The 275,668-nt window shown below is 44.2% G+C and overlaps 1 protein-coding gene and 1 pseudogene across 2 annotated transcripts; both read right to left on the bottom strand.

Moving 5' to 3' along the window:
* Positions 1-76,880: 76,880 nt before the first annotated feature.
* Positions 76,881-244,989, bottom strand: BAK1 (BCL2 antagonist/killer 1). 2 transcript variants are annotated; one of them, XM_069238859.1, is made up of 6 exons: positions 244,783-244,989; positions 208,689-208,818; positions 161,861-162,002; positions 154,832-154,972; positions 111,269-111,452; positions 76,881-91,640 (listed from the first exon to the last, which is right to left on the bottom strand). In XM_069238859.1, exons 2-6 carry the CDS (start codon positions 208,783-208,785, stop codon positions 91,536-91,538), a joined length of 669 nt encoding a protein of 222 aa, XP_069094960.1. In that variant the 5' UTR covers positions 208,786-208,818; positions 244,783-244,989; the 3' UTR covers positions 76,881-91,535. The 2 variants fall into 2 exon arrangements, with proteins under 2 accessions (XP_069094960.1, XP_069094961.1); XM_069238860.1 differs by lacking the exon at positions 244,783-244,989 and adding an exon at positions 213,252-213,310.
* Positions 172,738-175,037, bottom strand: LOC138300032 (FAS-associated factor 1 pseudogene; annotated as a pseudogene).
* Positions 244,990-275,668: the final 30,679 nt, after the last annotated feature.

The following is a 275,668-nucleotide window of genomic DNA, read 5'->3' as shown; positions in this document are numbered from 1 at the left end:
ACATCGACTACTCGAAAGGTTTTTGGCATTTATTCACAGAAACCATTTTCTCAAGCTTCCCTATCACACAGAACAGCTGTAGCAAGGGCAACAGTAGAGCAAGATCCCCTCATAAACAGAACAGGTACATCACGGCGAGGACAGTGCAACCTTCCCTAGCAGACGAGACAAGGACGCTTCCCTCGCACTCGTGACAGGTGCAGGAGAGATGCAAGCCTGCCACCCACACACAGAAAAGGCGAAGCAGCAGAAGTGGCAGCGTGCCTCGCAGCAGGCCAGGTCCAGCACTAGTGATAGCACTGCAAGCCTCCATCACACACAAAACAGGTACAGCAAGCTTCCTTCGTACACAAAACGTGTGCAGCACGAACTTCCGATATCACAGCATACTTCTCTGTAATATTGAAGATTTGCAAGGAATCCCAAGTTTTTATCAGCACACAGAGGTAACTATGCAAAAGAGGGAATGGGTGAATGGGAAGTCTACAGGGAGTGCAGAATTATTAGGCAAGTTGTATTTTTGAGGATTAATTTTATTATTGAACAACAACCATGTTCTCAATGAACCCAAAAAACTCATTAATATCAAAGCTGAATATTTTTGGAAGTAGTTTTTAGTTTGTTTTTAGTTTTAGCTATGTTAGGGGGATATCTGTGTGTGCAGGTGACTATTACTGTGCATAATTATTAGGCAACTTAACAAAAAACAAATATATACCCATTTCAATTATTTATTATTACCAGTGAAACCAATATAACATCTCAACATTCACAAATATACATTTCTGACATTCAAAAACAAAACAAAAACAAATCAGTGACCAATATAGCCACCTTTCTTTGCAAGGACACTCAAAAGCCTGCCATCCATGGATTCTGTCAGTGTTTTGATCTGTTCACCATCAACATTGCGTGCAGCAGCAACCACAGCCTCCCAGACACTGTTCAGAGAGGTGTACTGTTTTCCCTCCTTGTAAATCTCACATTTGATGATGGACCACAGGTTCTCAATGGGGTTCAGATCAGGTGAACAAGGAGGCCATGTCATTAGATTTCCTTCTTTTATACCCTTTCTTGCCAGCCACGCTGTGGAGTACTTGGACGCGTGTGATGGAGCATTGTCCTGCATGAAAATCATGTTTTTCTTGAAGGATGCAGACTTCTTCCTGTACCACTGCTTGAAGAAGGTGTCTACCAGGAACTGGCAGTAGGACTGGGAGTTGAGCTTGACTCCATCCTCAACCCGAAAAGGCCCCACAAGCTCATCTTTGATGATACCAGCCCAAACCAGTACTCCACCTCCACCTTGCTGGCGTCTGAGTCGGACTGGAGCTCTCTGCCCTTTACCAATCCAGCCACGGGCCCATCCATCTGGCCCATCAAGACTCACTCTCATTTCATCAGTCCATAAAACCTTAGAAAATCAGTCTTGAGATATTTCTTGGCCCAGTCTTGACGTTTCAGCTTGTGTGTCTTGTTCAGTGGTGGTCGTCTTTCAGCCTTTCTTACCTTGGCCATGTCTCTGAGTATTGCACACCTTGTGCTTTTGGGCACTCCAGTGATGTTGCAGCTCTGAAATATGGCCAAACTGGTGGCAAGTGGCATCGTGGCAGCTGCACGCTTGACTTTTCTCAGTTCATGGGCAGTTATTTTGCGCCTTGTTTTTTCCACACGCTTCTTGCGACCCTGTTGACTATTTTGAATGAAACGCTTGATTGTTCGATGATCACGCTTCAGAAGCTTTGCAATTTTAAGAGTGCTGCATCCCTCTGCAAGATATCTCACTATTTTTGACTTTTCTGAGCATGTCAAGTCCTTCTTTTGACCCATTTTGCCAAAGGAAAGGAAGTTGCCTAATAATTATGCACACCTGATATAGGGTGTTGATGTCATTAGACCACACCCCTTCTCATTACAGAGATGCACATCACCTAATATGCTTAATTGGTAGTAGGCTTTCGAGCCTATACAGCTTGGAGTAAGACAACATGCATAAAGAGGATGATGTGGTCAAAATACTCATTTGCCTAATAATTCTGCACTCCCTGTAGTATTAACAGAACATTTCTATTTACGCAGAGTAGGTTTGGCTATACGGACAGACAGCTTTTATTATGGCAGAACAAAACCGGGATAAAGAAGACGCGCTAATCCCTGAAAGTTAGTCAAAATTAGGAAGAAATGGAATAAAAATGTTGAGGTTTATGGACAATGAAGAATCCTGAGGTTAACTGAAATAAAGGGAAATATAACTCTACTTCCATCTCTGAGGCACCATAGAAAATGTACATTGCTTAGCTCTATCAAATACACTGATAAGAGGAGGAGCTACTCAGTTACTCTGATTGCCCAAGACATTGGCATCACTAGTTGCTCAGTTGAAGCCATCAAAAGCAATAGTGCAGATAACAGGTTGGAGTTGCATTTGCGTGCGCCACCCAGTGGTGGGTATCGGTTTTGCTCGAAGTTTCTCTGTTAATATATTTTCACTAAAAATGATGCCAGTAACCTGACTTTGGCTCCCGACGCAGCCCATCAAAAGAGGACTTGATAGATCAAACCATTGTTGAATTTTGGCCACACCGAGTCCTCATAGCAACGTTTTGGCAAAAGTTCTGTTGCATAAACCTCCAAGAGGTGTTCGAGATAAATTAGACCTTACCTTTTACACAGACTGGACTCCAGAGAGAATAGTCCCCACGAGAAACTCTCAGGTTCTTACTAATATTGCAAAGACAGCACTTGTAAAAGACTCATCTCTCCTTTTTTGCGTCTTCATTGATTTCGAGATGGCATTAAACACCACTGATAAGACAACTCCTCTGGTCCAGTCTCGAGAAACTACAGGTTCCTCCACAACTTCTTAAGGCATCCCGTGACTATATTTATGCAGGCAATATGGTTGACACTGCTTGTTAGATCTAACATTGCCTCTGGGGCTAGAAGTATAAATTAAAATTGGAACATGTGAAGAGTGTCACTAGAAAGTGTATATACAAAGTCTTGCCTAGGCTTGAGTTTGTATGACACTGTGGTAAGCACTCTCTGAATGAAACAAAACCACGCATGGTAAAACGGTCCTGGGTGGCCTCCTTAAGTTTAACAGAAATACAACAATATAGCTTTGCAGCCACTTATTATGGGTTATAAAGCAAATACCACACCATTAGCTATACATGGAACCCCAATGTGGAGACGTTCTTTAAGAAAGGACATGAATTAATAAAGGATTGCTTTTATTAGAACGCCACGGATACAGGCACCTCCGTGTCTTCACAAGCTATCCACCTTCAACTCTTTCTAGATTCTGCAGGCTCTTGTACCATTGCTGTATAATACAAGAAAGGCTAATGTGGGTGTGAGCAATCTCTGCATCTGTTGTTATGCCTCGACACCGATACACAAGTGTACTGATTCAGTCGCTGTTATGTGTGCCCAATACACATTATGAGATTCTTATGGGATGCCTATTTTAAAAGAGAAGAGCAGCCATAGAGTTAAGTGAAGTTTGATGCATTTTTATGTTATTCATTTTTCAGCTGTTGCTTTCCATGTTATTAGCCTAACGAGTCCTCTGTATGTCCACCAAGATTAAACAAAATATATTACTTAATTGCTGCCATCTTACGTGTAGTTTTTATAGTGTCTCGTGTGTCAGATTCTACTTGCTCCTCCAGATATCATAACAATCCCTATGTACTGGCTGATTTACAGGGGACCCAGGTCATTTCTGGGATGTTTATTTGCTTTGAAGTATTTACACTTGACGTGGGTTATAGCTCTTTCTTCATATCAAGGCAGCAAAATGAGATGTTCCTCAGTTCTAATTGACTTCCCAGGCCACCTGTTTTTAGTACTAATATCCTGGCTGTAGGTTTAGGGAATGTGCAGAGTGAAGATGCTTAAGCACATACCCAGGTCCATACCATTCTTGATGAAATTGAAAGCTTGTAAAAAAAATGTCAGAGCCATTTTTCTTACATAAATCGAGGACTCCTCATCAGGAAATATGAAACATGAACAGAATAGACTTGTATCTAATATTTGAAAGCTCATATTGTCTGCATTTGCTTCTAAATGGCCAATAATAGGACTTGTTGCCTATTTTGATTTGGCAGCACAAACTAGTAACCATATTTATGCTTATATCCTTTTTACTGTGAAAGGATGTAACATGTGGGAGAGGGGTCATTAGTCTGGTGCATACTTGTGTAAGTGTTCCCCTGATTAATATGTGGAGAGGAATGGCCTGGACGGCCATCATGACATACCAGTAAATCGAGCTCTCCTGGCTCGCAGTTCGCCTATCTGGCATTATTTCATGTGATCTGGTGGTTCAGAACCCCACCAGCTCTCAGCATGAGGGGAGGGACACTGTGGAGACTATCAAGTCAGACTTGCCTGGGAGGGGCTGCCGTCGAGACCCGGCAGCAGCTGGGCAGGAAGTGAGCCACCCGGCTGCACAGAGTGACACCGTAATGGGCTTTTTGCACTTACCCTGCTTACTGCAGATGGACTCTATCAGTCATCACTGCCCAGAGATGAGCTTTAGGTCGTGGGTGGCTGAGGAGGGTTCCCCTCTGGTTGAGACAGCGTTTCTGGGCCTACCACTTGCCTAGGTGGGCCCGTGCCTCAAGAGTAAACCTTCTCCCTCCACAAGAGGCCTCTGAAATCTGAGAGCAAATGGACTGGGCCCAGCAGCCAATGGAATGAGTTGCCCTCTAGGGGCTGAGAGTGCCTGCTGCCCCTCCAGACAGGACAGTGTTCCTGGACGTAATGCTCAACTGGGTGAGTCTGCATGGTGATGAGAATCTACTCCTTCCCATATGGGGCATTTGAAGACTGAGACCAACTAGATGACGTCGAGCAGCTAATGAAGGGAGTTGCACTCTAAGGACAGAATTAATCCTGGATCTGCTAGTGAGCAGGTCGTGTTGCCAGGACCATTGGACTTTTGAGGGCCTCTCAGCTGCTGCTTTGACCTCTGCTGATGCCAGCTTTGGGGGAGACTCCCTCCTAAGGATTCTCCTTAGTGTCTCAGCCTACCAGTCCCTTGCCACACAGTCGGTGACAGATAAGGGCTATAGCCACAGCGTGCAGCCTAGTTATGCTGCTCATGCTGCACCTCTGCAATGTGAAAACCAAGGTCCTTGATGGCTGCAAGAGGACCTGTGACTTTCATCCTTCTTTTGTTAATCTCCCTTCTCCACCACATTCCAGCTTTCATAATGGGACACACTAAGCCTCTTAGGGCGGGTGCATGATCTCTGTGTCCACTTGATGCTGCAGTCCCGCCAAGCACCTAAACTATGGATGCTGATAAGTTGGATACTGTTCAACAACCATCTAAATGTCTCGGATCTCCATCAAGGTGAAGGTGGATGCTATAACTAACGATGCAAACCTATTAAGTGATGACGATAGGAAGCTGGCTTAGCATGTCGTACAGTCGGAGAAGACTTTGACTGACCTGCAACCCCACACTGAAGATCACCAGCAGTAACTCTGGAACATGACTGAAAGAACTGTTTTCTAGAGGGCAGGCCATAGGGCATGGAGGGCTGTTCCCACCATAACAACATCGTTATAGTGGGCCTGCCCGATGGTTCTGAGGGACGCAGTATGTTGGATTTTGTAGACACATGGCCTAAGAATCTGATACCTCCTTGAGAACTTTCATCTTAAATTCCATAAATAGGACCCATTGAGTGCCAGCCCACTGGCTTTCCCTGGGGTTAGGAGTGCAGTCCCACATGGAAAACCGCAGATGTTACACAGTCTATGCTATTACACGATCTCAGACATACATCTAATTTCTTGGAATTTTAGAGGGATGCAGACACAATCTAAAATGTATAAAATGCAATCTCTCCTCAAAAAAAAGAGGGTTCACATAGCATTGATACAAGAATCCCTTATCACACAGACTGAGTAAGAAGAAAGGTTCCAGAAACAATGGAGAGGTGAGGTAGTCACTATTAATTACTCAGACTATGCCAGGGGTACTCCTATTTGGGTAAAAGCAGGGACCTCCATTTCTGACTTGTCTACAGCATGACCGAATGGTCAGTTCATCCTAGTTGAAGCCTATGTATCCCCCTATCACAATTGGCAGTGGCCCCTCACACTGATCAGCCGTGATTTCACCAATGGCTTTCAATTGTGTCTTAGATGTCTTGTTAGACACTCATCGATCCCTGGTGCTCCTACCACATAGAACACACAATGTCTAGCCTCCTGGCTGGAACAGTGGTCGCTACAGGATGCCTGATGACATCACACCTGGGCTCTGACACTACTCAATCTATTGTCCTGCATATGACCTCTGTGTTCATCTAGATTGAATTGTATGTACTGCTATTCTCTGCCCTTCCATCTTGTCTCCGGACTATCTCGATAGAGAGATTTTAGACCACAGTCCTCTAATACTTGGACTAAGGAGAAGCAGTACTCCTTCCCACATTCCTACTTGACAGCTCTTGAAGTGCAAGTCTTAAGGGGAATGCTAACAGAGAATATCCATAAATACTTCAAACGTAATGATGGGACAGCCTACTCCCAGCTGTAGAGTGGGAGGCATTGAAGGTGGTCATTCGGGGGTTATGGATCCATTTGGAAATGGCCTCTCTGCAGGGTCACCCCCAAACATTGTGCATCCCTCCTCTTCTTTTTCTGACCTCATTTTTGCTGGCTTTAGAACTCTGGACACTTTACCACTGCTTACCAGTGCTAAAGTGCATGTGCTCTCTCCCTTAGACATGGTAACATTGGCTCATACCCTACTGGGATATTCAATTTACTTGTAAGTCCTTAGTAAAGTGCACTACATGTGCCCAGGGCCGGTAAATTAAATGCTACTAGTGAGCCTACAGCACTGCTTGTGCCACCCACATAAGTAGCCTCTTAACTATGTCTGAGGCCTGCCATTGCAAGGCCTGTGTGTGCAGTTTCACTGCCACTTCGACTTGGCAGTTAAAAGTACTTGCCAAGCCTTAAACCCCCCTTTTTCTACATATAAGTCACCCCTAAGGTAGGCCCTAGGTAACCCATAGGGCAGGGTGCTATGTAAGGAAGGGACAGGACATGTACATATGTATAGTACATGTCCTGGTAGTGGAAAACCCCTAAATTGGGTTTCCACTACTGTGAGGTGTGCTCCTTTCATAGGATAGCATTAGGGCTACCCTCATATACTGTTTGAGTGGTAGATTCTACCAGAAACAGGTAACCAGGTCATAGTTAGTATGGCCAGAATGGTAATACAAAACCCTGCTTATTGGTGAAGTTGAATTTTATATTACTATTTTAAAAATGCCACTTTTAGAAAATGTGCCTTACAGCCTGTCTCCAATCCAAGTCTGGGCTGGGCTGGTTGACAGCTCCCTTGTTCTTTCCACCCAGACAACCACAAACACAGGACACTTAGACACATCTGCATTCATCTGCATACTGAATGGGTCTTCCTGGGCTGGAAGGGTGGAGGGCCTGACACTTACATTTCAAAGGCTAGTGGCCTGCCCTCACACAATGGACTGCCAAACCCCTTACTGGGACCCTGGCAGACAGACATGTACTGAAAGGGGACCTTGTGCACTCAAAACCACTCTTTGGCATTTTGGGTAAATAAACTGGGTCCCTGACCCCACCAAATCAGACACTTCTGGACCTGAACCTGCAACCGGTCAAGAGGAACTGCCTGGCTGCCCAAAGGACTCATTTAGACTGCTTTGCTGTGAATGACTGCTTCCCTGCTGTTGCCCTGCTGCCCGCTGACTTTGCTGAGAAGTGCTCTCCAAGGGCTTGGATCGAGCTTGCCTCCTGTTTTCTGAAGTCTCAGGGCCAAAAAGACTTCACCTCTTCAAGGAACTTCTTGTGTGCCGAAAATTGACTCACAGCCTGCTGAAAACGACACACAGCCTGCCTTGCAATGAGAAAATTGCCGCACAGCCGAATCAGAATGACACAGCCTGACTTCTGAGTGAAGAATTGACACAGCACCTGCCTTGCGGCCAGAAATTCGATGCACAGCCCTACCGGATCGACACACAGCCAAACCGAAATGATGCAGCCCAACTTCCCAAGTGAAGAATCCAAGCAGCGCCTTCAAGGCAACAGAAAATTCAACGCATCCCCATACTAGATCAACGTAATGCCTGTGACTTCGTGCACATGCCCAAGATTTCCACGCATCGTCCCTGGGCGTCAAAAAGATCCCCGCATCGCAGTGAGAAACCAAGACTGTACACCGGAAATCGATGCAAAGCCCCTTGCAGCGTGGAAAGAAACGATGCTTCATCTGTGTTGCGCCGGAAATTCGGATGCACGCCTTATTTTTCCACACATTTCTTCCTCCGTGCATGGTTTTTTTACGCAAACAAAGTACTTTGTGCAGACTAGAGACAACTGTTGATTTCTAAGATTTAAGACTCTTTTTAATATTGCAAAAGTGATATCTCAACTTGTGCATATTGAATCTTAATTTTTTTGCCCTTAAGTTAACCAGATAAATATCTTATATTTTGCTAAACCTTTGTGGTGTATTTTTGTGGTGTTTTCACTGTGTTACTGTATGATTTATTGCACAAATACTTTACACATTGCCTTTTAAGTTAAGCCTGACTGCTCGGTGCCAAGCTACCAGAGGGTGGGCACAGGATAATTTGGATTGTGTGTGACTTACCCTGACTAGGATTGTGGTCCCTATTTGGACAAAGGTGTATACCTCTGCCAACTGAGATCCCATTTCTAACCGATCCAGACTTCACTGGGAAGCTGTAAAGCCATATTTCAAGACTTGGATAGAGTCAAGAAAGTATATATCGATGCAGGCCTCTCTGGCTCAATTACATGAAGAGGAGGCTGTTTTAGTAGATTGTTGTCAACACCAGAGCAGTACGCGCTCTATTGGCGACAAAAATGCAAAATCCCAGCACTCTCAAAACAACGTAATTTATGCATTGTGCTGATATGTTGTGGTTTAACCTTTTGCATTGTAGAGTTCAATCCTGAAAAATTATTTTAAATATGCTTACAAATACTGTTCCTTTGCAATGTATTGCTGCAGGTTTTAAGAGTGTGTTAGGGTGTGGCCCCTTTCCAGGGCCTTCCAGAGACTTTCCCTGCAACATGCCTGGGCATGGTTCTGGGCTGGGCCAAGACCCTATAAAAGAAAGCCAGCCCAACTCCCAGTGCTCACTATTCAGAGGTCCCGGTTGTAGGAGGCTGGCCTGGCTTGTAGTGGGTACCAAGGGGTACTTACACTCTGTACCAGGTCCAGTTATCCCTTATTAGTGTAGAAGAGGTGTTTCTAGCAGCTTAGGCTGATAGAAGGTAGCTATAGCAGAGCAGCTTAGGCTGAACAAGGAGACATGCAAAGCTCCTACTATACCACTGGTGTCATATGCACAATATCATAAGAAAACACAATACACATATATACTAAAAATAAAGGTTCTTTATTTTTATGACAATATGCCAAAAGTATCTCAGTGAGTTCCCTCAGTATGAGGATGCCAAATATACACAAGATATATGTACACAATACCAAAAATATGCAGTAATAGCAAAAGGAAGTAATGCAAGCAGTGTAAAGTTACAATAGATTGCAATAGGAGCACATAGGTATAGGGGCAACACAAACCATATACTCCAAAAGTGGAATGCGAACCTTTGTCCAGTTTCGCACCAGAGCCGGGCTGGGGATCCCTGAACCGGTGTAGACTGGCTTATGCAGAGATGGGCACCATCTGTGCCCATCAAAGCATTTCCAGAGGCTGGGGGAGGCTACTCCTCACCAGCCTTGACACCTTTTTCTAAAGGGAGAGGGTGTAACACCCTCTCTCTGAGGAATTCTTTTGTTCTGCATTCCTGGGCCTGGCCTCGCTGAACGCCAGGAGGGCAGAAACCTATCTGAGGGGTTGGCAGCAGCTGCAGTGAAACCCCGGGAAAGGTAATTTGACAGTACCCGGGTCTGTGCTAGAGACTCGGGGGATCATGGAATTGTCTCCCCAATGCCAGAATGGCATTGGGGTGACAATTCCATGATCTTAGACATGTTACATGGCCATGTTCGGAGTTACCATTGTGAGGCTATACATAGGTATTGACCTAAGTATAGTGCACGCGTGAAATGGTGTCCCCGCACTCACAAAGTCCGGGGAATTTGCCCTGAACGATGTGGGGGCACCTTGGCTAGTGCCAGGGTGCCCACACACTAAGTAACTTTGCACCCAACCTTCACCATCTGAAGGTTAGACATATAGGTGACTTATAAGTTACTTAAGTGCAGTGGTAAATGGCTGTGAAATAACGTGGACGTTATTTCACTCAGGCTGCAGTGGCAGGCCTGTCTAAAAATTGTCAGATCTCCCTATGGGTGGCAAAAGAAATGCTGCAGCCCATAGGGATCTCCTGGAACCCCAAAACCCTGGGTACCTCAGTACCATATACTAGGGAATTATAAGGGTGTTCCAGTATGGCAATATGAATTGGTGAAATTGGTCACTAGCCTGTTAGTGACAATTTGTAAAGCAGATGGAGCATACCCACTGAGGTTGTGGTTAGCAGAGCCTAAGTGAGACAGTTAGGCATCACACAGGGAACACATACATATAGGCCACAAACTTATGAGCACTGGGGTCCTGGCTAGCAGGGTCCCAGTGACACATAACAAACATACTGACAACATAGGGTTTTCACTATGAGCACTGGGCCCTGGCTAGCAGGATCCCAGTGAGACAGTGAAAACACCCTGACATATACTCACAAACAGGCCAAAAGTGGGGGTAACAAGGCTAGAAAGAGGCTACTTTCTCACCCTCCCCCCCCTCCCAAACGAAGGACAATAAGGCTAACCTTGGCCAGTTGAGACTTTATTGTCTAAGTGGAGAGTAGCTCTGTAATAGACTGGTTACTCCCTTTATCATCCACTATATGGTTACTTCCCTGTGGGGATGTAAACCACCCTGTTTGAACTTTTTTAGCTAACCAACAATGTGAAGATATATTTTCAGGGTTTCTATCAGTAAGTTTTAGTTTAGAACAGTGGGAATTGTCCACTGTACCTATTTCTAGTGATGAGAATGCCAGACAGGGATGCTATCTCAGTAAAGCCATAGCTGGGCAAAAACCTTGTCCATATGGCTGTAAGAGAGAACAGGGATGCTGTTTCTCTTGGGTTGGAGCAGGGCAGGGATGCTGTCCTATGAGCTCCACACCAGGGCAGGGCTGCTGTCCTAAGTGTTGTGAGGCAGTGCAGGGTTTCTGCACTAAAGTTTCTCTGGGAGGGTTGGAGGATGCTCCATGTTAACTAAAATGGTGCCCTTTTTCTCACCAATATTAGAGGTACTTTTACCTCAGGGAGTACAGCTATGCCAGCTGATGATTCCCTTGGTACAAATGCCACCCCAGGAGAGGTTTCTCCCACCACAGGAATGGTATCCTGAATGGCAGGGTGGTTAGGGGATACTGTGATACCCTTTTTAGCTGTTGTTGGAGAGGGATCCTGAGTTTTCAGGCCTTTTTCTCTCCTTTGCTTTTTCATTTCAGTAGAAATGAGAGGGAAAAATTCCTCAGGGATACCCAGCATGGCTGCACAGGTATAAAACTCTACCTCAGCCCAACCTGAGGTCTCTAGGTCATTACCTAAGAGACAGTCTACAGGTAAGCTAGGTGACACTACCACCTGCTTGGGGCCAGTAACTCCACCCCAACTAAGCTGAACTATAGCTAAGGGAAGAAACTTAGTGGAGTTATGGACATCAATAATCTTGTACTGTTGTCCAATGATGTGTTATTCAGGAGCCACTAGGTTTTCAGTCACCACAGTGATACTGGCACCTGTGTCCCTGTAGGCCTGGGCCTCAACACCATTTATTGAAACTGTCTGCCTGTACTTATCCATTGTAAGGGGACAAGCAGCCAGTGTGGCAAGGCCAATGCCAATAGGTGTGACACAAACTGTCTTGGGACTGACTACCCCAGTTTCTATGATGGACCCATAAGTGAACCCGACTACACCCTTAGTTTGACTATTGCCAGCAGTCCCACCACTATTACCACTACTGCTAGGGGCACTAGCGGTTGATGTATTAGTGGTGGTAGGCTCAGGGGGTTTACCTGGACAGGACGTATCCCTTGGCATATGGCCTTTATTTTTACACACAAAGCACCAAAGCTTTTTAATGTGTGTATGTTGTGAAGAAGAGGAAGAATTTGAAGAGTGTTTAGGATCTGAAGAAGGATCTTTGGTTTTACCCTTATCCCCATGCTTATCATGAGATTTCTCACCATCTTTCTTCTTGCCATCCTTGTCATCCCCTGTATGAACATTTCTGTTCACTCTTGTTCTGACCCATTTGTCTGCTTTCTTTCCCAATTCTTGGGGAGAGGTCAGATCTGAATTCACTAGATATTGGTGTAACAAATCAGACACACAGTTATTCAGAATATGCTCTCTCAGGATTAGATTGTACAGGCTTTCATAGTCAGAAACTTTACTGCCATGTAACCACCCCTCCAAGGCCTTCATTGAATAGTCAACAAAGTCTACCCAGTCTTGTGGAGACTCTTTTCTGGTTTCTCTGAACTTAATCCTGTATTGTTCAGTGGTTAAGCCAAATCCATCCAAGAGTGCATTCTTCAAAACTGTAAAATTATTGGCATCACTTTCTTTAACAGTAAGGAGCCTATCCCTACCCTTTCCACTGAAAGATAGCCATAGGATAGCAGCCCACTGCCTTTGAGGGACCCCCTGTACCATACAGGCCCTCTCAAGTGCAGCAAACCACTTGTTAATGTCATCCCCCTCCTTGTAAGGGGGAACTATCTTGTGCAGATTCCTGGAATCATGCTCTCTAACAGGATTACTATCAGGAATACTGCTGCTGCCACCATGAGGTCCAAACCCCAACCTCTGTCTCTCCTTCTCTAAGTCTAGGGATTCCCTGTCTAGAGCCAGCTGTTGCTGTTTAAGCTTCAGCCTGGTCTCTTCCACTCTCAACTTATTGAGTTCCCTTTCTAACAATTTGTCTTGAAGGTCTGTGGGTTGGGAATGCTTTGACACAGAAGAAATATTGGATTCAACAGAGGGAGACCTGCCTGTAACAGCTTGCACTCTAACAACCTGGCCTTCAGGAACAAAAACATCCCTACTATGATGGGAGCTTCTATTAGTACCAGCATTGCTAGGTGGTCTGCTAAGGGGCAGATTAGGAGGAGAACCCGGTACCACTCTCTCAAGGGGCTCTCCTGAGTCAGAGTGTGAGCTATCTATCAACTTTTCAGATGAGGTGCCACCCTGGGCCTTATCATTCTCAATAAGCATATTAGACAGAAATTTTCTAGTAGGGTTCTTTCCTACCACTAAACCTCTATCAATGCAGAGACTCCTTAGGCTCTTAAAGTTAAGATTGGCATAAGTTGTATTGACCAAATTAAGAGGAGTTCCTACACCAGACATGATAGAAGAAGGTTTAGAGACAGATAAAAGAGAGAAAAAGTTTCAGGACTTTTTAAAGATCAGAAAAAAAAAATCTACTTTTTGAAACTTTTCGAAAGTTTAGGAGTACTTTTCAGCACTTAGCAGAAAGTGTAAGAGAAGAAAAGCAAAACTTTTTGGTTAGGTGTACATACACTGAACTTGTTTTGTATATTATTCTCTTATGAAAAGTACAATATGACAAAGTGGTAAGTAGTTACAAGTACTTATCCCACCGCTGCACAACCAATGTAAGAGGCTGGCCTGGCTTGTAGTGGGTACCAAGGGGTACTTACACTCTGTACCAGGTCCAGTTATCCCTTATTAGTGTAGAAGAGGTGTTTCTAGCAGCTTAGGCTGATAGAAGGTAGCTATAGCAGAGCAGCTTAGGCTGAACTAAGAGACATGCAAAGCCCCTACTATACTACTGGTGTCATATGCACAATATCATAAGAAAACACAATACACAGATATACTAAAAGTAAAGGTACTTTATTTTTATGACAATATGCCAAAAGTATCTCAGTGAGTACCCTCAGTATGAGGATGCCAAATATACACAAGATATATGTACACAATACCAAAAATATGCAGTAATAGCAAAAGGAAGTAATGCAAGCAGTGTAAAGGTACAATAGATTGCAATAGGAGCACATAGGTATAGGGGCAACACAAACCATATACTCCAAAAGTGGAATGCGAACCACGAATGCACCCCAAACCTATGTGAGCTTGTAGAGGGTTGCTGGGGCTGTAAGAAAACAGTGAGGGTTAGAAAAATAGCCCACCCCAAGACCCTGAAAGGTAGGTGTAAAGTGCACCTACAACCCCCAGAGAGCACAGAAGTAGTGATAGGGGGATTCTGCAAGGAAGACCAACACCAGCGAAGCAACAACAGTGGATTTCCGGACCTGAGTACCTGTGAAACAAGGGGACCAAGTCCAAGAGTCGCGACAATGTCGAGAGTGGGCAGATGCCCAGGAAATGCCAGCTGAGGGTGCAAAGGAGCTGCCACCGGATGGAAGAAGCTTGGTGTTTTGCAAGAACGAAGAGGACTAGGAACTTTCCCTTTGGAGGATGGATGTCCCACGTTGTGAAGAAGCTTGCAGAGGTGTTCCCACGCAGAAAGACTGCAAACAAGCCTTGCTAGCTGCAAGGGTCACGGTTAGGGTTTTTGGATGCTGCTGTGACCCAGGAGGGACCAGGATGTCGCCACTTGGATGAGGAGACAGAGGGGGCGCCCAGCAAGTCAGGGAGCCCTCACAGAAGCAGGCAGCACCCGCAGAAGTACCGGAACAGGCACTTAGAAGAGGAGTGAACCGGAGTCCACCCGAAGTCACAAAAGGGAGTCCCACGATGCCAGAGGACAACTCAGAAGGTTGTGCACTGCAGGTTAGAGTGTCGGGGACCCAGGCTTGGCTGTGCATGAAGGAAATCCTAGAAGAGTGCACAGGAGCCGGAGCAGCTGCAAATCATGTGGTGCCCAGCAATGCAGTCTAGCGTGGGGAGGCAAGGACTTGCCTCCACCAAACTTGGACTGAAGAGTCACTGGACTGTGAGAGTCACTTGGACAGAGTTGCTCAGTTCCATGGACCACGCTCGTCGTGCTGAGAGGAGACCCAGAGGACCGGTGATGCAGTCTTTTGTTGCCTGCAGTTGCAGGGGGAAGATTCCGTCGACCCACGTAAGATTTCTTCAGAGCTCCTGGTGCAAGAAGGAGGCAGGCTACCCCCAGAGCATGCACCACCAGGAAACAGGCGAGAAAGCCAGCAGGATGAAGCGATACAAGGTTGCAGTAGTCATCTTTGCTACTTTGTTACGGTTTTGCGGGCGTCCTGAGCAGTCAGCGGTCGATCCTTTGGCAGAAGGTGAAGAGGGAGATGCAGAGGAACTCTGATGAGCTCTTGTATTCGGTATCTGAAGAATTCCCCAAAGCAGAGACCCTAAATAGCCAGAAAAGGAGGTTGGCTACCTAGGAAGGAGGATAGGCTAGTAAGAAAGGTAAGAGCCTATCAGAAGGAGTCTCTGACGTCACCTGATGGCACTGGCCACTCAGAGCAGTCCAGTGTGCCAGCAACACCTCTGTTTCCAAGATGGCAGAGGTCTGGAGCACACTAGAGGAACTCTGGGCACCTCCCCTGGGAGTTGCAGGTCAGGGGAGTGGTCACTCCCCTTTCCTTTGTCCTGATTCGCACCAGAGCAGGGCTGGGGGATACCTGAACCGGTGTAGACTGGCTTATGCAGAGATGGGCACCATCTGTGCCCATCAAAGCATTTCCAGAGGCTGGGGGAGGCTACTCCTCCCGAGCCCTGACACCTTTTTCCAAAGGGTGAGGGTGTAATACCCTCCCTCTGAGGAAGTCCTTTGTTCTGCCTATCTGGTCCAGGCCTGGCTGGACCCCAGGAGGGCAGAAACCTGTCTGAGGGGTTGGCAGAAGCAGCAGCTGCAGTGAAACCCATGGAAAGGTAGTTTGGCAGTACCCGGGTCTGTGCTAGAGACTCAGGGGATCATGGAATTGTCTCCCCAATGCAATGCCAGAATGGCATTGGGGTGACAATTCCATGATCTTAGACATGTTACATGGCCATGTTCGGAGTTACCATTGTGACGCTATACATAGGTAGTGACCTATGTATAGTGCACGCGTGAAATGGTGTCCCCGCACTCACAAAGTCCGGGGAATTTGCCCTGAATGATGTGGGGGCACCTTGGCTAGTGCCAGGTGCCCACACACTACGTAACTTTGCACCCAACCTTCACCAGGTGAAGGTTAGACATATAGGTGACTTATAAGTTACTTAAGTGCAGTGGTAAATGGCTGTGAAATAACGTGGACGTTATTTCACTCAGGCTGCAGTGGCAGGCCTGTGTAAGAATTGTCAGATCTCCCTATGGGTGGCAAAAGAAATGCTGCAGCCCATAGGGATCTCCTGGAACCCCAATACCCTGGGTACCTCAGTACCATATACTAGGGAATTATAAGGGTGTTCCAGTATGCCAATGTGAATTGGTGAAATTGGTCACTAGCCTGTTTGTAAAGCAGAGAGAGCATACCCACTGAGGTTCTGGTTAGCAGAGCCTCAGTGAGACAGTTAGGCATCACACAGGGAACACATACATATAGGCCACAAACTTATGAGCACTGGGGTCCTGGCTAGCAGGGTCCCAGTTACACATAACAAACATACTGACAGCATAGGGTTTTCACTATGAGCACTGTGCCCTGGCTAGCAGGATCCTAGTGAGACAGTGAAAACACCCTGACATATACTCACAAACAGGCCAAAAGTGGGGGTAACAAGGCTAGAAAGAGGCTACTTTCCCACACCGGTGCAGATCAGCAGTTTCTTCCTGAGCTCCTGTCCCGGCGGCCTATTTGGATCTTCCAGTCTTCTGCCCTTCATCCTTCATTGGTGATCATTGTTCCAGGCGGTAAGACGGTGGTTGGACTGTTCCGAACAACGTTATTGAGAATTTTCATAGTCTTGGTTTAATTCTTAAATGAGTAACAGATTACTTGCGCTCTACCATTTCTTTACATTTATATGGTAGTTTACAAATAGGGAAGACGCATGATTTGTTTCATAAAGGTTTGACTTTGTTATTCATTGCGTGCTACTATTTCTTGACATTTACATGATGTTTTACGAATTGGCAAGACGCACAACTCGTTTCATGAGGATTTAACTTTGTTGTTCATTGCGCGCTACCATTTCTTGACATTTAAATGGTGGCTTAAGAATCGGCAAAAGAAGCGCGATTCATTTCATTGTACTTTGATCTTGTTATTTATTGTGAGCTGTTATTTCTTGACATTTACATCGTGTTTTACGAATCGGCAAGACGCGCGATTCGATTAATGATGATTTGACTTTGGTATTCATTGCGTGCTACCATTTCTTGGTATTTTATATGGTGACACTCGAATCAGCAAGACGCAAGATTCTCTCCTCGAGTTTATTTAATGTTGTTTATTGTATGCCACTATTCTAAGATATTTATTATGTAATATTCGAGTTGACATGTTATGTGATTTGTTTCCTGAATCCATATTGTGTTATTCATGGTGCATAATCCTTTTATGGTGTTTACTATATATATATATCTATATATCTATATATATATATGTATATATATATATATATAGATATATATATCTGCAATATGCGCAATTTGTGTTGAAACATTTTAAGAGTACACAGAAGGCCAGAGTTTCTAGATGCAATATTGTATGGTCCTAGTATACATTCTCAAAACAGGATTTATATGACTGGTTTAAAATTTAGTCAGAATGTTTTTTCTGATTCTCATGTAAAGGAAAGTACTTGAATAAGAAAGTTTTCATTTAATTCATCTTGATTCCCTTACAGGTATCCGGCCAACTTGAAACTTAGTCATTTTAAACTTAACTCTTAGATTGTTCATGTTTTCAGAATGACTAGGCTTAGAATCATAGTCTAGTATTGATTTCAGGAGATATAATTTTCATATTGTGTGTTCTAACCTTTTTCTTACTACAGGTCTCCTTCCCAGCTATTCCCTTCCTAATCCCCTCTTCTCCTCTTGAACTCTCTCAGTCTCTGTGATTTATCTATCAGAGTCTTGGAGGTGTTCAGAGGTGGACGTGTTGGGAACGTGCACAGACCCCGAGGATCTGGTGACTCTGACAATTGTGTTGCCTGGACTACCAGCTTACACAGCTTGCACACATTCCAAGGGGGACAGATCCAGACGCCTTCTAGCTTGGTTATTTAATGAGTCCAGACAATCTCTTTTAATGGCGCTTCACAGCCACAATGGAATCTAGCTCTGCTTACAACAGCACATACGTGAAGCATTCATCACATTCTATCAAGCCTTTTATCACATCCCTCCTGGGGCTTTTCAGGAAGAAATATTGGTCTTCCTCGAGGCAACAGCTCTTCCTAGTCTCCAGTACACAAGGAAGAAATTAACATCCTTATTATAGCACAAGTTATCAAAGGGGCGATAGCTGAGCTGGCCATAGGGAAGATGCCCAGGACTGATAGCATCACAATCAAATTCTATTAAACCTTTCCAAGTTTCTGAATACCAAAACCTGCCAGCATTTATGAGTCAGTGATTGAGGATGGGTTCCTCCCATCTACCCTTCGTCAGGCTCATTGGTCTCTGTATTAAAACCTGGATGAAGTTCTACAGATCCAGCCTCATACGCCATATAGCTATTTTAAATATAGACTTGGGCTCACCTTTACAGGAGGGGAAGCGGAATCCCCCTGCCAATTAGAATTCATGGTTCTCGCTCTAAGTGATCAATATACTATTCTGTTCTACCTTAGGGATCTGGAGGGGGGCACTTCAGTATCCACCAACCCCTGACAGAGTTTGGAGCAGATTCACATCTACCGAGTATGCTGGAGAAAGCCTTGTCTCTTTCGACTATGTCCTGCTGAAGCTCCAAATCGGCTGAACTTGGACAATGGTCCGGTGCACTGGGAGGATTCCTCTCATAGATCCTTGGGAATTCCTGTTTTCTGTGCTGAATATAATGCGCTGGGAGGCAATTTGACCACAGCAGTGACATCTGTTCCAGCCCAAGTAGCTTTTTGGTGATCGCTCCCCCAGTCAGATATGGGCCACATTATAATCTCAAAGATGGTGATGTTTCCTTATCTCATATGCCAATCTTCCAGTGTTTCTCTCCCAGAAGCATTTTTTGAGGCCTGGATAAGCTACTTGGAGAGATCACCTAGCATAACTCACGTCGCTGAGCAGCCCTATCTAAACTGCAACTCCCACCTGATCAAGGTGGTCTAGGCACTCCCAACTTTGAATACTATTACATGGCAGCCCAGCCACAATGGTAGACCTGTTGGCTGTCTCCACTCTTTCTCAAAGAAACAAGCGTTACAGGTCATATCTTGCACACGACGGGCCACTGTGGTAACTCTTCTAAAGAGCTATTTAAAGTGCTAAACGCTTTCATGAATCCTCCTGCTTATTCCCAAGAAATCTACACAACTCAAGAACTATGTGATTCTCTTGAGGACTATTTTGAGGACAAAATCAAAGTGATATATCAGAACTTTCCTGGGTCGCCTGATATGGCACATGAGGTGTCCAAAACCAGCTCTCCCCACTCTGACTGTGTCAATAGCTTAGGAAAGTTAAATTATTTTTCTCCTGAGCAAATTCGGAGAGCTCTTGCAACAGCTAAATCTGTCTCTCCTCTATACATATGTCCCCCTAGGATCACAGTGGCACTTTCTGGTCAGCTTACTTCTGCAGTATGCTCCTTATTCAACTTATTAGATAAGACCAGAAAAATTCCCTTAGTTTGGAAAGCTGCTCAGGTCATGCTGATACAAAAGGAGGTCAATATGATACCTTCCAACCTCACTAACTATCAGCCCATCTCACTGATTCCACTTTTGGGTAACCTGTTGGAAGGTCAAATAAACAAACAACTCATGGATTATCTAGAGCTTAACAAGATTCTGGACCCATCACAATCTGGGTTCAGATCCTCACACAGCACAGAGACCGCCTTGGTAGTAGTCAGAGACCATATACGACTCTCTCTGGATGTCAATATACCATAGATGCTTGTGTTGCTGGATTTATCCACAACGTTTGACACTTTGTCACACTCCAGGACTCTATGGGACAGCTATGGAATAGTTCAGTGATTTCTTCAAAACAGGACCCAAAATCACGAACCATGATTTCAGACAAGGGGATGCCTCTGGGCTCATGCCCAAGCCCAAATCTTTTTAATATTTATGTTGCTCCCCTTGCCAAGACTGTCAAATCCTTTGGATTTTAAGTACTATAGTATGCAGATGACAGGCAGTTAATCATCTCCTTTGTCAAAGACCTCAACAAAGTAAAAGAACATTTTCCAACAGGGATGAAAGCAATTGTAGCCTGGATGACTGAGAAATGCCTTCAGCTGAATGCACATAAAACTGGCTGGTGGCCTTCAGAACTAGGTGATGCTCCGACACCCAAACAGGCAGTCAACAATTTGGGTGTCCGACTGGACCAATCCCTTACAATGGAAGAGCAAGTTCTGTTTACTGCCGGCACCTGTTTCCACATGCTGCACCACTTTGGTTCAGGCACATATCAAATATCATTAGCAAATTGAAAATATGCTCCAACACTCCCCTTCTGTCATTCATAGCCCATATTTGATGTAGGGTGTGGGTCACCAAGTGAGGTTTGGACCACTTGTTCCTCAAATTGTTGCTTATACTATGAAAGAGTTGGTGAGACCACCCAAAAATTAAATGTTCGGATTGTTTTTAGGCAATGCGTTAAGAGTCAATTTAAACAGTTCATTTATGCTAGAACATTCAAAACGTGATCGTTGTCATATTGTTCATCAAGCACTCCTTAATGCAAAGGTTGAGAAGGTACACCGGAAATCCTTTAATGCAAGAGTTGAGAAAGACAGCCGACTTACATGGTTGAAAACCTGGGGCTTTCTCACGGCTGTAAAGTGAAGAAAACAAGAAATCTAGTTTAAACAATTGATTTGCTGTTAGAACAGGTAGCCATGTCCCATAGTAAAAATAGTTGAGGTCATCAATTAAAGGTAAAAAATACCCAGTGAGGTAAGACTTTCAATAGGCTTTTTAATTTTTCTCTAAATGTTTATGGATTCACGTCACCAGAGGCATCTAAGTTTGATTTCTTCTGGCAGAGGATCTATACTGGAGGAGGAACATGGTGCTGGCCTATAAATATGCATATGTGCAATGCTGACTAAAAGCCAAAGGCCGAATCAACATGCCATGCATCCGATGGTTGGTGTGAAAATGAAGGAGGCATCGTGGATAAACCTCAGAACATTCAGGACACACCTCAAGCTAGATAGTGATTACTGGTAAGCTAGGACTTGGTAAAGGTGTCAGATGAAAAGCTGAGCCAGTGGTCGAAGGTGAAGATGAAAGTGCAGGAAAAAGAAACATATTACTCGCATGAAATGAAGTGGCATGTCAGCAATATACTGTCCAACAACATATTTAACAAGTAAGAATTCTGTCCTTTTCCAAAAGTCCAATCAATTGAAGCAAATATTTCTCCCAAATAAGGTCAACAAGGTGTATAAGTAAACAACAGATCGAAAATGGCCTTACAACAGTCTATGCATCAATAAAAACACTAATTTAGGAATACATTATAAGGTTTTCAACAGAGAGAATAAACATATCAGCTCAAGGTAAGTATGATGGAAAAAGGCACCTCTGAAAATTACAGTCTGGAAAACCATGGCGGGGTGAGGCAACCCGGTGGTGGCAGTAGCTATGTGCAAACACCAGAACCCTTAAAAGACACCGAGGCCAGTGTCAATCACCTTGATTTACGAGGATAATGATAATCGCTGCCTCCGGAGAGCTGCAGGATTCTCTAAGAGTCACGGAATTATTGTTCGTGGAATATTACCTGGAAAGCATTTGAGGCGGAATTGACTACAGGTATATTTATAGGAGCCGGGCCCAATCTCCTATTCTACATTAATGCCAAATGGGCCGATACCCAACGATAATAAAACAAAAATAAAGAGCACAAAATAAAAAGCTGTAATGCTAAAGGAAACTAACACTAAAACTTAATTTGCACGGGTAGTGCAAAGGGCGGGTTTTAGATGGCCATACGAGGTTAAGAAATTATTGTGGGTTGCTGCAGATGGCCAATCGGGTTAGGAGATTAATGTGAATCGTGGTGGAACATCGCCAAAAAGATTTCCAAGCAGTATTCATTTGAACGGTGCAGGGACTACAAATATAGTTTAAAGGAACTGAGACCAAATAGCAATTCTGCTTGGTTGGCAAAAAGGTGTGTGCTCAATGAAAATAACAAGACAGCATTAACCGCATTGGGTGGTATCGACCACAGTACAGGCACACCTACACATGTAGGGCATAAGTACTAAGCACAAGAAGCAGTAATAGGGAGCCACAAGATAATACAATTATGGGTACAAATTATCATGGGCGAGTAGACCATCTCTCCGGTACCATGAACAAGTAGCGAATGGAGTAAAGGCAGGCATGGCTTACCGGGGTCCCGGCAGAAACCCACTTGGTCCTCACAGGCGTTGTGGTCTGGGGCCATGTTAGATTCCAAGGCATATGTAGGCCCTTATAAGTCCTACCACAATTTCTATGGACGGCCTAAAGGGCCGGTTAGCTTTCAAATAGGGTGCTGTCATCTTTTAGTGGACAGCCAACACACAGGCCAAAAGGAAGTGTTCCATTACCAAAGGACGGTAAAGGGAATCACCACATATCATGGGGAGGACCACTTTTAAAACATGATGCAAAGAAAAACAGTAAGGTTAATTGCCTAGCCCTTACGATGTTTTAGGAATGTGGCAAAAGGGATGTACTAGGAATAGCTAAGGCTAATTAATTTGAGAAAATGTTTCCACTATCAAAGAACGGTATGGAAAAACAGTACTTGGGATAGTGTTGCTCCTTATGGCATGTTTATTATGGCAAATAAGGACATAGATACTATGTTGTTGATACCCCCTAATATGCCCAACAGGGAGATTAAAATAGAGATGTAGGGAAGCATCACTGGAGGAGATTACAAACTGGTTACAAATAAGTGGTGGATAATATCTTTCCTAAGCTACAATGAGCTCACAAAACAATCAATTAAACATTTGTTGAAGAGTTTCCGAAGGTCTGGAGAGTCTATAAGGGTGACTGTCAAAGATATACAAGGGTTAAAAAGACAGCAAAGGATTCAGAGTTTCTGGAGGCTTGGAGAGACTGTAAGGGGTCTGTCAAAGATAAAAAAGGGTTGAAAAGACAAGAAAGGACTCAGAACAAAGCCCCTGTTACATCATCCTGATGAAAGTCTGTGCATTGTGGACAATCTGTGAAGTAACCTGGGTCACAGCTAGTAATGCCATTCTGCATCTTTGTTCAAGTCACTTGTACTGTGTCAAAACAGATGATCAAGGTACTTTCCTGTTGTCATAGCTATAGTTCCAGATCTCCACCCGATGGTGCTGTTGTAATTTCATGAGTCCAGAGAAGGTAAATGTTCGATGGTGTAGATGATTAGAGACAATGGCCCTCATTTGGACCTTGGTGGTAAAAACCACCTACCGCCGCGGCGACAGCCGGCAAAAGTCCATTGCCGCAGCTACCAGCCATCCGCCATAATATGACTACAGTCGGATTTCCGCCAGAAGGATGGCGGAAATCTGGCTGTGGCCATGCCAGCGGATGGCGGTAAGGTGGCGCTGCTGCCACCAGCAGCGCCACGCCAGTAGAATGCCGCCGGCCGTTATTATGAGAAATTATACAGCCTGGCGGTGTTCTGCTGGCTGACGCTGCTGCTGGCAGGAGCGCCCCATCCCATCTCCTGGTGGAGGACCCCCTGGACACAGGTAAGTGGGTGCTCCGACAGGGGAGGGGGTGTTGTATGTGTGTGTGTATGTCTGTGCGTGCGTGTCTGCGGGTGTGTGTTGCGTGTTGTATGTGGGTGCATGTCTGGGGGTGTGAGTGCGTATATGTTGCGTTGTGTGAATGCGTGTCTACGTGTATGTATGTGTGTGCGGATGTGTGTGTGTGAATGGATGTATGCATGCGTGGATGAATGTGGGAATGGGTGTGTGTATGCATGTGTGCGTGTGTGAAGGGAGGGGCGTGTATGAAGGGAGTCTGAAGAGAAAGAGGGTGTGGGGGGGGTAACCTGTGGAGGGGGAGGCGGGGTAGGGAAAACCCCTATCACTGACAGGGAAGGGATTCCCTGTCACTGATAGTGCCTACCGCCATGATTTTCGGGGTGGTAAGGAAGCCAGAAAAACCATGGCAGTAGGCGGGGTCTTGATCCCGCAGGCAGTACAGTGACGTCCGCCGGGCTGGAGATTGATGTCTCCAGCCCGGCGGCCGGAACTGCTGTGGCGGTTGGTGTGGTACATTGGTGGTTTGGCTTCAGCCAAACCGCCGATGTCATAATATGGAGGAAAGTACCGCCAGCCTGTTGGCAGTACTTTCCTCCATATTACCGCCGACTGCCGGGGTCATAATGACCCACAAAGTGTTCGACCACTGGCAGTTTCAGGTCATTTTTGTGGATTTTCCTATGGTGTTCCAGAATTCGTATTTTCAAGTGTCTAATAGTACTCTCAATATAATGCTGATTAGAGGGACACTTAATGAGATAGACCACATTAGTGCTGTCAAAGTTGATTAAATTTTGTATAGTCATCTTCTGGCCATTGATTAGGACTAGTTTTCTTTTGGACTTAACAAATATGCAACATGAGCATTTGGTGGAGGTGTAAAAGCCTGTTGTCTCATGTAGGAAGTATTTAATTACTTTCTTTTCATGAAGAAAGGAAGGGAATAGTCTTTCCCTAAGGCTGGGCGCTCTTTTGAAGCTTAACCATGGAACTGTTGGATATCCTTCATAATGGATGGATTATAAGTGAAGAGAGATGAGTGTTTACCTAATAATTTCCAAATGTGATGGTGTCCATCGCTAAAATTGGTAATGAAACGGATTGGTGCGTAAGCTTCCATCTTTTTAGGCCTATGCAAGATTTCATTTTGTTCAATATTAGCAATGTGTGTCATTGTTTTGTTCACTTCTGATTGATCATATCCTCTCTCAGATAGACATTCACCAATTTCCGTTGCTTTCAAGTTGAAGTCTTCAATTTTGCTGCAGTTCTGTCTAGTGCACCTGTGTTCTCCAGCTGGGATATTGATTATTGTGCTGTGTGGATGGCAGCAGGATGAATAGAGGATAGAGTTTGCGGCTGTGTTTTTCCTGTGAATCTTAGTATGTAGCTGGTTCTAATCAATAAATAGGGTAAGGCCTAAGAACTCAATTGAGTCTTTTGAAATGGTTTAAGTCACCTCAATTCCCCATTTGTTCGGCACTAGGGTTTTTTAGAAACTGCTGGAGCTGTGTTGTGGGACCTTGCCAAATTAAGAGGATGCCGTCTATGTACTGTCCTATAAAAATTATGTTTTCTGAGAAGCATTCCGTGTTCTCATTCCATAGCCAGTGTCTTTACACTTCTCCCATCAGGAGGCAGGCATTACGAGGAGCAAAATGAGCTCCCATCGCAGTCCCTTGTGTCTGAAGATAATATTCACGCTTGAAAAGGAAAAAGTTATTTTTCAGGCAGAAGGTCAACATGTCAAGAATCATATTGTTTCTTTCCAGAAGGTGTACTGACCGTCTAGATAAGCATCTATGTACTGCTGCCACTCCAGCCTGATGTTTGCTCGAAGTATAAAGACTGACCACATCTACAGTCACCAATACATAGTCAGGTTGCCAGGTAATGTTCTGGAACTTTTGAAGTATGTCTTTGGTGTCCCCAATAAAGCAGGGCAGGTTCCTCATGAATGGCTGTAGTTCCTCATCAATGAATTTCCCCAGGGTGGAGCAAATTGAATTGGTTCCAGCAATTATGGGTCTGCCTTTCGGTGGGTTGCCTTTTTATGAATTTTGGGTAGAAGGTATAGAGTCAGGGTGGTAGGATGTTGCACAAATAGATACAATTCTTCTTCTTAGGTTAGGAGATCCCTAGAGTAGCAGTTGTCCGGTTGTCAAGGAGATCCTTTAGTTTGTTTTGTATCTCCTTTGTTGGATTGTTGGGTAGTTTAGTATAACATAAGGTATTATTTAGTTGCTGATATGCTTCATAGAGGTAATCTTTTTTATTCAGAATGACAATGTTTTCACCTTTGTCTGCTTCCTTAATTATAATAGTGTTGTCGTCACAGAGATCATGTAAGATGTGTCTCTAATTGAAGTTGGTATTGTGTGGAAGGAATTTGCATTTGGAGATGCATTTTTGGTATTCCTTGTCCAAATCCTTCATTATAGCTGTAAAGAATAAATCAATTGTGTTCCCTGGTGGTAGCACAGGCGTGAAACTGGATTTCATATTAAAATTCTGTTCTCTAGAATGTGAGATATCAATATCATGTTCAGATGCCAACCCCGATATGGGTTGGTCTGTCTGTAAGGTACATGATATGTTGCGCAATAAGTGGATTGTTTCCAGGTCTTAAACAGTGAGGTCACTTGTTTTTGGTTGCTAGGAGGGCACAGGTACATTCATGTCCTTATTGCCTAAGAAGGATTTAAGTTTTAATTTCCTTGGGAATTTAAAAAGATCAATTTTTGTTTGAACTAAGTACCAGCCAGAAGTAGGGCAGAAGTAAAGTCCCTTGTTCAGAATCTCACGGTATGTGTTAGATGGATTCTTTGAAGATACGTTCACAATCAATTGGTTGTCTGAGTCTGAACCTGGCTTGTTCCCTGCTCCAGGCACTGGTTTGGACTCCTGATATACGTGCTTCTTAGGCTATGGAACTTGGTGGCCTTGTGCGATTGTCTTGTGCCGTGCCCAGACGATATCTTCTTACTTACTTGTGATAATGTACTCCTGGACATGTAGTTCTAATGGTATCTGTTTAGTTTACTGATTCCACGTCTGAAAAAGGTGTTGTTTCAGAGCAACTGGTTGGTTCAGCGGGAGTATTGGTCGTTTTGATGTTATCATATTTTTTCCCAAAAGTATAGACTCTTCCTAGTTGGTAATTAGTAAGGTCACGCCTGAACTTCATATATTTTCTCTGGATTATATCTTCCTCATATTTATAAATGATTTTGTTGAGAATTTCGTAGTGCTTCTTGGTTATGTCCCCCCAATTAGCTTCCATAATCCTTGGCAAGTGTGTCTACCTCCTATCTATATTTCTCATATTCATCTGGTGCTATATCTACCAGTTGCCTTAACATATTGTAAGACGCTGTGTGTAAATTGTCTTCCCAGTGTTTCAGTCTTTCTGGAGAAGTTGTTTCTATGGGTGTAAAGATAAGAATCCTCAGGCCCCTAGGGATGAGGTTATGCTCCAGATATTTTTAAGTGATGCAGCTTCCCACTATTTAGATGCTTCACTTTTCACTACTTCTCTAATGCTTGAAATGTACTTTTTGCCAAAAGGGGATTAGATGGATTAGTACGACGTGTGTTAGCACCAGTTGTATCAAAGACTTGAGTGAGTCTGCTGTTTCTTTATTCTTGGCGATTCCGATAATCCGCCATCTGTCTGATTTACAGCTGCTACAGGATGTAACATGAATACAAATTTAAAGGTATACAAATAATATGACAGAACAGTAAAATACACATAAGATCACTAACGAACGTATAAATGATCAGCTCCATCAAAAAAGATTTATCAGAAAAAATAACATTTAAAAATAATGATAGTACATAATCCTTGAAAAGGGTTGGTTTCCTCCTAATATGTAAATTATGATGTCTTCCATAACCCAATTGGCCGTAATGCACATGGTTAGAAGCATTGTCACCTGATCTTTGGGCTCTGGTACAGTTCTATTACATGACCTGGCTGGTCTTGGGGGAGCTGAACCCCAATAATTTTCTGAACCCCCATTATCTTGCGCACCCCAATTTTTACCTTGGGTAGTTCGGCTATTGGATCTCTCGTTGATGTAGTGGCAAGAGACTACCCTCTCCATTCCCATCAATAATTTAGCAGAATTCAAAATTAGAAACTGGGACCAAAACGTGTGTCCTGGATCATAATAAAGTTTAAGAGGTTTAATACAGTATTATTAATAACACTATACAGAAAAGTGTATTGCTTGCCAGAAGGCTCAGATACAGAATATAGAATTACATAGTAATATCTCTAGGTAGGCAATTTAATTTCTCCAAAGTCCATGTGTCAAACTCATAAAGATTACTGACAACATCCTAAATGGGTAAAGAACAAGTTACTTACCTTTAATAACGCCTTAGCTGGTAGAGGTTATGGCCCTCATTACAACGTTGGCGGTCTTCTCAGAAGACGGCCCAAGCCACGGCGCCAGACGCTGGCGGTCTTCCGAACACCATATTATGCATACTGCAGGATTTCTGCCACAAATGGGGCGGAAATCCTGCAGTAGTCGTGCTGGCGATCGGAGGTGCTGTGACAGTTCCGCCACCGGCCCTGCCCCACCAGTAAGATTCCGCCAGCCGTATTATGGGCCATATTTATACTTTTTGACGAAAACCAGCGCCAGCGCTGGTTTGCGTAAAAAAATGTACCTCTGGCTAACGCCATTTCTACGTGCCATATTTAAGGATTGACGTTAGCCGGCTCTGCGGGCTGGTCAAAGTAAAAATAAATGACTCAAACCAGGCAGCGCCAGTGTAGGGGAAAATGGGGGTTGTGCGTCAAAAAAAAGGTGCAAGTCAGGTTTGAGGCAAAAATCTTTTTTTGGCGCACAACCCCCACTGGAATGCACACCCCTTTGCCCAATGGCCATGCCCAGGGGACTTTTGTCCCCTGCGCATGGCCATTGGGCACAGTGGCATGTAGGGGGGCCCAAATTAGGCCCCCCATGCCACTTTAAATTTAAAAAATAAAAATTAATACTTACCTGAACTTACCTGTACTTACCTGGGATGGGTCCCCCCCCATCCATGGGAGTACTCCTGGGGTGGGCGAGGGTGGCAGAGGGGTGTCCCTGGGGGCAGGGAAGGGCACCTTTGGACTGCTTTCATGGTCAGAGACCATGGAAGTGAGCCCACAGGTCCCTTAACGCCTGCCCTCACCCAGGCGTTAAAAAACGGCGCACATCAGGCTGGGCGCCGTTTTTTAAGGCCCACCTCCTCCTGTGCGTCAAAATGATGCAGAAGTATAAATAAGGGGCACAGGCCTTAAAGTCATTTTTTGGGCGGGAACGCCTACCTGGCATGTCATTAACGCAAGGCAGTTTCCTGCATCCAAAAAATGACGCACACTGAGGTTTTTTGACGTCCGCGTGGTCGGGTGTCAAAGTATAAATATGGGGCAAGGTTTGCGCCAAATGTGCGTCAAAATTTTTTATGCACATTCGGCACAAACAGAGTATAAATATGCCCCTATGTGCACTAATACGGCCTGGCAGTGTCCTGCTGGTGGGGCGCTGCCGGCAGTGGAAGCGCCCGTTCCCTGCCAGATGACCTTCTCCCCGGACAAGGTAAGGCGATCGTCCGACAGGGGTGTTGTGTGTGTGTTGTGTCTGCGTGTGTGAATGAATGTCTGTATGCGTGGTTGTATCCATTTCTGAATGCTGAAGTGAGTCTGTGCGTACATGTAAGTGTGTATGCGTGTGAGTGAATGCGAGTGTGAGAGTTGTGAATGCATGTTTGTATGTGTGTGAGTGAATGCGTGTATGTAAGTGTAGGTAAATTAGTGTATGCGTGGTGTGTGTGGGTGTCTGTGTGCGTGTCCATTTATGTGGGGGGGTGCTGTGTTTGGAGGGGGAAGGGGAGCTTAGTGCTTGCTGGGGGGGGTTGGGGGAGTCCTCTAACAGTGACAGGGAAAAAATTCCCTGTCACCTGTAGCCTTTCTGCCATGTTTTTTGTGGTGGTGCTGCTGCCGCGAAAACCGTGGTGGACAGGAGGCTCCTAATACCGCCTGTGGTCGTCTGTGGACCACCAGGTCAGAAATGATCATCTCTGGCCCGGCGGCTCTGACGGCTGTGGCGGTATGAGTGGAGATGTGGCGGGTTGGCAGCGGCCAACCCTCCACACTCATAATGTGGCTGTCGTCACCACCAGCCTGTTGGCGGTGGGACTGGCGCATTTACCCTGGTGGTCAGAAGACCACCAGGGTCATAATGAGGCCCTATATCTAACTACAGATTCCTTACCTTTGAATTTCCCTAGGTGTCAGACTGGATCCAGAAGATGTTTCGTGAGCAGTACCCTTGCATGCCGGTAGGTGGCGTCGATCGCCTCCATGTGTGTCGTCGGTGTTGTGTGTGCCAGAAGTGACATTGCGGTACCTATATATTGGTCTGTCAACATCGGGTTTTTTTTCACGACTTTCCACGCCAGAAACGCAGAGCCACAAAGTGCACTGACCACTGATGTGAACAACTAGGGCTCTGAAATGGTTCAGCACTGTCCCCAGAAATCCGTCTGCAGAAATGGGGAGGATGGGTGGGTCAGTAAGGAAACTGTGGCTGGATATAGTCTTTACCATATAAGATATTACCGAAGGTAAGTAACTTATTCATATGATGAAGCTTCTAGCTGCAGATTCCTTACCTTTGAATAGGTACCCAAGGAATACCTCCCCAGAGGTGGGTCTGTGGACCAATTCCAAACAAGAAAGTCCTGTAGGATTGAACGGGAAAAGAGCCTATCCCTACAGACCTAACTGCCCAGGCAGTAGAGCTTGATAAATGTATGCAGGGATGTTCACGTTGCTGCCTGGCAGATGTCTAGGACTGGAATTCCTCTGCTAATGCTGTGGTCACAGCTCTAGCTCTGGTGGCATGAGTTTGCAAGCCTTTGGGAGGCTGCTTCTTGGCCAATGCGTAGCCAAAATTTAGGCAGAGCACAACCCATCTAGAGATAGTTCGCTTCTGTACTGCCTGACCTTTCTTTGCACGAACATACCCCACAAAGAGTTGCTCGTCTACCCAGAACGCTTGTGTATAGTCAAGGCACAATGCCCACGCTCTCTTTGGAACCAGGTGGTGGAGTCGCTCCTCTTCTTTAGAGGTGTGTGGTGGAGAAAAAAGGCAGGCAGCGGGTTTGATTGGCCTACATGAACTGGAGTAACAACTTTCTGTAGAGGCCCTTGTGAGAAGAACCAGTATGTCAGGGTAGACAGCGAGGTAAGGTGGCTTGGCTGATAATGCCTGCAGCTCGCTCACTCTGTGGACAGATGTAATTGCCACTAGGAAAGCTGTTTTCATTGTTGGGGACCATTGTGGAGAGCCTCAAAAGGACACATATTAAAAACAGCAGCGACCTCTGCAAATCTCAAGGTCTCAAGGGGAGGGGCGGGCAGGGGTAGGGATAGAAGGAGGGGCTAAAAAAAATAATTAAAAAATAACTTATCTGTTCCCATCGCAGCCTGACGCTCCTTTTCTCTTCTTCTGGTGCCCCAGCATTTACTGGGACACCAGCACAGACTCCCCAGCAATCCTGGCACTTTCATGCTAAACCTAGCATGAAAGCAGCACCTGGATTGGTCTGAGCAGCTTGTTTTGCCACTCAGACACTACGTGGGAGTCTGTGGAGTTTCTCCAGTGTGGCTGTGTAGCCCAGCCTGGTTGGAGAAACCTAAGTGTGCACGTGTGTTTGGCCGGCATGAGATGTCCGGCCAACATACATGCACACTTAGTGCACAGATTCCACTCCCCCTGATTAAGAATGTCAAGACCCGATTGAGATCCCACTAAGGCATGATTTAGGGTGAGGGAGGGTAAAGATGAAAAAGATGTTTTAAAACCCTATGTACAATAGTGGATTTGAAACAAGGAGGTTTGGTCAGGCAGCCGCAAGAAGGCAGAAAGTGCAGACAGATACCCCTTAATAGTGCCCAAGGCAGACCTGCTAGACAAGGAAAAGAACCAAAGGTAAGACTTCAGCAAGAGGGGAAATGAGTATAAATGTGTTTCACTGCACACCACACCACCAATTTCTTCCAACAGCAGGCATATCCCGTCTTGGTGGAGGGACGCCTGGCTGCTAAGATAACATTACAGACTTCAGGAGAAAGACCAAAAGCTGTCAACTGCTGTTGTACAATCTACATGCAAAAAGACAGCGAGTGGATATGTTTGGGTGAAGAAGCCTTCCCTGCAGTTGCGACAGGAGATCCTCTTGAAGGGGCAGCCTGACAGGAGGATCCAGGCCATGCTCAGTAGATCAGGATAGCAGACTCTCCGTGCCCAGTTCGGAGCCACAAGAATGACTTGGGCCGGTCATTCCTGATCTTCCTGAGAACTCTGGGCAGGAGGGGAAAGGCATACAGGAGGCCTGAGTTACACTTGAGACAAAAAGCATCTCTAAGTGAGAGCTGCCTTGGAAACTCCAGTGTGCAAAACTGCTGGCATTGAGCATTCTCAGCAGAGGCGAACAGATCTAGCCAAAGTTCTCCCCACTGCTGAAAGAGACCTTGCGCCATCTCCAGGTGGAGACACCATTCATGATCTGCTAGGCATCGATGGCTGAGTTTGTCTGCTCTGGAGTTCAGAGAGCCCACCAGGTGTTGAAACACCAGGGAATTGCCCTGCTGTTCCAGTTAGCTCCAGACGCGCAGGGCATCTTGACAAATTATCCACAACACTAGCCCGCCCTGTTTGTTGCAGTACCACATGGCGGTGGTGTTGTCCATGAACACCTGCACTAGTCTTCCCTTGATGGAGGATAGAAAGGCTTTCAAAGCCAGTCGGATCTTTCAGAGGTACAGCAAATTGATGTGGAGTCCAGATTCTGCCAGAGACCAGAGTCCTCTCATCTCCACCTCTCCCATATGACCGTCACATCCTAGGAGTGACATGTCTGTCACTACTGTCAGATATGGTTAGGGAAGGGAGAGGGATCTGTCTTCAACCTAATCGCAGTTTGTAAACCACCACTGCAAATACTGTGCACTTCCTCTGTGATCTAGTCCATGTTAGAGCGATTCCACTGATTCTGCACACCCGGAATTTCAGGTCCCAATGCAGAGCCCGCTAGCAGAATGCAGAAGACCATGAGGCCTAGCAGCTTCAGAGTCAGTCCCACCGAAACCCAGGATAGAGACTGAAACATCAGTATCATAGCCTGAATAGCCTGGACTCACAGTTGGGAAGATATGCCTAAACCTAGACTAAGCATTCTGAATTCCTCCTTCTTGTGGAATAGGTTTAGGGCTCAGAGATCTAGAATAGGATGAAGGCCCTTGTTCTTTTTGGGGACCTGAAAGTAGCATGAATAGCAACCACAACGTACTTCTGTCACCAGAACCCTCTCCATGGCTCCCTCTCTTTGCAGAGAAGGGACAGAAGATCCTCCATCAACTTGTCGTGAGATGGTGGCACAGGAGAAGGGAAGTGTTGAAGGGAAGGAAGTAGCCAATTTGGACCGTCAGCAGACCCACCTGTCTGATGTTATGGACTGCCAGCAGGGCCGGTGATGGCGAATCCTGCCATCAGCTGGGTGCCCATGACGATAAAGGGACAGATAAGGAAGGCTTGGGGCTCCACATGGGGGGTTGTGGACAGACCAGGCCACTGGCTACCTGACCCCCAAGGTCTGTGGTTACCATGCCCTCTTCCATGCAGAGGCTGGGGAGCATGTGTAGCGTGATGGTTGAGAGGGAACTGGTGCAGCTGGAAGCCCCTTCTGTAGCCACATAAGGAGCGAAAGTGAGATTGTGGGGTCATGGGGGCCCCAAAGAGGCTCAAGAATCTTGCAGTGGCACAACAGTCCTTGAAGCGCTCTAGCACTGAATCTGCCTTATCTTTGAGGAGACGGGTGCCATTGAAGGGCATGTCCATCATGGAAGCTTGGACACCCCCCGAAAAGCCACTTGTCCTCAACCCGGCGTGGTGCCTCAGGGAAACCGTTGATGAAACCGTTCTGCCCAGTGAGTTGGTTGAGTGGAGTCCATAGCGTATTGTGAATTTTGCTGCTTCTCTCCCATTGGCAAAAGCCTGAGAGAGTGCGGCCTGGGTCTCCTCCGCACCAGTGGGGACTTGCACAACCGTGTGCCACAAAGTGTGGGAGTAACGGCCCAGAATACATGTGGTGTTCACAGACTCCAATGCAAGGCTGCGGAAGAAAACAACTTCTTACCCAAAGAGTCCAGGATCTTGTATTCCCTATCCAAGGGTGGAGGGGGGAGGAAGGGAATGTACCTTGGAATGTTGAGGCTTGGATCACCAAGCTCTCTTGGGTAGGGTGCAGGGTGTAGGGTAAGGAAGTTTGGGTCCCCTGGTACTGGGTGGTGGGGGTGGGCGATCGTCCTAGTCACAGGAGCCACTGTGTTGGGCTTGGATTAGGTGTCTAAAAGGGGGTACGTGAGGGCATCATTGTATGGGAGTAGGAGTTCGGGCAAGGAAACTCCTAGTTGTAGCACATCTGTCAATATATTAGACTTGACTGCCACCAACGGCAGCTGAAGGTTAAGGACCTCAGTCGCCCTCCCCACTACCATTGCATACAAGGCTCATTCCTCCATAGCCACGGTAGGGGGAGTAAGCAGACCAGTATCTGGAGATGTATCCAGTCCACTGGCTTCACCCAGTTCCCCACACCACTCCATATTTGGGTCTTCTTCATATGGCTGGTATTTTACAAGGTCCAGCGATCCCTCCCATTCCTCCCCAAGGCCTAACCTGATGTTATAGGGCTCAGGCTCTGATCGAGAAAGCACATTTCCTGCCAGTATCGAATGTGGCATTGGGCTACGCCACTCTGGCTCCATGACAGAATCGGGAATCACAATGGGAATGGCAGCGCCAGTGGGCACTGGCGGCTCCAGGAGTGCCAGCATTGGGGCCGGGGAAGGTTGAGATGGCACAACCAGTGCCGGTCTGGTTCCAGGAATGGATCCCTTGAGGCCTACTGGAGCCGGGGCTGGAACCGCTGGTGCAGAACCGGATGGGGCCCCCTCCGACCTGCAGGAAGGCACGTCAGAGGTGTCGGGCAACCTAAATATGAAGCGCATGGCCTCATAGATCTCTGTAAGTTTGGTGGGGGTCATTCTGGCTCCCGGAAAGCTGGGGAGGCATGGAGTTGGCACAGGAGCAGGCTCTGAAGAGCCATGCCTTGAATGCAGATGCTCCCTCGTCTCGTCAGTGATGGACAAGAAGGCGAAGACCGCTTTAACTTCTTGCTCTTCATCTTGTGTCTTGACTTACACAACTGTCCACAGGACTTGGATTAGGATGTTGATGACTTCGAGCTCTGCAACTGGTCCCAGGAACTTCCTCTCGTCCGGTACCTCGATTTGCAGGGCGTCATGTGCTGGGCAGCACAAGCTCAAAACATGCATGGCACAGTACTCCTAACATGACTTTGGGTCATGGTCATGCACCAGACACCATAGGCAAGCAAGGTGCGGATCCGCCACCAGCATCAGCCGATGACATGCTCCCGAGGGCTTGAATCCTGACTCCCTAGAGGACATGCTATCACACTAGGAGGGAACCTCAAAAACACTTGTCAAAACATCAAAAAAATCCAGTCAAAATGTGACTGAAGGGTAGTTGTTTTCCGGATCAGTGCTAGCTGGTGTGGAAATAAAAGAAATAACGTTGGCACATGTCGGCGGCACCTATATAGCTACTGCGACATCACTTCCTGTGCACACGATGCTGGCAACATACGCAGAGCCGATCAATGCCACCTACTGGTGCGTCGGGGTACTGCTCATGAAAAATCTTCCAGATGCCTAGGGAAATTTAAGGGTAAGGGATCTGCAGCTAACAGTCTCTATAAGATAGAAAGTGACAAAATAATCGGAGAGAGTCTCGACAGGAAAATGAGAAGTGATCCCCAATCCTTCAAAACTAGTGATTTTATACACAACTATGCATAACAAATAGCAAAACTGCAGATTCAGCATAGCATGATCGTGGTTAGATTGAACATATCAAAAACAACTTTGTATTAAATAAATCATTTTAACCCCAACCCATTTTGTAAGGTATGAGAAATCGTCAGCTTGCTTTCTCAACAACCGCACTCTTAAGATGCGAACATAAAAAGAATAATTTCTCAAACAATAGCTCATAGAATTATCTTCTTCTACATGCCTGCATCGAAACTTCCAGTGGAAATCCTTCAAAATGATACATCAGTGTAGTGTATTAGTTATTTTGTTAGGTTTTCTGTTTATTGTAAGCGATTTATCTTTAAAGTATCCGAGGCCATGGTGTACGGTCATTTAAAGCCCTTATGATTCTAAAGCTTACGACCAGTAGAACACCATTTGTGGCTTTGATGATCAGTCATCTCTATTGTTGTGGGTCACTTCCTAAAGGATTAAACCTTTAGTTTGTCAGCTATTTTATTTCTTGCTGGTCTTCCTTGTTACATTATGGTACCAGGAGCGGGGCTAGCAGAGGCAAAGAAGAGAGGTGTGTTTACAGTTACGCTACTGCAACCCACTGACAGTGACCACGGACAGTGTCTTTGATGACCCGTCACTGCCTTTAAGTTTTCAGAACCTGGACGGTGTACAGAATTTGGCGATCCAATGCCCCAGCCTAACCTTTCGGTTTCTAACAGTCGGCTGCATGTAACTGAAGCACATTTCAAACGCTGCAGCGCGAGCACTTCCTCACTTCAAGCGCATCTCTGGAATCCTGTGGTGAGGCGAGTGATCTCCTGCCTACGGCCTGTGTTGTGGACTATTCTAAGTGTGTCTCCGATGTCAGATGCTGGGGGCCCTGTTGCTTTGAACGGGATAGCCATTTTATCCTGTGGAGCATTGCAGGTGGCAAGATTCGTTCTGTTTTCCTCAGTAAATTAAGTGTTCGACATTCCATTTTCCAGAACGTGGCAGGTGGAAAGCTCCTTTGCCTCCTCAGTTTGCCTATTTACAGGCATGCTCTGACTGTTTGCATTTGCTAAGGTGAGCTAAAGTTTCCCTTCTATCACTTGTGAGACTCCTTGGCTTCCTATTTTCTCTTGCTTACACTCTCACTTTGATATGTTTTCAATTTTGGGGCTGTTTATTCTAAACTTACAATTATGGCAGTAACAGCGCAGGGTGTGGAACAACCTCTACCCTTTTTACACAGGTCTGGGAAGCCACAAATCAAATGGAAGCATTGCTGTGTACTTATGAAAACTATCTCACTGTTATTAATGCTGCTAAATATGTCCCATCTAGAAAAAGGCACTTCTATTTAATCATATAGGACTTGCTAGTGAAAGGGTCTTTGACAATATACCAGTAGTGTCAGCACCAGGTAATGAGAATAGTGAATGGAACATCTGTCTTGAAGCTAATGAGCGAGTCTAGTGTAGAGACATATACATGAGACCAATTTGTGTTTAGTTGTTATTCTAAGAAAACTCGATAACGTTTGCTCACATGTAGGAACACAGCTTTAGGGTGATTTATAGATATTGCTAAAAGCACAGAGAGTTCTATAATTTAATCTCAGGCATTATCTAGACAGGAATGTTTGTCACCGGTAGCACGCATTTCAAAGTGCCATGAGCATGAAAGGTCCATTAAATAAGAGGAGACAAACCTGTTTTTGATGTGATGGTCATTTAAGTAATTATAACTCATGCCCACCTGTTGGCAAGAGGTGTAAAGCATGTAAAAAATGGATCACTAGTAATCTATTTGTAGAGCTCAAGTCAATGTGAAAATCAAGTGTAAACGTGAAGGAGTGTGTTAATGGGTTTTTTAATGTTGTACTTACTCTTGATGCTGATGAGGGCATGTGAGTAAGAAAATAATATGTCCAATGTGTCAAATCAAAGTTGATGGGCATGAGCCATCAGTCAGGCAGGTTCTGTAGCTTCTATTACAGCTGTAGCTTGTAGGAAAGTCCTCCTTTCTGCCCTGGTCACCCCTAAACCTTTTGGACAGATACTGGTAATTACTGACTCTTGGCTGTGCCCTGGGTACTGCTTCCAAGTCCCAGGGACAGTGCTCTGTGTAACGTTGATGTGCAAATTAGGCTAACTATAATTGGCAATATTAACCTACCTATAAGTCCCTAGTATAATGTAGGACATGTAGGTTTAGGGACCCCACCATAGGTAGTGCACCCATAGGTGCACTGCTGAGGTGCCCAGTGACATTTTAAAGGTAAGCCTGCCTTGCTGGCTGCTTTTAAACAAATGTTATATGCAAATTCGACGTTGGAATTAAAAGTACTTCCAAAGTCTTAAACTACCTTTTTTGTACATTTAAGTCACCCCCAAGATGTGCCCCATGTGCCCCTAGGGTTGGGTGGCATGTAACTATAAGCAGGGACCTTACACAAATTGTTTTATAACCCCTGGTGAGGTAAAATAGCCAAATTAGTTTTTCCCTCACTGTACAGGGAGTGCAGAATTATTAGGCAAATGAGTATTTTGACCACATCATCCTCTTTATGCATGTTGTCTTACTCCAAGCTGTATAGGCTCGAAAGCCTACTACCAATTAAGCATATTAGGTGATGTGCATCTCTATAATGAGAAGGGGTGTGGTCTAATGACATCAACACCCTATATCAGGTGTGCATAATTATTAGGCAACTTAACAAAAAACAAATATATACCCATTTCAATTATTTATTATTACCGGTGAAACCAATATAACATCTCAACATTCACAAATATACATTTCTGACATTCAAAAACAAAACAAAAACAAATCAGTGACCAATATAGCCACCTTTCTTTGCAAGGACACTCAAAAGCCTGCCATACATGGATTCTGTCAGTGTTTTGATCTGTTCACCATCAACATTGCGTGCAGCAGCAACCACAGCCTCCCAGACACTGTTCAGAGAGGTGTACTGTTTTCCCTCCTTGTAAATCTCACATTTGATGATGAACCACAGGTTCTCAATGGGGTTCAGATCAGGTGAACAAGGAGGCCATGTCATTAGATTTCCTTCTTTTATACCCTTTCTTGCCAGCCACGCTGTGGAGTACTTGGACGCGTGTGATGGAGCATTGTCCTGCATGAAAATCATGTTTTTCTTGAAGGATGCAGACTTCTTCCTGTACCACTGCTTGAAGAAGGTGTCTTCCAGGAACTGGCAGTAGGACTGGGAGTTGAGCTTGACTCCATCCTCAACCCGAAAAGGCCCCACAAGCTCATCTTTGATGATACCAGCCCAAACCAGTACTCCACCTCCACCTTGCTGGCGTCTGAGTCGGACTGGAGCTCTCTGCCCTTTACCAATCCAGCCACGGGCTCATCCATCTGGCCCATCAAGACTCACTCTCATTTCATCAGTCCATAAAACCTTAGAAAAATCAGTCTTGAGATATTTCTTGGCCCAGTCTTGACGTTTCAGCTTGTGTGTCTTGTTCAGTGGTGGTCGTCTTTCAGCCTTTCTTACCTTGGCCATGTCTCTGAGTATTGCACACCTTGTGCTTTTGGGCACTCCAGTGATGTTGCAGCTCTGAAATATGGCCAAACTGGTGGCAAGTGGCATCGTGGCAGCTGCACGCTTGACTTTTCTCAGTTCATGGGCAGTTATTTTGCGCCTTGGTTTTTCCACACGCTTCTTGCGACCCTGTTGACTATTTTGAATGAAACGCTTGATTGTTCGATGATCACGCTTCAGAAGCTTTGCAATTTTAAGAGTGCTGCATCCCTCTGCAAGATATCTCACTATTTTTGACTTTTCTGAGCCTGTCAAGTCCTTCTTTTGACCCATTTTGCCAAAGGAAAGGAAGTTGCCTAATAATTATGCACACCTGATATAGGGTGTTGATGTCATTAGACCACACCCCTTCTCATTACAGAGATGCACATCACCTAATATGCTTAATTGGTAGTAGGCTTTCGAGCCTATACAGCTTGGAGTAAGACAACATGCATAAAGAGGATGATGTGGTCAAAATACTCATTTGCCTAATAATTCTGCACTCCCTGTAGTGAATCGCCTCCATAGGCTAGAATGGGGAGACTTTATTTTAATTTAATTTACAAAGTCCCCTTAAGTGTTAGATTTCTCATGTTTGGTATCAAATTAATTGTTATAATAAATCCAACAACTTATAATTGTTGGATTTAAAATAACTTGTTCATGTGAAGAGTTTTAAACTCTACCTAAAATGTTGCCCTGGTCGAGGTGCGACCAGATTGGCGCTATTAGTTTGTTTCTAAGCGCTAAAAAAACAGTAAGTCCCTCATTTTAACAACAGGCTGGCGGTGTATACCGTCATATTATGAGTGTGGCAGGTTGACCGCAGCCATGGCGGTAGGAACCGCAGGTCCGGAGATGTGGAACTCCGACCCGGCGGTCCCCACATGACTGCCAGCGGTATAATGAGCAGGGCTACCGCCATATTTTTTGCAGCGGTACCACCGTCACGAAAACCAAGGTGGTAGGGCTACTGGTGACAGGGAATTCCTGCCCTGTCACCAGTAGAAGGCTCCCTTCACTCACCCAGCAATCACCTAACCCCCCCTAGAATCACACCATCCGCCCAACCTCCATCCCCCTAGGATCACACTGCCCCCCCAACCCTCACCCAGCAAAGCTCTCTAGAATCACACCGCCCCTACCCCCTCCCCGCATTCATTAACACACACACACGCACAACGCTTGCACCCATGCACCACCACATCCATACACGCATACACACTGACATGCAGACACGCACTCACAGTAACATTCATACAAGCATTAACTCACATGCATACAACCACGCATACACCACAACACTCACAGACGCATACACACACACATTCATACACACACGCAGACACCAAACACTCGCACACAACACCCTCCACCTCCCTCCCCTGACAGATGCCCAAATTACCTTGTCTGGCTAGTTGGTCGCCCGGCAGGGAACGGGAAGGGGCACTGCTACCGCCAGCAGCGCCCTGCCAGCAGGACACCGCCAGGCCGTCTTTTTGATCAAAATATGGTTGGCGGCATCCTACTGGTGCAGGTGGTAGCACCCCCCAGGCGCCTCAACAGCCAGCATGGCTACTGCTGGATTTCTGCCCTTATTGTGGCGGAAATCCTGCAGTAGCCATATTATTTCGGGTGGGCCCGTGGCATCAGCGAGGGCCTAATTTTTAAAAATTCATATCTCCAGTTCCCTTTATCCGTTTTATTCATTTTGGTGTCATTTTAAACATAAACATATTTCCTATTTTTAAAAATTGGGTTTGGATTTTTAAACTGTTTCCTGTGTTGTATTTAATTACTGTTTTGTGATACTTGAATGCTTTGTCTCCTAAGTTAAGCTTGTCACTCGTTGTAAATTTACCAAGGGCTGAGCTGGGGTTAATCTATTGAGACCTAACTGAACCTAGTGGGGGTTAGTGGCCTATTGCTAAGTATAGGTACTTACCTGCCCTTACCAATAACTCATTTTCCAACATAGCTGATACTACTTTTTATAAGGTTTGGCTGGAAAAGTTTCCTTTGGAACAGACAGGCATTAACCCCAAAGCCTTTTGGGACAAGAATATAGAGATGATTGGCTATTTTGTTGGTCTTTTGTAATGTGTGGGTAGGAAAATACACATCAAAGTGTATGTTGGGATGAAGGTAAAGATATTGTGAGATGGAAGGACATGGCCAGGTTAGATATTCGATTAAGGCCTGGGCCACAAAGTTACATGTTCTAGATGAAATGGCAGTTTTGTTTGTGGAGGCATGCTTGGAGGATGATGTGTTGCAAGAGTTGGTGAAGAATTTTCCTGATGTTTTCTTTGACTTTGTGGAGAAAGGATTATTCAAAGTACCAATAATTTTTTTTATAAACAATTTTTTTATTGAGTTTGGAAGTAAGAACAACAGCCTAACATGCACAACATGCATTTAGTAAGACCACATGTAGCATCAAAAGGGGAAAGATTGCCTGGCCACAAAACCAAGAGAAATACAGAAGGCAGCATTTGCATTACAGGACCCACAAAGGTGAACAAACCTCTCCCTAATTGAGCCCACCATTTCCACCACACTCAATCATGTTTCTTCAGACAGCCACGGGCCTCGTATACAGGTTTCTCATCCTGATCATAGCAGTCCACCCCCTTCTCCAACGCGACAGGGTGGAAGAGGTGGGAGTTTTCCAATTTGCGCTTGGCTACCCAAAGCACTGTTCCTGAAGGACCTACCTGCCCTAGAATTGCCACAGCCCTCCATCACCCCCAACAAAATCATAAAGGATTAAGGTTCCAGCTCCCCGCCCAGAATGTCCATCAGAACTAATAGTATGGCCGTCCAGTAGACGTGGATTTTGGGTCAGGACCACACCATATCAAATAAGTCTGCAGGCACCTGCCCGCAGTGAGGGCAAGTGGGGAAGGGTAGGATTCCCATGTGGAATTGCCAGGTTGGGGCTAAATATGCACAGTGAAGGTAATATGTCTGTATCAGAAGCAGCCTGGAGGAGATGGCAAAGACCCACAGAGTCATCAGAGTGTCTTGCCATTCCCCGTCAACTATAGGGTCCACCCTTCCCTCCCAGTGAGTCCGAAGGTGGTCAAGTGACCCCAGGAATTGACAAGTACAATAGATTTGGGAGATGCCCTCTTTGTCCCATGCGCCCGTCAGAAGCATGGCCTCCAGCAGGTTGAATTTAGGAAAGGGTTCGTCCTGAGTCACGTGTGCTTGGAGAGCATGGCGTAGCTGTACATAGCTGTAGGTATTTCTAAAAGTGTGTGTTTGTGAGTGTGTAAGTGGTTTGGAGGTCATGGAAGGATCGCATGTGAGTTGCGGTTCACACATCTACGAGGAGTGTTATGTGAATGAGATCCCGCACATAAAGCCCTTCAGGGCTGCCACTTTTCAAATCCAGTCTCCATCCCAAAGGAACATCTGTTGGGTGAGGCATCTCTCACACTGAGTGTGTCACAGAGCTGCCCGCCATGTGAGGAAGACCACTCTGTTCACTGACAGGACCACGGCTGGAACCAGGGTACCGCAAAGCAAAGCCAGGATCTGTGGGAACCCCTACGTCAGTACTCCCATGTGATAGGCGCAGTCTAACCACCCTTCCGATGAACCAATCATTGACCACTATGAGCTGGGAGGCAAGGTAATATCGGCCATTCCCAGGCCACCATCATACAGGGCTCTTTGGTAGGGGATCAATGCCAGGTGTGACCTAGATCTGTGCCAGAGGAAAGAGAATGAGGTCTTATTTAGGCTATGGAAACAAGTCCGTGCAATGGGGATGCGGAGGTTCTGGAAGAAAATAAAGGAATCTTGGCAAAATCATCATTTTGTACAAGGCTATGCAGCCCATCACGTTTAGTGGGAATAGTTGCCATTTTTCGAGGTTGTCTCTGGCCTTCCTGGTTAGTAACAATTCTTCTTAATGAGTGTCTCCTATAGTTCCAGCAAAAAAGAAAATTGGGGATTTGTGGTTGTGTGTGGAGTTGCATTTGCGCAGTCAGAATATTATAGATAAGAGTCATCCGGTACCCCGAATTCAATAAATAGTTACTAATATAGGCGACTCCAAATTCTTTTTTTCCAAGTTCTTTTCCACCATTGATATGCATTCAGCTTATCATGAGACTGCCATTAGTAAAGAGTGGCAGGATCTCACAAGATTGGTCACACCATTTGGCGTGTACAATATTAGAGACTCCTGTTTGTTCTAGCATTGGCAGCAAGTGTATTTCAAAAGACCATGGATATTTTGTTTGGAGAGATGGGAAACGCACAAACTTTCCAGGATGATATGCTTCTCTTTACAAGGGACAGAGAAGTACATTTTTAGTTCTGGATAAAGTCTTGAAAATCATGAGTGACAGAGGGATGACAGTCAAGCCTGAGAAAGATAAACCACTGGCCAAGCCAGTAGATTAGTGAACAACATATCTGCTGGGGGTACAAAGCCAACATTTTGTAATCTGGAGGCTGTACAAAAGGCTTTTCTGCTTTTACACAAAGATGTCCTGCATTCATTCTTGTGACTTTGTGAATATTATGCATAGTTTGTCGCTGGGTATGCGTTAGTTGTGCAACCTATGCGGTCCTTCCTAAAACAACGTGTGACATTTGAGTGGTGTTCACAGGTGAGTGAAGTATTTGAGTCTGTCAAAAAGCTGGTGGTGAGAGAATCTTTTATTTCTCTGGATGCAAGTTTAAAAGGGATTTGTGTAGAGTTTGGACATATTGTTGGGGGTAAGGAGATTACTGCATCATTTGCTTTGGGAGCTTTGCTTGATGCTGAGTTGAAATAGAGCACTATTGAGTGGTAGGCTTTAACCTGTGTGTGGGCAGTTCAGAAATGTAAAACCTATATCTAAGGCCATTCTTTTGTGGTGTATACTGATCACAAACCCGTGGTATACCTGTTTGCTGGAAATGGGTTGGGTAAAGCTTCTGCTTGTCTTGTTATCCGTTTGTCAAAATTGGAAGAATATGACAGGCAAGTGAAGTACATACAAGGAGGGAAACATTTTCATGCAGACTCTCTGTCTCGCTTTCCTTTGCCTAATTCCGAGTGTCTCTTGGCCGAATGCAAGTATTGTAGGGCTTCCATTTAACCTCCAGTTTAGCTTTTCTCTTTAACTTAGCTTCTTTTTCTAATGGTGGTTTGCACATATGTTTTCCCTAATACGTAAATGTGCCACATAGGCATTTATTATTGGCAGGCATTGTTGCCTTGTAATCAGCACAATTAGTTCCAGGGTCGTACAGCTAGAACGTGATGCTCTTGTAACGTGTTGTGCTTGTAGGAGCCTACTCTTTCTCCCTAGACTAGCTTAAGACACTGCTCTGCATCTCTGGCAAAGTACGATAAGGATGGTGTTTTGTTATTTTAACAACATCCATGCATTGTGCTAAGATTATCAAGCAACTGCTGTAGACTGTGACTGAGATGCATCCTTGCTGGCCCCAACCTTCATCCTGAGGAGGATATGGTCTGCAGAGAAGTGTGCAGCCCTACAGACTTAGACTGGTGCATTCGTTAATGCTGGCTTCCTGGCACCTAATGTCAAGGTATGTGTAGGAGGCTGGCCTGGCTTATAGTGGGTAACTTGTGGTACTTACACCTTGTGCCAGGTCCAGTTATCCCCACTACATCCCAGATGAAGGTGCAAAAGGGCTGCCTCCAGGTGGAAGAAGCCGAAGATTCTGCAACAACGAAAAGGGCTAGGAACTTCTCCTTTGGATGGAAGATGTCCCATGGTGTGCTAGAGGTTGCAGAAGTGTTTCCAGGCTGAAATACCACAAGCAAGACTTGCTAGCTGCAAGAGTCACGTTGAGGATTTTGGGTGCTCCTGGGGACCAGGAAGAACTAGGATGTCGCCCCTTGCAGGAGGAGGCAGGGGGGGCACTTAGCAACTCAGAGAGCCCCCGCAGAAGCAGGCAGCACCAGCAGAAGTACCGGAACAGGCACTTGGAAGATCTGAGGACAGTGGTCGACTCAGAGTCACAAAGGAGGGTCCCACGATGTCAGAGTCCAACTCAGTGAGTTGGGCAATGCAGGACAGAGTGCTCGGAACCCAGGCTAGGCTGTGCACAAAGGAAGTCCTGGAAAAGTGCACAGAAGCCAGAGCAGCTGCAAATCATGCAGTACACACGTTTGCTATCTGGCGTGGGGAGGCAAGTACTTACCTCCACCAAATTTGGACAGAAGGGCCACTGGACTGTGGGAGACACTTGGACCCAGCTTCTGTGTTCCAGGGACCACGCTCGTCAGGATGAGAGGGGACCCAGAGGACCGGTGATGCAGAAGTTTGGTGCCTGCTTTGGCAGGGGGTAAGATTCCGTCGACCCACTGGAGATTTCTTCTTGGCTTCCAGTGCAGGGTGAAGGCAGAGAGCCCTCAGAGCATGCACCACCAGAAAACAGTCGAGAAAGCTGGCAGGATGAGGCGCTACAATGTTGCTGGTAGTCGTCTTGCTACTTTGTTGCAGTTTTGCAGGCGTACTGGAGCTGTTAGTGGTCGATCCTTGGCAGAAGTCGAAGAGGGAAGTGCAGAGTAACTCTGGTTAGCTCATGCATTCGTTATCTGAGGAACAGGCCAGAGGAGAGACCCTAAGTAGCCAGAAAAGGAGGTTTTTCTACTGAAAGAGGTAAGCACCTATCAGGAGGGGTCTCTGACTTCACCTGCTGGCACTGGCCACTCAGAGCAGTCCATTGTGCCCCAACACCTCTGAATCCAAAATGGCAGAGGTCTGTGACACACTGGAGGAGCTCTGGGCACCTCCCCTGGGAGGTGAAGGTCAGGGGAGTGGTCACTCCCCTTTCCTTTGGCCAGTTTTGCGCCAGAGCAGGGCTCGGGGATCCCTGAACCGGTGTAGACTGGTTTATGCAGAGATGGGCACCATCTGTGCCCATCAAAGCATTTCCAGAGGCTGGGGGAGGCTACTCCTCCCCAGCCCTTCACATCTATTTCCAAAGGGAGAGAGTGTAACACCCTCTCTCAGAGGAAATCCTTTGTTCTGCCTTCCTGGGACTGGGTTACCCAGACCCCAGAGGGGCAGAAATGTCTGAGGGGTTGGCAGCAGCTGCAGTGGAAACCCCGGAAAGGCAGTACCCGGGTTCTGTGCTAGAGACCCGGGATGCATGGAATTGTCACCCCAATACCAAAATGGTATTGGTATTGGGGTGACAATTCCATGATCCTAGACATGTTACATTGCCATGTTCGGAGTTACCATGGTGACGCTACATATAGGTATTGACCTATATGTTGTGCACACGTGTAATGGTGTCCCCGCACTCACAAAGTCCGGGGAATTTGCCCTGAACAATGTGGGGGCACCTTGGCTAGTGCCAGGGTGCCCAGACACTAAGTAACTTGGCACCTAACCTTCACCAAGTGAGGGTTAGACATATAGGTGACTTATAAGTTACTTATGTGCAGTGAAAATGGCTGTGAAATAACGTGGACGTTATTTCACTCAGGCTGCAGTGGCAGTCCTGTGTAAGAATTGTCTGAGCTCCCTATGGGTGGCAAAAGAAATGCTGCAGCCCATAGGGATCTCCTGGAACCCCAATACCCTGGGTACCTAGGTACCATATACAAGGAAATTATAAGGGTGTTCCAGTGTATTGGTTCCATGAGAATTGGTAAAATTAGTCACTAGCCTGCAGTGACAATTTTAAAGCAGAGAGAGAGCATAAACACTGAGGTTCTGGTTAGCAGAGCCTCAGTGATACAGTTAGGCACCACACAGGGAACTCATATAGGACAAAAAACTTATGAGTACGGGGGTCCTGGCTAGCAGGATCCCAGTGACACATATCAAACACACTGACAACATAGGGTTTTCACTATGAGCACTGGGCCCTGGCAAGCAGGATCCCAATGAGACAGTAAAAACACCCTGACATATACTGACAGACAGGCCAAAAGTGGTGGTAACAAGGCTAGAAAGAGGCTACCTTCCTACAGTATGAGGTTAGATGATTCCAACAAGTCTGGCAGAAGGGTACTCCCGCCATGCTCTCTCTAGTGTGGTAGTAGTAGTGACAGACAGGAATAACAGGAACAATTAACATGGTTGAACTGTTTGTGTTTTTCACCATTCTAATAATACTTATTACAATGCTATGTCTCATCTACTTAATAATTGCAGCTCGTGTTTTATTTCGAAGGAAAAGATCCTTTCAATAAATATTTGAAAATGTAATTTTGTTAACTTTTCTTGGGCATGCACAAGTAACAAACATAAGGGTTAGATCTGTTTCCATTAATTCCTTGGGAATCGTAGTGGTCATGGTCAAGGTTACCAACAACATCTATCACCCTGAAAGGTTAGAATTCTTAGATGTGGTACTGTGAGCTAGTTTAATAAACCAACCTTTACTGCTAATGTTAATATACTCGGCCTGATTAGGAGGTGGGTGGATGGTTTGCAGTCTGCCTAACTTCAGAGGGGGAGGTTGCAGCCACACTGGCTACCTCCCCGCTGGACCCATTAAGAGTTTCGGCTAGGCCGGTGGGCGGAAACCTCGGTTTCCACCTGCCGGCCTACTGAGAAACAGGCTACATCATTGTCTCTGGCTCATAATCGAGCCGGCAGCAATGCTGTAGCCAGCAGGGTGCACCAGCACCCTGGCAATGTTCACTGTCTGCCAAGCTGACAGTGAACATTGAGACTGTGCTGGGCATGAAAATTTTGGCGGAGAACAATGTCGTAATCCGCAGGGCAGGGTTGCCCAGGCGGATTAGGATCTTCGCCACCGCCAGACCGCCGGAATCCAAGATCCTGGCAGAGCTGGCGGTCGGACCAAGGGTTGTTATTTGGCTGTCCAGACCGCCACCGCGAGTTTTGGGGTCATAAGACCGCCACACTCGTAATGAGGCCCTCTGTCTCTATATTGTGAACGTTTTGTTGACTTAATACACAATCCTACTAACTTTGTAGAAACCTTATAAGAGAAAACGAGAAGCAAAATATTGTAGTCTGAGTGGGTGACTGTCTTTGCATGACGAAACACTGCAGAAGGTGTTAAAATTAATTGTAGAAGAATGACCTCCTTCCAAGAGTATTTGTAATCATTTAAGACTTTGCTTAAAATTCTGCTGAATTAACTTGTGGACATGATGTTTGTTTACGGAATGGTTGTTTTGTGCTTCCTCAAGGTTTGCATAGCAAAATTCTTAAATTAGCTCATGAGGAATACTTGGGAATTTCTGCCACTATTAAAAAGATTAGATAATTTTATTGGTGGCCCTCATTAGATGCCCAAGGGAGAGCTTTTATCAGTGAATACCCACAGTGCATTGTGTCTGACAAACACTGGATAACTTTTGAAAAAATGTACATCCTATCCCATTCCCAGATGGCTCCTAGGATAAGGTGTCTTTAGATTTTACAGGGGCATTCCACATTTTGTTGACTGAGAACAAATATCTAATTGTGTTGTATGATTACTTTTTCTAAATGGATTTACTATTCATTGTGGATGTGCCTAATACCAGAAATGTCTTGAAATGTCCTACCAACGTCTTCCAACTTGAAGAGACACCTAAGCAACTCATTACTGATAATGGTAAACAGTTAGTTTCCACAGAGATTAGTGATATTACTAAACTGTGTGATATTAAACATTGGGTTGTTCTTTATAGTCCTGAAGCAAATGGTCTGGTGCAAAGGCGTAATCAGTTTCTTAAAGAAGGTATTCAGACAGCTGTTTCTGCTGGTTTGGATGTTAAATGAAAAACTTTGGGCGTATCACATTTCTCCACATTTCACTAGCGGGGTTTGCCCTTTTTCAATGTTACAGGGAAGGAATCCCAAGTGTAAACTTCATTACTATCCAATGCTTCACAAAGAGAGAAGAGACAGAAGGGACTGAACTTGTGTTTTCAGAATTTGGTGATATGTGCTATCAAAAGAAACAAAAATGTATCTTGATAATAAGAAGAATACGAAAGATTCCGATTTTTTTCTGGTGGTTGGAATCTAGTTAGAAACGTTTTAAGGTAAGGAAGGGGAGTCCAAATTTTCAAAACTTGTGAAAATCATCAGGATGAGTAAAAGTTATGTTTTGTTGTGTCAAAAGGGTCAGTGGAATAAGAATCGCCTTGTTCCTAGTTCTGTAAAGCAAGTTGGAATTTATGAACATGAAAAGATTTCAGGTGATTGTGGGGACAGTGATGCTTTGGACACTTTTGATTCTACGCTAGCTTCTGATGTGACTAGGGGTGTGGTTTGTCCCCAGGAGTGCAACCTATCTACTGATATTGATATTCCTTCTGGGTGAAGTCATGACCCAAATGTTTGCATACATTATTCGATGTATGGGGCTGCCAAATCCTTGGTGGAGAGGAAGGATCATGGATGTGCTGCCCTTGATCCTGGAGACAGTGGTAATCAGTTGATCAGACTGCATATACACCAAATCACCTGTTAGGTTTTGGACTACACTTTATCTAAAAGTTGTCATTATTTTTCTTTCTCTTATTCCTTCTTGTGTTTGTTTTTCTTTTCTGTTTTGTCGGATGGGGTGATTATGTAGTGTATTTGTTATTTTGTTAGGTTTGTTTTTATAAGCTGTTAATGGTTTCTTGACCATTGTGTGAGGTTGTCTTCATCCTTTATGATTCTAAGACTGATGACAGGCAGAACACCGGATGAGTGATTGGTTGTCTCCCCTGTCAGTTCCTCATGGATTAAACCTGTATTCCACACCTATTTGTTTATCAGCTGTTTTACTCCTTGCCATTCTTCTCCACTACAGTGGAACTAGATAATGGTGAAAGAGATGTTTCAGTGGGTATGTGTAATGGATGGCGCTGAATGCAATGACAAGTATTCGTTGATTCCAATATCAGGCTGATGGGTTTGTGTATTTTGTATTCGTAGAGTTAAAGTTTTACTTTGATGTTTAGATTTAAGTAGGTTAGCTCCTGATTTAGAGTTTGGCAGATGGGGTTACTCTGTCACAAACGTGACTGACATCCTGTCCACTGTATTATGATTCCATTATTTCCCATGGAAATTGTAATACGGCAGACAGGATATCTGTCATGTTTGTGATAGAGTAACCCGCCTGCCAAACTCTAAATTATGATTTGTTCTGTGTACTACTATTTTAATGATCTAAAGTGTCCTGGTTTACTGTGACAGGGTGTGAGTGGGTTGGAGGACATAAGGGGTTATTTCAACCTTCAACCTAATCCTAAATGTGCATGGTGTAGTAGTAAGAGGAGGGTTTTCTTTACATTGGTGCTTCATTGGATAGGGATCTAGATCTTCTCATCCTCCCACCTAGCATGAGTGAGTCTGATTTATGTTACTGATTATCCCCGCAGGGGGCACAAATGGACTTCAGGTCGGTCTGATATACCTAACCTATTTGAAGGGCAGTGTTGTTGGCTCATCTATGGGAGCTATACTATAGAAAGATGGATAGATTTAGACAGATCATTTGGCTGTTAGAAAAGTATATCTGTATAGGAGTAGCTCATCGATCAAGGCATAGCTCTGCTGTCTTTAAGAAATGGGGCTTAGAGCTGCTGTCTGTGACAAACGAAAGATAGGCCTACTGTCTGCAACCGCTGTTTCTGATCAAGAGATCAGTCATTGCTGTGTCCAGGTATCTGTAGCAAGTGAAGGATGGCAGTACTTACTGTTCTACTGGAGGGGTAACGTCTACTCTTATTGCAAGGGAGAGAGAAAGTTCTGTTGTGTGCACTGAGAAAGGGTTTATCAGAGGTATGGCTCTACTGTCACTTGCAAGTGAACATTTGGCCTAAAGTCTCTGGAAAAGATTTTATTCCCTGTCTTTGTGCTGGTGTGTTCTCAAAACTCTACTCAGGAGGTGGAACTGGGATGCCTTGCTGCTCCCTGTCAGTAAGTCATATGTTTACCTGTGCTGGAGCATTTTCGCATTTCGCACAATTCAATGCCCTTTGAGGTCAACGGATCTTTGGACCCTGCGTGGGATGTGGTAGAACCAGTAACACAATTTTAATACAAACAATATAAGTTACACAGTATGACCAATGTGGCCATACAAGAAAAACACCAGTCAGGAACAATGTTAAAGGGGTCATTACAAACGTAAGCTCAAAGACATGTACACAATTTGTAAGACAAAATTATAAAGATATAAAATCACCAAGGGTTGCTCAAGGCGATGAAGTAAGGTCAAGCAAACTAACATTAACAAGACTAAACATTCAAGAAGAAGAATGCAAAACATGAACAAGATTATCTAAGATACCCAAATCAAGTGATGGTCAGCTTTGATAAGCATCAAGCCAATTTCACATCACTAGAGTTCAATTTAGCTGTGCACAGGGATAACTCCACAATTACCAAATCAGGGAAATACATGTGTGTGTGTGGGGGGGGGAAGGTGGTGGAGGGGAGATACGTGCGAGCAAAAGACATAAAGAATAAAGGGGCACAAAAAATAGCAAAAAAGTCATCTCAGGCAATAAACTACTAATTAAGGTGGGCAAAAGATGGGTAAAAAGGAAAAGCATCAGCATGTCAGAAGCTCAATCAAGAGTCTTCTGCAGGTGTTGGGAAGAAAGTCTCTAAATCTCAGAATGGCATTTCAAAGGGGCAATGGCAGAAAAGAAGATACCTCTCCAAGGGGCTCAGCTAGTCTTCTCATGAAACAAAGTCTGAAAGAAAGTTCACGTTAAGGAAATAACTTTGCATTTTCTGCACAACTATAAGAACAGGGCGTAACAGGCCTCACTTAGGCTAATGCATGTGAATTAATACATCAAATAAAACACATTTTAATACACAAACTGTTAATTCTTCATTAGCATTTAGATTTAAATATATTTAAATGAAATAACTGTTAATACATATGTAACTATAAAGTGGAATTGTGTTTCTCTATTTTTGTACACGTATTTAAATCATTAATAATTAGCAATTCAATATTGTTTCAATCCATACTCTTAGTCTAAAGTCTAATTTCATCATCATACTACTTTCATCTTTTATACATTTAATTTACCCTCGATACCACCAGAGTTTCTAATGTTAGTCTAAACGAATTCACATTAAAAATAACTTCTCAGTGCACTTGTTCACATTCAAACTATTAGTACTTTGGTTAACATAATGCATTGACTGTCACATATAGATGACTTCTGTGACATGAGGGACAGCACTAAAGTTTCTGCTATTTCACCTGCAGGCACAGGAAAGCCTTGCTGCTTCCTTTGGCTAATAGATTGTATTAGTCCAGCCCAGAGCTAAAGAGAGAATTGATAGGATGGCAAGCTAGGGCAGTTCCAATCTCTTGTTTTACAGAGGGTGAGGTTCTTGGAATACAGGGATACAAGTGTTTAATACACAGACCAATATCAAGGTTTCAATTGAGCACCCCTGGCACTTTGATTACAGAGCAGCAAGGCCAAGGCTGCCTGTTTAACTTATCCAGTGAGAGTGCAGTGGTCAAGGACTTACGAGAGTTGTGTATGGGTTATGGCGTAATAGAGGGCACCGAACCTTGTTAGTTTCACAACTAGACATCTGAGGGAAGACATATGCTTTTAGCACCAAGCTGACAAGCTCACGTGCTAATTCCACAAACACACTCCTATGCATGAAGACATTCACACATACCTTACCTTTAAAACTCCATAAATGCCATAGGCACAAATAAAGATACTGTACATGTTATAACATCTGCTTTGGACAACGCATGTTTGGCGATCTTCATATTGCTTCTTCAGGGTCATGAACTATCTGTTTCCTTTGTTGTGTAGTTCCTCAATCTGATTGTGTCCTGTCTCAATCCATGGTAAAATATTTTATTATGGATTGAGGCAGGACTCTGTGTGCCCTGCTGTAGTTCAAAATAAGGCCAGATTATGCCTTTAACCCAAGATGATCCTCTGATCCAGAAACCACTTAATTAAAAAAATCAGTGATGAACTACGTGCTTCAGGAAACTGGTAGTTCACGGCCCTGACAAAGCTATGTGAGCATCGCGAAACACATTCTGGCCAAAGTATCTGTTATGAAACAAAACTTCAAATGGCACTTTCACTCAAAAGTATCTTTAAGTGCGTGTTAGAGCAGATTTGTTCATAAAGATGAATGTTATTTTTCGCGTGCTTTAGTTGGCACAAGTAGACAGTAATACTTATTTCCCAGACCTTCGGTCTGGTTGCACGGTTACAGAAACATGGCTTTTAAAGAGCGCAGCCAAGCCGTCCAAGACAGAGGACGTGCACTGTGAACGAGATCTTGCAGGTGTAAGTGATGCACAACACCGATGGGCCTGCCTGCATGACATCTGGAGACCAGTGAACTGCCGAGGCTGTGGCATCGTTGGCTCCGGAGAGTCCAGCCCTCTCCCCTGTGCCTGGTAAGGTTGCCTTGTCCCTTTCACCATCGGGCCAGGCTGCCCTTGGGGTTCTTAGCCTGAGGGGCGGCGCAGTGAGACAACAGAATCGAGGAGCATCGGATCCCAGCCGACCTCTGCACGACCTGCAGGTGTCGCACCTATTGCCGCCTACGTGGTCTGGACGTGCCTGCCTGCCCAAGCGGGCAGATTGTGAAGAGAGGACGCTCTAAGGAATCCAGGGGCCCCTGCTGGAGGGACCCTGCACTGGATCACTCAAACTGCCTGCCCTGGCTGAGCTTAGTGCCCTATCAGGGGGCTTACGGGGTCGGGCACGCCAGATCCTGACCTCCCATAGGCTCCCTTGCTCGACACCCTTGTGAAGAGCACCTTTTCTGCACAGGAATCACATATTGGTCCTTGATCTGCAGCAGGCAGATGATAATGGACTTTCACCTTTGTTGACCACCCTGGTGCAAGCAGATTCCCTGCCTTCCACTAGCAACTGAAGCGGGAGAATCCATTCTGTATGGAGGAAGGGGAGCCTCTGTATCATGGTACGAAGACAAAAGTGGTTGTCCACATTGGACACTGCTTGTAGGAGTCCCGCCATTTTGACAACATTGCCAGATTGGTCCACACAGGGACATAGCATTTCACAATCTACCTAACTGATGTCCCGCCACATTGAATGCTGGACTTTTCCTTCCTGTAGCCCATGATGGGCAATATGAAGACCGCAAAAACGTGAATTCACCCCTGGGCCTCTGCGCGACCTGCTGCAGCCACAGGAGGTGCGGCCTACCGCGGGTCAGACCCATCTGCTTCAGAGGACAAGCTGGATGCAATCCTTTTAACTATGGATAACTCCCGTGCCACAGTGGAAGCAAAAATAGGCTCAATGGGAATGGACCTGGGTCTCCTAAGGGATAATCACAAGAACCTAGATGGGCGGTTGGTGGAAACAGAACGTGCATTACAAGACCTACAGCCGCTGATGAAGCAACACCAGACACAACTCACTGAGGTCTTCAACCGACTACACTTCCTGGAGAGCAGGGCTGAAGATGAGGAAGGACAAGCCCCCTGAAACAATATTAGTATTGTGGGCCTCCTGGAGGGCATGAATTGAGTCCAACCTAGTGGTAATACTACACACTTGGCTAAAGACATTCACACCTGAACAGGGACTATCACTGTTGTTCTGTCTACAGTGAACACATAATTTCTCTGCATGCCGACCCCTACCGAGCTCTCCACTATGACCAGTGGTGGCCAGACTGCCTTATTATGAGGACAGTGATGCATTCCTTTGAGTGGCTTGACAAGCAGCCCCCACAGAACTGGAAAATCAGAAAATCCTACTTTTCCTGGACTATGCACTTGCCACCTAACTACAGCGAGCGTCTTTCCTTGGGGTGAGTGCCACCTGCGACCAAAACCTCGTTTTTTCACTGAGCTGTTGTCAGCCTAGGACTGGATTGAACACCACAGCGCACTGACCGTCCTAAGTTGCTTACCCAGCGATCTTCCCAACGCTGAAGGCATCCCTTGAGCAGTGGAGTAACCCACCATGCAGCTCAGATATTGCACTCTCGGACAGCAAGGCACACACAAAACACCACACTGCCCTGACTGTTGCCACCTTCTTCCGTGGCACCACTGCTCCTTTGGATCAGGGGGGATGATGCAACCTCCCTGCGATACTCGCCGCTCCTCTCTGAGCTGGGCCTATAAGTGACACCACATACTGCCTATGAGCTCATCTAATTACAAAGGCCTAACATGTTTGCCTCTTCTTTGTTTGCACCCAGCAGGTCGTAAGAACTGTCTTTACAATGAAATGGGGCCTGGAGCCAAAACACACTATGCTAGTGCATACACTTGTGCCTCCTCCTCCCAGGTTCTTTGTATTCTTCACTTGATTTCTTTCTTAGTACTTTTTTACATGATGAGACAATGGATAACGTTGTGCAAGACAATGACGATGTTTAGTGTCTTTCTATCTCCTATCATGCCACTGATAACGCATCCAGCACTTATAAATTACCTGTACACGTTGGAGGTCGGTGAATCTTTTAGCCGAGTCGGGCTCTCCTCATCCTAGAATAGTCGGGTCACTTACATCAATAATCAATAACTATTGTAATCGGTAATCAATACTCAATTAATAGATCAATATATCACACCAGAAATCAATCACAGTTGATATTTCGGCGCACCATGACCTTTCAGTCATGAATAACCACACCAGTTTATTAAAAGTTAGTGAATTTATTTCCCTATATTAACAAAGCTAGCACAATGTATATGAGTCTCAAAACCAAATGATATATGTATATGAACATTACTAGCTGTCCATAGCGGCGGAAGAAACGCAATCTACGCAAAATCTGAATAATGATACATTCAGTTATGGCAAAACAAATCACTAATATGACTAACTGTATTTGACTAATTTCATACATTGGTCAGCATAACAAGACTTCAAATTAGCATGGTGCATCGAATGAATACCTCGACTAACCTCTAATTAGCATTGGCATGTGGGTCTTCATGCAAAATGAATTTAGTCAACACAAATATGGAAAACTTCTGGCTTAGGCCCTATCAAAATAGCAGTTGGTACCTAAAAGGAAAAACACAATGCATAATACAATTATCTTTCATATTTACCAAATACAATCAGCATTCAAGAAAAGTCTTCGTCCTTCAGGTACCGGTTCAATCAGCATGGGGCAGATTTAAAAGGGACAAAATTAAGGGCAATCTTCCTTGCAGCGGCAAGGAGAATGGGGCAAAGTTACTGCATGGGCAAGATGGGGCAAATCAAAGTTAAAGTCTCTAGGGTGAGAATTCTTAAAGTCTCTTTCTCTCAGATAGAGAAAAGGGCATCAGGGTGTCGTCCAAAATGGAGTCTGGCATTTGGCTTCAAATTAGCATCAAGGAAAATGGCTGACTTCTCTTTGTCCAGTGGGTTTAAGTAAGAAACATTCCAAATTCTGCAGGGTCTTCCATTGGAGGGTTCATAGGTTGGCTTCAAATTGTCCAATGAAATTTGGCTTTTTACTAGCGCTCATTTATGCATACATTGTCCTTGGAGCCTTGGAACACAAGTTGCAACATGGTTTGCCAATTATTTTTGGTATCTGTACCTTCATTTTCCGCACCTGCAGAGACTGACCTTGTATCAAAGGGGATGAAACCGGCCTAGTACGAAACCTTGAAGATAAGTGCATTAGTCATCTCTACTGGAAAAATACAACTTCAAGCAAGAATATATGTTTCATTAGTTCAAGGAAAAGCCACGCAGTTAGAATTTGAGACCAGGCAACTAGGCCAAAGCCTCTACTAAATTTAAGCTAAGCAAAACAGTTTCAAATAAGAAATCATGGCATACACTTGCAATTATGTCGGATTACTACATTTTTCAATTCTTCATGATTAATAAAGCTCGTTTATAATGATGGCGAACTACCCCGAGGGCACAATTTCCCTCATACATTATTTTCTTTACTAAAATCACACTACATCATATGCTTTTGGTTACATGGTATGTGAATACTGTATATGTTGGAACCTCTTTTTCTGCGTCATCAATCCCTCCTCTGATGACTAATTATGTCATCACATCAAATCTACCCACAAATTTTATTCCATTAAAATTCTGTATAGCAAATTTGGCACTTCAGTCAATTCCCTTTTTCTTTTAATCCCTTTTGATTTTTCTCTATATATTTCTACCATTTTGGCTTGTTCTTTTTCTTCTCTTTTTCTTTTGTGCCTTGTTTTCAATATTTTGATAGCTTTCCATATTCCCCAAGAGCCTAATAAACAAATTAATATTATTAATATTCCCTTCACTATTTTTAGTAACAATCCGTTCCAAACGTTGCTGAGCCAATTTCCAACTGAAGCAAATCCTTTTCCAACTTTCTCCCAGACTCCTGGTTCTTTCAATTCCATCAAATCTGTACTTTCATTAGTTAAATTTGTAAGCATTTTCCTAATTTTTCCACTGCTGTCTGGTATATATGTACAACAGTGACGTGTACCAAGCATTTTGCAAACGCCGCCATCCTTTGCTAAAAGAATGTCTAAGGCAAGCCGATTTTGAAGAGTCATAGCTCTTTCTGCAGCGAGTTCAGCATCCATCAGGATTATAGCTCCTGAAAAGTTTGTCAGCATGTTATCCACAATAGTAGACAACTTTCGTATTTTGATTGAATTCAATATGACTCCCACTGAAGGAATCAATGCTCCAAATATATCTCCTACCACACCAGAAGCTGTCTCCCTTTTCTGAACATGATGTGATTCAGACAGCTTTGGAAATTTCTTTAAGTCGTCCAGTTGATAAATCTTTGGGAACACTATTCCCAAATAACATCTCCCATACCATCCTTCAGGAAGACGATAATAGGCGTTAAGTCCACAGATATAATATATCCCAGGAATAACTGGGTCTTGTCCATTCAGCATGAACGTCCACTTAGGTTGAAACAAAAACGTATGTTTACATTCATTCGTTCCCACAAAAACTGTGTCATAGTATGATTTATGTCTATGCATACAGAACCTCCCTACGTGCAATGTATCTAAAGCTATTTTCCCTTGTGTTTTTATTGTGGCAAAAGCATAGTTATCTACAGATGTCCTTTTGTGTAATTACCTTTCTAACTCCTCCTTCATTTCTTTTCTCCTATTGTCAGAGCGGTCTAAGAAATTTATCTCTACCGGTGAAAGCAAGCATGTAAGGTTCTCTCTATGTGCGTGAGCTGTGTGAAAAGGTGACAACGGCTCAAAGAAGTCTCTCATTAACTTGAAATAATAATCTCTAGCTATTTTACTCAGGTACTCGATTATGGGGACATATGCAAATGTAACATCATAATTAGAGTAAAAATAATGAATGTACTGTTGACCATAAAATCTGGATATTATTATACTACATGTAATTCCGTACATGAGAGGCATGCTATGATACGTCACCCATTCCACTACTGAGGTAGGTATTTGTGTACACACATAACAATCTTTCGCATCCATTGTCTCAACATACTCACTCAACAAGCGATAGAAAACGTTAGACGAAAGTTCCTTTTTATCATGCAAATGTCTCTCGTCTTGTTCGAGTCTCTTAAGGGCTGTTAGTTCAGTAATAATAGTAGGTTTAGAAGTAGAAGCATCATTCGTCTCACTCTCGTTCTTACCATGCATTCCAAGAACTATTGCTACAATGATTAGTACGCATGCGGTTATTAGACCTATACATATGTATTTACAACACTTCATTTTGCGTCCCTGTGTAGTGTAGCCTGTCATGATCTGTATAGAATCAGAAAGCTGAAGACACTTTATCAATTGTGTTTGCGGATATGTACAAAGCTGAACGAGTCCAATGTTCACACAGTTTTCTTTAGCAGCTTAGTCTCTTTATCGGTTAGCAGCGTTGTCTCAAAATTGGTTTCAAAGTCAATCAAGTTAGCAATGTCTTAGCCGGTTGAAAAGTCAATCAGGTTATCAATGTCTTTATTCCGTAAAGTTCATGGAGTTTTGTTCTTCAGGTGCCAAAGTGAAGTTCTGCCTCTTCGTTCTCGAGACTGAGGGATACGAATTTGTCTGACCAATCGTTAGTGGCTAAGTATGCCCACTCCGGACCAGAATATCTTTTGCTCGGTATTCTCTTTCTTTTCAATTTTGCATCTCTCTTTGACTCTCTCTCGCTGGTACTTTCTTCCTTGGCCAAGTCCTTCTCTTCGCTTGGTGCTGATATTGCGACAGACACTTCCTTGCTTTTCTCTTTCACCTTTGGCCCTTCACTGTCGTTTAATGTTTCTCTGATTCTTAATTTTACTGGCGATATGCTTTGTCTTCTTTTTGCACTGTGTCCACTTGATGGACCTGCAACTTCTTCTGAAGGAGTTTGAACAGCTTCGTTCTGCCCTGCCTTGTCTTCTCCTTCTGGGAAGTCAATCAGGTTTTTCTTTTCTTTTCCTGTATCGTCGGCTTCTGGTAAAGCCCTCCTCTGATCAGGGTCTCCTGCTCCTTCACCTGTCTCGAGCTCTTTGCCACTGTTACCTTCAGGCCCTTCGTCACTTTTTGAGGCTCCTCCTTGGTCTTCCCCAAATGAATCAGTTGCTTCGTCCTCAGAAAATATTTCTCCTTCTTCTATTTCTACCTGTTCGCTTCTAGTTCCTCTTCGCTCTGTCTCGGCGCTTGGCACTTTGTTATCAGACACTGGTGATCTCAGTGCTTCAACTTCCTCATCCGTGGGACACGTCACCCTCTTCGTGTGACTGGCGTGAATCCAGTTGGGAACTCCAGCACACTTCACAGCGGTGGTAGTTGTCAGAATCACTTGAAAAGGTCCTTTCCACCGGGGTTCCAAACACGACTTCCTCACGTGCTTCTTTATCACGACCCAGTCACCTGCTTTCAGGGCGTGTCCTGGACCTTGGATCGGTGGCAAGGTGGTTGCCTCCACCTGGTGAGAGAAAGAGCGGACCACATCAGCTAGACCTTTGCAGTAGTCTAACACCATATCATCTGTAATATTCAAAAGAGCATTTGCAGGAACTGCTGGAAGTCTCATGGCTCTGCCCATGAGGATCTTGTGCGGGGACAATCCAGTCTTTCTGTCAGGGGTGTTTCTCATTGACATTAACACCAAGGGCAATGCGTCAGGCCATTTTAAGTTTGTTGATGCACATATTTTCGCCATCCTTGATTTCAATGTGCCATTCATTTGCTCCACTAGTCCTGATGCTTCAGGGCGGTAGCTACAATGCAACTTTTGCTCAATGTTCAGCGCTGCACAAAGTAATTTTATTACTTCGTTATTGAAGTGACTTCCCCTATCTGATTCTAAGGAGATCGGGAATCCGAAACGTGGTATTAGCTCTCTCAAGAGCAGTTTTGCAACTGTGAGACTGTCATTCCTGCGTGTAGGGTAGGCTTCAATCCAATGACTAAAAATGCACACAACCACCAACACATACTTCAAGCCTCCATGCACAGGCATCTCAATAAAGTCCATTTGCATCCTGCTGAAGGGACCTCCTGCTCTTCCAATGTGGCTCAAATTTACTACGGTTCCCTTCCCTGCGTTCATCTGTTGGCAAATGACGCAACGATGGCAAACTGCTTCAGCAACTTGACGGAATTTGGGGTTAAACCAATCAGTTTTAAATAGTCTAATCATGGCATCCCTCCCAAGATGGGCTTGTCCATGGTAGAATCTGGCTAACTGTGTCAAAAGACTGTTTGGCAGAACAAATTTCCCTTCACTTGAAACCCATAATTCATCTAGTCTCTTTACGCATTGCGATTTGGTCCATGAGAGTTTCTCATCCTCACTAACATCATTCTGTAAGGACTTCAATTCATCCATTGTATCTACAACCTTTAGAGCAAAGATTTCGCTTGGTTCAAGTTCTGGCTCATTTATCAAGTTCCATTCATCCCTGAGCAATGTCCAGTTCAATGCGCAAAACCTTGCGACTTGATCCGCACATCCATTTCCCAGAGAAACATAGTCTTGTCCCTTCGAGTGTGCGCTGCATTTTACCACTGATACTTCTCCAGGTAATTGGATGGCATGTAACAATTCTCTTATTCTTTCCCCATTTTTCACTAGTGATCCTGAAGAGGTCATGAAGCCTCTCTGTGACCACAATTGTCCAAAGTCATGCACTATTCCGAATCCGTACTGGCTGTCAGTGTAAATGGTGACTTTCATTAATGCGGAAAGTTGGCAAGCTCTAGTAAGGGCTACCAATTCTGCTACTTGTGCAGAGTAAACTCCTTGAAGCCAAGATGCTTCCAGAACACCTGTTACTGTACATACAGCATATCCTGCTTTCAATATTCCCAGTGCATCTCTTAGACATGAACCATCAACAAAAATAACTTGATCATTTTCTTCCAATCGGGTATCTTTGATTACAGGTCTTGGTTTGGTGCAAAATTCAGTCACCTGAAGACAGTCGTGCTCGATGTCTTCAGCGTTCTCAATTTCGGCATTTTCACTGGGAAGCAAGGTTGCTGGATTCAACGTAGTGCACCGTTTCAGCTGCACATTAGGTGATCCCAGAATTACTGTTTCGTACCTTGTGAGTCTAGCACCAGTCATGTGCTGTGTTCGAGAACGTGTCAAAAGTATCTCGACTGAGTGAAGGACCATGACTGTTAAAGGGTGTCCCATCACTATTCCTTCACTCTGGGTTAGGCTGATACCAACTGCAGCTATGGCACGCTAGCACCCTGGCAGTGCTGCTGCGACCGGATCCAAAGTAGCTGAAAAATATGCTACTGGTCTGTTTACGCCACCATGGGCTTGAGTCAAGACAGACAAGGAACATGCATCACGTTGATGACAAAACAGTGTGAAAGGCTTTGTGTAGTCAGGCATACCTAAAGCTGGAGCCCTGCACATGCATTCTTTCAATTCAATAAAAGCATCCATCTTATCTCCTTTCAGCTCTATTTCATCCAGCGCATCCTTCTGGGTCCGTCTCAGTAAAGGCTTGGCTAAAGTTGAGAAATTGGGAATCCATTGGCGACAGTAGCTCACCATTCCCAAAAACTTCCTCACCTCTCTCCTCGTCCTTGGGGGACTCATTTGGAGTACACTTGTTATTCTTTCCTTCATAATTCTTCGTGACCCTTTCTCTATTTGATGACCCAAATATTTCACTTTCTTCTGGCAGAACTGTAATTTTGAAGGAGACACTTTGTGTCCGTTCCTTCCCAAATGGTTCAATAGGGCAATGGTATCAGCTGTACAGTCACTTTCTGTCTTGGATGCGATCAGCAAATCGTCAATGTACTGTACTAGGGTTGACTCGAATGGTAACTCCAACGATTCCAAATCTTTCTTTAGAATCTGATTGAAAATTGATGGTGACTCCGAAAACCCTTGAGGAATTCGACACCAACTGTAGACTCTGTCTAGGAATTTGAAACAAAAGAGAAATTGGCTGTCCTCATGAAGAGGCACAGAAAAGAATGCTTGTGACAAGTCGATGACTGAGAACCACTCAGCATCACAAAGAACTTGAAACATTATCACAGCTGGATTTGGTACTATGGGACAACATTTGATTATTATGTCATTTATTTTCCTCAAATCCTGAACAATTCGGACCTTTCCACTTGGTTTTATTAGTCCCATGATTGGCGAATTACATGGACTGCTTAACACTTCTTTCAGTACTCCCTGTTTTACAAACTCATCAATGAGTTGGGCGACTTTCATAAGGGTGTCTTGTGCCATATGGTACTGTGTGGTCTGGGGAAAAGTTACATTGGGTTTTACAGTCACTTTTACTGTTTCCACTCCTTTGACCAATCCTACCTCTTTCCCTGTCATATCCCACACTTCCTTTCCGACTGTTTCCTGTAACTCAGCAGGAATATCTGCTTCAGTGAGCATTGGATAAAGAGTAATCAGAGGATACTCTTCATCAACAGTTTCCACTTCGTCCCCTCCTACACTGTCCTCTTCTTCCCCATCACTGTTTGAATTTTAATTCCATCGTTTGAACACATAATCGAATACCCCAATTTGCACAATAAGTCTCTCCCTAATAGTGATATCGGGCTTGAGTCACACACCACAAATTTATGTGACCCTTGATAGTTACCAATTCTGACTTGAACTGGATCTGTGATTGGGTTCGTCAGGTACCTGTTTTCTACTCCCATTACTTGAACTGTTCTCCCTGAAAGTGGCAAATTTGGTACTTCAATGCTCCTGACAGTGGAACGTGTAGCTCCTGTGTCAACCAAGAATGAAACGCAGTGACCCATAACTCTTCGCTCCACATACGGACCCTTTTGATCAACTTCCAAAGATGTTGCAAGCATACAATTTCCCTCCTCATCTGAACTTTCACTCTCCCATGCATCGTTTATTCCATTCTCACAGTGTAATGGGAATTGGTGTACTGTGTCATTTTGATTCATTCATTGACCCGTGACCTGTTGAGGAAGCATTGCTTGCTGCTGATTCATTGGTGCTAAGGGTACTTGCATTTGCTGATTAGGTACCATAGGAAACTGCTGTTGCATTGGCTGCAATTGTGCCATTTGCACACGGGGCATTTGCACCTGCTGCGATTGCATGGGTTATAAACCCTGCATCTGGTTTATATTGTTTTGAAAATTTGGATTCGGACCTTGAAATGCATTGACATCATTGTTTTGCTGACCCACACCTTCCTGCACCATCAAGCACTCCCGTTTCCAATGCCCGACGATTTTGCACGTGTGACACGGCCTCACCTTCTTCATTGCCTGTATACCATTTGGAATCATAACAGTATTTAAATCAGGACCATTATTCACAAAACCTCCTCAGCCTCTGCCTCTCATCTGCGGCTGAAACATAGCATTTCCCTGCTGCTGCTGCTGCGGCATCTGTTGTTGAAAACCTTACAAACCTTGCAAACCTGTCTGAGCTGCTCTAAGCTGCATCACCATCACCTTTTCTTTCAACCTTTTCTGCTTTGTATCAATCTCATCACTGCAGTATTTTGCATATTTCAACACTTCATCGATCGACTTTGACTGCCAACAAATCAAATGCGTTTTAATCATCTGGCTGATTTCGGGTCTCAACCCTTCCACAAATCTGAACACAAAATGAAGCATGTCCTTTGCCTCAATCGTTTCTGTGCCACTATAATTCTTAAACGCTTTCAACAATCTCTCATAGTACGCATGTATAGACTCTTTAACTTCTTGGGCTGTTCTGTCAATCCTCTGCCAATCCACATTTTTCAACGCAACTTTGGTTTTCAAGTGCTCGATCACCTTATGGTATAAGCTCATTACCGTAGGTGATGGTGCACCTGTGTCCCTATCTCTCTCTGGTTCACTGGTCGGCCAACCTACAGCCCTCTTACAATCTTCCCACAAATCTGCCGGAACCTCAATTTCAAATAAAGTATTCAGGTCTTCCCAGAGACATTTCGCGAGTTTCACAAATCTATCTGTTTGTTGATACCACTCGATCAGTTTTTCTCTCAATTTAGGGAAATCATCCGTAAAGGATTGAATATCGCACCTGTGCCATGGTACATGTACAAGTTTTCCCCCTGCTGTCTCTCTCATTGGTAACATGGTTATCAGGTCGTCATTCTGTTGTGCTTTCTCATTCCGCTCTGGGGTATTTTCTTTCTTTTTGTCCTTTTTCTTAACCCACCTGCTTTCCCACTTGTCTAAACATCTCCAGACCTGTGCGCTCTGCTGTATCTCTTTAAGGTGTGTTTTCATCCCTGCGGATATCATGTGTTCAAAATCTTTTGTCTCAAAATCTAACCTGTAACTTCTGCTCAGGTGTTTAGTCTTACCTATGTCAATCTCGTTTCTGTCTGCAATTTTTTGTAACTTCTTATGTATGCTGCTTAGTTCTCTTGTAATCCTAGGGCACATGTATCTTAGCTCTTCCTCTGTGTATGATTCTAATCTGTTCAAGCCCATTGTTCCCTCTACCAGTTCATCTGCCTCCATACCCAATCTTATTTTATTCAGGTATTCTTCTCCCTTCCCGCTGGATGTACTCTGTGGGGAGTTCAGGCTGTTGAACCATTGTGTTAACTGTTGCGCATTCAGTCCCATCAGTGTAGCAGTTACATCAACTGCTACTGATGGTTTCTGTAATGTTTCAGTCTCTGAGGTTAACAGTACTAATAGTGGTGGATGTGACCTTACCACGGTTGACGGAGCACAAATTGGGATTGGACTAAATTCCGACAAGGACCCAGATCCATTTGGCAGTGCCGCTATTGGAGTTGTTTCTGGAGTGGTTCCTATGCATCTTCTCCCTGTCCCACTCTGTGTCATTACTACCCCTTGTTCGCATACGTTTGGGTTTGCTTGTATGTACAGTGGTACTGGTGGACCTACAGTGATAGGCAGAGATATTGCATCTGGAATCTGTCCGTTCCCCAAATTCTGTGGCATGTTAATCCCCACATTATGGTTCATCATTGCTGGCATACCTAACTGGCTCTCTGTTACTAGAGTATACTTCGGCACTTCTTGTGCCTGCTTTTGAGGCATCAAAAACTGTGTTGATTCGGCTTGAATCAATGTTGGTCTTTGATCATTCTGTCCTCCCTGCGCCATTGAATCAGAGGTCATTCCCATGTTATGCCCATCACAGCAGTGCCTTTGAACCTGTGGCTGATAATTATCAGCAGGTTTCAATTTAGGCACGTCTGGGTATATTCTCTGAATCTGTGGTATTTGTGGTGAGAAAGGCATATTGGAACTGCTCTGCCTCTGAGATATTCTCAAATTTGGTGTTACATTACCCTGTATTGGTTCTGGAGGGGCAGTACTAATGCTTGAGCCCTTTTCGCTTTCCACATATGGTGGCGGGCGATCATTCAATAATTGTATGATGAACTCCTCATCGTCTGACTCGTCTGATCTTTTCGAGTTTCTGTTATTGTCTCTATCTCTGGACTGGCTCCTGTTTGTCCTATAGGTAGCTTTCCTTCCTTCCGTCTTCACTTCATCAGTAATTGCTGGAAACAATTTAATCCCCTGCAATACATCTGATCTCCAAACTTTTTGTGTGCTGTCCCATCTAGCGTCTGCTAGTGTCTTTTCTACTTTTCTTATTCTTGTCTCGAACTTCTTTTGTTGTTGGTTTCTAGCTATTAGCTCCCAAATTGCTAGTGCCTCAAACTGTGCTGGTCTTGGAGGTACTTTCATGTCGTACTGCGCAAATCTTAGGTTCTCTAAAACCCTTAAACGATCCGTGGATAGGGAACGCTACACTTCCATGCTTCTCTGTTCATTTGCACCATTGCTTTAGCCAAAGACATGGTGCTACCCCCTTTTCTTCAATCACGATGTAAGCTGGTGTACCCTCAGGCGGTATTTCTTCTCCTACATTTGCTTTAATATAAACATCTCCCCTCATGGCACTCTTAAATGCTTTGAAAAATTTCATCTTTCCGTCTTTTATTTTTCAAAAATATGTAATCAATAAGTGACTTTAATTCCCGGAATACTCTTCGCTTGCCTTTCCCCTTCCAATTGCGCTTTACGGACTGTGTCCAATCCGTGCGCGACCCTTCTCACCAACCGACCTATCCCAGCGCGGCTCCTAGTGACGTCACACTCACACATACTGCGGCTGACAAAGTCCCGCGGCTTGTCGTCTTTCGTTCGTCTTCACTCAAATATTAACTTCTGCAATATATCGCGAGCACTAATCAAAGGAAGAAAACAAATCTGTCGGTTTACTACAGGAAGGGTAATACAATCGCTTCAGAAACCTTAGGGATTTTTCACTTGCCTTGGCAGTTATTCCATCTTTCTTGGTTTCCCACTTTCGCAAGCAAAATTTGACCCGCAAACTTTACCCTCAACTGACCAATGAACTATTCTAGTGCACTTTAGAATTCGTCAAATGTCAAAGTCGAAATTTTCTTTCATTCCTCAGAATTCATACCAACTTGTTGGCCACGCCCGATCAACCTATTAAACCGACCAGATTACAACATCAAACAAGTGTCACATACACTTTTCAACATAGTCCGGAGTCTCTTGACCTCGCAGGGCCCGTCTCAACATCAACAGCCACGTGGACAATTTTTTCTGCACAAAGCGCTACACACATGTGAAGTTCGACGACTTCCCTACTCTCACACTTTTGGAGTAACACTCCTCTAATATCTTTTAACCCCCTAAGATCCTCACAAACTTCTCAATTAATCTGCGGCAATAAGCTGTGCAAGCGCAAAACCCTAGCTTCTCTCATACCGTCACTAGAAACGCCGAAACCATTCTCACACCTCCATGTCCTTCATTCGCAAGCTCCGAGATCCCGGGAAAGTAATTGGGGACTTAGGGCACCATCATCCCTCCAACTTGTTTTATCAAAGAAAATTCTAACTTGACTCCGTCTATTGTTCGGATGGGGTCCCAAAGGGCTAAACCATCAATCTCTGCTACCATCTACTGATAACGCGTCCAGCCCTTATAAATTACCTGGACACGCTGGAGGTCGGTGAATCTTTTAGCCGAGTCGGGCTCTCCTCATCCTAGAATAGTCGGGTCACTTAGATCAATAATCAATAACTATTGTAATCGGTGATCAATATATCACATCAGAAATTAATAACAGTTGATATTCCGGCGCACCATGACCTTTCAGTCATGAATAACCACACCAGTTTATTAAAAGTTAGTGAATTTATTTCCCTATATTAACAAAGCTAGCACAATGTATATGAGTTTCAAAACCAAATTATATATGTATATGAACATTACTAGCTGTCCATAGCGGCGGAAGAAACGCAATCTACGCAAAATCTGAATAATGATACATTCAGTTATGGCAATACAAATCACTAATATGACTAACTGTATTTGACTAATTTCATACATTGGTCAGCATAACAAGATTTCAAATGAGCATGGTACATCGAATGAATACCTCGACTAACCTCTAATTAGCATTGGAATGTGGGGCTTCATGCAAAACAAATTTAGTCAACACAAATTTGGAAAACTTCTAGCTTAGGCCCTATCAAAATAGCAGTTGGTACCTAAAAGGAAAAACACAATGCATAATACAATTATCTTTTCATATTTACCAAATACAATCAGCATTCAAGAAAAGTCTTCGTCCTTCAGGTACCGGTTCGATCAGCATGGGGCAGATTTAAAAGGGACAAAGTTAAGGGCAAGCTTCCTTGCAGCGGCAAGGAGAATGGGGCAAAGTTACTGCATGGGCAAGATGGGGCAAATCAAAGTTTAAGTCTCTAGGGTGAGAATTCTTAAAGTCTCTTTCTCTCAGATAGAGAAAAGGGCATCAGGGTGTCGTCCAAAATGGAGTCTGGCATCTGGCTTCAAATTGGCATCAAGGAAAATGGCTGACTTCTCTTTGTCCAGTGGGTTTAAGTAAGAAACATTCCAAATTCTGCAGGGTCTTCCATTGGAGGGTTCATAGGTTGGCTTCAAATTGTCCAATGAAATTTGTCTTTTTACTAGCGCTCATTTATACATGCATTGTCCTTGGAGCCTTGGAACACAAGTTGCAACATGGTTTGCCAATTATTTTTGGAATCTGTACCTTCATTGTCCGCACCTGCAGAGACTGACCTTGTATCAAAGGGGATGAAACCGGCCTAGTACGAAACCTTGAAGATAAGTGCATTAGTCATCTCTACTAGAAAAATACAACTTCAAGCAAGAATATATGTTTCATTAGTTCAAGGAAAAGCCACGCAGTTAGAATTTGAGACCAGGCAACTAGGCCAAAGACTCTACTAAATTTAAGCCAAGCAAAACAGTTTCAAATAAGAAATCATGACATACACTTGCAATTATGTCGGATTACTACATTTTTCAATTCTTCATGATTAATAAAGCTAGTTTATAACGATGGCGAACTACCCCGAGGGCACAATTTTCCTCATACATTATTTTCTTTACTAAAATCACACTACATCATATGCTTTTGGTTACATGGTATATGAATATATGTTGGACCCTCTTTTTCTGCGTCATCACCACTATGTTCTATGATGACTTGTGGTACTATACCTCTCGGACACACCAACTGTCACAAGTTCCTTGACTGTACTGTACCTTCTCAACTGCTGTACAAAATATTTTAAAAACCATGGCTTTTAAAAAGTGGCTCTGTGCACATGACTTCTCTCTCATTTTTCTACTTTTTCATAAAAAAGACGAACTTTGTGATCTTTTCTGTGGTGTTGATTCTTTGCACTGTATCAACTAATGTGCTTTCAAAGAAGGCTGATGCTGCCTGCTGGTTCATCTGTGCTCCTATGAATATTTTACTAAATTGTCGTTTAGTAGAGCAGTCTTAATGCCCCTTGCATGTAGGTAGAAGGGACTCATTACTTAATCATTTTGGAGGTTTTCTACAGTGAGCCTGTTTTACATAAAACAATGTCTGCAATGTTCATTGGTTATTGTCAATTTATCTTTATTAGTAGTTCATGGTGCCACTTTACACTATGTTCGGCCATGATTCTCTCTGCACCTGAACCTATAGACAATGCCTTACTCAGGCTGTGTGACATTGCTTCTTTCCCAACTCTGACTGGGCAGTCTCAGGATGCTGTAGTATGTTGAGTTGAGTTTCAAATGGTCAAGATCATTCCACATTCTGGAAAGGAATGGGAGCCTCAGAGTAAAGCTAACTGTAAAGAATTTGAAGCAGACAATGAAATAAAATCTGTCACAGGAGCAAAATTACTGAAGCAATATGTTGATGCAGGGAAGAATTTTGAGAATACAAACTTGCACGTAGGTGGCTGGGGTTTGATAAAGAATCCAAAGAGAGTGCAGAAGGGCATATCAACATTTTGATCGCCAATTCAAGTGAGAAGGATAAAGTAAGGTTCAGTTCTTCTTGATAGTAAAGGCTGGTGGAACAAAATAAACCCTGTTCGTATTTAAAAACAACAAGCATGGTTAATAGCAGGTCGTACTGATGATAATGCAGAAAATAATGACTGGCCTTATTGGTTGCAGCCGCAGTCAAGGGAAGCAACCTTAAATTCAGAGGTAATGCAAACAGGTAAGCCAGTTTTCTCAAGACTTGTTTTTTTTCCAAGATATTAACAATGGCACTTCTATTAAAGCTCTGTACTTTGGCAACCTTCTCAAGAAGCACAAAATTGCACGGTAGGCGAACTGGAGAAGATAAAGTGTGAAATTTGTCAAAGGAAAACACCAAGCAAACTCAATGATTATATATTGTTTTAAGTAAAGTTAACTTGGCTTCATACGTGCGTTGAAATCTTTAAAGCATTTTAAAGATAAGACATAAGGTATATTTACTGACAGTGTATCATTTTATGTGTAGCATCTTTTTTTTTTTTTTATACAGTAATCATAAGTTCTGCATTTTTTTGTTTTTGAAAGGGGAAAGGTGTAGTCTGTTGGTGTTGTGTTTCAAATAGTCAAGTTCATTGCACATTCCGGAATGGAATGGGAGCAGGAGTGCTCCTAAGCGCTGCCCAGTCCCCTCCAGTTGTAGGGATGCTCCAGATGTACAAATACACCTTTTAACCCAGTCTCCGGTATTGATTATGATATATATTGGCAATGACGAGGAGTACAAAAGAATCCAAGCACCGACTTTCTGCTGCCCGCAGTGACGACTGAGATGGAGGATGTCCCATTGACTGCCTGCTGATGAAAACTGAAAAAGGACTCAGGACGCCAGTCTGGCATTATAAAAAAAGAACAGGAACTTCATAAAAAAAACAAAATTCATAATGAAGTTTGTGGGAATTTTCAGCAAAACATGCCGCACATACTGAGAACATTACATCAGAACAGGATGAGGGCAGTGACTCTGCTAGACAGAGCAGCAGAGGTCACAATAGTTCACCAGAATCTTCAAGAGTTTCTGGATCCGAAAGCAACTGACTATATGGAAGTTAAAATTCCAGATCAGTGTGTTGCCTCTCCTGACTGTGTGTATCAATCAATCAATCATTGGATTTATAAAGCGCACTACGTACCCTTGAGGGTTTCAAGGCGCTGGGGGTGGGGGGAAGCAGGTGTTACTGGTCGAAGAGCCAGGTCTTGAGAAGTCTTCTGAAGGTGAGTAGGTCTTGAGTGTGTCGCAGGTTGGTGAGGAGGGTGTTCCAGGTTTTGGCGGCGAGGTATGAGAAGGATCTGCCGCCGGAGGTCTTTCTTCGGATGCGGGTGACGACGGCGAGGGCAAGGCCAGAGGAGCGGAGCTGATGGGTGGGGGTGTAGAAGCTGAGTCTGTTGTTTAGGTAGGCTGGTCCGGTGTCGTGGAGCGCTTTGTGAGCGTGGGTAAGAAGCTTGAAAGTGATCCTCTTGTCCACGGGGAGCCTCAGAGGTTTCTCAGTTGGTGGGAGATGTGGCTGTGGCGGGGTACGTTGAGGATCAGTCGGGCGGAGGCGTTTTGGATGCGTTGGAGGCATAGTAGGTCTTTTGTTGGGATGCCTTTGTAGAGTGCGTTGCCATAGTCCAGCCTGCTGCTGACGAGGGCCTGTGTCACTGTTCTTCTTGTTTCTGTCGGGATCCATTTGTAGATTCTGCAGAGCATGCGGAGTGTGTTATAGCAAAAGGAGGAAACTGCGTTGACCTGTTTAGACAAGGTGAGGGAGGAGTCGAGGATGAAGCCCAGGTTACGAGCGTGGTCGGTCGGTGTCGGTGGGGTTCCTAGTGCAGTGGGCCACTAGGAGTCGTCCCAGGCGGAGGGGGTGGATCCGAGGATGAGGACCTCTGTCTTGTCTGAGTTCAGTTTCCGACGGCTGTTTCTCATCCATTAGGCAATGGATTTCATTCCCTCGTGGAGGTTGGTTTTGGCGGTGCGCGGGTCTTTGGTGAGTGAGAGGATGAGCTGGGTGTCTTCGGCGCAGGTGAGAATGTTGAGGTTGTGTTGTCGGGCCACTTGTGAGAGGGGGGGCCATGTAGATGTTGAACAGCGTCAGGCTGAGGGATGAGCGCTGGGGGACGCCGCAGATGATGTCGGTGGCTTCGGAGCGGAAGGGAGGGAGGCGGACTCTCTGGGTTCTGCCGGAGAGGAATGAGATGATCCAGTCGAGGGCTTTTCCTTGAATTCCGGTTTCGTGGAGGCGTGATTCCAGGGTGCAGTGGCAGACTGTGTCAAAGGCGGCAGATAGGTCCAGGAGGATGAGGGCTGATGTTTCGACGTTGTCCATTTGGCGTCTGATGTCGTCTGTGGCGGCGAGAAGGGCGGTTTCGGTGCTGTGGTTTCGTCTGAAGCCTGACTGGGAGGGGTCTAGGATGCCGTTGTCTTCGAGGTGGCTGGTTAGTTATGTGTTGATGATTTTTTCAATCACCTTTGCTGGGTAGGGGAGCAGGAAGATCGGTTGGAAGTTCTTGGTCTTTGGGGTCTGCTTTGGGCGTCTTGAGGAGGGGCCGGATTTTTGTAGTGTTTCCATTTTTCAGGGAATGTCGCTGTTTCAAAGGAGATGTTGATGACCTTCCGTAGTTGGGGGGCGATGGTGGAGTAGGCTTTGTTGTATATGTGGTGGGGGCAGGGGTCTGGCGGAGATCCTGAGTGGATGGAGTTCATGATCTTGCATGTCTGTGTGTTGTTCACGTTGGTCCAGGAGGTCAGGTGGTTTGCACAGGTGGAGTGTTCGGGGGTGGGGTCTGGCATGGGAGTGGCGTCAAAACTGTTGTGGATGTCGATGATCTTCCGGTGGAAGAAGGTGGACAGTGCGTTCCAGAGTTCTTGGGATGGAGGGATGTCATTGATGTTGGCGCTGGGGTTGGAGAGTTCTTTCACGATGCTGAAGAGCTCTTTGCTGTTGTGTGCGTAGTTGTCCAGGCGGTCTTTGAAGTGGAATCGTTTGGCTTGTCTGATGAGTTGGTGGTGCTTGCAGGTGGCATCCTTGTGGGCTATGAGGCTGTCAGGTGTGCGTTTGAGGAGCCATTCCTTTTTTAGCTTCCGGCAGTCGTGTTTGGAATTTAGGAGCTCGTCAGTGAACCAGGTGGCTTTTCTTCTGGCTTGGTTGACGGTGGTTTTTTTGAGTGGCGCGAGGGTGTTGGCGCAGTCGTTGATCCACAGGGTGAGGTTGTTGGCGGCGGTGTCTGGGTCGGTGGAGACGGGGGTGGGTTCTGGACGAGGGCGTTGGTAAGCTGGTTACTTTCCCTGTTGTGCGTCTCAAAAAATAAGTGCCAGTCCCCAAAATTAGTGCTTGTGGCATCCACAAGTTCAAAATAAGTATTGGTATCACCATGCTTTTGGAATAAGAACATTAAATTAACTGGTGGTGTATACGAAGGGAGTTCCAGCATCGGCGGGGTGGTTGTTGGGTGCGATTGTGCTCAGTATGTTTTTTGTAGTGGAGGTGGTTAGTTTCGGTCTTTGTTGGTTTCGTTGTTCTGTCGCAGGTGAATCTGCAAGTGTGGCATGCGAAGGGTCCATGGGTGTTCCTTGGTGAGGACTGAGAGCATGCTGTGGTGAGGCCGGGGTTGAGGACGTTGAGTTGGTCGGCCGTGTAGCGGCGTCTGGAGGTGCAGGGGTCTTGCGGACCAGGGGGGGGGTGGCGCTGGGCACGGTCCAGGTGCGGACGGGCGCAGACGGGCATGCCTTTGGTGCGCCAGCTGCGTGGCCGCGCCACGGCTGCCATAAGAGGAGGGGAGGGTGGGAGTGGCAGCTGGGAGGCGGGAGGGCTTGTCCTATGAGGGGTAGGGGGGTGGGGCCGCAGGGGACACAGCGGCGGGAAAAGGGAAGAGGAAAACGGTGAGAGAACGAGGGGGAGGCGGGAGGGGCCACAGGGGACGCAGCAGCGGGAAAAGGGAAGAGGAAAACAGTAAGAGAACGAGGGGGGAGGCGGGAAGGGCTGCAGGGGACGCACAGGCGGGAAAAGGAAAGAGGAAAACGGTGAGAGAACGAGGGGGGAGGCGGGAGGGGCCGCAGGGGACGTAGCGGTGGGAAAAGGGAAGAGGAAGACGGTGAGAGAAGGAGGGGGGAGGTGGGAGGAGACGCAGGAGACGCAGCAGCAGAAAAAGGGAAGAGGAAGACGGTGAGAGAACGAGGGGGAAAGCAGGAGGGGCCGCAGGGGACGCAGCGGCGGGGAAGCAAAAAAAGCAGCAAGGAAACGGGAAAGGTGGTAGCGCGGAGGCGGAGTGGGGAGCTACCTACCTGCAAGCATAAGTTCATATAAATTGAATATACAAATTGAGTGGTGCATAAAACTCGCAATTAAAGTAATTTTCAGGGAGACTAACACTTAGGGCCTGATTTAAATCTTGGGGGAAGGGAATTCTCCATCACAAATGTGACGGATAGCCCATCCACATTATTAGGATCCCATTACAGCCTATAGGGATCGTAATACAGTGGATGGGTTATCTGTCACGTTTGTGACGGAGTATTCCATCCACAGAGATCTAAGGCAGGCCCTCAGTTATGATATTCTCTTAGCTGCAAAGGATTAGCCTCCACAGTTTGTTAGAATTCTCCCACAAGGGGAAGGCATAATATTACCATCTTTCTCTGTCCTAGTTCCTGAAGAAGTTGAACAAGCGTATGCTGCAGAATGTGCCCTTGCATAAGCCTCTGCACTATACCACAACCATATGGGCTGGGATAAAGATAAACCTTATCATATAGTACCCATAACGTCCAGCCCACAAGTGCAACCTCAATACCCAATTAAACATGAAGCAAAAGCTTCTGTGAGGGAAATTATTTCACAGCTTGAGTACCAAGGAGTAATTGAACCCTGTGTATCTCCCGTAAACAACCCTTTCTTTCCAGTAGCTAAGCCGGATCACTCCTACAGAACAGACTTAGATTACAGACATTTAAACAGGCACACATGCACATTTGCAATCCAAAATTTACACAGTATGGCTTTAATGAACAATATTGTCCATAAAAATACAACACAACTCTGGATATTTTCAAAGCAGTGTAATAACTGCTTTTTCCACGCTCAGGTCTCAGCACTGTTTTTGGTCGGCTCCCTGAGGCGTATAAGAACAGCCACGTGATTTATAGAAACTTTATTAATTTGTTAATATCAATTTTCTAAGCAGATGCACCTGCTGAGGAAGCTTTGCAGACCCCCAGAGGTCCCCGGACCACAGGTTAGGACCCACTAAAGTAGACTATGTTTTTGACCCTACACTATGAACAAGAATGCTCCATGCCCACCAACATATTGCCTCCTGATCAGTATACATATAATTATATATACTGATGGTTCCGCACAACCTGCTATACGCACCAAGCACCACATCTCTGTGGCTAGCGCAACTGTATATGGAGTGATGAGGGATGGAGAGTTCCACCCTCAGCAGACTTTTAAGCAGTCCTTAAGGGATTGCACCACACAACTGGTTGAACTCAAAGCTTTGATTCTGGCTCTAGAAAGTACGAATCATGATTTCCCCACTTTTATAGTGTGTTTTTCATATTACTGTGTCTGGTCTTTCAATGAAACCTAGCATTATTGGTACCTAAATAGATTCAGAGATTCAAAAGAGAATACTATAAAGCATAAAGTGCTTTGGGGAAAGAGGCAGAACTCAAACACAGTCTACCACAGGCTCATGTAATTCATGCATTATCACCAATGTGTTGGAGTACATGTTGTAGGGAATTCACTGGCTGATGAAGCAGCGAATCTGCAGTTAAGACTGCTATAGTAGCTGTGATTACTCATACGAGGGCAGATGAAGAAATTATGTCTGCCATGGCACTTCTTTACATAAAGCATATCCAGCAAAATATTCCTACCACTTAAATGCCCAAAAGAAGTGGTTTCAAATGGTCAAGTTCATTCCCCATTCTGGAATGGAATGGGAGCATTAGAAGTCTTTCCAGCAATGTTAAGTCAGTTGCTATTTGCTCCTGAGCGCTGCCAGTTCCTCTCCAATCATTGGTGTTTTCCAGATAACCAAATAAACCTTTTTAAACACGCTTCAGTACTGATTACGACAGACAGGTTGCGATTTGACTCTGTATGTAGAATATTTCTGGAGGGTGACCTTATGTAATAATCCTGCTTATTAAGAATTGAATTGACAAAATAATGTTTTTGCTATTTGTGATGATAAACCTACATGGTTTGAACTTTGGATCTCGTCTTGTGTAGGTTTTCTTTATTTGCCTTGCAGCCTTCTTCCTTTGGGACTCACAGTACAAAGCATCAACATATGCCCCTCCTGTTGTTAGAGTTTTAGAGTTTGAATTTATATTGACAAGACAAACCTGCTATACACATTGGTTGCATAATGGCAGTGTTTGAAAATGTGATTGCTTGTTGTATATAACTTATCTTGTGTTCGATTTTAAAAAGATTCCTGTGGCAGAGGGATATCAGGCTCAAATGACAGGTCCACCAAGCACTCATATGCAGGTATACATGAACATATATCTTACCCTGTGTTCAGCTTCTCACCAATGAGCAACATTCTCCAAGCTCTGGGTCCAATGTGCCTGGATCCTGATCTGTAGTGCTCCTGAAGAGATAATAACAGCACATACTGACCCACATTGTGACCAGGGCTAGGTGGGTGATGGATTTCAGTGCGAGGTGCGTGATGGTTTTCAGTGTATAGTCAGTATTGTGGGCCGGGCTGTTTGATTTTAAGTTGAGGTGAACATGAAAACTCAAGAAAACGCTTTTTTAAACAAAAAAAGATAATGCCAGACTCTAAAAATTCACAACTTTTATTTCCCAATACACGTTTTATTTGGTGAGAAAATGAATTCATAAAAAACACAAACCAAATGGAATCCATGTGTATATCTTTACCACAAGTGGGTATGAACATAGTGAAGGAGTAAAGGATAAAGTTGCATAGCAGAACACCTTACAAGTCCTTTCTTAACCGGAGATTCAGGCTCCCTCTCCCCCATAGTGACCACCGGTGCATATCTGCCGGATTATCAGTTGACTCCATGTAACCAGTGAGACAATTTTTAAGTCACTGAGCTGTCCTCTTTCTGCTACATTTTAGTACTTTAGTCTAATTGGAATGAAGACTACGCTATCCAGGACACATTCGTTTATTTATTGAGATCCCAGGGTTGATGCATGGTGATCTAGGTGGCATGGAGTAATATTCTGTGGCTGCGCAACTGTCACCTTTAACCCCACACCTTAAAGGGACAAATCCAAAAATAATCAATGTTAGTTACTAACAACCTTTTCCCCTAAAATAATGCCACTATTGTCTTTAGTTTTCTGTACACTAGGCAAATATATTTAATCGAGAAATACAACGTTTGATTGGTTTGAGAACAGCCTTCTACATGTAGGTTTGCTGCATTATGTTCAAGCCTCACCCTTAGAAAACAGTATTTACCTTTCACAAGAACCAGGCACTAGATGTTTAAACTGGGGTAGTTGTCTAGGGCCCAAATGATGATACACAGAGACACAATCACAGTATTGTTTGCTGTGGGACAGGTGTTGTTGCCTTTTAAGTCAAATAGAATATATTTGAATCACAATCACGAGGTGCACCTTTCCACCCCCTGTGGGTTTCAGCTCTACAAAGCTCCAGCCTCCTTTAACTCTATCACTGTTACAGATCTAGTTGAACCTTTGGCAACAAAGATACCTCTAAAGAACTCTTTCAGAAATGTGTACAAGCAAACATATTTGTGCTACCTAATTACATTGTTTATACCTACATGATATCTACAGTATGGGTGTTTGTTTATACCGGGGTTAAATCCCTGGAAGTGAGTACAATTTTTATTTTTCGAGTGGAGGTTGTGAAGCAATGTAGCAAAGCAAATCTTTTTTCTGTTGCATCTTGTGTGCAATCATATAGCCGTGACATCAATTGATATTACCCATGCTGGGCTTCATTATTCTGAAAGCATACACTGCATCACACTGACTAGTTCCAAGCAGGATGAATGACATGTGGTACTTGAAGATTAGTACGAAATTTTGGCCAAGAGCAGTGTGTTTAATGAGGCACTGCTTTATAGGAGTTTCTCTTGGCACATGCCTAGCAACAGTGGATGTTATGTGCTGTAAAGGACAGCTAGGCCTACATAGACTCACCAATGACTTCCTGCTCTTGCTACATAGACTATGATTTAATAATATCATCCCACCTCAGGTGATAGATACTGTTTGAGGTTTCAATTCCAATTGGGAGTGGTAAAGTGAAATGTCTGCTTACCACAAGCCCTCTTCTTTGGTGCAAACAACTGATGAAGTGGTGCTTATAAAGAAACTGTATTTTCTACTACTCAGATGTCTGGTATCATAATGGCAAGCTGCAGGGCTCTCAAAGCATGTCCAATACAACACACTGAAGCACTTTAAGCATAATGAAATATTCGGCTGTCAGAGCCACCTTACATACGCTTTCAAATGGAAATAAAAAATAAATACTAATTGTCAGCATGCCCTGGTCTATTATAGAAGCACTAAAAACAGAACTCACAGAATGCAAAGTAACCCTTCCTAGAAACCAGGACAAGACAAATGTGCACCTAATAATACACGGGAAGATGGCAATTCTAACATTTTAAAAATACGCGTTAAGCATTCTAGCAAGTATAGGGAGTATGCTTGAGGAGGAAATCTCTTAGCGTCTGAAGCGTCACAGTGTCAATATTAACCCTGAGAAAAATCTGCTTTTTAACAAAACTATTAAAAAACAGTTTACAGTGCGCCTGTTATGTCTGTGATAACCGTGACAACATGCTGCAAAAACGGCGTAAATCTAAATCGCAGTGAAGAATTGAAACAGAACAGGTCTGTACCTGCACTGACATTAGACTACATCCAGGATTCAACTCCAAAAGTAAATTAAGGTAGAACACAAACTGCACTTTAGAAGTTAACAAGCAGTGAACCACACCTTGAGGCACCAGTGAGGCACCACCGCCATCACCTCTGTTCTGCTGTATAATACCCGCACTTCCTAAATCACCATTCACATATACTTGCAGCACACATCTTTTCACTGCATACTAATCTCCAAAGCACAGCACCGCCCGTTTGTCAAGAAACCCCTCCATAGTATTTATCACAAATGGTTACACAAGCAGAAAAGCTGATTGTCTTTGAGCAACAACGTCTTTCTGAAAGCTGGATTAGAAGGTTGGGAGCTACCGCGTGTTGGAGTGCCTCCCCGACATCTCTAAGAAGTGAATCCGAACTGCTCACGCCCTCAGCACCCACTAACACCTGATCAGGCACCTAAGTCATGTCTGTCCTGCCGGCCCACCAACATTTCAATAACAAGCAGGTCTGGTTCTGCTTGCTGATGCAGAACTAGCAGGTATCACACTGGGGGGGCCCGCGGAGAGAGAGACTCATTCTAGTCTCTCCGCGGGCCTGTTCGGGAGGACAGGAAGTGACGCGGACGCGCCGGATTGGTCCTCAGGTAAGTGGGGGTGGGTTTAGCAGAGGGATTAAAAGGGGGTGGAGGGGTGGGGTCGGCCTTTTCCGGGCCGACCTAGTGGGAAGGGTGATTTGAGGAAGGAGTTTCTGCAGGTACTGAGGCAAGTGCGGTTTTTTGGGGGGTTAGAGCCAGGGACAGGGGCGGCCTAATTGCATTTAATTTTAGGTCTAGGGCGGGAGGCAGATTTAGTTGCGCGCGGGAGGGAGGGTGGGCGCGCCAGTACACGCGAGGCCCGGAGGCCTTAATGCGCCCCTGGGGCGTGGCCCCAGCGGCTTTTTGAAAGTGCGCAGAGGCATTTTCTGCCCCGGCGCGTACGGGCCACAATTTAGCAGGAACGCGGAGGCTTTACAGCCCCCGGCGCCTAATTATAGCACAAGGGGCTACGCGAGGCCGAGCGGCCTACACGCACATGAAGCGGCAAGGGCACCCCCGGTAATAAAATATAACGAAGACAGGCGGAATGCGCTGTCATAGTGCATTTCATTTGGAAAGACAGAACATTCCAAGCGCCGGTGGCACGAGCCAAGTTGGGCATTAGGAGGCTAGGCCTCGGGGGGGCCCCACAGTGCACGGCGCCTGGGCGGGCCCGATACTACAGTGACCCCTTACACCAATTTTTTCCGCGTGCAGCCACTGCAAACAGCAGGGGGCCACAGCAAAGCAGGGCCCACAAACAAGTGCCACATCACATTGGGCACACTGCGGAGAGGGGCGCGCCTATAAAGAGCAGGCCAGGAGACAAGAGCAGGCACAGTGCAACACAGGTTGGGAGGGGGGGCATTACAGTAAGACAGGCCATGCAGAGGAGCATTTGAGGACACGGCAGCGCCATGTCAGCAGGCCATGACACAGAGGCTGTCAGGGCCGCGCTCCGCGTTTTAGGCGAAGCCGGCCGGGCGGATTTGCTCAGGCCTGGGGTCCTGGAACAGGCCTGGATTGGAATGACCAGGCCCACACGGGCTGCGTCAAGCAGGGTGGAGGCGGCGATCGCTGCATGCGAGTCGCAGGATTCAGAAGGGGACAAGGATGAAATCCCGGCCAGGCAGGAACAGGTACCAGAAGTGCGGATGGGGACTCCGAACACACTCAGCCCTTTAATTTTCAGCGGGGAAACGCGGGGCACACAGGACCCGGGCACAGGGAACGCAGGGGCAGGCGGCGCAGGCACCCCAGCTGGTAGTTCTCAAGGCGGGGCAGATGATAATGCGTCAGGACAGGCCCTGGGTTACAAGGGGTGGGGGACGATCGGCACGCGCCGGGGCCCAGTGGTGGGCAGACCCCGCTGGACCTTTCCTGCCCCATGGATGGGGCTAACCAACCAAGTGGTTACGAGGCCCCTGCCAGAAAGCGAGGCAAATACGCAGGAAAAACCAAGGGGGGGCAGGCAGACCCAAGCCAACTCTGAGGCAGGCGAGACTACCAAAACTCAAGACAACGGAGGAGGCCGGGGTGAGGGAATCCTCAGGCCCAGTCGCGCCAGGAACATGGAACCAGATAGATGCATGGGACTTGGAAGTCAGAATTCGCGAGCAGCGCAGGGTTGTGGCAGAAACCGAGGCCAGGTGGGCACAGTTGTGTACGGACAGGGAGGAAGCGGGCACCTGGCGTGACGAGAACAAAAGGGGTAGGGAAGCCGCAGACATGACGGGTCCCCAGCCGGAGGGGTCAGGTGCAGGAAGCTGGGTTTGAATACCGCAGATGGACGGGGGTAGGGGTCAGGAGGCTCGTGCGGCCAAAGGGCAGGTCAGCACTGAAAGTCCCAGTGGCGCATACGGCCACATGGGGAGAGGCTACGCGAGGCCAGCATTGGAGGCTGGCAAGAGAAGGGGGATGCCAACTGGGCGCAACAAGGCCCAAACACGTTGGTCCGAAGCACTAGAGGGGTCTGCGGCGGCCTTCTCTACTTCGTGGGAACGTGGGTACCACAACGATGGCGCGTGCCATGCGGGTCAAGGGCCAACAGAAACACTGGCAACAAAATCACAGGGACATGTTGAAAATAAGGATGAGTGGGTAGGCGAGGAGGAATTGATTTTAGACTATGAGGAAGATGGGGATGATTGGGAAGATGGAGAGATACGAGATGTGGAGGTGAGCGGTGTTAAAAGGGGGGTGGGCGTGGACGCAAGTGCGGGGCAACCCCTGCCTCTGCCTTTGTTTTTCAGGACAACGTCACGGCCGAAGGGCCGGCCGGATTGTGGCAAACAAGGACACATGGCAGAGCCATGAGGAGAGCACTGCATAACTTGGGGGAGACGGTCGGAGGTAAGGGGAGATGGTGGTCAGTGTGGGGTGACAGGGGGGAGGTTCCAAAGGCTGCATGCACCAGTAAATCCATAGGCGTAGGAGAAGGGTCAGTGTGGGAGACTCCAGGTGTAGATCCAGCACAGAAGGGGGACGTGACCACGGGCAAGAAAGTGGCATCCATCACGGTCACATCGATAAGTAGTCAGGCGGCGGGAGGAGACGCGAATACGGAAGATAAGGAAGGGGGAGCCCAGAAGAAGCGTCTCCCGTATATGGGTTTGGCTATGCCCCTGGGCTCCCACGTCGCAGAAAAGACTAAGATGAGGTTATGGAAACATGAATACGTAGATGTTTTTAGGCTACTGCACAGGGACATACAGGCCAAAGAAGGATCTAAGGAGGAGGAATGGGAGTTAGCGCGCAAGCCCAGGGTTCCTATCACTATGGACAATTGGACGTCCGCATTCCTGATTTTTGCCAGTATATATTGTGAAAAATATCCAGACAGGGCTATTGCCCTTTTCAAATATATGGTCATCATTAGGAAGGCCCAGATGCACTTTGGAGGTTTCGCATGGCTGAGCTATGACGAGGAGTTTAGGGCACGGGTGAGCGTAAATCCTGAAAAGCCATGGGGAGACGTAGACCCGGAGTTATGGATGCAATGGATGGCATCAGCACAGGCATCGGCGTCCACTCATATGGCGAGTGGCCTGCCAGTAACATATAAGCCTTTTCAGGCACGCCCCGCCTCGGGAGGGGAGGGCATTGATACAAAGACGCCAGTGTCCAACACGGGGGCTTGTTGGAACTTCAACAAAGGTTTCTGCTCACGGGCTCAGTGCAGGTTTAAACATGATTGCTCCAAGTGCGGGCCGTCATCCAGTCATTCAGTGCTTCTCCCTTAACAGTCCCGAAGAACAATGGAGGGCAGCAAGAGGTAGAGGCTCACAAGGAACTCCTGCTCCGAAAGGGGCCTACACCAGTTAGATTAGAAGCCTTGCTACCTTGGTTGCACAGGTACCCAGATGCGGATAAGGCTCGACAATTGGAATGGGGTTTTAAGGAAGGTTTTAGGGTAGGTTACCAAGGTCCTCGGCAGAGGAGGTGGGCAGACAATTTACGGTCTGCTAAAGAACAGCCCCAGGTAGTGCAGAACAAATTGGCGAAGGAAGTAGCACTGAGGAGAATAGTGGGTCCATTTTTCGATTGGCCAACTGATCAATTGATGATATAGGGGTGGTACCCAAAAAAGTGCTGGGTGAGTTTCGTTTGATACATCATCTGTCATGGCCTGAACGGGCGTCGGTAAACGATTTTATCGCACAAGAGGACATTAAGGTAATTTACGCCTCGGTGGATGATGCAGTGAAGTTAGTTTTGAGGTGCGGGATAAAATCGGAAATGGCTAAATGTGACATACAATCAGCCTTTCGTTTGTTACCCATTCATCCAGCAGATTTTGACCTCTTAGGCATGCAGTTGGATGGTGCTTTATACGTGGACAGAGTTCTACCCATGGGTTGCGCGATATCATGTGCTTTATTCGAAACGTTTAGCACCTTTTTACAATGGGTTTTCGTTAAGGTGAGTGGCCACAGGACGGTGACACACTATCTAGATGTTTTCCTATTTGTAGGAGTAGCTGCAACCGGAGCTTGTGGGCAGGCTCTGGCAGCCTTTCAGAGGCTAGTGATCCAGACGTGAGTGCCTTTGGCCCCAGAAAAGACAGAGGGCCCTTTAACAATTTTGACACTTTTCGGCATCGAATTGGATGCGGAAACGATGGTGGCTAGACTGCCAGCATCAAAAGTGACGGAAATATTGGAATGCCTAGCGTTTGTGCGGACACTACACAAAATGGACTTACGGATGGCACAAAAACTCCTAGGTTACCTTAATTTTGCGTGTAGGGTAGTGAGAGGAGGACGGACATTTTGTAGACGATTGGGCCTTTTCATGTCGGGGCAGTTTTACCGCATCATAGAATAAGAGTTTCCCTGACTCTGAGAGAGGACATCAAAGTATGGGAGATTTTCCTGAAAATTTTTAATGGGGTACCAATGTCTTGTAGTGACTCGGACACGGTCTGGCAGGTTCAAATATTTTCAGATGCGGCAGGGGCGTCTGGCTTCGACATCTACTGGGACGGGAGGTGGTGTGCTGAACCATGGCCCTGTCAATGGCTACAGCAGGGGAGGAGCATTGCCTTCCTCTAATTCTTTCCACTACTAGTGGCACTGACGGTCTGGGGTCGGGAGCTGGCCAACAGGACGGTTGTTTTTCAGGTAGACAACATGACAGTAGTGGAACTGGTTAACAGACAGAGGGCTAGGGATCTCAGAGTTTTGAGTTTATTACGACAGTTTATGTTACAATGTTTATCTCTCAATGTTATCTTTAAAGCTGCGCACATACCGGGGGTTTACAACGAGATTGCAGACTCCCTATCTCGTTCACAGTGGCGGCGTTTTCGCGAGTTGGCACCAGGAGCGGAACGGAACAAGACTACGGTCCCAGCAGACATTTGGGAGTGGGGGGCATGATGATCTCGGGGCTGGTGGAGATGTCTTTAGCGGTATCTACGCGGCGAAGTTACAGGCTGGCATGGTTGGAGTTTCAATCTTTTGAGGTTTTTGGGGGCAATTTTTGGGCACAAGGATTGCAGGAGTTGGAGGCACGGGCTTTACGCTTTGTGCTGTTTTTGATTAAAGGCGGGCCTATCCCCTGCCACAATAGGAGGGAAGTTAGCAGGTGTATCATTCTATGGGAAACTTTTCTTTGGTACAGACCCGGCTCGCAACGATTTATTAGGTAGAATGTTGAAAGGTTGGGACAGGGTCAGAGCCCAGGTGACAAGTAGGGCGAGGGAACCTATTACTTTTAAGATACTGCGAGAGCTTTTGCACGTTTTGCCGGTATGTTGTGTAGACGAGTATGAAGTAGGTCTTTTTAGGCTGTGCATGGTTTGGATGTTTTTCTGCGCTTTTAGGGTATCAGAATTGTTGGGCGTAGGAAACCAAGTTGGGGTGAAAATGAAGGAGGTTTGCATGCATCAGGAAAGGTTGGGGATATGGCTCAGGCGGTCCAAAACGGACCAGTTAGGTAAAGGGAAATGGATATGGTTGGAACCAGGTGGAGACGATCTAGCATGCCCGGTGAAAGAGTGGTTGGTTTTCAGACAAAAGTTGAGAGTGGCCGGGGAAACAGGGGTTTTCGTGCATGCTTCAGGCAAGAAAATTACTAGCTACCAGTTGCTGCAAGTTCTGAGGATGACACTCGGACGAACGGGGAGACGAGCAGGGGATTTCGGTACGCATTCCTTCAGGATTGGGGCAGCTACAACGGCAGCTCATTTGGGTTGGGACTGGGCCAAGATCAAAGCGATGGGTAGATGGAAAACTAGATGCTGTGAACGTTATGTTAGGCCTTGAGGAAATATAGGTTGGGGGGGGGGGGTTTAGTAGTCCACACGTTTGTTACAGTTTTTTTTTTTATTTGCAGGATGTGTGGCCGGGCCGCGGAAGGATAAGACGGTGACATGGCTGGTCGGTCACTCATTCGTTTACTGGCCGGCGAAATTTGCAGAAAAGCAAATTTACGGCAGATCATTGGGACTGCCCAGCAGACACCAAGAAGTGTGTTGGTGTGGAAAGATCTCAGCCCAGAAAGATCCCAGCCCAGCCATGGTGTCTGCTGGGATGGGAGTTTACTTCCATTTGTCACGATGAACCTACCGCAGTGGGGATGTCCGGACTTACTACTGATACATTTGGGGGAAAATGATTTGGTGAAGCAATCGGGGCTTACATTGATTCAATTCATGCAGAAGGATTTGGAGCTACTAAAGCAAAATAAAGTTATGCAGGACATGCCTGGTATGGACAGAATTTGTACCCAGACGGGTATGGAGAGGGGCAATGAACCATGGGGCCATTGAGCAGGCTCAGAAAAAGTTGAACAGAGCAATGAGGGTATTCTGCTGGGCACAGGGGATCAAGGTATTGAGACATGAAGACATTAAGGAACAAGAGGGGTCATTGTACAGAGAGGATGGTGTGCATTTATCGCAATTGGGAAATGCGTATTATTTGACGGAGTTGAGGTTGATGCTGGAGAACCTATGGGGAGAGAATCTGTGGATCAGGAAATAAGAGGAAAGACAGTACGTAAACGAGTGGTTCACGGGGTGGGGCAGCAAAACGCCTCGTGGGTTTTGCTGTTTGGCAGGAAATGGGGGAGAGCCAGATGCAGGCTTGTCCCCCTTCCAGGGGGAAAAACGATTGCATGAAAGGAATAGGGGAGTGCCTAGGGGAGGAGACTTGAAGAGAGCCATAGGAAGAGAGAGTGAAGGGCATAGGGAAGCTCCAAATTTAAAGTTGGGCAAAGGGAGTTATACAGTTAAAAGTTATTGATGTTTATGTTTAAATCCTGTCCTAAATAAATTACCTTTTACACCAGCTATGAGTGTCACTGTATGTGTGTCCCGAACAGCTCTTACTTCTATAGTTATCGATATGCTGTGTTAACACAAAGGTAATCGGAAGTTACAGGTGAATTGGGGAGTGCTGCACCTGGAAGTGCCCTTGACAGCACTCAGGGGTACACTGTAAAACAAGGTAATGCCACACCAGACCATTTAATTGCAAATTAAAAAGTAGCAGACAAACGCTTATGAATTTAAGGATTAAATATTTTCCTTGCTAATTCGCAAGAGCTCCCAGGCTCCCAGTTCCTCTAGCATATTTCCCATCCCCATACACCGTTCTCCCACGAGTAATAATTCCTGATTGGTGCTACAGTACTTATAATAACATTGTATAGTCTGTGTTAAATACATGATTGCGTTTCTGTCCTACACTGTTTCTGTTAATACATCACTGGCTGTTACAATACATATTTACGGATGGCAGCAGTTGTTCTATGACCATGATTAAAGGAAAGAAGTAAAGGCAGCCCTGCAGCCAAGATGAGCACTTATACCTGATGCAAACACTATTCAGAGAACTGAGTGAGACTGTAGACCACATTGAGATATAAAAGTAAAAGCAAAGGATTGACAACCCTTTGGGGAGAATGAGACTCCTGCTAATGCATGACAAGTTCGATGCAGCGGAAATATGATATTATATTTTATCCTGTTATATTTACACAGCAGATGTCAAATGATTATACCTAAAGAGGGTGTACTAGGTTCATGCTTAGTTCCCTTAAGACCACTGGCAAGAGGCAACTTCATGGCACAAGGTTTTCCTTACAGCAGTGGCCAATTAACAGGCATTCACAGGTGGCATTGAACTATGGCTACTTTAGTCTTGGAACAGTTCTCCCCCCAAAACAATTCTGTTTGAAAATCTTTCTACACCATATGAGTGGCATCACAAACTGTCTAATTTATAGAAAAATAAGTGCCAGTGCCCAAAGTTTGGCTCAGACGTCCACCATCAGTACTGGTATGCCAAATACCAAGGCTGTATAGTCTGGAATCCACTACATGCCTATTTAATCAACTACCAGACTCTTGCTGCCCTTTCATATTACTCTTGCAGGTTCCTGTTTTCTCCCTTTGTGATGGTTTTTGGGTTTTCTCTTTCTCCTTCTTTCCCTGTTGTGCATCTCAAAAAATAAGTGCCGATCCCCATAATTAGTGCTTGTGGCATCCACAAGTTCAAAATAAGTAATGGTATCACCATGCTTTTGAAATAAGAACATATTAAATTAACTGGTGGTGTATATGCATACAAAGGGGGCACCATGAGGGCAAGGAGCTATCTGTCAGCATGAGCAGGCAAACCAGCGCCAAGACCTTTGGAATGAAGGTACAAGCAGACAATGCTTGTATCAAGCACATGGGCGAGATAACCATTGGGTGCAGCGTTGGAGAATAGTGGGTGAGGAAACCACCCATTTTCATTCAGAACGAGTGGTGTTTGGTGTTGTAGTCTAGCTCATGGATAGGTGAAGGCTTGGAAGGAGAGTGTAGTTTTCAGCAGGTTCATAGCTTGATTGTTGGTCAGACAGGAGGTAGAACATTGCACATGTGGAGGGCATCAAAAGGACAGGTGAGTTAAGGAATGACACTGGCATAGTTGTGAAATCCTGCTAAGCAGTTCAGACTAAGTCGGGTAAATAGATTTCTGAGTTCGAGATCACAGAGACTTTAAAAATGGATTACATACCTCCGCCTAACCGTTGTCATAATGACTTATCTGGAACTTTTCTGGTTATAGATATTCTAACAGTTATACACAGTGCCCCATATCCGCTACCACCATTTCACATGGGGTTCCATGAAACTATCTAAGAACTGCCTATCCCAAAGCAGCTTTCATTTTCTTGACTATATAAAAGGAGTAATAGCCACATGAACACCCAATAAACATTTGTTTAGAGACAGAAGAGAAAATAATCCTGATCCACCTACACCTTTCAACTTTAAAACATATTTGAATTCGAAGAGGAGTATCAAGCAACGTAAAGCGCCTTTCTACAATCAATTAATGTGTAACAATACGAAAACTATATAGTATGACACATTTTTTTTAAATCGCAGTCAAACTAACATACAAAAAAGAAAAAACTGTTACTAGTTTACTTGTAATCTTGTGGGGGGCAGTGATATAACCTAATATTTGATGGACTACTTTTTCTTGAGCAGTGTGAGTTCGAATGCAGATGGATATCTTCACAAACAATTTAAAATAAATCATAGGCATTGGAGGGTGGCCTGTTAATTCAAAGTGCTGGCAGACCTTTAGCTGAGAATACTGTGACATTTTTTAGATCCCTGCAAAATGCCAAGAAATCCATACCTAGTTCTCATGAAAAGTAGTTATAATTGTTTTAGTCTTGAATATGTAGTGGCTTTCTCCCAGAACCTTCTATCGGATCTAATTAGACATATGGGTCACTGATCAGGAGCCGATTTCAGGAATTTTAAAAAGTTGGAACTCTATTGACATGTTCTAATTTTCAAGTTATAATTATTAGCTTATAACGAGAATTTCTAAATGGTAACATTGTTTTTATCTAAAACATGTTTGGGGAACGGTATTCATTATTCACAATTAAACTTTTCCATTGTATTTATTTGAAACATTTTGGGATTTCTTAAAAGGAAAGCAGGATTTTTAATTCAAGCAGAGACTGTACGGGATTCTTAACCAGGTATACACTTACTTCAAATTTATGAGATTATTATAAATAGATGTAAAAGTCGGATTTAAGATTACTATATATTTTTTTTAAATAGTTGTAATTGGAAAATATTTTATGTAATTTTAAAATTTGGTCAAGTCCATTGTTTAATTGTGTTTTTTTTTTTAAAAAGCTTGCTATTCTTGTTCAGGATATTACAAAAAGATCACTGGACATTCATGTTGAAGAGGTTAAATTTTAAAGGCGAAAAACTAAAGCTTTGAATTCTTTATTTCAATATTGTGAAATTACTTACACTTGATTACCTACACTTGATTAAATTATTTAAAAATATTTTGGACTTTTTTTGTAGAGTAAACAAATCCAACCGTTTAAAAAACGTGAGATGTTCCTTTTCACAGACACCAATGCCCAGATTTAAGAGGGCCTAGTGCCATTCCAATGCCACATTAGTGTAATTTTTTATGCTAATATGGTGCTGGAAGGCCACACATGCTGCACCATATTTACAAAGTGGCACAATGCTTGCATTGCGCCACTTTGTAACCCCCTGCGCCACATTATGCATGCGCCAGGCATAATGTATGCAAGGGGGGTGATCCGGCGCTGGGGGGGAAAAAAATGGCACAAAAAAATCTCAGAGATTTCTTTGCATCATTTTTAGCTGCATTTTTTATGCCCGCTAAGAGCAGGTGTTCAAGGGAGGCTCCCATTGTTTTCAATGGGCCTCTGGGTGCTTTGCGAATTAGCGTCAAAAGTTTTGACACCAATCCTGCAAAGGGCCGGACAAGCATAAAAAATTATGACACTAGTATCCCTGACTACTGCCATAGTGCGCTGTATTTTAAATATGGCGCACACATGGTGGCGTTAGGGGGGGCGCAAGAAACGTGGCACTGCACCATGGGCAGCGCCACTTTTAATAAGTCTGCCCCCAAATGTTTTTTAAACTAAAAATTATGCTGAACTTGCCAAAGGCAGCTTTTTTTTCCCCACACTTCAGTCTGCTCCCAGGACTAGTGAAGGTTAATAGTTTGACAAACAGACTTTTTTCCAGCAGTCACATGTGAGTTTAGGAGCTCAATAGGTCGCCAGATGGTTATAACAGTGCCCTTATTGGTGACCAGTATTAATCTCTCACATTTAGATTGCACATATCGTTCAGATTTTGGTGTATGTATTACGCAGACTGTACAGTTCCCTTTTTCATAACTTTGTCAATTGTGGATTTGTTTGCTGCCTCAAACCAGCAGCACCAATTTACTTTCAATTTTGTAAGTGCAGAGTACGAAGCTCACAATCTAGAGTATGTCATACCTAAGGCATGTCCTTTTCCCTTTGCAGTTCCATCTGTGGTGGTTATCAAGTGCCACCCTCTTGTATCTCAGCACAGTGTTAAGCGTAAACATATACTGTCCGTGGTCCTCCCTGAGCAATCACACAGTGAAGTAGTTCGTAGACCCCTTGTAGTGTGCGGAGTGGATAAAATGCTGGTCCACAAATCTCTGCCTGTGTGCTGCGATGCTAAAGCTACAGGTTGGCACTGTGAAGACTACAGTCTTCTTTACAAGGTTACCCGGAAGCCCAGCTGTCTTATTTAGAAAGTCTTTCACCTGGTACAAAATTAGCTTTGGGGCTTCCCGCCAGTATCCAGTATGGCTCTTGTATTCCAAAGGCAGCGTTTCACACAATTCGCGTTTTAGTTTGAAATAATAAAGAATGGTTTAACGGTTATAGCAGAAAAAAGGATTTGCTTGTATCTCATTAAACAAGGACATCTCCCTTACTCCGTGTCAAAGTAGAGATGCTGTTATGGGCACTTTTCTGCTCAGATTGTAATGCCCAGAATATGTATTTTTCCCCAAATGCCTTTTCCTGCTGCGAGTCTGCAACAAAGCGCATGCCTTGGTGCATGCACCATGGAAGTGCCTTGATGTTATTGCTGTCTAGGCTGTCGGACGGCGTTCATAAGCACTCTCTTGCCTCACTGTATAAGTTCTCATAGCACAACATATCACTGTCACTCACCCAAGAACAGTGTTCATCTCTCCATGGCGAGATGAGTGAATGTCCTCAGAGTGACAATCTTTTTGTAGTCTACAGAACACCTGTTCGGAGTGCCTTCCGTCTGTCCTTCCTGGTAAATAGGGAAACTGGCCACTAATTTAATACTTTAGGACGTGAATTTCAAAAGGACTGTGGCACAAGCTGGTTTGGGTGGTACTCCACAGTACGATATGTGTAGCATTGCGTGACCGCCATTCTTATACAGCCAGGACTTTTACAGTGTTAGAAAGGAATTCCCTCCGAGCTGTCGTTTGGCATTTTGAGATTTTGCTCCCATGATAGTCTTCAGGCCTGCAAGTTTCAGATGCATATGGAGCCTTTGAGCAGTGGCCATAACATAACATTAAAGGTAGGTGGATAGTTGAGGGTCATGGAAGGGAAGAGAAGGTTGGAGAGGTGCCCCCGATGCCCAGCTTGTATTTGGCATAGTGGTCTTTGCCCCCTCTTCAGAGGTCTCAGGTGTCAAGGGTGGAAGAAACGGCGTAGTACAAACTGTCCGACGAGAACCACAGCTAGTGCGGCCACCACATACTTGAAGTAGACATTATCCAGGTCCAGTGCTGCAATCTGTCGAGAAAATGTAAATGTAATGTTGTTATACCCATTTAATAGTTGGGATTAAGCAGTTGCTAAGAGCAGAAAAATAACCGGGGCACAGGCATTTGGTATGAGTTAACAAGGTTAATACATTTTCATTATCAGAGCAGGTAAGCATTTAATGGCAGTTTTGCTGGTTTCTTGGCCAACACATCACCGCACTCTCTTTCAGTTTCTTCTTGGACTACATGGGCCTTCTTATCACTAAAATAACAAAGCTACTGGGTTCGGAAGTGAAAAAAAAGTAGCTGTCCTGTTTTAAGACAATAAAAGAAACACAGATTTTACATATGCATCGACAGACTACATCTCCTGCCAGCCTCAGGTGCCACAATAAGTCCCAAAGGTTCAGTGCCGTTAATAAACCAGAGGACTGCTTAAATAAAACTAGCATTGGCAAAGCTAATAGCTCTCAAAGAGGCAAGAGCTACTGACTTTGTCAATGTTTTTTAGCCACATTGTGCAGCAGCGTGGCCACTGTGCAGCTTGGCTGAAAGTAAAGAAAATAAAAGTGCTACGACAGTCGGCGCCGCCGTGTCATAGCGTTCTTTTTCTCTTTTCTTTCAGCCATGTTGCATAGTGCCCGCGCTGATGTGCAGCATGGCTAAAACACATTGACAAAGCGAATACGTCTTGTCTCTGTGAGTCCTGGAGTGGGCCCGTTAAGGGATCCGTATCTTGTATGTTAAATACAAGATAGGCAGCCCTGGAGTGACCAGAGGCTGAAAGTGGTGCACACAGTTCTACTGTACACGATGGTCACCGCGTGTACCAGTATTAGTACAACAATAGCATTATGTACAGGTAGGAAGAAAGGTGGTACGAGGGCAGGCCAGGCACTCGTAGAACATATCTGTTATGCTGTTAAGTCGAAGGAGCCAGGATGAGTATGAAACTTAAGGCATGTGGAGCAGAGGTGTGGCGCAGAGGTGATATAAGTATTGATAAGGGAGCAAAAAGCTAAATAAAGAAGCATTTGCAATGCAACATGTCTCGCATTTCTCTGAGTTAGAGCTATTAGCAGTTGCAAACTCCCAACCGGACTTTTCTTGCCTAATTAAATGGAAAAAAAACGAGCGTGATCGCACTTCTAAACAAGCGAGATCGTGCTGCAAAAAAAGAGAAAAAGTAGTCCATAAACCGGACGGAAAACAGCGAGCTTCGTATGTTTTCAGTACTTGGTCGCTGCGCTCGAGGAGGGCTAACCACCGGAAAAGGCATGACGTATGCATGCCTTCCACTAATGAAAGCAAGCAGATTTTAAAAGGCAAGCCCACGAACCAATGAAAGACACTGACGTGACATGGACGGGGCTCGGGGCCCTTTTATAACTAGTACAGCGTCTCACAAGCGATACGCATGCGCAAGCTATGCTGGCTTGACCCCAAAAAGGGCTATGACACGGCCAGTGCTGGCCACGTCACAGCACCTTTTTAGGGGGTGGGGCAACACAGACAAAGGGACAGTAATGGTTGTGAGAGAAGAAGCAACATGAACTATGGGAGGATGGGGGCAGCAGGGAAGAAGCAACATGAACAGAGCCGTGGGATGCAGGAGTGGTAAGAAGCAACAAGAACACCAGGGGAAAAAGAAATAAAAATAGCACCCAGTCACAGAGCGAGCAGTTACAGGGAACTAATCAAGAGAAGCAATCAGTACTTGGTCTAGGCTCCAGATGAAAAATGAGGAAGTGAGGCTAGAATGCGCTGACCAATTAGGACGCAGCAAATAAGAGTGACAATGAAGTCAACAAATGGCAAGCAATGGGTGGGCTCCAAGCCCTTTGTAGTGAACAATATCTCTTGTAAGCGAGAGGGCATGCACTAGTTAATTCACTGTCACAGAGGAGACCTAAAAAGAGAATTCTTGCCAGGATATAACACATTTTTCATAGTAAATATGCCTTTAGTTAAATACTGCTTTCCTTAAAGAGTTTGTATCCATTTGCAAAGCGAACACTAGCCAATCATGGAAGGACTTTTCAAAGTCCTTTTTTTATCATGTCGGAGGACGAAAATATATTTAAAAACGTTGTCTACAGTGAACTGGAGTTCATCATCTTTTTTAAAGGGATCACTCAGTGAAAAGAAAACAATATTTATTTTTATTCAGGCTTCCATCTCTAACAATCACCAACAGTAATCTTGCAGAATGTTCCTCGGTTTGATGATGTCTACTTGGTTTTGAGACTGATTCTGACCTCATTCACCCAATGAACACTTTTAAGTCATGGTGCCTTGCTATGAGATTAGACTATTTACCTACAAGGACAAATGAAGTGCATTATTGCACAGAACTGACTTCTACTAACATCATACACATACATACACTTCTAGTAAGTACCCATGAGTGAAAAATAACTTGTTATACAGCCGAGGCATGCCTTTTCTATCTTGGATAGCCCTTACCCATAAAAAGGAAACTCTTTTTAAAGAAAGACAGCTCCCAGTTTTCTCCTTTCTAAAAAGGGTTCTATCTTTTGAGGCCTAAGGAAAACCACTGTTGTTTTGGCTGCAGTGGCTTTAACAGTTCCCAACTATGATGGCACCAAAATAGCAAAAGAACCTTCTATAAGACAAAAAGAGTACAGCGAGGTACAGGCTGTGCTGTCATTGCAGATTTAGATAAAGCCTAAAGTACAATAGAAAATCAGATTTGTTTTACTTTTAAAATAGATAAAATACTTTCTATTCTTACTGAGGTAGATGTGATAAATGTAGTTGAAATTATTCAATTGAAACCTTGTGCTTCCGGATGCCCCCTTTATCTGTGCGCAAGTTCTTTTCCAATCCCCATTTGTGATGTGTTCATCTAGTTAAGTCTACCGGCCACTCTGACTTTAAAAGACGTTTTTACTCTGTCCGCTTTTAAAGCTTTATAGAGTCAAGTCACTAAGGGGTCATTCAGACCCCGGCAGGCGGCGGGAGCCGCCCGCCTGGAGGGAACCGCCATATGGCCGCTCCGCGGTCGAAAGACCGTGGAGGCCATTCTGGCTTTCCCGCTGGGCTAGCGGGCGACCGCCAGCAGGCCGCCCGCCAGCCCAGCGGGAAACCCCTTCCCACGAGGAAGCCGGCTCCGAATGGAGCCGGCGGAGTGGGAAGGTGCGACGGGTGCAGTTGCACCCGTCGCGAATTCCAGTGTCTGCTGAGCAGACACTGGAATTCAAAGTGGGGCTCTCTTACGGGGGCCCCTGCAGTGCCCATGCCATTGGCATGGGCACTGCAGGGGCCCCCAGGGGCCCCACGACACCCCTCACCGCCATCCTGTTAGGATGGCGGTGAAGGGGTCGGAATCCCCCATGGCGGCGCAGCAAGCTGCGCCGCCATGGGGGATTCCCAGGGCAGCGGAAAACCGGCGGGAGACCGCCGGTTTTCCTGGTCTGACCGCGGCTAAAACCACCGCGGTCAGAATGCCCTGCGGGGCACCGCCATCCTGTTGGCGGTGCTCCCGCATCCCCGGCCGTCCTTGACCACCGGGGTCGGAATGAGCCCCTAAGTGTCCACCTGTGCCCAAAGTAAGGATTGCCTGAAGGATTTCTGTCTGTGGCTGCGTCTCAGGGACCCAGTACAAATCTCTGATGGTCCCGGCAAGCCTGGCGTACTGCAGATACTGACCCTCCCCTCTTCAAACGTCTCCTGAGCCTCTTTAAAAGTGATAAACCTATACCCAGGATATCAGGTGTTTATTTAGTGTTTTGAATGTCTCTAGGGGTAGTGGGCATAGTGAATTCTGCAACAATAAGAGGCACCTAAGTAGAAATAGCATCTTGGCTACCGCTACTTTTGACTGATAATGACACGGTATTCCAAAAATGGACTGAGTGTAATCCTTCCGGGACCCTTTCCATATTGTACCAGTATTGTTTCTCAGCTGCCAGGCCTACCATTTGTAGAGGTATCTGAACTTGTCCACCTGCCAGTGGAGACCTCAGTCGGGCAACCAGTACAATGGGTAACTTACTAGAATCCACAATGGAAACACAGTTTTATGTCTATTAATTTTCAAACTCCAAAGGTCACCAAATTCATTATGGTAGGTCAGTAGCCTCCAAACTAGACTTCCCTGGTCATGCAAGGTATAACAGGGCAAATATATAAAAAGTGATGAATGAAATGCTTGAATTAATCTCAGCCACTGTTAGTTACTTGGGCCGCTTCCCAATCTATTGTTCTTTGGCACACCAAGTCACTCAGTTTGGACCCAGCTATTTGCAAATCAGGTTTAACCCTGCTCCAGTCAGAACAGTCAAGCCCTAACTGCCAAGCCCGGTCCTTCCTGAACCGGAACACAAGCAACCCAGGACTGTTTTCTCCCTAGTCATGGGCTCATCAGCCAGGTAGAGCTTGGCTCCAGTGACATAAGCATTGCTTCCATCATCTTTTGTTTTTGCATTAGCTGCCCTAGGTTTAACACTGCATTATCAGCATAATGGGGAATGAAAGGTGTGGAGGCCCCCAGTCTCCAGATACAATTCCACAACTCCTGATCCTAGCCATGGGGTAGGTGTAAGGCAATTGCCCCCAGTCACAGAACAAAGGACCAACTTCATTGCCTGCAAGACCTTCATCAAATACGTCCAGTCCAGCGTGTCAAAAGTCTTAGCAATATTATCGATACCAGGGTAATTTCATCATACCTATAACTTTGGACCTTTTTAGATGTTAAAAAGAGGACCTCAACACAACAGGGAGGTGGGAAGGTGCTGAGGAATGTGCAGCTAGATGAAGTTTCCACAATAAAGAGTGTTACTGAAGGTAGGTAGGTTGTTCTTCTGATGGATACATCTAACTAAAGTTCCTCACATAAGAAAAGATACTATAGTAGGACCTTTCGAGGTGGAGGGTCTTTGAGGTTGGCTGGGACCAAACAATCTTGCAGGACCGAGTGGGCGAGGTGCCCTTCCCATCAATTCTGACTGACAAGGCAATAGTGCTTTGTGAGCGTACTGACTGACGCCATGCTGCAGTCTGCCAGGCATCAAGGGTGGACAATCCATGTGCAAATGCAGAAAAGTAGCTTTAGCTCTTGTGGAATAGACCTTCTAAGAAGATCTTCTTTTGCACCACCTTGCCTTTCTTCCCTTCAGAGAACCCCACAAATAGGTGACAGTCCACTCAATGGTCCTTGGTAGATCAGTGTACAAGTTAAAAGCTCTTTTGGGGTCTAACTGATAGAGCTTCTTGTCTTCTTTTCAGGGATGAGGGAGAGCAAAGAATGGCGGCAGAATGACAAATTGCCCAACACAGATGGAGTCATGACTTTTGGAAAGAAAGTCAACTGAGTTCTAAGCACCAACTTGTTTGGGACAAAAAGGTGGTGCGTAATGTAGTTGCACTGAAAATGCCTAAAGTTCACTCACCCAACAAGCTGATGTAATCGCAAAAAGGATCAGGAGACACAGCGAGCAGCAATGCTTTGGCTCCAAGGGTATACACATCACAAATCTCAAGATCAAGTTACGGTCCCAATGTGGCATCAAAGATGACTTGGGAGAGAACATATGGGTCAAGCCTTTAATAAATCTCATCATAACATGAGATTTAAAAAAAGATGATTAGTCTGCCAAACAGAGGGAGTATGAAAGGGCCCACAAATAAACTGAAATAGTACCCACAAAACACATAACAAACAAATGGATGTCTGACAGTTTAGCTTGCAAGAGGTCAGTCTTGTGAATGCCACAGCAGGCCACAAATTTGTCCTAGCAACCAGGATGAATGGCTTTCGACCCAGAAGGGCACCTGGCAGCAAAGATGACATCCAGCACTTCAAGCAGAAAATTGCCACTGCTCAAACTCCACTCATATAGGTGCAGATTGCATAATTTTGTGTGGAAGCCCCTGTCCTATTGCTGAGATACAAGGTACTTGCACAGTGGCAGCTTGATCAGACGACAGACATTTATGTCCAGAAAGCAGGTGTTCCATACTGTCCTGGCCTAGTTTGTATGACTTGGGCCTGGGTGTCCCTGATCTTTTTCCAGAATTCAAGGCAGAAGAGGTAGTGTTGAGAAGGCTTATAGGGGTCTTGCGTTCAGTTCCAGAATTAATGAATCTCCCAATGACGGTTTTTGGGGAATGTGCAGAAATATTAGCACTTTAAGTTCTCTTCTGATGGATACCTAAAATCACAGAGATTCCTCACCTGTAGAAAATCACTAGACACCAGTTAGTATTTATTAATGGATACTTCCTAAACCTTTTTCTCATTTATTGACGAATCAATTTACTAATATTGACGACCTACAGGGTGTGCTTACAGGGGCCTAATACCACTGTCCCTTTACAAGGTATTATTAAATCCTCAATCACTGTGAAATATTAAAGGACAATGACCTTAACATCAGTCTTTCCACTTTTCATGTGCGCTGTGAGGTGTGCACTGTTTGACACAACTGTATTCTTTTTGCATGTGTCTCTTGTGTCATATATAATAGCTGAGATGCATGCATGCATAACCCCGAACAGTGGGATATAACATTGCATTGTCCATGTGTTGGTGTGCAGTGATTATGTGTGGTCTGTAAAATTTAAGGTGCTGATTAACTGTCCTGATACATATAAAAAGAAAATGAAACAATGACAATGGATCGATTTTCTCTTGTTTAAGGCACTAATATATGCTTAGAAAAACAAAGCATACAAAAAAGAGATGGACGGAACACTTGAATAAATCTCAGAATAAATCTGATAATTGCTTGGGGCTGCATCACAGTCCATCAGTATTTTTAACATTGGTGTTACGCCACCTCAGTTTAAACCTAGCTGTATGCAAATCAGGCTTGACCGTGCTCCAATAGGAACAGTCCAGCCCGAATTGCCAGACCAGGGGTTCTCCCAGCACCAGAATACAAGCAATTTAAGACCGATTTCATCCCTATTACAGCTCATCAGTCAGGTATAGCTTTGTTCCATTGGCACAGTGTGCATGGGACCCAAGCCTGGGCATACCCTTCCCACCAAAGCGTCACACCGAAGCATACAAAAAAGTGATAATTAATCTCAACCACTGTTAATTACTCGGGCCGCATAACACCCCATAATACCCCATCAATATTTTGCACACCATGGCCCTTCAGTTAAGGCCCAGCCATATGTAAATCAGTCTTGACCTGGAGCAGATAGAAACATTCCAGCCTGAACTGCTAGGACAGGTCCTCACTGAACCAGAACACAACTTAAGACCAGTTTCACTCTTATTACAACTCCTTATTCGGTGTTAGCTAGGTTCCACTGGAACAGTGTGCGCAGGACTGACAGCTGGGCATACCCATCTCACTGAAGCATAGAAAAATTAGATGGACGAAATGCTTTAATTCATCCCTGGCCATTGGAAGGACTAGTGTTCTTGTTAGGAAGCAACTAGCCTACTGATACTCAAAGAACGGCCCAGGGGCCGGATGTGGACCTTTGACCTTTATATGCAGTCCAGACTGAATCTGAAAGATTTTTCAGAATAGCCTCTGCATGTCAGGCAGTGGCATTGTATGGCTATGTGTCAACTAGGCTCGACTCTGGATCTGACAAACAGCCACATAGGTCATCGTCTACATAACATGAATCTGATATGCTCAGTGATGTATATAAAAGGCATTTCAGGAGTCCATTAGAGCTGAAAGCGGCATCCGCTACAAGATATCTTTTTGCGTACCCAGGGGCACTACAAAATATCTTTTTGGGGTACCCAGGCAATGCAAAATATGTCTGTTTGTTTAGCTGGATAAAGCAACTAACATACATCTCAACATTTTTAAAGATGAATAAGGGAATTTTTTAAACAAACGTATTGGTGAATTTATTTTCCCCACTGCCTTGTGTGAAAGAGGGAACAATGTCGAATAATGTGGGGGGGAACTGAATTAAAGCCATTTTTGGCCTTAAAAAAACTGGAAGTCTTCTTTCCTAATGGGGTTTGTTAGAATGTATGCCACTAGTAACAAATTAGCTGATTTTTGCAAAGGGTCAGAATCAATATACACTCCTAGAATTTGTTACTCTGTGCAAAGATGAAGGAAAAAGAGACCACTGTGTATCTACAATAGATAATCTAAATGTTAGCGCAATTAAGCTGGAGATAATTTTCGGACATTCAAGATTTGACACCTAGAAGGGCTTCTCACAGGGCTAACATCAAGGTTTTGTCTTATGAGAATGTAAAATAATTCTGGGTATTATCTACATAGGACTGTACTTACAGGAGAATCCTTAAAAAGGTGAAACAATGGAGTTTACAAAATATTGGGACAACCCACTAATCGAGGAAACCTCTTAGAAAGCTAATCATTTGATAGTGACAAAAGGAGTGTATGGCATCAGTAGATGTACTATAAATAGTATAAGGTGATTCACAGTGTTAAATCAAGAGATCCAGCATGACCAGTAGAAAGTTTCACCCTTCCTCTGTTAGGAACTTGGAGGAGTCTCAAAAACCGACCAATGCAGTTTCTGTGCTATGCTTGATCCTAAACTCTGACTGAAAAGTAATCTTGTAGCCGTACTACAGACCATTTTTTAGGGAATGTTTGGTGCACCTCTGTGTTCTCGGCGAGGGAGGTCCAGAATGAGTCTGGCGGCGGCGTTCTGGATGAGCTGTAGTTTTTTGATGTTTCTAGTTAAGGTGCCGGCGTACAGGGCGCAGTATATGTTGGTATGCAAGGTAAGGGAAGATGCAACATAGGTGGTCATTACGACCCTGGCGGATTACGTCCGCCAGGGCCGCGGGACGCGGTGGCACCGCCGACAGGCAGGCGGTGCCCCGCGGGGCATTCTGACCGCGGCGGCTTAGCCGCGGTCAGAGAAGGGAAACCGGCGGTCTCCCGCCGGTTTCCCGCTGCCCCCAAGGAATCCTCCAAGCCGGCGCAGCTTGCTGCGCCGGCTTGGGGATTCCGACTCCCCCTCCCGCCATCCAGTTCCTGGCGGTTCTCCCGCCGGGAACCGGATGGCGGGAGGGGGAGTCGCGGGGCCCCTGGGGTCCCTGCAGTGCCCATGCCAACGGCATGGGCACTGCAGGGGCCCCCGTAAGAGGGCCCCAAAATGTATTTCACTGTCTGCCTTGCAGACAGTGAAATACGCGACGGGTGCAACAGCACCCGTCGCACCTTCCCACTCCGCCGGCTCTATTACGAGCCGGCATCCTCGTGGGAAGGGAGTTTTTTCCTGGGCTGGCGGGCGGTCTTTTGGAGACCGCCCGCCAGCCCAGGGAAAAACTCATAATACCCTCCGCGGTCTTCTGACCGCGGAGCGGTATTATGGAGGGCGGAATTCTGGCGGGCGGCCTCCGCCGCCCGCCGGAATCGTAATGAGGGCCATAGTGTTTTCATTGTGAAGAAGGCACTCTTTCTGAATTTCTATACATGGTATTAAGGATAGGTCTGAATCCATGATTACATCTAGACTTCTCTGGATGTAGTTGGAGCAGCTTCAAGTCCCTTAAGTCAAATGGTGGTAAATGCAAAAACAACAAAGATGGAATGCCTGAATTAATCTCAGCCACTGACAATCTCTTGAGTTCACATTCCAATCCATCGTATTTTTGCCCACCATACCACCTCAGTTTGGACCCAACCATATGCAAATCAGTCTTGGGTCTGCTCCTCATGGGAACAGTCCAGTCCGAACTGCCAGGCCAGATGCTCCCAGAACCAGAACACAAGAAACATAGGAACCAGTTTAACCCTCCTTAGGGCTCTTCAGCCAAGCAAAGCTTGGTTCTAGTAGCACAGTCAGCCTGGGACCCACAGCTGGGCATTACTAGCACATGCTTGCCATGCCAACAGTCAAGATAGCCTGGCTGATGAGGGGGTGATACCTCGTAACAGGTCCCAGGATGCTTGTTTTCAGTCCGGCGAGGACCTGGCGTGACAGTTCAGGCTGGACTGTTCCCATAGAATGCAGGGTGAAGACTTGCATATGGCTGGATCTAAACTGGAATTGCATGGTGAGCAAAAAACAATGGATTCAGGCCAAAATCACTGACTGGGGAGAATGTTTGACATTGTTCAGTATTCCGTCCATCATCTGTTCTATTTCCTTAAGGTGGCAGGCTGCTTCTTTTGCCCATGTCCGCACGTCAGAATCTATGTCTTTGCAGTACTGAGTTTTAAATTATTATTCCTCATCCATGTGTTTATGGCACAGATAGAGATCTAAGAGAGAGAGAGAGAGAGAGAGAGAGAAAGAGAGAAAGAGAGAGAGAGAGAGAGAGATATTTCAAGTGTGATAAGCTTCAAGACAAAATCCTCATTGATTTGAACAGCTCTCAGTTGCCAACAACTTAGCTGGAAAGTGAGTTGTCCCTAAAGGTTTTCACCTTTCATAAACAGGGACACAATGATATAGGTTCCGAAAAAAAAAATAAAGGCTTCCGAAAGATTTCTGAAGCCTGTGTGGTTGCATAGGAGGAATAGAAAATCTGGCTCTATGGAGCCTCTAAACTGTTTATCAGAAACTGGACAGAAAAGTATTCCTATAACAACATTATGAAGAGCTACTGAATATTTCCTTATTTTATAGTCAAAAAATTCTGCAAAAGTGGTAGTATTATTATGTTAGTACTAATAAAAAGTAAATACATGAACCGTTCTGGCGTGGAAGTATCAGTTGTGATTTTAACTTTATTTTTGCGATGATTTTAGGAGTATACACAAGTGGACTTGTTTTTATTGTTTCAAAGGAATGGTTCTCTAACAATTATTTATAAAGAGTTGATTTTCAGGAGAAACACTTGAAATCGTCAAGCAAAGTGGATTAAAAATGTAAATGCTTTTACATTCCTGGAGGAGGGTCTATGAGTACTTTGTAGAGTACAACATAACCGTTTGGAGATAAACCTAGTTACAACATAAAATATCCCTTTCCTATTTAAGAATGTGCCAAAATATTGATTAAGCTTCACAATGTAAAATATACCTTTGTGATAGATCATAGTGAGAAGTTGCACAAAGAAATTAATGTAAAAGAAATTATTATTTTTATGTTGAACGCCTAACTGGAACATCTTGAAATATTTTCTTTATATCTCGTGTCTTCATTTTACCTCTTGGAAATCGAGAGATAGAAATCCAGTCCTGTGGTTTTGATTACACTTTCTTCAGAAATGTTAGCCTGAACACTGACATATATGTTTTGGGTGCAAATTATGCACTGCTTTTCCTATTTTTAGGCTTCATTTTGTATGTCATCTAGCAACCCATATTTATTTTCACAGAAGGCGGGGTTGGAAGCACACAGCCTCACATCTCAGCACAATGCGCTCCAATGCAGTATGGTAAACGCTGTACAAAATTAGCGATTACTTCAAAAATAACCATAGTTTTTCACCAATGCTGGTGCAGATAGTGCTGTATATATCTATACACATGCGTAAGTTTCTGGATTTTGTCCATCATCAGTAGAGAGCAGCAAACTTTCATCTGGGGTTTCTGGAAATGCTGCCAAATTCTTCACATATCACGGGACCATTCACTGACATATAGGGGCATCTCGCCTGTTAGATCAAGTGAGCCTTTTAAACAAAAGGGGAGTTGGGAGCACACTGCCTCACATCCCAGCATAGTTTGCAACAATGCATTATGGTAAATGCAGAACAAAATAAGCACTCTCTTAAAAAATAATTGCGTTTTTTCACCAAAGTTGGTGCAGATAGTGCTGTATATCTCTAGACACAATGCATATGTTTCATCCCTCATCAGTAGAGAGCAGCAATCCTTCATCTGTGATTGCTGGAAATACTGCCTTCTCGTCTTGCTGCCTGCTTGGATTTGTGTGCGTTGTATCAACAAATATTTTGTGGTGTGCCACAGTGACCCCACAATACCTGGACAAAGAACAGGTTAAACAAAAAAGTGGTATATTGTGGGGAATGATCTACATGCATTAGTACCTAGTGAATACTTAAATGAATCACTGGTATTCTTAAATACATTTAAAGCAGCATAATTTATTATGTTGATCAAATGGCGCTACTTAGTGTGTTAGTAGCTGGAGTATGAGTAAACGTTTACATTATTATATATGGAAAATGTCACTTACCCAGTGTACATCTGTTCGTGGCATTAGTCGCTGCAGATTCACATGCTGTGCACATCCCGCCATCTGGTGTTGGGCTCGGAGTGTTACAAGTTGTTTTTCTTCGAAGAAGTCTTTTCGAGTCACGAGACCGAGGGACTCCTCCCATTTCGACTCCATTGCGCATGGGCGTCGACTCCATCTTAGATTGTTTTCCCCGCAGAGGGTGAGGTAGGAGTTGTGTATGCTAGTAATAGTGCCCATGCAATGGAGTGAATACGTATGTACATAATGTAGTTTAAAGTAATTTATTTACAAATTTACAAATGTTCAAGATCAACTTCTAAACGGCTACTGGCTCCCGGGGAGGCGGGTGGGCGCATGTGAATCTGCAGCGACTAATGCCACGAACAGATGTACACTGGGTAAGTGACATTTTCCGTTCGATGGCATGTGTAGCTGCAGATACACATGCTGTGCATAGACTAGTAAGCAGTTATCTCCCCAAAAGCGATGGTTCAGCCTGTAGGAGTTGAAGTTGTTTGAAACAAAGTTCGTAGTACTGCTTGACCTACTGTGGCTTGTTGTGCTGTTAACACATCTACACAGTAGTGTTTGGTAAATGTATGAGGCGTAGACCATGTAGCTGCCTTACATATTTCAGTCATTGGAATATTTCCTAGAAAGGCCATGGTAGCACCTTTCTTTCTAGTTGAGTGTGCTCTGGGTGTAATAGGCAGTTCTATTTTTGCTTTAAGATAACAGGTTTGAATGCATTTAACTATCCATCTAGCAATGCCTTGTTTAGAAATTGGATTTCCTGTATGAGGTTTTTGGAAAGCAATAAATAATTGTTTTGTTTTTCGAATTAGTTTTGTTCTGTCAATGTAGTACATTAACACTCTTTTGACGTCTAATGTATGTAGTGCTCTTTCAGCTACCAAGTCTGGCTGTGGGAAGAACACTGGTAATTCCACTGTTTGATTTAAGTGGAACAGTGATATGACTTTTGGCAAAAATGTAGGATTTGTTCGTAGAACTACTTTATACTTGTGTATCTGAATAAATGGTTCTTGTATGGTGAATGCTTGAATCTCACTTACTCTTCTTAGAGATGTGATGGCAATTAAAAATGCAACTTTCCATGTTAAATATTGCATTTCACAAGAGTGCATGGGCTCAAAAGGTGGGCCCATGAGTCGTGTTAAGACAATGTTGAGGTTCCATGAAGGAACTGGTGGTGTTCTTGGTGGTATAATTCTCTTTAGGCCTTCAATAAATGCTTTTATGACTGGTATCCTAAATAGAGAAGTTGAGTGCGTAATTTGCAGGTAAGCTGAAATTGCTGTAAGATGTATCTTAATGGAAGAAAAAGCTAGCTTTGACTTTTGCAAATGCAGTATTTTATGATGTCTTTGGCAGATGCGTATAAAGGTTGAATTTGATTATTATGGCAGTAATAAACAAATCTTTTCCATTTATTTGCATAGCAATGTCTAGTGGTAGGTTTCCTAGCTTGTTTTATGACCTCAATACATTCCTGTGTAAGGTCTAAGTGTCCGAACTCTAGGACCTCAGGAGCCAAATTGCTAGATTCAGCGATGCTGGATTTGGGCGTCTGATCTGTTGTTTGTGTTGCGTTAACAGATTTGGTCTGTTTGGTAGTTTGACATGAGGCACTACTGAGAGGTCTAGTAGTGTTGTGTACCAGGGTTGTCTTGCCCATGTTGGCGCTATTAGTATGAGTTTGAGTTTGTTTTGACTCAACTTGTTTACCAGATATGGAAGGAGTGGGAGAGGGGGAAAAGCGTAAGCAAATATCCCTGACCAACTCATCCATAACGCATTGCCCTGAGACTGATCTTGTGGGTACCTGGATGCGAAGGTTCTGCATTTTGAGTTTTCCTTTGTTGCAAATAGATCTATTTGTGGTGTTCCCCAACTCTAGAAGTAAGTGTTCAGTATTTGGGGGTGAATCTCCCATTCGTGGGTCTGTTGGTGATCCCGAGAGCGATTGTCTGCTAATTGATTCTGAATTCCTGGAATAAATTGTGCTATTAGGCGAATGTGGTTGTGAATCGCCCAATGCCATATTTTCTGTGCTAGGAGACACAACTGTGTTGAGTGTGTCCCTCCCTGTTTGTTTAGGTAATACATCGTTGTCATGTTGTCTGTTTTGACAAGAATGTGTTTGTGGCTTATTATGGGTTGAAAAGCTTTCAGCGCTAGAAATACTGCCAATAGTTCTAAATGATTTATGTGAAACTGTTTTTGCTGAGTGTCCCATTGTCCCTGGATGCTGTGTTGATTGAGGTGTGCTCCCCACCCTATCATGGAGGCATCTGTAGTTATTACATATTGTGGCACTGGGTCTTGGAAAGGCCGCCCTTGGTTTAAATTTATACTGTTCCACCATTGAAGCGAGGTGTATGTTTGGCGGTCTACCAACACCAGATCTAGAAGTTGACCCTGTGCCTGTGACCATTGTGATGCTAGGCACTGGTGTAAGGGCCGCATGTGTAACCTTGCGTTTGGGAAAATGGCTATGCATGAGGACATCATACCTAGGAGTTTCATCACCATTTTGACTTGTATTTTTTGGTTTGGATACATGGCCTGTATTACATTGTGAATTGCCTGAATTCTTTGTGGGCTTGGAGTGGCAATCCCTTTTGTGGTGTTGATTGTCGCCCCTAAGTATTGCTGTGTTTGACACGGCAGAAGGTGTGACTTTGTGTAGTTGATTGAGAAACCTAGTTTGTGGAGGCTTTTTATGACATACTTTGTGTGTTGTGAACACCGTTCTAGCGTGTTGGTTTTGATTAACCAGTCGTCTAGGTACGGGAACACATGTATTTGCTGCCGTTTGATATGTGCAGCTACTACCGCCAGGCATTTTGTAAAAACTCTTGGCGCAGTTGTTATTCCGAATGGCAACACCTTGAATTGGTAATGTACCCCTCGGAATACAAACCTTAAGTACTTTCTGTGTGAAGGATGTATCGGTATATGGAAATATGCATCCTTTAGGTCTAGTGTTGTCATGTAGTCTTGTTGTTTGAGCAGTGGGATTACGTCCTGTAATGTCACCATGTGAAAGTGATCTGATTTGCTGTAGGTATTTAATTTTCTGAGATCTAATATAGGTCTCAGACTCTTGTCTTTTTTGGGTATGAGAAAGTACAGAGAGTAAACTCCTGTTTCTTTCTGTTGTTTTGGTACTAATTCTATTGCTTCTTTTTGTAGCAATGCTTGAACTTCTAGTCCTAGAAGATCTATATGTTGTTTTGACATATTGTGTGTTTTCGGTGGTACGTTTGGAGGGAATTTGAGAAATTCTATGCAATAACCATGCTGGATAATTGCTAGGACCCAAGTGTCCGTTGTTATTTCCTCCCAATGTTTGTAAAACTTGGTTAGTCTCCCACCTACAGGTGTTATGTGTTGGGGATTTGTGACGTGAAAGTCACTGCTTGTTTTGAGGAGTTTTGGGACTTTGGAACTTCCCTCTATTCTTTTGGAATTGTCCCCCTCTATATTGTCCCCGAAAACTTCCCCGCTGATATTGGCTCTGGTAAGTAAGTCTTGTTTGTGAGGTTGAGGGTTCTGTGCTTTGTCCTCGGACCCCCCCCTCCCCTGAAACTGTGTCTTTCGAAATGTGCCTCTGCTCTGTGGGGAGTAGAGTGCGCCCATGGCTTTGGCCGTATCTGTGTCTTTTTTAAGTTTTTCGATGGCAGTGTCCACCTCCGGCCCAAACAACTGTTGTCCGTTGAATGGCATATTCAGCACGGCTTGTTGTATTTCCGGCTTGAATCCTGATGTACGCAGCCATGCATGTCTCCTTATTGTTACTGCTGTGTTGACAGTTCTAGCAGCTGTGTCTGCAGCGTCTATTGCTGACCGTATCTGATTGTTTGAGATACTCTGTCCTTCTTCCACTACTTGCTGTGCTCTTTTTGAAACTCCTTGGGCAAATGTTCTATAAAGTGTTGCATTTCGTCCCATTGAGCCCTATCGTATCTGGCCAACAAAGCCTGTGAGTTTGCAATACGCCACTGGTTTGCTGCCTGTGCCGCCACTCTCTTTCCTGCTGCGTCGAATTTACGACTCTCTTTATCTGGAGGTGGTGCATCTCCTGAAGTGTGTGAGTTTGCCCTTTTGCGAGCTGCACCTACCACTACTGAGTCAGGTGTTAGCTGTTGTGTGATGTACACGGGGTCTGTTGGTGGCAGTTTATATTTTTTCTCCACTCTTGGAGTAATGGCCCTTCCTTTTACAGGCTCCTCAAACACTTGTTTGGAGTGCTTTAGCATTCTAGGTAGCATGGGGAGAGACTGATACTGGCTGTGTGTGGACGACAGCGTATTAAATAGAAAATCGTCTTCAATTGGCTCTGAATGCAGGTTGACATTATGAAACGCCGCTGCCCTTGACACCACCTGTGCGTAGGCTGTACTATCTTCTGGTGGTGACGGTCTAGCTGGATAACAGTCAGGACTATTATCTGACACTGGCGCATCATAAAGATCCCACGCGTCTGGATGTCTTGACTCATCCCTGTATGAGTCGGGGATTGCATCATTGGTGGTGTGGCTACCGGTGATGGTTGCGGAGAGCGTGGTGGAGACGGTGGCGGGGTTACTTGTTTAGCCACCTTAGCTTGTGGCTGCTTGTCCTTCTCCTGGAAGGCAAGTTTGCGTTTCATTCTAATAGGAGGGAGAGTGCTGATCTTCCCTGTTTCTTTTTGAATGTGGAGCCTTCTTTGGGTGTAGTCTGTCTCAATTGTCTCCAGTTCCTGTCCAAATCTATGTGTTTTCATTTGTGAGGACAGTCCTTGTTCCTCCGTGTAGGAACCGAGACAGCGGCACCGAAATGGGTCGGCACCGAGAGACCATGACGCCGAAAATAAAAAAGGTTGCATCGGAACCGAAAAAACTAGCCGAAAAAATTTCGATAACGAAATATCCGGCATTCGGTTCCGATGCCGGATATTTCGTTATCGAAATTTTTTCGGCTAGTTTTTTCGGTTCCGATGCAACCTTTTTTATTTTCGGCGTCATGGTCTCTCGGTGCCGACCCATTTCGGTGCCGCTGTCTCGGTGCCGAATTTGCTCGGAGCCCGTGTCTCGGGCCTGAGATTGCTGTGTGCCGGTATCTCGACCGGAGTCGGATGACTTCGACACTAGCGTGCCCTTTTTCGGTGCGGATGATCGGTCACCTATTTTTCGGGTTAAGCCATGGCCTGTTGGCGGTGGCGTCCCCTGGGCTTTTGTTGTTTTCTCGGGAGTTTTCTGTTTCGACGTCTTACTCACGGTTTTCGGCGTATCTTCGGGATCGAGCTCGTCCGAGTCGATTCCTGGATGGAGAAGGTTTCTTCTTCCTCCTCGAAACGCCCTTGTCCTGTCGGCGCCGACGCCATTTGCAGTCTTCTTGCTCTTCGGTCTTGTAAAGTCTTCCTGGATGGAAACGCTCGACAGGCTTCACATGTATCTTCCTTGTGTTCTGGCTACAAACACAAGTTACAGACCAGATGCTGATCTGTATATGGATACTTGTTATGGCATTTTGGGCAGAAGCGGAATGGGGTCCGTTCCATCAGCCTTGAAGAGACACGTGGCCGGGCCGACCAGGCAACGACGGGGAATCGAAAAAACCCAGAAGGGCCACCAGAGCTCTTCAAAAGTCGGTGTCGATCTGTTGTAACTAACCCGATACCGAACGCAAACAATATGATGATTTTTCTGAGATTCTAACTAAGTTTCCGACCCGAAACACAGAGCGAAAAGGAACACGTCCGAACCCGATGGCAGGAAAAAAACAATCTAAGATGGAGTCGACGCCCATGCGCAATGGAGTCGAAATGGGAGGAGTCCCTCGGTCTCGTGACTCGAAAAGACTTCTTTGAAGAAAAACAACTTGTAACACTCCAAGCCCAACACCAGATGGCGGGATGTGCACAGCATGTGTATCTGCAGCTACACATGCCATCGAACATATATATATATATATATATATATAAAACAAAAAATAAAAAGTAAGAACAATTGCTGATTTTGTGAATAAAACAAAACAAATATACCAACTAGAATATTGCTCCAGTTTTCAATTTAATTAAGACAATGTGGCTGCACTTTTTATTTCTACTACACTGCACATGGGAGATAATTCATGAAATGGTTGCACATGGAGGACAATCTTGTCCTCTGTTTAATGTGTCCAACGTGTTACTGGATGTATTCATGATTTAAATGACTCCTCCACAGGAAAGTGTCAATTGGATTGTGTGGCACTCCCGCACAAGCATTATGTTCATTGTTCACAAATAGAATCAGCGTACTTTCTCTGGCTTGTGCCATAAACTATAAGGAAAAAACAAACAAACATTTGCAAAGACAACAACACTGCAACCCAGTATCACATACTAACCTACTGTCTTTGCCAATGCCTGTTGTTATGACTTCAATTGGTTTTAGAGAGTACAGAAATATGCAGGAATTAAGACACATGCAAGACAATGGAAGCTAACAAACAGGATACAACCAATCCACCTGAAACTTGCATGGCACAATGTTCCACTTTTCAGATGAAGCGGAAGAATGCACGTATATAGAAAACAGTACATTTAACTGCAGTTGTATACCTATTTAAGAATACATAGATATATGTGAACATACATGTATCCATGCATATGAAAGGAACAAGTAGATATTTTCATAAAAAGGCAATGTTAACATTTAGTCTATGAAAACCCAGAAAAGTCATAAGTATAAACAAGTTGTACAGCAAAGTCTCTTAAAATCCTATTTGTCCTGTTTAAGGGAGCAATGCAGGAGTTTGTTATTTCTACATCTCAAAATAATCTTTGAAAAATGTCGCCAGGTGCTAGTTGAGCATATTCTTGCACACCATATTGGCAACATATAGGAGCTGTGGTCAAATAAAAGTTTTTACTTTTTTCTTGGTTTTGCAAGATGTTACAATCTCAGTACCAATCTGTGAGTCTAACTTGCACATACTCAATTTTGAAAATACCTCTCCCCTGCACAACTCTTGAACGGTCACCACTACAAAAATAAAAAATACCCTGAGGGCCAAAAGCGCAATGACAGGTTTGGTGAAAGCTGATTACATGGGGATAAAGTTAGTTAAAGAACTGACCGGTTGCAGCTCTCCAGTTAGAAGTAAATCTCAGTTTCCAAAGAAAAGGTGTTTTCTTGTTTCAGAGCGTGGCCAAACGGCAAGACATTTTATTTGCTAAGTTTTGGCAGGTCAAATTTGAAGCAGGTATATCAATTTGGTGGAAGTTAGGAGAAAGGAGCAGCTGGGTGGAGTGTGAAAATGTTATGCTTTCCATTCAAGCCCCCAAAGAAATGTTTGCTCTTGGCTACAGCAAAAAACTGAACATTATTACACAGAACCTAGCATGAAACTAGAACGTCAGGTTTGTTCTAAATCAATTCATTACGTTTTAGATAATCAGGTTACTAGAAGGTAAGGTAGGCCTCGTCCTCCTTGTTTCCCCTTCTTTCAGATTACTATTCGCACACACCCAATATAAGGGACACAAATCAAAGTGAAAAGCCTGCAACTCACCCATCCACCCTGCTGTGCGATCCACCGTGCAATCTGATTTCGCAGTACAAACTCTGCCACAAATTGGGCGATGCGGCTGAGGAATCCTCTGATGCCATGTTGGTGGTAGACATAAAGGGCCATCCGATACCCAAACCCCAGTAGAGCAATCACTCGGCCCCAGTTAATGCCATCTTCAAAAAGACTGGAAGACAAGAGAAAGCATACTGGGTAAAATGGTCTAGCAAGGATGTGCCTCAAAATGCCTACATCCACAACCTACTTTAATCTTAAAACTATGCCCCTTGAAATTATTCATTACTCCTCGTCATATTCTTGCCAAGTTGAACATCTAGCAAAAGTTATGACCTAAACTGAATTGTATGTGGTCTTTCTGTAGTAGTTCTTCTCTGAGGCTCCTCCCTGGCACAGCTATGGCACCTCGTGTGGCTGAAAAACACAGACAAAAAGTGCTACCAAGGGTTATTTGTAGCGGAAACTAAATATGTGGCCTAAGTTACTTACTTGTTGTAGTAAACTGTAAACTGTAAACTTGTATAGCGCACTACTCACCCGTTAGGGTCTCAAGGCGCTGTACTCATACCACTATGGAACCCCTCCTGGCTTTTCCCTGTGAGGTGCCCACTCCTGGGCACCCAAGGGTGAAGCCAGGCATCCAAGCGCTGTTGGGGCCGTTGTGGAGATTAAGCAAGCTATTGCCCAGAGTTGCAGAGTGGGACTCATTAATTAGATTAGGCACCGAGGCGAGAATTATCTGGTCCAAGGGAATTGAGCCCAAGACCTGCCGAAGCGGGACTTGAACCCTGGTCTTGAGCCAGATCTCTGCTTCAGTAGGTTTGCAACTAGCATAGATTGATATGGTGTTAACTATTATCCCACCATCTAGCTCAATTTTTGTTTATATCATACCAAATCACACAATGCTTTACACCTTTATCACCATCCTCTGAATGTTTAATAAAGTCTGTTGTAATGACTGCTGTAGTAACTATTTTGTTTGCTGCTCCACGGCTCCTCGGTTTCACTGAGAAGGTGTGGAGGCTGCATATGAATGAAGAATTGCTTAATGCTGCAAAGCTATTACATGTAAGGAACATTTTTTCTTTTGCAGCACAAAACAGCTAAGAATAATTGTTATACTTTGGTTGGCAATTAGTATTTCTCTTCTCTGGAAGTGGTTATGAATGTTGAGCAAGACTAAAATTTATTTCTTTTTTTTGCCGTCCTCACCACTGCTTATTGTTTTGCTTGACTGTCCACAGAACAACGTGCACTGAGAGCCATGTCACATCAATGTCTACCTTTTACAGTGGCAGGTTGCCAATGAAAACTAAGCTTTCGGCTTTCCAAAAAGTTAGAGGTGCTCTTGGTTTCAAAGGTCCTATTGAGTAAGATAGTAGCATAAACAAATACATATTTTTTAAATAAAATTGTCCTTGTGTTGAAATGACACAAATATGATTTACTATTCCAAAACCCTTGTCCTGTATGTAAAAGATTAAGATTAAATGCATTCTGACGCCTAGTGTTTGATGAGATCTTTATATGGATTAGATAAAAATGTTGTGAACTCTATAATTTGTTTTACATGGAAACTTTATTGACAAACTTAAGTTGCATTCTCAAATCAAATTATTCGTTACGAACTTGCTCTTGAATTTTTCAAGCCAGGATTTCTTACAGACTGCAATGATATAATTATAAATGCCACCTTAGGTGTTAAATGTTTCAACATGCGTTTACGTACGGAATGCTTAATTGTATTTGAATCAGTGTAGTGAGGGGTGGTTTTGGATCCCACGTAGGTATTGACAACCTCTAGGAAAGCTAGGCCATATAAACCAGTATTTCAATTTAGCAAAGGACCAGTCTTGTTTTTTATGTATAACATCTTTACAGCTAGGTACATCTGAATGGATACAAAACTTAATTTTTCATATTTTAAATTAAAAAAATAAGATACCCAGCAATATGCCTAAGCTTTAATAGGTTTATGTGACATGGTCATCAAATGTGAGAAAAACATCTGTCTGGCTCATATCAGCACTGTTTTTATAAACGTGTTGTATGATTGGCTGCAGTTTTAAATTACTGGTGCATGTGTGAGTGGTAGCTGAGGTGCAATAATATGAGGGGGAGAGAGGTGTCCTAGAGAACTTAAACCAGTAGCTATTGCACTTAAGAGACCCCCAAAGATCAACATCTCCATTATTCATAAACTAAAATTGTCCCTTGGGTGCTAAGCTCTACATACACACAGTCCAACCTGTTAGGGTAGATTTAGTGTTTATGGTCACTGTGGGACTCAAGTATGAGGATGATCTGCCTCTGTGGAAATGTTTGATAGTCCAGTATATTGGGCAATTCTGTACTTTGTTATAACCACTTTATCCCCCCAATATCCCTGTCAGTTCAGCAATTCTACTAATGGTCTCAAGTGTAGCCTCACATGTGGTATTAAGTGAATACAGGATGCAGTAATGTCCAAAATGTTATTTATTTCAAGAGTTTTTGTATAACACTAAAACATGTTGCTTTGTTCCAACATCAGACCACCATGTGATGGATTCAGTCTATGTTAGAAACTGGGTCTCTAGTTGATAGAGGTATGCACCCTGTCCAAGTTGGAACCACAATCCTACTCAGGGCAACTCAATATCACAACCTAAATTAGCATGTGCGCAGCTTGGTAGCATGGCACAGAGTAGGCACGCCTAGCTTAGATGGTAATGTGTAAAGTATTTGTGCAAAACACACACAATAAACTCAGGAGATACACCACAGAAAAAGACTTCACACAGATGTAGAAAAATAAAACTTGTTTATCTGGTTAATATTAAGTTCAGTACGATACAGATTCAATACACAAATAGCAAAGTATTGGCTTTGCAGACTCAAAGACAAAGCAAGGTTGACAAGCAAAATTAGAGATCAAAATTGGGGTGGTGCCGGGGACTCCTCGGCATAGGTGTGCGATGTCCTGATGGAATCCAGTTCTGCCCTACTTGCGCTCCTCTCAGGAAGCAGTGTACAGCTAAGCTAGCCAGAACTGCCCGGGTTGTCTGAGAGTAGCGAGCAGCAAAGGAAAGCAGGGCCACTCCGGGCAGTTCACATATGCGAACACCAAAGTCGCTCAGGTTGAGTTTGAAAGTAGCAAGAGGCGAATTTTGACAAAAGTCACTTGGGTTGAAACTGAAAGTTGCAAGCAGCCCAGGAAAGCAGGGCTGCTCCGGGCAGGCCACACATGTGAGCAGTACATTTTGGAAAAAAGCCTCTCAGTTGAAATTGAAAGCGAGAAGCAAAAGTAAGCAAGGCCACTCTGGGCAGGTGATAGATGGGAGCTGAAAAGTTTAGCAAGAGCTGCTTGTGTTGAAGTTGGAAACGAGCAGCAAAGGAAAGCAGGGCTGCTCTGGGCAGGTTACAGATGTGAGCAGCAAATTTTGCAAGAGCTGCTCTGGTTGAAGTTGAAAGTAGCGAGCAGCAGAGAAAAGCAGAAGCCACTCGGAATCACTCTGGGTTTGGAGGATGAGGCTACCGGGCAGAGATCAGCAGGGTGGCACACGACAGCAGGGCAGCTGTTCCTGACAGCAGTTAATCCTGGCAGAGTGGCAATCCTGGAATACAGTAGCCTTTGCTCAAGCAGCGTTTTCTTGAGTCCAGAAATCAGGGATCAAGTACTCATACTAGAAAGTGCCTTTGCTACCGGGGTGACTACAGAGAGTTCTTGTGAAGCGCACAGGTCCCCTTTCAGGTCAGCCTCGGCTCTAGACTATCAGTGGGAGGTAATCAGCCCCTTTGTGGGGACTCTAGGCACTACCCTTTGAGATGTAAGTGTGAGCCTTTCCCAGCCTCCTCCTCAGGAAGACCCATCAGTATGCAGAAGCATGCAGATGCAGCTGAGTATCCTGTGTTGTAGTTGTCTGACGGGAATGCACAATTGTAGCTGGCACCTAGGCCAAGCCAGACGTGTACTGGAGATAGGCTGTGGGCACACAGGGCAGTGAGTGCAGAGAAATGCCTACTTTCTAAAAGTGGCATTTCTAAATTGTAATAACAAATCCGACTTTACCAATAAAGAGGATTTATTATTACCATTCTAATGGATGCAGCTACCCCTCTCAGACCAAGAATTACAGCTTGAAAGTATTATAAGAAATTCGCAATGCTGGCCTATGAGAGGGGCAGGGCTCGTAGTAATGAAAAACAACTATGGGAAGTGTTTCATTACCAGGATATGAAAACTTACAACTATATGCCCTGCCATTTCCTCTCAAGGCACCCTGCCCTATGGGCTACCTAAGGTCTACTTTAAGGTTGACCTATATGTAAGAAAAGGGGAGTTCTGGGGTTGGGAAGAGGTTGTAAATGCCAAGTCAGGGTGGCAGTTAGACTGCACACAAGGGCTATGCAGTGGCAAGCCTGAGACATGTTTACAGCGCTGCGTAAGTGGGTGGCACAATCAGTGCTGCAGGCCCACTGGAAGCATTTAATTTATTGCCCTGGGTATATAGTACACTACGTTACTAGGGACTTATAGGTAAACTAAATGTGCCAATTGTGGAAACACCTATTTTACCATGTTTTGGGGGAGAAGCACATGCACTTTAGCACTGTGCTCAATCAATCATGTTATGTGTAAAGCACAACACTATCTGGGCACTGCTGAAGCCATTTATCTGTCGAAGAGCCATGTCTTCAGTTTGCTTCTGAAATCCGCCAAGGAGGGAGATGTTCGGAGTTGGAGGGTCAGTGTGTTCCAGAACTTGGCTACGATGTAGGAAAAGGAGTGGACCCACTGCGGATACGGGCGGAATGGGATAGCATGGTTGAGAGTGGAGGAACACAGGTGTCTTGAGGGAAGATGGCATCCGAGACGGTGGTTGATGTAGTACAGTTCTAGATTGTGAAGGGCTTTGTATGCAAGTCTGAGTATCTTTAACTGATATATTTTCTGGATCGGGAGCCAGTGGAGGTTTTTGAGGTGTGTGGTGATGCTGGAGCGTTTGGGGAGGTTTAGTAATAGTCTGGCTGCGCTGTTCTGTAGTGTTTGGAGTCTTTTGAGTACCTGGGTGGAGATTCTGGTGTAGAGATCGTTGCTGTAGTCTATAGTCTAGGCGGCTGGTGATCAGTGTGCATGTGACACTTTTCTTGGTGTCAGTAGGGATCCATTTGAAAATTCTGCAGAGCAGTCTGAGGATGGGGAAGCAGGATGAGACTACTGGGTTAACTTGTCGGTTCATGGCGAGTTGACCATCAAGGATCATGCTGAGGTTTTGCACGTGGTCTGATGGGGTAGGATTAGGAACGAGTTCAACTAGCCCCCAGCTATAGACCCATGTGGAGGTGTTTTTTACCGACGATCAGAACTTCTGTTTTGTCGGTGTTCAGTTTGAGGCAGCTTTGTTTCATCCATGTTGCTACCTTGGTCATGGCATTGCAGAAGTTGGTTCTTGCATTTTCTGAGGTCCTCGGAGAGCAAGAGGATCAGTTGAGTATCATCTCCATATGAAACTATGTTGAAGCAATGAGGTCTTCCAGGAGGGGTCATGTTGAGGTTAAAGTGGGTGTGGCTAGGGGAAGATGCTTAGGGTGCGGTGCAGGTGGAGGTCTTGGGTGCAGAGGTGAAAGGAGGGAGGCGGATGCTCTGGGTTCTGCTGGTGAGGAATGAGGCGATCCATTTGAGGGCGTGGTAAAGTGCTCAGAGTACTAGGGCCAACAAAAAGATGGTCAGAAAAACAGGAGGAGAAAGGCAAAAAAAGTCTGGGGATAACTCTGCAGGAAGGGCCATTTCCAACAGTCTAGGACTTAGACCATTCCAGGAGCTCCAGAAGAATGAGAGTTCAGTCAGTCTTCATGGCAGCAATATCAGAGATATCTGGTCTTTCAAGGACTTGATGGTGAGGCAAGCCCAGTTCCCATAAGGTTGTGTAGTGGTTTCCAATCTGTCACTGGTGTGCTAAACATATTTTTAAAGAGATATGCATTTTAGTATTTTCTGAACCTAAGGTTGATAAGTTGTTTGAGAGGAAAGGCTCTAAGACTTCAGGGACCTAACTGTGTTTGATCAGACTGTGTTTATTTGCGATGGGTTGCATACTTGGATATCAGAAACATCATAGATCCTTACAGTGAAGCTAGATTTTACAGGCAGAGATAATCTTTCCTATGGAAAGCAGTGTGCATACTACACTGAACTTGATTCTTTATTTTACTGGAAGCTAGTAGAAGGGACATAAGAGCAGTTGTGAAATGTTGTTTTTTTAGAATTTCGGTACAATCTTGATTGCCTGATTCAGATGTTTTAAGCATATTTTGTATTTATGTTTTTAAAACAACTGCTTTGATACGTTGCAGTAAATCAGCCTTTATAAGATAGATTAAGACTCTAGTAAGTCAAATAAAATGATTGACCAGTGGAAGACCATAAAATCCATATCAAACAAGATGCCTAAATGTTTTGCTTTCAGAGTCAGAAACGGGACTTGTTTCATTGCAGAATGTTGTGTCAAGAGTAGAAACAAGTTGGTGTAAGAGTCACTCCCAAACATAAGAACATGTGTTTTAAAGCCATTCAGAGAGGACGTTTTCCTTCAACTATTGAAATGTCTTCAAAGTATTTAATATCAATTCACTGATCGCCAAAATCCTTCTTCAGTCAGGGAAGAATCTGTTTGCCATCTGCGTACATCTGAAAATGGAGATGGTGAAGCCTGATGCCCTGGGTGAGGTAGTACATATATACATTTAATAGGAACAGGGAGATTAATTAACCTGGAGTACCCAAACATGCTTTTTACAATCAAGCTTCCCTATTCTTATTTTTTGTCTACTGTTTGATAGGAAAGAGCCAATCCAGTCCACAGTTCTGTCTATCCACTGTTTCGTATGCTGTAAAGAGATCAAGGAGAATGGAGGCCAAGGATGATTGTTACCTAAGCCAATAGTAAGTCCTCTCTACGTTTGTCAACACAGGTTCTGTGCCATGACCGACTCTGAAGTTTTATTGCTAAAAATGTATTATTGATTGCCAGTCATGAAGAAGGTTAGTACTTTTCAAATATTCTTGGAATTGCATTGCATTGTGCCATTCCAGTGTTTTACTTAGGAATAATGGATTTAATGAAACTCAGTATGCTAGCTAAGCCAACTGGGTCTGCACAAAGCTTCTTCAAGAGGGGAGTGATTACCCCATCTTCATTGTGTAGGTACCAATTCAAGTGATAAAGGAACATTGATCAAGCAAGTAACATCGGAGGCTTGAAAGGAAAGATTTATTGAGGTAGTGTGCAGAGAACAAATAGGCCTTAATTTGTTTCGCCATGTCCAAAACTTCGGTTCAGTTTGAAAGTGCTCAACTTGGTGAGTGGATTCAGGGGAGGAAAAGTAGACATTTTGAGAGTCTTTGCTGATGGCATCAGATATGTTGGAGATAGATACATTGAAAATTACAGATCACCGAAATGGTGGACAGCAACAGATTTGCCTTTCAGTCTTGCTAGATTGGAGTTTCTTTGAATGTTTTGAAACTTTGAAAAATCCAACAGATAGAATTTGGAGCTCCAGTCATAAGTGTGAGTGTGCATGCTTTACAGCTTTTTGGTAGCCTATCCTGCAGAATTTGCCTTGTCAGACTCAGAGTAAGTTCTTCTCCATCTGTGTTCATGATTAGATCCAATACTTTTTTTGAATTTTGCAAAGTTGCCATTAAACCATTTATTGCTGCTGTTGTAGCCAATTTGTAGGTCCAGTGCTAGAAAGGGGTGGACAAGTTATGTGTGGTAGAGATGTTGGTGCAACGCATGTTTAGCAGTTGTCCAGGTGTTGGAAATGTGTTAATGGTAGGCCTTGTTACAGTGAAGGTCAAAATCAAAGTGACTGACCTTGTTGATTGGTCTAACAGGTGTCTTGGATACAGAATTGGTACTCTGTCTCGGGCATACTCAGGTACCAACAAACAATAGAATATGGTTAGAGCAAAGGATGGTGGTAATCGCACGATTATCTAGATAAATATATACTAACAAAGATCAAATGCATTGCAACCAATCCACAAGTTAAAAATGTTTGAGAATTGTCCGAGTTTAACAATGGGCTGAGAGTGTGACTGTGTTTCCTGTAAGGATGTTTGTGGAGTTGGGGAAGGAAAGGAACTGGGAAACTATGTGCCATGTGAATATCCTAAGAAAAAAAAGCCTTATAATATTTTTCCAGGGATTCTGTTAAAGGCCGTTTTTCAGCTTTCTTTTAGGATTGTCCGATATTCTGGAATTTGTGCACTGTATTGAAAGTTGACAGGTTATTTCCCTGAGGAGTGAGTAGAATTAGCTGGTACGCATAATGTGAGTAAATTAGAGGTGACCTTTATATTCAACACAGTCCTTGTTACATTGAGGTATTAACAATACTGGTGATCACCATCCAGAAGACTACAGAATCTCAATCCCTTACAGATCTGTAACACATTTGGGTCAGTTCCAGCAAAGATGCTAAGAATGGTTATTTTTGCTTTTTGTTTCCCACCTATTTTACCCTTCAGTACAAGTTAGCTGGCCATTTGCAATTTTGGATTATCCTATAATCTTTTCTGAATTGTTGGCACACTTGAAGTGTCCACACAGGATTTGAGGAGCTTCAGTGACTTCCACGACTGTGAGTGTGGGAGTGAAGGGCAGCTGAGTTGAATGCCTAGAATTGGTTAAGGTCATCCTGACCTTGAAAGGCCCAATCAGTTCCAAAACATCTCAGACGTGTAAATGTTACTGTACAATGCCCAATGAAAGGCAAGATGGATTCCTGAAAAATGTTGCGAGGCTGGCCATTTAGTGCTCACACTGTATACCTGCTGTGAGAATATTCATGGTGCGTCAAAAGCCAATTTATTGTCCCCTCAAGGACGGGGATTGCATTTAGAGCTCTGTGAGGCAAAAAGGGGTGAAAGACTTTTGCTGATGGCTTCATTCCACTGTGCATATATGATTTTTAAAGAAAGCAAGTGATTATAACTGTAATACTGGTTCCAGTGTTTACAACCTTATTTCTACCCAGGATATTTGAATCAGAAGTGCATGGACCTTTCTTTGGTCTAAATTCCAGAGCTAGTTCCTATGATGACAAATGAATTAATGCAAAAAAGAGACAGATGGAATCCTTGAATTAAACTACACCGTTGGTAATTAGTCAGGTTCATCCCAGGCTGTTGTTTTTTTTGTCCAACATGCCACTTCATAGTAAACCCAGCCGTATGCAAATTAGCATTGGTCCCGATCCAGTGGGAACAGTTGAGTCCAAACTACCAAGCTAGGTCCTCTCTGAACCAGAACATAAGTAACCCAAAACCACTTTTGGCCTGAAGGCCACCTGTGTGCAGTATGTGTGGTATACAGTATGTGCTCACTGTGCCCTAGGAGTCACGATGTACCTCACTGATGAGACTCAATCAGGACAAAACAACTCAAGGGTTGCTTGTGTTTCTATCTGAAGGGGACCTGGCCTGGAAGTTCGGGACAGACTATTCCCACGAGGAGTAGGGTGGGCAGCTATTTCTATAAGGCAGGCCTTTGTCTTGAGAGGTATAATGGGCGAAAAAGATACATTGAAAGGTATCCCTTGAGATTGTCAATGGCAAAGATTATTTCAAGCATTCCATTCATCACTTTGTTGTTGTTGCAGCACATATTCCCACAGCATCATCCATCACCACCCTTCTTCAAGCTCAGGACCTGGAACAAGTGCAAGAGGAAGGAAATCTTACTATTCCCACTTTGGCGATCTGAAGACCACTGTCAAGTAAGAGAATCCCTGGCATGCCCCCTCTCATAGCTAGAGAGCTCACACTTTGGGCTAGGGATTTGGAGGTACAGAGTGTCTAGGAAAGAAATGTCAAAATCTGGTCTAGGCTACTTTGATTTATCTTTAATACTGTCACTCTCGGGGACACAAGATGTCTGCTGAGGAGGCAAGTTATTTTCTAAAAGACAGAAATCTCTCCTTTGTTGAAGACAATTATGCTGTCACTGTATCTACAGCTACACAACAAGGAATGAAAAAAGTTTTGCAGTTATCACAATGTGCAGGCATTTCATGTGTTTTGGGAGCAGAGATGGATGGAAGTGTGCACCTGTTAAGTCTTTGAGTCTGTAGATATACGTCTCTTCTAGCAGCTGTATGACATCTTTTAATTTTGTCATTTTTAAGTTGTTCATGCATACGTATCCATTGAAAGAATGGAGATCAAGTAGTAGTCTTAATGTCCTGTTCTGTTCTGAGATTACAAAGCTAACAGAATGTACTCCCTGGCCACTGGTTGAGGCATTTCATTTCGAAGAGCTTGAGCCTTTCTCTAGATAATTAGTCGTGTTTGAAGGTCGTATGTTTGGGTTTGCGATTCTTTGATTGCTGTAAAAACTGTATGCAGCAGCCATATTTTATAGTTTGCAACACCCAGATATCGGAAGTTACATTTTTCGAATGTGAATGAATAATCTTAATCCTTTGCCATTAACCCCACTGACTGGGGCGACTTCTAGGACATTTGAGGAAACTCTACAGTTGATGCTGCTACCTTTTTCTTAGAAGGAAGATCTTAGATGTGGGGCCTTGTTGCCATGAACTAATTTGATTTGTTCTGCAAGTTTAATGCTAATGTTATATCACAGATCGTCTTTAATCCAACACCGGTCTCAATGGTGGTTTCCCCTTGCTACAAATATTCTATGTTTTGCACTTCAAAGGTCTTGGCTTTATGAGTACCTATTTTATGTGTACTGTAGCATCAACCCTCCCTTATCCAAACACATAGGATCTCCGAAAAAAGCAGAGATCTTGTGAGACTTCGGGATGTCCATCTTAGGATCAGGTCATCCCTACAAGAAAGCAATTAATATCGAACTGATGAGTGCCTTCAACTATCATGTTATTAAACAGAGCTTGAACTTTGGGTCAAAATCCAGACATATTGCAGTAGCATGTGTCAATTTAAACAATGTGTGTCGTAAGCTGTTTCCTTACAGCTGCAATGAGACATATTTAGCTGAGTTCTTGTTCACTGAAGGTAAGTACTGTAAAATACCTACATGCTGTTGGAGCCACCAGGGGAAGTAGTTTGGCAATGCATCTTACAAAGGCTGCCTTGGCCTCTGTCTTATTACTCACTGAGTTTCTTTTTAACTTCTTTTACAGATGTGGTCCCGATATACTAAGGCTTTCTGACCTCCTCCTAGTCGTTGTAATGGTTGCTGGATGGCTCCTTGTGTGCTATTACAAGTGAAGAGCCTATGGTGCTGTGCTGTATCTGCGTTCTGCTACTTGAGCCACTTGTAACAATGGAAGGTGCAGCTAGATTTCTTTAACAATCTTTAACAATCTACAATACTTTAGGCACAAACTGGTTTCTCCTCTCCAGAAAAGTGGCTCGGGAAGGAAATGTCTTTCTTCTCCAAGTATACCTCACATAGACAAGCAACTTTTGTTTTTAAAGAAAAAAATGATTCATTTTGGCTGTAACTGATTTCCCATCTGAAGAGCTGTGCCTTGTCAACAGGCAAGAACCACCTTTCTCGAGCTGGACCCTGTAACGAAGTGTCAGAGGCTGTGTAGTTTGATGCCAGTTTATTGCAGCTCTTGAAAGTCCATCCTCTCCCTGTCTCAACCGCCCAGTAACTGCCACCCTTACACCACAACACTGCAGATCCCCATAATCAAACAGCAGACCCTATAGTCAAGGGGAAGACAAAAGTAAACACCACCCTTTGAACACTACATTAGCAACTGTAAAACCAAAACAATAATGCAAAAGTAAAAGGACTGAGAACTACTATAGAGTAAAATCCATCTATCCCATATAAATCTACCAAAGTCAAATACATTTAGGAGCTATTTTTTAGGGGTGATAAGCAAACTGTATATGAATCAAAATTCTCCGACTGAAATCACACCACAAATCGCGTCACTTTAGGTGCTGACATGCAACAGTATGCAGTGGTTTACTGAGAAATAATCAATTCAAGCCCCTTGCGACATCAGGGTCCACTGTTTGTGTGAGAGCATATTTGACAGTAAATAGTATGCAAACTGGGTATTGCCCGGCCCTTCGTTTCATGTACTAATGCGTGCTGTTTCTCAGCGGTGCCCGAGGAAGCTGATTAATATATGTATTTAGGTTTAATGAAACATATTTTGCACAATACTGTTGGGAGTTTACTTGTTACAGACCATGCAGTAAAAAACAATCACTGACAGTGAGCAAGTAATAAGCAACACTTTCTGATAAATATGTTGATCAAACAACATATCAAAGAGTGCAGGAGTTTGAGTCTGGGGGGCATAGCAGGCTGCATTACGGGATACGTTGTCTCTGCAGATGACTGTTTCAGATGCACTGCGGGCAAATTTAATTTTTGCAAAATTAACGCAGAAATGTAAGCAAAAAACAGTATGTGCATAGCAAAGGAAGGCAACAGACGGTATGAAAGGGTTGTAGAGGTGAAAGTGACTCATTAATCCATTACCTGTTGGACTGGCCGTCCTCAAGTGCTTTATGAAGAGGAGACAGAACTTCGAATCCCAGGCAGGTGGGAAGGCAGGAAACAAAGGACAGAACAATGTTAAATATCAAATCAGGGAATACAGTAAGCATGGTGGGTGAACACCCAGAAGAGGGAATGTGTATCAAAACCTAGTGTGTCATCTGAACGGTCTACCAAACGTGATTGGAGAGAGTTTTCAGTAAGGAATATCGTGGTAATGTTCTGAAAGTTCATGTATGGCAAGCGGGGAAAAGAGGGCATTCTCTTTTCAACCATGCAAGGGAGACAACCACTTGTATGCTGTTGTTTCCATGCATCCTAAAGGTCAGATGGGGGCTACGGTTCTCGGAGTGCATGTTAGACCTGTCAGCCTTAGGGTGGTCTTCCACCAAACTTTTTGCCTTACTCCTCCATATTTTTCCAGTCTCCTTTTCATTGGCCTTAGGACTCACTGCAATTTAACACTGCTAACCAGTGCTAAAGTGTGTGTGCTCACTCCTCAAAAACATAGTAACACTGGCTTATCCTCAATGAGCATATTTAATTTACTTGCAAGTCCCTAATAAAGTGGTACTTAAATGTACCCAGGTCCTGTTCATTAAATGCTACTAGGGGGCCTCCCGGACTTATTGTGCCACCCACTTAAGGAGCATTGCAAACCTGTCACAGGCCAGCCAATTCATTCTGTGTATGCAGTTTTAACTGCCATTTCAATCTGGCAAAATACGCTTTTTGTCTGGCTCAAACCTACCTTTTTAATACATATAAGTCACCCCCAGGGTAGGCCTTAAACAGCCCACAGGGCAGGGTGCAATGTATTTAAAAAGCAAGAACTGTAATTTTAAGTTTTACGTGTCCTGATAGTGAAAAAATCGTACATTCATTTTTCACTACTGAAAGGCCTGCTTCTCCCACAGAATAACATTGGGGTTACCTTATTACAGGCAATACACTATAACTTACATATGGGAACAGGTACACAGTTCATGTTTGATGTCTTTGGAATTGTGATGAAAAATCCTCTTTAATGGTGAAGTCTGATTTTTGGTTATAATTTTGAAAATGCCACTCTTAGAAGGTTGGCATTTTCCTGTGTTAGCCACGTAGTGCGTGCAGCCTGCCTCTGGGTGACATAACTGGGTGTAGTTGCCAGTTGGCCCTTGTGTATTCCTCTTAGACAGCCACACATAATCTAGAGCTTAATTGTTCCTGGAAGGCCCATCACTGGCAGGATGGGAGGGTGGAGCTAGACACAGCCTTACCTACACTTGAATAGGCTGTGTCCTGCCTTTACACAAATGACTGCATAGCTCCTGTAGTTAGTCTGGAGCCAGGCAGGGGAGGCGGGAAGCCTGAGCACGTCAAAGGGAATCCTCTAGAAGTTTCTTCCACTTCAAAGAAGACACAAAGTGTAAACATTAGACTTCACACACCAACTCTTCAGTACATTCCTGCGCCTGTAGATACTATAGAAAAAGAAGGACTGCTGTGCTGCATTGCTGCCAGAAGGACTGCCACTCTGCCTTCCTGCTACTTTGCTGCCCTGTTTGCTGAGGAGGAAGATTAGACCTGAACCCTTCATCCCAGGCTGAAGTAACTCCAAGGGTCAGCCAGCTGACGTTCTGAGCTATACGGACATAAAAAGCTCCAGAGGCTTCGTCCCACTGCTCAGCTGAACTGCTGCCTGGCCCTGCAACTGGACCTGCCGGAGCCCTGGTGGCCCCTGCTCGAGTGTGTTTCGGACCCCTATGTCCTACCTCTCCAGTGCTGGAGCCTTGGTGGGGACTCAGTTGAGATCCCCTGAAGTTTTTGGGCCCACTGGTGCCAAAACCTTGCTGCTCACGGGCATCACCAACACAAAGTTCCAGCGAACCAACTCTTCACACTACATCATAGAGTGCTCGTGGAGATCACCAACGCAAAGTGCCAGAAAAGATCGCTTGCAGCGTCCGTGACGCCCAGCCTGCTCTTCCCGCTACTACAACAGCCATACATGAGGCACTCCCTCTTGCTCACGGCTCCCTCCACTATGAACGGAACTCATTGTGCTGGACCTGAAGGTAACTTTTTCTGTGGAATTAACCTGGTCCCTGTATCCGACCCGCCCTCCATCGTGGTGGGCCTGAACTTGCGACTTTCACCCGGTCTCGTTTGATCAAACAGCTACGAGTGGCCGTTTGTGCGTTGTGGCGCTATTTTCACTAACAAAGTGCATATCACTGGTTCTACTAATTGAACTTTTGTCATTTTGGTGTCAAATCACTTATTATATTCTACTCTAATATTCTACATTGATACTAGATTCTTCTACTGTTGGCTTTTCACTTTGTTTCTGTGTTCTGTGTTGAAATACTTTACAGATTGCCTCTAAGTTAAGCCTGACTGCTCTAAGCCACCAGATGGTTGAGCACAAGTTAATTTGGGATTTGCTCGTGACTTCACCCTGATAAGTATTGTGGTTGCTGCTTGAGTAGGGTTTCACCACCTTCAACCAGTAACCTAGTTTCTTACAGGGAATCTATTTAGTGTGCCAGTCATTATAATTTGTAGGTCTCCTTCATTAACTAAATACCGCCTAATGAAGCTCCACACACCTGGAACACTATCAAAAACAAGCTATGCAAAGCTAATACGTCTGCTTTTAATCCACTAACTTATTAAAACAAGGGCATGCACAAGTAATGTTTGCAAACGTTGGTGATGAAAGTACAACTGGAATGCATTTTAAGTTGTAAGGCAGGAATATCGTCCTTGGGACTGCTTCTTTTGATGCAGCATGTTATTGTTTTTCTAGTTCTAAGAAATTATAATTTTTGTAAACCCTTGTTCTGGTATAAAGGCAAGTAAACTCAATTGTCTGATACCATTTTGATTACTTAGGAAAGCCAGCATTGGAGTTTTCAATTCTTGCAATTCAGAAATTGGCATCTCTCCAAAGTCTAGGCATCAAGCACACAAATGAAATCCACATATTTCCTAGGAATACTCTTCACATTCTTTTTTACAAATGTTTAATAGGGAAGGGGATTGGATTCGTTTTCCTAGGACATTGGTGCTCTCACAAAATTCAGTCCTTTCCTAGCACGGCTGCACTGCACATTGTTAGTGTCAGTCTCCCACTAAAAACTGTCAAAAAACGAAAGGCTGGTGCTTGGCTGCCCATAGCTCCTGGGAACACACCCCTGCAGGCCCTAGCAAGGGTCTAAAGCTACAAATTTGTAGAACAGGGCAGGGCACCTAGAGCTGTCAGCAGAGCCCAGGTCAAACAGGTCCCACACACCGAGTGTCAGCATATGCAGAGCTGAAATCGAGACTGGTACATGAAATAGAAAGGTTTCACTGGCCGTTGTTAACTGACTGAAAGGAGGAAAATGTACTGACACCATGCCTGCCATATTCATCTCTATAATGGAGGGTTTGTATTTGGCACACTTAACAGAACCACTGACAAAGTTTAAAAGAGCCATGTCTATCAGGTCTTAAATACAAATGGAAACGTAAGAATGTCTAAAGTTAAGGCTACCTTGCAATGTGAAGTGAAAGGTGGATAGCAAGGGAACCTTCATCATAATCCTGTGTGTTGCCATGGAAATTCAGGTCAGACAGTAAAAGAGCAATCATTATAGCATTCATTTGCTTATTTGACATAGAAATGAAATGAGGGTTATAATGAAACCTTCCTTGGCATGGTTCTGAGGAAAAAAAGCAAGACTGTAGCCATCTGGAGTGTAATAAACAATTACTATATACCGCCAAGTGATTAAAGAATCAAATGTTCTCTGCCCTGGTGGCAGTGAAGAGAAGCTGGTGGGAGTTTACCAAAAAAGAAAACAAGCATTGGAAAAGCCAATAGGTCGCGCCTATGCAAGAGCTATTGGCTCTGCCATTGTTAGTCGTGTTGTACACCTATGTGGCTGCTGTTCAGCAGGACTAAAAGGCAGTGGCATGTAGGAGACTGGCGTGGTGTAGAGTGTTGCAGAGTGGCATAGAGTGTCTACAGTGCAGTGGAGGGTTGTGTAGAGGCAGAGAATGAAGAGGCTTGTCGTAGAGTGGAGCGTTATGTTGTGGGGGTAGCATCGAGTGTTGCAGAGTGGAGTATGCATAGTGTGGTGGTGCACTGCCATTACAGACAACACATTTTCAGTTGAGAGGACCATTACATTTACAAATGCAGTTTTACTGCTAAAACTATATAGCGCACAAACGATAATCTTCTTGTAAAGACTGACTGATATTTCTAAAAGGATTGAGAACCATGGTTGCCCTGCCCATGTTGGTGGACCTACGTTAGAGTCATTGAGGCCTGCAGCATCTTCTTGACTGCATACTGATCAGAATAAAAAGGTGGAAAAGTGGAAGCAAATATCACTGACCACTTAATCCATACTGCAGTTCCCTTGGACTGAGAATGAGGATTCCTGGTGACAAAGTTTTGGAATTTTCCATTTTCAGGAGTAGCAAACAGATCTATTGCTGGAGTCCTCCAACACTGAAAGTACTTGTGAAGGACTGGTGGGTAAAGTTCCCACTTTTGAACCTTTGATGTGTCCTGATAAGCAGGGCCACAACATTGTTGTCTGCTTCTGAAAGATGCTCCGCCAAGAGGTGAATGTGTGATTGACTGTCCAATACCAAATTTCCAACTGCTAGAGCTGAGGGGCCTGCGTCCGTCCTGGCTTCTCAATGTAAACATGCCATCATGTTGTTGGTTTTTATGAGTATAATGTTGTTGTGAAACATTGGGAGAAAGGCTTTATGGGCTAGGTTGATGGCTAGTAGCAGGTAGTTGATAATGCAACCCCAGGACTGTAAAGGCCAAGTGCCTTGGATTGTCATGTGATGAAGGCGTCCCCTTCCCCCATTAGAGAGGCGTCTGGGGGGATGGTCATATGCTGAAGGAGGTCTAGAAAGGGCCTGCTGGTTAAGAGGTTGTTGGTGTTCCACCAGTGGACAAAATGCTGCATCAACAGATCCTTCCAATAGCCTTCTACGTGTGCCTACTGTTTTGCCAAACAATTCTGTAAAGGGCACATTTGAAGCCTGGCATGTGGTACAGTTGCTATGCAGGTAGCCATCATACCCAAAAAGTGTCATTACAGTTATTAACAGTAATGGAACATTGTGTGTGAGAAAGAGAGGCAGCAGCTGCTCGAATGCCATCATCCTCTGTGGGTTTGCACATGCGTTGGCTGTTTGTGCATTTACTATAAACTGTAAGAAGAGTTTAATTTGCTGGGGTTGAAGATATGACTTTTTCACACTCATCATAAAATCAAGTTTGTTCTGTACCAACGCTGTTTGATGACTGTGTGCTAGGTATTGTTTTTGCTACTGCCCTTTATCACCGGTTGTCCAAATATGGAGGCACGTGGATGGCATGTCATCACAGGTGAGCTGCAATGACTGCCAAACATTTGGTAAATATCCTTGGGGCTGTTCTTACTCTGAAAGTGGTAACTTTGAATTTATATTGTTTTCCTCTTACCATAAAACAAAGGTACAAATAGTGGATGCACTGGATGCACAAGTATGTGAAAGTACGGATCCTTGAGATATGAAGCAGGCAAAAAGTTTGCTTTCTGTAGCAATGGGATAACATTTTGTAAGGTGACCATTTGAAACTGTTTTGATTGAATAAACATGTTCAATGGCTGCAGCTCGAGGATGGGCCTCAGACAAGGGAGAAGACCCTTTGCCCTGTCGGTGTGCAGGTATGAGTTCTATGGTGCTCTTTAATAGAAGAGCCTATACCAGTTCCTCCAGACAAAGCATATGGTCGGAACTCAGTACATGAAGGTTAGGTGGGAAATTGAGGGGGTGGAATTTGAGGCAGTACCCTTTTTGAACAATAGGGAGGACCCACCGGTCTGATGTAATATTTTCCCACTGTGGTAGAACGCAAGTAATTCCTCCTCTAACAGGTAGAGTGCGATGGGGGAGGAAGAAAAATTGAGTCACTCCTTGTTACCAGAGGAATCACTGTTTGTTAGTAAGCAGAGTTCAGACCAAACCACAGAACAGAGACCGCCCTCCTCGCAGCTACAGTCGACATCCAGATGGTCCTCAACAGAGGGGAAACAGCACCCCACATACTACTCGTCCACTCTGCAGCCTTCAAACTGTCTCCCATCCCATGCTGATCAGATGACTTCATGAGACAGGATACCAGTCTTATGTACCATATCACAAGGAAAACCCAAACGGGCAACAGGCCACTGTACTCCTCAGAAGCATAGGAACTCACTTGACGACAACCGCAGGGGTTCTTTGCTCAGCTCAACCCTCTTCAACAACTACACATATCCGCTGGCAGATGTCATCGGTGCACACATTATCATACTCACCTACACAGATGGCAGGCAGCTGATATTGCCCATCATGGATAAATCACCCAGCACCAGAATCAACTTCAACACGTTCATGACTAAATTGGCCACATGCTGAACATAGACAGGACCGAAATAGTGATCTTCAAAAAAAGAGGCCTAGCTGTTGGCCTCTGCCTGATGGTCTACATAATTTGGACCCACTCCCATCCCTTCACACAGCCAGAAATCTCAGAAGCATTATCAGCAACAGGTCAAATCAGTCGCCACATCTTTAGGAGTTGAAAATATAGTCAAGTGGTTACCCAACAACACCAGGAAAACTGTCCCCCGAGCCCTTAACACCAGTAGACTGGACTACAGACTTCAGAAAATTCAGAACACAACTCCTCACCCACACTTACATAGCGTTACACACTACGCAAGCCTGCCTACCTAAACAGCTGTGTGGAGCTCCACCAACTCGTCAGGCACATTTGCTCAGCCGGACTTTCAGTACCACACGTTCCACGTATACAGAAAATCAGATCAAGGGGCTGGGCATTCTTGTTCATTGCTCCTAAATCATGGAATGACCTCCCACTCCACATTAGAGCCTTCTCCTCCTGCTTTCTTGAAATCTGCAAGAAGCGGAAACTGGGCTATTGGAGTAAGTCCCACCCGATGCCAGCCTCACACATCTGCCAAAAAGCCCCTCAAGGGTGAAAGTGCACTAACGATGCACATGACATAACAGAAGGCCTTGTGTAGGTACAACGCTAACTTTTCCTCTACTTTTTCGTCTGTAGGCACCCTAGTGGAAGTTTTTGCCCTGCTAGCCCCTTGTTTGTTACCACTTGTTATGAATGGTCATGAAAAGGAGGTTTTACCCAAGGGGATTGTAAGGCAACCATCAAATGTATGATGTTGATATGTTTTTTGATTGTTTCCAACATCTGGTCGATCTGAGGCCCAAACAGATGTTCCCAATCAAATTTAAACGATGGTCCTTTGACTCTGGATGAAACCTTGAGTAGTATATTAGTATTAATACTCCTGACTGCTTCTAAGGCACACCTAATGGTGGCGTTTCGGATTATTTTCCCTTCAGTAACAAGGCCTTCTCCTCTTGTACTGTTCTTCTGAGAGGTGCTTGGGAAGCCCTTCCATAATCTCCCATATTGTGACAGGAGACAAATTGAATAGGCAATGCAAAAATGAGTACCTGCCTGAAAGCCACTCTTCTGCCAGCTGCTTCTGTTCCTTAAGAATCTTTATCTAGAGGAGCAGCATCTCCAGTAGGCCAGGTACAATCACTCTGATTTAGGGAAGATAGTGAAGGGCTACTTTATATTTTTTTCTCTATGAGGGGTGCTACTCCCTTGCCTTAACTTGCTCTTTTGAGGTGTTGGTTGTGGTTTTAACATACCCTTCGGCATAGGAAAGTAAGTGACAGACTTTTCTGTTTTTGGACAGGATTTCTGGAAGGAAATCTCTCTTTATCCTCATGAGTGTCCATTTTTACCTGGTGGTGAGAGGCTGCCCGCTGTATGACAGCATGATATGAGGTTGTATCATCTGGCGGGTCGTTTCACAAGGTATGGCTTAGTGTCTGGGTCATCCTGTGAACCACCTATGTAGTCTCCAAGGGTTTTCCCCCACCCCTGTGGCCTAAATGGCTCTTCTCCTGTGTCCTCAGGATAATAAGGGCTCCCTTGGTCTAAACTTGCGTCTTCAGTAACTGGCAGTGGAGACTGTGGGAGAATAGGAGGTGTTTGGGAGTGGTTGGAACAAAGAGGATGCTTAACCCTTTTAGAGCGTGGTCGTGGTAGGTGAGAAGGTGGATGGGGCTCTTCCTTGATAGCCAAAGATCTTTACTTCAGTATTGGAAGGAGGCCTGAAGATGGAGACTTTGCAGTTATCCTCCCCATGTCCAGATAAGTACACCAAACCAACAAAATAACAATCCTTGAATAATGGTCCAACTTTGTGACAAGTTTGGTGTAATTCTGCTCAGATGTATATCAAAAAGTAGTGGGGCACCTACTGTATGTATCCAGCCCCAAATGCATTAGGCCCCCACCGCCCTAAATGTATCCTCTTCATTTTGAACATTAGGAACCACAGGGTGATCAATTTCCACAGTACCACCCTCCTTTTTTAGGAAGAGGCAAATCAAAGAGACAACCCCAGGTCCAATGGGTATCTGACCAACATCTAGGGAGGATGACGACACACAGCATCACAGCAAAGAGTACACTGTGTCTGGACAATCAAGTAGGCCCAAGCAGTCGCACAGTAAACCTAGTCTAGTAGTAAATCTCAGTGACGTACCATTGACTGATGCACAGATAGGCATCCTTGAGAAGGGTTCGGGTTTTGTACCAATGGCCTCCCTGGACAAATTCAGATTGAGCATTGAAGTAAATTATTTCATTAGGAAGACCAAGCTAAGGTCCCTTTTTAAAGGTCAGCCACCAGCAGACAATTTAGCACTGGGGGACACAGGTCTACGCAAAAAATCGTCCTTCACACCTCCCAACACTTCTATCCCAATAGAAAACCTCACCTTTGAAAAAGCTGTTCTGAAGGATATCAGTGAGATTAATCCTAACACTTTGAAGGTGTTCCATAACACAACCAAGGACGAGGAAAAAGCCTTATAGGAATTAGCTAACAACAACAAGAAGTAATAAAACCAGCAGATAAGGGAGGCGCTATCGTAATCCAGACCTTAGAAAACTATCGTAAAGAATGTTTAAGACTATTGGGTGACACATGTAACTACGAAAAACTCAGAGAGGACCCTACTGATTTCCTAAAGATGAGGATACACAGCATGGTGGAGCAAGCTTTAGCGCACAACTGGATTTCCCAGAAAGAAGGAGATTACCTAATTTATCAAAATCTACTAACTCCTTATTTCTACACTATCCTCAAAATTCATAAAAACCTTGAATCACCCCGTGGTAGACCCATCATATCAGGTATCAATTCTATTTTGGAACCTCTGTTCCATTTTGCAGATGCGTTTTTAAGACCCATAGTCAAAAACACAGATACCTACCTTAATGATTCAAAGGACGTACTGTGTCTTTTGAAAGACAGACCTTTTGATCCAGCAAATGAGATACTAATAGGACTGGATGTGGAAAGCCTATACACGAGCCTTCCTCACCCTGACATGTTGCACATAATTGAGGAAGTTATCTTCGACTTACATTGGGACTGACAAACAACACGGAATGTGATTATGGGATGCTGTTTCTGGGCACTAACCTTTTTTTTTTTTTGAATTTGAGAAAAATGTGTACCTTCAGAAACACGGGACCAGCATGGGAAGCACCTTCGCTCCGAGTCTGGCGGTCTCTATGTCCATCATCTAGAGAAAGAGAGAATCCTAAACCCCACCAATCCATACAGAAACAACATAGTATTGTGGAAAAGATATATTGATGACATATTGGTTATATGGAAACGGGATGAGACACAAGTGTTGACATTTTTAGAGTGGTTAAACAGACAGGACCAGTTATTGAAATTCACTCACACAATGAGCAAGGAATATTTGGTTTCCTGGATTTAAACATTATAGCCACCAATGGTACTCTTAAAACAACCACCCTTGGAAAACCAATAGCCAAAAACTGTTTACTCCTGTTTGATAGTGCTCACCCCCGCCATACGAGAGAGGACCTACCGTTTGGACAATTTCCCAGATTGAGAAGGAATTGCTCAGAGATATCAGAATACAAAAAAACAAGCCCAGAGTCTAGCATCTAAACTGGAGGCTAGGAAATACCCCCAAGAATAATCAACCAAGCCATGAAGCGAGTTCGCGTTAACAACTGAGAAGCCCTTCTGGACACCCCTCCCTAAAAAGAGAAGGAGGAAAGACCGATATGCATCACAACATTTAACATAGCCTCCAATCAAGTAAGCAAGACCATCAACAAACATTGGCGCATCCTCAATAGTGGCTCATTAAATATTCCCAAACCCATGTTTTCACATAAACGGGGAAAGAGTCTTACAGACATGCTTGTACACACCCCCCACGCCATCTTCATAGTAAAACAGAAGGTATCAACTACCTACTACCCAAAGGACATTATCCATGTGGGAACTGTAGTGTGTGCAATCTAACAAAGGCCACTAAACAGGTCACTTTTAACAACAGCACAACATGGGGCATTAGAGACTTCTCCAATTGTAACACTCAGCGAGCAGTATACATGATCGCTTGTCCATGCAACCTACATTATGTGGGGATGCCCACCCGCAAGGTTAAGGCTCGAATCTGCGAACACCATAGTAACATGAAATGCGGACGGGATACGACTAAAATGTCCACTCATTTCAAAGAGAAAGCACACACAGTGGAGGATTGCCAGTGGGTTATCCTAGAACATCATAAAGAGATTAATTGTGAGTCTACACTGTTCGAAAAAGAACAACGATGGGTTTATAAATTATGCACACACCAATTTGGCCTCAATGAGAACATACCTTGGAGCTAGCTGATGAAGTATTAACATCACATAATCGTTAGTCAGATATACATCTCCTGAAATGAATGGTACACCTAGGCAGCGTAGAAGGTCCTATGTCCATCTCATTCCTTTATATTCCGTAGTGTCACAAAGAGCAAACCCTCAACAATAAATATTAGCCACTCACATATACGTCACCATCACAGTAAGAAGGGAACGAGTAACCCTTTGTTAAACACAAGAAAGAAACTCCTAAATAATTATCAAGGTGACATGGGAATCCCCAGTTCTGCCTCTGTACGCCCATAAAGCCCCAATGACCTCCATGCAATTACAGGTACCCACAGGAGATACCTACTTTTAGGGTCCTCATGGACTCCCCTTCGTTCCACGGGAGGCAGCTATCTTGGGGAAGTTAGCAGTCTAGTGCTGCATGCTTTAGCATGCTGAGATGCAAGAGCTGCTGCACATTTAAACTTGGCTCCCATGTGAGCATTCAGGTTTCAGACCCCAGAGAGGTGAGCATTAGGTACAGAGAGGGAGTGTCTCTTTGAGAAAGTAAGTGCCTTTTGAACATTGCTTACATGGCGCTACAGATCCGGAAAGATTAATCGATTCTAAAACTTTGACAAATCTTTAGAGTGTGACTACAAACAACCCCCCCTCCCGAAGGAGCTATGATATGAGAATCCAAATACTACAGAGTAGGTTACACATGCACCTGTGTGCTGGTTGGTGTGTTTCAAGTGTTTACATGTTTAAAAGTTTTAAATGTGGTATGTCTTGTACTGTTGATTGGGAGAGTACTTTAGTTTCTCAGTCCTGATATTCGTTTCGATACGTTTCCCAGGAGTGGGATGCTGTTTGCAAATAGGTGGCACCACACCCACAAACAACATATATAGCGGCCCATTACAAAGGGGGGCTATGATAACTATGCCTCTCTTGTATTTCCAGAGGTATCAATGACGGACACCATAAACGATAGGTATAATCTTATGACACCACATTAGTAAGGTGAATTGCACCATATCACAGAGCACGTATTATTTATGCTTTCATCAGAAGTAGTCAAACAAGGAGTGGCACCAGGGAGTCCACCTTGGTCCTGAAGAGGAGTCTAGGGGTAAGGCTCCGAAACATGTAGACTAGGAAGTCAGGTACATTATATCCCCCACTTCCGCAGCCCATTTGTAATCATACCGCCTCCAACAGATCTATTAAATCATTGGAATTACTAGGAGACAGGTATTTTTAACTCACCCAAGAACCCACCATTCCTATCCCTCCTGAGATTCACATCGACGAGACTGCATCAGTGTTCCTATGCATCCTGTAGGTTGTAGCATGCCCCGCTCTGTAACGGAACAGGAAGAAATCCAATGATGAAGAATGCCACCAAAGGGTCACCCTGGTGGATAAGGATTTTTCTGACAGGAAAATTATTTTTCATATCCATCCTGTGGTAGTTCTTTTAGCTGGGCCTCTCTTGTAATGTTATATAGGCTATCATGAGGACAGACCCAGCCCCACAACCTCCTTCTCCCTCTTTGTTTTTGTATATCAAAAAGTTAACAGCCCAAAGGAAATTAAAAAGGAATATTGCACTTCTGGAGACACCATCTCTTCTTCGACCACTCTTGACGGATCTGCTCGAAGCCTGCCATGGATGACTCAAATTGTATGAGCTGGTTTTCTTTTTTAAAAAGTTTCGTGTACAGTTTTCAAATGAAGCCAGAGTTATTAAGAAAACTGAAAAATGCCTTTTCAACGAAAACTAGAAACTAAATATAATTAGACTGTCGCTATTGCTGCCAGCGTTTACCTATCTACCTACCTATCTATCTAACTGCACACACTTACATATTTGTATTTGAGTGTACTTAAGGAGACCAGGGGAGTATTTTGGTGCTGTCAAAACACCTACAAAAAGTAATAGTATTTGAAACTACTGGTTTCAACATCCTTGCACATACAACAATTTTTCCACTGTTCTCTCCTGAGAACCTATTCCCACTCACAGTGGGTGATGTTGCTTCCCTGTTGCAGTATACAGGTTGTAACTATCGACCTCTGCTACCAGGATTAGGAAATGTCCTTCTACATTATGAAGACTGCGCAAAAATGTTGAGGAAGTCAATTAAATAGATGTTACTTTTGTAGGCAAATGGTTTTCCAACATAACGTATTTGTCTGAACACATAAGAAAAGCCATTTATTTAATTCAATAGCACAATAAAGGGCAAATTATTTTTTGTGAAACACTTGTAAACATTCTGTGGGGAATAATACAAATAGCTAGATGTATCTTTAAAGTGAAATAAAGATATTTGCTTGTTTAAGGTTTTTGTAGCATATGAGGAAGCTTGGGTTCGTGAGGATTTAAAGATCACAGTGATTCAGATCAGGTAGACGGGCTTTGAGGGTCAATTTAAATGCTGCGAATGAAGTCATGGCGGGTAATAATGGAAAACCAGCATTAGTAAAGCCAGTAGGTCTGACCTAAAAAAGCTTGCACTTTTTTACATTGATTTATTTCTTCAAACACATACAATATACGAAACATTATAAAGGTGGGGTCCTGCAGCCCAGGCACAGCACTGCAACAACCTTATCACAGAAGTGTACTACTTGCTGATGATGCTAGGTGTGTTTGAGAGGTAGGAGGAGATTCAGTCAAGGACATTTCCGTTCATTCCAAGTTAATTTAGTCTGTTCACAAGGGAGTGGTGGGCACTAACAAAGGCGATGGACAGGCCCAACATTAGTAGTGCAGCAACTACATTTCGGTCCAGTGTAATCTTCAACTCATTCCTGAGGGAAATCGAGACGGATATAAAGAATCTCCAGGAACACAAGAAGGTGGCTTGAAAAGAGGTTGTTTTCTTTCTGGTTTTCTGATCTAAATGAAGCAGCTCTTTGAAGAATTTTCATAAGAACAGACTATTGGAGATAGGTGTTTAGCTTGCAGGTTCTGTTAGTTATAGATTACAAGTGACCTTGATGTCGGAGGGATAGGTGACAATCGTTGAGATTATGGTGTCCTTCAAAGTTTGAGGTTTAACAGTAATGCACCTTGTCTACCTGCCTTAACCAGTTTCTTTAGTTGAGAGACTGAGAGTAGTCTGAAAGATGGCAGGTCCTGGTGGTGGTTAGTGGGTGCATCAAAATCGAACACGTTCATTCCTGAAGCAGATATCCTCTAAAATGGAACAAGTGAGACTACAGAATGAGGAAGTACAACTCTTTCATTGTAGGTACTGAGCCTCTTATGAGACCTACTGGGGCAGAGTTTGGCGAGAACACAGGTACAACCTGTATATCTAATGTGGACATAGCACTGAGGAAGTCCAATCCGGGTGGAGGAAACTTTGGCACAGGCCAGGAGAGCCTGGGCTACGAGAGTAAATACAAAAAGTCTGGCTATATTCCCAGATAGTACCTCACCCTAGAGAGCTACCTTCACATCAAATTTCTTAAAGAATACCTAAACCGTGACCCCCTCTCTAAGTGTCCTTGCTACAGCTTACCCCCTACATTTCACTCCTTCTGCCTGCTCACTGCAGATGCTTTTCCAGAGTTCCTCAGAGTCAGTGGCACTGCTTGATCCCCAGCACATTCTTGCCATTCACAAACCTTCAAAGTTACTTTCCTATCTATATCAGGAGCACACCCAGCCAGAGCCACCACCAACAACTCCCTCATTACTGAACACTCCCTACATCAAACCATCAATCAAACCAATCATTATGAAACTAGGTGCCAACCCAGCAAGCTTCAGCCCATACTCGACTGGCCCCTTGTGAGCAAACTCATCAAAAGATCAGCTTATTTACTACTTTTGACGTTAGTTGAAAAATAGATAAATAATGCATTCCCACTATCAGAGAGGATTCATTCGTTGCTGCAGTACTGAATCTTTCATAGTTGTCACCTTGGACAACCATCTATCGCATTGATGTTATCATTTGCCCTCCTCTGTGCCGTTCCTCTTCTTCGATACAGTACACTACCTAGGCACACTGCATAGGCTGAGCGACTTTAAAGTACAAGGGAATGTGTTGGCTGTTACTCCAAAACAAATCTCACAAACTCCTTCCTCTGTTCACTTCCTTCCATTTTACTTACACGACTACATCAGCCAGTATTGAACCCTGTTTATTCACTGCCTACCACAATACATCATCAACTGCTTCAGCTTCACCTGCTGATGGCAACCAGAGCATCCTCAAAGTAGAACGTTTTTCAGAGTGGGACTCCTATGCTTTGACTCCTGTCTCTTAGCAGTCATCCTACGCACCACCAATTTACCCTGCAGCTCTTAGCACTAGGAACTACCCCAACCACTGCCAGCAAAGTGTGGTAGCAGAAGGTGGTCACGGACATCAAAAGACTGAGGTCACAATCACATTGGGTGTGTGTCTCCTACATCATGACAGTGGAATACATGTAAGTGCACTGCCACATCCCCCAGAGAACATTGATCATGGCCTTCATACAACTTCCAAACTTCCACAGCGACAACATGACTTCCAACCTTCAAGTGCTCCACTGGCTGTGTCACCTAACATGCCGTTAATGGTGCCTTGCTGATCTGCTGCACACACTCCACACCTACCAACCAAGAAGTCTCTGCTCTAGATACTGTTTCTGATTATCCACAGTTTTAAGAAGTCCTGCACTGGTCTCCTCTGTTTCAAACATCCACCACCTTAAACACTGCTTGTACATCATCCAGACCTGGATGTCAAGCGCCTTCATGAAGCTCAACCCAACCAAGACAGAATTCCCATTTGTCAAGAACAACAAGCAAGATACAGTACACATCTGGCTTAATGAAATGAACCTTGACAGCTTCGAACCCTAATTTTCACCGAATGCCAAATCACTTGGCTTCATTTTGGAAACTCTCTCTCAAAGAATATATCGCCAAAAAACACATAGCTGGCCTCGTGCCAGCTCTCTCTGCTAAAGAAACTCAAACTGTAACATCCAGAAAGCAACTTCAGAATTGTTGCTCAAGTCCTTGTATCCCTGCATCTGGATTGAGGTAACGCCCTACCCAATGGCCTCCCGGACTCTACACTGGTACCCCTTAGGGGAATCCTGCGTGCTGCAAAACATCTCTTCCAAAACCTGAAGGAATATAATCCCATCACCCCCATCCTGATGGAACTACACTGGATCCCGGTGCAAGCCCGCTGGGTATGCCCAGACGCCACCTGGCTGAAGAGCCCTAAGTAGGGTGAAACGGGTCCTAAGTTGCTTGTGTTCTGGTTCAGGGAGGATCTAGCCTGGCATTTCAGGCCGGACTGTTCCCATGATGAGCAAGGTCAAGACTGATTTGCACAAGGCTGGGTCCAAACTGAGGTGACATGGTGGGCAAACAATCTATGGACTGGGATGCAGCCCAAGCGATTGCTAGTGAATGAGAATAAGTCAAGTATTCCATCTATCACCTTGTTATTTGTTCCTAGGGAAAAGAAGCAATATTGCCAGTTCGACTGGAATCTGCTATGTGTTAGATAAAAGCCTGAGTTAGGTAACAGAGCATTACAGGAGGCGTGTCACCGCTGCCATCTGGATTTGTATTCCTTGTATATGTGACCGCAACCTCATTTTAAGGGCTTCTTTGCTACTGCACTTAGTGCTGCACCTCTGATCTCTGCAAGCAAGTCCGGATGCAAAGGTCACTGAGCCTCTAAAAAAACAAAAGAAGCTCTCTTTAAATCTCTCAATTTACAAACTTTCCAAAAAACAATTCATAAACAAATATGAATTCTATTACGTGCACTTGTCTATTACCTCTGGTCTGGGTAAGTGTATAGCAAATTTAACAGTGATCTGAGTGTATTCAGAGTGATCAACAGGGCACCACATATACATTAGTTGAAATTCTTCACAAGAATGACCTCTTCAAATGTGTAAACATTTTATCTAAAGAGTGAAGTATTAATTTTGTGCACTACCCATAGAAAATGCAGGTGTTGCAGACAATTAAATCCCATAAGCTTCTCTTCTTAGCATACTTTTTTCAATTTCCGCTGCCATTACTCCATTTCAGAACTCGGCTTTACATTACTCTAGCCACCAAACTGAAGACCCAGAGCGGGAATAGAAGAGACTGCTGTGAAGACTGACAGTGCCCGGGGAATGTGATCTTCCTCACAGATGCAGTGCAAGCAGAGTTGTGAGCGTGCGCAACCTAAGGAAGTGAATAATGTGTCTGCAGTAACTGGACACTGCCTTTTGAATTTAGTATTCAGCCTCACCTTTGCACCTGTATCCTTGCTGTAAATGCTCTCAGGTCCTGAACGAGATTGTTACTGAGTAGCTGTGATACTTACCAGATTAGTTGTTTATTTTACAAGCCTTTCTGAAGTAACTAAGAATATTTCCTTAGTAGCTGACATAAGGAATAACACTGCTTGGATATTGTGTTTACTGTCAGTGATAAATGTACTAACTGAGATATGCGTTCCACTCCACACTACCCTCCAAAAGTAATCTTAGATTATTCAACCTCGGTACACCCTCAGTGTGAAAGCCCAGAAGGTATTTAGCTATTCATTAAGCTCACTGTTTACCGCACCCCTATGGTTCAAATAACAGCAGCCTAATTGCACTGGACATCCCCCTTCCCAGGAAACCAAAGAACTGGGCTTATGCAGATCAACATCATGCACTCTAAGGTGGACTCTACTACATGTACAAGTTTATCAAAGGTGGATGCAATGGGCAGTAAGATATCATGAGTCAACTCTACTTCATCATCAGTGCCAGATGACAAAGTTTTAGTCCAGCAAGAGTTCTCCAAACGTCAGAAAAAAACCATGTTGACAGAAAGTGGAACACTATTCCAATCTTTGGGTTGAGTTCCGCAAGTGGAGATATGTGATTTGTACGTAGCTCAGGTGATTTGGGACTTTCGTCACGACAGAGGTCGCCTACATAGAATTACCACACCAAACTAATAGGCTGGCATTCCTGCACCAGTAAAAGCAAAATCCCTTTCCTTGTTTTCAATTGGTCAATCGTTGGTAGGACCATTAGAATGTACCACATCAATGTCTGTTGTCCTTGTGCATTTTTTTCCTTTTCAGCCAAGCTTGAATGCCTTTCACCTTTGTGGTAGCCCTTTTACATGCCAAACGAAAAACACAATCACAAGAATACACCTTTCCCTCAGACAGCACATAAGCAAAAAGAAATGGACCGGAGCACAGGCAAAGAACATGCCCACCCTGCCCTGCGGTCATTCATGGCCTTTTGAATGGTAGTGTCTGTGTAAGGGGCATGGCAGTAGCCTTGAGGACTTTGGGGTCCATATTCCATATTGATCTTCTGGTCATAGTCTACCTTTCTCTGCCAACCACGAACTGCCTTTAGCTGCAGGTCAATGTGCGAGGCACTGTCAGTGCTTAATTTGTGCTTGTTGTTTCCAGTGTGGGGCACTGGCACTTATTTTTTAGGGCCGGCACTTATTTTTCTGCTTCAAGCATTTACTGTGAGCAAAAGACGCATATTCATATGAGAAAGACGAGGAAAAAAACAAAAAAGCGTCACAATGGGAGAAAGGTAAAAGCTGCATGGGTGAGCAGAAGGTGCAGGGAGTGGCTGTAAATGGATTGAAGAGGCCCGAGATGGCTTTAGGATTATGCTGCCTCAGTATTCCGTGTTCGGACATTTAGTTGCAGCAGCCGCATGTTTAAGAGGAGGGCTTTGGGCACCAGCACGTTTTTATTTACAAACTAAGCACTGGTCACCGTTAGCACCTTACCTGGTTCAAAAACTATAAGTGTAGTATATCAGTAACAAAAGGAAGGTGGTTTCCACATTTTTAATAATGATTAAACAAAAGGTGATCAGGGTAATATCTTGTGAATCAACACGTCATAACTCAGAAACCAAGTGTACCCCCAAATAAAACAAAGTCCATACTTGTCCTTGGAGTTCGACTGTGCCAAACACTTGTAAAATGTTGAATATTTTACATTCACTCCAAATGGCCGTTCGCAAGTTGTATAAGCACAGTTTCTGTTCCTGGGAACACTGTTACAAAGACAGGCAGTCTGCCATTGCCTATGGGCACATCCATGTGTTTGAGTGTGTGTCTAACTGTAGCAAGAGAGTAGCAACAGCAGACTGAGCAAGCATCTAAAATGTCAAGGTAGTGTCTTTCTCAAATTAGAATAGTTAATGTAGGAAAAATGTAAAGAAGTAAAATAATACTGTGGCATTACATATCTTTTTAAATTACAACATATTTTTAAAGATTTGTAGCAATTTACTGTGTAACCTGAACTTCTAATTTTCACAGTGTACAACACATCAACTCAACATTGTTACATTAAACTGTATACTATTATTCGGTGTGACTTTTATTATCTGTAACTCTAACCATACAAAATGCTCAATGTTTAGGGCCACATGTACAAAGATCCGGTTTTGCGAGTCGCAAACTGCGAGTCTTAGCGACTCACAATTTGCGAGTCGCAAAACTGAATGTACAACAGTGTACTTTACATTGTTTGCAATTCCCAATGGGGTCACAAATGATCTATCTCATGAACATTCATGAGGTAGGTCGCAATTTGCGACCCTTGATTGGAAATGGTCGCCCTCACAGGGATGGTGGCCTGCTGGAGACAGCAGACCACTATGTCTGTGACTGCTTTTAAATAAAGCAGTTTTTTTTTAAATGCAGACCATTTTCCTTACAGGAAAACGAGATGTATTTCCAAAACAAAAAAATTAAAAGTTTTCTTTTCGTTTTTTCAGAGCAGGCAGTGGTCCGTGGAAAAATATTTTTGTTGACATTTACAAAGAGAAAGGGGGTCCCATGAGGACCCCTTCCCGTTTGCGAACGGGTTAGCAACAGTTTGAATCTGGTGCTAACGGTGATTGTATTGCGACCGCATTCGCGGTCACAAAACAATCATACATACCATTTGGATTCGGTATTAGGAAGGGATGCCCTTGACACGCCCCTTCCTAATACTGGATCGCAAAACCCAAACTGCGATTCGGTAACGAGTTACCGAATTGCAGTTTGGGCTTTGTACATCTAAAAAATAATTTTTCAAGTCACAAACGGGCTGATTCTGTTAATCGCCCGTTTGTGACTTGAAAAATGCTTTGTACATCTGCCACTTACTTCCTGCAACATTTGCTAATCCCAGTTAGCCAAGTCAAGATTAGTTACTTAAAACGGTTACGAATTGTTTTCTTAATCTGCATGTTATAGTACTCACTTTATGGGGCTCGATGTATGAAAAAAGTTGTTTGCTATTTCCTAATAGCGAAATTTTGCAATTCGCTATTAGGAAATGACAAACTGTGATGTACTACAGTGTGTTTTACACTGTTAGCAATTCCCAAATAGGTCGCAAGGGATCTGCCTCATCAATATTCATGAGGCAGGTCGCAATTTGCGATCCATTGGGAATGGCCTGCACTCACAAAGATGGTAGCCTGCTGGGGTCAGCAGACCACCAGGCCTGTGACTGCTTTTTGAATAAAGCAGTTTAAAAAAAAAATGCAGCCCATTTTCATTAAAGGAAAATGGTGCACATTTAAGAAAAAAAAATGAAACGTTTTCATTTTTTAAGAGTAGGCAGTGGTCTGTGGGACCAATGCCTGCTCTTAAAAAATATTAGCTCCCCCATTTGCAAAGGGGGCGCCAACATTCCTAGGTCTCAAATGGGTTGTAAAGTGTGACTGTTTCGCAACCTCATTCTGGTCGCAAAACATTTATACATGGCCATGCGACGTGCTATTAGGAAGGGACGCCCTTTACAGCCCTTTCCAAATAGCGTCTTGCAAACCCTATTTTGGGAGTCGGTAATAGGTTACTGACTTGCAAAATAGGGTTGATACATGCCAAAATACATTTTAACAGCGGATCGTTTGCGACCGTTAAAATGCTTTATGTATCTGGGCCTATATGAGCAGCAACTAAGAAATGTCACAAGTAGTCCATTTTACTCTGTTGAACGTTTTCTATGTGCAATGTGCAGTTTTACGAAATCAACGTCATGCAATATTGTACACCACAAACTCTCAAAGTATAAAGCATTAATTTCTTTGAATCACTATGAAAAAGAAGTTCTGACCCGTATTTTGAGAATCTGAAATAACTTGCAAGGATTACTAAAGTTGTGGTGCTAAAATGCATTTTACATTTTGCCCAACATGTCCTAGCATACAGTGGGAAGTGCTTTTCTAGTGGCTGGAAGTGGGAGCACAGCTAACGAATATATAAAGATCACATAAAGAAAAAAAAAGTTATTGAAGAGCTTAGAAGGCAGGAATTATCCTACGTGTTTTCTTCATAATTCTGCTTGCTTACTCACACTAGTAGCTGTAAAAGGTCTAGTAGCAGTTACCAGTCCCCAAATATATCAGACAAGGGAAAAAGACTATGCAACCGTGAAAGGTGACCAAGTTTAATAAAAAAACTGAAAATATGCACAAGTTTCAAAGACGTCCAACAACAACAACAAAACAACAATTCATCTGAATAGTCCTCCTCTGCTCAGCAGCATATTCAGGATTATATCTGAAAATACTTTTCACTCCAGTCTTGGTCTGCTTTCATTCTAGTGAAATCAACCTCACATAGTACTGAATCATTGTCAATGCCCTTTGCTCCCCTTGTATGGAACTGGAAGGGAGGAGAAAAATAGCCCAGCAGAATCATTGTAACTTATTACAGCGACTAGGAGTATGTTGACAAATAATATATTGAAAGAGTTGTAGCCGGTGGAAGTCTCCCTCTTCCACAATGGCCGGTGGTCTAGTGCTTTGACACTTTCCTGTGTCCGGAACCCATCTGGACCGGATAGCTTTGTCTTTAAGACCACGTGGATCCCACTCCTGTCTCTTCTTCTGGTTGTTTTATTATGTGTTGTGCTTCTGGGATTGCTTTAACCCCTTTGTTGCTAGGCCTTTTACCCCGTACTAAGCCTTGTTTTTGGCAATCTGGAGAAGGTTATACTTACGTCTCATAACTTTTTTTTCGGACAAAGTATTCTCTCCAAATATTAGACTTTTTTTTCCAACATCCTGGGGATTCTAAAGGTAACAAGGGTTTGTGGATTCCTCTGGAGGGGACTGAGAAAATAGCCAAAAAACGCATACATTTTGGGAAAAACGGGGAAAAAGTGCTGCAGAAGAAAGCATCTGTTTTTTTCCCTGTAAATGGCATCAAGCAAGGGTTTGTGGTGCAAAAATCACCATCTTCTCAGCATTCAGGAACAGGCAGACTTAGAACAAAAAAACGAAATTTTTCATCACAGTTTTTGCATTTTACTGGGATAGAGCCCATTTTTCATATTTATTTGTGCTTTCAACCTCCTTCCAGTTAGTGGTAAAAATGGGTATACAACCAAAGGTGGATCCTGAAAAGCTATGCATTTCTGAAAAGTAGACAGAATTCTGAATTCAGCAAGGGGTCATTCATAAAGATCCTTTAAGGTTTTCCTATATAAATTAACAGTTTAAATAAACAAACATTTTCAATTGAGTTGACAAAAACAGCCATTTGTGTCTGTGTTTTCATCTGTAATTTTTTCAAACTATGGCAAATTTTGTAAAGCAATATACTGTTATGTCTGCTGGACATTTCTTGCTGCAGGGATATAAAGGGCTTGTAGGTTCACCACAAACCTGCAGTACCCAAAGCCAATATCTGGGCTGCTTCTTGCAATGGTTTTTCATTGTGTACCGGAAATACAGTAATTCATGTATAAAATATACATAGTGAAAACTAGATGTGAGGGAAATCTATGTATTTCTGAAATGGGCACAAAATATGGAGTTTCCAAGCAGTGGTTATTTGCATATTTGCATATCTCTGAATTTGTGGGTACCCATACTAGCACATGAATTAGAGGGCATTTCTCAAAATGGCTCCTGTCTTACGCACTGTCTTACATTTGGAAGGCACAAATGCAGAGAATGACAATTGGAAATAACACTTGTTCCACTATTATGTTTTCCTCCACGTCTCCCGATAAAAATGGTACCTCACTTGGGTGATTAGGCCTGGTGCCTGTGACAGGAAACAGCCCAAAATGCAACGTAGAGACATCACATTTTACCACTGAAAACTGACACGTTTTTTGCAATGTGCCTAGCTGTGGATTTTGGGCCTTAGCACAGCTGGCACTTAGGAAAACTTAGCAAACCTGTGCATGTTTGAAACCTAGACACACAGGGGAATCCAGGATGGGGTGACTTGTGTGGCTCTAATCAGGCTCTGCTACCCAGAATCCCTTGCAAACCTCAAAATTGTTTTAAAAAACATATTTTCCTCACATTTCTGAGATGGAAAGTTCTGGCATCTGAAGGAAGCCACAAACTTCCTTCCACACAGCACTCCCCCCTGGCTCCAGATAAAAATTGTACTGCACCTGTGTGGGAGGCCTAGGGCCCGCTACAGGAAACTGCCCAAACTGCAACCTGGCTAAAGTAAATTTGTCCCCGCAAAACTCACCTGTTTTTGCAAAGTGCCTAGCTATGGATTTTGGGCTCTAGCTCAGCCGGCACCAGGGAATCCTAGGAAACCTGTATATTTTTTAAAACTAGACACCTAGGGGGATCCAGGATGGGGTGACTTGTGTGGCTCTCATCAGGTTCTGTTACCCAGAATCCTTTGCAAACCTCAGAATTTGTAAAACAAAAACAAAAAAACATATTTCTTCACATTTCTGTGATAGAGAGTTTTGGAATCTGCACAGTGCCACAGACTTACTTCCACCCAGCATTCTTGTATGCCTCCCGATAAAAATGGTACCTCACTTGTGTGAGTAGGCCTAGTGCCTGCAGCAGGAAACGGCCCAAAACGCAGCATGGACACCCCACATTTTTTCAACGTAAAACCGACCCATTTTTTTGCAAAGTGGCTTGCTGTGATTTGTGGGCCCTAGCTCATCTGGCATCTTGTGAAACCTAGCAAATATGTAGATTTTTGAAAACTAGATACACAGGGGAAGCCAGGATGGGTGACTTGCATGGCTCTCACCAGGTTGTGAGGCTCAGAATGGCCAGCAAACATCAAAATCTGACTAAAAAACACATTTCTGCACAGAGCCACAAACTTCGTTCAACCCAGCATTTTCCCAAGTCTTCTGATAAAAAGGTACCTCACTTGTGTGGCTGGGCCTAGTGCCAGTGACAGGAACTTATCAAACCAAGGGCATTGGGAGCCCTTGCTTGGGGGCTCCTAAAGACATCAGTTGGATACTTTCCTGTCTGTAGCACTAGGCCCGACCACACAAGTGGCGCAGCACTTTACCGACAGAAGTCAGGCAATGCAGGTGGTAGGAATTTTGTGCAATCTTGCAGATTCCAAAAGTCTCCATCATAGAAATGTGAGGAAAAATGTGTGTTTTGAGTAAATATTTGAGGTTCCCAGGGCATTGTGGGTAAGAAAATGGTGTGGAATGGATGCAGCACACACCACCCTGAACTCCCCCAGATGTCTAGTTTTCAGAACTGTCTGGGTCTGGTAGGTTTTTCCAGGTGGCAGCCTACACAAGCCCAAAAAGTGCAGATGTTCACCATTGCAAATGGGGTGATACTGGGAGCTAGCCAAACTCTCCTCACCCACTGTTAAAAACAACACCCAAAAGAATCATATAGCCTCTTGCTTGCCATTAAGATGAGATGCTTTAGTCTGCAGGGGAGCAGAAAAGCTATTTCCCCATTTTTGAGGGGGCAGAGGTGGGGGCATGGCCATGCCCATGATGGGCAGCCCTCACCCTACAAAAAAAGTAATCCTTGGGATCTAGTGTGCTTCCTGCCCTCTCGGGAGGGGCGGATAGGGATCCACGTGGTCTTAAAGACACGAAAACCAGGGGGCACAAAGAGTTTACCTGGTGTCTATTGGGATTTCTGCCCCCCAAGGGGACAGATGGGTGTAATTGGGGGCTGAGATAGCCCCACGAGCATTAAAGCAGTGAAAGAATAATCATCTGATCGGCTCATTTCACTTTCATTGAAATGACATCAGTGCACCACGCACACAATCGCCATTACACTTGAAAAAGAAATGCATCGCGTTGTTGGGTAAACTCTACTCCCGCGCCTGAGGCGAAGAAAAAAAAAAAGGAAATCCCTCTGCTGTTTACAGTAGAGGTATTTTGCACTTGTGTGATGAGGAAAGAATGGTTCCCTCCTCAACACACGAGGACCAGTACGCATGACCGAACAGTTCCATCATGCGCACCAAAGGGGTTAAAGAATGATGCAAGGATGTTGGGTTTTGGCCGCCCAATTGGCGGCAGTTCCTAGTTTATTTCATGACAGGTATTTTATGTTCTTGAGGTTATGAGGTGGGGTTGGGGATACTATTGTCTGTTTGTCCTGCACCAGACAACAACAAGCATACAAGTGGTCCACATTAGGTCTGGTTTGCCTCTCACAGTAAGTCCCCAGCATCACATCCACACAACTCATGACCGATCCAGTTATCAATGAGACAGAGGGCATGGTCCATGTTTTGACATGAAACGTCAATTGCATGTTATATGCTGTTAAACGAGAGGCGGTTCTGAAACAGGCAACACAATATGCTGCAGATGTGCTCCTCCTACAAGAAACCCACTTGGTGGGCAATAGATATCCAGTCTTTGCTCGCATGGGATACATGCAGGTTCATCATGCTGGGTTCACCAGAGAATTACAGGGGGTGGTAATCATGTTACATCAACGCTTTCCTCTAGTAGTCATTAAGGTTTTGCACGACAAACTTCCTAGGTAGACGGCAATTGCCAGCGTCTATGCCGCCGCCACCTCTTACACCAGACTTTTTGATAACTCTGGGGGCCTTAGTGATGCAGTTTGCAACTTCAATGTGGTAGTGGACTGGGAGTTGGACAGGACTTCCAGGGCTGGGGGTGCAGGTCGTGGGCCATCTCTCCTAGCAAAGTTCCTCAAAGCCCTAGGGCTGTTGAATAAGTGTTTGAACCTACTCCTATGGGACTGGGGATATATTTTCTAGTCTGAAGCCCACAAAGTCTAATCAAGAATCGACTACTTTCTTCTCCCTGCCTCAGAGTCTCATTGGGTCAAAGAGGTACACATCCATATTCCTGGTCTTTCTAACCACTTCCCCTTGGAAGTGCGGCTGCAGCTTGGCCCGCGGCCTTCATGGCAGAGTTGGAACCTTAACGCATAGTGGCTACAGCATGTGGAAACACTGCCATACAGGAATACCTGGAGAAGAACAACGGCACAGTTGAGTCTTTGGTGTTGCTTTGGGAGGCAATGAAGGCCACAATCAGGGGGCCATCATTAGCCATATCACCTGCCAGCAGTGGAAGCAAAGGCTGGAAGTGAGTGGCTAGGAGATTCGTATCCAGGAACTGGAGGCGGCTCATGGCATGCCCGGCTCCTCCACAGCACTGACAGATTCCCTCCCCCATCAAAAGGTGCTTTGCCAGTTACTCCTAGATGAAGTCCGGAACGCTTGGCTTGCAACCCAGTGCCGTATATATCAATGTAGTGACAAAACTAGCAAGGCCCTCCACTTGATGTCTACTAATGTGGAGGGCTAAACACTTATTGCATATATAACCGACTGGGGTGGGGGGGGTTAGTGGAGCAGGGGATTAAGCCATCTATAGGAACTGGTCCTCTTTGCAGGGTCACCCCCAAACATTTTTCCTTTTGTCCTGCACTTTTTGCTGAATTTGTTTTTGTCAGCCTTAAGACTCTGTTTACTTTACCACTGCTAACTCCTAAGGCATGGTCAACTTGGTTTATACCAATGGTATATTTAGTTTACTTAAAAGAGCTTATGGTCAATAAAGCTAAGTCCTCCAATTACCCTTTAAAATGCTCCCCATCAGCGCTCGCTTGGGCAGACAGCATACTGATCCTTCGGGAGGGTTTCAAATATCTGTGAGTGTATGTAACCGATAGCCCCGATCGGGCCTAGGAACACAGTATACAGCCTCACCTGGAGCGAGTATCCCGGGACTTTGGGTTTTGGAAGACAATGCCGCTCCATATACTTGGATGCTCTCCTACATATAAGTTGGTCATTCTGCACTACCTGGTATACCCACTGCAGAACTAACTACCCATTCCCACTCCTGTCCTCTTTCTTTAAGTAACTGGACTCATTACTGTGGAACTTTCTTTGGAGCCACCATACACCGAGGACTGCCCTCATCAAATGTTACAGATTCCTGTATTATGATGGCTTTCATACTACAGGGCCTCCTTCCTTATTGCAATTAATGAATGGTAGTGCAGCAAAACACCGAACACCACATATCTTACAGAGAGATGGGCAATGCAGGAGATACACTTACTATACGCGGGCCCATCAGGATGATCTCACGTCGACAACAAAACTAGCCCCTCAGATATGGAACAACACAAATAGGGCCCTTGTGTGGGGGAGACTTTTGACAAAAGAAACCCCAAAGGGGCACAGAACCTGGGTGCCACAAGTCACAGTCATGAAGAAATTCAAATCATATAAAACCATAGGCATTTTGACAGTGGGAGACATATGGGCTGATTCTAACTTCGGCGGGCGGCGGAGGCCGCCCGCCAAAGTTCCCCCACCAAAATACCGCTCCGCGGTCGAAAGACCGCTGAGGGTATTTTGGGATTTGCCCTGGGCTGGCGGGCGGCCGCCAAAAGGCCGCCCGCCAGCCCAGGTCAAATCAACCTTCCCACGAGGACGCCGGCTCAGAATTGAGCCGGTGTAGTGGGAAGGTGCGACGGGTGCAGTGGCACCCGTCGCGTATTTCAGTGTCTGCATAGCAGACACTGAAATACTTTGTGGGGCCCCCAGGGGCCCCGCGGCACCCCCTACCGCCATCTCCCGCCAGGAACAGGATGGCGGTAGGGGGTGTCAGAATCCCGCTCCACCGCCATGGAGGATTCTGCAGGGCAGCGGGAAACCGGCGGGAGACCGCCGGTTTCCCGCATCTGACCACGGCCGAACCGCCGCGGTCAGAATGCCCTGCGGGGCACCGCCGGTCTGTCGGCGGTGCTCCCGCCGACCCTGGCCCCGGCGGTCTCAGACCGCCGGGGTCAGAATGACCCCCATAATGTTGGGCACTACACCGAAATCCTTTCTGAAGCTGCAAGCCGACTACAACCTACAATGCTCACAGTTCTTTCTGTATCTGCAACTCTGCCATGCCCTCATTCAGTATGTCGGGGTGCTCACCGACCTGCCACAATACAGCCCCATGGCGAATAAAATACTCATGGGTGACCTTGCTAGCCACAAAATCTCCCAGGCATACTGCTCACTGGTGATCAACTGTTTATTCCTTTAATAGTCTACAAAGGATGTGGGAGGGAGACCTGGGATCCCTCACTGATGATGAGTGGAGGGAGGCCTGTACAGCCTCTTGCCTCAAAGTTTAGTGTCATACAGTGGAAATATTTCCACATGGTCTACTACATGCAGGAGAGGCTGTGGAAGATGGGGGTGATTGCCTCTCCGGTGTTCCTGTGCTGCTTGATGTAACAGGGGGACCTGCTCCACACTATTTTGTCCTGTGAATGGGTGACCCCTTTCTGGGAGGTGGGTACTGTCATGCCTGAACTGGGTGTTAATGTTGGCTTTGCCGCGGGATTCCAAACTTGTTATTCTTCATGTCTCAGAGGAGATAAGTAAGGGCAGATACTGCACCACTCTGTTGTGGCTGGGCTTAGTGTTGGCAAAAAGGGCTTGGAAAAAATGACCTTGGAGCGATGGAAGGCTGGGCTGGATCACTACATGAGACTGGAAATTCCTATCTACAAGGTTAGGGGTTCCCCTCTTACACATTATAAAATATGAATGGCACAGTATTGTGGTATTACTATCCAGAAAGTTGCCCTTTACTGGATGAAGAAATTCAGATGTACATACCTAAGGCCTAAGATGAAAAATGTAAGCGAGCGGAAGCCAAAGGAAGTTGGACACGCTGTAGGGTGCTGGTCGGACATGGAAGGGTGAGGGTATATGTCTAGTATTTATATGCTGGAAGGTTTATATCGATGGTTCAGTTGACTGAGAGATTGCTGATCTGCATGTCCAGATGTGTATTCGTAAAATGAATAAGATATGTTATAAAAAGAAAGGGTTACAGCTTTCATACAAAGCCACCATAAGAAAAAGCTGAAGTCAAGCAACTTATTTGGGATTCACTTTATAAAGCGGGACCTTCCTGCTGTAATAAATCAGGCTTTAAATGGATGTAATACTATAAGTATAACGTAGTTTACTCTCCATTAACATAGCAAACATAGGAATGGAAATCTTAAATTCAAATATACAACATACAATATATTTCAATTTAGATATTTATTGTAGCTAATTAAACATTCAGGGGGTTATTCTAACTTTGGAGGAGGTGTTAATCCGTCCCAAAAGTGACGGAAAAGTGACGGATTTACCACCAGCCGTATTACGAGTCCATTATATCCTATGGAACTCGTAATACGGCTGGTGGTATATCCGTCACTTTACCGTCACTTTTGGGACGGATTAACACTCCTCCAAAGTTAGAATAACCCCCTCAGTTCGCACATAATATAATCAACATAGAATCAACCAAAAAAAATATAATACAACCCCCTAACCTAAATGAAACATACATATATGAAAACATAAATAACATACCAGTAAATACGCAAAAATAAACAAATAACACAGAACCAACAAAATCACAGAATAGTATACATACAAATTTACAACCGCCTCATACATGAGAGGATATTTGAACAGCACAATAAAGTTACTGCTTTGATGCTACAATTATGCGTTGTAGTTTAGATTGTATAAAATTCAACATAATAGCAGCCAATTCTAGGTTATAATTTCTTGATTCAAATTCTCGTGTTACAGGCCTGATGGTAGCCAATCCTGGTCAGGGCTTCAAATTTGCCAATTTCAAACACTTCATGCCAATGTTCAAGACATGCCAATTTACAAGCCGACGCGCGTTTCGGTGAGTGAAGAAAAATATAAATACACCTTCATCAGGACTTTATGATTCAGTATAATTGGCATACGTACATCTTGTAATCTGCCTTAGAAATTATCTATTGCTCCTCGAGAGATCATCGTGCTGGTCATAGGTCCTGGATCCTGCTGATACTGTTAGCAAGCTGTTCCCTACAAGTTTGGTATCCTTGTGGGTTTCCCCTGTGGATTACGTTTTTTAAACCATGTGAACTTGTAGAGTGAGAAAGCATAGCTTCATTTAGCTATATCCATGTGTTAGTCCCTCATTTTGGACTACAAATTTGAAGTTGGAGAGTGTTTAATCCAGCCTGTAAGGGATATCTGAGTTCTTTCATTTCTAAGGCAGATTACAAGATGTACGTATGCCAATTATACTGAATCATAAAGTTCTGATGAAGGTGTATTTATATTTTTCTTCACTCACCGAAACGCGCATCGGCTTGTAAATTGGTATGTCTTGAACATTGGCAGGAAGTGTTTGAAATTGGCAAATTTGAAGCCCTGACCAGGATTGGCTACCATCAGGCCTGTAACACGAGAATTTGAATCAAGAAATTATAACCTAGAATTGGCTGCTATTATGTTGAATTTTATACAATCTAAACTACAACGCATAATTGTAGCATCAAAGCAGTAACTTTATTGTGCTGTTCAAATATCCCCTCATGTATGAGGCGGTTGTAAATTTGTATGTATACTATTCTGTGATTTTGTTGGTTCTGTGTTATTTGTTTATTTTTGCGTATTTACTGGTATGTTATTTATGTTTTCATATATGTATGTTTCATTTAGGTTAGGGGGTTGTATTATATTTTTTTTGGTTGATTCTATGTTGATTATATTATGTGCGAACTGAATGTTTAATTAGCTACAATAAATATCTAAATTGAAATATATTGTATGTTGTATATTTGAATTTAAGATTTCCATTCCTATGTTTGCTATGTTAATGGAGAGTAAACTACGTTATACTTATAGTATTGCTTCCCTGTGTGTTACTCTCTGTATCTAGCTCAGGGACCCTGCTTAGATACGAGGATTTAAATGGATGTAAGACATTTCATGAGTGATGCCAGGGGGTACTCTAGTTTGAACTTTTTTGATCTCTTCCAGCAAAGCTATTATGACTGAGAGTAAAGGATAAACTGTAGATTAACTAAATGTACCCCCTAAACCTCCTTAGTGAAAAAGAAATCATGTTGATAAAATGTTATATACATATTATGTGGAGAGATGCACACATTTTTTTTTACCTGGATGCAATCTTTGTGAAGTACTTGTATGCATTGTCCATGTCTGGCCGCAAATCTAGTATCATGTCCTGAAAGTGACTTTCATAGCGTATGTTGATGTCATCACCAATGACGGCCAGTCGCCTGCCCACATCGATAGTGCTGCAGAAACAGGGTAATGGAATAAAAGTAGGCAAAGTCAGGTATTTAAACTAGAGTCCTAGCACATTCCCTACATAACTCTCAGGTAAAGTGATTTAAATGTGATATTGCTGTCCCATCATTTAAGAGTGTGATTTTGCTGGGAAATCAAGTTATTACATAGGAGAAGGGTTTAAAAAAATAGACATACAGTATAAGCTTGCTTCAAGACCCATATTCCTCACTGAAATTTGAGGGATTCCCAAAGTTGGACGTGATAGCGAAGAGCATGGTAATATCGCCATTAACAACTGGCAACTTAGTAACTAGCTACTAGTGCAATGCCTACAATTCAAACCATGAAATAATAATTCCACAGAAGAAACAGGTGAAATTCCCATCCCTTAAGAGGGAAGCTGGGGTACACTATCTATGCAAGCAGGACAGTTTCTCAAGGTACACTCTAGTTACCTGACTAGGTAAAGGGCGCTAAGCCAATTAACTAGTCTAGCGACTCTTAACCTTCTTAAACAGGAAACAGATGGGAGCACCCTGCCTCACACTCTAGCATGCAGTGAGCCCATTGCATCATGGTAAATGTAGTACAAGTTCGTTTTTACTCCATTAAGTAGTCTTTTCACCTTAGTGGGTGCAGCTAGTGCTGTATATCTCTGGACACGTGTTTCTGGGTTTAGCCCTTCATCAGCAGAGAGCAGCTTTGTCTGTGGGGTTGCTGGAAATGCTGTGAAAAGTCCTCTCAGGTTTCTGTACCACTCACTGGTACGCAGGTGCTTCTACCAGAGCTCGTCAACTCAATGGCTCAAAGGAGCCTTCTTATCAGGAAGTGCAGGCAGTGTGCTCCCTCTCTTTGAAACTGTCTTTTGATGGCTCCCTTGAGCCACGGCTGACGAGCCTTGGGAGGCACCTGTGTGCCATGAGCAGTACTTAAACCTGAGAAGAGATTTGGCGGCATTTCAAGCAATCCCCTAGTCCACGCTGCTCCCTGCTGATGAGAGGCTAAACCTAGAAACAAGTGTACAGGGATATACAGCACTTTCTGCACCTACGGAGGCGAAAGACTCTTTTAAAATTATGAACGGACTACGAATCAACTGCATTTACGATAATGCTTTGGGGTTACACTTTGTAGCTGGAGTGCAGGCAGTGTGCTCCCTCCTTTTGAAACTGTTTTTTGACGGCTCCCTTGAGCCACGACTGACAAGCCTTGGGAGGTACCTGTGCGCCATGAACAGTACTTAAACCTGAGAAGAGATTTGGCGGCATTTCAAGCAAGCCGCTAGTCCACGCTGCTCCCTGCTGATGACGGGCTAAACCTAGAAACACGTGTACAGGGATATACAGCACTTACGGCATCTATGGAGGTGAAAGACTCTTTGATCGGACTACGAATCAACTGCATTTACCATGATGCTTTGGGGTTATACTTTGTAGCTGGAGTGCAGGCAGTGTGTTCCCTCTCTTTGAAACCGACTCTTAACCTTTGGTCAGGGGACCCCTGGGGGTCCACAATGCCTACTCTAGGCGGCCGCAACTGCTCAGAAAATTAAATAATATCAACAGATTAATAAAGTGTATGTACATAAAGAAGCAAAATGTGAAATTTAACAATTTAAAATGTTCTGTAAATGTGAAGGAATTTGAAATTGGTATTGAGATTGGTATCGTCAGATTTATTCGTGGGAGCAGTGCAAGTGCTTGAAAAAGGATATAGCGTGGCATCAATGACAACAGATGGCCTCAATTACATTTAGAAAAGCTCCACCCTTCGTATGAAAAGTAACATTTTGATTTGTTTTATATTTGTTTGTGAATTAAATAAAATACTTCATCATTTGTGTATTTGTTGTTGAATGCTTCTTTCTGTGTTGTTGTGTTTTCTACATATTTTAGGCTGTGGCCACAGGCTTCCAGTAATGATTAAGTGGGGTCCACAAAAGTCAAAAGGTTAAGAATCACTGAACTAGTCTGTTAATTCAAATGTTTTAGCCTAGTTTGGGTGCATTTATGGCGACCAAGTGAATTGATAAAATAAACATGAGTGAAATACAAATAATGGTAATACAAAATGACAACTCTGTACTCAGTATAAACTTAATAAAAGTTACAATGTTCCCATTGGCTACCTTTGCCAGGCTGCAACAACTACAAAACCATAACAATTGGCACCCTTGCCAATCTAGCCGACAAGTTTACCAACTCAGTGGCTGTCGCTACACTTGTAGCCATCAGACTGCAGATGAAGAGGTGCAGATAGAAAAAACAAGACAACATATTTTCTCCATCTACGTACCCACGATCTGGAACGACATCTCGGTTTTCATCAGGACTGTCTCAGCCCAGCTCCATTCTAGGAAGCAGCTGAAAACTAAACTCACCTCTTTAGAACATTACATCATGATGCAGTAAAATTTGACCTTCACACTTAGAAACCAACTATCCCTTTAATCACATGGTCCCTGTGCCTTTCCTTTGAACTTCTACTGCGCTCCATGGCCTTTTGGCTATGTAAGTGCAAAATACATACTTATATTAACAAAGGTATTAAAATATTACTAGTAAAGAACTATTTTTTCTGCTTCATCATGGTGCAAGAACAGTATTCCATAATTTGCCTGCCTGTGCACCAAGTCTTCTACCCCTTTAACTCTTTTAATTTTTTATATGATGAACCTGACTCTGGTAACAAATTGAATGATATAACTGGTTTGAGATTTGGCTTGGGGGGCCAAGCAGACAACCTCGAACTCAATTTCATGGCGGCCTTTATTCCAACTCATGCTTTTTAGTACCCTACTTCTAGTTAGTTATACAAACAGTAACTTTTGTATGGAGCTTGCATCTACTCTAGGTGGAGCCCTTTTACCAGATTATTGTCACTGTTTGAAGCAGGTTTATGCACATACATAAAATTATTAGATAGTAAATGCAAAAGTACATCTCAATTTCTTTTGGTTAGAACCAGCTTATACACTGATAGTAGACCTTTATGAACAATGGTGCACATGAAGATTATTGCTTTTAATTCGATTTGCAGTAAATCAGAATTCATTTTCTAGGTTGAGCATAGCAGCGCGCAAGCGCTGCTTTTCCGACGTGTTGGTATGTATCTGGGCTTTTAACCGCATGCTCATCATTATCACTCGTTCATGGGCTTGCCCTTTCAAAATCCTTTATTTATGTTGGTAAATGCCTTTCGTTTGTCCCTCCCTGGGGCGGTTTGGTTACCGCCTTGGACATCGCCCCTTTTAAACATGGATAATTGCACTTTTGCTGATAGGTTTAACTGTGAACAAACTTCTTTTTCCTTTTGTGTGCTGCTTCACGCTGGTGCTGTGGCGCTTTGAATCGGCTCACTTCTGTGAAACTGTATAACTTTTCATTTTCAATTTATGCGGCAAGAAAATTCCAATTAGGAGTTTGCAACGCTAACAGCTCTAACTCGAGCAAATGCGAGACCCACTGCTTTGCAAATGCTTGTTTTCGGTTGTACAGCCAGCATGCATTTTGCTACCTGACGACACAAAGGACTGGGAATTTTTGAAGACTCTTGTAATCAGGCTGTCCCTTGTGTTTAGGGAATATGGCTGTTTCCTCAGTTTGGAGAGGATGGACTAATAGCTGGTAATTATTTATTTCATGTTCAACTTAAATTTCTAGTTTTTCAGAAGGAAAAATCTTATTAGTGTAGGGCGATCTTCATACAGTGAGTGGTAAAATGAAGGAGCACCAGTAAATATCTGGCAAATGACTGATCGGATTCATGCCTGTCTTTTTCTCAGGGACGACGCTGAGTCTTAGGCAGTCTGTTCTTCAACCCTAAAAATTGAAATTTTGATTTACAGCAAATTGAAATAAAAACAAAGTGTTCAGATTCAGTGTTTATAAGCTGTTTCTAACAAAAATACATAGATATACTTCTACAACTACTGTCTAATAAATTTAAGGTATGCGCATCTAGTTGCTAAAAACATGCTTTGCATTCATTCAGTCTGTGAATTTGAACAAGTGCTTTGCCAGCGCCTCCCCATTACATGATTGCAAAGACTTGCATGGTGATTGAATGCTACTTTTTGCAACTCTGAATTGTGTGATAAGGTAATCCTGCATGCAAGCGCTTGATTATTCCTCTCTGGAGTATCTTCTTGGATGTATTAAAAAAGGGCTGGTTATTGATGGCACTCCACCCTGATAATTACATAATTTGATCAGCACAAACTATAATTTAAGTAAACAACTTATGGTCAAAGTAAACGTCAAGGTCACTCACTGCTCATGACCTAAGAAGCACATTGCCAAGCTCCTGCCATGTGAAGGGGACTAATAGAGGGACCCTACCCCACGGTTTTCGCAACTACTGCTTTCTTCACAGTACTTTCCTGTTCTTTGGTTCCCACTAAAGAGTGGCAAGCCCTTCTTCCTCAAAAACATTTTCCATAGTAACACTCAAGTCTAAAACCCACTGCTATTATTTAACTAGGGGTAAGAGGTTAATTTTCATTTTCATCTGTAACCCCAGGGGCCAGCTTTAACTACCTCTCTAACTGAATCCCGTAACACTGCCATCTTCACTATTCCATGCTTCCTCCAAATACTGATCTTCAGTTCCTTTACCAGGGCTCGAAAAATCATAAAAATGTTACTAGACCTGCAGGTCAAGTAACTTAAATAATCTACTCGACCTAACTGTAATGTACTTGACCCGTAAACGGGTCTCAAATTGTGTGATCCTAGGCAAATAGTTTACAGAGTCACCTTTTTCTTAATTCTCACATATGATTGCACCTTCAAATATGTGAGCTCAGCATTTCGGCAGTACAAAAAAACCTATTTTGTTTGATTAAGTAGACAAAAATTTGCTGCATGCATCGCAAGAACCTAGCCCACATAACCTAGGACTTGTTTTAGTTTACTAACAACATTGCCATCAGGGCAGGAGTGTTTCTCAGTTTGTTTAAACACTCAATTTTAATAAATATATTACTAAACCATGATGTGGTAACATAGTGTCATTTACACACAGTAACTTTCCAAGAAATGTCCAAAAACATCTTCACTAACTTGCAGCTTTACTGATACTACTATACTGACTATATATAGTGTTTTAACAATTTGTGAAAAAACGGGTTTCAGAAAATATATCTTTTGAACATCAACATGTAACATATTCTGATTTGTTTTCATCCTATTAAAATATTTTTTCACCACAAAGAAATATAAACAAGCATTTTCAATGCAATGGGTCTCGCATTTGTTCGAGTTAGAGCTAGTAGAATGCAAAAAAAAACGCAGCGCGATTGCGCAGCGTGGAAAATAAACAGATAAAGCAGTCCAGACTCCAGGCTGAAAACATCAAGCCTCGTATATTTTTGATACTTTACCGGTGCTGTGTAGGTGGGCTAAACACCGGAAAAGGCATGATGTATGAATGCCTTTCACAAATGAAAGCAAGTGGATTTTAAAAGGCAAGCCCACGAACCAATGTAAGTGACTGATGTGGCATGGGGGTAGTTTCAAGCCCAAAGAGAGATTACAGAATGGACCAAACACTTTGTGTTCGCCCATAAAAAGAGCTTTCACAAATACTGAAATATATTTTAAAATGTTAGCACAGTTGACATAGTCATTTAAATGTTGTGTGTTAGGAAAAACCTGACACCCTATATCCTTTTATTTTACATTCTAAACGGCAGGTGTCACAGTTCACCTTTCAAAGACCTGGAACTCTGCAGTCAGAAGGAAAATTAATTGTAAGAAAAACTGACTTTTGACCTCTGTCTGTGAATACAGAGCAAATGTGACAAAAAAACAAGATGTAAATGCATCTTATTGCCCCTCCACTTTTCAACTGGACAGAACACCTGTTCAGTGTCAACTTGCAAGAAGGGACCAGTAAGTATTAAAATAGCTCGATCTGATCGAATAAGACTTGTCAATGCCAGTGGTGGAGTGAACTCCTTAACCTTTATGATACATTTTGTATCAGTTTTGGGTGCAAGTAATCTTGCTTCTAACCTCATTGGTCCTCCACATCCCTCTTAGAAAGGTCTCATCAAACCTGGCATAACTTAAAAGCTGGAGACCCTTCCTCTCGAAGTACACAAAGCCTTTAGGTCCACAGCATTCCATTCATTCTTCATTCCAATTCATAGTACTTTTTGTGAGAACTAGGTGGCACTTTTTATAACGATTTAATCATTCAACAAGGAACTGTCACTGATATACCTATGGATGTTTGGTTATGTTTAATTCCCAATTCATGTACTGTGACTGACATTTCTCCACGCCAAGGTTGGTTAAAATGAACATCATCTGGGTGCTATATTATGGCCATTCACAAGATCAGAAACCTGTTGCATTTTAAGAGTAAAATAAAATGTCTTAATAGTGGGTCTTTTGTACCTCCATTGTAACCTGTATGCTTGCTTGCAACCAAACTATATGAACTCAGAGTCAAGTTTCCAGGTTCATGGAGCTTAGGTTGACATGTGACTTTCCTAGTTACACTGTCAAGCCCAGACAGGTTTTATGTTTCTTGTAAGGTTGCACTAACATCTTCAACTGTTCTGAGTTTCTGTGTCTGGCATGCCTATCTTGGGCCTAACAGAGAGCCTGATTTAAGAGTTTGATGGAAGGGGTTACTCCGCCACAAATGTGACAGATATCTATTCCGCTGTATTATGATCCCATTATATCCTGTGGGAATCTTAATAGGCAGACGGGACATCAGTCACAGTTGTGAGCGAGTAACCCATCCACCAAACTCTAAATCAGGTTGGAAGTGAAGTGTCACATGGTTCTTCGGGCACAGAATTGGAGTTTACAACCCACAATTTCTTATTCTGTAGGGGCTTTGATAGACCTTTGATTAAAAGATGGTGTAATACATACATGTTTTGGGCATCTGGAAGTTGCTCGATCTCTGGATCAACAGGGATACTGGCTATGTAGTCGGCCTGCTCCTGCTCCTGCTGATAGCGGAAGAAGGCATAACTCCGGAACACGTCTGCTGTTTGCTGAGCCACCTGTTCTTCTAAAAGGAAAAGTGAGGACAAGTTAGGGAGAAAACTCTTATGATGCTTTTCCGGTCATTAGGAAATGGATTGAGCAGGGCAGTGAAAGAAGGGAAAGAAAGCATGTGACATGGACCACTGTGACCAGTACAAACCACAGTAACTTTTGGGAAATGGCTTAAACCTTCAAACCTGCAGGATGTGAAACCAAAAATATTGGTGGGATCATGGTCCTTCACTGGTGTCGAAGACATGATATTCTGCACAGATCGTGATCCTTAGTCCTTCAGTCCTGAGTCCTTTGAATGTCAGCAAATCTTTAAGTCATTGTACTGCCATTGTATACAGATTATAAACTAAAACATGCCTATACGTTTTAACACAAAAAATACTTTTAAATTTGCTCCCATAGACCCCTAATTATTCCTGCTGTAGTCAATTATGTGCCATGTACTTCCAGATGACTACAGCAAAGCACCCTCATACTGATCTGTTCAAGCTGCTATTACAAAACAATTAAATAACATCAGATTAGCCGGGCCCATCAACTAAATATCTGGTATTTAAAGTTTGCTTCTACATTTAACCCCTTCACAACTCTTATCCTGCATACATAGATGTGTCATGAAATGCATCGGAATGCATTGACACCTGGCAAGTGTTTTTATTTTAAACAATTTCATTATTTTAAGCCATGAATACAATCAGCACAGTGTAGGCTTCACTTATTCATTTCCAGGTTCCCAAGCAAAAAGAGATTGATAACATGTCTACAGTCCATAAAAAGCTATCCAGACACTGGCAGAAAATCACTCCAGACTCTTCCGTCAAGGAATTCAAATTTACCGCCACATCAACAGATTCAGATGTCGCTCAAGCCTCAGATGACGATCAAGTGCTCTCACACTATCATAGAGTCCTAAAGTTGGCTCTCAACAAGATTGCCACTCTTAAACTATGTCTAAATTCCAAACACGGATCCTATGCGCACTGGTACACAGCAGAACTGTGGACAGAGAAAGCTGCTTGTCAAAAATTAGAAAGACGGTTGTGACAAACAAAACATATAACTGATAAGGAGGCCTTTAGAGCAGCCATAACACTGTACCACCATAATCATGTACCACCGTAACATAAGAAGAGCCTGGAAAACTTTTATCTCTAACCAAATTAATCAGGTCCGAAACTCATCCAAAGTACTGTTTAAAGTGCTTAATGCTTTCACAAACCCTGGAGCTTGCTCTCAAGATATACATGCATCACAACCACTCTGTGATTTCATGTCAATACAGGAGACTAGCATTATGCATTAACTTTTAGTTACTCTTTCTGAGCAGCAAAAAAACATTCAAAGTATCCAATTGAGCTTTAACCACATCATAATAGAAAAAAGAATGTTCAGTCCCATATAAGCTGTGTGTCCTCCATGTTCTCCCTCTTTTGTTTGCTGCTTCTAAGCAGATAACTATATGATTTTTTTCTTGTTAGGCATGTCTGAACATGTTTAGAAGAAATCAGATAGCATGTTGTAAGCATTACCCAATTCATGGGTAGGGTTGTGTGAGAAGTAGAATGTTTAAAGTATTTTATGTGTAAAACAAACTTTTTATATATCTTTCTGCGTCTGTTGTTTTGTATGAGTGCTGTATTGTTGTTTAATTGCATGTTGGACTGCTTGTGACCTCAAAGGCAACTCAGTCCGTGTAAGATGAAATTATAAAGATTTTTTAAGACTTACTGAATAGGGCCCGGGCGCTGACAGTTTTATGCGCATGCAGTGACAATGCGATGACATGCATTGTTCTCATCGCTCTTGCGGATATGAGGGGCAGGTGACGGGCCTGGAGCCTAGGCGTGACCAGCAGGTCGTGTGTGGGCTGAGTGACAAGGAGTGAACGTTGGGGCATTGGTTCAACGGTCACTGCCTCGTAAAGGACACATTTGGCTTATTTTTGTAAGGAAGTAGACATTGCTTTTTAGCAAATCAACTTGTTTCAAGAGCAGGTTGCTCTGCAAGGGCGTTTTCATAGCAAATAGTCACTGTTGATTGATTTGTTGCTGTGAATGAGAAAAACCTAACAGATCTCAGGAAATTCGACCGTCTACAAAAAATTGACAGGCAGAAGTGTATTAAATTTTAAGAAAAATGTCAGAATTAAATCCAGAAGAGGGAAGTCAGGAGGAATTAATCAGAAAAATAGTTTCTGAAGAATTACAAGATGTAGTACAGGAGTCTGTGAAACAGGTTTTAGTTAAAAGGAAAGGTAATGATGAGGAGAAGTTTTATTCTTTGTCAGAAGAATAGGATCGTCATAGGTGTCCAGGAGGAAAGTGTTTTCTCCAAAAGAAAGCACTTGCAAGAGATGTTAGGTAGGATTGGAGTCTAAGGCAGCTCACAAAGGAAGGGTACCCTATGAGGTACAAAAGAAAGTCAGCCTCGCTGAAAGAGAACATTGCTCTTTGAAAGTATTGGAATTGTAAATGATGACACTGAAGATAACATTGAAAACAAATATGTAGAAGAATATATTCTAGACCTAAAATATAAGGATGGTCTTGAGGAAAAGGTGGTTACTAACATTAAAAGGAAACTGTAACGGATCAAGTTGGTGAAAAGCTATTTAATCCAAAAGATATAAGACACTCAAGAGGGAAGGAATGGTGGTCACTGGACCATGTTGCCAAATATATAAAGGGAAGGCTACATAAGCTGTTAGAAAAAGGTTAAAGGAATGTGATGAGGGTGCAGTGTTCTAGACCTGTCATTGATGATAAGGTATCCATAACACCGAATTTAGACGCAGAGATGATAATATACTTATTTAAGCTGGGTAAAGATGTGAGGAAAGGACTAGAGAAGTCCTTGAATCAATGTCAGGATAAAGCACTTGACATTCTTGGATCACTGGCCAGGATATTTGATACTATTTAAAGGGAAAAGACTTAGATATACATCTGTTACACTGATTGTGTCAGAGAGCCATTTGATTTTTAGGGAACGCAAATGCGGGGCTTTTAGCAGAAAGAAGGAAGTCTGTCCTGATGTGAATTAGCCCCAAATTAGCTGCTTTGGAAAATAAGGAATCCTCGGAGCAGGCTAGTGGCCTACGTTTTGGAGAAGGGATGGTATAATCAAATAGTAGCTTTTGTGGACGGGCCGGTAGAAAGGGGCAACTTAATGGCCGGGCAGGATTCAGTGCCCAAAATCAGAAGCAAGGAGATGTGTTTTACAAAGGAAACCAAGGAGGATCTCAGTTTTATCCCCAAAGGGGGCGAGGTTGAGGTCGTAACAACAGAACCAGGGGTGATAATCTTAGACAATCTTAGAACCAATGTGAGTATGAGGAATATTTCTACTTCTATCCTGCCAAATGTAGGAGGAAGAATTAGGTTTTTCAAAGAAAACTGAGAGACAGTCACTCAAGATGTTTGGGTATTACAAACAGTAGATGGATATATAATAGGGTTTGAGCAAGAACCAGTACATGTAATACAGCCAAGGAAATTGGTATTTCAAAAACAATTAGAACGAACAGTTCAACAAGCGATTGCTCAGATGTTGTTGAAGAATGTGATTGTGGAAATAGGGAAGCAGAACAAGAATTTGTGAGTACATTGTTTTAGGTGGAAAAGAAGGGCAAGGGCTGGAGGTCAGTGATAAACCTAAGGAAACTGAATCAATTTGTAACTTGCCAGCAGTTCAAAATTGAAGGTTTCATCTTTTATGGGACCTTTTGCAAGAGCAGGATTGAACAGTAAAGTTGTATCTCTAAGATGCTAATTTTACAAATCTAATAGCAAAGAGCAGTCAGAAATACCTGCAGTTCAGGTGGAGAATTCAATGATATCAGTTTCAGAGTCTACCTTTTGGTCTTGCGTTGTCCCCTTGGTGCTTCACAAAAAAGTGATCAGAGAGGTAGTTGGTTTTCTCAGAGAGAGAGGAGTAAGGATGAATATTTATTTGGACGATATACTGATATTGAATTAGGATATCGGGGATTTAAAGGGACATTTATTCTTAGTGAAGGATTTAGTGGAGGATTTAGGCTTTATCGTAAATCAGGACAAATCTGTGTTGACTCCGATGAAGAGAATGGAGTTCCTGGGTTTCATGGTGGGCACAGAGTTGTGTCAGTTACAACTGCCAGAAAAGAAAGTGAAGAAAATAAGACAGGAAGTTCAGATATTAATGAAGAAAGAGCAGGTAAAACTGAGAAATTTAGTGCACATGATTGGCACTATCTTTGTCCATTGAGGCATTTTTTCCAGGGCCTTTGCATTACAGAGCTTTACAGCGTTTGAAGACTTTCGGTCTAAGAAAAGGATTATGGTATGGAAACTTAGTGCCTCTGTCTCAGGAGGCACAGGAGGAATTGATTTGGTGGAAAGAGAATTTGGACGCATGGAACGTCTGTGCGGTTTTTGGTTCAAAGCCGGATTTCATTTTAGAATGCAAACAGCTTTGGATGGGGTGCTTATTGTTTAGGTCAAGAAACTGGAGGAATGTGGACATTTTTTGAGAAAGAGAAACAAAAACTGCTTAGAATTGCAGGCAGGATTATTTGCATTACAGAGTTTTAAAAGAGTTCTGAGAGGCAAGTTTGTCCTGTTGAAAATGGACAATGTGACGGCTGTATCATACATAAACAATTTGGGAGGTCCCTTTTCCAAGAGCTTAGCAGAACTGGCAAAAGAGATGTGGGAATTCTGTTTAGAACACAAAATAAGTTTGAGGGCAGGGTATTTACCAGGACTTCAAAATGTTGTAGCTGACTGGAATTCACATCAGATGAAGGATTACAGCGACTGGAAACTGAGAGAGAATCTATTTGAGGAAATCTTGCAGACTATGAGACCTTTAGACATAGATCTGTCTACTTCCATACTAATCTTTCAGTTGCTGAACTAAGTCAGTTGGAGACTGGATCCAGGTGCATATGCAGTGGATGCGTTTATAAAGGACTGGAAGGGAATGAAAGGTTATGCACTTCCTCTGTTCTCTATGATTCAGAGAGTGTTGGTACAGGTGAGATGGCAAAGATGTCAATTAGTTTTGAGAACACCTTTTTGGACAACTCATCTCTGGTTTCCAAAGGTAATGGAGATGGCAGTGGAACAACAAATTTTATTAAGGTGTTGCAAATGTCTGCTGTCAGGTGTAGACAGCGAGGAGCATCCTCTGGTTGAGTCGGGTTATCTGAACCTTCTTGTATGGAGGATATCAGGCATTCCAGAAGACTCACAGAGCTTCTGGAGTCAGCTGCAGGACTACTGGATGAATCTTGGGCACCGGGTACCAAGAAAAGGTATAGAAGTGCAAGTAAAGTGTGGTCACTTTGGTGCTTGGAAAGGGATTTGGATTCCGTGGAGGCAGATGATGTTCAGGTAGAGCATTTTTTGGCTGAATTGTTTGATAAGGGTATATCTTATAGAAGAGTGAATTGTTATAGATCTGCAGTAGCTGCTGGTCATGACCTACACCAGGGTTTATCAATGCTCTAGTTTGCAGCGTAATGAAAGGGATTAATTTGAAGAGACAACCAAATTCGAAATATCAGATATTATGGAATGTGAATTTGGTACATGGGCTATTTCAGACCTGATCAGCCAATACGGATTTACAGGTAAGGGAACTTTCATGAAAGTTAGCAACATTGATTTGTCTTATATCTTTCAGAAGAGTAGCAGATGTGAAGGCTTTGGAAGTGTCACATAGGTTTTATCAACCAAAAGGTGTGTTGCTCAAAGTGTGTAAACGCACAAAAACAATGTATGGAACTAAATTTTACCCGTTCTTTGATGAATTTCCAAACCTTTGTATAGTTTGTTGCTTAAAAGAGTACAAGACTGGGATGCTGGAAAAGAAAGCGGCAGGAGTTGGCCAGCTTCTAATTTCATATGTGAAACCTTTTAGAGCTGTAGCTAATGCTAGCATTATCCCACCCACCCTTCCCTTGGAAGTGGTTGGGAAAGGTAATTCACCTTTGATTAGCAATGCGTAGCAATAGTGGTTTACAAATTGAAGAAACGCTTCATGTTTTAAGTTTAGGAAGGTTTAAGGAAAGTTTACAAATTGTGTTTTATTTTGCAGAGTCTTAGAAAGGGATGATCTCGGTGTAAGAATGGAGAGGGAGAAAATTGAGGACACAGCTTATATGGGACTGAACATTTTTTTTCTCTATTATGATGTTGTTAAAGTTCTATTGGATACTTTGAATGTTTTTTTGCTGCTTCGATGGAGTAAGTAAAAGTTAATACATAATGATAGCCTCCATGTCTTTAATAAAATCCCGATTCTTTATGCAGTAAACCTATAAGAATCACCATTCTCTGGCCAATCACTTCAAAGACAAAATCAAAGTAATCTATCAGAACTTCCCTAGCCCGCCTGAACAAGCATGGGTGGAGATTAATTTCGTCCAACCCCTCCCCATGACAGTGCCACCAGTTTAAGAAAGTTTAATGCTTTCTCACCTGAGCCATATTTAGAAAGCCCTTGCATTAGCCAAATCAGGCTCTTCTTTAAATATGCGCCCACCTAGGGTCTCTGCTGCTCTTTTCAATCAGCTCACTCCTGCTACCTGTTCTTTTTTCAATCTATCAGTAAACACTGGCAAAATTCCATTAACCTGGAAGGCAACTCAGGTCTTGCCGATTCAAAAAAAGGTCAACTTGGCACCGACCAACCTCACCAACTATTATCTTGTCTTGCTGCTTCCTTTAATGGGCAAGCTGCTGGAAGGACTAAAAAATCAACAACTCATGGAGTACCTAGAGATCAATATGATTCTGGACATGTCCCAATCTGGCTTTAGACCATCACAAAATACAGACACTGCATTGGTAGCAGTTACTGACTACATTAGATGCTCTCTCAATGATAATTTACTATTCATGCTCATGCTGCTGGACTTGGCCGCAGTGTTAGATACTGTGATTCATTCTAAGCTACTCTGCAGGATAAGGAAGATTGGAATCCACAGAACAGTGCTACACTGGCTTGGTGATTTCCTTTCCAACAGACCTCAAACCATCACTCTGAGTTCAAATAAGTCTGGCACCATAATGCTGAATAAGGGGGTGTCCCAGGTTCTTGTCTTATGTGGACAATACGCAGCTAATAATCTCCTTTGACAAAGATCTAATCAAAGCAAAATAATGCTTCTGACTTGGGATGAAAGCAATTGCTGCATAGATGATGGTGAACTGCCTCCAACCGAATGCATGAAAAACAGAGATTATGCTGTTTGGCAAGGCCCAAAAGCTTTAGGCCTCTGATTGTTGGCCTTATGAACTTGGCACAGCTCCATCGCCCAAACAGGTAGTCCAAAATTTTGGAGTCTGTCTTGACCAACTCCTTACCATGAAACAGCAGATTTTGTCCATCACAGGTTCCTTGTTTAAACCATGTACCTGCTAATAAGACCTTTCCCTTTCCTCCCACTCACAGCAAGGAAAACTCTGGTTCAGGTTCTTGTTATCAGTTGTTTGGATTATGGCAATTTCCTATTGGCCACTGCAAATGAGACGTTGTTATCAAAACTACAAGTTGAGCAGAACACAGCAGTCTGTTTCATTTACAGTCTCCCATCCAGGGCTGCATCCTCTCCTGTGGTCCCTAGACTGACTATCGGTCCGGAAGAGAATTGATTTTAAAATCTTCCTGCCTAACTTAATGCTCTGCTAGGGAAATGTCCCAACGACCTATCTTTGAAGCTTATTCGTTATTGCCCATCTAGACTCCCAAATACTAGTGGCAAAGCTTTGCTCACTGTTCCACAGATGAGAAAGGTCCATTCTGGGGGCAGGTCCTTTTCATACCTAGCCCCTCTCTATTGGAACAAGCTGTTGCTTCACATTCGTTTATGCACTGACCACTTTCTATTCAGGAAAGCACTTAAGACAGCACTGTTCTAACTTAGCTGGCTCCACTTGTCTGTGACCTGCTGCTGCGTCAAGATACCCCTTCCGGGGTGATTCATGCGCATTATAAATTAAAATAACATAACATAATATAGACATTTAACATAGACAGGAAGATTTGAAATAGATCACAGTGGTTACAACTGATAGTCCATATACACACATTCAGAAGGCAGGCACTGTTCCTTGCCCTCAGTGTGTCTTCAATGAGGATTAGTGGTTTGAGTTAAAGTCTTAACAACTTAACAACCTGCTGTTGTCAACCAAGATGGACCTGCAAGGGTTCTGGGGAAAAGGGGAGGTCGGTGGGCAGGAGCGTAATTGGGGGGTTGAAGAGAGCTTTAACACCCAGGTGCCCCAGTGGAGGGCATATATTAATCTGTATCGTCAGTTGCGCTGTCTGGGGGTGAGAGAAGACAATAAGCCAGGGTTGCAAGCCTTTGCCTGCCAGAGGCTTTGGTCACATAGTGAACAAGAGTATCCAATAGGGGCAGAATGTCTGGCAAGGCCCATGTCATGTATATAAATAGTCTACACCCACTTCTGCGCATCTGGGAACACTACATTGATCCTCTTGGGGTGAGATAAGCCCTGTGAAGAAAATAATATTGAATATGTTTGAACCTGGAATTCATGTAGACCAGCGGAGCTGCCTCCAGGATGTTGTCCCATTCTTCATCTGTATGTAGAGTAGCGATGTCATCTGCCCAGCAAGTTTGGAGGTCATGTATGTGTACCTTAGCTTGTTGCACCAGCAAATTATAGAATGTTGTCATTGCCCTGGTCTTTACCTGAGATCGTACATATAAGTTGCAATGCTGCATGTACCCGATGATCACTAGCAAAGAATCTCTAGTGGGAACGAATTGCAGCTCTGACGGAGCCACAGAGTAACAAATATTGGCAAAGGGAATAGGTTTCACCTATGCAAAATCTATTAGCTATGTCGATGTTTTTTTTACATATTGCATAGCAGTTGAGCTGCTATGCAACATGGCTTAAAGTAAAAGGCTTAAGGTGGAAAAACCGCAGCAATGGAAGAAATCAGCAGAAATTCCAGCATAACTTTGATACCTATATGCATGAGACAAAAGGTCTTCAGCAACACTAGAAATCAGGAGATTCTGAGACTCAAGAGCAATCCGCCTTGTATTTAGTATCCACAAACGTGACTGATGAGTTTCAACCATACAACACTACCTGCAAAGCAGAATCCTCCACATGCTGTCGACCACTGCTCTTGTTGAAGGTAGAAACACAATTGTGCCCAAGCTGAAAGAAACACGCCTTAAATGAACTTTGGCCATACCATGAGAAACGAGTGAAGCAAAGCATACGTGGTATAAATACCTGTACAAATGGTTCTGTGCCCGCCTCTGCATTTCAGTAGATAATTTTAAGTTTGAGTGGCACTGCCCACCCCTGCACAGTAGATAATGTTAGGTTTGAGTGGCACTGCCTCCTTAAGGCTGCAATGAAAGCATTGCTCTCTGTGCTATATTTGTGGTTGTCTGCAAATAAGTTTCCCTTGTCTGAGCAGGAAAGCATGCTCCAGGTAAAGAACACACACACAGACGCAGCCCTTTTGTTCTCAATTCCTTTGCTCTTTCAACATCCTCTTCCCGTGTTTTTTTTAGGGCACAATGCCAACACCCCAATCAACTACACAAGTACCACAAAGAAGGTGTGACTTAATATACATAACTTCCAAGTTTTAGGTTTGATTATGTGTGGCATTTCCATGTTTATCGTGTGTTTATATGTGACATTTCAATGCCATTTGTGTGACACGTTGAGTGACCCTTCATTGTGGGTAAAACAAAGCTGTTCGGCCCATGTAATGATAGAAATATTAGAAAATTCCCCCTTTGCACGAATAATGGTCTCCTAACAATACCGAATGAAATCTGACATTCGCTATAAACTTTGACTGGCTCCCACGGTAGTTTTATTTATGCCAATTTACCTTGTTTATGCTAAATATAGAACCTGCAAACAAACATTATTCATCAACAAAACTAATGTGTTGTAATTTTGTGCAAATTTAGGGGCATATTTATACTTGTTTTGTGCTGAATTTGCATAATTTTTTTTAATGCAAATTTGATGCAAAACTAACTCCATATTTATATTTTGGCGCTATACTTTGGGACATTTGCGATCGCAAAAACTGCATTTTGGTATGTATCAAATCCGATTTGCAATTCAGTAACTTGTTACTGAATCCCAAATTGGATGTGCGACTACATACCGATTCGGTATTAGGAAGGGGAGTGTCAAGGGCGTCCTGTCCTAATACCGAATCGCAGAGGTATGTATGATTGTTTTGTGACCGTGAATGTGGTCGCAAAACAACTGCAGTTACCACCAATTTCAAATTGGTAATTGTTCTGAAGTTGCTCGTAATGCGGTTGAAACATAGGTTGTAAACCTCCACAGGGTCTGCTGTTGCACGTAGCCCACTAGGTGCATTGGGTCAGTAAGTCACGTTTCTTGCAACATGACCAAATAGTATCTGCCTTGAGTTGCTAGGGTGAAACCATCATGAATGATGTCTTTTGCTCTGGCAATATTCCAAGAAAGGATATTTACGACCATTGCCTGAACCTTGCTTGTCACATAATTTCTAAGGGGTCAATTTTTTCTCTGAGCATTTAGTGTGGACGCTATCCATCGCCATTCCTCAGCATAGTCATCCCTGCCACTGGCATGCAGATGAAGACCCGTACCTGCCGAGCCACAAGCTTGCAGTAGAACAGAGCATACTGGAGGGGAAACTGGATTAAAATTGAACTTCGATATGGGTTTGCTCCTTTTTTTTTTTTTTAGCTTTGTTTATACTTTATTTCATTCCCAAGACTCTCCAAAAGGGCCGAAATTGGTAACAATAGAGTTAACTGACAGAAGATGGTGGTATTGGTAGATGTCATTCTTGAGGAGCTGTGCGTCTGGCTTGTCTAAGGTTTACTAGTCCTATAATCGTGTTTAGGTTATTCCTTTGCTTCAAGGAAAAGGGTTTCCTGAGGATACAGCTTTAAGTCCATCAGCGACTTATTAGGATCATACTGAGAGACATCTCTCCTGGGAAAAGTGCTTAGCAGCTTGAACTCCTCCGAAGGGTATCCTTTCGAAGCCACAAAATCGAAGACAACCTGCAGTTTGCAGCTGCCCAGGAAGCGGCGCTCAAAGAATTCTCCGCTCGGTGTCCGGATCCGCAGTTTACTCACAGGTTTTCTGCTCTCTTCCTTAGGCTCCAGAGGCAAGGCCTGCTCTAAAGATAGTATAATACCCTCTCGCTCTTCTTCTTGTTCCTTTCGCATCTGTTCCAAGCGAAACTGCTCTGCCATTTCTTTCCTGTGCTTCCCTCTTTGTTCTATCAGCTTCAAGTGAGACGCGGTATGCTTCATCTTGTTCCCTTTTGACTTGTTCTCTAGCGTCACGTTCATCCTCATATTTAATGTCTTCCTGCTGTTGTGAAGTGAATATCTCCATTGCAGCCATTTGCTTCATCATTAGTTCATCCACTGTTCTGTTACCTTGTATTACATTCAGCACCTCGTTAGAGGACCTTTTCCCCATTACTATGAGAAAAAGTGGAAACTGATCCGTCTTCTGAGTTCGAACGGTTTGGGCAACCACACTGCCGAAGTGCCTTGTGCACATTGTCAGAAACCTTGCTCTGTTTGATTCTTTCGTCATGTCCCATGCCCAGGTAATAAAGTTCTGGCTCAGATAAGAGACTACTGACTCGGCACAAAGCATTTGTGAGCAGAAGACGTTGGCTAAAACACTTTCATCGTGGTGGAGATAGATGGCAAGCAGCTTTCTATCTCTGGCTCTCCCAAAGAAGGCTTCCTGTAAAGCAGCCTCTAACGTTCCAATGAAGAACACAGGATGGCATTCACCATATCTTGAGGAAAATTCTGTGGTAAACTGTAATAAGGCATCTCCTTCATCTTCTGCATTGTCTGGCATCATCGGAGATTTTCTTAGTGTGGAAGATGATGTTGATGTAGTGCCAAAAAGCTCTCCATCGTCCACACCAAACTCGCTAGCATCTTCGAAGTCATCTCCATCACTGTCACTAACCATGTGGACATCTGCGCACTGCTCTTCAAGCTGTTCTCTGGCCTGTGCTGGTGAAGTTCGTCTTCCTACCGTTAGCCGATGGCATGGATAAGTAAGCCCTGAAGCAGCTAGCGTCATAGAGTCATCTGTTGCAGAAGGAGGCCAACCATCCCATAACTGATGCCGTACAGGAATACTTGTAAGGTCGTACACATTTCGCTTTACCTCCTGAATGGTGCTGCTTCCCGAGAAGTTCAGGTTGTACTCCCGCTGGGCTTCTCGGTGGGTGACGATCAGCATGAAGTTCTGATTTAATGACTCCTGCAGGGCACTTGAATGACTTGACAACAAAGGAGGTGGTAAATCAGGTGTGAGTACATAAAGACTGTTGTTTTTTGGCAAGTGTAGAGTCCTTAAAACAGTACTATCTTCTACATCCCCGCTCTTCCAACCTTTTAGCAGCATTCTGGACGCAGGAATCTTCAGCTCGTTTTCTAATATCCGTTTGATTTCACCAACTATACAACTGTCTTCAAGCACCACGTCTACATTCTTGTCCCGGTATTCGACCCTGAAAACCCCAGCATTCGAGGCAGCCTTTCCACAATCTGTCGAGATGACACAACAGGTCGAAATGCAGAGACTGAGCCGGATGGTGGGGACGACGAAGAGGAAACTGAAGTAGATGCTGTAGCTTGGCTTGTTGGACAAAATACTGGGCCTGGTAATGTTTCACCAGAAAATTCACTCTGAACGATCCCATTTTCTTGTGGGATTACACCATTAATTGCTGCCACTAAATCCCAATTGTTTTGTTCAAGTAAAGTTATTGCTTCATCAATATTTTCAATACCAGTACATGCCTGGAAGTCAGCAAGGATCGTCTCCCGGTCCATGTTGGAGGCCATGGCGGCGGTGACTATGTGGGGGGACATGCCAGGCGCTCATGTACACTGAGAAGCCTGGGTGAGGAGGGAGGGAAGAGCTGGGACAGCGCAGGGGAGGCAGCACATACAGTTGCTTATGCCGGCTAGCTTTCAGATTGCAACACTGAATTCAGAGCTGCCGCTATGGGTTTGCTCCTTGCTTGGTTCCTAGACACCAAATCTGTGACTATTGGTCCTCGAGGAACCTGTGGAGAAAAGCGCCCACAGGTAGGGCAGAAGTAATCTTTTGTTCTGATCATGGTGGCCAGTAGAGGGAATGGATATCGCTGCTTAGGAGGGTTAAACAGCTATGCCCCAGGATTCAAACTGCTGCTTCACATACAGGATAGGGAATCTCCTCTGTTATCCAAGTAGTAGGTGTTTGCTCCAGACGCGAAGGGCTGCAGCTTAGGAGAAATTTCACTGATATTACATCTGATGATTTAACCCCTTGGGTGCCCTGGACGTAACGGTTACGTCCTGGGCAGCACCGCTCCCATTACGTCCAGATAGGGGTCCTAGAACCCCCCCCTCCCCTGGACAGGTATGGAAGGGGAATCACTTCCCCTTCCAACCCTGCACCCCCCCCTCACGCCCACGTGGCATCTGATGATGTCAGTCCGCGATTGCGTGCTGACCTCATCAGAGGCCTAACCCTCTTGGGGGGAGACCAGGGAAGATTTTTTTTTCAAAATAAGAGGGTGGGGTTATGGCCATACTCCCAACCCAAAGAAATGGGGCCAAAGTTGTTCTGCCCACCAGTGGGCAGATGGGGCAATTACCCCTGATCCACACTCCGGGAGGGCAGAAAGTCTACTAGATGCCAGGGAATTAAATTAAAAGAAGAAATAGTGTGGTGGTGGCCACCAACCAGTATGGGCATGGTTATGCCCCCACCCCAACTGAAGGGGGTAGCAGTCTTTCAGCTCTCCCCCGCACACTAAAACATCTTATCACACGGCAAGCAAAAGGACATTTGATTATTTTGGGTTTTGGTTTTACATTTGGGCCATGAGAGCTTGGCTAACTCCCAAAATCGCCGCAATTGGAATGGAGAGGGCTGCACTTTTTGGATTTTGGGATGCTGCCATGCAGGAAAATCCACAAGACCTAGACATAACTGAAAAATAAACATCTGGGTGAGTCCAGGGTGGTGTGCTTCACATGCAACCCGCACCATTTTCTTACCCACAATGCCCTGCAAACTTCCAACTTTGCTGGAAATCACAATTTTGTTCCTCATTTTTGTGATAGAACCTTTCGGAATCTGCAGGAATCCACAAAATTCCTACCACCCATCATTGTCTCATCTATACCAATACAAATTCTGCCCCATTTGTCAGCCTAGGAATGTTTTTTTTCAAACTGCCCTTTTGGACCTGCTTTGGTTTCCCCCTCAATTTCGACATGTTTTTGGCTCTTCCCTGCCACAGACACTTGGCCCACCTACACAAGTGAGGTATAATTTTTACCGGAAGACTGAGGGGAACGTTGGGTGGTAGGGAATTTGTCCCGTCGCGGTGATCCCACACAGAAATGTGGGAAAACTTGATTTTTTTTAGCTAAATTTGAGGTTTACTGATGATTCTGGGTAGGAAAACACTGGGGCATCCACACATGTCACACCTCCCTGGACTCCCTCAGGTGTCTAGTTTTCAGAAATGTCTGGGTTTGGTAGGTTTCCCTGTAAGGCTGCTGATCCCAGGACCAAAAACGCAGGTGCCCACCCTCCGCCACAAAAACAGGTAGTTTTGTATTTGATAATTTTGATGTGTCTAGATAGTGTTTTGGGGCATTTCCTTTCATGGGCACTAGGCCTACCCACACAAGTGAGGTACCATTTTTATCGGGAGACTTGGGGGGAACACTGGGTGGAAGGAAATTTGTGGCTCCTCCCAGATTCCAGAAATGTGAGGAAAAAGTGTTTTTTTGGGCCAAATTATGAGGTTTGCAAAGGATTCTGGGTAACAGAACCAGGTGAGAGCACCACAAGTCACCCCATCTTGGATTCCCCTCGGTGTCTAGTTTTTAAATATGCACATGTTTAGTAGGTTTCCGTAGGTGCCGGCTGAGCTAGAGATCAAAATCCACAGCTAGGCACTTTGCAAAAAACACACCAGTTTTCAATGTAAAAATGTGAAGTGTCCATGTTGTGTTTCCTGTTGTGGGCGTTAGGCCTGCCCACGCAAGTGAGGTACCATTTTTATTGCGAGACTTGGCTTGGGGGACACAGGATAACAGAACAAGCCTTCTTGCCCCTTGTCTTTCTCTACATTTTTTCCTTCCAAATGTGAGACAGTGTGTAAAAAAGATGCCTATTTGAGAAATGCCCTGTAATTCACATGTTGGTATGGGGACCCCAGAATTCAGAGATGTGCAAATAACCACTGCTTCTCAACACCTTATCTTGTGCCCATTTTGGAAATACAAAGGTTTTCTTGATACCTATTTTTCACTCTTTATATTTCACCAAATGAATTGCTGAATACCCGGTATAGAATGAAAACCCATTGCAAGGTGCAGCTCATTTATTGGCTCTGGGTACCTAGGATTCTTGATAAACCTATAAGCCCCATATATCCCCACAACCAGAAGAGTCCATTAGACGTAACGGTATATTGCTTTCACAAATCTGACTTCGCAGGAAAAAGATACAGAGTAAAACGTGGAGAAAAATGGCTGTTTTTTTCAGCTCAATTTCAAACCTTTTTAATTTAATTTGTTATTTTCTGTAGGAAAACCTTTTAGGAGCTCCACAAATGACCACTTGCTGAATTCAGAATTTTGCCTACTTTTTAGAAATGTTTAGCTCTCCTGGATCAAGCATTGGTTTCATTCCCATTTCTGTCACTAACTGGAAGGATGCTAAAGGCTAAAAAAATAGTAAAAATGGGGTATGTCCCAGTAAAATGACACAATTGTGTTGAAAAATCTGGTTTTCTGATTCAAGTCTGCCTGTTCCTGAAAACTGGGAAGATGGTGAATTTAGCACCACAAACCCTTTGTTGATGCCATTTTCAGGGAACAAACACAAGCCTTCTTCTGCAGCCCTTTTTTCCCATTTAAAATAAAAAAATGTTGCTGTATTTTGGATAATTTCTTGGTCTCCTTCAGGGGAACCCACAAACTTTGGGTACCTCTAGAATCCCTCGGATGTTGGAAAAAAAGGACTCAAATTTGGCGTGGGTAGCTTATGTGGACAAAAAGTTATGAGGGCCTAAGCGGGAACTGCAACAAATAGCCAAATAAAAGCCCTGGCACCTAAGGGGAAAAGGCCTGACAGCGGAGGGGTTAATAGGCTGAAGCAGCGGCATCTCTGCAAGTAATCTCATGATATTTCCTCTATTTAGTATGTCCTGTGGACCTGCAATGCATATTGCGGAGTCAAGATAATTTGCCTTGTTTCACAATTAATACCTTTCGGTTACCAATCTGAAGTATTATTTTGGTACGGGGAGGCTCTACATTCCTTATCTACATCACACGTAGTGAATTTCATTGTGATCTGATCATCAGACAGCAACTTAAATTCATGCTGCCCTCCACGTAGACCTAACTCAGGACTGCCACTGAGCACACTTTGCACCGACGAGAATAACTGTGGGCTGCGCTAAGCATTGTCTGTGGTAGGTTGGCGGCTTTGGAATGGTGCCTTACTTAGAGCTGGCTCTAGTGGTTTGTCAACAAATGCTGTTCTTACAGGAGTTCAAGGCCTAGAAGAGCATTCATTAAAGTTGGCCCCTAACTGGGCCATCTGGCCGGAGCGGTCCATGGACTTCACTGCTACTGCTTGTTTGGGGTCTGCAAGTCTTGAAGAATTTTAGGCGCCCTCTGAATGAAAATTCTGATTTGGTTGCGTTCCCAAATAAAACAGAGCCACCTGACTGGCAGTTACACCATCAGAGAGCTGCTCATTTTCTTCTGGTGGTGTTGGTACCAAAGACTCCGAGACCGCCGCCTTTTGAACTCGCCTCTATGGTATGATATGTTGTTGCTTTGATTTGGTCGAAAAAATGGAAAATAAATTCCTGATGTGTTCAACATTTGTCTCCGACCGGTTGGGATTCTTTCTCGCCTTCCTAGCACGTTTCTTCTGCCTTTTTGTTAAAACTTGGGTCGTAAGACTGAAGGTCTCAATCGTCTCAGTCAGTGATGAAATTATAGGTTGAATGGCCTGCTCATTTGCTGTACTAGTCAATAACCCCTCTAATTGGCTTTTTTGCAGTTTAGTTTTAACTTGCGCTTGGCAAAGTCCCAGCTGCTCTGCCATGATCACAGCCACTGAATTAAGGGCTGAGTACTATACAAATTGGCCGATCCCCCATTTTTTGCCAGTTGATTATTCTCTATTTTCAGTGTGCAGCAAGGAGTCTGTGCAATTTGCGAAATAGGATGGGCAGATGTAGACACTACCGTGGCACAAGGTCGCAGCTCTCCCAAGATGCCTGTTAGAATAGATGGAAGAGCACTCAATTTATTAATAATTGGACCACATTTACAGGCATCTTGTTGGCACTGAAGGGTGGGAGCCTGGATGGTTGACAACCAATATGTTAGCTTATCCATTTTAGTGTTAATACCCGCAGTATGTGATGCCATAACATTCATAAGGTCGATCTGGAGATCCCAGTTATCCGATTGTATGTTCAGTGCTGAAATTAAAGCTTGCAAAGCGCTTAATAAAGGAGCGTATAAAAATGGGATATCACCCAATTTGGCCTTATCATAACATCTGCAATTAGTTATCTGTAACTAATTTGGTGGGATACCATTTCCCACTGAAAATATTTAGCAAAAAGTCAATAATCGTGTGGGTTTCAATGTTGTTTACAAATTAAACCTCGGGCCACTTGGATGCATAATCAATGATTACCACAGCATAATTCAGACCTTCACCAGGAACTTTAAAAGGACCTGAAATATCCAAGTTCAACTTGGACCAAGAAAACATGTCCACCTCTAATGGACCAACAGGGGAAGGTTTGGTAGAATGGCTCTTGCAACTCACTACCCAACTCTCACAATCATGCACCCAATTCTTCACTATTTTATCAATCCCTAGCCACCATCATTTTTCTCTAATCCTACGTGTCATTGCTTGTATACCCAAATGCCCCTCATGGGCCACCTCAAGTACCCTCTTTCCCAAATTGGCTGGTACCACTAACTGCTAAATTCTTTGCACCAACTCTTGGTAATTTGTCAATTCCGATGTAACATGTACATAAGGAATACATTCTGTTCTCACACATTTACTGCTAGGCCAACCCTTCTGAATCCAGTTTCTGAAGGGGGACAAAACAGTATCTTGATTCAAGGCATCCCTCCACTTTTGTTCTGAAATCCCATAAATGGATAACACCAACATTTCATAAGCAGTATACACTACAAGCTCAACATTGGTAACTTCATCTTCAACCCCCAATGGCAACCGGGACAAGAAGTCTGTGACTACATTTTTTCTTCCAGGAACATACTGTATATCTTAATTAATGATATTCCTTTAAGTGATACAGCCATTTGGCAATTCCGGGAGTGGCGCTACCGCCACCCTTAGTACTGAAAATCTACCAACAGTTTATCATCCCTACACAAAAAAATTAGGAATGCCCAACACGTATGTTCTGAAGTGGTGTGCACTCCAACACAATGCCATCCACTTCTTCGCTGTAGTGTAATGCATCTATTCTGACCCTTGCAAAGCTCTAGAAGCAAATGCAATTGTTTCTTCGCTCCCATCTTTCCTTCTCTGAAATAACACATCCTCTAAACCTTTATTAATGGCATTGGTTATAACAATGCTAGTATCATTAGAATCAAATGGTTTCAAAGGTAAATTGTTCACTATATCTGATCTGATCCTTTGCACAGCTTGGTGATACTCTTCAATCCATGCAAATGCACACCCTTTATTCAATAACTCTCTTACTGATGCAGTTTTCTGAGCAAAATGTGAAACACACTTTGAATAATACTCTGCCACACCTAGGTATGAGTTGAAATGCTCGTTGTAGGAAACGGTGCAACTTCAATACCCTTTCTAATCTTATGCTCAATGCCTTTGCCACTAATGTGATGGTCAAAATAGTCAACGTCACTGGCCTCAAACTTGTGTCTGTCTGCACACAAATATCGTCAACACTCTACCCAATCTTTTATGATGTTCTATCATGCTTTAACCATGCTTTAAAGCTCCTGTTTGATCCTGAAACATCAACCTCATGAGTCTTTGAAAAGCTGAAGAGGCTGATGCCATGTCAAAAGCCATACATTTATAACAAAAGGCCCCTTCAGGAGTAATGAAAGATGTGAGGTGCTTGGCGTCAATTTGGTGATAAGCTGCAGACATATTAAGGGTAGTGAAAAATGTCCCACCTTTTAATGTGCACATCATTTCATTAATGTTGGAAAGAGGTTTGTGATCCACCCAGATGTGATTTAACACATCCATAACTTTAGTGTATGGTCTGGTTGATGGGCTAGTACAGTTGTTGCCAACCACTCAGAGCATTCGATGGGCCTAATGATATCGAGCTCACAGAACTGGATTTAAGTCTTTCTTCAGATCATCCCTTAAACACAGTGGCACTTTGGGAACTCTGTGAACCACAGGTACTGCTTTGGATTGTAATACAATCCAGTGCTGAAAACTACTTTACTCAATTTACCAATGAACACACTGGACAAGTCTTGGATCCACTGCATATTAGATGTTACATTCATGCAACAATCACATGTTCTATCCAATATCTGAGTTTTAGATATAACCTGATCCGGATGGTTTGGATCTAAAATTAGCTGGTTTGATTTAAACACAGCCACATAGGTAACAAAATCTGCAACTTTGTTCCCGAATTCTAGTTCACCATCAAATTTCCCTTCAACTTCAATCTTTGCTCCCATATAAGCAAACAACTTCATATTTGAAGATCGCAATTCAAGAGGCTGTATTTTTTTAAACACCTCCAAACCCAGATTACGGAAAGGAAACCCCTAATCTGCCATCACTTGGATTACAACACCATTAAAATGAATGTCACAATCAGGTTTCCTCCTTAGGCTATAAATAAAATTCTTGCCAGACCCGTCTTCAAACACTTCTTCATGTTTCTCAAGACTTAAGGATAACATCATTGTCATCCCCACCCTGAGCATTTCCTTTATCAGTGATAGATATCAGGGAATTTCGTGTGATGAGACAAACCCTTGAAAAATGACCCTTTTAATTGCACCTGAAACATATTTGTTATAAGGCTAAGATTTTCTTAGATGTAGTTGTGGGACATTTACTACAACACCTGAAACGCACTATAATATTTTTGGCTCTTTGATCATCATTATTAACATTTGTCTACACTTGAATTCTATGAATCTTTGGAGTCTTTGACTGAGAATTTACACTGACAGCTCATAACGTCTCCACACATAATCCAGTCACTAGGAGCAGATAGATGTTTGAAGTAAGCACCTGAATTCTCAATAGCCTTAGCAACTCTAATGGCAGATTCTAGATTCGAATTATCAGTAGACAGTAATCGTTCTTGTATCTTCCTGTTGCATGTCACAAATAATATCATCACTCACATCAAGATAATGAAATGTGAGGGCCAATGTTGTTAAAGCTGAAACAAAATCATCCACAGATTCTTCTTTTATTTGTGATCTTTGCAGAAATGTGTGCCTTTCTAATACCACATTCCTGGATGACAAAAATTGCTTGTCCAAAAATTGAATTATGGCTGAATACTCATCAACTACATCAGTTAGACCATATTCACATTCTTCTTTTTGATGAGATTGGAGTCCCACATCTACTAAAGGTAACGTTATTTTAAATTGTGGAGTCGACGGTGCATGTTCTAATGGCTGGTAGAAGCCGATGGCGTCAACATTCCAATGTTTTTGTTCACAGCTAAAAGCCTCATAGAGTCTGAGGGGATTTCAATCACCTCGGGCTCTATGAGGCCTTTGTTTTATTTATTAAAACATTCTGCCCTCTAGTGACAGAATGTTCTAATAGCCTTATAGCCCTTCGTAGCTGGGCTACCCTGGCATTAAAGTCCTGCTCCCTTTTTAAAGGCCCTCGCCTTTGGCTCAGGACTTTATCGCTGGAGCAGACCTTTAATGGCCGGTGTAGTCCGCTACAGCAGATTAGAAGGGTATAATATATTTGTATGCACAGAGAAGAGACACAGCCTGCAAACACATGCTGTCACACAAATGGCTTTAATATAAGGTGCCATTTGTTTGGTGCTGCAAAAGGAAGTGCTGAATTCCAAAACAAATTAAGGCAACAACAAACAAATCAGAAGGATGGATGTAAAAAAGCAACCTAAAGATGTAGCATGGAAAAATGAAATAAAAAGTACCCTGAATCACAGGCGGGCAGTGGACCGACAGCAGAAGGACACTAACCCAATGAAATCAATTAGTACTTAGTCCATGCTCTGGAGAAATAAAAGGAAGAGACGTTTGCCTTATGCTGGCCATTTAGCAAGCACCCAAAAAGAATGACAAAGAAGCTAACAAATTGTAAGTAACAGGTGGGCTCGAAGCCCTTTACTGCACACAATATTCTAACCGCAACAGCACAAGCACACTGTTAGGCGAGACCTAAAAAGGGTTTCTATACTTGCACTAAAAATACCTGTCTGATAGAAAGCACAAAATTTGTGCTATTAAAATTGTCAGTGACAGTTAATGTTGTATTTAAACTTTATATAGGAACTCTATGTTTTTCTTATGTTATTGTTGTGGCATGCGGTTACAATAAATATAATTTGTAAAAGAAAAATGCCGCCGCTTACCAAGACCAGACTTATTAGCTTTTGCCAATGCTTATTATTGATGACTTGTTTTGATTACAAGAGACTAGCGAGAGTATCTAGGCCAGAATCAAAAAGTTATTTGTTTCAGAAAGTACCACCAATACGCAGCTAGCAGTTCAGTGCCGAATGAGGGCATGTGAATATTTTAAGTAAATAAATGAGATGACAGAATTACACTGCACACTTTCATCTTTTAGATGCTAATGAGAGCTATGACCTGTTGGGCAGGGGGCAAAGGGTGTCACTTATCCGTTTTATGTAGCAGAAGAGACCCTTGTCACCTCAACTGTTACTACATAAGTCTTTTCTTGGTCCACTGAGTGGTGGGAGGGCGGGCGGATTTACTTCTCGCTTTCTCAGGCAAAAAGGATTACTTTCCAAAACTGATTACAAAAGAAGAGAATTTGGGAAGGTGATCTCTATAACACTCGTACCAGGATCCCCGGTGCATTCAGACATTGCAGTTATCTATAGTGACAGTGACCCGTTGTTAATGCCAGTTAAAACACATTCCTGAGACACAAGCTGCATTTGGAGACCTACTGATGCTTATATTGTACAGTTGGGTTTGCAGCAGTGTTTTTCGGTTATATGTTATGTTCGTAGGTTTGTGAAAATATTAAATGATTTAATGACTAACAGTATCTAATTATGGGGGCATGCTTGAAGCATCGGTTTGATGGACACTATGGACGCCAGTGGGAAAACGTGTGTAGTGACTGAGGACCTCAAAGTGTTCACACTAAGTAATTTAAAGTTTAAAAGTTTGTTTTGTGGTTTCGCGTATAAATAAGGTACTTATATATTTGAGTACTTCTCGTAGCTTTGCACTTTAAAAATAACAAGAAATTAATCTTTTAGCAGAGGAGTTTAAGTAAAATCCAGGGATTTTTGTGCAGCGATTTGTGCACAAATTCTTGGCCAGGTAGAGTTTCGTACATAGTCTCTGATGCACTCCTTGCTTTCCTTAGTCTGTGCGGGGAAACAGGAATTATTTTGATGACAACTAATTGAGAGGCAAAACAAGCTTGTACACAAGGCTAAGCAGTCCTGGGGGGAGGACTTGGGTGCCCCGCTCCCAGGCAAGGACTAGGCAGTGGCCTGTGAATTGGTCCAGAAGGTATCTCTACATTCAAATGAATTAATTCAATTTCTTACATCGCACTTTCTTAACTCTGACTACACTGAGTATGATATACATGCAAGACCTGTGGAATGCTCGAGATATGGAGCAGAGGGAGCATCCTTCCTACACACGGGTTGGTACTACCCGTGCGTCATGGACTACTGGATCAGGTTTGGAGCAAGGATACAAGGGGTGACGGGAACTGTTTATTGGGCCTCGTTAGTCGACAGGAAAAAAAATGTCATAAAGGTTCTTACATTTGGCCTTATTGTTTGATAAAATGTATGCTGTCCTCGACTGGCTCAACAACTTAGTGTCGCACTATGGGCGAGAGATACGTTAGAATGGGCACAGGCTGAAGAAATACATCTTAACTTCTTCGCTGCCAGGCCGTTTCTCCCTCAGGTGCAGAGCCTTTTTTGGGGCTATTTGGGGTAGTTCGTACTCAGGCCCTCATTTTTGTCCACATAAGCTATCCACGCCAAATTTGCATCCTTTTTTCCCAAAATCCTTGGGATTCTAAGGTACCCAGAGTTTGTGGGTTCCCTTAGATGAGACCACGAAATTAGCCAAAATCCACCTAATTTTGTTTCCCACAAAATGGGAAAAAAATGCTGCAGAAGAAAGCATGTGTTTTTTTCCCTGAAAATGGCATCAACAAAGGGCTTGCAGTGCTGAAATCACCATCTTCCCGGCTTTCAGAAACAGGCAGACTTAAATCACAAAACCACATTTTTCAACACATTTTTGGCATTTTACTTGGACATACCCCATTTTTACTATTTTTTGTGCTTTCAGCCTCCTTCCAGTTAGTGACAGAAATGGGCGTGAAACCAATGCTGGATCCTAGACAGCTAAACATTTCTGAAAAGTAGACAAAATTCTGAACTCAGCAGGGGGTGATTTGTGTAGATCCTTCAAGGTTTTCCTACAGAAAGTAACAGCTAAAATAAAAAAATTGTGAAACTAAGGAGAAAAAAAAAGCCATTTCTGTCCACCTTTTCTTCTATAAATTTTTCCAGTTATGGCAGATTTTTTAAAGCTATATACTGTTACGCCTGCTGGACTCTTCTGGTTGCAGGGGTATATAGGGTGTGTAGGTTCATCAAGAACTCTAGGTACCCAGAGCCAATAAATGAGCTGCACCTTCCAATGGGTTTCCATTGTATACTGGGTGTAAAGTAATTAATTTGGGAAAATATAAAGAGTGAAAAATAGGTATCAAGGAAACCTTTGTATTTCCAAAATGGGCACAAGATAAGGTGTTGAGAAGCAGTGGTTATTTGCACGTCCCTGAAATCTGGGGTTCCCATACTAGCATGTGAATTACAGGACATTTCTCAAATAGACTTCTTTTTTCCACACTGTCTTACATTTGGAAGGAAACAATGTAGAGAAAGGCAAGGGGCAATAAGACTCTTCTTCTATCCTGTGTTCCCCCAAGTCTCCCGGTAAAAATGGTACCTCACTTGTGTGGTTAGGCCTAGTGCCCCGACAGGAAACGCCCCAAAACACAACATGGACACATCAAATTTTTCTTATGAAAACTGACCTGTTTTTTGCAAAGTGCCTAGCTGTGGATTTAGGCATCTAGCTCATCTGGCACCTAGGAAAACCTAGCAAACCTGGACATTTCTAAAAAGGTAGACACCTATGGGAACCCAAGATGGGGTAACTTGTGGCACTGTCACCAGGTTCTGTTACCCATAATCTTTAGCAAATCTCAAAATTTGGCAAAAAAACTCTTTTTCCTCACATTTCGGTGCTGCAAACTTCTGGAATCTGAGGGACGCCACATACTTCCTTCTACCCAGCATTTCCCCACATCTCCCGATAAAAATGGTCCTCACTTGTGTGGGTAGGCCTAGTGCCAGTGACAGGAAATGCCCCAAAACACTATATGGACACATCAAAATGATCAATTACAAACCACCTGTTTTTGCAGGGAGGGGGGGCACCTGCATTTTTGGTCCTGGGTTCAACAGCCATCTAGGGAAACCTAACACACCCAGACATTTCTGAAACTAGACACCAGAGGGAGTCTAGGGAGGTGTGACTTGCATGGATCTCCCAGTGTTTTCAGAATCTTACTCAGAATCCTCAGCAAACCTAAAATTCAGCTAAAAAAAAAAATCACATTTCCCCACATTTCTGTGTGGGATCACCGCACCGGCACAAATTTTCTACCACCCAATGTTATCTTCAGTCTCCTGATAAAAATGATACCTCACTTACGTAGGTGGGCCAAGCGCCTGTGACAGGGAAGAGCCGAAAACATGTTGAAATTGAGGGGGGAAGCAAAGAGGATCCAAAAGGGCAGTTTAAAAAAAAAAAACTTTTTAGGCTGACAAGTGGGGCAGAATTTTTATCGGTATAGTTGCGACAATGCTGGGCGGTAGCAATTTTGTGGATTCTTGCAGAGTCCGGGAGGTTCCATCACAAAAATGTGGGGAAAATATGTAATTTCAAGCAAAGTTGGAGATTTGCAGGGCATTGTGGGTAAGAAAATGGTGCAGGGTGCATGTGAATCACACCACCCTGGACTCACCCAGATGTTTAGCTTTCAGATGTGCTTAGGTCTCGTAGATTTTTCTAGATGGCAGCGTCCAAAGTCCAAAAAGTGCAGCCCTCACCATTCCAAGTGGACGATTTTGAGAGTTAGCCAAGCTCTCATGGCCCAAATGTAAAATCAAAATAAAAAATAATCATATGTCCTCTTGCTTGCTGTTGGTATAAGATCCTTTAGTGTGCGAGGGGAGAGCTGAAGGACTGTTACCCTCTTCAGTTGGGGTGGGGGCATAACCATGCCCATACTGTAGCCACCACCCCAGTATTAGTTTTTTTTTTAATTCACTGGCATCTAGTAGGCTTTCTGCCCCCGGTGAGTGGATCAGGGGTAACTGCCCCATCTGCCCACTGGTGGGCAGAACAACTTTGTCCCCATACCTGCACCCTCTTTTTAAAAAATATATATATATTCCCCGGTGACTAGTGGGCTTTCTGCCCCTCTTGTGGGCAGATGTGCCTTACAAAAATAGGTCCATTTGCCCCCAAGGGGGCAGAAATGACCAACAGTAATGTGCCCCATAGGGAGCGACCCTTGCCCAAGGGGCTGCCCCCCAAAAAAACCACACACACAGACACACACCATCACTGGTACCTAAGTGGTTTCTTGCAGATGGGCCTAAACAAAAAAACTTAAAAAACGGCAGATCTGCCCCCAAAGGGGGCAGAATTGGCCAACAGGTGTGTGTCCCCTTTGGGGAGCGACCCTTGCTCAAGGGGTCGCCCCCCCACACAAAAACAAACCAAACAGAAACAATCCCTGGTACCTTAGACCTAAAACAAATAGGCTGATCTGCCCACCCCCGGGGGCAGAAATGGCCAATAGTTGTGTGCCCCTTTTGGGGGCGACCCTTGCCCAAGGGGTTGCCCCCCAAACAAAAAAAGAAAACAAATCCCTGGTTTCTTTGTGGCTTCTACCCCCTTTGGGCCAGATGGGCCTACAAATAATAGGCTCATCTGTCCCCAAGGAGGGCAGAAATGGCCAAGAGTTTTGTGCCCCATTTAGGGGGTGTCCCATGCCCAAGGGATCACCTCTCACACAAGAAACACACACACAGATCCCTGGCATCTAGTGAGTTTTGACCCCCAGAGGGGGCCAGATTGGCCAAAAACATGGCTAATCTTGCCCCGGGGGGGCCGAAACATACAAAAAAGCTTACCCCTAGAGCAGCAACCCTTGCCCAAGGGGTCGCTGCCCTAAAACATAATTATAAAACAATCTCTGGTGCCTAGCCCACGATCCTGGAGCAGGAATCCATTTAAAACAGGCACAGGGGGAAAGGAAAAACTCTTTCCCCCTGGGTCTGTTTACCCACCAACCACCCTGCAGGAGGAGGACTTACCTAAACAAGTCCTCTCTCCCTTTGTGCCTGCAACCTGTCTTGGGTCACATAAATGGGTGTAGCTGACAGTCTTTGTAACTTCCTCCCAAGCAATCACATAATGGAGAGATTAGTTAAGCCTCAATTGGCCATCTGCTGGAAGGATGGGGGGCAGATCGGAGCACAGCCCCACTTATTATTGAATAGACTATGCTTTGCTTCAACACAAAGAGCCTAACAACCCTGCATTATCACTGCAGCCAGCTAAGGGCCAGGGCAGGGAAGTCAGAAAATTCCATGCACTTTAAAGAACCTTTCCAGAAGTGTCTCCCATTTTCCAAAAGAAGGACACCAGGGTATAAAAATAGGACCTTCAGACCCACCCTTCAGTTCACTACTCGACCTGTGGAAGAACGCTCAAAGGACTGGCGGCTGCTGTGACCTGCTGTGCACTCTGCCAGACTGAACCTGCACCTGGAGGTACTGCTTTCCTGCCTTGAGCTTGCCTTCAACCCTCAGATGCCAGCACTTCTGTTGAGCCCTACAACTCCACCTACACCCAGGACTACCAGAAGTGACTCCACGGGCTAGTTTGCTGGCCTCCTGTTCAGAGCCACAGACATAAAAGGCTCCTCCCATCTTAAACTGGCACCTGGACCCAGCCTGGGTGAATTCTGAACCCTCAGTTGCGGTGCTAAAGGTGCCCAGATGGCCAAAAAACAAAACTGAGAACTTAAACACCTTTAGGCCCAAAACTGCTCTGAGAACCAGGAGGAGAAAGGGACCAACCTACTTGCCTATCCACCAGGGTACATCGACAGTCATATTGACTTTGCGGCATCTCCTGCTACATTCTTCGCTGCAGCAGCAAATCCGTTTCAGCTGTCCTTGGCCAACAGGGTGTCAGACAGGGTATCAGAACTGTCTCCGGCTACAGCCTCCAGCCTCCCCTTGCGGAAGAGTTTCTACTTTCATTTTGGTGGCCAAGTCCGAATGTAGGAATCTTCACTGCAGCTTCACCTCAAGCCCATCTGATGACAACACTCCCTCATTGGACTCCTCCTGCAGCCCTGGCTTCCTTGTTAGACACTTTTTCTCAGAAGTTCTTTAAAAATCCAAAGGTAAGCACTGACTGGGCCAATCCACTTCTTGTATTCAAACTGTGCTCCATCGCAGCTGAACATATTTTTAAATTTTGACCCTGGAGTTGTGCGACTAATTGTCTGCAGTTGGCACTTGCCTCAACTGGATGGTGTGAGCCTTTGCAAATGTTAATGATAATTACAGGGTGTAGCATAGACAGGAGATCACAGGAGTACAAGAGACCCAGAATCGATTCCGTGAACACAACTCGTATACAAAATGTTTTTAAGAATCTCACCGATCGTACTAGTTACTGGATTTCAGACTTTGGAGAAGGAGTAGAAGCAGCCTGTTCATTTCACTATCGTCAAGGAGCCACATTTAGAAACCCTATGTGCTGTGAGTCCCTGGTAGGTCTCCTTCTGAACTTAGTGGCTAGATGTGATCTGTTACACTGGGTCTTTGGATGGTGTGAGCCTGTCTGTAATAGTTCAATTCATACTTTAGCCACTCTTAGTGAGATATGCCACAGATTAACCATGCCTCTGTCTGAGAACTGGCAAATTTCTTCTGTTAACTAATGTGATAAGTTATTAAACGCAGTGGTCGAGCAATGGAGGCTTATACCTTTATAAGCAGATGCACTCCTGATTGTTGTACCCTATGCTTTCCTCTTTTGTGAGGTTAACAGTCACATTAGGTGATAAATATTGATTTTCATAGGATCATGTACCTTGTGATCAACCTTTGGTGATGTCACAGGAGATAAGAAAGAAACAAAAAACCTAGGAACCAAGGAGTCTTTACAAAGTAAGCAAACTGATGTTTAGATTAGCGATAAAAGAACTCATGTAGCAACAATAAAGAAGCACAGTTTTTTTTTGCAAAAGTATAACCATATCAAACTGCTTGCAAATGAGATTCAGGTTGTAACCAGACAGGCCATTCGGGTACATGACTAGCTGGAGCGACCCAATGGTTGGGTCAGCAGTTCCTTTAAGACTTTTGAGGCTGTGATGCAGATAGTGATATAATCAAATAGTAATCAGTGGCAATTTTCCAATGAAACAAGGTCATCTTTAAATAATCCCAATTTGTTTTTAAGTATTCAGAAAATGTTGCATGCCAGATGCCAGTGAATATTTCTCAGAGCAGAAAGAATACACAAATGTTAAATATTTATGAACAAATAGGAGAATTTTTTTTAATGTTTACTGAATCTTCAGTGAGAGGTTGCCTCTTACAGTTGAGATCTAGCTCCTACATCAAAAACAGTACTGTGGAAATGTGAATCTCCAGGGAGACACGCTAGGTGTATATTGTACTCAATCATCAAATAGCTCTTCAGTAGTTACAATTATAAAAACACCATGATACTAATTAATCATAAAACGCATAAATAAATTTGAAACATTACAGTTGACAGTCAATAAACACAAAACACCTCATATGCAGTAATTTGAAGACATTTGGTAACTATCTTTCTTGTGGATACTCCATATAACAGCAGATTCTCCAACTTAAGAATACTTCCAAGGTGCCAGACTTGACCCAGCTAATTGTTCCAACAGTAGGTGGCACTCCATACCGCTCCAGAAGTGACATATGGGAGATGCATATAAACGCCACCCTGGCACACTGATGTCAGTTTCTTGTCTTCTCCCTTTCTGTGCCCTCAGATGTGGAATGTAAAAACAACTGTTAGTGACAGTGTGATAACTTAGCACCTTATTAGGTTTTAGATAGAGGCCACTCTACAGAACGGGGAGTTGAAAGGGTATAGAGAAATCTTCGGTTAGATACACTGTCCATAAAAAAGAGCACTACCAAAGGTAAACAACTTATTCTTCTGGTAGATTCTTCTATCAATTCCTTATCTTTAGAATAAATACTAAAGCAGTGCCTCCCAAAGGTGGAATGTATGTGTAGTGAACAGACTGGATTGAAAAGACAGTAGTGCTTTGTAAACGTATGTACAGACACCCAAATTGCAGTCTGACAGACGTCAAGGTCAGATACCCCTTGTACCAACACAGTTGTAGCAGCCATAGCCCTGATGGAAGGTGCTCTCAGGCCCTCAGGGGCTGTTTCTTGGCTGAAGCTTGATGACTTTCCTCTTTAAAAGAATCCTTTTCTGCACAGCCTTCCCTTCCGTCACTCCTCAAAGAGATGATCGTCCAATTGATGAGCCTTGGTACAATCAATATAAAAACCCTGAGCCCTTTTGGGGTCTAACTGATGGAGCCTCTCGATTTACAAACGGTGAGGGAGAACAAAGAACACTGGTAGAGCGGCCCAAACTGCCCAAAGAGGAATGGAGTCACAAGCTGAGAAAGAAGGCCATCTGTGTCTTCAGTACCAATTTGCTTGAGAAGGTGCTGTAGGTCGGGTGCACTGAAAGTTAAGGCTGCTAACTATAGCTGGTGAATTTCTGTGGGCTCAATCTGAAACTTTCCAGGAAGGAACGGAGGTGGATGAGTTTGATTTTGGGGAGCTTTTGGAAAAATCTGTGACATGGAACCAAAGATATTAGCAAATTTTAAAATACATTTCTTATGGATTTGTGGCCTTAACTATATTTATCCAGAGGCAACCGCCAATGTGATATATATACAGGATATAGTCATGTATGATCTCGACTTGAAATAACTCTAACTATAACTGCTGAATTTCTATGGTTTTGTACAAGTAAATTCAGAACATTACTATAACGTCCCGGCAACCTTTATTTTGTTTAGTGAATACTCACTAAAAAACAAAGTTTACAAGGATGTTATAGTTACGCTCACATTTTAAACGTACAAAACCATAGAAATTCATTTCAAGTAACTGTAACTCGTGCCCTAAGATAACTATAATCACAACCCCTACATGCACAGTTTTTTAATGAATAATTTTACAAGAAGTGTTGCAGTGATATTATAAATGATTTTATAAAAGATGTCATGAATGCTGTAATATATGGGGTAGTTAGCAGTGCATAGCAGTGCATGGCTATGGCGCCAGTTATAGCTACCTAAGGGCACGAGTTGTAGTTACTTGAAATAGCTCTAACTATACCAGATGGATTTCAATGGTTTTGTATGTTTAAAATGTGAGCCAAACTATAACGTCCCTGTAACCCTTGCTTTTTCAGTGAAAATATATATTTTTTTTAACGTAAAGTAATTTTTATTACTTTACATTAATCCAGCAGCTGCTGCGTGCAGTTGGAATGGACTCCCACGCCCTGAGGCCAATCCCCTATAACCACCCAACCCTGGGAGAGAGAGAGAACGAAAGAAAGTGAGAGACTGAGAGAAAGTGTGATTTAGAGAAAGATTTAACAGAGATAAATTGAGAGAGAGGAAGAAAGACAGAGGGGTAGAGTTTTTTAAGGCTTTGATGAACGATATTTTTAGAATGAGATATTTCTCGACAAATTGAAAATAAAAATGTTTTTGTCAATTTAAAAGAGTGAGAACACCTCTCAGTGTGTTACTTAAATATTTATAGTTGAAAAGAAACTAAAGCAGGTCTGAGACCTTAAGCACTAGGTCAGAGGTAACTCCATACAGTGCAGTGTCCAGACCTAGCTATAACATTCAACCCACATATTTGGAGTTGAATAAGACTTGAATGTTCCATCACCAGGAATGTTTAATAGTCAAAACACTAGAAAATAAACAGGCATACTGTCATGAGATACTAGGATTTGAACCTTCAACCTACTGATAGTCCACGAGCGTTACCATAAGGCCAGAAGTGACCCTAGTCTGCTGTCCATCAAAACAAAAGTATAAAATATGCGCCAAAACATCTTGCTAGTTTGAAGCTTTGAAGTCATTGCATGGAGTGACCAGTTCAATAACAATCTCTCTCTAATATCCATTCCATTATGGGATGGTAGAGAGAGACAGGGAGAGTGATAGGCCCCCGAGGCCCTAGCCGGCTTCCCACATCCTGCGGAAGCCGGCATTGCTCCCACAATCAGGAAGCATATTTATATCACAGCTCCCTGCTTGTAAGAGCAATGTTTTCATCTGTTTCCCTGCACGCATATTTGCAAGCAGGGAAACAGATGCAAACTCTGCTTCTCTGCTTTCTGAAAGCGGGAGCTGTTTGACAGCTCTCACTTGCAGAAAGGGAAGTGGTTGCTCTAACTTGGTGGGAGCTGTCAAAGTTTCCGCCATGTGAGAGTAAACAGCTATGTCACGGGGTAGGCACCCCACGACATAGGAGGAGCCAGTCCTGGGGGGTGGTGGTCCCCAGAGCCATTACCAGCTCCAGGAGAGGGGGTGCGAGCCCTACTCCAACGTGTAGTAGCCCTAGGGAGGTGGTGGTACCTGGGGCCGGTGGTCCGTAATAGACCTCCTTCCTTCTTTTAAATTCGGTCCTGGGGAGGTGGCAGTCCCCGTGGCTGTAGTGAGGCCTTGTGACCCCCCTCACACACAACTGACATTTGGCCACGGGGAGGTGGCGGTTCCGGGGGAGCAGCCCCCTCGCATTCATTTCGATCAAAGCCCCGGAGAGGTGGCAGTCATCAGGGCTGCGGGGGGATGTAGAAGTTTTGTGCATTTAAATTCAGAATCTAACTACACTACAGATGCGTAGAGAACTCCAAGGTAATGTCTCCAGTTTCCTCATGTGTCTGCTGGGGATCACGGGGAACCGCAATGCCCCTGCAGTCACTGCTGGCTCCCTGCCTCTTGTGGGAGCCGGCACTGTTCCTACACACAGGGAGCAGCTAAAAATGCTGCTCCCTGTGTGTGGGAGCAATCCTTTCATCTGTTTGCCTGCCCGCTGTCCAGATAAAAAGTCCAATCCAAGCGAGCAAAAGCAGTTTTTCTGCACCTGCCTACTGGGAGCAGCCTTACAGTTTGCTCTCGCTTGGCAGGAGCTGTGATAGCTCCCACCAAGAGTCAGCAAACTACTATGTCCAGAGGGTGGGCACCTTGAGACATAGGAAGCCAGCACAGGGGGATTCCCATTGTCATTAATGGCTCCATAAGGGAGGCCACGCACCCCTCCTTAATTTTGCACAGGGCTGTCCCAGGGAGGTGGTGGTCCCCGGGACTGAATATGGCCCAGGAGGGAGGCCATGTGGACCCCAATGTCTCTTTACTCATACTGTGGCCTGTGAGGTGGAGGTCCTTGGAGCAATTATTAAAGTTGGAGGGGGGTCCGCGCGGCCCCCTCTTATTTTCTTGGCAAGCCCCGGGAAGGTGGTGGTCCCTGAGGCCCAAAGAGGCCTTGGGGAGGGGGGCCTCCTCCCCATTTCTTTTAATTATATTTGCCCTCGAGAAAAGGCCCAACCAGGGGCTGAAAGACAAACAAGCATGGGAGATCGTGCTTGTTTATTTTTTCCCCCTGGTTCTGCAGATCCTCCACGTTTTTGCAGGAATAATTGCAAAAAATGCTTTTTGAGCCATGGCATTCCTACTCTGCCCTCTTTTCTTTATTGAGTTGATTTTTGGGACTTGGTCCCAAAATGTCCGCCAACACTTACTGGTTGAAGTGTTGGCAGCCAATCAGATATCAGCACAGGGGCTGTCTGATCCGTGGAGAATCCATGTCCCTAGATATCTATATTTCTTGTTCATTAAATATCTCAAATATTACTGAAATGATTTACACCAAACAACAAAAGAGCTCATTTTGGATCAACAGCTACCTTTCTGCTTAATTCGGTGTAATTCTGTTCAGGGGTTCGGGCTGTAGTCGTGTTAAAAATCCCTATGAGAAATTGCATGGGGAAAATATGTTTTGGGACACCCCTGTCTTCTCATCCCCCACTTGATGAATCACATCAAAACTTTTCAATATAGCAGCTGAACTAAGCAACATACTCATTTTTGCAAATTACGTGAAGGTTCATCAAATGGCGCCACTCTGCCACTGTGGTCACAACGGTGACAGATATCCCGTCCGCTGAAATCTAAATCCTCTTATAATCAATGGGATTTAGATTTCGGCAGACGGGAAATCTGTCACCATTATTACCTCCACAAGCTGCAACTGTCACCAAAAAGGCAGAACTCTCTATTTTTTAATATAATTATGTAGATTTAAAATTCAATCAGGAGTACAATTACTTTTTTGCTGTATTATTGGTGACAATAGCTACTATTATTGACTGGTGTGGCCTTTGTGGCTGAATCGCACCACCAAGAGATTTGCAATCCGTTTGCATTATTGGCACATATATACGTGGCAGTAGTAATTGGTGATTTTCTCCTGAGCTATTTTTTACTTACTGTCAGGCCTCTAATGTCATACTAGTTTATAGAGCAATATGTGTGAAAGTGAACTTTGGATGATGTCATGAGTGATGTCATGAGTGATGTAATTTGAGATGTCATCAGTGAGTTCACAGAACATGTCATGAGTGGTACAGGTGAGGTCACAAGCAGTGCATGGTGGAGGCGCAAATTATAGTTAGTGCCGCTCATTGTAACTGCTGAATTTCTCTATTTTATTTTTAGTTCAAAACATTAACATTGTCACTGAGAAATTCCCCTATGATGTTACTTTAACCTTTGATTTTTCAGTGAATTTATATATACATATACATACACACACATATATATATTGGCATACTTTTTGCATTTTACTTCTAGATTTGTAGAAGCTAGCTACCTTTTGTGGACAAGGGTGGTGACCAATTTAGGTTAGATTCAAACGCCAATCCAAGATATGTCATTGTTTTTTATGTTTGAGATCCTTATGGTCATTCTATTTGAGGAACCTGGGCCAACAGGCATTACCTTTGATTTTGTGATGTTACAGAATGATACTGGGGAGTCCAAAGTGATCAGAATTGTGTCATCAGTGTAAAGTGTCATGCTCTTGCACTTATTTTATGGGACATGACTTGAATCGTAACTAGTTCCTTTGCCAGAGAGTTAGTGGAAAATAAAAAGAAAAGCTGTACACTGCTATTGTATACTACAAACGCTACACTGCAACACTTGGTACACTACCCATTGAACCCATACCTTACACCCATGCCTATGCTGTAGTAACCGCACCAACGTTTCCTCAAAGCTCATGCACATTAGAATTACACAGAGCTTAGTCCTATCCACCAAACCAAAACCTGTAAATTGTTCCAGGAAAACTAAATGAATCAATACTTTTCGAGCTGTAACATTATTATTGACAAAATTATTTTATTTCTGCTTAGTATCTGAGCCCTCCAAAACACTGGTGGATAGTCAACTGTAGCTTTCAGCAAGGAGTTTACCTCATGACAAGAGGGTTCATGTGTCTGTTTCCTTTCTTAAACATTGAGATTCTAGATATGGCCCCAGAATCTGGGAGGTTTACTGATCCACAAACCAGACCAATGCAATAAATTGATCACCTAGTCCCATCTTAGCCATCAAGAGAAAAGCAGTTCAATTTCATGCAATGCTTTGTTAGCATCCAGTGATATCATGTGTTCTTCGGATATGTCTTTTATCATTTGCCATAGGAGGTGAAAAAGTGTTCTCAGGTGATTGGTTGAAGACCAGCCAGGCACAAAGCCTTGTTTTGGATGGATTATCCATAGAATGCATTTCTAAAGGATGTTGGGCAATGTTTTGGTTAAGATTTTGAAGTCTGTATTTATGAGTGAAATAGCCCTGTATTTGTCACATTTATATGGTCTTTGCCTGTTTTTAGGGATCAGTGATATTTTGGCCCTATTTTAATCAATGGGGAACTTACTTATTTACAGTGTAGGCAAGAAGACTTTGTATAACAATTGGACTATAATGGGTTTACTGATCTTATACAATGTTATGAGTAGGCCATCTTCCTATCCCAGATGCTTTATTTGTAGCCATTTCATCAATGGCCTTCACTATTTCTTCCTCCACGATTTTGTGAAGCAAGGTAAGGTCCCCTTTGTTTAGCTGTGAGACATGATGTCTGTAAGTTTTGCATAAAGACATCTTAATCCATATCACCACAAGAAATCTCAGACGAATACAGCCTCCTATAGTAAGTGGCACATTCTTCTGTAATTTCTAGTGGGTTAGTCAACAGTCTATCTGAGACAGCAAATATAGGGGTATGTTTCTGGAGGATTCGACCTCAGAACTGAGCTGCCAAGACTCTACCAGCTTTCTCACCTTTTTCATAGTGTAGTTGCCATAAAGTAAAAAAAAAGCACTGTTCAGCCTCCTGTAGAGTATGGTGTGTTTAGGTCGTATTTGGCTTTGGAAAGTGCTAACAGAGCTGTCTGTGTGTAGGACATCTTGTTGGGTTTGTTGTCCTAATCTTTCTAGCCATCTTTCTCTCTGTTATCTTGGTGTTTGATAACTGCCACTTTTCATGATTTCATTATTTCACCTCGGCCCTTCCAACTATCCATAAAGTGTTCATTATTTTCCACATGTGTGCACAAGAATGAGCACTGTTTTTCTTTCTTCTGTTGCTCTCCAAAGTGTGTTATATTTATATAACATTGTCTTGGTGGGTGGTTATAAGATCAATGTCTAAATCAATGTCTATGAGATCATGATCTGAGACTGGGCTACTTGACATGAAAGACAACAGCATTCGAGTAGGCCCATTGACACAAATAAGTCTATTGATATCCTAAAGCCTAATGCGCACAAGAACTGAAAGTATAACCCTTTCCCATGGGTACAGCAATCTAGATAGTTCGATTAGTTCATGGTCTGTCACTATATCATGTAATTATTATCTAGTCTCACTGTGCCAGTATCTGGTCCACCAGAACATTCTAGACTGGGGTAAAGTACTACATTCCAGCCCCGTCAATTAACAACTTTGTTTTCCAAAAGAGTATATGTACATGGAAGAGCAAAAAGTCGGTTTTGTCTCTCACTGGGGCATAGACCGAGCCCACTATTAAGGTGGTTTCTCTTCTGTTTTGCAAATACAAATCTGCCATCCCCATCTGTCCATGTTTTCAAAACTAGAATTGACAATGCTTTGTGTATTAAGATGGCCGCTTCTATTTTCCGCTGTTTCAGAGGAATATGTGATGTCTCTCTTATCCCGGTTGTGCTTATGTATATAACTTTTCCAACCCAATCACACTGTAGTTTCATATATTCTGCAGTGGATAACTGAGTTTCATTAGAGCGATGTAACGTTTTTTGGATCTAAGTAATGTTACGTTCTTTTCTCTTTTTATTTAGTTTTCCCTTACGTTAAGGGATATTAGGACTAGGGTTTTGATGGTCATTGTCTTATTACAACTGACCCATGTCGGGGTGTACCAAAGGTTGTGTCTAACAGATTGGTGATGGTGCTGATCTCATGTGCCTCACAGCACGTGTGTAGAAAATACTTGCACTTTCAAGACAGCGATCTTATGTAAATCAAAAGACACTGATATTCCTAATGGTCCTTCTGTTTCCACTGCAAAGAATCCTCTACTAAATGTTTTAAGTACTGGGTAACATGGGAGTACAGTTCAAAATCTTCTTGTGCTGGGAGTGTTTAAGATAATAAGGATAATAAATATCACTGGTTGGGGGATAGTACTTATCCCCCTATGGAGAAGTGCAGCTTTGACCTTTTGGTTGTAGAATGCCTTGCAAGGGTACAACCCAGAACCTTTAGACACAAGCTAGGTTTCCCCTCCTCTTCTTCCTCAGTATGTTTAATACAATTCTACTGCTGTCAGTGTGCTGCCTTTTACCTATTTTATGATTGATTACGTGAAGCGATTAGCCTACGAACATCTGTGTATTAGAGGTTTGGTTCGTTCGACCTAACCCCACCTTTCGCATTTCTGGAAGCCATAGTTGTATTCTGAAACCTTGATTTGAATGAGGCTCGGTATATATTAATGAATGGCTGTCAATTGGGGGCAATGGAGGTGAGTGGTGTAGATTAAATCAGAAGTTAACTTTCAGAATCCTGTATCACAGCCAACATATTAATCTGCCCCTGAGCCTCATTACCTATATAATAAAATAACATCATCAGTAGTGCCTCTGAGGAGCCTCGGCATTATCCAAAAATCAGTTGTTAAGTGCAGATCTGGACTTTCCCTCAGCCTAATGTTTCATGTGTTTGGGTTTTAAGTATTTTTTCCACATTTGTGTCACTTTCTAAAGCCTTTTTTTGTTTTTGGTCTCCTTTTGTGTGGTTGGACTTCCATTAGTTCTATGCCACCTAAAAATATCTTCAGATCCTCAAGTTTGTCGTATCCTTTTGTTTGTCCACCCACTGTGATTATAATGATTGCCAAGTCCAGTAATACACAATGAATGTCAAGCGTGTGAAAACTGGGTCTAAGAGTTAAAAATCTTCATCTTTTAGCATTGGGGTCTTGCAAATAGACCACTGAGAAGAAAATATAATGATTTCCATAGGTGCAAGGCCTTTTTTTTTATTTGCTGCTGTTGGTGATGGGCAAAATATACCAAAATATGCGTAGAATTTGGGGTGGCATTGCTGTTTCTGGATCTCCTCCAACAACGTCACCCTTTGAAATTTGAGTGGGGTCTCAAAGGCAATCTTCAATATTTGTGGTAAGAAGTCTTTAAGAAAGGTAAGATGTAATTTGTTTCACATTCTCAGGTAGTCCAATTATCAGAATTATGGCCCATCTGCTTCTTTCTCTTCGACATCAGTAACCTTTCAATGCAGTGACCATAAGTCAATTCCCCATTTTGGTATGTTCTCAAATTTTCCTTCCATTTCAGTGACTAAACTTCGGTCACGGTTTCTGTTTCTAATAACTGAACTTCTTGGTATTTGAAGTTGCTGCAAGATTCACTGACCCTAGTGACCATTTAATATCAGCAAGTTTCTTAAGTGGCTTCTCCATTGTGTTGGTGTAAATGGGAGCCTGACCTGTCGTAGTTACACAGTCTTATTTGTGCATGTTACTAGTTGCCACTGCTTCCAAAAAGAAAAGTTGTCTGAAGTGTTTCACTTAATGCATAGCCATTGCTGTGTAGAGTAATAGTGCGTTAACATATCACCAGACAGAAATATGCTAAGATATGCAGCCATATCCAATAAGGGGAATCCCAGACCAGCAGCTCTTGTACGTCAGTGGCAAACTGTTGTCAGATATCAGTTGTCAACAGTGAAAAGGTGCTCCCTTAATATTGAGTAGCATAAGTGTTTGTTTGCTAAAGTAAGGTGGCTGCCACGTAAAGTCCTCAGTCTATGTTTACTCACACCGATGAGTCTCTTATGTTGTGTCTGCAGGTTCCTGTCAGATGGTGGTACCTAGGCCGCTGCTGCTCCAGACCAATGCTGCCTCATAGCATAACACCCCCTGCCTTGCTTGCCCTTGGGTTTGCTGCAACAAGCAACTGTCCCCATACACAAGGCTTGATAATTCCTTTTCCTCCCACGGCAGAAAAGGTAAGTCCTTATATTGCGTCCCTGGTATATAGCAGCATGACCATGCAGGGGCGTAGCTTGTCCAGTAAGATTGGTGGGGGGTTAGGGTGAGCACAAGACTTTCCAACTTCATATTGGCATATAATGCTAAAATACATTATGCCACAAGCGTGATGCATGCCAGGGACTTAAGGGTTAGTTGCAAGGGAAATTAATGTGGATTGATGAGTTTACTAAATGAGAGCAAACACAATATTTTGTAAAATAGCCAACAGTTTTGAAGACCTGAAATCTGAAAGACACCTCACCATACACGACTGAAAGCACTTGTACTCAACCATGTATTGGAAAATATACTTACTGAGGGATGTAACACCCCAAACACCCCTCCCCCCGAAACTATGCCCTTGTGGCCAGGGTTGGCAGATAAAGTGGGTTTCTCACTGCACACTGGATTTCCTCCACGGCTCAGGATAGGCCTGTACAAGCCGGTGTAGCAGTACTTCAGGTTGCTGCTGTATTCACTGAAAGTGTTCTTGGGACAATCTGTGTCTCATTATCCATGGCCTGGGAGGCCTGAGAGCTTTATCAGTTGCACTGCCATGCTCTCTAGCACCAGGCTCCACCCTCCCCACCTCAGAATAATCCATTTCAGTGTCAAGTCAATGTAGGACTGAAGGAAGAGAGGCACTAATTACTTAAGAAGCTATCTGTTGTTGTATAGTGTCAGACCAAATCAGTCTCCTCATGTTTATTAGAAACTAATTTAAATAGAGGTTTAGGTGGGGCATGGCCATGCAAGATAGTTGCAGGATGTGCCCCTGGGGAGCTCCGTCTCACCACCAACTCATCCTCATCCTGCCTTCGTGAATAATTAACCCACTGCAGCCTGCTGCTCGGTTTTCCAAAACTGCTGCTCCCATAGTTATATTCAACCTGACGAGCGGCCTCGCGCTGCATTGCCGGTTTGGGCTTGGTGCGGGCTGTCCAGTGATTCTGATACGAGTGCAGTTGCGCCCTGCTTCGCTCCAGCAACTCTGACATCCGGGCCTCTGTGCTGGAGGAAGTGCTCATTGTCCGCTTTATGGCCGCCTAGGGCCCACTGTGGCCCTGCAGCTGCTTCCGCAGGCCTAACCCATGTCGGTGACTCAGGCTCCTCTCCTACTGAGATCCTTGGAGCCCAGAGTGCTGGGCTCTGCAGAGGGGCCCCACACAACTGGGGGGATGGACATGTGGTGACGGCTGGGGGCCTGGGCTTCTGCCCACAGTCCTGACGGGGAGCGAGCGGATGTGTGACGACTCTGCCTCTCCCCCACATACCTTGTTCATTGCTGGGCCTGCACATGCCATGGCGTGGGCCGGCTCCTAAACTCCTGCTGAACGGGGGAGCGACTGCGACAGCCACCAAGGGAATCGGGTGAACTGCAGCCCTCACTCCAGGACACCTAGAGTGGGGGCACTGGGGCTGACTTCATCCCCTGGCCCACGGGGACATCCTGCATTCTGGGCATGAGGTGGTGGGGTGCCGGGGCCTGCGCTACCTCCCTGCACACAACAAAGTCTACCCTCAGTTTAATCAAGAATCAGCTGACTGGTACCAACTGCTTCCACAGAGGGACCTTCCCGGAGGGGACTACCAACCGTAAGCTTCCCATCCTCTTGAGCTACAAGGGAGGGGTACCTAGGCAGACTTTCGATTTGGGGCCCGCCTTCAGCCAGGCCTAGCCCGGCCCAGATCCTCGTTGCCTCCTGCCTCATAGAACACTTGCTGGGGGGGATCTCCTTGGCCCGGCACAGCGGCCACCAGCCCCACGTGGCGTGTGTCTATTACGCCAAAGCACCTTCTCTGATTCACAGGGAATCCTGACATCTTGAGGCTTTGTCAGTGGCGGTGGCGGTTTGCTCCTGACATTCTACCACATTGATGCAGTTGGGAGGCAGAGCTGAGATCACAGTCCACTCTGTCCCCCCACCAGTGAGAGTGAGTGCACATCATTGGTCTTCCTAGGGGGAAGTGATCTGATCTGTGGTGAAAAACCTCTTGGACCTTCTGGGGACCAGGCCTAGGCAATACCATCATGAAGAAAGACAGATCATAGCATCATCCTCAAAGTAACACCTTTACCCAGTACACTACCACACTTCAGCCATCCCATAGGACTTTTCGGCAGGACTGACCAGGGTCCATGGACCATTCGCTGGAGCAGGAGACTGAGCCCACCTGAGTAGCTTTGTTGGAGGCAATCTAGAGCCCCAGGGAGGCCCTGGAGGGGCAGATTGTGGACATTTCTGTGGAGGTTTCCTGCCTGAGAGCGGATCTACTCAATATAGCAGATAAGGTGCAGCCCCCAAACCCAACATAACCACCCTCCAAATAGAGGTTCATTTACCTTAACAACAAGTCTTGCAGATGTCTGTTGTCACCTCTTCCCTGGAACACTGAGTGGAAGACGCTGACGGTTGTTCACGTTGGACTATTGTGAGACTCCTTAGATTCCCAGAATGAGTGGAAGACCAGTCGGCAGTGACTTTCCTTGAGAGGCTGGTGCGGGAGGCCCTGCATCCCTGTGGACTCTCAGACTTTTTTGTAATAAAGTGCGCTTACAGCGCCCTAGTCCCTATGCCATCGCCGGACGCCCCACCTAGAGCTCTCATTGTCAGGATCCTGAATTACTGTGACAGAGACGCCGTCCTGTGAATGACCAGGGGGTAGTCACTGCCCACGTTTGAAAACTGTACCATAGCCATATACTCTGACCACATGCAGAAAGTCCAGGAATGGCAGAAATCCTTTCTTGCAGTGAAAAGGAAGCTCTGAGAAATAAATCTTAAATACATGCTGCTGTATCCTTCGGAGTTACACGTCAGTAGGTGACGGTAAGTCACATTTGTTTGAACAACCAGAGGTGGTCTGGTCCTGGCTGGACACAGCTGAACGCACGTCAGCCCACACACTGAGCAATGTTAACCCCTTTGTGGTGCGGGGGCACAGGGGTGCAAGTGGACATCTCAGCAGGGGGACTGGTGGTCGGTGGGAGTCAGAGAGGACAGCACCTCTGCCTTCACTGGTGATTGGTGCCTGACACTCACTCGAAAGCCCTCTTCTGGGGCCAAGAGCCACCCTCGCAAATAGATAACATTGTGCTTGTAACAGGGGTTTCCTGAGCTAGGAGTCCCCCTCTTCTAGCTGGGATTGCCTAGGTCATTTTTTGCCCCTTTGTGGTGCCCGCAAGGAGCCTTTATGACACTGCTTAGTGGGGGGCCAGGAGGCCCTGGGGAGGCCCTCTCTGCATTTACACTTTATAGTGTCCTTTGGGCTATTCTGGGTGTAATAGTGTTTGCCCTGATACTTTGAATTAATTGGACTTGTATGCAAATGTTGTTATGGTATACTTTTCCAGGGAGGGCGAGGGTAGTTTGGGTTATTGTTCTTCTATTGATTATTTGCCATTGTATATGAGTGAGGAGTGTATCCACGCTTTCACACACAGCCCCAATGCTTAATCTGGCTAATCACAAATTTCTATCCTGAAATGTGAGTGGTCCGGGTACTTACAAGAAAATTTACAGGATATTGTCATGCCTGAAACAGCACACCAAACATTTTGCCTGTTTGCAGGAGAAAAACCCCTCTCCGAGATGGAGGGGGCAGCTTTACTCAGCTAACTATTCCATATATGACAGAGGGGTCCTGATCTGGATTGCTCCTGGGTCCCATTCAGGCTGACATATTTATAGGCTGATATAGAGGGGAGGTTCCTCCTTATTCAAGGACGCTTAGATGGCATGGATTTGACACTCATCAATGCTTATGCACACAACATCAATGATGGGCATTTTTGTTTCTAACCTCCAGAGGGTTATCTCACCTGCCATGGGGCATCACTTCGGCCCTGCATTGGATGGAGACTCACCCCTGAGATCCTCAAAGATGCTGTGGGGGCGAGAAGCAGAAGCAAAAGTCCCTCTCACAACATTTTAAGTTCAGTTGTTCCTCCACACCTTCAAGTTACTGAGTGGGAAGCAATGAAGGCAGTGATTTGAGGGCGATGTATGTGACTTTCCTGTGGGGGTATGCTGCACCATCCAAGCAGAACTATCCAGAGGAGAGGCAAACTTTGCACCACTACAGGGCATGGGCCTGCATCCCTGGAGGAATTGGCCACACAATGCAGCATCTTGGAGGCTAGAGCCAGGTTAGAAAGAAACATGCTAAGATTGTATCATCAGCTGTTGCACTGGGACGGTGACACCCCTTGGTACTTATTAGCCTGGATCCTTAAACAGGAGACCCTTCACACCACAATACCTCATCTCAGGGACTCACCAGGGCATGATGTCTACATACAAAGGGGCATTGTAAATGTGTTAAAACCCATTTGAAGCATTTGTATTACTGCCCTCACCTGTCAGACCTATATCGCATTAAGGGCTTCCTGGCATTGGTCCCACTGCCCTGTCTCGAGAAGGCCGCTTGTATAGATCTCAGTGCCAATCTTTCTTTAGAGAAAGTCCATACAGCGCATCAGTTGCTGCCATGGGGGAAAGCACCTGGCGGCGATTGACTCCCGGCAGAGTTCTAACATGCCTTCTCACCCTCGCTTACTCAGCATCTGCTGGAAGTCTACCATGAGACTACGAGCTCAGGACACCTGCCATAGTCATGTGCAAATGCTGTGTATATATGATGTTGAAACCTGGATAGGATATCTCCTCCTATACACCCTTATCTAAGATTAATACAGATGCGAAGACTCTATGCAAAACCCTTGCACTGCATTGCCGCTGTACCCTGTGATGAAACAGCTAATTCACAGAGATCAATGTGGGTTAATTTATTGGCGCAACACCACCGTGTACCTCCAGAGGTTGTCGCATGTGCTCCTTGCGGTGGACAGGAGGGAGGATGAACTTGCTGTGGTTTCTATAGATACTGCCAAGACCTTTGATTTGGTGGACTGGCTGTATTCAATGCAGGCAGTGGACGTTATATGGGTAGTCCCTGTCTTTCGATCTTGGGTGCAATTGTTATAAATTAATTCCGTTACTAGAGTCAAGGTGGGCAGGCTCTACTTGGATGGTTGGCCAGTGAGCAGAGGTATGAGACAGGGTTGCCTCCTTTCTCAGCTCCTTTTAGCCCTCACCATGGAGCCACTAGCGGTTTGGTTTAGGAGGGATCTGGCACTCTGGGGGATAACCATAGGGGACCCCACTCATCTGGTGTATTTATTTGCTGATGACTCCCTCTTTTACTTGTCTACCCCACAGTACTCCCTCCCTTTACTACTGGACTGCCTGGACAGATTTGGGACGATATCTGGTCTTCGAATCAACCGTAGGAAATTTCTGATATTTCCACTGAGTCCTCTGGGGTCACAGACCTCTGAATAGTTACCTGTCCTTCCCCTCCGGTGAGAGGTCGATATCTTCTGGTATTTAGGTGTGATATTGCCCCACACCCTGCAAAAATACATACAATACAATCTGTATAGGATCCTAGACGGCCTCTGTTCATCAATTTGATTCTGGAATACACAGCCGCTCTCTATTTTGGGCCGGGTACACATCTCTAAGATGGTCCTGCTACCACGTTGCCTGTACTGCATTCAGAACTCCTTTAATTCTCTCCACACTAAGGGTTATCGACAGTTAAACAAAAATATGTTCAGGGAGACACTTGCGGGTTGCTAGAAGTACGCTATTCCGTCTGCATGTGGCAGGAGGTCTGGCGGTCCCACACTTACAGCAATATTATTTGACCTGACAGATGCAACATGCAGCTCATTGGCATGCGGAGTGAGATAACTGGGAGAAGCGCCTGCTCTAGGACGCTACTAGCAGATTTCAGTTGCCCCAGATCTTGATGGTGGGAGGGAGGGGAGAGGTCCACGTCCCTTTTTTGGCAAGACACACACACCACACTGATGTGGGAGTGCACTGTAAAATTGATTCTGAAAAGAGCCCCCTTTCCTAGGGACTTTGTGCTCTGCGACATTCCTGCTTTTAGAGAATTAGCTGCATCCATTAATATGTAACCTTGGCGGATGTGGGTTGCAAGACCCTGGGAGACCTGTTCTCCAACAAAGAATGTATTTCTTTCGAGGCCGCTCAAGACAAGTTTAAAGTGGGCGTGGGACATCTCCTACAACACCTTCAAAAGAGTCCTCACAGCTATCACCAGGGATATCTGGCCATCATTCCCGGCTGCCCCACCCTCCAAGGACACCTTCCAGGCTCTGCTGGAGCTCGGGCGTGGTAGACACTTAGGGCCAGATGTAGCAAACGTTTTGCGACTCGCAAACGGCAAAATTTGCCGTTTGCGAGTCGCAAAACGCGTATCCCAATGCAGAAATGCATTTTGCGAGTCGTTACCGACTCGCAAAATGCATTTCAGACTCGCAAATAGGAAGGGGTGTTCCCTTCCTATTTGCGAGTCGCATTGGGATGCAATACCATTTGCGACTGCATATGCGGTCGCAAATGGCATCGCAGTTACCATCCACTTCAAGTGGATGGTAACCCAATCGCAAATTGGAAGGGGTCCCCATGGGACCCCTTCCAGTTTGTGACTGGACCCCAAAATATTTTTTCACGGCAGGGAGTGGTCCAAGAGTCGCAAATTGCTTTTTTACTACATCTGGCCCTTAGTCACACATCTGGACAAAGCCATGTTGGCTTGTGGGCCACATGCCCCACCCCCTTCTAGGGCCGCATGGGAAGGAGAGTTTGGGACACACTTTGAGGTGGTGCAATGGGCTAGATTATTTTCCTGGTACAGACAGTCTCCTCCAATGCCAGATTTAAACTATCACATTTTCACTATTTATACCACACCTAAGTGACACCCATCATGCTCTACAGGATGGACCGTGCTAAACCACAACACTGTTCCCGATGTGGTCACCTGAGGAACTCCTTCCTGTGCCTTGCTTAGCACTGCCCAGTGGTTCTCACTTTCTGGGTGGATATGGTGTGTATGGTGGAAGTGGTGGAATCTATCCCCTTTCCAGAGGAACCCAGACCCTGCCGTCAGCACAAGCAAACATGGGAAAATGCCATAAACAAACTTTGATAGTCTGCTCTTGTATATTTATGGAGGCAGAGGAAGGGTAGATGACATGAAACCTTCATAAGAGCCCTCTTTCAGGTCATAGCAGCCTTTATATGGGTCATCACAATCATCCACACCAGAAAAACTCAGTGTCAAAAGATATTCAACCAAAAAAGTTAAATTCATAACAGGAATGATTGAGGGTAACACGACAAGTACCTGCTAAGTCAAGCCTGAATTAAGAAAACACCACTTCATAGCTCCCCCCATTTAGTGGTCTAGGTGATGTTGTAGTTAGAGTTTTATAGAAAAAAAACCAAAGTGATTATTTATACTTTGCTCCTCACTCCATTGTACCTATGTGTGGCCAATGCTAGCCTTGTTTCAATAGAGTGGCTAAAAGATAGTAATATACAACTCCCATGGCTTTACTTACAAAATTTAGATTATACTTCGGTTTGGAATTTTTTGACGATATTCAAGCATAGCCAGTTTTTATGTACTCACCAGTATTGAGTGTCGTGGATGTACGGCGCCTTTGCCCATTTACATCTCTACTTGGATGACGAGGGCGTTCAGGTGGCCGGTTGTTCCTTCCATCCATTGTGGAATGATATGAAGTGAGGCACAGAATGACCTAGAAGTAGACAGGACAAGAGAGAAAGCATTTATTGTGTATGGCTCACACTGAAAACCACTATTGTGAACACCAGCTTCGAAATCTGGTTATTCACTGCTATGAGGTAGTGGCAGTGGGTATAAATGATGCTTCCTGCTTTGCAATGTCATAAAGGAAATCCAGGCTACTTTGACAAAGCTCTCGGAGACGCTTTCAGTGAAACCATGGAAAGCAAAGAGCACAGATTTGAGAGGGGACGGAAAGAACAGTAGGTTGTGGGGGAGGATTGTAGGTGGCCAGGTATTTTTATCTTTTTTTAACCCATGAGACAGGGAGGAGAATCCTGCTATATATGGCTATCCATTATTCCTCTGCCCCTGTGTAGCAGTTGAAGGGAGGAGATGATGGTTTTAGGGCAATAGATAGTGACATCATATATAGCTCATGTTTCATCCTCGTTATCCATCTGTTGCCACTAAGAGCCCCTCGGTGAACAACATCTAGAGCTTCAGGGTTACCCTTCAATAATTATGTCAGTTCAAGATTCAGCGACAGAAAGAGGCATAAATTCTAACTCATAAATGTACTGACAGATTTGACTTTTAAAACATACACAGAAAATGGTCAACCTTAATCTGGGCTCTTGTTCTAAAGAGTGCCCTATTTGTGATGTGGAGCAAGAAAGAACCACGAGCGGAAACAGTATAAGGAGAAAACAGCAAATGTGGAACTTTTGCTTAAACTAGACAGCTAGGAGTAGCAGTGGACGGAAGAGCTCTAAATTAAGCGATCTTGGGACCTATTACACATGGGGCGCACTTTCTCTGTTTGTTCTTGGAGCACCTTAAAACAGGTGTGGCGGGCGCAAACCAAGAAAGTGAGCTATACTACATAGAACGCGTTGCCCCCAGTGCAGCCACAAAATTGGGCTGCCCTGGGGCATTGCATTCAAGTGAAAAACGGAGAGGCTTTGAAGCAGCCACTCCATGTTTCCTTGTGCAGATGGCAACCCACCTGCTGGCAGGTGCATTGAGTGACTGCACCCTCCTGCAAGGGGATGTCTGGGGGTCCATAGGGCCCTTTTTCCCCCTTCAGAGGACTGCAATTAGGGGGCACACTGACAGTGCGCCACCTTTTATGTGGCGCAATGTCAGTGAGCCTCCTGATAGCTTCTTTACCTCTGCACCCGCATCTATAATAAGGCGGAGGCACAGAGGCAAAGGAATTTCCTCATTTACATTGGCCACACCCCCACCCTATGGCAGTGGTATTCAAACTTGTTAATGCTGAAAAAATAAATAATCGCCCCCCTCAGAATTTGTCATAACCATTCTATTAAGTTGGCAATGTTTAAATACATCTGGACCTATTTAAACATTGCAGTTAAGTTCTGTTACCTTTTTACAAATGTAATAAAAAAAAATCTGCTTAAAACAAAGCACTATTATCTGCATAATCTTTCTTTTGGCCAGAGCCTGGAGCCCCCCATGGGATCACTTGAGGCCTCCCTAGGGGTTCCACCCCCCCAGTTTGAAGACCCCTGCCCTATGGTGATAGCCCTGGCTCTATAGGTGCGCCAGTGATATCTGTGTTACAGAAAGGGCTGCACTAGCATCTGTGGCCCTTTCTGCAATACCAAGGTGCTCTTGGATTGTGCAAAGCGGGCACACATGCCCATTGTGGCCCCAGGGCACTTTGTATAATATGTCCCCAGGTAGGGAATTCTGGTAGTGCAAAATCAGGAGAGACTGCAGCTGAAACAAAGAGGTGTACAAACCCGACAAAGGCAGATGTAAGAAAAACAAGGACAGAAGAGAGGGGCAAATAGGACAAACAGCAGGAACTGGAGAAGGATTGCCTGTGAAGGGGCATCAGGGGGATGTACTGTTAACCAGGCCGAGGGTCCGGGTAAAACAGCGGTACAAGATGGCAAGGGGCATGACTCCCACCCCAAGCCCTGTAGCGCAGTCTAGGGTGCCAAAAGTCAGGGCACCAAATTCAGGAAAAAGGCGCAAATCATGCAGCCAATAGCCACAAAGGATGCAAACCAATGACCAATGACTACAACAGGATGGGGGGGGGCAATTTTTGAAAGGACCAATTGGTAGGGGTGACTCCAATTTAAGCACTGCACCAGGGCCCATAAAGATGCAGGAGTGGCACCTTACTAGGCGATTGGCAAACCACCCACACACCCCATGAAAGGGACAGCCGAAAAGGAAAAGAGGAAGTCAGTGTAAATCGGTGGGTCTAAAGCAGCGGTCGAAGTGCATTAGAAAAAGTATGGGGACTGTGATGCTGCATGCACTGGAGGCGGAGTCAGTGAGCATGGGGGACGAGGTCAAATGTGTGGCAAAAAAAAAATATTCTGTGCCTTTTTTTGGACTTTCATCGTCGTTAGGTACACATAAAATAACACGCAGCTTAAATGAAAAATAAATTTAAAAAAGTTGTTACTCATTGAGAAATGCACTACAGAACCTTATGAAACCTCTGTTAGTTAATGCACTGCAGAGATCTGTGTGTAACCAGAGAGCCACAGAATTGTCTTGGTTGGTGTAATGGAGAAAAGGGACTTGTGTATTTTAGTGCTACGAGGTCACAGCCTGTGACAGAAAGCACTGTGAATATGTAATTCATTATTTTAACCTTGCCTTACACTCAGTATAAGTTAGACTACCAAATGTGCAAAATATTTAAGCTAAAATGGTTCTTCCAAACTATATATTTTATTAAACCCCCGAGTGTACTAGTGCAATTTTTTACAATGCTGTCCCTTCAACAACACCTGGTGTAGTAAGTGTGATATAAAGGCATTTACAATTAAAAGCAGGCACTTCACAGCCCAACTGTTAACTATTTGCACTACTACTCAAAAAGAATGTCTTTGTCATCACAAACCTTGGAGTGATTAAGTCAATTGAAGCCAGTACTGGCTCTAAAGCATTCTTTACATTTGCAGATTAACTTGCAGCTCACATTTGCATTTCTTTCAGTCAACAGGCACCCTGGCAGGAAGGCTTTTATACTGTCTGCCCGGCTTCTGTTTCACCTTACAGTAGACTCACTGAATGACTTTTCAGCTGAGGCATTAAAACTGTGGGGATTAACTGTCCTTGGATGTTTGTATTTTTACATAAAGTAGGGGAACTTCATAAATCTTAAAATTATTGGCAGACGTGCCGCTCTGAAACAGCTTACTTCAACCACTTGGCTAAAGAACAAGATACAATCTACATTGCAGGTTAGGGGCAGGTGCGAGTTTCAGCGCCAAAGCGAAAAGCCATATCTGGTCACAAAGGGGTGGTACATGGGCTGGACTTGCCGTGGGATGTCTTACTACGGGACACCAGAGCTGAAAGAGGGGCGAGTGTCAGACCAATTATTTGTGACTCTACGATGTATGACTCTTCGGTACGGGGGCAGTTTGAATGTAATGTTGCTTGAGGCGATTTGCTCGATACCTAACCTGGAGGCGTTGAACAGGGTCGGCTTTAGCGCTGGTGGCGCTTTGCGACGCTACAGCGCTCAGTGCAACGGTATTTTTTGGCAACCCCACGACCACCTCCACAACGAATTCCCTGACCACCACTCTCCAATAGCGTCTCTCCTCTCTCAATAATCCCTCTCTGACATACATTTCATTTTTAAAGCGCTACTTATAGTTCACTCATACTCAGTTTTATGATCTGCGCGGCACAGGTTCTTTGCAGCAGGCACAAAAGAGTCAAAACTGCCACTAGACAAAATGTTGATCTCTCACCAGCAGTAACATAAATCACCAGAGTTATCTCGACATTTTAATAGTTATCTGAAACTGCTGGACGCACGAGGAAGTTTACGTGCTTTTAAACCAGTGAGTTATTTATAAACACAGTGCCTCCTCTATCCAAGCAAGTACCAGGAGCAGCTGCACCAGTCGCACCGCACTGGAGCCGGCCCTGGCGTTGAATTATTTTGCGATGTTTTTTATTTTATAACCGCCTGCTTGCAGGTAAGGTTGGTGCAAATAAACTGCGACCATTTTCTTCCAATAGAGTGTGCGTATGAAATCTAGATCAGGTTTAATGTTCGTGTTTGAGGTGTGAACTGAGTGCCCGAGTTAAATTCAGATAGGTGCGAGAGCAGTAACAGCAGAGGCACTTTGGCAGACCTAAATATAAGAGAAATAAAATAGGCAAACGGGAGTAAGGTGTGGCAAAGTCGGGAGAAAGGTTGTTGAAAAGTGCGCGGTTATTTTAACCTGCGTAACAAATAATAAGTAAAAGAAAGATGAGTAAGGATAGCAAGCAAGAAAAAAAGGAGGCGTTGCTGAAGAGACTGGCAAGAAAAAAAGGAGGCGTTGCTGAAGAGACTGGAGCAAACGCAAGAAGTACGTTTTATCAACACATTTCGTTTAGGCTTTTTAAAGGCAAACACAAAATGAGTCAGTCTTCTCCACGCACACTCACCCCTTCTCATTCTGTCGGAGACGACTGCTGCCCTCTACTCGAACGTCTTCCCACTGAGGGCAATGAACAACAGATGACTCAGACAGGCCAGTGCGGGAGGTCTGCGTGACGTACGCAGAAGCCGACCGCGTGCGCTGGTATTCTTTCGGTGTTGGTTTCGTGCTGGCGTGCTGCCCCTGAGTCACTGATATGTCAGGTATCTGGAAACACCTGTGCTTTCGCTTCCGCTTTCGGGAAAACAAACCAGGCATTTCACCAGGCAGATAACGAATCATCCCTGTGCTGTCAACGAGACACAGAAGCGAAGCCAACAGCCGATATCCTCACTTTCTAAGTCACCTTCATCGAGTCTGCCATACATTTTTAGAAGGTGGGCGCTGGAGGAGGCGCAAATAATTAATATCAACTATCAACTCAATAAAGGGAACTGAACGGTCTGAAAGAGGGTTAGAGACTATACCTGAATTCCTCCTGACCCATTAATAACAAACGAGAACCACATAGTGCTGAGAAAGGGGGGAGCCTACAGTAGTCTGCTACTTTGATGCACAGCTGTTTGTGCCTGTTTACCACACTTTGGGCCAGATGTATCATCACGGCCCCCTTTGCGAGTTGGAAATAGCGATTTTTAAGAAATTGCTATTTCCGACTCGCAAAGTGCCATGTATCACATTTGCGATTCGGTAATAGCGATTTCCTAAAAATCGCAAATGCTATTACCGAATCGCAAATTGCGATACCGGCCCCATTCGCAGCTATGGGCCTGTTGGTCCATAGCTGCACATTTTTTGCATTTCCAAAATTGTGATTTCTGAACCAGAAATTGCAATTTTGGAAATGCAAAAGCCCAGGGTGCTGGGGGCCTAAGGCCCCCTCTGCTACACCCCAGAAATGTTTTGGGGGCCATGTAAGGTGCACACATGCCAAAAGGGCATGTGTGCTTTACATGTTCAATTTAAAAAAGCATTTTAAATGCATTTTTAACTTTTGCACCAGGTTACCACCTGGTTTCATTTCATGGTATTTTCCATGTGCAAAATGCCATTCTGCGAAAAATCGCAATTTGCGTTTTTTTGCAGCATCACCTTGCGATGTGGATTTTGTGAATCGCAAATTGCGACTCGCAAAACCAGGTCGCAACGCAAGAAATCTAAATTTTAGCGATTTCTTATTTGTGGTCTGCAAATGCCTTTCATGCATCGCAGACCACTTTTCTGAACTCGCAAACGGCCGAATTTTGCGATTCGCACCGTTTGCGAGTGCACATTTTTTTCATACATCTGGCCCTTTGTGTTGCTAGACAGTGTCCAGGCACAGGGACGTGTACAAGTAGAGATTTACAAGAGGTGGCTTTTCAAATTCTGCTAACATGGTTAAGAAGTTTATGAAGGTCACCTTACATGAGCAGAAACGTCTATCCCTGTCAGTAATGGAGTGACCAGTCTTTCAGTCAGCCATCAGCCACGTTCTCTTTCTGATCAGGGAGATGGAGCCTGACGGAACTTAAGGTGCGGAATTGTCCAGCCTCATGTAGTAGAGGTTTCTTTGACCTGGGCGTCAATTACTTATCTAGGAGCAGCACTTTGAGGATTGTTGAGGATCCTTAGTCCTGTACTAGGGATGGGATTTTCGGGCTTCAAGATTTGTGGACATGTTTTGGCAACCTGCTGGTGCCAGTCTTTAAGAGCAAAACCTTCCCAAACTGGTGACCTGGATACAGTACTGGACTTCAACATTTTAGTCCCTGTAGGCCTGGGGGCAGTCTCTGTCTGGCAAGTGTTGTTTTTCAGAGTCTCCCAGCAGAGATCTAATTATGGAAGCTTGCAGACACCATTGAGACAGGGACTGAAAGTACAAGTATCCAACCTGGCCAAGTCTTTTCTCAGGTGGCCTGGGGTGGGTGTTCACTTCTCTGCCTTGTTCTGTGGGAGACTGACTCCATAGTTCATTTTGAAAACGATACTGGGTTATGCCCCAGTGTCTTTAATTTCGATCAGGTTGAAAGACCACGATGGACCCTTGATAAAACTCTGCTAACCGACGTTAGGTGGCTATCAGTTATGAAATCTAACCTAGTGAAATTTTTAGAGAGGAATGTGGGATTGGCTTCCTCTTTTTCAGTCTGGGAAGCATGCAAGGTATACATTAGTGGGAAGCAATCACATTTAAAGCACAAATATCCAGAGTAAGGAAGGAAAAATCTCAAGCTTTGAAATTCGACTTGGATCAAGCTTCTCAGGTTCACCTGGCAGAGTATTCTCAGAGTTCATTCAACATGATGAAAGCCAGACAGGCTTTAAAAGATCATCATGTTTCCCACATTATACTTAATCATAATTCAAGCTTCCAACAACACTATGAGGAAAGTGAATTTGCCGGAAAATTTCTGGCCTGGTTAGTTAAAAAATGGCGCAATAATGCAATCATCAAATCGATCTATGACAAGGCCATGGGCTGGATTGGAGACCTGCCCAATGAGAGAGAGAGGGTATTTCTAAAACACATTAATCTTTATACATTCTTGTTTACCATCTCTCCAGAAGCTGTTAAGGAACTTTTAGGGTCTGTTAACCCTAACACCAACACTTAGTAGGGATCAGCAGATTAAATCAATTACTCCTATTACACCTTTGGATGTTCAAGAAGCCATCAAGTCCTCCCCCAGTGGGAAAGCTTATGGGAACGATGGGCCCCTGGCTGAGCTGTATAAAGTACTTATGGCCCATATTGCGACATTCCTGGCTAAACTGGTTACTGAAATACTTGAGGTTTGTGAGGTGCCCCATACTTTTTCTGAGGCTGTAATTGTCAGCATTTTAAAAAAGGGCAAACCACCTGACCAACCGGGCTCATATCAACGTATTAGTCTTTTAAACAATAACTATAAACACTTTGCAAAGATCACTGCCTTTGAATAATGCTGCTAGCTCAAGTAGAGGTCCATAGTGATCAATCAGGTTTTTTTTTTCACCAGGGATAACTATCTCGTCTATTACCAACTTTTTGCCACAAGCCACTGATTTGTTTTCAAATAACAAGACCAAGCGGCTATGATCATGAAAGACGCTGATAAAGCTTTTGATTTAGTTCAAAGGGAGTTTCTCTGTTAGAAATGGGGTTTCTAGTTGGCAGTGAAATGCACCCTGTCCAAGTAGGGACCCTCACTCCTTTAATTAAAGCACCTCTTCAGGATGCACTCAAAGTGAAATGATCTGACGATGATCTGATCTTATATCTGGAAGCCAAGTGAAAGAACATTTCCAAAAATTAAAGCATTTTCCGATTTGGGGGGGGCTATAGAATTAACCACGCTAAGTCGAAAGCCCTTTTGTTTTACTTGTCTGATCTTATGCTACCAATCGGAATGCAGCCACAGTTTCAGGTCTCAAACCCTATTAGATATTTAGGTATCTTTATAGCTCATGATTTTTCAGAATTATATCAACTTAACTATTTGGCTATTTTTTATAAAGCTCAGAATCTATTACATCAATGGCAGTCATATCCTCTTACTACTATTGGACGAACAGCACTGGCTAAAATGATGATTCTTCCACTTTTGCTCTTTATTTTCTCTAACACAATGATTAAGGTGCCCCAGAGATTCTTTACTGAATTAGAGCAGATGCTGCAGCATTTTATTTGGCTCGGGAAGAAACCTCGTGCCAAGTTGAAAACCTTATACCTAAATATAGAGAATGATGAATTAGCATGTCCCCATTTTAAGAAGTACTATGAAGCTGCCTTCTTAGATTGGTGTGTAAGGACAGAAATTTCACAGAATCATTGCAATAATTTTTATCTTGAGCAAATGCTCACTGAAACTGGAATGAAGCTTTCCCCGTTCCTTAAAATTCCCAAGCTCCTGAATCACTTTAGATATAAATTCCCTTCTTGTGTGCCTTGTAGACATACCCAATGAAGGGAGAGTTTTTTCCCCATTTTCATCCTGATATTTTGTTAAAAGATTGATTGCAATCTATTAGGCCTTCAGGTAGAAAAAGAGACCATTCAGGACTGGGGAAAAATCATGATACTTTGCTTTAATTACTTGTTTTTGGCTGGAGCCACGCAGTCCTGGAGACAGATTCAATTGAGCAATCTTGAACTTCTGGACGCATTGCTTTTTCATATTTCAAGTTTAAAGGCTTTCTCCAAAAAACTCAGGCTCCAAGGGATGCATTACCTTCTTCCATAAGTCAAGCCTAACAGGAGTAGGCAAACGGTACCAAATACTAATGCAACAACTACACACCAAATTGGTTTCGGCCACCTTAAAAAAGATTGAGCTCTCCACTGGGTGTAGGATTGATTCCTCTACCTGAAATCAGTAAAATCAATGGGCCTATGGAGCCATTAGAAGAGCCAACTACAAAAGAATGGCCTTTTTTTAATGTAATTTTTTTTTACCAAGCGCATGGGCAGTGCAGGGGCTCCCAGAGGGGCCCTAGAACACCCCCTCCGCCAGCCTTTCCGAAAGGCTGGGGGAAACAGGGTACATTATCTGGAGGGCAGCACTGCTTGCAGCGCTGCCCTGTCACATAATGTAATCCGCCATTGTCAGGCTGCCTGTCGGCGGTAGCCTGTCGGTGGAGGAGGGCCGGCATAGGCGGCCCTCCCTGTGTTATTAATATGGCGGTTCAGACCGCCATGCCGGTGGTGGTCTTTTCCGCTACTGCCGGCATGGCGGTCTGATCCGCCAAGAACGTAATGAGCCCCTTAGTCCCTTAACATTAGATAAGAACATATCATAACTCATCAGTTGAGTCCAAAAGAGGAAAGTATTCCCTTCACATGCTCACTGTGAGAGATGTAAGAAGATCCATTTCAGGAATTTGGATCTGAGAAAAGTTAAAAACAGAATTACACTACCCCTTCCATGCCTTCCAAGAAATGATGACAAGATTGCTGATCCTTCTCTTGTACCAGAACTCACAACTACTCAGCAATGAAATGTCAGCAGACTGCAGGGAATTTCATGAAAGCCACACTGCCTCCTTAAGGTTGCTGCAGTCAAACATCTTTGCAACCCAGAAATATTGATGCAACAAGATGTCAGAAGTGGGGCAAGCTTTGACCTCTTGCACACAGCCCTAAAAGTATTAACCAGAATGATAAATGGTGGGTGGGTGTACTTAAATCCAAGAAGGTATGGGTGTGGTATGTAGTTGGCTGTCATAGCTCCCAAAAATCACCACATATACATTTATTTTCCGCAGGTCAATATACAAGTCTATTGAGCTTGAAGAGGAGACAGCTATTATTAAAGTTCTGCGGTCTTAACCCTTACACCCACAGCCAATGAATAAGACAGACACCAAACCAAGAATAGAATCAGAACACATTGCTCCCAAAAAATCGTCATAGGCTGAGTCAGACTGCAGTCTGCTATTGAAGCCTCGGAACCTGCTGGTAATACTCCAAAGTCATTCCAACAGCAGAATGGGTGATATACATATACCACTGACTAAACATTTAAATAGAGAGAGGCTTAGAGGCATATTTCATGCACAACACGTTGGTGTGTTTAAGATGTGATCCAATTACCCTAGAAGCACAGCACCTCATTCAATCAGTAGATTTGTAGAGCGCTTCTTGTCACCTTTGAGGGTATCCAGGCACTGGCAGGGTCCAGTTTATTAGCCAAATAGCCAAGTCTTCAGGGACTTTCGGAACTCTGAAAGAGATGGCGCGGTCCGGCGATGAAAGGGTAGCTCATTCGATGTCTTTGCTCCTAGGAAGAAGAAAGAGCGACCTCCCCATGCGCTATTTCAGATGCATGGTGTGACAGTTAGAGAAAGGGAAGCAGAGCGGAGGTGTCTCATGGACTGATGGAAGTTCAGGAGGTGGTTAAGTAAGCGGGTCCATAGTTGTCTATGACCTTGTATGCATGGGTGAGGAGCTTGAACTGGCATCTCGTCTGTTAGGGAGCCAGTGGAGTTCCCTGACGTAGGGGTGATGTGGTTTCATTTAGGAAGATCAAGGACATCTCTGGCTGTGGCATTCTGTATGGTCTGTAGTCATTGAATGTGAGCTGCAATTTCCCCATACAGAGCTTTGCCGTGGTCCAGTCAGCTGGTGATGAGGGCCTGGGTGATGGTGCATCTTGAGCCTTGAGGTAGTCATTTGAATATCTGACAAAGCATGTGGAAGATGAAGAAGCAAGAGGAGGAGACGGAGTTTACCTGAGTAGTAATGGTTAGCTTGTTCTCCAGAATGATGCCTAGGTTCCTAGCATGGTCAGTCGGGGTAGGAGTAGGTCAGAGTTCTGAGGACCACCAGGATGTGTCCCATGGGGAGTTTTTGTTTCCAAAGATCAGTACCTCTGTCTTGAATGTTTTGGGTTTCAGGCAGTTGTCCTTCATCCAATTGGTGACTTCTGTCATGCAGTTGTGGAAGTTGGTTTGGTGGTGTCTTTGGCGATGGAGAAGAAGAGTTGTGTGTCATTGGAGTAGAATATGATGCTGAGTCTGTGGGTTTTGACGATGCTGGCCATAGGTGTCAAATAGATGTTGAAGTGCGGGTGACCAAACGAGGATCCTTGGGTACTCCACAGATTATTTCCTTGGGTGCAGAGGTGAAGGGGACCAGGCTGACTTTTTACATTCTTCTGAAGAGAAAAGAGGCGATCCATCTAAGTGTGGCTCTTTGAATGCCTATGTTTTGCAGTCTTGTTATGAATGTGTGGTGGAAGTCTGTATTGAAGGCTGCTGAGAGCTCTAGCAGGATCAGAGTTGCAGTCTCTCCTCAGTCGAGTGGGGCTCGGGTGCCATCGGTAGCCGTCTCAGTGCTCTGGTTGCTGGGGAATCTGGATTGAGAGGAGTCAACTAGGGGGTTCCGTTCTAGATGTGAAGATAGAGTTGTTGACTGCTTGGTGAACCTTCTGTGGATGATGTTGCCAATGGGAGCAATACTGTTGGGGATCCAATTGTTGAAGTTTCCAACATCCTGGTCTAGGTTGTTGGAGGAGATGCGGCGGATGGTGCTAAGGGCGTCAATCCATATGTCCTTTAAGATTTTGCTCCAGCTGCAGTGGGGGCCCTTGGGCACACTAGGGTAGGTCTGTGAGCTGGTGATGTTGAAGTGGACAATGGAGTGGTCTGACCAGCTGAGTTCTTTGGTGTGTCTGTGCCTGATGCAATCACTGGAGGTGAAGATGGGGTCTAATGTGTGGTCTGTGGTGTGTGTGGGGTCGTGGACGAGTTCGATGAGTCTGATGTTGTTCATGCTGTTGAGGAGGTTGTTAGTGTCATTGTGGTCATCGAGATGGAAGTTGAGGTCACATATGAAATTGTAGTAGTTGGAGTCTATGGTGAGGGTGGGCAATGAAGTTGGCAATGAAGCTGCAGAAGGACAGTAGTCGAGAGTGCCCCTGATAGAGGTTTTGCTGGAGTCAGAAGTGAGGTGTTATTTGGCTGGGGTGATGTCGCCATTTGTGGAGGTGCATTAGATGGATTCCTTCTCTATGATGGTAATCCTTCCGCCAGGTTTGTTGATGCGGTTGCAATAGGTGATCTTGTATCCTTCGAGTACTGTGGTGGAGATGTCTGCTGTGCTGGGTTTGAGCCAGGTCTCAGTGAGAAAGAGGACGCCGGGTGTAAGGGTGGAGATGAAGTCCCATATGTCGGTGCTGTGTTTGCATAGTAAGCATTTGTTGAGAAGAGTGCAAGCAAGTTGGTGCTTTTAGTGAGGTGGTTTAGGTGGTGTGTTTGTGGTGGGGCTGATCGGTGAGCTGGTGTGTGTGCTATGGCAGGTGAAGTGGCAGTGGGTGCAGGTGAAAGCCCTACTGTGCAGCATGGGTCCAGGATACTCAAATATTTGTTGTAGAGGGCATAAACAGTAATCATCAATATGACAATCGTCATGGGGTACAGCACCTGGTGCTCATGGCATGTTTACCAAAAGTGTTTACTGTGTGCTAGTGGCCTGCTGTATTGTGGGTACTTTCTTGCAAATCATCCCTTACTGTGGGCTGTGTTTAGAAAGTAGAACTGATTGACTTCCAGAGAGTTGTTTATAAATGCTATAATACTATGCTCTCCATGTATTGTCACACAACTTGGAAGTTATACCTTTGGCCGCTACCTTACATTTACTACATACTTTGTGCTGGGATAACAAAGTACTTTATGTGGTAACAGACATGCACACCTGCCGTGAATATTACTGTCTGGATCCCTAAAACTGATTTCTGTTTTCACAGACAAACAGGGATCATGAGTACGCGCAATGACATAGGCCTGTCTCACCGACTGCTATTGTGTTGGACTGGGAGGGATGCCTAAAGCGCTACCCATAGGGTGGTGGGTGTTTACTGTCTTCACCAGGAGTTAAGCAGCACTAGCATGGGGGTGGCAGCATACTGTGTAGTGGTCAGTAGGAGCAAATAGGTCCTTTTTAAACCATCAATGGAGTGCAGCCTACAGGCTCACTCACTTTTAAAGTTCTGCCGATGTGCACTCAGCTTACCTTTGGAGTACATCAGAATGATGTGAAGTGCTGCGCAGAAGTGATGTATCTGCACAGTGTATGTGTGTCTGAGAAGGGTGCAATACAGGAATAGTGTGGTACTGAGCAATGCATGAATATGGTGTATGTATGTGCTGGAGGTGTGTGTGTGCTTATGAGTGGTGCAGTGCCTGAAGCAAGATTAATGCATCAGGACAGGCCTGCCTGGTTATCATGCAGAACCTGGACACTGAAAGGAAAATATACTTCTCTTGATTGCACACACACCACAAATTTGATGCGAACTTTAAATTTCACCGGGCAGTTGGATTTGGGCCCACCTCCCCAGGTACTTAATAGAAGCGAGCCTCCGCAGCAATTCTCATGTTCATGTTTACTAAAAGGAACTCTGTATGCCTATATAGAAAGCCAAAGGCCAGAGGTAGAATTTGTACCTGTTTTCCCTTGTCCTAACTGCCTTCTGCCTTGAGGGAGTTGGGACTATATTCCTAGGACTGATATCAAGTCTGAAGCTGTGAAGAAGCCCAGAAGGTAGCCTGTCCCTCATGCAGAGTAATTACCTGTTCAGCCACAACCGAGGTGACCTGCAGATCTTTGCCTTAAGGAGGTCAGAGAAGCCCCAGCGTGCTAAAACCACAAGCTGTAACTGATGCTCAGTATGAACTTCGCTCTTGCTGTTTGACAGCCTGAATATATGCTGTTGACATCTGTGTGAGACTTATAGGCCTGCATCCTGCATTGCTGTGTGCCTTTCCTACGTTCAAACCTGCCAACTCAGAGTTGGCATACGATATTGGCTACTTTCACACAGTCGCCGAGCGAGTAGGCGATATCACAGGGTGGCAGGAAATAATTGCTGAAAACCACTGCAAAGAGTGGATTTCAACTCGTCTTTTTTCCCTGTAAGCAACTGATGTCCATTAATGGTTATGAAAACACCCCAGGACATGGGGACCAGACTCAGCAAGTTGTTTCAGCAGCTTCTTAGGTAGTCCTCGGTATGAGGTCCCTCGCCTCCAATGCCACACCCTCTGCCCCCTCCCCAGACAGTGTTTTTGTTGCCAGGGTTGTACGTGCGTTGTAGATGTCAGCGTGAGGGGCCATGTGCTTGCACCCACCTTGCCGTTCTATGTCTTCAAGCAAATGCAGGGGGTGGGCGTGCGTGTGTTCCCTCCCTCTCTCCGTGTGGAATACATCCTTTCTCCAAGCAACTTTGATGTCCGTGTCAGATTACAGGTGCCGCACGACCCACATTCTCCCTGTAAACCCTCTTCATTGTTGAGCAGTTGTTCAAGCACAGAGGGAGGTGTACTGCCACTGCCCACACACTCCTACTGCACCAAAGAACTGCTGTTTCTCCACTAAACAGCTAATGACTGCTGTCTAAAAGAATGAGTCAGCAGCGAGGTCCGCACATGTGACTCTGGAAATGAGAAACAGATGTCAAATCATGCCGATAAAAGCAACTAAAGCAGACACCTGTGCTTGAATTCATAGTGAGATTAGCACTTCTAATGCACTGTCTGATAACCGAGCACATTAAAAAAAACACGTACAAGTTGCAGAGAAACTAAGATACTAATTTGAAAATAATTCTTAAAGCAGTAAAACGTACTTACTTCATTTATCTCCATAATAATAATAAAAGCGCCCTCTCTTTATAAAAGGAGATCATTGTTTGAACATTGTATGTGACACGTGTGCTGCCTGAACTAGATGACCTGTCCCCACACCACGCTACAAGGACAGTTTTCCGTGGCCACCCCATGGATGTCGAGGCCGAAAGAGGAGGTTTGAGGCACTCAGGAAGTTCGTATCAGTACCTGGTTTCTGTATTTACAAGGACACCAGTCATACTTATCAAAAGTATTACCGAACAGCCTGTGATTCACCCAGGCCCTGGAGAACTGGACTGCTAGCCTACAACTTGATCCAGTTGCTGAGCCCAGAGCGTGGCACATCGCCCAACATGCAAGTTTTAACTACAGATATATTTAGGGTTCATGAACACGTTTAACCAGGTGGAGTAAATAGCAGAACAGGTTTTGAATTCTACTCTGTGCACGGTTGCTTACTCACATGTAGAATGCCAGCAAGCAATCCCTGCTCCATAAAGGTCAGCCACTTCTAATTTAGGGGCAGAGGTGAGCAGGGGCATCAGGGTAATTGTACAGACCGCATAGCCATTCAGGCAGATGCTGTTGGCAAGTCCTATGGTTTCTCCAGACTGGCAAAGAAAATATCCTTCACTGTTCTTCAGCTGCCTGCCAGGAGCCGCTACCCGGCATGCTCCATGGGAAGACAACACCTTTCTTATTATAGGAAAAATGTGACTTTTAATGTTGCCTGCTTCGAAGGCGGCACCAAATCATCTTGAAAATGTAGAAGCCAAACTACAAACCAAAAACACTCCAGGCTATCCTACCTATGCTGAGGCTCATTAATATGCACCAAAAACACTAGAGTAGCAACTTTTATGTAGGGTAGTAGTCTATTTATGTTCGTTTGCAAGGATTTAAATTCAGAAAAATAAACGTTTGTAATGAGTAGAAGGGGAATCGAGGTTTGCTACTGAAGTTAGAAAGAAGGCAAGCTCCCACCCCATTCATTTGCAGATAAACGCTCATATTGGGGCTTAACCTAGTTACCGTCATTTGCACAGTCAAGACGTAAACAATCCTAATATAAAGCTTTCTGTAGCTCGAATAAAAATCTCCAAAGGCAGAGTCGTTTTTCCTGACTTGTGCAAAGATTTATTTAGAACAGAAATCAATATGGGCCTCAATGAATTGAGTTTGTCACTGTTAGTAATCCGCTCAAAGAAAGCTATTTGTGGCAAACAGTGGCAGGTGGCCACACAAGGAAATCTTTCTTCTCACCTAAACCAGCCACCTGTCCACACCCTGCTTTGAGATGCTGTAATCTCAGAGTCATCTCCATCTACCTCAGCAGCAATAACATTCTTCCTGGCTCAATTAAGTCAGCGTCCAAAACCGAATAATAGTGTTGCCACAGTGTCTTGCAGTCTCAGTATTTGGTCTCAATTCAGGCAGATAATGCAACTGAGACACATAAAGATGAAGTGATTTGTCCGGGGGTAGGCAGAGTGTCTACGTTGAGAAGTTTGAATTATAACCTAAAATATTTCTAGAGCCCAAATCACAAATGAGGCAGCCTACATGATAATGAAGATTCCTACCTCACAAGGAATTCAAGTCATGATTTTAGTTAAGGCGTGCATAAGTATCTGAAATGCCCTTCAACCCTGCAGCAATGATCTCAGACTGATGGCTTAAGGGAAAGGCATGAAATATAGCCCAGTGGGCCCAGTGTCCTCTGAAGCGTGATGTAACCAGGAAACACGTTAACACGACAGCACTTCAAACCTACAGACTTAAGAAGCTTATGTGTGTGTCTAATGTTATTTTATGCAGATATGTAGAGGGCACTATCACCCGTAAGGGTATCCTGCTGCTAAGCAGCTGTGAGTATAGCCACACCTAGGGCCTAGTGAGACTACTCTAAATGCCAATCTTTGGCTTCTTGCAGAGTTCAAGAAGTGAGGATGAGGCTCTGATGTGTAGCGGGAAGTCATTCCATGCTTTAGAAGCAATGTAGGAGAAGGCTTGATCACAGGCTCTGGTTTTACTTTTGCGTGGGATTTGTGCAAGTAGGACTCAGGACGAGCAGTGGGCCTGATTTTAAGTTTGACGGACAGATCGGCGTTCTTCAGGATAGCAGACTACATTACATCCACTTTCCTAATGGTACTTTGTCTGTCACATGTAGAGATGACAGCCAGCCCCGGTGACATTTCTGTACTTTGAAAGAAACCACCAACACAGTGATCCCATTCAAGGTACAAAACGTTTGGTAGACCGTTACCATCTGTTATGATGGCTATTTTTCAAACTTTAATTTTTTATTTATTCTCCAGAACCAATCTCACAAACTGGGAGTTTGTTTCTGAAAAACAAAAAACTGACACCCCACATGCTGGGAGTTTTCTCCTGTGCTGCGGGGTCATTATTGTCTTTTTTTGTGTCCCTCCAGAAAACACATTACACCATACACCTTATTTACGGCAGGAAGTGTTGGCACTTCCTCCAATGACCCTTACTCTGTTGGGCTGTCGGAGGGCGCTCCAATCTGAAAGAGCCAATTGGGGCTTTATAGACAGAAGGCTTACAGTCTGCCTGTCCCTGAATGAGGCAGGTGAACCAAAGGTTTGAGGTACAGATTCCCCCACACTGTACATGAGTCCCCATGTTAATGAAAGCAGGGAGAAACTAGCAGCTGAGTAAGCCCAAAAAGCAATTGAAGGAGGAGTGAACAGAAGGTGAGATAATAAATTCATTATATTTCAGCTGTAAGGTGGGATTCTACATTTTATAGATATGTACAAGAATTTACTTTTGCAATAATGTTTGAAGCAGTGTTCTCAGTAGATCTCCTGCTTTGACTCCTCCAGGATATCCAGTAAACCGCACACCATTAATGGTATGCTGGCCACTGCTCCATGCCTTCTTTTACAAACACCTGCCAAAGCAATTTCCAAGGAAAGCCCATGAGACTCTGAATTTGAAGATCACTTTAAAAGTGGCTCTGAGAGAAAACTAACATTGGGGACAGTATATGGTCACCAGTCAGCACTTTAAAAGCGTGTATGCAGAAGACTATGTACATTGCAAGGTTGGCTTGAAAAACTAGGCTATCCAAAGGTTCCCGGGGAGCTTGGTCTTAGTTCCTTTAGGAACCGAATAAAAACAGATGAAATATTTATCACCTGAATGTAAGTGTTCGTCTTGAGGGTGATTTATGTATGTATCTATGCTTAGGTATTTGTAGAGTACAAAACAAGATCCTACAATGTGATGAGTGGGGTAGTGGTCCATGAGAAGGTGAGTCTTCAACATCTTTCTAATTTTCCAGATGTTTGGAGAAATCTGGATGTCAGTTTGGCTGCTGCTCCATGTACTGGGAGAGTTGACAGAGAAACCCTGGCTTACGGTTTTTTGTTTTTTTCCTCTCTTGCACATTTTCATCACCAGCCTGGCTATGCCGAGGCTTCAGGTATGACACTGCCTGCCTGAGGGTTTTAGTTTCTTGTCTACATATTTCAGGGTATTGTTTCCGATGGCCCTGTTGGCGATTTTGGCCTATAAGAGGAGCAAATGTCTTTTTTTTATTGCTGGGGTGAAGAAGTCAAATTTCTTCAGGCCCTTGTTGAGCTGTGTTGCAGCGTGTAGGATAAAACTGAGGGTAATGTAATCATCCACGCCAAAGCACTCAGTACTGTGATAAACTCAAGAATTCACAGGAATCAAGTGCAGCATTTGCATACAAGAAAAGATACAGGAACCTACCATCCTCCCACATGACCTCACCCAAATCAAAGCACTCTGCTCTGCACACAGGCTCCTCATCAACACAACTATAGCTTCTTTTAGGCTTCTACAAGACCACCATGAATGACACAATAAGAGAAGCAAAGCAGTCTTCAAAGCAGTCACACAGTGCTTCAATCCTAGACCCTGCACTTGCTCCTTCAGTCAGTAAGCACCATCAATGATTTCTTCATTGAGATCCACAAAATGAAATCCACGTTGGAAGACAAAGACTCCCATGCTATAACTGTTTGACAAATTGATTAGCCAATCACAAAAGCTTGCACATAGTTAAGAAATCAATTAATATGCGTTCAACAGAGGGATTTTGATTTAGGTAGCTTCCCTTGAGTAAACCTTAATTGAAACTCCAACCCATTTATAGGGGACAAGTACTGGTGTTCTTCTCAGACTAATCCCGCTTAAATAAATGGTGGAAACTTGGGCAATTTTTCTAGTTTTGTGCATTTCTTTTTAGGCACAGCTGGGATTCAGGTACTAATTGTTTAATTTCAGTCAGTTTAACTTTTGTGATGTTTGCGATGTCTCTGTCGAAAAGCCAGGTCATGAGTTTCTTTTGGAAGTCCATAAGGGAGGGTGCTGTTCGAAGGTAGACGGTAAGGTCGTTTCAGGTTTCAGTGGCGAGGTAGTTGAAGGATTGGCCACCGCTGCAGCTGATAGATGCGGGGGTGGCGCACAAACGACAGTGAGGAGAAGCACAGGTGTCTTGTGGGTTGATGGAAGTTTAGTCGGTGGTTCATGTAAGCTAGTCCTTGGTCGTGTAAGGCATTGTAGGCGTGTGTGAGGATCTTGAACTGGCATCTCTTCTTGATGGGGAGCTAGTGGAGGTTTCTCAGGTACGGGGGTGATGTGGGTCCATATGGGAGATCCAGGATGAATTGGGCTGCAGCTTTACGTATGGTCTGGAGTCTTTTGAGGAGTTTGGTGGAGATGGCGGAGAAAAGTGAGTTGCTGTAGTCGAAGCTGCTGGTGACTAGGGCCTGGGTGACGGTCTTCCTGTGTTAACTGACATCCATCTGAAGATTCTGCGGGGCATGTGAAGGGTGTGGAAGTAGGAGAAGGCAGCTGTGTTGATCCGTCACTTAATGGTCCGTTCGCTTTTGAGGATGATGCCCAGGTTGCGTACATGGTCTGTCAGTGTGGGTGTGGGCCTGAGTTCGGCTGGTCACCAGCTGTGGTCCCATATGGATGTGTTTTTCCAGAAGATCAGTACTTCTGTCTTGTCGGAGTTGAGTTTCAGGCAGTTGACTGTCCCAGTTGGCTCCATTGGTCATGGCATCGCAGACGTTTATTCTGGTGATGGTGGGGTCCACGGTGAGTGAAAAGAAGAGTTGTGTGTTGTCTGCGTAAGATATGATATTGAGACAGTGGGTCTGCCATTGTCTGTCAGGGGTCATATAGGTGTTGAACAGCGTGGGGCTGAGGGATGATCCTTGGGGTACGCCGCAGATTATGTTCTTGAGCTTAGAGGTGAAAGGAGGCAGACAGATGCTCTGCCTATCTGTCTACAGGTATGTTTTTCACTCATGGCAAAAGGGTGAATTTTCAGCAGAAAGCTTTTGGTGATTTTAGCTTCGAATTATGTCGGGACGTGCATAGCAAGAGTTTAAAAGTATTTGTTTATTAGTCTAATAAACCCACTACTAAACCTCTCATAAACACCAACAAACATAAAACAACCAATTGATGACTGTCGCAATTCCACTTCAAAAGGCATCCATAGAATGCACTTAGATGAAAGGCTTTTACTGGTGTAATAATGTGTTCTGTATATTGTATTTTCCTATATGTGATGAATTATCCTCTGCTGTGTACTATGTATATGGGGTAATGTACCTCCTACCTTTCATTATAAGAACAGTGCAAGTCACTAAGAAGTTCCCTAACCATACAGAGAAATGAAGCCGAATGCAGCGTTTCTATATAAGGTCATAGATCTCTGAGATGACTTGCAATATCTTTCTAATGTAGGTCTAAGGATTTTTATTACATGGTCATATTAACACCTATTCCACAAACCACTTAAATACTTGGTGTCTTGCTCCTTTATATGAAAGAGATGGTATGGTGCAGACGTGTAAATAAAAGTTGAAAATCTGAGTGTGAAATTAACACACCAAAAATAAATTAATTATTTGTTGCAAAAACATATTAAAATCGGTTCAATTTAAATTCATATAAAAAGTTATATCTTAGAATGAGTTCTAATGTGCAAAGAGATTCTTTCTACCTGTAATGAACGACAGCCTGCTAAAATTAAACGTGGTGCTATAAATCTCTCTTTTGTGCGGATCACTGTTTATTTTAGGCAAACAGACTATAAAAACGACGCATTTAAACTGATGCTGTAATGGTCCCTGGGACCTGCCATTCACCTTAGCTGCTGGTTTCTAGCAGCAGGCCTTATGACGGCACAGCGCACCTATAATACATTAATACAGTTGAGCAGCTACATACTTTTCTAATCACAGGTGTCTACGGACGTAAGTCACAGCTCAACAGTAATAAGGAAATAAGAGACCTCTTTTTATACTGGAAATGCAGCTTCTATGTATTATTACACACTAAGCCAGTGAGGGATTCATTTATATGATAATGGAACTCTCAGGTGACTTGCCATTTCTTTTCAACAAGGGCAGAGATTAATTTACTATATTACATGGTTACACCATTACCCTTCTTTCAAAAATCCTTGGTACTGTTACTGTTTTGCATGAAAGAGTGCAGTTGCAGATATAAAGAATCAATACAAAATATGACATGAAATTGTAAACGCACCAATAAGCAGCTACTAGTTTATTGGAGAAAATACTGAATTAGGTTTATTCTGACTCACTTTCTACAATGGTTGCAGTTGAGAATACATGTTAACATGCAGAGTGAGCCCTGCTTTCTTAGAAACATGAGCCCTGCAAAAATATAAACATGATCCCATAACTGTCTCCTTTCTAACTGTGACTGTTCAATGCAGGGAAACAATTCAGAAGAGCTAAAAAGCTCTTGTAAAATTGTATTTCACACTACTTTCCTTGCACACGCAAATACTTTAATACACTATTATCACTGATGAGCTATATCATTTTCTTATTACAGGTAGCCAGCGATGTCACAACTAGACTGTAATATGAAAATAAGAAATAGGTTTTTATACATGGATTGACAGCTTCCATTTGTTATAGTGAGCTATTCATTGAATGAGCTACTGGGAGCATCATATCTAGGTGAGAGAGGTGGAGAGAACGCTAACATTGTTTTTTTACCTTTCACCTAATGAGTAGCTACAATAAATTTGTGTGAACTTTGCAGCATGTGATTGTCATCCTTTGTGTATTCTCAGACCACTGCTATAACATAATGACAATAAAATGATTTAAAAGTTTGGACAGTAAGGGCTCAGAGCTGCACAAATGCATCAACCAAGGATGGCAGGTGGCCTAGTAAACAGTTGTGAAATCATTCAGATTAATATGCACACAGTAGCTTCTCTCAAATAGTTGATTTAGCTGCAGGAGCTTTTACGTGGAATGTCTGATAGGGTCTTTCAAGCCCCCCACGCAGCTCTTACAAAGAAGAAGATAATGTCTTCTCATCTCTCAGTAGACTTTGATCATGTGTTCCCTCTACAGCAACAGACAAATGGAACAATAATGAGATCTTTCTGTACTGCTAGAGCATCCTTTGGCCCTTCTCATCAAGACAAGATGGCGGAGCCCACAAGACCTGACCCTTCAGCTTATAGGCCGATGGCTAGCAGGGTGTGTCAAGTAAAGGCCTTTTATAGGGCATTCAAGAAATACGACAAACAGCTAAGGGCAACAACCCATGCATTTCTGTTTGAGGCTTGACTGGCACTTGGTTGGACTCACTACTTCCAAAGCCCTATTGCCAGTCCCATCAATACGGCAACCCTACATGGCATACCTAGAGGCCCATAGCACTATGGCAGCTGAACAATCTCATTGCAGCGGTCTTATCCCTCTCTGCTTAAAAAGTAGGGCTGGTGTTGGAAATGTGTCCTTTCTGCAGGGTCACCTGGATTTTTTGTTAGCCTTTTTTCTGAATCCTATTTTTGCTGGCTATAGAACTATGTCCACCTTAGCTCTTCTTTTTTGTTTTGCAATTCTTTATTAATAGTTTTTTTCTAAAAGTACATGAGCATTGAATAATTATTAGATGTCAATTTAACAGAAACAGAAAGGCATGTCGTGAGTAAAATATGCAATATGTATTAGAAAAATATAAGAGAATAAAGTAGAAGATGGAGAGAAAAAAAAAAGAAGAAGCAAGAGAAAGAAAAAAGATACACCATAGTCACTATTTCAAACAATGGCAAACAAAAACGAATACAATAAAAGATAAAACAATGCATATTCACAACCAAGAAAATTACAAATAAAGGAATCTATACATTCAAGACTGAAAGTCCTAGTGTAAACACATATCAAATACATAAAACTAAATAAAAATTAGCGTATATTTATAAAAGGACCCCATATCTGGTTGAAATTAGCTAAATTATCACTCACTTAATTTTTTCAAAATTATCAACATCAAACATATATTCAAGCCAAACATCAAAAGTCGGAATAACATTGGACCACCAAAATCGTAGAAAGTTAATTTTTTTTAAACTAAGAGCAGTAGAAAGCTATCTAGAGGCATGAGCAGACCTAGTTGGTAATTCTGAAATATCATGTAAAACTTTACCCCTTGTAACCAACGGTAAAGTGCTTGTGCTCCTCCTTTCAACTTGGTAAAATTGGTATAGACCTGATTGCCATATGTAAATTACCTAGAATCCCTAGTATATGGTACCAAGTTAAATGTCATCACTGCAGCCCTTGAAACTCAACAACACAATAATTTCTCTGCTGAAGCCAGGGCTTTTTAAATCAGTCCTAATTCCCATATAATACTGTTTGAGGTAAAAAATAAAAGTTTAGGTCCACAGGCTCCATTCCCACTCTTGGACCCTTCGGGCCAGGGTTCTAATCCCAGCTGTGGGCACTTCACCAGAAGTATTGTGATTGAAGGAAAATCATTTCAAACTCTTATGCCTAGAATCATAAATATGAGTAAGGATAAAACATAAAAGACAACAGTTTGACGTGCTGTTTATTGGACGTTGCCATATTAAACACATCCTAGTCCCAGAAACCCTTATTCTCCTAGACCACTCTGTTCCATCTGAAACAACTAATTATTTTGAGGCACTTCTGACACATGAAAATGTTATGTATATATATATATATATATGTATATATATATATATATATACATATATTCCAGAAATGGTGAGAACATCTCATCGAACCAGCTGCACCATAATGTAATATAGGATCAATCCATGTCTGCAAATGAAGAAACAAAATCTTTCTTATAGAATCCGCTGCTTTATTTTATGTGTATAAAAAGTGAAAACGCTATCTCCCATAAGAAACGTGTCAATGCGTTTCGGCAAACGCCTTCAACCGGACATGTTTTCCCCACACATATCACCATTTTAAAGGTGCCGCCCGTGCACCATCATCTATTTCCATTGTAACATCGAATTTCAAAAGCGGCCACCATCTTTCGAAGGAAACATCATTCAATCTAAGCTATGTAATTGACCCCAACAGTTAAATACCCCTGAAGGATACAACACGTTCACATGCAGTTTAATGCTGTAAAAAAAGATAATTCTATAATAAGATTATTTCACAGTCATATTGCGACATATTTTCATATGCAATATGATTATTTTGAATAGTCATCTTCTCTAAACATAGTTTTATAGACATTTGACATATAAAGACATAATATTTTATCTAAAAAAAATTATGTAAAAAGTTCTATATAAAAAATTATAATACGACTACGAGAAATGTCAATATAAATATTGATATAATATTCTTCCATAAACTGTCACATTAAAAACTGCAGTAACAAAGACGAGTTAATTCATCACTAAGAAAAGAGTGTCTCAACTATTCATCACAGCTTAATTTTACATCCAAATTATCTAATTCTCATGAATCGAATCACCCCATGATGTTTCCTATAGCTCTACTTTATGGTGAGCGTCGCTCTAAAATTCCGAATGGACACACGGGCCTATATCCTAGGTGCAAAGTGCAATTAAAGTGCTAATGTGTAATGAATAAAGACACTAGTGCAAAACATTACATTCCCAGAGACAAATATTCTATACATATTAAATCCATATAACTTTATAGTTAAGGACTAGACTGATGGCCTTTGCCGTTCATATATAGATTTTAAAACTTGTATGGACATAATAATAGTCCTAAAATGAAAAACGCCAAAAATCAAAAAATCTAAAATCAAAAGTAGAATGGTTAGATATGGGCAATCATAAATGTACATGGAGTTCAGCATCAAGGTTATGGCCCCATAGATTCTCCGAGCCTAGTAAAAGGGTCATCCTTGATTCTGTTTGTCTTAATTCGGTAGTCTATTACCTGCTCTTGGGGCCAATTTGATAGATTTGATGCCAAAAACACTTAGGCGGTCATTCTGACCCTGGCGGTCAAAGACCGCCAGGGCGGAGGACCGCGGGAGCACCGCCGACAGGCCGGCGGTGCTCCAATGGGGATTCCGACCGCGGCGGTAAAGCCGCGGTCGGACCGGCAACACTGGCGGTCTCCCGCCAGTGTCCCGCCGCCCCATTGAATCCTCCAAGGCGGCGCAGTTTGCTGCGCCGCCGAGGGGATTCCGATCCCCCCTACCGCCATCCAGATCCCGGCGGTCCGACCGCCGGGAACCGGATGGCGGTAGGGGGGGTCGCGGGGCCCCTGGGGGCCCCTGCAGTGCCCATGCCACTGGCATGGGCACTGCAGGGGCCCCCGTAAGAGGGCCCCTACAAGTATTTCACTGTCTGCTGTGCAGACAGTGAAATACGCGACGGGTGCAACTGCACCCGTCGCACAGCTTTCACTCCGCCGGCTCGATTCCGAGCCGGCTTCATCGTGGAAGCCTCTTTCCCGCTGGGCTGGCGGGCGGCCTGAAGGCGGCCGCCCGCCAGCCCAGCGGGAATGTCAGAATTACCGCCGCGGTCTTTCGACCGCGGAACGGTAACCTGACGGCGGGACTTTGGCGGGCGGCCTCCGCCGCCCGCCAAGGTCAGAATGAGGGCCTTAATGTACTGCAATCACCTCCATGTACCTCCTAAAAATGTTTAGCCAACGGATATGTTCTATCTTGATTCTTGATGGCTCTCAAATGTTGAAAAAATCTTGTTTTGAGTTTGTGGATGGTACTACCAACATACTTCTTATTGCAACCACATTCAATGACATATATAACATATTGGGTATCACATGTGATTCTTTCCTTAATATCACATTGTCAGCCATCAAATGTTAAATAGTTTTGAGTATTTTGTGCATAGTTACAGGCCATGCATAGGCCACATTTGACAAAGCCAAGACTTTTCTTAGACAACCATGACCTATTATCCTTTGGGATAAAAAAACTCCCCGTTAGATGATCTCTCAAAGAATTAGTTTTACAAAAAGTAATTTGGGGGTGCTGACCAATCTTGTTCTTTATCTCCGGGTCTTGTTGTAAAATATGCCAATTGCATTGTAAAATACCTCTTAAAATGTTATGTTGTCGATTAAATTCTAGAAACAGTCTAGGGGGCGATATCTGATCATTATCGGAGCAGCCAAACTGAGCATTATTCTTGAAAAGTAACCCAGCTCTACTTTTACTTCTAACTCTGTTGCAGGCATCAGTGAGGATTTTATAGGGATAACCGCTCCTTAGAAATCTCTGGAGCATATCCCCCATGACTGTTTCAAAACCCTCATCATCAGAACATATCCTGCGAGCTGTAGGGTATGCTCCACGTAAGAGCTCTTGGATGGCCACTATTACCATGCAGTATAGAATAGCAGGCTGTCGGTTTATGATAGACCTTAGTCATCAATGTATCATTTTCAATAAATAGTTGGACATCCAGAAACTCAATAGACTCTATACTCCAGACTGTTTCAAGATTGATGTTAAGCTGATTGTTATTAAGTAGATCAATATACTGCAATAGCAATTCTTCTTCTGCAACTGGTCTTCAATATACCGTACCCATAGTACTACCTTGTCTATGAATCTATTGTATGCCTCTGACCATGCTATCTCCTTCTCCCACCATCCCATTTAGAGATAAGCATATGTGGGAGCAAAGGAAGCACCCATAGCTGTGCCCTGTTTTTGGAGATAGAATTTGTTGTTAAATATGAAAACATTGTGTGTCAGGCAAAACGATAACATGGATATCAACATCTCACTGTGCTGTAAAAATTCTAGGGGACGTGTTTTAAGAAAATATCTGCATGCCTCAATACCAAACTCATGCTTTATCGATGTATAAAGCGAGGCAACATCCATCGTGACCATTAAATAGCTCTTCTGCCACGGAATATTGTGAATTTTAGTTAAAAAATCATTAGAGTCACATAAATATGATGGTAGTTTGGTGACATATGGACATAAAAATAGATCCTCAAAGTATTTTCAATTAGAGACGAAGTCATGCTAACAATAGGTCGCTTTGGGGGATGGTGTACATTTTTGTGAACTTTGGGCAGGAAGTAAATCCAGGGGGGGTTTGGAAAGTCAGTTTTTAGATACAAATATTCATTTTGAACGATCAAACTTTCACCACGCCATTGTTCCAGTAAATCATGATATATCTTCTGATATTGTCCAGTAGAGTTCATGCCCAGCTTTTCATAGTGACATTCGTTATTTAATTGTCGTTGAGCTTCCTGTATATAATCATCCATTTCCATAATGACAATATTGCCACCTTCGACAGAGGGTTTGATGATTATAGAGTTGTTAGCTTTGAAGGAATTCAAATCTTTCCAAACACTTACAGTGAAGTTACTTGAAAACGTTCTTTTTGATTTGATGTTATTGATTTTACAACTCATGCAGAATTTGTCTATATCACCCACTGTAAGTTCGTGAAATAGATCAATTAAATTGCCACTAGGTAACTAGGGGTTAAATCTACTGGAAGGTCTCATCATACTGTTCTCAGTACAATTGGTCATGAAACCCATAGTTTGTAAAATTTCTCCATCCTCATGCTCAATGTTATGAGTGGTACTCTTGTCTATGGTTTCCTCTGCTAAATCATTAATAGAGATTAATGCTGAAGTATCTTCAATGGTGAAACCTGAAGATGCAGAGTTGACAGATTGCATACTGAACCTAGAGACATGAGGTTTGCTAGAAAAATGTTTCATAAGGCGTAATTTACGGACAAATTTATATAGTTCAATCCGTGTTTTAACATAATCCCACTCTATGGCGGGACAGAAGCTCAACCCTAAATTTAATATCCGTTGCTGGTTGGATGTAAGAATAGTTTTTGAGATATTCACAATGATGTTAGATTTTTCCAGACCATGATTAGCTGAGCTAGACTAGTTTGTTTTAGATGTTAGTTGTTTTTTCCTCTCGCTCTGCCTTGTCTTGTGCCTCCTTGCCCTCTCCCTGTTTTTACTTGGATGTGTCGTGGCCAATTGCATCAATCGCATCTTCCCTTGAAAATCCAACTTGTTAAGTGGTGCTTCATCAGCTGAAGAACTAGGATCTGAGCTCACATCTGTAAGCTGAAAATTCACATTCTCTCTGATCTCCATTTTGTCCTGTGTTCTCAAAGTATCATATTTCTGAGTTCTCCTAGACCACACTGTTCCATCTGAAACAACAAATTTGTTTTAGGCACATCTGACGCATGAAAATGTTATATATGTTTTATATATATATATATACCCTAGTGGCAGTTGCAGTTGCCACTAGGTAGTTATAGTTAGGACCATGTTTCCATAGAAAAAGTGTTTGCCTATATCTTTGACCATCAAGCGGGGGCAGAGAAACAGGGGGCTTAAAAAACATTGAGTTTCCCATGTTAATTCCCATACGATCTGTCAACACGTCTACAACCCGAACCACTGGATGGAATTACACCAACTTTAGCATAAAGCTAGCTGTCGATACGCAGATTGGGCTTTTTGTTAATTGGTGTACATCCGTTCAGTAATTTTTGAAAAATGTAGGGAAATTCAAATTTGTATATCTCTGGCCGCAAAGTATTCACGAACAAAGACGGGCTCATGCAGGGAAATGCACAGCTCTGATTGTCTGTCATCACTTCAAACCAGGAAGTGTTGCCAGCCATCTTGGGACTCAGCTTGAACCGAGTCCCAGAAAAAAAGTAAAAATTAAAATAAAAGGGGCGAGGGTAGAGATACAGATCCGGAGCAGGAAAAAAATTTTTAATATTTTTTTTGCTGGAGTTTGCGAGATTCATGGCAAAAAACTTTTAAAAAGCCAAGCGCAGGCTTTCACGCTTGTTTTTTATAGGCCCCCGGGTAGGTCACTTCCAGGAGGCTTTAAAAACTTTCTGTGGGGGGCCTCCCTGCCCCCCCCCCCACAGCTCCAGAGACTCCCCCCCCCAGGGTTTCATTTTTTTATATGCAGGGTGGGGGGGGATGTGCCTCCGCTGCCCTGGGGACCACCACCTCCCAAGGGCATCAATTTTTATATATGGGGGATGGGCCCCCCACACCCCAGGTACACCCCCCGCCCATGTATTTGGTCTGCGAACAAGGACTGAGATGTCTGAAACGCGCTAGGCCTGAAAAGGGAAAATGCTAAAGAATTCTCTGTATGTTACTGGCTTTGCTGCATTCCACAATAAATAATAACCTGTTGGGAGTGCGCTTTCGTCTGAGAACAACTTTGTTTATATATATATATATACATACATACATATATATATATATATATATATATATATATATATATATATATATATATATATATATGTTTTATTAAAGCATGCTGCTGTTCCCTGGAGCTAGGCCAGAACTATGCCAAATAAAAAAAATGTAAAGTCTTCAATGGGCTTTTTTTTACTAACCAAGCAAACATACTACCCAGGGTAGTTGTCAAATCGCGCATAAAAATCTGAATGTATGCCACAGAATCCCTTTCAGGATTTACTTTGAAGGAACGCCATTAACAATGCACCCTGACGCAACAAACCACTTCTACAGATTTATCCTGACACGTTGCTTATGGCCTCATCTGCTATATAAGGGCTGGACACAGACTGGGAACTGGAAAAGAAGGGCTAAACCCATCCTTTTCAGAACACTGTCATTTCATGGCTAAAAAACTACGGCTAAGGTAAAATGTAGCACAGGAGGATATAGTAATGTGTCCAGGAGCAAATAATATGCTTACAAAGTAACCTATAATTAGAACCAGAATAATAACTCATGACTCCTGGATCAACTTTCAACATTTTTGTCAGTACCTGCCTATAGCTTTAAACATGTTTCTTTTGTGCATCATCCAGCAAGACTTGGCTTCGTTATTCTAATAAACTTTAATGGATTTCAGATTCTTAATAAAGTTTGTCTTATCACTCTGCTTTATTTATTAGTGCAATATTATCCTAGAGGGTCATTTGCATGATGTATTCTCCTCTGTGTTAGCTTGGAATTATAAACCTACAATTTCATAAACATTAACTAACAAACAATAAAAATTGTGCCTTCTTATGTAAACGTCAGCGGCAGCATCATCTTGCTTGGAGTACGACTGACCAGAAGATACGCATTAACCCACATTTGTAGGGATCATCCCTCATTCAATGCTATGTTTTCAAGAAACAAAAGTTACTTTGTCCCCTACTTCTTCAGCTAACAAATCAATTTTCAGGTATAAGTTAGTGAAAATGTCCGGACCAGCAATTTTCGTGTCAAAGGGCCTTTTTGACAACTATATTAAAAGCTAAAGATAGGAAGGACACTGCACTATAAGTAAAGATGCCTTAACCTACCCCACTGTCTGAGCTGCTGTTGGCTCCCAGCCATTGAGTTGAGTGGGGGCAGCGGGCTTCTTGTGCTCATATGTACTTGTGATATCAGAGTTAAAATGTTGAACAACAGTGGGACGCGTTCAGATTTCATCCCTAGGATGTTGTTAATAGGAGCAATTTCTGCTACCAATATGTATGATGGAATGCCTCCTGCAAAGCGCCTTGTTTACAACTTTATTCAAACCAGCTCTCTATCCCCAGTTTTCTCCAAGTAGTAAAAGAGCATTTCCAAAAACGGCTCTAATAAAAAATGCCTGAAATTTAAAGAGGCGTTTTGAGAAGTCAACTGACACAAACGTTAATAGGCATTTTAAATGCAAATTGTGGCAACAAAAAAGTTCGTAAAACTGAATTGATGTCTGCATTAACCTCAAGCCCTTTTGGCACCGCATTTTAATATTTTAAGTCAGAGGTTTTTATGTCTTTCAAATTTGTGTTGTCGAAGACACCGTGGGCAATACCAATGCTTTTTGCCTCAACCCATTGCTTACAATTGCTTGGCTTCCATGTCACATATATGGTTGTATCGCGCATTAGGTCTGTGCTTTCAGACAGCATTCACTGTTTCGCCATACTGTTGTTTTTCAGAACAATCTTACATAATAAAGATATATAGGGGCTTTTGTTCAATGGTCTTCACCCACTGGTCTGCTAAATTGCCATTCACGTTTTGCTTCCACCCACCACAGCACAGAGGATGGAGTAATGAATCTGCACCCTTTTTCCACTGGCTTCCTTCACTTTGATTGTCTGCACAAAGCCTATGCACGTGGTTCACAAATAATAAAAACAACATGCACGGCACAACTGAAAAAAACATGTTAGTTAAGAAAAAACACCACTAGAAATACAGCTGTATAGAAATACAGCTGTATCACTGAGATATTTTTGATTAAAAAATGTGATTGCAAGTACAACCAGCATACAACCAGCAATGATGCTTATCAAAAGGTGATGTTTAATGATACCCAGTGTCTGATTTTTTACTCTGAACTCAGAGTTGAATCATAAATTGCATCCCGTCAAACTAATAGAATAATAATAACATTAACTTTATTTGTTATGCCAAATAAAACTTGTTATTTTTACCTTTATTTATTCCCTTTGTGGCCCAGGATTTGGTAGTCCTTCTTAGGGTTCTTCCTATATCAACTCTGGGATTTACATTCAGTAGCTTGATTAGTGATGGGTGAGAAAAAGTTTTACTGCAGGCATATGGCAGCCACACCTAGAAAATCACATATTTTCTTTTTTCTTTTTGAGGCACATGCTTGCACTAAAAAAATGAACAATTACGCCAAGTTTGTTTTCTTTGAAATGGTTTTCACTCAACGTTTATAGTCGCTTTAAGTTGGCATGCATTTCTTTCCAATGCACTTGTCCTGGAAAAACCTGTGTAACTTGCTTAAAATTTGCAGACTGCATAGCGGTTAAGGCGTACTATGTCTCATCTTCGGAGAGTCAAGTGGAATAGAGCAATGTATTTCAATGGGTCTTTTTGTTCTGCATCTCCGAAACTAATCCAACCTTTTGACTTAAGAGAGAAAGGTTACAAATTTGCTTCCTCTAACTGGCTTTTACTGAGTTCGTGGAACACAATACTTGGGTTGTTTAGGTAGTCTGTCTAATCTGAGTTTTCTTTTGAGTTATTTTTTATTATAAATATTATTTTTATCGGTGGGATTGTTTTGTAATGTTTTGAGGTTGTTTTATTCTAAATGATATAATTTAGTGCAGGGCTCAGCTCCCTTTGGGAAATAGAATTATGCTATATAAATGCTTAAATAAGTGCTTTAATTGTAGACATACTCGACCAACTAAATGCTATAGATATCAATCCCAAATTAGAAAGATAGTAATACCTCCCACATTTAAAATGTGAAAGTCGAAGTTTACATACATCTCCCCAAAGGCACTTTAACTACCTGAGCTATTTCACTTATAACAATTTAGGGAGCCCACCCATCTTCAGATGTGCCTGTGTCACTGAAAAAAGACCCCGAACCTTCTCCACAACCGTACATAAAAGCCCCCTGGTGTCCTAAAGGGACACGTGGAGGGGGGAAATGTTTAGCAAGTTATAGAATTTTAGCTATCATCAGGCATTTCGGAGTTTGTAGTGCTCTGTAGACAGTGGAATTGATACAACTAAAGGTAGCAGAATCCAAAGTGGTGTCTAAAAAAATAATAAGAAGAAGAATGGCTGAAAACTTTACTCTCTACTCCCTATCTCCGTTCTTGTGAAAGACCTTCGGAGAGCTCCTGTTGTTGGGTTGTATTCCGAATGCTGTAATAAGGAAAGCACCTCATTGCTGGGCCTCAGTTTATCTCCTTTTGAGTCAACATGTAGCGACTATGAGCGAGATCCCAATCTACTGGCTATATTCACTAATTAGTCCTATTTTCAGAAAGGCCGGGATTTTTATTAATTTCACCGCTGGACAGAGCTTCTAAAATATTTCTAATTGTATATTTCTGTGCTAAAAGGACTCAGTCGAACAATTACCTTTAATTTCAAAAGAATGGGCTGTTTGTGTCCGCAGCTTGGTACTACTCATCAAGTGTTGCCCTGTTGCATGTTGGACGTAGACACTGGTTGGTAATTTAAATGGCATTTGTCGACTTATAAGTGGCATTGAAAAGAGTGCTAGAGGTGCTTGTAAGGCAGCCTTTGTTCAATGTGCTCTATTAAGTGTGTAGCTCTACATAGGTGAGAGTGTTATTTGGCACGGTTGTAGTTACTGCTAAAGTAGAACTTTTTTACCAGCCCTAGGCAAGTATACTTTTTGTTGTCACTTTTACATTACATGTTTCTCACCGAATTGCCTGATGTTTTATTGCGGGTCAATGCTTTCTTCACCATATAGATTAGGTAACCTCTTCAATGTACTCCTTTATACATATGACATTGTTCCAGAAGTCCTTACTGTAGAAAGCCATTAGAGGCAACTTTATGAGCATGTTTAATATTATAAAGAACACTGTCCAACAATATATGCTATTAAATCCCGAGAGATGGGGCTTGGCAGGATAAAATGTTCCTTTACCTTGACTGGGGTAAATCTAGACATTGTGCCCCAGAATAAATATGTTGGTGTTCTAGTCAAAAGTAATTTAATATGGAAAAGGCACTGGAACAAGGTGACGAGGACTGCACTAAGTGAATCTGAGTCTGAGGTGTAACTGTGTGTATGGAGATTATTCAATAAGGTCACATTTTAAAGAATACAAGTAGAAAGTACTCCTGTCACTTTGTATGTAGGGTATGTCTTCATTAATCCTAGACTGCCAAACAAATGAAGGGTTCGAAGGAAGGTGTAAAAAATATAGGTGATTGCTAGCTTAGTCTGTAATTGATAGAATACAAATGGAACTGGGTCTTATTGTTTTCTGTAAACTTGTTAAATAACAGCAGAATCCGTCACTTGCTAGAGTGGCCTTGTGAATGACAGTAACAAGCGTTGGCAAAGGCAAAACGTTTCACCTTTAAAAGGTGAGTTTTTCTCATTGACTTTACCAGTGCCTGTTTGCAATGGCGTTCATGAACACTTAAAAAAAAAAAAAATCTTAAGTATTCCGAAAAGACTGGTGGCTGTGTTAAAACTGTAAAGCTGTCAGTATGTTGCAACATGCATTGTGATAAATGCGCAAACATTCGATTGCTGCCCTTCTGCTGTTCCTGGTGGGCACATAAGAGCATACTATATATCTGGCTGTACAATGCCCTGTCCAGCGGATTAATATCTGCCCCACCTGTGTCAGTTCCTCAGTCGTATACCTCAGGGGTTGTATAATGGTTGCTCCTCAATTGCTACTGGTGAACTCCTCAAAGAATATACTAGATGTGGATATACAATGAACAGTTCTATGGGTAAGTCTGCGCCACTCTTGAGTGGAGACCGCAGAGGTATAGTATATACTGTGGTTGATAGAAGACTGCACCTCCCAGAGGTAGAATACTTCTTCTATAGACAGTTTCCTTTTTGGCCTAAACTGTATTATACAGACCATAGCTAACATTGTAGTTATCAGAATGAGCGAATTCGTCTTCTTGCAGTTCTCCTGCGCACATGCAACCCCGCCGCTACAAGACTGCCAAAGATTCACAGCACCAAAACATTTCCCAGAGAACACAACATTGAATCTTTTTCTAGCCATCTATAACTAGCATCTAATGCATAGGCGCCCAATCTCGCACTCCCTTTCACTTTAATTCACTCCAAGATACTGCATCAAAAACGGAATTGGAGCACACTCTGCTCCATAGGCTGCCAATTCGGTCACCACCCACAGAGGCGTAGCTTCGGGTGGGTGGAGGGGGCTGCCCCCTAATGTATTTTTTGATAAATAGTTGGGTACAGGTGCCTTCAGTCGGTTATGGTGTGTTGTCTGTCAAATTTCAGCAGGAATGTTTCATACACACTGACAAAAGCGCACATACACTCTCTCCCTCTCTGTTTCTGAAAGTCAGAGAAAATGTTGGTTATTTTCCAAAATATTGTATTTTCGCTCACTTAGTACCTTAGTACTCCTAGCAGACCGAATTCCAATTCCTCTCCACTGCCCCCTGGGCCCTACCCTTCACATGCACCCTGCTTGCCCTATTATAACATAATATGCCAGCGTGATTGTCAACCCCCCCTCCCCCCCCAGTTTTACTGACCAAGCTACGCCCCTAACTGCCCATACACAAAACATGACAGACATACTTTATCATCAATAGTTCTCCCATGGAGAAGCATGCCACTAGTCTGCAAATGTACTCGCAGCCTCCACAGAGTGGAAAAGCATCATCTAAATGCAATTACAATCCACGGCGGAAGTATTCAATACCGGTGATAGATGTTCACCATGAAAAGGACGGCATCCATTTAAAAATAGACAAACTGTTGGACTAAGAAAAGAGAGTTTCTTCTTTTTTACTATTACATTGCATTCTTCTCAGTGCGCTTCAATAAGGAGTTGCAAACTTTCATTACATGAAATAACAGTCCAGAGTTCTACCTTCTGATTCTCTCCGTCACCGTACGTTTTGCTACTTGTACAGCGAGAACATTGCTAAATGGCTACAAAGTTGATCACTCACTCCCTGCTCAAGCAGGGTGTCCACTTTTCCACCATCTCAGATAAACTGTTAACTGCCGCCCTTCTGAATCAGAACTCTCCACTGCACTCGTAACGTTTTGAACGAAGACTGCCTCCTCGAGAACGTGTTCGTAAAAAAGTTCCGGTAAAAATGTATGTCGGAGTCTGTAACCCACCCGTCAAATAAAAAAGTGGTCGCAATTAGAATACAGTACAACTATCAGGTCTAGACTGGACACTCCCTCTTTTCAAGCCAAACATTTTGACATTCCTCGCAATGTTAGTTTCTTCTTCCTACAGTATGTACAACTGTAAAAAAGAGAGAGAGAGAGACTTTTGGATAATCTTTCTCCAGTGTTTACGAGTGCTGGCAAATGAGTGGATCTTTTTTCCGTAATGGATTGTCTTTCATCTGAAAGTCAAAGGTATGGGATAAATACGTCGTGAACAAATCCTCGTGAAATTCAAATATGGAGGTCACAGATTAGAATCTCGGTAGGATCGGCTCAGCCATTCACGCTGGGGTTTATAACATGAGAGCATTTGAATTCAGTAAACGCATCACCAGCTGTACAGCGCAACAAAGCCGCAAGACTGTGAGCAACCACACAAATACAGGTAAATACTAAAAACGAGTGAAGGTGTCTTAAACGCAACTCACCAGTTCCTGAAGTCGCTGCAACTAACTGAAAAAGTTTCATTAATTGCGCGATTAGAGCCCTAGAACGTGCAGCCGGGTTCTCCTGAACTGTCCTTGACAAACTCTCTGCCACTACAGTTTGACTCCGCCGCTCCTGTGTCTATTTTTTTCAATACTCTTCCTTCCGTGAACTAACAACCTATTTCCCGGCAGGGTGACAAGTACATAGTTGGTTCAACGGGACCATAGAGCAGCGTCAAATCGAAAGCAGGCAAGACGGTCATTCTCTTTGTTTCAGGACGGCCCCCATCTAGAGGCCGGAGGTATGCCTGTCGCATAGCGCCTATATATATATATATATATTTATAGTTCGAATACAGCCCGAAGTTATTGGAGCGCCTTACTGATTACCAGTTACTTTTACATACGGTCCCCTTTATATTTTAGGTACGAGAAAATTAAATGATTTGCCCAGAAGTACTGGATGCTGGGTCAACGGTGAGACTAGACCCTGATTTCCCGGTCCAAAGGTCGGCAGCTCTAACCTTAACGCCACCACCTCTCCCGGTAGTCACGCAGTTTTGCTTAGTGACATTGTTTCATGCCGAATTACGTTCAGTATCCCTATATGTGACATTGCCACGTTTTATGTGTGACTCTACACCTGATCCTTAAAAAAAACGAGACAGATACACATGCAAATGAAACAGTCTTATTTTATAAGCGGCTTGCGTTTTGCAAGGTAACTGTCTAAAAAATGTATCAAACTAAATAATGCAAATATTGTCTGTAACTCTCACAATTTGGATAACTCGTTATTTATGCATACTAGTTTGGGATAGGTCATCGAGGCATGCTGGCTCTTCCTAAAAAGCAAAGTATTCGAGATGAGTGATCACTGAAGACCAGATACACGGTAAACCACCTCTCGTACTCAACTGAATAGCTGTGCAAAGGGTGTTTATTCTCCTATTTTTGTTGGTGTTTCTTGATTACTTCTCTACAGTATCTCTTTCCACTCAGAATAATATAGACCATTTATTCTTCGCCTATCCTGAGTCTCACTCTCCTTTTCATCCGTCTCTTCCTAGGATGTTATAGGTCTCTGGGCATGGATCCGAGGTTGTGCCCGAGTGGATGGAGCTCATGAGTCTTTGAGTGTCCCCTTTTGTGATGGGAGTCCAAGAGTTCAGGATTTTCCGTGGTGCTGGGTCTGTGGTGGTATTTGTGAGCAGTGTGGGAGGGAATGGTTCTTGAAGCCTTCATAAATGTCCTGTATTTTGCGGTGGAAGAAGGTGGTGAGGTCATCGCAGAGATCTTGGGAGGGAGGGATGGATGAGGTGTCTGTCCTGGGGTTTGTGAATTCTTTGGTGATATCGAAGCACGCTTTGCTGTTGTGAGCACTGGTGCTGAGGCGTTCTTGAATGGTGTTTTTTTTGGCAGCACTGATGTTCTGGTGGTGCGTGGTGACTGCGTTCCTGAACTGTCTGAAGGACCCACTCATCCTGGGTTATGGAGCTCCAATTGTGTAAGAGAAAAAATGAATCCCGCTCCCTAAACGTGTTTGGGAAGAATTTACAAGACTCACCTTGGAAAGACATGTTGGAAGCCATTCCCTGGGCATTTCAGAGGTTGAAGTGTCCTTTTGATCCCCTAGCAGAGGAAAGGTAGACAGGAGTTCCTCTTTGAGGGTTGTTCCATCCCGAGAATCTCCTTCTGTTTTGTCCTCTAAAGGAGCCTTGATATTGAAATTGGCTGGTGTAGCGGTTCTGACCTCCACTAGCCCAGGTAAAAAGGTGGAACTGGAAAACCTTTTTCAAAGATGCCTGGGCCTTATCTAAGGAGGTGGAAGTGCTAAAAAATGTTGCTATCTCCTTTACCAGAGGGCCACCGAACAGAAGGTCGTCGGGAGAAGGTCCATCTTCGTTTGTAGCCAGCTCGCAGAGTTTGGGGTCAGTTCTTAAAAGGATAGAATGGCTGTGCTCAAATGAAAAAGTGCAATTAGTATTACCCAATAAACAAGTAGCCCTTTAAGCCCAACCAGCCATATGCCTGTGTCAATAGTAGTGCCCTGGTCGTTAACCGGAAAGGCCTTGTGTAAAACGTTTGATAAGGGGCCAGAAATCTCTGAGAGCTTGTCCTGTCCTGGAAAGCTTGCCAGTACTGATCCATTCCCTTATTTGGGTCCCAAACAAATCTGTCCAGGAAAGTAGAGATTGTGGGGTCAAATGTCTGGAGTTATAGCCACCTTGCCTTCTAAGGAAGGTCTGGGAGATTCTGAGTGAAGACAGCTCTTGACCTCCTTGGAGTATGATTTACGAAGCCTGCTTTTTATATAACTTACAGTCTTGGGGACGTTGTGTCCACTCTGGACACATTGTCTTCAGGATCAGAAGTATTCTGCTGTAATGGTGTCTGAGTAGAATCAGAAGGACCTTCACCAGACTCAGAATGATCTAAATATTTCTTTTTAGAGCAAGGCAACCAAGCTCTACAGTCATCCTCATCAGAGGCATCCGTATCCCCATCAGGGTGATCTAAATCTTGAATAGAGACTATTCTGCCTTGGGTTTCATCTTTGATATCCTATACTAGTCAGCAAAGGAGGACATGGAAGCTAGGTAGGCTGATTTTAATTTCTCTAAGGTATCCATATTGGATATTGCTTTATGTGGAGTAGGTTTCTGCCCAGAGGGAGCAGAGGTAATTTGAGGCCATGAACAAGGCATCCTTTCAAAGAAGGTTTGAAGTTTTTCAGCTAATGGACCCAAAGGTTTAGTAACAGTTCTGTGGACATAATTCTCCATGACATTGGGTACTGCCTCTTTGTCTGGTCCCAAAATGAAATCTGTTACATTTTCCTTCGTGATATCCTCAGGTAATTCAATAGGATTGGACCAAGACATTATGTTGTACACAGTGGGCAGCCTCAATTTAAGTCCCAAAATACGACCCATATTTTATTAAGTTACCCATTCTGCACAAAATATACATACCTCTTGTAAGACATAGACCCTCATTACAACCCTGGTGGTCGGTGATAAAGCGGCAGTAATACTGCCAACAGGCCGGCGGTAATAAATATGAAATTATAACCATGGCGGAAACCGCTCCGACAGACAGCCACTTTAACACACCGACCACCAGGGCAAAACCAACAGGCACCACGGCGGTAACCGCCTACAGCCATGTGGAAGACAATGTTCTGCCCACTGTATCAAGACTATCCAATCCGCCACCTTTTCCGGGGCGGTACCAATGACATCAAAAGCCTGGCGGAAACAGAACACAGAAGGGAAAGGACTCACCTGTGGAGACTCAGGTAAGAACCACACTGCCATGGAGCCCGAGTTGCATGTGTTCCTCATGCTTTTCTACCTTCTGCTCCATTACGAACACCAACGCCAGCAAAGACGACCACGGTGAGTACTTCCGCCTAGCACACAGGGGAGTGGGGGGGGAGGAAAAAGAGAGTGACACACACACCTACACACACACCCCCAAGACCATAGACACAAGCAGATGCAGCAACATAACATATTTACCCTGTACCCCTCAAGAATAATGCAAGGACAACACCAATAGATTAAAGTGGGTGTAATAAGATGAAATGGTATAAATACGTGCATCCAAATAAAAAAGTAAATACATATTTACACATGTAGGGACACTGCCCAGTCCTCAATGTCCATGGGCCACAGGGCCACATTACATAGTCCAAGGCCCCACTTACTCCTTCAACAACACGGAGAGAACACTGCAGGGGCAGCAGTTTGAAAAATAGCCAGGCACCTCAGGGAGACGGGGAATGGGGGGCACCTCAGCTGGAAGATGGTACAACGCCACTGGTCCTGGAGGGGGCAACATGCCCTGTGCTTGTTCCTGGGGAGTGCAAGGCCACAGTCTCTCAAGTGGGTGATTTGCCCACTGCTTGGGCCTGGGGATTGCAAGGTCACAGTCTCTCAAGTGGGTGATTTGCCGACTGCCTGGTCCTGGGGAGTGCAAGGCCACATTCTCTAAAGTGGGTGATTTGCCCACTGCTTGGTCCTGGGGAGTGCAAGGCCACAGTCTCTCAAGTGGGTGATTTGCCCACTGCTTGGCCCTGGGGAGTGCAAGGCCACATTCTCTCAAGTGGGTGGTTTGCCCACTGCTTGGTCCTGGGGAGTGCAAGGCCACAGTCTCTCAAGTGGGTGATTTGCCCACTGCTTGGTCCTGGGGAGTGCAAGGCCACAGTCTCTCAAGTGGGTGACTTGCCCACTGGTTCTGGAGGGGGCATTGTGCCCAGTGAGCTTCATCCTGGGGAGGATGCATTGAGTGGATGGCTTCTTCCACTGGTTCTGGAGGAGGCATTGTGCCCAGTGAGCTTCATCCTGGGGAGGATGGGGTAAGCAGATGGCTTCTTTCACTGGTTCTGGAGGGGGCATAGTACCCAGTGTGCTTCATCCTGGGGAGGATGGGGTGAGCGGATGGCTTATTCCACTGGTTCTAGAGGGGGCATTGTGCCCAGTGAGCTTCATCCTAGGGAGGATGGGGTGAGCAGATGGCTTCTTCCACTGGTTCTGGAGGGGGCATTGTGCCCAGTGAGCTTCATCCTGGGGAGGATGGGGTGAGTGGATGGCTTCTTACACTGGTTCTGGAGGGGACATTGTGCCCTGTGATTCAGTGCAAGGTCACAGTCTCTCAGCTGGGTGTCAGACCCACAGGATTTGCTGGTGCCAGACCGCTCAACAGCCCATGGACGCAGGACTACACACTGTCCGCCAGCGGTGATGGCTGCTCAGTGGTGGCAGTGGTGGTGCTGCTGGTAAAGCGGGTGGGGTGGGGGAGGTTCCAGCCCTTCCCCTGCAGCCTCGCACGGCTGCCCACTGGGGCTGCTGCTGCTGGCAGTGGTGCTGGTTGCAGTGCTGTCAGTGGTGTGGGGAGGCTCCAGCCCTTCCCATGCAGCCTCGGACGGCTGCCCACTGGGGCTGCTGCTGCTGGCAGTGGTGCTGGTGGCGGTGCTGGCTGTGTTGCAGGGAGGCTCCAGCCCTTCCCCTGCAACCTCGAATGGTTGGACCACCATGGTTGGTGGAGGAGGCTCCGACTGAGTCCCAGCACCAGGCCTTTTGTCCTTTCTGCCTGCTGGTGCAGGCCCCTTGCCCTTACTGCCAGCAGCTGGGGATGGCTTCTTGCTCCTTTTGGCAGCATCTGGGACTGCTCTTTGCCCTTCCTGCCGGCAGCCAGGGATTGCTCCCTGCCCTTCCTTTTAGCAGCTGCAGGATTCTTCTTGCCCTTCCTATTAGCAACTAGGAGTGCCTCTTTGCCCTTCCGTTTAACAGCTGAGGGTGCCTCCTTGCCCTTCCTTGCAGCACTTGGTGCAGGCACCCTTTCAGTGTGGCTGCCTGGTGCCCAGGATCCTCTCCCACCTGGAGTAGCTGTGGACACTACTGTGCCCGTGAATGCAGGCACCCTTTCAGTGTGGCTGCCTGGTGCCCGGGATCCTCTCCCACCTGGAGTAGCTGTGGACACTACTGTGCCCATGAACTGGGTGGCTGAGGTGCTTGCCTGGGTTTTGATCACCCTTGCCTGACGTGAGGGACGGGGGAGGGGAAGGGAAGAGGTCAACGGTGGAGAGGAAAAGCTTCTTAGGGACATTGGGGCGGGAAGAGGGAGGTGGTTTGGGAGTGGAGGAAGAGGGAGTGGTGGTAGGAGGTGTCTATCTGCTGTGTTTGGGTGCAGGTGCATGGGCTGGATGCTGTTGTGAGGTGGATGGCTGTTGGGTGTATGAGTGCTTGCGTTTGTGTATTTTGGAAGGAGGGGCACAGACACAGTGGGAGAGTACACACGGTACTTTTGCATGGAAGTGGGGATGGTGACTGTCAGTGAAGGGCGTATGCTGTTAGGTGTGCTGGTGATGGGGTAGTGTATGAGGATGTAGTGCATGCAGGTGTGAGGGTAGACGCAACTGGGAGGGAGGTGGAGTACGAGGAGGAGGGGGTCAAAGTGGAGGCAGTGGATGTTGGTATGTCTGATTCTGGATGGTTTTTGTGTGAGTGCCTGTGGGATAATGTGTGGTGCTTGTGTTTGCCATGTCCACTCTTGTGTGTTGTCCTGGGTGCATGCTCATCTGACTGTGTGCTTGGGATAGGTTGGGGTTGAGGGGAATGGGATTAGGTAGAGGTAGTTGGAGGGGGGAGGCTAGAAACAGGGACAATGGCTGCCATCAGAGAGGAGGCCAGAGCCTGGATTGATCTATGTTGGGCCACCAAGCCAGTGTGAATGCCCTCCAGGAATGCATTTGTCTGTTGCATTTGGGCTGCCAGCCCCGGTATGGCATTCACAATGGTTGACTGCCCAACAGAGATGGATCGCAGGAGGTCAATAGCCTCTTCACTCAGGGCAGCAGGGCTAACTGGGGCAGGGCCTGAGGTGTCTGGGGCGAAGGAGATGCCCACCCTCCTGGGTGAGCGGGCACGGGAAACTCGCTGAGGGGCTGCTGGGAGGGTGGTGGTCGTACGGGGATGGTGGCTGTACCTGTAGCTGGGGTGGGCACAGAGGTGTCTGCCACCACCAGGTAGCTTCCATCGGAGGAGGAATCCGTGTCCGAACTGTCCCCTCCTGTATCTGCCTTGGTGCTCCCCTCGCCCTCCATCCCACTGGTGCCCTCATCGTCGGTGGATTCAGCATCCTGGGTCCTGTGGGATGCAGCTCCCTCTATCGCCGGTGCCTCTGCTCCTCCGCCAGATGATGCTAATGCACATAAGGATAGGGTGACAAAATAAAAAGGGGGAGAGACACAAAGGATACCCTTGGTCAATGGGGCCAACAACACCACCCTTGGCGTACACGACACACTCACACACGGTGAACAACTCTACGCACTAGGCAATGCACTACCAGTCACAATGCTAGTCACCAGGCCATTGATAGGGACACCTAACGCCAATTGCAGTATACCTGAGACCCACAGACCTCTGCCCAGTAGTGGATGCCTACTAGCTTCGTTGGAGGACTTTCACATCAGAACCCTGCCCAACATGGGACCAACCCTGCAATACCAGGCCTGGCATAGGGGCGCCCACAGGGCCCACATGCCACACCCAGATCTCACCCCACCAGGCGCAAGTTGTATATTGGGGCACTGTACTCAACCCTTGTGGCTGCTGTTATACCCCCAAGTGCCCATCCAGCTCCGGATAGGCCACTGCCAGCATGCGGGCCATCAGGGGGGTCAGGGTTCGACGGGCACCCCTTCCTCGTTGGGAGGCCATCCCCAGCTGGGCCTCTGCGGTCTTCCGTGCCCAGCGTCTCAGGTCCTCCCACCGTTTCCGACAGTGGGTGCTCCACCTTCTGTAGACCCCTGAGGTCCACACATCTTTGGCGATGGCACGCCATATACCCTTTTTGTTGGGCGCTAACCTGCAGGGAAATGGACACAGGGAAAGGTATTAGTCCTACTGTTCTGCCAGTTGCACTCATGGCCCACCATGCCCCTTCCCATCCCCATTAGCACACATATGGCCCACCATACATGCTGCACGCTGCCCAGGGCCCATTCACCACGCACCCCCTACATGAGGCCTTCACACACAGCACTCCATGCATTCATGCACCATGCATCGTACTGTTGGTGTACTCACCTGTTGGTCTGGAGGCCCATACAGCATTCAGTACTGTGGTAGGACCCCATCCACCAGTCTCTTCAACTCCGCTGAGGTGAAGCCACAGGCCCTTTCCCCAGCCACATGAGCCATGGTCAGTTCCAGACCCAGACCCAGGTCACAGCAGCACATGCAGTGTACGTCCTCTCCTGTTGAAGGCCAGTAGCAAGTGAGTGAACAGATAGAAAATGGCGGTGACGTCCGCAGAGGTGTAGACTGTCACCGCCGGCATACATCACCATTGGCCACTGTACCCCATAGGTCCCAATGATAACCAATGAGGAGTTGCACAGCAGTTTTCAACCACCTCCCGCAACGGCACACAACGTCAGTAGAATTACCTCATTTCCACCTGTCCCTCCAAACAGGACAGGCGAACACCATTTCAGAGGGGGGAAAAGGGCATACCATGGATCCTAACTGCATCCCAGTACACATATGCACCATTTGGACCGCTCCACAAAATACTGTTACAATCACAACATGCATTGAAATTTAGTGGTTGGAAATAAGAGATAATGACCAGCTGCTCACCATTTTGCCCCATAGATTGCAACCTCTGCGGATGAACAGGAGATGGAGACATCGCCCAGTGTACAGACCCCTGGTGGACTTGCCAACAATAGGGGACAGGCATATTATCCTCACCTATAGACTGGACAGGGCCACAATCATTCAGCTGTGTGACCAATTGGAGCCTGACCTAATCTCTGCTATCCCTCACCCTGCTGGGATCCCCACTCTTGTGCAAGTGCTATCAGTGCTCCATTTCCTGGCAACTGGCTCCTTCCAAGTGACAGTGGCTTGGCAGCAGGAATGTCTCAGCCAATGTTCTCAATTATGCTGACCAGAGTGTTGTCTGCCATGATTAAACACATGTGCAGCTACATTGTTTTCCCCCAGATGGAGGATTTGGCCACAGTGAAAGCTGATTTCTATGCAATGGGATATATCACCAACATTATTGGGGCAATTGATGGAACACATATTACATTTGTCCCTCCCGGCGAAATGAACAGGTGTTCAGAAATCGAAAGAGCTGTCACTCCATGATTGTGCAGATTGTGTGCCTGGCGGACCAGTACATCTTCCACGTCAATGCAAAATATCCTGGGTCTGTGCATGATGACTTTAACCTGAGGAATAGCAGCATCCCAAATGTGATGGCTCAACTCTAGATGCAGAGGGTGTGGCTAATAGGTGAGCCCTGGTTCACACCTAGTATATGTTGGTGTATGGGTATGGTGTGGGCCCTAAGGGTTAGTGTGTGGCTAACAGTTGTCCCTCGATATTTGCAGGTGACTCTGGTTACCCCAATCTCTCATGGCTACCGACCCCTGTGAGGAATCCCAGCACAAAGGCAGAGGAACCTTACAATGAGGCACATGGGCGAACAAGAAGAATTACAGAGAGGACCTTTGGCCTCCTGAAGGCCAGGTTTCGTTGCCTCCATCTAACAGGTGGATCCCTGTGCTACTCACCCAGGAAGGTCTGCCAGATCATCGTGGCATGCTGTATGTTGCACAACCTTGCCTTGCGTCGCCAGGTGCCTTTTCTGCAGGAGGAGGAGGCTGGATATGGCCGTGTGGCAGCAGTGGACCCTGTGGACAGTGAAGATGAGGAGGCAGAGGATGAGGATGAGGACAACAGAAGTGCAATAATTAGTCAATACTTCCAATGACACACAGGTAAGACAGTGTAAATTCACATTTAATTGACAATTTTGTGTTTGACATTGTCACTGGCAGGCTGATTTTCCCACTTGTATGGCCACTCACTGTACCCTTTGGCATCTCTAGTTGCAGATATTTGTGCCCCACTATTGCTCCTGGTGTGTTGACTGCAGCCAACTACATGTCGTTTCTATGTATACATTACTGTACAGTTGAATTGCAATGTTTAAACCTTGTTAAAAGAATACACACTTAAATCCTTTGACAAACTCCATACTTGTATTTTTTTCAAAGGGTGTTTATTTAAGTGCTAAGAAGTAGAGGGGGTAGTGGAATGGGCTGGGTTGATGATGGAGGAAAGTCTAGGATGGAGTCCAGTCTATTTGTATCACAGGTGCATTGTCCAAGGGGGCATAGGAAGGGCAGCAATGGCAGTTCAAGGTGTACCGGGTGACAGAGTGGGACACAAGGGTGACAATCAGGAGAGTTTTATTTCCTGGCGGGGGTCTTGGCAATAGTCTCTGGCTTCTGCTTGGATCATAGGGAACGTTTGCGGGGTGGTTCTCCTTCTGCAGGGGGAGGGGTGCTGGTGGCCTGTTGGTCCTGTTGCGGAGCCTCCTGTCTTCTAACGGCAGCGGAGGTGGAGGGCTGTTCATCGGTTTGGCTAGTGTCATGGCCCTGTGGTGTGCCACTGCCTCCCTCATCGTGTTGGCCATGTCTGCCAGCACCCCTGCAATGGAGACCAGGGTGGTGTTAATGGACTTCAATTCCTCCCTGATCCCAAGGTACTGTCCCTCCTGCAGCCGCATGTTCTCCTGCAACTTGTCCAATAACTGGCCCAGTGTATCCTGGGAATGTTGGTATGCTCCCAGGATCACAGTGAGTGCCTCCTGGAGAGTCGGTTCCCTGGGCCTGTACTCCCCCTGTCGCACAGCAGTCCTCCCAGCGTCCCAGCTTCCCTGTTGTCCTGTGCCTCTGTCCCCTGAACCGTGTGCCCACTGCCATTGACCCCAGGTCCCTGATCCTCCTGTGTTTGTGGGGTGGCCTGGGGTCCCTGTAGTTGTTGACACACTGCTGACTGACGTGTCCTGGGACAGAGGTATGGGCCCACTGGGTGGGTGCTGTGATGGTGTTTCCTGAGGGGGGAGGCTCTGTGGTGGTGTGTGACTGTGTCTGGGTAACCGACTGTCCGGAGATCCCTGATGGGCCAGGTTGGTCATCCAGATCCAGGCGAGCAGAGTTACTGTCATCACTGTGGGCCTCTTCTGGGGGCGGACTGGATGTTGCTGGCACCTCTTCTCCGGTGACATTGGCTGGCATACCTGTGGGGATGTGAATGCAGTGTTATTGTATCTGCATGTGACATATTGTGCATGAGTGTGTTGCCCTCTATGGTTGTTATTGCCCTGGCAGATTTGCCTTTGTGTGAGTTGCTATTTGGAGGGCTAGGTGATTCTCTCCAGTGTGCATGCATTGGGGATAGGCGTCCATGCAGGCCTGTGAGGGGTGTCCATGCATTGATGTTGGATGCAGGGCTTGGTATTGAGATGAGTGGGTTGTGATGGTTGGGTATGTGGTAGGTGGTGATGTGATGGGAGTGAGGGTAAGGGTGGGGGTCTGTGATAACATGCAGGTAGAGGGGGTGATAGTAATAGAGATTTGACTTACCAGAGTCCAGTCCTCCTCCTACTCCTGCCAGGCCCTCCGGATGCATGATTGTCAAGACTTGCTCCTCCCATGTTGTTAGTTGTTGGGTAGGAGGTGGGGGTCCACCGCCAGTCCTCTGTACTGCGAGCTGGTGTCTTGCTGCCACAGAACGCACCTTCCCCCGTAGGTCATCCTACCTCATCCTGATGTCATCCCTTGTTCTGGGTGCTGTCCCACGGCGTTGACCCTGTCCACGATTCTCCGCCATAGCTCCATCTTCCTAGCAATGGATGTCTGCTGCACCTGTGATCCAAATAGCCGTGGCTCCACCCGGATGATTTCCTCCACCATGACACTTAGCTACTCCTCTGAGAACCTGGGGTGTCGTTGTGGTGCCAATGGTTTAGTGTGAGTGGTGTGGGTGAGGGTGTGTGGGGTGATGTGTTGGGGTGTGTAATGTAAGGTGCGTGGATGGTGTATAGGTGATGGTGTTATGTGGCTCTGGTTGTGTGGGTGCTCTTGCTCTATCTCTCTCTGGTGGCATTTCTTTCTAGTCCTAAAGGGATGTGGGTATGTGTTTTATAGTGGTGTGGGTGTGGTGTGTGTATTGGTGTTAGGTGTGTGTAGTCTGAATTGTCCAATGTGGTGTTGTTTTGTTTGGGTGTGTGTATTTTGAGTGCGGCGGTATGTACTGCCAATGGTTTAGCGCCATTGAATGCCCACCGCGGTGATTCATGGGTCATAATATTGTGGCCGTTGTTCTGTTGACATAACGGTGTGGGTTTTGCTACCGCCAGTTTATCATTGACCTTTGGGCTGGCGGACTTGTGTGTGTGCTGTATAGTGACGGATTGGTATGTGTGTGTCATAATATGCTTGACGGTTATCTGCCGCCGCAGTATTTTGGCGGCAGTTGGCATGGCGGTAAGCAGAATTTACCGCCAATGTCATAATGAGGGCCATAGTGCCCTTACACTGAAATACGTGCTCACAGACTTGCGGCATTATTTTCATGCTTGTGCTCAAGAAAGCCTCCTGTAAAAGTCCTGAGGTGACCTTCAATCCATTTAATAGAGTTTAACAACCTTACAACATGTTTAAAAAGGGAAAATATACATAGTGCAAGTGAGGAAAATAGAAAGAAATATTGGTATATTTCTATTTGACATGCTCCATAAACATTGAGAGACACCCTTTAGAATGAGAATTAGAATCAAAACTAGTTTATATGGTATAATCGTATTCAAGTATTGACCGATTTACCTTGTTTAATGTACAGATGCAAATATCAAATCCTTTGTTGTGTTTATACTAGTTTTACTGTATAAAATATGTGAAAAAGTAAATAGAAGAATGGGTCTATATTTAATCCAGAGCTTGTAATACAAATGTAAGAGCACCTGATCCATAATTGTGGTGGTCTGCTTGTAGGGAGGTATAATTATGAATATTGTGGACAACATTAGCACACAACTTGCCTCATTTATCAGGCTAGATATGTTAAGCATGGAGCTTAATGGGCTGGAGAGAATGTATAGTAGAAGTGCTGCCTGTAAGCTGTCCAGGAGATTATATAATTTAAAAACAAAAAATTGGACAATGCTTGTTAGCACCCAAAAAAGGGCAGGATGGTGTTGTAGTGTAAAGGTATGCTGCTGGTTCATAAAATCTATGGAGACATTGATACAGTAAATAGCACGTTTGCTATCATCTCTTTTAATGTTTACGCTCACAAAAACATAAGTTGCCTAGAGAATTTTAGAGTTTAAAAGCATAAATGTAGGAAAGCACCCTTTTTGGCATGGTTAGCCCCCGCTTTTTGCTTGGTATTTGATGTGATTTCAACTGAAAGTGCACTGGGTTCCTGCTTACCGGGTCCCCAGTGCCAGATCTCTTTCCCTAAATTGTACAGTTGTTTTTCCGAACTGGCTAAACCTTTAGCACCTTCTGTAAGTCCCTAGTGAATGGTACCCCTGGAAGCTAGGGACTGGGGTACTGAAGAAGGTCCTTAAGGGCTTCGGCAGCAATTGTGCCACTGTTAGGGACCCCTCACCAAATGTGCATAGTGCTGCCATTGCAGGCTTCGCGTCTTGGTGCAGACAAAAGTGATAACACAGCCTGTCAGACATCTCTGTGTGCCAGGTCCTCTACCACTGCATGTGATATTTGTAAGTCACCCATACAGCAGGCCTACAGCCCTAAGGCAAGGTGCATTATATCACATATGAGTACATATCTGCATGAGCCGATATGCCCCTGCTATATCTTTGTTGATTCTTAGACAGTAAGTGGGCATGGAAGCCATTTTAGACAAATGTGCTGGACACTGGTCAGTAAGAGTTCCTGAGCTACATGACGGCTTCTCTGAACATAGGGATGTTTGGTATGATGTTTATTAATATATTCACCCCGAGGGCACCTCAGAGGTGCCCACTGAAAGCCTACCCGACTGCTAGTGTGTTGACTGACTGGTCTAAACCAGCACAGCCATCCTAGACAGATTTCTGACCTCCTGAGGAAGGAGCCAGACTGTTGGAGGCCAGGCACAAAGCCTGCTCTGAGCAGAGGTGTTATCACCTCTTCCAGGATGGATGGACATTCTAGGGTGGGAAGCCTCAAAGGACCAGCTGCCTTTGCTATGCGACCCAGGTCTCTCCAGATGACGGAGAAGACCACCCCCCCTCTTCTGATCCCCCTTCTTGGAGGCAAGACAGGTGGGAAAATTAGTAAGAGTATGAGATGTACCCTAATGCCAGTACCCACCCTAAGGTTTACCAGCTGATGTGGACACTACTTTTCAAATTCCTCCATCTGTTTTTGGAAGGAATTAGCATTCTAGGGTCAGGGTTATGCCCACTTCCAGGTGGAAGTGGTCACAGAGAGAGTGTAGTCATCTTAAAGGTAGGCAATCAATTAGCTGCTACCTTGCTCTCACCTTAACACCCCTAAATTGAGTATCAAGGTGACACATCTGAACCCAAGAATTCAGATTTGATGGATCAAGAGAAGAAGGATGAAGAAGAGTCACTGTCTGGAAAAAACTGCAGAAGAACTATGGACTTTTTGGTGCAAAACCCTACCTGCCCGCACTTCTCTCGACAATCGCTAGAGTGATTCATCCTGTAAAACTGGAGAGCTACCAAAGCCTTTAGTAGCCTGCCAGCATCTCGCAAATTGCAGCCAGTCTCCCTTGGAGTAGAGGAACTAATTCCCTGCAGTCCGCAGGCACCAAAAAGCAGAGTCCGGTCCACTGCCTTGCAGCTCCCTTGCCCGACCAAACCCGCAGACAACCAGGAGGAAGTACTTATGCTCTGTAGGACCAGGACTATCTCTTTACCGAGTGAGACAACACCAGAACCAACCAGAGCTGTGCAGCACCAATACCTGGGGTATTGGACGCCCTGTGCCAAACACCAACAGTGAGAGTCCATTCGGGATTCCCTGTGCACCAGGACCAAGCAGCCATTGAGGGACATCAGCAGCACTGAGACCCACTTCGTGAGTGGCCCAGCAGTTTGATTGTGCCCCTGCCAGCTGTTGGCCCCTCACAGCGAGGAGCATGTTTGCACACAGAGCCCTTTCCCCTCTGATCTGAGCCACCTGGCCCGGATCCCAAATAACCGGCTGTGCCCCCTTATTCTAAGGTCCCTTGCAACCCAAGCCCCCATTTAGGAGCTCTTGTACTTGTCCCTAAGTCCCCTTCTGCAGTCTGTTTCCAGGTGGTCCCCCTTCTCCATAGCACCCAGCTACAACCCTCACCAGTACCCTGCTCCTGGTGGAATCTGGAGAGCTCCCAATGAACTGCTGGTGGTACTTTGGACCTGGGACACCTGAAACCGACTGCACTTACCTTTATGCATTATTGACTTTTCCTTCCTTTGGATTGCATTGTGCGTAAAGGCGCACAGTTTAAAACTCTTTACTTACCTGTAAGAAATAATAACAAAAGAAGTACTTACTCTTTTACGAAGTTCTTGGTTTCAAAACATACATAAAAAGAAGTGTTATTTTCTTTGAGTGTGTGTCTCATTTATTGCCTCTGTAAGTACAACAAATGTTTTGCACTGCCCTGTGATAAGCCTAACTGCTTGCTCACACTACTTTTGCTTCTGTTAACCAATTGGGGATCCACTGGACTCTCTGCGTGGTGTACTTCTTTTTAGTGCACCATATAGAGAGCCATCTTCCTACAGCAAAGTTGACCCATGCTTGTTAGCTCTCTTAGGGCCTGATTACAATCTTGGCAGATGAGATACTCCGAAACAAACGTGACATATTCCATCCGCCAGATTACAAGGTCCATTATATTATAATGAATTTGTAATACGGCGGATGGGATATCCGTAACGTTTGTGACAGAATATCCCATCCACCATATCCCATCCGCCAAGATCGTAATCAGAACCTTAGTGTTTATATGCACAGCACATAAGCTGCTCAGGAGATTTGAGGACATAAAGACAGAAAATTGGCCAATGCTTGTTAGCTCCCAAAGAAGGATAGGATGGTATTGTAGTATGCACGTATGCTGACGGTTAATAAAATCTATGGTGGCATGATATGGTGAATAGCATATATTCCATCATCTCGCTTAATCTTTATGTGTACAAAACCAACACAACCCAGAGGATTTTAAAATGTAAAAGGGTAAAGTTGATCAATGCTTGCTATCACCCAAGAAACAACAAAATTATAATACTGTGTGTGCGTATTCTACTGGTAAATAGAATCTGTGGGTCCCGTGTGTCAAATTCATATCTCCTTCCAGGGTCGTATGTGGTGTTTACCGTACACGCCATTTAAAAAAAAGTTCTGGGAACAAATTACTTCGCTGTCAATAAGTCGGGTTATGTCAGAACGTTATCTTGGGACACGCCTTCTTGGAGAAGCTAAGTAAAGCAAATACAATAATTATCTGTTACTCGGCTTTCAATACACAATGTACAACTTTTCTATTATTAGACCATATAAAACAAAGTCGTTGGTTGCGGTTAAGAGCTCTGCGGTCCCACAGGATCATATATATATGTTGTTTGCTTTCCATGTTTAAATGGTCTGGGAACGGTTGGTCCTCGCTGTCAAGCATTAAAAAATACATTGAGGCTGTCTCTAAAAGCATGGCATCTTTAAAGGACTAAATAAGGTGATAATGATAGATGCATATAGCTCGGTTTTAGACACACAATTACACGTATAGGTTTTTGAATTAAGGTGATCATTAATTAGATTTTTGTTATTACTTGATTTATCCTGTGACTGAAAATAATCAAAAGCAACAGTCTTATATTAAAAAGCTGGTATAGTTTAAGAAGTGTACTGTAACACAGCATCCTGATTGGATATTTTTGGTTGTAGTCATTACCGAAACCCTAAAGACATAGGGGGTCATTTTGACCTTGGCGGTCTTTTTTAAAGACCGCCGAGGGGCCGCCGTGCGGAAGACCGCCAGTGCAGGCGGTTTGCCGCTCGGCCTATTATGACCGTTGGCAGCTCTCCGTCCCTTTACGGATGGAGAGCCACCAACAGCCATACTGGCGGGCGGCGGGGAAGTGGAGGTTTCTCCACCTCCACCACCACGCCAACAGAACACCGCCCAGCAAATCACGTCCTGTGATTCGCCGTGGCGGTGTTCTGTTGGTGGTGTGGTGTCGGTGGAGCTGCCATTATGGCTCCTGTTCCCTCCCGGAGGATCGTCGGACCAGGTAAGTCGATCGTCCGTGAGGGGAGGGGGGTGGGGGGGTGTTGTGTGTTGTGTGGGTGCATGGGGGTGTGCGTCTGTGTATGTAGAGGGTGTGTGTGAGTGCGTGTATGCTTGCGGGGGTGCTGTGTGTATGGGAATGAGTGCGTGTATGTCTGTGGGTATGTCTGTATGGATGTGTGCGTGTATGTTTCAATGTGGGTGTGCGTGTCTGACTGTGTGTGTGGATGTTGGCATGTATGTCGGTGTGTGTGCGTGTAAGCATGTAGGTGGTGCCTGCGTGCGTGTCGTGTGGGTATGGGTGAAGTGATGTTGGGGGTCGGGGTGGGGAGGAGGGTCCTGCCACCTTTGGGGGGCGGCAGGGGTGGTGGGGGGGTAGGGGAGGGAGTCGGGGTGGGAGTGAGGGGTGGCGGAGACCCCTATCAGTGCCAGGGAAGGAATTCCCTGGCACTGATAGTGCTTACCACCATGGATTTCATGGTGGTTGAAACCACTGGAAATCCAAGGCGGTAAGCTGGGTCAAAATACCGCCGGCGGTATAGTGACGGCCGCCAGGCTGGAGACTCAGGTCTCCAGCCCGGCAGTCGTCTCCGTCCTGGCGGGCGGAACGGAGAACCAGCGGATGACCATGGCGGTAACCGCCATGGTCATAATTCCACAAAGTAAGACCGCCAGCCTGTTGGCGATCTTACCGCCGGTTCTCCGCCTTCTGCCAGGGTCGTAATGACCCCCATAACCCTAAACGGCTTGATTGCTATAATTCTCATTGTTTTTAATTTATATATTATTTTTTATACCGAACATTAATTTGAAATTGTTACATTTGTTTGCAGGCAACTTTCTAATTCAATATGTGTAGTACTGGTGCCCACTCAAAATAAGACTACTTTTCATCATTTAGCATTAGAATACAACATAGAAGAATGCATTGTGATTATTATTAACTAAGGGTAATATTATTATTTTTTAAATATGACCCTGGTAACGTCATTTTGAGATCTCATTATTAAAGAACCATGGTAGGGGGAATGATACTAAGACAAGTAGAGTGAAGAATCAATTGTACATGATAACAATTTCAATCCAAAGTATTGGAACACAAGTTTGAGCACGAGCACAGATATTCTCTCAAGGTTATTTCTGACTCAACTAGTCAATCATATTGTCTGAGAGAAGTTCAAACACTATGCTTAGAGTTGACCTCATTAGCTAAGAGTTCATTCTTATGATTTCCCATTATATCAGCCAGTTATGTAATTCAGCATCTGTACAGAGTCCCTGTTTGATTGTTTTGCGTCTCAAAATCATGTTAATTTCTCGTTTCCTAAGGGAGTTTTCCATATCGCCCCTCTCAGGTTTCTGTTCAGTTTTTGAGTCGCATAAAAGGTTTTTTGATGTTGATAGTATTTTTCAAAATGTTCAACCAATGGGAGTCTCATGTCTGCTTTTTGAATATTATGATAATGCTCCTGTATCCGGTGTTTAGGGATCTGATTGTACAAGAGATGTAGTGCTTTCCACATGGACTGATTATGTTATACCCCACGTATGTACTCTTACAGTTGATCCAGTCCCAAATTTCAATTTTGTGATTATTTATTGAGCATTTTATGGTTTCATTTTGTCCAAGTTTACATATGAAATCATTTCTGCACATATAAAGCCCTAATATTTATCCAAGAAGGTTGTAGTCCTTCCCCTTCTTTCCTGATAGAATGAGTGACATAACCTCTACTTAAGATTCAGTGCTGTTTTGTGGAAATGGTTGGATCTCCTCTTGTAGTTGTGTTTGGTGTATTAAAAGCGACCAATGTTTTCTTAAGATTTGTCTAATGTGTTGATGACCATTGTTGTAATCTGTAATAAATCGAACAGTTAAAGTGTTTGTTCTCGTTTATAAGCATTGTTTTCACTATAATTTCTTCTAATACTTAGAAATTAACTTTTAGGTATGTTATTCATTGTAGAGTTGGGTAGACAGCTCGTATCCAAAATGAAGTTTGCTGTTGTTGATTTCCTGTGTTTTCAACTTTGTAGTTGATTTAATCAGTGTGCAGTGGTAAATCTAGAAACTCGTTCTCTTCTTTTGACATGTAGGAAGTCACCGTGATATCCCATTCATTAACAGATAATACAGCAATATATTTTTGGAGAGTGTTTGATGGTTATCAGATCATTAATATTTCACTGATATATCTTGTCCAGAAAATTAAGTTGCTGGTGAATCGTTTTATTTCAAATGCCAAAGCCAGTGTTTTTCTACTTTGCTCATGAAATGCAGGCATATGATGGAGCGGATTTGGCCCCCATCGCAGTTCCCTGTTGTTGTAGGAAGATGGTACCACTGAAGATGAAGAAAGTTTTCTGAAGATAGAAATCAAGCATTTCTAGAATCACATCGTTCCTTCGTAGAACGTGTACCGATCTTGTTGAAAGCACCTTTCTTACTGCATCCTTGCCATGCGAGTGTTTGATAGATGTGTATCATCTCTCCTCATCTATTGTAGCCAATATGTAGTGTGATTGCCACTTGATATTGTCCTGTTTATGTAGTGTGTCTTGCATGTCTCTTATATAGGGTGGTAAGTTCTTCATGAAAGGCTGTAGTTCATTGTTGATATATTCTTCTAGTCGGGAACAGATTGAGTCTATGCCTGCAATGATAGGCTGTCCTTTTGAGGAAAATCCTGCTTTGTGTATGTTTGGTAGCACATATAGCATGGGCAATACTGCTGGTGGATCGCCTTCAAGTATTTATCAGTTTGTAGGATGGCAAAGTTTCCTCCTTTGTCTGCTTCTCTTATGATCAGTTATGTGTTATGATTAAGTTACTTGATTTGCCCTGCTCGTTTTTGTTTTTGGATGATATTAGATGGTAGGTACTTGATGTTCTTTTTGTACTTCTGGTATTCCAGTTCCAGGTCTTCTAGGATTGCTGTAAAAAAAAGAGAGCTATTGTATTTCCTGGGAGTAGGACCTGAGTGAAGGTATATTTAAGAAATATTTTTTTTTTGGCTTTTGTGTACGATGTGTGTATTTCAAGTTCAGCCGCTATTTCAGTCAAGTCTAGTACAGAGCCCTTTCGACCTGTTTTTGAGAGATTCATAAGGAGGTTTATATTCACAAGATCCTGTACCGTTTGTTTACTCGTAATGGTTTTTCTAGGAGTTACTGTTCTTTTTTTGGGTTTATCTGAGAAGAACACTTTTAATTTGAGTCGTCTTACACATTTAAAGATGTCTATTTTTGTTTGAGTTAAGTCCCAATGGGCTGTGGGGTAAAATGATAACCCTTTTTCCAGTGTTTCCCTCTGAGGTTTAGTTAGGTTCAGTTGAGATAGATTGTACACTAATTGGTTAGTGCGTTTTTGGTTTGTTCTCTCTTCTCTGCTCTGTTTTGTACCCCCTGTTGTAGGAAATGTGAAAAATAAATGCATTACCCTGAATACAAAATGTGAAAACATCGTGCAACATCAAGCATCAGTAGAGGATACACCGTTGTTCACAATCAAAAAGCAGTTCAGGCCAAACCAGAACCAGTGTGCAGTTTGTGTTTTTAATTTGGGAATCAGTAAAGCCGTAAGGATAACGCATGTGACTTGCGTGCAATTTATGTATTTTCTATGTGAATCAGTAAGGCCATAAGAGTAACACATGCGACTTGCATGCAATTATTTTTTTTTTCTTTGTGAATCAGTAAGGCTGTAAGGGTAACGCATGCGACTTGTATGCAGTTTGTGTTTTTTCTTCATGAATCAGTAAGGCCGTAAGGGTAACTAACGCATGTGACTTGCTTGCAATTTGTGTTATTTCTTTGTGAATCAGTAAAGCCGTAAGAGTTACGCATGTGACCTGCGTGCAATTTGTATTTTTTTCTTTGTGAATCAGTAAGGCCATAAGGGTAATGCATGCAATTTGTGTGCAATTTGTGTTTTTTTCACTGTGAATCAGCAAGTCCATTTGGGTAATGCATGTGAGCTGTTTTTATTGAAATTTTGGTTTATTGAGTGGCTGAAGGTGACCACGTGCAGTAGAATGAAGAGAGGCCACAGTGTGATGTTGTTGTAAGATACTGTATAAATATGCAAACTGTTTTTTAATGTATGTAATGGAAAATTGAACTGTAATGTGTCTCATAAGACTGGGTAGATAGAACTAAAAACTGAAAACCTATTGTACAAACGGTACATTAGAAAAAGTAGGCAACATTATTTCTCACCAGAATGGTTGTGTGTGACCACTTCAAACTTGCGGTAATCTTTTAGAGTAAAAGGTAAAAAATTAAGAACACCTGAACATGGAGACCACATTACAACATGTGCAGAAGGTATTCCCCAGTGACAGAAAGAAATTACAAAAGTATAATCAGGAGTGGTTTAAGCCACCGAAAAGAAATGTATCCTTGGCTAAAAGAAGAAACATTCAGTGATACAGCAATTGAGCATGTTGTCACGCTCCTTCGAAGTAAATTTGCAGGAGCCAAATTAAAGAAAAGAAAAACCATCTTACTGGTATGGAAATTATTTTGGGAAAAATCAAAAGATTCCTCACAGGAAAAGACCACAGGTACCCCTTGTGTTCCCCCACCTCCATATGACCCTACAAACGCTACACCCACAGTACCCAGCATCTACCCATTAGTGCAGCTGCAAGAAGCTGCAGTAGGATTTGAAAACCCTGAAATTGAAAACCCCTTCACACTCCCCTAAAGCAACCCCCAAGGTGACCCCACGAATGCTAAAACCAAAGAGGGCAAGCACTCCTAGACAGCAAACTAGTAAAGGGGATCCAGAATTTTCAGGGCAATTAGAGGCACAGTTCATACTGCCTCTAGACCCTACCTTTCCCCAAGAGGAGAAAAGCAAAGAGCAGAGTTCAAGGGATAGCGATGATCAATCGCACATTTCATCAGCAACGTCACAGCTGCTTCAGAAAAGGGATACTTCAGGTAGGATACTTAGGAGGCAAACTTCCACTTCACAACAAAGGGATGCAGGGAATGCTGGGTGGAGAGACCATGTGCACGGGGCTCTTGAGACAGCAGGACTGCTTGCGTCCCAAGTAAGGGAACAGGTACAAAGAAGGACTGAAAGTAGTCTGCCACCTTGGCAAATGGGGAATGAGGGTGTAGTAGTCTCACCAGGGAGTGTGCAGGACTGGCTATCATACAGTGAGGACAGGCAAGAGAGAGAAGTGAAGTAAGGAGAAAAGGGCATGATGATGACTGTAAAGAGCAAACTCCGAGGAGCCTTGAAAAATTAGCAGACAGGATAGATTCCATACCCCAGCATGCAGAAGGCATGGGTGAACTCCTCCAAACCCAAGAAGCAAGTCACCATATTTACGGTCTCGAAGAAAGACCACTCATTGAACTAGATTGCACCAGGGGCAAATGGAGACTGCCTAACCCAATTGATACAAGGGGAAGAGAATGAGATGCGCCCCTTAGAAGCAGAAAGCTCTGAGCTACAGAGCTTGAGCTGCTACAATTCCATAGCACCTATGGCCAGCTGGACCCTGAAATAGGATCAAGTGAGATGAGGGGATGAATGACTGTCCACAACAGACCCACCCAGCAAATGAGTACACAAGCAAATTCATGTAGCACGGACCTCACCCCCGGTGAGCCCGTTGCTGATGGAGAGGATAGCTAGCATTTTGTTGTACCATTTGGAGAAAACTTAGTAGACTGGACTGAGCATTTAGCACCACAGGTGAACCCCTGGCCAGAAGATGGGTCCTTTGACCCATTTGGCAAATGCTGAAGATTCCTTTACATCAGATGCCCCGATACAAAGGGGGCCCTGATCACATTATGTTCCTGGGCCACAAATGGACAAGGAAAACCTCAAAAAACTGTTGCCACTGCTCACAAAAGGAGCAGAGGAATGGATCAGAGCATTTGATAAGCAAACTGCAGGCATCACCCTGGCAGTAGGGGATTTAAGAAGCCTGCTTGGCTTCCTCATAATGAACGAAACAGACACAGTATTTCAAAAGGCTGGAGTTACAAATGAGGCCCTCACTGAGACCAGGTGTGATGGATCACTATTGAACCTGGTCAGATCTGTAGAGTGAGATCAGCTGAGGAAAATGTACCCCGACAGACCAGACATCGGATCACTCGTGGCTCAGTCTATGCAACAGAATGAGGATCCCACACAATACCTCAATAAGATGAAAGAAAAGTGTACTCAGGACATGGGTCAGGGCTGTGAGGTAACATGAGGTAATGCTGTGCTGTTCTATAATGTAGTTAAGAAAGGATTACCTTTTGACGTACAGGTAAGCTTAGATAACATACTGCTAATGGAAGCCAAGCCCTGAACCGAAATTCAAACACACAGCATCCATTTTTGGAAGAAGAAGCAGCAAAAGGAGGAAAGTAAACAAGAACCAGCAGAGAAAGCTGCATCAATGTTGGTGCAGCAAAAGTTAGTGAAGAAGGGAGCAATGGGAGATGCTGTACTGGCAGCAGCCACTCAGATGACGGCAATACCTGCAGGAATGGTCCCAGGGGTCATCCAACAACAGAACCCGTAGCTGCAGAACAATTTAAGGACACCAGGAAATAGTAGAGGGGGACGAAGAGGTAGGCTGAGCCTTCAAAGACGGGATCAGGGATGTTATTGTTGTCAGAGGTTTGGGCACCTTATTAGAGACTGTAACGTGAGAAGATGGGATGAGGAAAATGAAGGAATGAGAAATGATGGTCCATCCGGAAATATGACATTGCAGCCACAACAGAATCACATATATAGCCCAGTCAAGCCCACAAATTGTGCAGTCACCAAGAATACCCCAAGCGCAGCAATGACTGTTTCAGCAGAGCTATCACGTACCCTTCACGGAAATCCCACCCCAACCTGGACAAGGAGGGGTGGCGGTGAGGGGGGAAATCCTTTTCAGGTGAATCCTGCGGGACGATACATACAATGAGGATGCATCCAGAGGATTTCTGTGTGTCCAGTATTGTCAGCGACAGACAGGCCATTCGTTTGTTAATGACAAGAGAAATGCATTCCTCATTGATACAGGAGTAACTAAGGGCCAGATGTAGAAAGATTCCAAATTGCGATTTGCAATTTGCGAGTCCCTGCGACTCGCAAATTGCAAGTCGCAATTTGGAATGCAGAAAGGTGTCTCAGACACCTTCTGCAACTCGCTATGGGGTCGCAAAGACCCACCTCATAAATATTTATGAGGTGGGTCGCAGTTTGCGACCCCATAGCGAGTCTAGGCACTCACGGGGATGGTGGCCTGCTGGAGACAGCAGACCACCATCTCCGTGACTGCTTTTAAATAAAGCAGTTTTTTTTTTCTCTTTGCAGCCCGTTTTCCTTAAAGGAAAACGAGCTGCAAATAGAAAAAAATACCGAAACCTTTTGTTTCGGTTTTTTTCAGAGTAGGCAGTGGTCCATAGGACCACTGCCTGCTCTGAAAAAATAATTTTGTGAGCATTCACAAAGGGGAAGGGGTCCCGTGGGGACCCCTTCCCCTTTGCAAATGAGTTACCATCCACTTCAAGTGGATGGTAACTGCGAGTTGATTTGCGACCGCTTTCGCGGTCACAAATCAACTTAAATCGCGGTGCGAGTCGCAAATAGGAAGGGAACACCCCTTCCTATTTGCGAGTCGGAAACACATTTTGCGAGTCGGTTCCGACTCGCAAAATGTGTTTCTGCATCGCTTGAGGGCTTTTGCACCTCGCAAACGGCGTTTTTCGCCGTTTGCGAGGTGCAAAAGCCTACCTACATCTGGCCCTAAATCCTGTATTAAAGCGGGAGGACTCACAATTCTTCACAGATCAATAGACACACAGGGATTCTCTGGGGAAATTATATGGGTTCCTTTTACCAAACCAATAGAAATGGAAGTAAAGGGGAGACATATTGACGGTTGCTTCCTGTTCTCACCAGCCGTCCCAGCAAATCTGTTAGGCGGAGACTTGATGGCAAAATTGAATATGACCATTCATTTTATGCAAGACAATAGCATGGTTTGCTCCACACCTGGAGTTCCACCCTTCGGAGTTTTGGTACTAACAGTAGGTTCCTCCAGCAGAGGCTAGACTAGAGCATGACCCGCTGATGTGGAGGCATTTACTGCAGCGGTGTAGACCATCATGGCAGAGACACCAGAGCTATTGGGGATAAAGGTTCAATTGCCCAAAGAATCCCTTTTTAGACAGCAAGGACAGGACCCTAAATTATTAGAAGCACTGCTAATATTGCAGATAGAGGCTTTGGAACTAACTCCTACCTATGGCACCTTGACAGCCAACAACCATAATGGTGCTTTTTGGACATGTGTCATCTTCCTTGAACCAGGAAATATGATTAGGGAGATACTGGACAATGAGCTATTTGATGATAGCCCCAAGAAAAGGATCATAATTTTCCAGGATGGCACATACCACTAAGAACTGTGTTATAAGTCAGAACACCCACACCAAGCAGAGCTTTGGACTTAGTAGAAGAAGTCGATCTATCACTCGTGCCAGACATCCTATGGACGAAGGGCCCTCACAATGTCGACTTCCTCCGCACTGCCACACCATTTCAGATTACAGTGAAGAAAGGTTTCACCCAGAATAAAACAATACCCCTTGTTCAAGGAGGCAGAGGAGGGCTTTGCCCCTACTTTACAGGCATTACTGGAACAAGGAGTAATTTACCCTGAAGTGTCACTTTGTAAAACCCCTATATACCTGGATAAGAGAGCCAAGGGCAATGCTTGGCGCTGCGCCCATTGAGCAATACTGTATTACCCGAATTCCCAGTTGTTCCCGACCCCTCCCTCATCCTCACAAGCATCCTGCAGGACGCCAGGTACTTTTCAGCTATCAATCTTAAGAATGCCTTCTTCATCATTCCTCTCCATTTAGATAGTCACTATCTGACAGGGTTCTCATATCGCGGGACCCAGTATTTGTACTCTTGTTTGCCCCAACAATAGTGTGAATCTGCCAGTGTGTTCAACAGAGCAATAACAAATTAACTGTCAAATTTTCAGTGTGACAGCCCTCTGTTGCAATATGTCGATGACTTATTGATGTGTAGTCCTACCAAGCAACAGTCTAAAAGGGACACTATGGCCCTCTTTATGACATTGGTGGTAAATCCCACTTACTGCCGTGCTGACTGCCGCCAACAGACCGCCACCGTGGCGGATTACCGCTACCCATATTATGACACACAAAGCAATCCGTCACTATACAGACACATAGATAAGTCTGCCAGTCCAAAGGTCAGTGATAAAATGGCAGTAGCAAAACCCACACAGTTACGCCAACAGAACTACGCCCACAGTATCATGACCCACAAATCACCGCAGCGGACACTCAACCGCGGTAAACCATTGGCGGTCCATACCGTTGCGCTCAAAATACACACACACACATACAAAACAACACCACATTGGACAATTCAAACTAAACACACCTGACACTCATACACACACCACACCCACATACCCAAACCACTATAAAACACACACAATACCCACAACCCTTTACGACTAACAAAAATTGCCACTAGAGAGAGATACAGCAAGAGCACCCACACAACCAGAGCAACAGAACACCTTCACGCACCTCACAGCACACACCATAAAACATCACCGCACATACGCTCACACACACCACTCACACTACACCCATGGCACCACAAAGACACCCCAGTTTCTCAGAGGAGGAGCTAAGGGTCATGGTGGAGGAAATCATCCAGGTAGAGCCAAAGCTATTCGGATCACAGGTGCAGCAGACATCCATTGCTATGAAGATAGAGCTATGGCGGAGGATCGTGGACAGGGTCAACGCCGTGGGACAGCACCCAAGAACAAGGGATGACATCAGGAAGAGGTGGAACGACCTATGGGGGAAGGTGTGTTCTGTGGTAGCAAGACACCAGATAGCTGTATAGAGGACTGGCGGTGGACCCCCACCTCCTCCCCCACAACTAACATGGGAGGAGCAAGTCTTGGCAATACTGCATCGTGAGGGCCTGGCAGGAGTAGCAGGAGGACTGGACTCTGGTAAGTCAACTCTATACTACTATCACCCCCTACCTGCATGCCATCACATATCCCCACCCTCACTCCCATCACTCCACCACTACCCACACACCCCACCATCACAACACACCTATCCCAATACCAAGCCCTGCATGCAACACCAATGCATGGACAGCCATCACCAAAGCATGCACACCTCAGACAATCACCTAGCCAACCAAATCACCACACACAGAAGCCTAAGCTGCCAGGGCAAACACAATCTAACAGGACAATACACCCATGTACAATATGTCACACGCAGAAACTATAACACTGCATTTACATCCCCACAGGTCCCCCACACAACATCACCGGAGAGGAGGTGCCAGCAACATCCAGTCCCCCCACAGAAGAGGCCCACAGTCATGACAGCAGCTCTGCACACCTGGATCAGGATGACCAACCTGGCCCGTCAGGGACCTCCGGACAGTCGGTCACCCAGCCACAGTCCCATACTACCACTGAGCCTCCCCCCTCAGGAAACACCACCACAGAGCCTCCCCCTCAGGAAACACCACCACAGTACCCATTCAGCGGGCCCATTCCTCTGTCCCTTGGACACGTCAATCAGCAGTGTGTCCATCACTACAGGGACCCCAGGCCACCCCACAAACACAGGACGATCAGGGACCCGGGGTCAGTGGCAGTCAGCACACGGCTCAGGGGACAAAGGCACAGGACAACAGGGAAGCTGGGAGGACTGCTGTGTGACTGGACGAGGACAGGCCCAGGGAACCGACTCTCCACGAGGCAAACACCAGCTTCCTGGGAGCATACCACCATTCCCAGGAGACGATGGGCCAGATACTGGCCAAGTTGCAGGAGACCCAGCGGCTGCAGGAGGGGCAGTACCTGGGGATCAGGGAGGGCATGAGGGACATCCACACCACCCTGGTCATCATTGCAGGGGTGCTGGCAGACATGCGCTCAAAATACACACACACATACAAAACAACACCACATTGGACAATTCAAACTACACACACCTGAAACTCATACACACACCACACCCACATACCCACACCACTATAAAACACACAAACACAATACCCACAACCCTTTACGACTAACAAAAATTGCCACTAGAGAGAGATACAGCAAGAGCACCCACACAACCAGAGCAACAGAACACCTTCACGCACCTCACAGCACACACCCTAAAACATCACCGCACATACCCTCACACACACCACTCACACTACACCCATGGCACCACAAAGACACCCCAGTTTCTCAGAGGAGGAGCTAAGGGTCATGGTGGAGGAAATCATCCAGGTAGAGCCAAAGCTATTCGGATCACAGGTGCAGCAGACATCCATTGCTATGAAGATAGAGCTATGGCGGAGGATCGTGGACAGGGTCAATGCCGTGGGACAGCACCCAAGAACAAGGGATGACATCAGGAAGAGGTGGAACGACCTACAGGGGAAGGTGCGTTCTGTGGTAGCAAGATACCAGATAGCTGTATAGAGGACTGGCGGTGGAACCCCACCTCGTGTGAGAAAGTAGCCTCTTTCTAGCCTTGTTTCTCCCACTTTTGGCCTGTTTGTGAGTGTATGTCAGGGTGTTTTTACTGTCTCACTGGGATCCTGCTAGCCAGGGCCCAGTGCTCATAGTGAAAACCCTATGTTTTCAGTATGTTTGTTATGTGTCACTGGGACCCTGCTAGCCAGGACCCCAGTGCTCATAAGTTTGTGACCTATATGTATGTGTTCCCTGTGTGATGCCTAACTGTCTCACTGAGGCTCTGCTAACCAGAACCTCAGTGGTTATGCTCTCTCCGTACAAATTGTCACTAACAGGCTAGTGACCAAATTCACCAATTTACATTGGCATACTGGAACATCCTTATAATTCCCTAGTATATGGTACTAAGGTACCCAGGGTATTGGGGTTCCAGGAGATCCCTATGGGCTGCAGCATTTCTTGTGCCACCCATAGGGAGATATGACAATTCTTACACAGGCCTGCCTTTGCAGCCTGAGTGAAATAACGTCCACGTTATTTCATAGCCATTTACCACTGCACTTAAGTAACTTATAAGTCACCTATATGTCTAACCTTTACCTGGTAAAGGTTGGGTGCTAAGTTACTTAGTGTGTGGGCACCCTGGCACTAGCCAAGGTGCTCCCACATTGTTCAGGGCAAATTCCCCGGACTTTGTGAGTGCGGGGACACCATTACACGCGTGCACTATACATATGTCACGACATATGAATAGCGCACAATGGTAACTCCGAACATGGCCATGTAACATGTCTAGGATCATGGAATTGTCACCCCAATGCCATTCTGGCATTGGGGGGACAATTCCATGATTCCCAGAGTCTCTAGCTCAGACCCGGGTACTGCCAAACTACCTTTCCCAGGGTTTCACTGCAGCTGCTGCTGCTGCCAACCCCTCAGACAGGTTTCTGCCCTCCTGGGGTCCAGCCAGGCCTGGCCCAGGAAGGCAGAACAAAGGACTTCCTCAGAGAGAGGGTGTTACACCCTCTCCCTTTGGAAAAAGGTGTCAGGGCTAGGGAGGAGTAGCCTCCCCCAGCCTCTGGAAATGCTTTGATGGGCACAGATGGTGCCCATCTCTGCATAAGCCAGTCTGCACCGGTTCAGGGATCCCTCAGCCCTGCTCTGGCGCGAAACTGGACAAAGGAAAGGGGAGTGACCACTCCCCTGACCTGCACCTCCCCTGGGAGGTGCCCAGAGCTCCTCCAGTGTGCTCCAGACCTCTGCCATCTTGGAAACAGAGGTGCTGCTAGCACACTGGACTGCTCTGAGTGGCCAGTGCCAGCAGGTGACGTCAGAGACTCCTTCTGATAGGCTCCTTCAGGTGTTGCTAGCCTATCCTCTCTCCTAGGTAGCCAAACCTCCTTTTCTGGCTATTTAGGGTCTCTGCTTTGGGGAATTCCTTAGATAACGAATGCAAGAGCTCATCAGAATTCCTCTGCATCTCTCTCTTCACCTTCTGCCAAGGAATCGACTGCTGACCGCGCTGGAAGCCTGCAAAACTGCAACAAAGTAGCAAAGACGACTACTGCGACCTTGTAATGCTGATCCTGCCGCCTTCTCGACTGTTTTCCTGGTGGTGCATGCTGTGGGGGTAGTCTGCCTCCTCTCTGCACTAGAAGCTCTGAAGAAATCTCCCGTGGGTTGACGGAATCTTCCCCCTGCAACCGCAGGCACCAAAGAACTGCATCACCGGTCCTTTGGGTCTCCTCTCAGCACGACGAGCGAGGTCCCTTGAACTCAGCAACTCTGTCCAAGTGACTCCCCCAGTCCAGTGACTCTTCAGTCCAAGTTTGGTGGAGGTAAGTCCTTGCCTCCCCACGCCAGACTGCATTGCTGGGAACCGCGTGTTTTGTAGCTACTCTGGCTCCTGTGCACTCTTCCAGGATTTCCTTTGTGCACAGCCAAGCCTGGGTCCCCGGCACTCTAACCTGCAGTGCACGACTTCCTGAGTTGTCCTCCGGCATCGTGGGACCTTACTTTGTGACTTCGGGTGAGCTCCGGTTCACTCCACTTCATAGTGCCTGTTCCAGCACTTCTGCGGGTGCTGCTTGCTTCTGAGAGGGCTCCTTGTCTTGCTGGGTGCCCCCTCTGTCCCCTCACGCAATTGGCGACATTCTGGTCCCTCCTGGGCCACAGCAGCATCTAAAAATCCTAACCGCGACCCTTGCAGCTAGCAAGGCTTGTTTGCGGTCTTTCTGCACGGAAACACCTCTGCACGACTCTTCATGACGTAGGACATCCATCCTCCAAAGGGGAAGTTTCTAGCCCTTGTCGTTCTTGCAGAATCCACAGCTTCTACCATCTGGTGGCAGCTTCTTTGCACCCACAGCTGGCATTTCCTGGGCATCTGCCCATTCCCGACTTGATCGTGACTCTTGGACTTGGTCCCCTTGTTCCACAGGTACTCTCGTCGGGAAATCCATCGTTGTTGCATTGCTGGTGTTGGTCTTCCTTGCAGAATTCCCCTATCACGACTTCTGTGCTCTTTGGGGAACCTAGGTGCACTTTGCACCCACTTTTCAGGGTCTTAGGGTGGGCTATTTTTCTAACCCTCACTGTTCCCTTACAGTCCCAGCGACCCTCTACAAGGTCACATATGTTTGGGGTCCATTTGTGGTTCGCATTCCACTTCTAGAGTATATGGTTTGTGTTGCCCCTATACCTATGTGCTCCCATTGCATTATATTG

The sequence above is a fragment of the Pleurodeles waltl genome, chromosome 6, assembly GCF_031143425.1.
Source record: "Pleurodeles waltl isolate 20211129_DDA chromosome 6, aPleWal1.hap1.20221129, whole genome shotgun sequence".
Taxonomy (NCBI): domain Eukaryota; kingdom Metazoa; phylum Chordata; class Amphibia; order Caudata; family Salamandridae; genus Pleurodeles; species Pleurodeles waltl.
Note: the sequence above shows the minus strand (reverse complement) of the source record. Positions and strands in the feature narration are given on the sequence as shown.

What these genes read in the sequence shown, in the direction of transcription:
- BAK1 (XM_069238859.1), bottom strand. Translation starts at nt 208,785, where the DNA reads ATGGATGGAAGGAACAACCGGCCACCTGAACGCCCTCGTCATCCAAGT. An exon ending in ATCCACGACACTCAATACTG is followed by an intron (nt 162,003 to 208,688) that starts GTGAGTACATAA and finishes TTTTCCTTTTAG; the next exon opens with AAGAACAGGTGGCTCAGCAA. An exon ending in TCGCACAGCAGGGTGGATGG is followed by an intron (nt 91,641 to 111,268) that starts GTGAGTTGCAGG and finishes TTTTCTCGACAG; the next exon opens with ATTGCAGCACTGGACCTGGA.